General features: G+C 39.2%; 10 protein-coding genes across 28 annotated transcripts; 5 read left to right on the top strand and 5 right to left on the bottom strand.

Moving 5' to 3' along the window:
• The first annotated feature begins 18968 nt into the window (after positions 1-18968).
• Positions 18969-36292, top strand: tpm1 (tropomyosin 1 (alpha)). Of its 14 annotated transcripts, XR_013786282.1 has the most exons (11): positions 18992-19382; positions 20237-20362; positions 23774-23907; positions 25853-25970; positions 26212-26282; positions 27884-27959; positions 28495-28557; positions 29003-29072; positions 29992-30070; positions 31261-31636; positions 31708-35950. XR_013786282.1 is itself a non-coding variant. In XM_079450437.1 (10 exons), the coding sequence occupies exons 1-10, from the start codon at positions 19269-19271 to the stop codon at positions 31262-31264; spliced, it is 855 nt and encodes a 284-aa protein (XP_079306563.1). In that variant the 5' UTR covers positions 18992-19268; the 3' UTR covers positions 31265-36289. The 14 variants fall into 14 exon arrangements, 13 of the variants coding, with proteins under 13 accessions (XP_079306561.1, XP_079306565.1, XP_079306555.1 ...); XM_079450437.1 differs by having other exon boundaries at positions 31261-36289; XM_079450436.1 differs by lacking the exon at positions 20237-20362 and adding an exon at positions 19968-20093 and having other exon boundaries at positions 19126-19382; positions 31261-36289.
• Positions 36293-37654: 1362 nt separating this feature from the next.
• lactb (lactamase, beta) lies at positions 37655-44057 on the top strand. 2 transcript variants are annotated; one of them, XM_079450426.1, is made up of 6 exons: positions 37655-38137; positions 40305-40371; positions 40485-40675; positions 40766-41081; positions 41426-41591; positions 43328-44057. In XM_079450426.1, the coding sequence occupies exons 1-6, from the start codon at positions 37781-37783 to the stop codon at positions 43848-43850; spliced, it is 1620 nt and encodes a 539-aa protein (XP_079306552.1). In that variant the 5' UTR covers positions 37655-37780; the 3' UTR covers positions 43851-44057. The 2 variants fall into 2 exon arrangements, with proteins under 2 accessions (XP_079306552.1, XP_079306551.1); XM_079450425.1 differs by having other exon boundaries at positions 37656-38143; positions 43328-44056.
• An 824-nt stretch (positions 44058-44881) lies between these two features.
• On the bottom strand, positions 44882-49128 carry nrg4 (neuregulin 4). The gene is made up of 5 exons (XM_079450444.1): positions 49075-49128; positions 48184-48259; positions 47612-47705; positions 47050-47202; positions 44882-46260 (listed from the first exon to the last, which is right to left on the bottom strand). Exons 2-5 carry the CDS (start codon positions 48191-48193, stop codon positions 46191-46193), a joined length of 327 nt encoding a protein of 108 aa, XP_079306570.1. The 5' UTR covers positions 48194-48259; positions 49075-49128; the 3' UTR covers positions 44882-46190.
• Positions 49129-49596: 468 nt separating this feature from the next.
• Positions 49597-89907, top strand: LOC306890886 (transmembrane protein 266-like; the record flags this gene model as incomplete). Its single annotated transcript, XM_079450902.1, has 8 exons — positions 49597-49622; positions 65927-66115; positions 80060-80214; positions 82309-82382; positions 84217-84390; positions 86679-86705; positions 87283-87456; positions 89596-89907. The coding sequence occupies 8 exons, from the start codon at positions 49597-49599 to the stop codon at positions 89905-89907; spliced, it is 1131 nt and encodes a 376-aa protein (XP_079307028.1).
• Positions 89908-93961: 4054 nt separating this feature from the next.
• Positions 93962-94902, top strand: tmem266 (transmembrane protein 266). Its single transcript, XM_079450443.1, has 2 exons — positions 93962-94018; positions 94227-94902. The coding sequence occupies exons 1-2, from the start codon at positions 93976-93978 to the stop codon at positions 94862-94864; spliced, it is 681 nt and encodes a 226-aa protein (XP_079306569.1). The 5' UTR covers positions 93962-93975; the 3' UTR covers positions 94865-94902.
• Positions 94903-96655: 1753 nt separating this feature from the next.
• On the bottom strand, positions 96656-106298 carry etfa (electron transfer flavoprotein subunit alpha). The gene is made up of 12 exons (XM_079450428.1): positions 106029-106298; positions 105223-105372; positions 105052-105133; positions 104876-104958; positions 103428-103527; positions 102451-102561; positions 102102-102203; positions 101384-101452; positions 101204-101286; positions 99903-99968; positions 98991-99071; positions 96656-97461 (listed from the first exon to the last, which is right to left on the bottom strand). The coding sequence occupies exons 1-12, from the start codon at positions 106065-106067 to the stop codon at positions 97423-97425; spliced, it is 1005 nt and encodes a 334-aa protein (XP_079306554.1). The 5' UTR covers positions 106068-106298; the 3' UTR covers positions 96656-97422.
• A 1373-nt stretch (positions 106299-107671) lies between these two features.
• isl2a (ISL LIM homeobox 2a) lies at positions 107672-113121 on the top strand. Its single transcript, XM_079450427.1, has 6 exons — positions 107672-108278; positions 108679-108868; positions 109665-109927; positions 110936-111219; positions 111377-111544; positions 112278-113121. Exons 1-6 carry the CDS (start codon positions 108221-108223, stop codon positions 112392-112394), a joined length of 1080 nt encoding a protein of 359 aa, XP_079306553.1. The 5' UTR covers positions 107672-108220; the 3' UTR covers positions 112395-113121.
• A 3351-nt stretch (positions 113122-116472) lies between these two features.
• Positions 116473-221773, bottom strand: scaper (S-phase cyclin A-associated protein in the ER). 2 transcript variants are annotated; one of them, XM_079449834.1, is made up of 31 exons: positions 221475-221770; positions 212322-212439; positions 211805-211881; positions 210366-210563; positions 205003-205103; positions 204541-204657; positions 203005-203132; positions 202243-202478; positions 201144-201437; positions 199017-199184; positions 198846-198912; positions 198330-198447; positions 195643-195754; positions 195128-195268; positions 194424-194579; positions 194184-194326; positions 193838-193919; positions 192531-192683; positions 189533-189640; positions 176406-176542; positions 171275-171340; positions 170599-170725; positions 161870-161985; positions 147760-147883; positions 141743-141963; positions 137982-138137; positions 131588-131834; positions 128174-128323; positions 119560-119751; positions 117577-117625; positions 116473-117287 (listed from the first exon to the last, which is right to left on the bottom strand). In XM_079449834.1, the coding sequence occupies exons 1-31, from the start codon at positions 221646-221648 to the stop codon at positions 117184-117186; spliced, it is 4380 nt and encodes a 1459-aa protein (XP_079305960.1). In that variant the 5' UTR covers positions 221649-221770; the 3' UTR covers positions 116473-117183. The 2 variants fall into 2 exon arrangements, with proteins under 2 accessions (XP_079305960.1, XP_079305961.1); XM_079449835.1 differs by lacking the exon at positions 201144-201437 and having other exon boundaries at positions 221475-221773.
• Positions 221774-228374: 6601 nt separating this feature from the next.
• Positions 228375-237627, bottom strand: ctdspl2a (CTD (carboxy-terminal domain, RNA polymerase II, polypeptide A) small phosphatase like 2a). 2 transcript variants are annotated; one of them, XM_079450273.1, is made up of 13 exons: positions 237411-237627; positions 234701-234909; positions 234482-234620; positions 234188-234334; positions 233856-234074; positions 233634-233721; positions 233432-233543; positions 233241-233327; positions 233059-233121; positions 232770-232849; positions 230479-230605; positions 230140-230235; positions 228375-229588 (listed from the first exon to the last, which is right to left on the bottom strand). In XM_079450273.1, exons 2-13 carry the CDS (start codon positions 234884-234886, stop codon positions 229523-229525), a joined length of 1410 nt encoding a protein of 469 aa, XP_079306399.1. In that variant the 5' UTR covers positions 234887-234909; positions 237411-237627; the 3' UTR covers positions 228375-229522. The 2 variants fall into 2 exon arrangements, with proteins under 2 accessions (XP_079306399.1, XP_079306398.1); XM_079450272.1 differs by having other exon boundaries at positions 233856-234113; positions 237411-237612.
• Positions 237628-238273: 646 nt separating this feature from the next.
• sqor (sulfide quinone oxidoreductase) lies at positions 238274-244762 on the bottom strand. 3 transcript variants are annotated; one of them, XR_013786259.1, is made up of 12 exons: positions 244418-244591; positions 242789-243020; positions 241949-242119; positions 241557-241610; positions 240568-240762; positions 240191-240400; positions 239933-240116; positions 239694-239761; positions 239264-239438; positions 239095-239219; positions 238707-238885; positions 238274-238627 (listed from the first exon to the last, which is right to left on the bottom strand). XR_013786259.1 is itself a non-coding variant. In XM_079449718.1 (10 exons), exons 2-10 carry the CDS (start codon positions 243002-243004, stop codon positions 238570-238572), a joined length of 1335 nt encoding a protein of 444 aa, XP_079305844.1. In that variant the 5' UTR covers positions 243005-243020; positions 244418-244762; the 3' UTR covers positions 238274-238569. The 3 variants fall into 3 exon arrangements, 1 of the variants encoding a protein (XP_079305844.1); XR_013786258.1 differs by having other exon boundaries at positions 239095-239438; XM_079449718.1 differs by lacking the exons at positions 239095-239219; positions 239264-239438 and having other exon boundaries at positions 244418-244762.
• Positions 244763-247663: the final 2901 nt, after the last annotated feature.

The following is a 247663-nucleotide window of genomic DNA, read 5'->3' as shown; positions in this document are numbered from 1 at the left end:
ATGGATTTCATGGAGACTTTAAAAGGTTTTGTTGACGGTCACTTGGAATTACTGCCGTGTTTGTTAGACATTGTAAAACTACTAAATGGCATGGATTATAATAAAACCATTGATATATTGAATATGAGTTTCTGTCATATTCAGCTGTTGTATGCTAGCACCAGCAGTATTACAGTCTTCTGTTTGCTGTCAGCTAGACACATTTTTGTGAAATTAGAGGCTATTTGAGAGACTTTGTTTAGATTGCTTTGGTCTCACACCACAGGAATGATGCCGGCACCATGAGCGGGCAGCTCTCACGCTCTTTAGCCATTTACACAACTGCTAATGTTTAAAGTATTTTGGTTCATTCAGTAGAAATGCTCTTTTTCTGAGAATGTTAAAACAGGAATGTATATTTTTAACAATTTCTTCTTTTGTTTACGTTTACTTTTTGAATTGATTAGGAAATGATGTGCGTAGTATAGACGGTGGCACGCATGAACCCATTGTCATGTCTTGTGGAATTTCCTTAAACTGTAAATTGGTTTTGTCTGCTTTGGGATGGTTGTTGACTCACAATTTAAAGCTCTCAAAATGGAAAGACTTTTTTTCCCATTTTAATCCGTTCTTAGTTCGGTTTGGACCATATACCTTAAAATAGATGAGTCCCTATGGAGTAGTGCACAGATGAAGTTTTTTGCAGGCCAACCCGGAAGTTAGCGTGCGCTGTTTCCCTCAACCGAAAGCCTACACATTTCCCCCTTGACCTTTTGGAAGAAAAAAAAACCTCTTACACAGTTACACGGTTATTCAAGATGATTTTTAGAGATGAACACAATATTTGCTATTTTGTAGCCTCAAAACAATCGGCAGAAGTAAAAAGTTAACATGCAGCTATAAACAGATCACACTATGGTCGCTCGATATCAACATCACCACCACAAAGCCTCCGACAACTTTTTCAAACTTTTTTTAAAAACGTGTTCCCTCGAAAGCAATTACTCAGTGAATGGATCCTCATCCATGTTTTTAGAGATTGTGTCCATGTTACATTATTTGTGAGATTTTTATGCGGGATGAGGTTTAAAATAGAGGTGCTTAAAAGCTTCTTCACAGCGACGCCTTAAAATAAAAAATTTTGGTTCCACAAAGAAACATTCAACCAAAGTTTCTTTAAAGATCTCTTTCTTCGATCAAATTTTCGCCACAAAGAACCTTTTGTGAAACAGTAAGATTCTTCAGATGTTAAGGGTTCTTTATGGAACCAAAAGGTTCTTCTATGGCATGGAAGAACTATTGGAAGCAACTTTTTAAGAGTGTATTTCAAGCCCTTAACCAAAAACCCATTAAAATAAACCCTTAGACTTTGGGGCGATGGAACCGTAAGTGTTAAAATGGTAACTCGCTTCCAGGTTTTTACTAATATGTGTGTTTCCGGGGAATCAAACCCATGACCTATTAATCCTCTACCCATTAAGCTACACATATGCCCATCCCATCAGGCCTCGAGTGAAATGTATTGGTACGCAATAAAGAAATAAAGAAACCTACATTTTTGTCGTCACAGCTGTTTGACTCATTTTAAGCAGCGTTCTCACCTCACAATTAAAAATAAAGGTCTCATTTGTTTGCCTTGTGTGATGCGTTTTCCATTCAATAGATTTTTGTAGCGTTAACACCGCAGTTAACACCTTCAGATGTGCCACTAGGTCTGACTAAAACTTTAGTACCTCAGAGAAAGCCAAGAGTGACATCATGTAGAACAATGCAGCCAAGAACCGGTGGCTTTTAAACTCGCTGTGGTATTTGTGTGGACAAGAAGGAATCCACTTGGAGTGGGACGTCTTTTGAGTGTAAACTCAGCAGGCACAGTGGAATGGATGGAGACCGTCGAGTAGTACAGCTGTGCACATGACTATTTTAGGTGTGTTTGTCAAAGGGGTTACGCAACATCACAGCGTGTGGTGTCGTCCCTGAGCGGTGAGACTCATGGGTTGTTATCCATGTTCTCTTGGGTGGCAGTTTATTGTCTGAGGTCCCTTTTGAGACGTCATCTGAGAAGACTTCCAAATACAGAATGCTATCTTTTCTGTTCTGCACAGTCAAATTTTACAGAAGTACAGTCCACTGGAGTCGTGACAATTCACGCAGTTTTATCCAATTAAATGTTTTAGCTTTTTCTTTCACATAACACAGTCAAAGCAAATCTCAGAAGCAGGTGACACAATGTTGTCAAGTCTATGTTTTGTGTGTAATGAATGCAGGCGTTGTCTTTCCCCACCGTACAATCTCACGCTATCACAACACCCAGCATCTTTCAGCAGGATGGTCCCCCAACGGGCCAGCCGAGGCAGTTCAACAGGTCAGCCGTCGTAGCTAATGCATAGACCAGGGGTTATTAATGTGATCCTCAGACCAAATGTCCCCCACAGGTGCACACTCTGGGCTGCGAAAACAAATAATACATATGTTCCCTGAGGTTCCTCCAGGGACTGCCGGTAGAAAGTAGAACCAGACATGCGGAGTGTGTGAAACAACACTGGTATTTACATGTTTGTGTGCAACCCAAAAGACTGAAAGTTGATTATTAAAAATGACTCAAATGAATGTTGCTATAACCAAATTATCTAAAAACGATATTTCTTCATTATTTATGTAAAAAGCCCAATACCTTGAAAGTAAAGAAAATGTTAGGCCGTGTCTACACTTGACTTCTTTTTGACAAGAAAAAGTTTACAATGGCACAATTTAAAATATTAAAATATTAAATATATTTAAAATATTAAATTGTCATCGGAAGTTATTGAAAGTGAAAATCAAACTTACATTTGTATAAAACTATGCTCCAACGGGCATTTCGGCCTCCAAGCTTGAGCTTTCTCGACCAATCAAGTTCCTTGCATGTTGTTATGGAAACGAGAGGTCTCTGTCATTGGTTAGCTGTGGAAAAGGTGCTTGACGTAGTTTTTTGTTTCTGAAAAGTTTAACTTTTTTCAACCTCAAAAGACGCTCTGAGCTGCAGAAAAAGACACTGGCGTTTAAAATAGTGCTCAGGACTTGTTGAAAACTCGGTTTACTCCCAGGATTATAATGTAAAACAGACGCTAGCAGCTTCATAAAAAGAAGTCAAGTGTGAACACGGCATTATAAGTAATGCCCTGGCAACCACCAAAAGTGCTTTTGAAAAATAAGAGACCACTCCAAACTTTCATTAAATCAGCATTTCTATGTGTATTGTGTCCGGTCCAGTGTCTGTTGAATTTCAACAAAATCAGACCTCAGAAGTGACGTAAAGTCATCAAACAGCAATGTGAAACACTGACATCATGACAAATGAAAACTGTGATAGAAATCAAGATTATCTTTTAATAAATACATGTAAAAATATTACTGTTGTGTTGCTTAAAAATGAACATGAACCTGTTTTCTTTGCAGCATTTGAGGTCTGAAAAAATACAGAGCATCTTTCTGTTATTTTCACCAGTTTCTACATTTGTCATTTTCTGCAAATAAATGCAAACAGAAAATATATTTTTATTTGAAATTTGGGAGAAATATGGTAAGCAGCTCACAGAAGAATGAAAACAGATAATTTTGCCTAAACCCACACCTGTAAATAGTAAATTTAGACTTTATGAAGTGTTTCAGGTCATTGCATACAGCGTCTCTGCTGTGACTCTATCAGCTGCTGTTTACTCAGCTCCTTCCACTGCTCAAGTGACAGTAGATTCAACATTTCCGAGTCAGCATGATGCAACTGATATATCTGGACGGGAGGTCAAGCTATAAAACGCACATCTACTGTCCGACACCTCGAAATACCTGAGATGGGAGGCGTCCGTAAAGTGTTCCAGCTGATATCTCAACACATACCCCTCTTACCACCTCAAAGTTTGAATTACATGACCTCTCTGCAAGGCGACACGTCAAACTCTCTTCATAAAAAAATCAAGGAGGGAGTTTCTTGGCTGGCATCGACATCTAACCGTCAAGATCTGTAGGACTTGGTGTGCAGCCATGCGGTCGAAATTTTGGGACTTTTCCAACTAAAGTTTTTTAGAAAATCTAATGATTTGTACTAGTTTGTTTTTGCTCCACACCCATTTTTTTTTAAACATTTATTTGTCAGGGACAATACAGCGCACATAATTATCATAGACAAAACAATAAAAATAAGTGTAAATGTGTTGCATAAAAGGTTTCTAGCCAATATGCTAATTTGCAACCCCAGTCCCTGGTCAGACCTTTCTAAAAACATAATCCAAATATATTAATTATAAAAACTACATAGTGTAAAAATTTACACATTCACACAACAAATACATTATAAACACAATCATTAACATTTTACACAATCACAACCACATTGCGCAAAGCAACACATCACTTAGGTACACGGTACAGACAATGCATTCCAAACAGAATTCCTCAGTGGCGACATGTTTGATTTTCTTTCAGCCAGTGTTTCACGTTTCTATTAAATGTTTTCAGGTCGGTTTCTGTTTTTAATTCCGTTGGTAAATCATTCCAAAAATGGGTCCCTATTACAGAAAAACTTGACTGGCCAAAAGTAGTTTTGCGTCCCTCTGCTATGCAGTTGCCACCCACTGCTCTCCTAGTGGCCACTCTCCTTGTGTTTATGTTTGTCACATAAGGACAGAGTACGGCTGGAGCTAAATTATTTGTGCATTTAAAAATCAATTTAAGAAAAGAGAACTTAATAAAACTAACAAAATTTAAAAGCTTATATTTCTGTACAATCAAACAGTGATGCCACATGATTGGTTTCTGATCCATTATTTTCAGTGCCTGTTTGTATAATGATATGATGGGTTTGACCGATGTCTGGGATGCTTGGCCCCATACAGTAACGCAATAAGATAAATGGGAAAGTATCATAGCATGAAAAAACAGCAAAGCTGCCTTGCCAGGCATATGATGCCTAATCAATTTAAAACAATTCAGGTTTGTCCGGACAGTCTTACAGAGTTTGTTAATGTGTTTATTAAATTTGAGTTGGGAATCCAGAATAATACCTAAAAATTTAAATTCCCCAACTTCCTCTATGGCTTCTTGATCTAATTTAATAGTACATTTAGCTTTTCCTCTAATTGAGAAGCACATAGATACCGTCTTTTTGACGTTAAGCGTCAGATGATTTTCTTTAAGCCACTGGGATACACTCTCCATTTTCTTGGTCAGGGTCTCTGCTACTCTAGCTGGTATCCTAGCTGATGCATAAATTACATTTACATTTACATTTATTCATTTGGCAGACGCTTTTATCCAAAGCGACTTACAAGTAGTTTTTTACAGTGACACATTACTGCAGAGCAATCAGGGGTAAGGTGCCTTGCTCAAGGGCCCTTCAGTCATGACCTGCTGGCACTGAGATTAGAACCAGCAACCTTCTGATCACAAGCCCAACGCTCTAACCCCCAGGCCACAACTGACCCACGTAAATTACTGTATCGTCAGCATACATTTGGCAGTTGGCTGACTGACAGCATGTAGGTAAGTCATTTATATATAAACTAAAGAGCAGAGGCCCCAAAATGGAGCCTTGTGGAATACCCATTGTGGATTGTAATGATGTCGAGAGTTCTGTGTTTATTTTAACCCGTGGCTCTCTATGCTCCAGATATGATGCAAACCAGCTGATAGCATGCTCGGAGAAGTTGAAGGTGGTAAGTTTATTCAAGAGAATGTTGTGGTTCACTGTGTTTTAAAGGCCTTTTTTAGGTCTATGAACACAGCTCCCACAACATTACCCTTGTCCAACCCACTCTTAATATTCTCAGTAAGGTAGCAATTAGCCATTTCTGTAGAATATCCTGCTCTGAATCCAAATTGTTTAGAATTGATAAGTTTATTACCTTCAAGCCGTTCTATAATAATTTTCTCTAAAATTTTGGATAGAGCTGGCAATATTGAGATTGGCCTATAGTTGCTTGCTTGGTTCTTTGCACCAGCCTTGAAAATTGGTGTAATGATGGCTTGTTTCCAATTGTGTGGGAATCTACCCACTCTGATGGAAAGGTTTACAAGGTGGGTTACAGGTTTGATCAAGGCAGAGCAGTGAGTTGTAATAAAGGCAGTATCCAACCCAAATACATCCTTTGCCTTAGATTTATTTAATTTATTAATGATTCACGAGTTCACCTGCGCAGATAACAGTGATGTTGATAGGGATAATAAAGCAAGAGCTTGGTTATGAAGGTTATGCGTATTTGGCGTGCTGTCCGGGAAGCGGGCTCCGAGCTCGCCAGAGCTATCCGAACCCGAAACACTACACCTTGGTCAGGGTGAGTGCGCCGAGCTCGGAACCGGTTTGAGCCCAGAGCACACCCACCGGGGCTCTTGCAAGAAAATGAGTTTGGGAGAGGAGCCGGGGTGGAGGAGGGATGCTTAATCTTAGGAGATCGAGCAGGTAAGATGGTTTCTCTATTTATGAGCGAGCTCACTATGGCTGATTGTGTATGTGCGGTGATTGCTGATTGTGGACCAGCCGGCTGATTATATGCTACGGCTCCTCCCGAACTTTATTAATTAAACATCATTTATATGTACTTTTTCCTGACCAACCTCTTTAATTTGGAAAAGATCTGATTGGTCAGACTTTGTGGTCTGTGATAGGATTGCTGGTTCAAAAGTCCCAGCAAGCTCCTCCACAGACTGAACAAAGAAATTATTAAATTCATTTGCAATAGCTGAATTGTTAGTGCTGATAACTCCATTCACTTCCAACTCAGCTATTGTTTTTTGTTGACTAGGCTTAAGTTTAGTAAGGCTATTTAGGTGCTTCCAAAGGGATGCACTATTTCCTGAATCAATTGCATAAAATAGGCTGTCTTTGCTTTTACGCAGTTCTCTGACTACTGCATTTCTCAATCCTTTAAAGATGATTAACATTATTCCAATCCAAATTATCTAAATCATTTTTAACTTGTGTCAATTTATTTTTGGGGATACCCAAGTTCCCTTATTTACTTTCATTCGTAAATTTGGGTAAACGCTGTTTAGTGAGTTTCCGTACAACCATGGTCATATTGTGATCAGAGAGCCTGTTAATAAATTATAAGTTCTGATGATTCTCTGTGGTCTGTTAGTGATTATTAGATCTATCATAGTTTAACTCACTCGTGCGATCCTTGTTGGACCTTTAATCATCTGATGAAGATTGTGTTTTGACAAGAGCCTCTTTAAGTTTTTCCTACGGCTTTTCTCTAGCCAGTTAATATTAAAATCACCAAGAAAATAGATAGCATTTATACATTTAAAAATGTTGTCTAAATAATCATAAAATGAAACATCATGTGATGGTGGGTTATATAGCACTATAATGTTAAAATTCATTTGAGGGGATAATACAACATTTAAAGCCAAACATTCTTATGGCGTATCCAGTTTGATTTCGTTACATTTCAGAGTGTCTCTGACATAGAATAGTACTCCCCCTCCACCTTTTTTAGATGTTCTATCCTTTCTATGACAAATGTAACCAGGGACATCAATCATACTGGTCTGGATATTACTGTTCAGCCAAGTTTCACTCAACGCTAAAAAGTCTAAATTAGAGTCAGTTAACAGATGTTGGATCTGATCCAATTTAGGCAATATACTTCGAATGTTCAAATGTCCACCTAGAATACCCTTAGGTTTAGACATAGGCTCCCATATTACCTGTGCGTGATTTACAGTCTGAAAAAATCTAAATTCTCATTGCTTCCTTACTGATTGGATATCGCCACCATATGGAATTCCTGTTTCCTTGGGGAAGACGTCAGTCCCTCCGGAGCTCGGCCGTTGCACGCGCAATCCACCTGCTGGTGCTCCCTCCAGGGAAAGGCCAGCAGCAAATGGGCCTGGATTCAATTGTACGTCCCCAGACAACAAAAATTATGTTTAATTAACAAAGTTCGGGAGGAGCCGTAGCATATAATCAGCCGGCTGGTCCACAATCAGCAATCACTGCACATACACAATTAGCCATAGCGAGCTCGCTCATGAATAGAGAATCCATCTTACCTGCTCGATCTCCTAAGATTAAGCATCCCTCCTCCACCCCGGCTCCTCTCCCAAACTCACTTTTCTTTTGCAAGAGCCCCAGGGGGTGTGCTCTGGGCTCAAACCGGTTCCGAGCTCGGCGCACTCACCCTGACCAAGGTGTAGTGTTTTGGGTTCGGATAGATCTGGCGAGCTCGGAGCCCGCTTCCCGGACAGCACGCCAAATACGCATAACCTTCATAACCAAGCTCTTGCTTTATTATCCCTATCAACATCGCTGTTATCTGCGCAGGTGAACTCGTGAATCAAAGTCAGGAGAATACCAAAGCCACGCCAATTGCATCCTCTCTGATAATCCCGCTTTCTTAGCATGCCGCGGTGGGTGAGTTCAATTCGATTAATTTTCGCGCAGATGGTAATGTTGTTTTGTTTGCTCAGCGTGCCGCGACGGGGGTGATCAGATTGTTTAATGATTGAGTAGATGACAAGGTATCCATGTCCGAAGAAGTTTAATCTCGGTAATCCATTCATATTTACTGACTGGTGGTTGTCAGCCTGGGAGATCTGTTTGTTTGCGCTTAAATGTTGTCCAAGTGGCAACAACAGAAGCCAACAGCAAAGCAGAAATACGCAAACGTTTCCTTGTTCTCTATGAGTTTTACTTGACTGGTTTCTTTGTTTTGTTCTTGAACCAGTAACTATTCGCAAAAATGCGTTAGAAAGTATTGGAGTGGAGCCTGACAAACCACCCAACACAAATACCCATCTAGGCATACTTTTAGAAACACAATAGTTAAAATTTTGAGTCAAGTCAACGGCTTTAAATGCTGAAAGTTGATGCATAAATAAAGAAAAACTATGAAGGCAATGAAATCTTGTATTGAAACAACAAAAAACTAAAGAATTCAAAATTTCCCCTGGGATGGTGGTCTTTATAAAACCGTTGAATTGTTGGCAAATCCGTCTTGTGTGTAACGCAACACCTTGATGTCATTCTCAGAAAGGAAACCCCTCGTTCGATGAGGTTTTCACCATGAAAACCAGCCACAACTTTCAGGAGCAGAAAAGCTGAACTGTTAGCATCTTCTTTCTTTTTTCTGTGTCGCTTATGTGGCTTCAATCCCCACCCAAAGTGTGCTAAAGCTGAATAAATAGCGCTCGCTGAGTTTCTGGAAATATGCTGAGGAAATGGGTCACTGTCGTTTCGACAAATGGCCTGTTTTTGTGAGGAGTCAAATGAGCTGAACAGTAGGATAGAGAACATGTTGCTTTTTAGTCGAGGGGTGAGACTGAAATGATCGCATTTGAAGCCTGAAAAACATGGTTTGAGCTGTAAAAACTATTACCGCCACTTAAAAGGTTCAATATTTCATGCTACGATAGCAGAGTTTAGTAGCGCACTTTTATGTGATGTGCCGGAGTTATTCAAAGATAAAGGTGGGAAACTGAAGGATTTTAGTTTTACATTTTATTAAATATTAGCCAATGATATAAAATCATATGTTTTTACAAATGCTCTTGTACAACTGGTAAAGGGGATTAGTTTATTCCATGCAAAATACTTACAGAATGTTACTGTTTTTACAGCTTTTTCATGTAAAATAAAAAAAACCCACTAATTTGACAGGTTTTTACTGTAAATTACCATCAAATTACAGTAAAGGACTGCAACCTTACAGAAAACATGAAAAATAACATTTTAAACCCCAGCTGCCAGAAAATGTCAGTTGTTTTACAGTGAAATAATTGTCAACTGTCAATTTACAACAAAATATTGCAAATTCTAGATCTAGGCATCCCAGCTGCCAAAAAAATCTTTTTTTACGGGATATTTTACAGTGTGTGTTTTCCTTTGTTCAGTTCCTTTTCATTCTTTTATCAATAATAACAGAAGCTGTAAGGTTACCCACATTTCCCCATCTGACTGGAAGTCTTTCAAAGAATCTGACCCTGGATCAGCTCTCAGACTTCATCCTCTTTCATCTTTCTAATCGAACCTGGGTCATGCTACGTGATATTTCTTCCTCAGAGCTTTGAGCAGATACCAGACTCCCACTGCTGACTGTAATCTCTCGCTCTCATTACATCTCTTGCCAGTTTTTTTCAAAACACCACCAGATGAGGAACTGACTCAGAATTTATACTCATTCTGTATTATGACTAAGTTCAGTACAGCTGGCAGCGAGGCTGATTTTAGATTTCTTCCAGCTCATAGACAGGAAGTGTGAACCTCACACCGAGACTGAAACAAGAATAGTCACAACATCTGAACAAATACTGACAGGATCACTGAAGGCTGATCTGGGGTGAGCGGACAGCTTGTCAAGAGGTGTGGGCTACTTTGGTATGTTTCATTTAAAACAGTTGTGGAGCAAAATCGCTGTTAATAGTGTGTGTGTTTGTTTGTGTGTGTGTGTGTGTGTGTGTGCGTACGTGCGCGTGCGCATGCATGTGTTGCACAGCTAACTCAAAACCACACTGGAATGCATTAGGACTCGGGATTCCCACGCAAGCCTCCAATGTCCTTTTTTGACCTCATAAGAAAACATATTATTTTCCCATTTCTGCCCACGAAAAAAATGTATTAAACCCACATGAAAAGCACTGTAGTATACTCTAGCTTTTACCATGGTAAACTGTAGTGAAATACATAGAAATTCCCAATGTTTATTTTACCATTTTTTTATACCACTTTGTAAGATGTAAACACTATTTAAATGTCTTACATATACAAATAAATATAGATATTATTTTAACATTTTGATTTTGTTATAAATGGTCTGTTAAAAAACTGAAACAAGAAGTTCTTCTGGACCAGGTTTTCTGAAGTGGTTTGTAAATACACTACAGTATCAACAGGAGTTTATCATGTTCACTTTTGTTAATATTACAGAATAATGTAACATGCTGTACATTGTACTTTAAAGGTCTGTATTATAGTACAATAAACTACAGTTTTCTATCCGCTTGTTAAGTCCGACATCACATATCACCCCAGACTGGGTCTGGCTTACATTGCCATAGACAAACAACAGAAAATGATAATATACACTTATGGGATGTTGTCAAACTACTACACAACAATGATCCTGACTTTATCACTATAACATAATTTGTGAAGCAATCGTTTTTTAAGAATTATTAAAATATGTTTGTAGAGTCTGGAGACTGTAGTGAACACGATAAACAACAAATTAAAACTCTTAAAACAAATGAAGAGACTCTATTCATTACGTCACAATGCACAAGTGGGTAGTTAAAAGCCTTACAGAGTACTTTCTCATGGGATTTTACCAAATGCACTAAAATACAATTTACACTGTAACCAATATACCATATATTACCATATGAATCTTTAATATTGTATAATCGATAATCCTTACAGTATAATACATAAATTGAGTAAAATACGTTATTTCTAAACTGACTTATAGTTTTGAATGAAACATTAGTAGTGATAATACCTTTATTTATATTCTACCTTTACCACAATTCTTCCACATTAGAATAAAAAGCTCAATTCAATGCATACTGGCGTTTTCTTATCTGTCAAAGACTCAGCCTGCATCTTGGATGGCATCATAACATTTATGCTATGTTTTTGAAATACTTTTCTATGTCTATGATACCTCGGAATGCTGTCTTGGTAAACATCTCACTATGTTTTAAAACAGATCTTCAGTGATATAGAAAAACTATGAGTTACAGTAGTTTAAAAGTACACGTATCCCCTTTTAAACCATCCGATCTTCTCATTCAGCCCTGTTTGAATTGTTGTGTCTGAAATGGGGAGCATCCCATAAACATGATCGATAATGAAGACGAGCACATACCTAGAGGTTTTACAGTGCAGTGAAATGGAAACAAAACTATTTAGGAAGCCATAAACTCAACAGAACAGCCCATCACGGCTCACAGCATCCAGCTCCATATATGGCAAGATCTGCTTCAACTGCTCCATGGAAAGTTTTCACCTACTGACAGCCAGCAATGGAAGAACAGGACAAATATTAATGTAGTCCAGTCAGTGTCATGCTTTGTACACACTGATGCACATGCTTAAATGCTGTAATGACACAAGTGGATCCATAAGGAATCTTCCGCTTGCATCTGACAGACAGATAGACACTTCTCTAAAGATGAGGAGAGTTCACATGTGAGTTAAGCAGCAGAAGCATTTGAAAACATTGTCTGGTATCATTAAACTCAAAAGAGGCCAATCGGTTCAGGAGAATTCCTGACCTGCATCATCTGGCCTCAATGCCGTCACGAGATCTCTTATCTTCAGGATGGAGCGCAAAGTAAACTGCCAGTAAGTGCTAGTTAACTCCACCCACCACACCCCAACATCCTCTAAACAGACATCTGTCTCTTTGAATTTGAGAAATATATTAATTTAACCACTTTAAAATTGATTTCAGGTTTAATTTGACAAAGTTATCACATATTTCTTTAAATGTGGTGAAACATGTTTAAATTACACAAATACTACACAAAGGCTGCAAAGGTATAGGTTGGGTGTATAGTTTACAAAAAAGAAAAAAACTAGTTCTGGTGCACAAGCTGCAGAATTATTAACGCTTTTTTATGTGTAAAAATGTTCTCATACACCCAATAGCCAATTATAAAGTGATTGTCAATTAAAAGCCAATAGTGATTATCTGTAAGAAACAATTTGTACATATTTTCATGTTTGCACAGAGATATTAAACACATGATGCAAATGTAATGCAAACGATAAACTATATTTGCCACTACTCAATTTATCCTTAAATTTACAAGAAAAACCTGGAAAACGTGTAATTTTACAGGGAAAACCCGTTATTTTGCAGTTTATTTCTTTAATATATCAGTATTGCTTATTAATAATTTACTTTTGTATGATTCACAATGTACAAATCCATACGAATAAGGCACCTCGTAAATTAATTGTAAATTCCCTTGAGATCAGGTTGGTTCTTCCAAAACCTTGTATCTCCATATTTGGGGATTTAAATTTTTTGTCATAAATCATTATTAGTATTCACCCTTTCTGTTTCTCACTGGGTCTTGAAAAAGATAACCTTTAAAAAGTGTTTGTCAACCTTGACAACGCAGTGTTAAAGCATTTTATTGAACCATTATCTCACTTTTATAAAATTCAATTGTTTTTGGCTTCATAGTTGTTTGCTTTTGATTCAATTTGAGGTGCAATAAGGGATCATTCTAAACATCTGGAAGAGAATAATCAAAGTCATCTCCTGTCATGTCTCAGTTCACCTTTTTGGCCGGGTTACAGCAGTTCCCTTGCGGACAAGCACGGTCTCGTATGAAATATGATTCTCCTCCAGCTGTGTCTGAGGAACACAAACAAACACTTCTTAGGGAGGAACGCTCACTTGCCCACAACTATTCAACCATCATAACCACCACCCACAGCAAAACTGACTTCAGAAAAAATATTCGGTTAAATGAATCCCATTCGGCTGCCAAAGCTGATTGTTGTTCTTATTATTATAAATGACATGAAATGTAGAGGAGGGTTTGTCTGCTTATCATCTCCATTTCTACTTTTATTAGGGAGTAACTTTAATCTCTTTTGCTGACATAACAACTTGGCCAACAGCTTTATATTCATATTTTCCATTATTTAAAAAGCTGTTAAAAAGCTCTAATGGAAGAATACGTGTCTTGCCACATCACATAGGGAAAAAGGGAAAGGTGTATTAGATTCATTAAAGTTGAAAGGAATTAAAGCCATTTTGGGGTGTCATGTATGTTAGCACAAAAGTTTCTTTGCCATATTCGGGAGTAGTTGGCAGATTCTCCCAGTAGTCATTGTTTCGACCTTAGGCTTGCGTCTGACATGAAATGTTAAGCATCAGATTTTGAAATGAACTGTACGTTTTCCTTGATTCCGTCCTGCTAACACTAACTAGAATTCTGGAATCGTTTTTCATGCAATGATTTTACTTAAAACGCTTGGTCTGGCCCAATTTTGGGGTTTGACCTCCAGTAATTACATCGGCATAGTGGAGAAATCAGTTTTAAACCCTGAAATGTGTTTTTAAAGTGCTTACTTTTAAGTCAGAAGCTGCCTGTAGTCAGTAGGTTTTAAAACAGACCACCACCCTGGTCTCAGTTCAGTGCCAAAAAATGACACTTTCCTCCTCTAGCAACCACATCGCTTCCTCCAATAGGCGGCGGTCACGTAGGCATAACATTAGACATTCTCCGGTGGTCTGCCAGGCATCTCTGTGTCGAGAGAGACCACCTCCGTCATCTCTTGCTACAGCGGAATTCTACATATCTCTTTAATGGGCACAATGAGTCCAAACATGACACTCTTCGTCCCAATACTCATTAAGTTCACGACCCATAAGGGAGCTTGACTTCAAACCTGATCTCACAGGAATTCATAACTATTTTACGAGGTGGCTTATTCATATAAATTTGTTTGTTGTGCATTTTATAAAAATGTACGATTGCTAGAAAAAGCAATATTGAAACCCCAACCCTAGCCTGAAGGCAAATCGTACTTGAATGAATATCTGAGCCATTGAGGGTGAGAGTTGGAACAGTCAAACCGAACAGTTTTTTCAAAGCAATGGCGGTTCAGGCTCTCAATAGTTCCTGAAGTAACGCATGGAGCTGCGACTAAACAGCCCGACTGTGACGAACGTTTAACCCATTTAAAGACGTCAGTCATTTAATAAATCAATAAATGAAAGAAATAAAGCATTTAAAGAGAAAACAACTTCCTGGAACTATCTGAAGGCTCCATGAATCACGTGACACGTGGAAATGTTGAACTTTCGTTGTTGTGACTCTCAATGGCTCTGACAAAAACAAGCCACATCATAAAATAGTTGGGTCTTTGCCATGCGATTGTGTTGATCCAATGCAATACATTTTTAGGTGTTCCTTGTGTGTTCTTTAAAGCCATTTGGTGTAAACGACCCAGTTTGGTATTTCAAGAAAGCAGAAATGTGTGGTGTCCTGTGAGGTAGTTAATGTCAGATGTTCATATTTTAAACTGTTACTGTAAGTAAAACTTTAAAGCGATGCACCTCACAGGTCGTTCCAACGGCAATAACTGACAAGGGCTTTACATTTAGTGGCATGAATGAGTGGAAGCAAACAGTCTTGGATACATTTCACATAACTTATGAGTGTACGCCTGTATGTCATCACCCCCTTGATATGTGTGTTTCGGGGGCGATCAAGTTGCTGGGGTCAGGTTGCCCCTCTGCCACTTCTCCCCTGACCCCCCCCCCCCCCTCTAATTCTCCACTGGTTAATCCCCTCTCTATATATACACACCACAACGTCCCAGACATTCTCAGATGGTACCAGAGGGTAAGTCACATCGAGAAGACAGTGACATCTAGACACTATTAGGCTTTATTTTCTGTGTTTCTCACAGCTTTTAGTGTTTTAAACTGAGGTTTATAGTCATAGAACACTTTTCTCAAATGTTTTTGCTTCAAAACATTCTAAACAAATGTTCCTGTAGCTTATTTGATTGTGTTAGCTGCATGAAGGTCATGGGTTCAATTCCCAGGGAGCATGCATTGCGATAACATGTATAGCTTGAATGCACTGTAGCTCACTTTGCATAAAAGCATCTGGCAAATGTGTAAATGTAAATATAAATACGTTTGAGAGGAGCTTGTTCATGCAACCCTGTCAGTCATGTAGTAATGATATATAAACAGCTGCTCGCCGTACTCGAATTAGGCTTTTTACAACCTTTCTCCGTCTTTGCTTAAAGTGATAGCTCTCACAAAAATACAAATTGTGTCTGTGTTTATTCACCCTTGTGTCGTTCGAAACCTATATATGACTCTTTCTTCTGTGCAACACAAAAGAAGATATTTTGAGAAATGTATCAGTGGTTGTGTTCACACAATGGAAGTCAATGGGGGCCAATGTTGTGAGGTTACCGACATTCTTCAAAATATATTATTTTGTGTTCTCCAGAAGAAAGAAAGTCACACAGGTTTGAAAGCACAAGACTGAGTAAATGAGTATTTGAACTATCCCGATGATATTAAACTTCTTACTACATCCTAGATTTACTACAACCTCCTTTAATGTAAATCTACGAGTTTCTTCACCCGTGTTCTCACCCGCCAGGTGAAAATCACAGATCCTTGCGAATTCATAACATAAATAATGTGGGATTCACGGTAATTGGGTTACTATGGTAACAGTAATATGATGTGTGGCTAGCAAGTGCCACTAATAATTAAAGCAGAGGAAAAAAATAGAAGCAAATGTGCTGTGCCCATAACACAGGATCAAGAAATGACTCGCTCCAAATTGTGCAGCTCTATATGAGAGTATGAAGATGGTCTACGCAGAGGGTTTATGTGCTTGTCAGCCGTCTCTGGTTTCCTCTGCCTTCCATTCCATAATCCTCAGTAGACATGGGAAGTTTGACCCCCCCCCAGGAAGCTTTCGCACAGGATTTACAGCAGTAAAGCCTCAAGAAGGACAAAAATATTGTGCACCATTTTGATACATTTAGAAGGTAACAACTTTTAGCAAATCCTCCCAAAGGTAATCCCAGTCTTGTCTCCGTTGTGTATATTTTTTCTTCAACTTTTGGGTCCCACTGCTAAAGTCACATTGTTTCTCTCCCAAGGGTCCTTAATGTCAGATTAACATCAGACCAGTGACGTCCTCCTCTCTCTCCAAACATGGATGGTGATGTGCCATAAACCGGAAGGGTCTATTACAAGATCACTGAGGATGATAAACCATCAGCCATTAAGAAGAAAAAACAGATGCTAAATGTAAACAATGTACTCTTCACTGAAACGCTTTGGTAGTTGTTTGAGTTTTTATATGCTAGGCCAGATGGAAAAAACATATTTAAAAAGATAATCATGTCCATAAGACCATTTCACTTATGGGCATTTTGTAAATAAAGCATGAGCTGCTTGATACGGATTGAGGAAAGCTGGTGTACAAAGCCTGAAAGGTTCTCAGCTAACACTTTCTTTATTATCTCTATTCAGTCGCTCACTATATATCTGTAATGGGATTGTGGGATAAACCAAAATGTTCCCAATACAGTATCGTCTTCAAGCCAAGTATCAGCTCACGTCGTCAAACACATTTTTCATGCACAAGAGTGTTTTTTCTATATGGCCTCAATAAATCACATCCAGTATTATGTTGGCAATATTTTCAGGGGCTCGTTTTATTCTTAGGATATAAAAGTGAATTTAGCGTGTCACCACAAAACTCGCTGTTTTGGAAGTAAGATCAACAGTTCACATGTATATGGCATGTTCTGTAATGATCCTGGTGTGGAAACCCTCTTGAGTTGAGATGAAATCATGACAGGAAGTGACCCGCGCTGGGTCTGTTTGTCTAAACATAACAATGTTTGGGGGCGGTGTACAGTCATGTCCAATTAATAGAGAATGACATTTTGTATTAAAAATTTTAAATACAATTATTTTATAGACTTTGGGATTTTTTGTATAAGGAAAATGCCAATGTTCCCAAATCAATATAGCCCGAACAACATACAGTAGACGGCATTTAGATGGTTAAATCGGATCACCCAAATTTGTCCCAAAGTTAACTTCCAGTCTTCCAGAGAGAGAGAGAGAGAGAGAGAGAGAGAGAGAGAGAGAGAGAGAGAGAGAGAGAGAGAGAGAGAGAGAGAGAGAGAGAGAGAGTGTGTGTGAGAGAGGAGAGAGAGAGAGAGAGAGAGAGAGAGTGTGTGAGAGAGGAGAGAGAGAGAGAGAGTGTGTGAGAGAGGAGAGAGAGAGAGAGAGAGAGAGAGAGAGAGAGAGAGAGAGAGAGAGAGAGAGATTTCTTTCATTAAAATCTTCCATTATAACACACTATATTAACATCTATGTTATCTGTCAAAACAGTGATTTATTTCACAAACCTTTACAAGTTTAATTGAACTACAGTACCACTGTGGATGTAGGTCCGCTGAGTGTTATTGTTTAAGACGTGGTTTATTTTTAAAAATGAGAGCATTATGTGTGACCACTTGGCTAAGTGTCTTGAAATGTGAAGTTTATAGACTGAGGCAGGTGCTCGGGTGTTAAGACAGCCCTAAAAATACTCTGAGAAGCATGTGTGGAGGAGAAGGACATACTCAGGGGGGTTGACATCCCCAAAAATCAAACTTAAGCTTCCACTTGTATTTATCATGGGAAACTGATGGACCCTGTGACATCACAATAGATTGCAGGAGTGTAGGCTGCAGAAAAGCTCATGCAGGATTTTTGGCGACTCATAGTCTGCATGTGTAGAAATAAAGTAGCATTTGAGTCTAGATGATGCTTAGACCAGGCTGACAGACATCAGCTATGAGCTATGATACTTTATCAGTTTCAATATTCAGTTCTCACCAATAACTCCTGGTTCAACCTTTTGCGTGAGGTTGATGGACTGTCACTGGTTAACGTTGTGAAGTTGTGAGGTCTAGTGCCGATGAGTTATCTCAAGTAGCCTACACAGATCATGGATCACCTTCCAGGATTTGAACCAACAACTAAATTACCAACTCAGTGCTCAACACTCACGATCCCTCACATAAATACTCACTCCTGTGGAAAACGTATAAAGTAAAAATGGTAAAATATTAAAAATGTAATAAAGGTTGCTAAAGGGTTCTTTTTGGGGTTATTATTAAAACAAAATCTTTCTGTGCACAAAGGGATCGTTGTAGTAAAAACTATGAAAGGGTAAGAGATACGTTTTGATTTTTTCCTTAGAACATTTGGCTTAATGTTTGGACAAAATGGTCCTTCAACTACCCCCAAGAATCTACTACCGCGTTTGAAAATTGGTTAGAAGAACTGAGTTTTGTTCTGAGTTAGATGTTTCTCCTTTGTTTCCACGGGACGTGTCATGGTCCATTGCTTTGAGCTCCGCCTGTTCTTGAACGCAGGAACTGGTCCTGCTTAAAACTTTGTTAAGACGTCTTCAGGACTTCGCCTTGCCCATCACGCCCCTTATATAGACATATAATCGGTCAAATGTCGCACAACAGCGAATCGCCAACCAGATCCATAAAAAAGACACGGGGCATGGAGAAGCAAACCAATGCGGCTGTTTCCAAAAAAGTATTGAATATCCCGAGGAATTCGCTCACCCCTCCCGTCAAAGTACATATTTGAGAGCGCGCTCAGGAGCGAGCGCTCGCACTCCAGCTTCTGCGCTCAGTTCGGATCGGTTCAGACGCGTGTGCGTATCCGACCTTCGTTCCTCTGTGCTTTTTCCAGGGAAATTTATCCGAGCAAACCAACCCGTAAGCAGCCATGGATGCCATCAAGAAGAAGATGCAGATGCTCAAGCTCGACAAGGAGAACGCCTTGGACAGAGCTGAGCAGGCCGAGAGCGATAAGAAGGCGGCGGAGGACAGGAGCAAACAGGTCTGCAGTTTATTTGAGGACTTTTAAACAGTTTTCCGTAACGTGCGCCGATTGCGCGCACTGCTTATTTAAATGGATTATTACAACGCCCGAGTGGAATTAAAGTAAAGGAAGATAACAACAGCATAAGGAGCATGCGTATGAAACGTGTCCAGGTTTACACTTTTAGCACTTTCACGACAGCAATTCAGATCAAGATAGATTTTATTTAACCCTTTGATTTAATTTGACTATAATTTATAATGGAGCAGAAATATTCAGGATTTTCGGTATCCCACTAGTGTCCCAAATTCACCAATGTGTAGTAAAAGTGTAGCAATGTTTTTGATAGAATGATCAGTGTTGTTTTTTCTACAAATAGTAAAATATTGTTAATGTCCTTTGACCATAGCTAATGTGTGGTTTATCTGATTTTACTTCAAATAAAACCTGAAAATATGCGCTTACTTTACTTCAACAATGGTTAATTTCCAGTTTACAATAAAAGTGACCAGACGAGTTTTTTTTCATTCATTGAGTAAAATAATGAGCACGAATAAAGATTCACCTCATGTGTCATCCAACCTGTCATTTATGCACGTGTAGTTAGAAGACGAACTAATTCAATTGGAAAAGAAGTTACGCGTAACCGAGGACGATCGCGATAAAATGCTCGAGGAATACCAGAGCGTCGAGGAAAAGCTCCTGGCCTCAGATGAAGTCGCTACTCAGGTATTTCACTCTCTGAATCTTCCTAACTTCTTTCTTTTTCTTCCTCTGTCCGTCTATGTGCACGCGCGCCCCTATGCGCGCACACCACGCACGCACACTGCTTCCCGCACTTTGCTGTCGATCAATCAATAAAACGCACGCAGCTTGAGGATGACCTCGTAGCACTGCAGAAGAAACTGAAGGGCACAGAGGACGAGCTGGACAAATACTCCGAGGCTCTTAAAGATGCCCAGGAGAAACTGGAGTTGGCTGAGAAGAAAGCCGCAGATGTGAGTATGGGGAGCATAGTTCACCGCAGTCACGCATCTTCTCTCTGACACTTTTTGGCATGCCACTCATCTACGTGTCATTTGTGCGTGTGTTTGTTTTGTTGTGTATTGCTCATAATTTGCGCTTTCAAAGTTTAAGAGACTTGACATTGAGTGTCAGCTCTTTCTCAAATGGTAATAAACCACAAATAGACCCAAATGAGACAGGTGTTTCAGTAAGAGGTATAAATAAATGTATGTTGGTAGTCTGGATAATTTGATCTTGGAAGAATTTAGTTGAGTTCATATTACAATATTGCCCTAATGAATCTGAGCACAGCGTTGACGTCTCTTCTGAAACCCCAGATGAAATACATATAGGGTTTTTATCTCAGGATAAAAATGTGAGAAGCAGAAGACCTAAGCGATTTTTATTTTGATCTCATTGCTGTGCAGAAGAAACACCATTAAAAGGGTCGTCTATTTGGGGGGGGGGGGGCGTGTGACGTCATGTCACCTACAGTATTGTAGATTCTCGCGCTGCGAGTCACTAAGCAAACGTCATGGGGCAAGCCGTCCCGTAAAATCTTTTTTTTAAGCTATGGCAACTGAGATCTACACAATCCACATGCTTTTGACCAAACATGGAGTAGTCGTGTGCGTACACGTATAAAACAAGATTCAGAGCAAGGATTTAAATTACATGACAAGCCTTCCAAGACACAAGAGTGTATGCAGACAGGCTGTTATATTTAGCCTAGTGCTTTATATGGTCAACATCTTGGGCTCTGCCCTTCAGTAGCCATGCACCGAGAACGACTGAAATCCTTCATTTAAATTGGCTCACTATTTTAATTTATAATGTATATGTAATGTAATGGTTTTACTTTTGTTGCGCGAATAGACAGCAATGGACAAAGTCTTCAATATTTAAATATGCATTGCTTTGCGACAAATTTAAGTCATTTGACAAATTCTTCAAAACATATGAAAGATTTTATATATAGCTTTGCATAATATTATCATGTATTAAACCTTTACTTTTGCATTTCTAAACACAATGACACGTTCTCGGGTCGTTTTATGCATGTGTATTATCTCTCACGCGCATAGAGCTTTGTATGGTCCCCACGTTGGCTAGCGCGCACTTGGAGGGCCCCCTTGTGCGCTATGAAGGAACTACAGTAACATGTTTATTTAAAAAATGTTTAGCTCGAGTGTATTTCAATATTTATAATACAAAATTAATAAAAATGAATGCATTTAAAACTCCAACTAAAGCACCGGTTAGTTATTAGGGGAAATACGATACGAAGGCAGTTCTGCTGTAATAAAACCCCTAGAGGGCACTACAGGACAGTGTAAGTTCGGCCCCAGTGCAATGAGCCCCCTCCCCTTACAACCTTTCCTCATAAAGCAGCTGTTTCAGCATCAGCACCCCAAGCATCGAGCCAATTAACCATTAGGATATTGATGACTAGATTCAGGTGTTCTGCAGGTGAATGACGTAAACACGCCACACGTCTTAACCCCAGAGAATAAACATTTGAACTAAAACAATAATAATGTTATTTTTTCGTTCTCGTCACGTTAATCACAAACGTCTGTAAATCTCGTATAAAACAATGAAAGCATTTTAGAAAACGTGTAGATAATCCCTAGTTTATGGTAATGACGTCGCTCAAGGCTCGCCTATGAAAACATGCTTACTTCCGGTGTGATCGGTAAGCGTCGCTCCGCGTCCTCCTACACACGCATCAGGGGCATCAGCGTCTCTGTGCTCCGCATCCACCTCAAACGCACAAAAGTCAAGCCTTTTAGTAGTCTAATAGAACAATAATGGCGGCCACATCGCTGGAGGCAGTGAAACGGAAAATAAAACTGTTGCAAGAGCAGGCGGACGGTGCTGAAGAGAAAGCCGAGAAACTGCAGAAGGAGTTGGCGTTGGAGAGGAAGGCAAGAGAAGCGGTGAGAGCGCCGAATGATACAAAGTAACGAGCGCGTGTTTAAAATGTAACGCGCGGCATCGTAACGTCATAACCCAGAACATCTGATGGAAATGTTTCATTTTAACAAATGTGTGAAATTTCCATGGCGTTTATACGACCGTGCGCGTACCGGGATGTGCGGTATTTACGTAGCGGAATTCCTCCGCCGCCCCGCTGTGCGCAGCCTGTTAAACTGCTAAATATATCTCACCGTCTCTTTATAATCTATGAATTCTGTCGGATTACGTGCAGAATAAACGGATTAAATGAAGCACCGAGGTGATATGAAGTTGCACATGCAAATGGTGCACATACAGGCCATTACAAAAACATTACCAAGCCCCGTGTTGCTTTTACCCAAAACTTTGAGATCGTTTACGGCGTATCTGCGCACTATTTGTGAATACGATCAAACGGGAGGGTGGTATCATCATTTAACTTTAACTTCTTGCAGTCTCCGTTTGATACACACGCATTTTCTGGAGGCCAGAGTTTCCGGGTGTATTATTTTAAACCTAATATCCTTGCAGCGCGTCAGGAGTGATGCTGGACAGACCTGTTCGTGTCGCCTATATTGTAGTGGGTTTGTTATAATAATGGACGATGTATTGCTGCCTCGGGCTGTGTGGACTCTCTCATTTGAGAGCAGTTTGCCTTATATGGCCTGACACGTCGGGCTCACCTTGGTCTGTAAAACAGCACGCACAGTCACTGCAGGAAACACGGGCAGTTTTGTAGTGTGTACGTGACATTGGGTTTAGGCTTTTCTTTGCTCGAGACGCCTGGGGAGCTTTAGCATGCGACGTAGCTTAGTGTGCTGCTAAGGCTATCAGTTTTGCTTTCTAGTTTTCCATATCTCGACTATAAGATGCACTTTGCCCCTATGTAGTGCCCTTTGGTGTGCGTTTTGTTATGCATGTTACTTCTCAAATGCATGGTAGACTTTGCCTTAATTGATTTTACATTTAGAGTTGCTTTACATTGATGTTTGACATTCAATGTAAAATCTGTGAAAGTAACATGACCAAATAGTATGAACACAGCATGCTAAATAGAATGTGGTTTGATTATAATCATCAGAATTATTAGCATACTTCTATATTTCCCACAAACGGCCTGTAGTTCTCCACTGGTCATGCATTTGGCCTTTGACGGTATAATCTATGTAGGTCTATTGGGAGCTGCCACAGCCTGTTAATGTTGTCCCTGTGGCTGGTAATGATCCAAAGGCCCAGGCTTTCTCATCCATTAGGTCCTATATAGGGTGTGTGCGCAACTACTGTACAGCAGAAGGAATCGTTCCGGCAGAGTAGGTCTTAATGGAAGCTAGTGAGTGTGGAGTAGCATTTGGGTCCAAGTACACTGTCATCAAAATCTACATATGATGGTTAAAAGCATTGCAAATGTCAATCTTGGTCTGACTCTGGTTCTTCTGTTCTTCAAGGCTGAGGCTGATGTAGCTTCCCTGAACCGACGTATCCAACTGGTTGAGGAGGAGTTGGATCGCGCACAGGAGCGTCTGGCCACGGCTCTGCAGAAGCTGGAGGAGGCTGAGAAGGCTGCAGATGAGAGCGAGAGGTCAATATAATTCTCTTCAAATTGCACATTGCAGTGGCCAAAAACACGCAGTGATGTCAAAGGGGTGATTTATTAAAGGGATAGTACAGCGTACATTACATTTTTTTACTCCAAACCTGTATACATTTCTTTCTGCCGAACAGAAAATGTTTGGAAGTATGCTGGATCCCGAACAGTTTTGGGGAAATATTGACTAATAAAAAAGAATAACTTCTATAGGAGTCAAATGGTGCCCCAGAACTGTTTGATTTCCTGCATATCGTTTTTTAGCAAAACAAATGATTGTATACAGGCTTGAAACGATTTGAGGTTGAGTAAATTAAAGATTAAAATTTTTGGATGAGATATCCCTTTAGCGGCTGAAAAATGGAAGGGGCGTCACACGATTTATACTCAAGTGTGGTAGTGTTCAGTCAAGTGTGCTTTCCTGCAGGACTGTAAGCCCGCTTCACTCATGCAGAACATGTCAGTTGAAGTGATGTCCCTCCCCCATCTCGCAGTAAATGCGGTTGCTGTGTGCAAGCTCCACAGTTGTGTTGCTATTGAAGTGACAACATGCTACCACTTCCTAGTCTACACTGCATCTGGTCGCCTGCATAAAGACTGTTTGTGTGTGTGTGTCGAGGGAAGTCCTTGAAATTTGCTAATCGCCTATAACGGTCGCTTTCGTGAGGATTTCGTAAACCTAGTTGTGATGTTTTTTACAAATAGTTTGCCTTGGTTTTTATTTAGAGAGGCACTGACTGGACAAATGTTTTAAAGAACATCATTGCGGATCGATGTGTGGGACTGTTTTAAGCTAGCCTTCATGAGTGTTTTGTACACATTAGCTGGGTTTCCATTACAGATATGCGTAAAACGTATGCATTATTTTCTAAATGTCAATATAAAAAATTATGACATTTACATAAACGCTCTTACAACAAGTTGAAAATTTAATTTCAGTTGCATTAGTCATTCTTGCCAAACAACAACTTTGGGTTTTATGGAGAGTTTCGAATCAACTTTAGAAGTGGAAACTGCCACCTACTGCGAAGTAAATGCGAAATATTCTTTTGTCAAATTGCCTGAAAACAGCTTGCTAGTATAAGTTTTTGCGAAATTGACGTGTTTTCGGATATTTTGATTTGATTTCAGTATGAAATCAATTTCAGTTTGAAGGGTAACGGAATCATAGGTGTTGTTTAATATTAAATATTTTATTTCAGTATCAGTACGTAAAAAGTTTTTTGACATGTTCAAGTTGTTTTCTATTTTCTTCAGTTTACATTGAAGCATTTAGCAGATGACTTACAAACACCATAAAGCAATTAATTGTTTTTTTAGAATGTCATTGTTTGGACACTTTGCTAGTGTTTAATGTCCTTGAAATACTGCTGTCTACAGCATGAACTTGAGGGCAAAGCAGAAGGTTGTGTCTTTGGTTAGCCTTCATGAGCTTTGTTGTAGTTGTAACTTTGTGTTTGTTTTTACTTAGTAAAGCATTGATTGGACACTTGCTCGAAAGCATTGAAGGGTGTAGTTGTGTGTATCGTCGATGCTGTTTTTGACATAAACAACTGACGTGAGCTGTTTACGTAGAGTCATCGGCTCCCTGAATAAACAGCAATTTGTAAAGGCACTAGGCTGCGTTTCCCTTCCTTTGTTTCCCCACACAGAAGCCCTCTGTCCCAACATAGAGCCACTCTGTACTGAGACCTGCTCGTATGGTTAAGTGCAAACACATTGCACAGTTTTCCATTCCCCATTCATCTGTTCTGACAACCGACTATTCTGACAACACAGGAAACCAAAAGGGTTTTGAAAATAACGGTTTAAATTGAACTGAAAGACGCCAAACTGACTAATTTTGTGCGATTCGAGGCAAGATATTGATCTTGATTGAATAATGTTGAAGATGGGTTCCTTGGTCACATTTATATCTCCTCTCCTTTTCCATCTCTAGAGGCATGAAGGTCATTGAGAACAGGGCAATGAAGGATGAGGAGAAGATGGAGATCCAGGAGATCCAGCTCAAAGAGGCCAAACACATCGCTGAGGAGGCTGATCGCAAATATGAGGAGGCAAGTTTCATCAGGCCACACACGAGAAAATAAAAGCACTCACTTCCTGCCCAACCCGAGTCACATGACCTTTCGCACATAAAGTGTGAACCAGATGCATGAACATTTTACAGACGTGTTGTATTTTAGTATTAATGAGTGTTAAGTTCCTTTGTATGAACAGGAAGTGATTCTCATATGTGTAATTGGGTTTAAGAACAGCAGTGTGTAATTGTCGCATCTGATGTGTGTGTGTGCGCAGGTGGCCCGTAAGCTGGTGATCGTTGAGGGTGAGCTGGAACGTACAGAAGAACGTGCCGAGCTGTCTGAGGGGTACGGGGTGTTCTTACAGCCCATTGCATGTTCTTTAAACCCTATACACATACATTCATGCACATGCCTGAATCACACACACGCACAACCTTTCAGGCTCTGTTGAGCCGCACACGCCGGGTGCATTCAGAAACAAATGTGGAGTGAAATAGTCTTTGATGCCTGGACAAAAATTCGTCATTCTCTACGTTTAGTAGTATTTTACATAATGTTATTTCTTAACATTAGTCGCTCCAGAGGTTCTTAAGTTAAATGGATGTTTAACACTTCCAGGATTTTCTTAGAGATCTGTGACTGGTTTGTGTCACATTAAAGTGACCGTTTACCCACAAATAAAGATGTTTTTTATTTATTCACCCTCCTGTCATTTCAAAATATCTTTTATGTAGAAGTCATAAAGGCTTGAAATGACAATAGGGTTGGTAAATGATGACAGAATTTAAAATTTTGGGTGAACTATCACTTAAAAGGTAATGGGGTGATGCAGATGCATGCCCCGCCCCAGCACCTTCTTATAGGTCACTTTGTTAATGAGCTCAGCTAAATGGTTATTTCAACATTTGCAGTACCAATGCTTTAAAAACATGAGTAACAATGAGACCCAAAATGACCGCGTTCCACGTAACTGTTCTGTGTACCTTTTGGACCAGCTTGGAAACAAAACACGCAATTTGGGACCGGACACACTATTTGTTGATTTAACATTGAGAGTGTTGTGCTTGTGTGTTTGTGTGCCCCCTAGACGTATGACTCCCATATTAGCTAATACCTAATTCCTGCTTCACATCCCTTTGTTTTGGTTATTTTTGTTTGCATGCTCCGCTAACTTGCATGCCCTTTTTTTGGAACGGCCTTGCGCCCCTGCACGCACTAACAGACGTCTCAGAAGATTACAAGAAGAGGTCAGGGTGTTGGACCAAAGCTATAAGTCATCAAAAGCATCAGAAGAACAGGTACTGCACATGAATCGTTAGCTCGCATATACAATCTCCTCTGCTTCCTGACCTCATGTGCCCTGTCGTACCCTAACACACCGTTTCTCCGGCTTTCTGCGCATCGTTTTTGTGTAAGAAACCATCATTCAGAAATGCAGGGTGATGTCCCCAACAAGATATGAGAATCCGATCGTTGCATCCGTTTGTGTTAAGGATTAGTAGTGTGTAACATGACTACAGTTATATATTTGGCTATTTCAGGCTCTTTTTGTTACCCTTATACCCCAAAATGAAACATCTCATGTTGTTCCAAACGTTTGAATGCCACATGATGCATTTCTGGGTGAATTTTTGGGTCCCCTTGAGATCTTGACACTAATGGGTTCATGCCCTTCTAACAAAGCAGGAATGCTGCAATTTGCTTCTTGCATGCTGCTGTTAAATAGATTGGGTTTCATCGCCGTGCAACATCTCTGCTGAGCTGTTGGCTCCCCTACCCGTTCACTCCAGATTTTTGATTGATTTTTGGGTCTTTGTGTTTATTTCTCCCTTCTCCTGGTCCTTTGGTGTTTCTCTATCCATCCTGCCTCTGGGCCTTTTCCTCTACTTTTCCCTTCGTTCCTCTTGGTGTTTACCTGCCTCTGCGTTCTTTGTGTAAAACGCCAGCAAATGCTCTGAGCTTGAGGAAGAGTTGAAAACTGTGACCAACAACCTGAAGTCCCTGGAAGCCCAGGCTGAGAAGGTAGGTGTGCTGCTTGCACCGGGCATACAGTCCACCCCCTCCTCCTGACCAAACCGGGATAACCAGTATGTTTCCAGGTTGAGAAGCCATCTTTGCAATCAAGCTGATGTATTGATAGAGTTGTGTAATTGAGGTTATTGCGTATTGAGCGTATACTATTTTAGACCTGCATGGTGTTAGGGCAATGTTTCCAATATGTATTTTGCTGGTTGACCAGAACATATGTGCTTTTCCTCACGAAAGCCAGAAAATGGTTAGCCGCCTAGGTGATGCTGGTCAAAGAAAGAGGAAGATATACTTATGCTGGTCTTTTCAGCAGGAATGGTTATAATCTTGTAACTTACATTCATCGATTTGAAATTGTTGTTTTGTGGGTCTTCTAAGAGTCACACATTGATTTCCAAATATTTGATTGTGATAGTAAGTAGATGATAGTAAGATAAAACCTTTGGGGAACTGTTATTGTTCCTTGAAGTGGTTTGTGTGGTCGGTGTGCTGGTTTGGGTCTTTACGTTTGTTCTTGTGATTCCTACAGTACTCACAGAAGGAGGACAAATACGAGGAGGAGATCAAGGTCCTGACCGATAAACTGAAGGAGGTGAGATGTGCAGATCTTTATCCGAGGACTTCAGTCGTGTTTATATTAAGCATTGGCCACTTATGACCAACATCTTATCACAATGTCACATTTTAGTTTCCCGTAATATTCACTATTATATTTAATGGACAAATAATACGAATGAAATTCAATTTCACTTCCTGTCTGCATGATTTAGATTTAAAGCCATTGTAATAGCCGATGAGCACATTTCCTGTGGCCGCACTTGAGATAAAGATGTAAAGCACTATTGCTGGCTGATAGTATCACAAATATATCTACTGTGGTGAAATCTCTTCTCAATTAATCACATTTTCTCTACATTGTGTGGTAGATGCTATCACACCGATCCTTGTCTGTTATTGTGTGCGAGCGGATGCGTGTCTTTGCATGCGTGTGTTTAAGGTTTGCTTGAAATATTTGAATGACAACACTTTTTCTGTAGGCTGAGACCCGCGCCGAGTTTTCTGAAAGATCAGTCGCCAAGCTTGAGAAGACCATCGATGACCTTGAAGGTATGGTTTGGTTCACTCTAATTTCTCAATGGTTTCATTTCATGGCCTCATTCATACATACGTTATGCTTTTAACCTCACATTTCACTACTGTCACTACTGTTTCTCAAACCTTTTGCTCCGCTGGCCTTCTTTCGACTCTTATTCATTCAGGCATTACGTTTTTAGAAAAGACAGATCATTGTTCAGATGCACAGACAGAGTTTTCATTGTTTTGCGAGATGATACCAGGGCTGTTTGGTCCGGGATTTTATGAGGTGGTGTTAAATGATGTTCGCCTGTCCTGCTTATTTGGGTTTACACAAGCCTAAATTAATTTTCATAAGGCCATCATGACGGGGATAAGAGTGTTTGCACTATGTCATTGTGTTGGTTCTGATCAGAGAAACATCAGTTACAGGGATGTCTTAAAGGGATATTACACCCAAAAGTAAAATTATCGTTTACTCGTTCTGGATTGGTCAAACTTGTACGACTAACTTCTATGAAACACAAGCGAAGAGGTCCTATTCAAAGTTTGGAGAAGAGTAATGAAAATTAAAAATGTTAATATTTCCTAAATATGTTTACGTGTTATGTGTACATATCTGTTTATTAAAACAATATGAATATGTATAGTACACACTTTTTTCAAGATGTGACTAATCGTTTGACTTTGTCAGTCTGTATATCGTAGTGTATCTGTGGAGGCCATTGTATGAAGACTTATTATATTCTTGTTTTATTTATTCTCCATTCCACTATAACCTAATTTTTTCTTTCCTTCCCTACTATCTTCATGTCACTGTCTTGGTGTCTGTCTCTCTGTTCACTTGGACCTGTCTTGCTGCTGGACTGGATGCTTCATTTCTGCACTTCTTTTTATCCCCACACCCGTTCCCTCCCTGTCCACCCTCCTCTCCACCAAAACACACCAATAGATGAGTTGTATTCCCAGAAACTCAAGTACAAAGCCATCAGCGAGGAGCTCGACCACGCTCTCAACGACATGACATCAATGTAATTCACCCTTGGCATGTGCTTATGCCCCACCCCATTACCCATAATCCCACATCTCATGCCCTCTCTGAATGTGGTCTTGTTCCTTTCATTCACTCACTGCGATAGTTTTCTGTTTTAAACCGTCTGCTATCTCTGTGATTCTACAAGAACCATGGTTCATTTTACTGTTATTCAAGTTAGGTCATTTGGGTATAGCAAATTCACCCTTGGGTGTTCCACCGCAGGCACCATGGCTTGTAGAAGCAGTGGATAGGAGCTCTTTTTCTTATGTTGTGGAATTTATTTTGTGTGGTTTCGGATTGTTACCTTGTTCAAGAAATTGTGGAGGAACAAATAGCTTCTAACTCTCATATGTTCAGTTAATTTAGTTATTCAGTATATGCTGTGCTAGGGCTGGGCAAGAAAGAAAACAACCATAAACCACAATATTGTTTTATTTTTGACTATGTAGCAGCATTTATAATTGAGATCAAATCTATATCAAATGATAAAGGACAGTTTTCGCAATATAGGAACATTGAACCCAGCCCAGCCTTACTTGCATCCCTTAAGTCTTAACCCCAGTGCATGTTATGGATTTTCTGTATTTTCTGTGTGATTTCTTTTCACTTGTCCATTTCTAAAGATTTTAATTCATGTGCTGCTAACAAGGCCGTCTTCTGAAAAGACAGGCCCAAAGCCTGCCGTTTGGATCTTTGCATCATGTTTAATGTTGATGCTATGTTAGTTTTTTTTTTCGGATATTACTAAGCGCTGCTTGGTAAGTCAGCCACGCAAGTCCGCTTTTTGGCCACTGCATATTTGAATACACTTGCTGATACTTAACTATATCAGATTTGCGTGTGACTCTTTACTCAGCCCTCTTGTCAGTAAACCTGGATTACTTTCGCAAAATATATTTTGTGGAATGCCGTTAACCGAACAGTGACGGCACCCATTGACTTGCAATGGTTTTGTGTCCATACAATAGAAGTGAATGGGTGCCATCACTTTTCGGCTACCAATTCTTCCAAATATCATCTGTGTTCTACGGAACAAAGGTACACAGGTTTGAAATGACAAGAGGGTTAGTTACGATGACAGAATTTGTGTGCAGTGGCTCTTTTCTATTTTGTTTGGTGATAGATTCTGTCCCACGATTGGCTCTTCCATCACCACTTTTTTCACTTCTTCCCCTCCCTGCGCAGATAAATCGTTCGCATCACTTCAACGACGCCTCCCCCCGGCTGAACGGCATCTCTCCGCTTTTTCTGGCATCTCATTTCCTGTCATACTCTTGCCCTCCCCGTCTCCATTGTGTTTTATTTCACATCTCTTGTACAGAATCTTCATTCTCTGCTTTAAGTTAAACTTTCTATGTAAATCTTTTCCTTGTCATTTTGTTTCCTGTTCATTTGTGTGTCCTATGTGGCTCTAATAAAGTCAAGAATCGCTGGAAGTCATGGATTTCTCATTATAAAACCGTATCTGGTCCTGGATGCTGATTGGTTAATAGCCATGCTTTATTTAAGATAAAGCACAACTATGACCTCCTCACAGAGCTTTTATTTGTATTATTGATCCGCAGTCATGGATTCGTTTTTATTGAATAGCAACATTGTTACTGTTCACTTGTTTAATTTTACTTTAATTAGTTGCTGAATATACATATAAAGAAATAAGGTGCTCAAGGCTGTGTCATATTGTTAATATACAGTGGGGGAAATAATAATTTGATCCCCTGCTTTTTTGTAAGTTTGCCAGCTTTCAAAGAAATGAAGGGTATATATTTTTTTAATGGTAGGTTTATTTGAACTGATACAGAATATCTCAGTCAGGGTAAAATTGTGATTATAAAGGTTATAAATTGATTTGCATTTCAGTCAGTGAAATAAGTATTTGATCCCGAGCAAAACATAACTTTGAAACCCTTGTTAGCAAGCACAGAGGTCTGACATTTCTGATAGCTTCTCACCAGGTTTGCACATGTGTCAGGATACATTTGAGTCCTGTCCTCTGTATATCTATAAGGTTTCTTGGCTGTCGCTCAGCAAATTGGAGTTTTAGCCTCTATCACAGATTGTCTATAGGCCTAGGGTCTAGAGACTGGCTGGGACTTTTAACGTGCTTCTCCTTAAGCCACTCTTTGGTTTTCTTGGCAATATGTTTCGGGTCTTTGCCATGTTAAAGGCACATCCACGACCCATTTTCAGTGGTCTAGTTAAGTGGATGAGGTTCTCGGTACATGGGCCCGTCCCTGAGCCCCTCAAGCCGGTGAAGTCATCCTGTACCCGAGTTGAGAAAAAGCATAATGTTTCCAACACCATGCTTCTCTGTAGGGATGGTGTTCTTGGAGTCATAGCCAGCAATTCTCTCCCTCCAAAAACAGGAGTACATTTTCTTCCTGTTTGACCACAGCACTTTCTCCAAACCCTCTTCTGTCAAACTTCCTTGCGGGTGCTTCAGGATTTCAATCTATTGTGACAGTGTGTTACCAATGTTTTGCTTGTTAACTGTGGTCCCAACTGTCTTGAACTCACTGACAAGTTCTGGGCTGATCTTTAACCTTTCTCCTGTTCATCTTTAACCATCTTGAGGAAATCTTGCAGGGAGCTCCAGACCAAGTTTTTTGTATTTCCTAATAATAAATTAACCAATTGCAAACCAAGCTTCTCTCTGTAGCCTATTCAAGGTTTGTGGAGGTCTACAATCTTGTCCCTGACATCCTTTGAAACGTATTTGGTCTTGACCATGGTGGTGGAGAGGTTGAAATGACAGATAAAGATTCTGTTGGCAGGCATCTTTTATATACATAACAAACTGACTTTGATTAGTTCTGTCATTTTAAGAAGGTTCTTCCGTGGTCCATATAGGCACATAACCAATCTGTGGAGCCAGAATTCTTGCTGCTTGGTGGGGATCAAATACTTATTTCACTGACTGAAATGCAAATCAATGTATTACCTTTATATACATTCTTTCCTCAGATTTTTTTTAGTTGATATTTGGTTTCTATCAGTTAAAATAAACCTACCATATAAATTATGGACCCTTAATTTCTTTGTAAACTGGCAACTGATCAACAATCAGCAGGTGATCAAAAAAGTTTTCCCCTCACTGTAGACAGTGGGCATCATATTTGATTATATAAATGTTATAAACCAAAGAGAATTCGTTGAATTTGACATCTACATGTGGGGAGCATTTCGAAGCACTTCGGTTTACCTGCATTTACATATTAGGCAAATTTAGCCTTTCCTCCCATTCAAATTTCCATGCGTTTATAATAGCTTCATGGAGGTAGTCTTTGTATCTTCTGTTTCCTAAACCAAGCACATAACCCGTATCTTCTGTTTCCTAAACCACACAGGTAACCCGTATCTTCTGTTTCCTAAACCACGCACATAACCTGTTACTCTGTGTTTTCTAGTAGAGAAGTACCAGCAACAGAGGTCAAATTCACTGTTGTGTATTATTATGAATAGCAAAGATGTGCAGTTCACATGTTGGTGTCTGGTGATGTAAATGTTATAAGGTTATGTTTAAGTTTAGAACATGTAGATCTAAAACATAGGCAGATAAAATTGTAAGTGGGAAAGGAAGGAAAACACTTGTAAGTCCTAGGACCCAGTTACAAGTTAGGAAGTTAAGTTTTAGGAGTATATTTTGACAGAGTATTGTAATATACAAACATATTTGTTCAGAGGTGTATAAAGACCTTTCATAATGAAGCGTTATTAGGAGCCCTAAACAGACAAACCGCTCTAGAGAATATGTTCTTTATAAATACGTTATCTCCTTCGTTAAAGAAGCGAAAATGTGATGACACATTTTCGTCCCGGTCATCCTCCGAAAGTGCTTTGAAAGGCAGGGGTGGAGTGAGCCGTTAGTTCCAGTTCAACCTCACCACAAGATGCTGCTAAATGTCATACTTTGGATCTTTAAATATGAAGTTATTTATAATATATTTTATTTAGGGGTTTATTGCAATCAGATTATTTTTTCAATATTCTAGACACTTTTGGATTTGCTATTGACTACCAAGAAACCCTTGGCATTGCAACCCGCTTGGACTTTTTAAACCTATTTATATTAAGTTGATTTGATACTTGAGCGAATAGGATTAACGGGTTACTAGTGATTCTAGAACAATTATGAATTGGTCAGCAAAATAAGTGATGTCATATCCTTGCATTTTATTTTGTTACAGTTATATAGTTTCAAATTCATTTTAGTGTGTGGTTTGAAAAATTCTAGAATTTTGTGAAAGGGTTTTGAGCATTTGAACTAAAGATCAGGCAGAACCCCTGATATTTGTCCCACCATGTTATTGTTTGCTCAGAGCTCCCTCTATGATCCTAATCTACTGTTTACATGTTCTCCAGAGGTATGCAAGTTTAAACTCAAATATTGCCCCGGTATGTTAACCTTTACAAACACTAGCTATGACCTCCTGAAAAAGTCCTCCGATGAGAACTTTCCTCCAGTCTTTAAGGTTTGTTTCAATCTGTGACGTGTGCCTTTCAGTGTTTCAACCAATGCAAACTAACTTTTCTGCATCCTTGATCTGCTCTACTGTCCGTCTTGCTATTTCACACTATTCTTTCTCCCTTTTCTTAACCTGCTGCCTTGACTGCTCCTGTAGACCGTCTCTACCAGCAACTGGAGAGAAACCGCCTTCTATCTAATGAGCTAAGAATGGCTTTGAATGAGGACTATAACTAGTGTGAACTTCTGAATGGTGTCTGATGTGAATTTTGTGCTTGAATGTTTGTGGCCGGAGGATTTTCTTGCTGCCTTCAAGCCCTGTTGAAATCGTTTTTATGAGATGAGCTTGCGATGGCGCCACCGCAATGTCGCAACTGCAGATGCATGTAAAAAAGATATTGATTTATAATTGTTAATGATTAAGTGGTGCTGGTCAGGTGACGAGATTTCACAGCAACTACATTTCCCATAATTCCTTGTGAAAGTGCCACTTTGCAAGCAATGTGCATATTCTTTGTGATGCACTAACGTCCCATTTCTGTCGGGAGCAAAAAATTGCATCTTCGTAATTACAACTTTCAGACTTGAAGGCAGCGTGCGTATCCTTAACGGCTACTAAGATAATCAGGATGATTTCCAAAGCCATTTTGCTTTATGCAAGAGTCAGCACTTGACTATAACTGTCTCTATATACAATACAGTATAAAGTGTATATCGAGTATATCTATATTCAGTGTCAGCTAGTTACATGTATTTATTCATTTAAAGCATGCGTTTATTGTGTGAAATTCATTACTATTGACCGGTGATGCATGATATCCCACAGACAGAATGTCTTGTTATTACAACTGGGTTTTTATGACTGTCTCAAGAAACCCACTGCATGGTATGTCCTACATGCTTTGCATTAATATTAATGCCTTTTTTGCTTGATGTTCTAACAGAGAAGCTCTCACATGCTAAAGAAGAAAATCTTGAAATGAACCAGATGCTGGAACAGACTCTATTGGAGCTCAATAACATGTGAACAACCTGGTCACACAATGATGTCTGCATTTTGTTATCATTGAGTGTTTTTGTTTTTTTGTCCTGACAGTTATCAGATGGAATAACCATGTGCCATTTGTTACGAACGCTTTCGTTTTCCATGCGTTGTATGTTTTAAGGTAATGGTATGGTACGTGTTTGTTTTATTCTGGTTGTGCACGAAGAAAACAAAGTTTGCAACAATTGCACTTAAATCAATATATGAACATTGCTGTTATTGTGGACATTTGAGTCTAAAGCCAAGTTTAATTGAAATTGCAAGGTTTTCTTTTAGTGTACATGGGATTAGGTTGTCCTGTGTATGCTGGTGCTACTGTGAAGGCAGACGTCTAGCAGTTTGACGCTTATAGGTTTATGATTATTTCAATTTGAGTTATTCTATGTGCCAATATTTAGCCCAAGGGACTTATTTACACAACTTTTATTTATTTTTGTTTTGCCCTTACCCCACACCCTTAAATGTCTACTTTCTTCAAAATGCCAGGCAACATGATTCGCAAATGCGTTATTGGGTGGTCTGTGCGATTCACGCCAAAACCCACGTGGTTCCAAATGCCTTCATTTTGAATTGGGAAAAGTATGATGAAATCATATTTTTTGTGCCTCGTTCATTTTAGTCATTTTAAATGTAGGTGTATTAAATGTATGTCAAATAAAATGTACAAAGGTAAAATGCAAATAAAACCACTCCGCTTGACATTTTCTAAAGCCTGGGGGTCTGTTTTTTTCTCAACGCTTCATTTTGTTCCCTCCAACCTTCACATTCACCACAGAGGCTTTTATCTTCCCACACTCATTCTGCCAATAGCAGAGACTATGTTACCTAACAAATGTTAATCAGCCCATCTGCCTATTAAATGAATGCTTCCTGTATTAGCCTACATTTAAATATTTGCTTCTGTTGGCTGAGCCTCAATGCAAGAATGTGTTGTGGGTTTTTTCATGGATGATCATATCTCTCCTGTAGAAGGGGAGGATTAAAACACACTGATATATTTTGGTATTGGTGCACAGACAAATGAACAGTTAAGGAAGTACGACTTCATTAATGTTAACAAGGTAGTCATGTCTGTTAACTGACTTTTTAAAATCTGAAGCCATTTCTCTGCATAAACATATTTCTCTGCATAAACATCATATGTGTATATATATGGAGTGTTTAAAAAGCATGCAACACCTTTCATGTCCACTTCTGTATGTTTGCACCGTTAAAACCACATGATTACAAAACCATACCTTTGTAATGTAATTTTTTGTAATGTCAAGACTACATTGTTTAAATATATGCCACAGGTGCTGTTGGTCATTGTGTTACTACCATGCAAGGTTATGATGCCTTATCGGTTTATTGACTCGAGCTTTATCAACCATTTAAAATGTAAATAAACTATCAGAGTCTATGTCTGTCATGTAACAGTCGACTGTGTACTTTAGATACCAGATATACTCACTTTTTAACCAATACATAGGTTATGCAGACCTATTCAAATGAAACCAATGAACGCACAAACAATAAGCAGAAACAAAGTAAACCTGTTTTTGTGAAATGCATTAAAATACTTTCACCTCTTTAATTGCATTTTCATTATAAACAGATTATAAGTACAATGGACATATTCACGGTTCAATCAATCAGAAATCACATTAAATAATAAAGGATAAGTGATCGTGTTGTTGTCTTACAAACTGTTCTTTGAAACAAGTCGTTTAAAATACAGTGCAATATGTTGATCGATCTTTTATGATGAGTGTATATATAAATATTAAACATTTTTATGCAACTTGTTACACGGACATTTGTTTAGCGGAAGTAGATTGCAGTCTCAATTTGCACGGCAGATTCCTGACGTCTGATTGGCTTGCCGTACGTCATCAGCTGACTTGTAAGACGCATCCGAATTCTTTATAATAAAGGTCTTTATACGTCTGGGGCAGTCAAAGCATAAATGCTCCAGCTGAGAAATTGATTATTTATTACTTATTAATTCTAAAATAAATGTAATATTTATTTTTATATATGTTATAGCCTTTTCCAATTATTTGACATATAAATCGACGCATGGCTTTTATTCTGGTAAATAATGCAAGCTGTTTAGACCTGTGTGCATTACCTTCAAACTAGCGTGAATTCTTGTAGTCCTTTTTTTATTGTTTTTTAAACACACGGAGTATATTATTAATTGTAAATCAATCATGTATCGGCTACTGTGTTCATCAAGGGGATTCAAATGCACACACAGATGCAAATACAATGCAGAAAAATCCGAGCGCTTCGTGTCTTTGTTGACTTCCAGATTGAAGTACAGAGATCAGTTAATGATGCGAAGATTCATGTCGACACCGAGAAGATCTGATTTCTCCAACAACAGACAGTCCTTGTGGTTACTGGGCATCGGGACAGGTTTTGTTCTGGCTCTGGGTCTGAAATATGGCGACTTTGTGTCCGAACGCTGTGAATGTGACGTGCAGAAAAAAACAAACAGAACTCAGACTGACACAAAGTACACAGCCGCTATACAAACCAGCAGAGACCTGATACAGCGGATAAAGGTACAGGTATCACATCAACCTTGGTATTTGTGTAACTCCTTTTCTTGCTTTAATTTGCGTTGACGGTAATGTTATTTAACGAAACGTAAACATAATAGTTTATTTAACAAAACGCGATAGTTTATTTTTAAAAAAGTGTGCGCGTGCGTGTGTGAGAAATTTAGGTATTTATAATATGATTGGTTGAGTATATGGAATGAAAGTCTGAATGTTTATGAAAATCGTGAAAACTGAAAGTATTGAAACTTGAATATATGGAAACAAACTTTTGAGTGAAAGTATGAATATATATGATTGGTTTAATATATGGAATGAAACTCTGAATATGTGGATTGAAACTTGAATATATGGAATGAAAATAGAATATATTGAATGATATAATGAATATAAGGATTGAAACTTGAATATATGGAATGAAACTATTGAATGACAGTATGATATATGGAATGAAAATAGAATATATTGAATGAAATAATTAATATATGGATTGAAACTTGAATATATGGAAACAAACTATTAAATGACAGTATGAATATATATGATTGGTTTAATATATGGAATGAAACTATTGAATGACAGTATGGATATATATGATTGGTTTAATATATGGAATGAAAGGATTGAAACTTGAATATATGGAATGAAACTATTGAATGACAGTATGAATATTTATGATTGGTTTAATATATGGAATGAAAGGATTGAAACTTGAAACTATTAAATGAAAGTAGCAATATATGGAATGAAACTATTGAATGAAAATAGAATATATTGAATGAAATAATGAATATATAGATTGAAACTTGAATATATGGAAACAAACTATGAAATGACAGTGTGAATATATATGATTGGTTTAATATATGGAATGAAACTATTGAATGACAGTATGGATATATATGATTGGTTTAATATATGGAATGAAAGGATTGAAACTTGAATATATGGAATGAAACTATTGAATGACAGTATGGATATATATGATTGGTTTAATATATGGAATGAAAGGATAGAAACTTGAATATATGGAAACAAACTATGAAATGACAGTATGAATATATATGATTGGTTTAATATATGGAATGAAAGTCTGAATATATGGTATGAAAAAAAAAAATATATATACACTGCTCAAAAAAATAAAGGGAACACCTAAATCACACTATATTAGATCTAAATAAAAAATCCATGTTAAATCTCTTTACATACATACTTTGCATAACTTGCGAGAACAAAGTAATGTGCCAATGGTCAATGAAAGCCAAAATTATAAACACCTCCAGGGCATGATTTACAGTAAAATCACTGTAAAAAAATGAAATATTGGCTCATTCAACTTTGAAAGTTTTACCACAGTAACTCATAATGTTAGTCAGTAATGTGCATGGTCCTACGTGCCCGTATGAACTCCCTGCAATGTCAAGGGTGTACTCCTGATGAGATGGCACATGGTCTCCTGTGAAATCTCCTCTCAGACCTGGATCAGAGCATAAGTGAGCTCCTGGGCAGTCTATGGTGCTACTTAATGGCTTTGGATACATGAGATCCCAGAGGTTCTCAACTGGATTTAGGTCTGGGGAACGTGAGGGGCCAGTCAGTGTCATCAATGCCTTCATCATCCAGAAACAGCCTAGAGACTCTGGCATATAAGATCGGGTATTATCCTGCACCAGGAGGGCTCTGCACTGCACCAGCATAAGATCTGATAATAGAGTTGAGGATTTCATCCCAATACGTCATAGCACGTGGAGGTCTCTAAGAACCTCTGAGAATGGTCCTCCCCAGACCACCCTTATTGTTTCTTCTCCAGTGTACCTGTTGTCACTTTTATTTGCACCAAAACTAGTGAAAATGGTTCATTGATAGTCCTGAGGGTTAACTGACTTGGTGTTGAGCTGTGATGATCAGGTGTTCCCTTTATTTTTTTGAGCAGTGTATATATGCATATATATATATATATATATATATGTATATATACATATTCTCTGTTTACACAAAATCTTAAAACTTTATATCATGTATAAACATTATATATAGTATTTAAAATATATATTATATATATATATATTTTGGGATGAAATATGACTGACCCACTGCTTTATTTTACCAAATGTCTTACAGTAAAGTTCAGAATGACCTACGGATATGAAATTCTATGATTTTTCAGGATGAAGTTGGAGCTCCAGGGATAGTTGTTGGTGTTTCTGTGGATGGCAGTCCAGTCTGGTGTGAAGGTATATCTCTGGGTTTCTGTCTTTTATTTCACATTTAAACCTAGTTTAATCTCAAACTCTAATAGCTGTTCAATGGCTATAAATGTTACAAGACTATGAATGCTGTTTTGTAGGGGTTGGCTATGCAGATCTGGAGAACAGAGTGCCTTGTAGTCCAGAAACAGTCATGAGAATCGCCAGCATCAGTAAACCTCTGACCGCGGCAGCCATTGCTCGACTTTGGGAGGAGGGCAAGATAAATCTTGATGCCCCTGTGCAAAAGTACGTCCCTGAGTTCCCAGAAAAAATATTTGAGGGAGAAAAAGTGAGTGCATCTGTTTTTACTTTATTTGGTTCAATTTGCGATTTTGTGTAACTCATAGCCAAAGTGTTTCGGAATTTGTCCTTAAACCAGGTCACGATAACATCTCGGATGCTTCTGTCTCACTTGAGTGGCATCCGTCACTACGAAAAAGACGCTAAGAAAGTGAGAGAGGACAAAGAGAAAGCAAAGCGGCTTCTGAAGCCCTCAGAGAAGAAAGACGAGAAGGACACTGGCGAAAACAAAGAGAAGCCACAAACAGAGGACAGCAGCGCTAAAAGCAAAGAGGCTAAAGGACGTCAGAGAAAAAAAGAGTTTGAGCAGAAGGAGTACTACCTCAAAGACACCTTTGAGAATGTCATCCAGGCTTTGGATTTATTCAAAGACGATCCTTTGATTTTTAAACCCGGTATGCTTGTGTCCATGCATCGAACAAAGCATAGTTAATGTCTCCCAAATTGTATTTAAACTGAATGTCCACTACACATTGTAAGGATTTTTTTCTAGATCTCTTCATCTTGACTTAAAAAAATTATTTAATTTCTGGGTAAACTTTTTTATTATTTATCTTCATGATATTCTAATGGAAAAGAAACAGGAACACAAAAGGACAGCACCTTTTATTTAAGTATCTTTTTTGTTCTTAACACAAAGCTATCACATGGCTACACAGATCATATGGGGGGTTTTATCATACTTTTTCTTGCAAAACATAGCAATAAAATTCATGAAAGTGTCGTTCTCTGACCCTAGGTACTACATTCCTGTATTCGACACATGCCTTTACACTGCTGAGCGCCGTGGTGGAGAGTGCAACCGGTCGGCGCTTCCTCGACCACATGATGATGATGTTCCGCGAGCTGGGCATGCTCAACACCGTTCCGGATGAGAACGACCCCATCATTTACAACCGCTCAAGGTACTTTAAGAGATGCTGAAATCATGTTGAAATTCTCCATTCTTGTGCATAAAAATATTATTCATAACGTATGTGAATGCTTACCATTCAAATCTATGTTGATATTCTGGTCCTTAGATATGGCTTGTTCTCTCAAATACAGTCTAATCGGTATTTGCTGAATGTTTTTATGTCCATGATGCCCAAATTTTTTTATATAAACCAATGATCAGGACCACTTCAAAAAATACGGGGAGTTTCTCTGGATTTGGTTCCAGAATCCACAAGGGGGCTTGTCGATGGATAATTATTTTGAGTAAATGTTGTATATAAGTGTTCATGATTTTAGGAATTTTGCATATAATCTTATTTACAATTAAATTTTGGATGTATGTACGTACAGTATATATTTAGATTACTGTTTGTTGACCTTGCTGGTCTCTATTGGCTTCAGTATGGTCTATACAGTATGCGCACGTTTGGGCTATATTCACATGTTCACAGGAACAACCCTAGGCTTTTTCCGTAAGGGGAGACCTAAAGCAGAGAGAAATGGAAACTGAGAAAATAGTTAAATTTAGCAGATGCTGTACATTGCGGCACACCGCAGTGGTATATAGAAGTGGTGTTCTACCGTATTTGAATGTTATGACGACTTGTAAACTTATAACGCTTTTTCTTTACAATGTTAAACATGCTGACGTATTAGGTATTATTTCTGTGCTTGATACGCTCCCCCTAGGTTCGTATAGGTTTTGGAAAGTTTTTTTCGAACATAACATTTTTTACGTAACATCTTTTTTTAGTCCCTTAAAGCACGCCCACGCGTCAACCGACGAGTGATAGGAAGACCTGCTTACCATCAAGATTGGCTGTGCCATGTCAAGATTGGCTGCGCTGTGGGCCTGCAGCTCGTTACTCTTGCTATAGTGAGAGAAGTTGAGGTGTGTTTGTTTGTTCATGGCATTTTAGTGATGGATGTTAAAACTGTGGATATAACGCTAGATTTGGAGATCGTTTGAAACTGATAGATGGAGCACTAAAAGATGCCGGTCAGGAACCACACCGCAACAGTAAGTCAAACTAAGTCATATGTCTGTGCTTTGTTGGCAATCGGCACGTACGTGCATAATGTGAACAACACAAACTTATAGTGAATCAAAACAGTTATGCAGGGCTAATGGGATGATGTACTGTGAGCTTGTGATTTAGTTCTTCCACCTGCACATCCCAGGATGTTGTCTGTTTTCGAAAATAAACGTACAGCTGTATCTATCTTTTATAAATGTGATCAAACTAAATACACTTCGAAGATACGAAGGTTGCAAGGTTGTAGGTAGTCGAGATTAATATGAGATTTGCAGAAACAGTGCGTTCAACCGGACCTTTAAGTCTCCTCAACCGGAAACTGCTATAGGGTTCTTCCTGTGAAACGTGGGAGTAACAAATAAAAAAAAGTACACTAACCCTCTTCTCTCAACGGGTAGTGGTCTGGCTTTTGTTGAAACTAGTTACTTTGTATTAGCACCTAATGTACTATTGCTCTTTTATGACATATCGCTTATTGCTCCCAGAACTTTTTGTAAGTCGCTTTGGATAAAAGCGTCTGCTAAATGACTTTGAGGTTTTGTAACACATATAATGTGAGACCTGTGACATGGCAAATGTAATATGTTGTATTAGAGGTTCCTAAATGAGCTAAAGCAGCAGTTACCACAAATGATGGTAAATGCGATAACATCACCTCTCTCCTCCAGATTCTACCATCTAAATAAGAAAGGTCGTATTGTGAACTGCCCCTACGTAGACAATTCATACAAATGGGCCGGAGGTGGGTTTCTGTCCACTGTTGGGGACCTTCTGGTCTTTGGAAACGCTTTGCTCTACAGCTATCAGATTGCAGAACTGAAAAACACAGACGGACTGCTCCCTGGTTTCCTCAAACCCCGGACGGTCAAAGCCATGTGGGCGCCGGTGGACAAAACCGAAGCATCGTGGGATAAAGACGGAATGTACGCCCAGGGATGGCTGGTCGTGGAGAAGCTGCAGAAATATGGCCAGTGCCGCAATCGCAGACATTACGTCTCGCACACAGGGGGCGCTGTGGGGGCCAGTAGCGTTTTACTGGTGTTACCCAGAGAGTGCTCACAGGGCGCTGATGGGAAGCGTGACCCTCCACAAGGGGTGGTGGTGACCATCATCACCAACATGCAGTCAGTCGGGCTCAATACAACCGCTCTGAAGATCGCCCAGGAGTTCGACAGCGCCAGGGACATATAAAATGAAGTCTGATTGTTAGTTACAAAAGTTTGTACATACACTGCAGTATTTGTTTGTCTTACGTGAGGTGTTCCTATGTTTGCAATGCTGAGGTGTTGCCATGCCTCGGTTTTTATTGCACTGTTGTGCCAAGTGATCGTTTTGATAGATACAAATGTGATCCGTCTAATATGTTTAATACATAATAAACGTACTATTAAAATCATAAGATTTGGTCAGCTTGGTCATTATTCGTATTTATAACGCGTGTATTTCTTCGATAGACGGGACATGCGTTCAGCAATGTGTTTATGTAAGTGACTGTTAATGACATCACAGGAGACTGTGTTTTAAATAGCATACATTTTTGCAGTATGATGTATGCATATGACTGAAATACTGTAGCTCACAGTGCAAAGACCTGACTGCCAAGAGTTAGGATATTTTATCACAAAAATCCATCCAAAGCACCTACAATTTGTGTCCTAGTTGATCATATTTTTGGCATGCGGAACTACAGTGCTCGGTACACCCCAATTCTTTAATAACACTTCGTGAACTAGGATTTTCAAATACGAAAAATAATGTATAGGATTTGATTTTTGAGGCAGTACAGTGACAGTCTTGTTTGCCTGATACTTTTGATTTGCTTTAGACTTGTTTTTGTACTTCATCACTAGATGGAGACACTGTCAACAGTTCCCGACAAGGCATGTGCAAATCGTGGCTCATGTTTGTCATTGTGACAGTTGTCAATGTACCTTCTTTTTGCTTCAATATATGTAAAGTGAAATAATTGACATGCCTTTAATTGTTCAAAGTGTCTCAATCATCAGCAGTTTGTGCTTCAGTCAGGTTCACATGACATTATTGTCGTGAGGTTTCATGAGTACAGAAGTATGTCACTTTCTGTCAGTGACACAACGTTTTTGATGTAGCTAACATCATAAACAGGTTTGTGTAGCTTATTTAATTATAAAAAAAAATGTATGCATTTATGTTTGGTTGCAGAACTTCACACAGGATACTGGCCGTGTAACCACTCGTGAATTCACAGCTCCAGTTCTCCTTTTAATTGCAGAGAAAACATCCGTCCAGAATATTGATATTCAGGAATAAAATAAAACAAGGTGAGTAAAAAATGATACAGTATTTTCTTTGTTTTTGGGGTAAAATGTTCCTTAACCGTTCAAATATTCATACATTCACTCTCAAGTTGTTCCAAACAAAAATCTGTTGAACACAAAGATATTTGGAACAATTTAATTCCTGGGACATCATTGGCTACCATAGTAGGACAAATGATTGTAGGCATAACATGTAGTATTCATGACCGAATTTTCATTTTTACATGAGTATCCCTTTAACCCAAACATGTCACACCCTATAAGAGGTTGTAATTTCAATAGGCACAATCTGAAAAGTGGGGGACACTTTAATAAAACATATTACACTGTAAAATCCCATAGAAACTGCTGGGGCACTAACAACTGTAAATTAAGGTAAGTAAAAGTTACACGTTTTCATTTAACATAAATCTTTTGCAGCTTTCAACATTTTTAATTTGTTACTTTAATGTTACATATTTACCCCATTACTAAAATACGCCAACAGTCTTCAAAATAAAGCAGTAAAATAATTTGTTACAGTGTAGGAGTATACAAAATATGCAAAATAACATTCATGCATAATGTTTTTTTAAATAACCATCTTGTTTAAATGTGGTGTTTTTTTCATTAGTCACCTATGTGCAGTCCAATGATTTGTATAATTAGTAGGGCTCATTGTTTTGTGTATATTGTTTAATGTATTTTATATTTGTAGCAATATGTGCTATTTTACCGCATTATTTGTGGTACATTTATTTGGTATTAACCGTGCAAACATGACTGTTGACACTTTATTGCACCATTGATCATTGTGACTAAAAATATCCCCATAAAGTAAATTACTACCTTTCTTAAGGATGCTGCCTGTACAGAAAAGCAACATGAATTTTCACAAAATTCATGTGGCTTTTCTGTAGGGGTGTGTCTTGAAATGTATTTTTTTGATCTAAAGTAAATATTCATTTCTGTGGAATCTGCACCCTCAAAACGAACTTTTAAATGAATGTTGTATGTGACAGAACTATTTAGTAAGTTTTAACAAAGAGAGATGGTTCGGTATGTGATACTTTGAGCTACTAAACCAAAGATATGTGCAAACTGACACATTTTCACATGCGAGACCAGAAGACCTCCACAGGTAATGCTCACTCTTCTCAATCATAGCGGTTTCACTGCTGTTTGCCTCTTTTAATTCAAATGAGTCCACGTTTCATATTCCTCCGTGAGTCGAATCACACAGCAATATAAAATATCACACTGTTGAATTGTCTCTCCAGCACTTTTCTTCAGGTTTCGGTTGCCTTTGGGCGGATCTCTTCATCCTGGTAATAAACAGACAGTAAAGGTTTTTTAGGATGTTTTTTACACACTGATCATCATACTTGGCCGGACATAACTGCCCGGTTTAGTGGAACACAACCCATATATATTTGATAACTTTTCATTTCATTAAGTCAACAGAGATTAAAAACTTTCAAGCAACAAAAAAAGAACATAAATATAGCACACAACTACTTCAGGAAACTTGTTATACAATGTAAAACTTTGCTGTAGTTTTGCAGCAGGTTTGCCAGTAACTTACTGTAGGTTGAATTACTTTCCTATTAGTACTGTTTTCAATTTGAGTTCAACTTTACTTAAACCAAAATTAAAACACTTTGACTTTTGAGATTCAAAATGAGCAAGAAGAGACGGTCTCATTACTGGCATTGGCACAGCAACACTGCAAAAAAAATGAATTTCTTCCTAAGCATTTTTTTCTCTAGTTCAAAATAAAACTTGCATTTACATAACAAGATCTAAGATATTTTGTCTTGTTTTATGAAAGAACATATAAGAACTACTTGGAATATTTAAAACTCAATCGTAATTTAAATTTACAGTAACAAAGTTTTAGGTTTTGCAAGTTTTACACCAATCACTTAGATTACTTTTAAGGTACATTTTTGGTTCCGTTGACCTCCATTGTTTGGAGAAAAATGTGGTTGGACATTCTTTTGAGTTCTGCAGAAGAAAGTCAAACTGGCCCGTAACGGCATCAGGGCGAGAACATGTTGACAAAAAGTAATATCGTAACCTGAATTAAGTGTAAAAACCAGTGTATCACTCACTTGTAGATGTAATATATGACCACGCAGAGCACTACTACGATGAGAAGCACGATGATGATTACAGCTGCGATCATTCCCTTCTCCTCACTGCTGTGTGAGAAACTGAACAGCTGAAACTGCTCACATCTGCTGCCCTCATAGTTTGCACTGCACCTACAGGACAGCAACCAGCACCGGTGTTACGTGTCAGATTATTAGATTCATATATGATTCACACTGACCCCAAAAGGTATTTGGACACTTCAGGCACATATAAATAGAATTCAACCCATTGCGGTAGATAATGATATATCTTACAGTGGCATTGTTTTTTTAAAAGCAATCGAGACAATTCATAGACATATGACAATAAAACAAAATAATGAAAGTGAAATGATAGTTTAAAGAGAAGTTAGCTCTGACACAGATCTAGCATAATTCTTTTGCTGCGGCCACAGTATATTTTGCCAACTCATGCTATAACTGTACATTTTTGCAATCTTGTTCTTTAAACTTTTTCTAGGCCTCATTGTCACGTCTTATAGTTATACTTATACAGAAAATTACGTACATGTTTACTTACATACAAGTGGGTGTAGAAACGGAGGGTATTCTAAAGCACGTTCCTCCATTCATACAAAAGTTGGCTTCTAACCCAGTGCAAGGGTCCCCATGTTCTTAAAAGAAATAAACAATGTAAGTGAATATAGATGGAATAGAAGATGCATTATTTATTTAGGTTACTCTTTTTTTTTTACTAGCATCTTCTTATTTCGCATGAATTCACTGAAACAAGAGATGCACCGATATTTTGGCCAATAATTGGTTTCAGTCGATAAAAGCACTGGTTTATAAACAGGCAAAGATCATGGCCAATATATAAATGTTAGGAAAAATCAGCAGTTCGATGTTCAATATTAATAGTCCCAAAGTAAAGAAATATGAATTTACTCTTTAGAATCTGATCACCATCGGCAGCTATCACTCTGAATAATCGGCATTTCGGTGCATCGCTTATAGATACATGATATTATGTGATCACATGAGTTTATTTTCACTTTGGAGATACAGCATTAGTAAAAATTATGTTGTCATTTGTCTACGTTGTATTTTTTACTGTATACTTAAAAAAACTACATGTTTGTGTTTTATTACCTGCCATCATTGAAATGACTGAATCAATTTTGCTGTCTTATCTGAATTATATCTTAGAGCAGACACGTACGATCACCTGAGAAAAAAAACACTTTGCATGATTACAGATGAAGTGCATCACACTATTGACAGTGACTTGACAGTAGGTTACTAACGTAATAACTTAAAATAAAAGAAGTTGCCTTCTGTGTCTAAATTCAGATAGAATTGGTGCCTTATGTATTACATATATACCGCACATATTTTAGAATAATACCTTAATTAGCCTACTTTATATAAAGTGTGACAATATTTAAATTATGTAGTTTAAAATGTAATTTCCAAATGTTGAACATGAAATAAGTAATTTCAAACTCCAAAGACAAATTTTAAGAATGAAAAGAAAGATTTCTTTAATAACTAAACTATTTCTCTTCGACTACATAGAGCACATTGAGAGCTTTGGCTCTCTGATTTGCAACATTTCTTAATGGTCTCTTAAAGAGAAAACACCTACTGTCGTAACCTCGCGTGTTTTCTTGAGTTTCAGGAAATCTCAACAATATCAAACATTGAGCTCAGATATGTCAATACTGCAATCAAAATCGATATAAACTCCAACATTTGAGTCAAATGTGTGTTGTGCAATCCGCATATTTTAGTTCTATACATTAACTCTAGTTTAGAAGATACTTGATTCTGAAACCCAATTGAGAAAGTCATGACTGCATCTGAGTTAAGAAAGAGCAGCACGGCTGATAAAAGGTTATCTCCGGGAATCGCTAACTGCAAACAATATTTCTATATACAATAACATGTCTGTCTCAAGACTCACCAAAGCTTCAGTGTTTAATGCTGACTTGATATCCTGAAGACATGCTGTGTTTTAATGGAAAATTAAGAAAGACTCACCTTCTAGGTCAAATCCAGTATAGGTGAGTCACCTCGTCTTCCTCAAATAACTCTAAAGCTCAACGTCACCATGGGGATTGCAGTCACACATGCGTAGTGGGCGGATCTCTGAGCACAGAAATGTTGTGATTGCTGTTTGTCCACATTTTGTGAATGGAACGATTCTCATTAGTTCAGACGTACGTTGGCAGAACAACGTCGAGAGTTCATTTACAGGGAATTACCCGGTGTTGCATCACAAATTACATTTTTGTGGTGTAGAAAGTAGTTTCATGAGGCACATGCCATATTTTCATCATTTTTTTCTTTGCTGTTTAGCTTGAGCAAGTAAAATCTAATGTTTTGTTAGACTTCTGGTTTCTTCAGATCTATTTTTAGAAGCTGTGTGGAGGTGTAAGTGTTGCTTAAACTAGCGTTACGAGCAGGTGTGGTCCAAAAATCATCTAGTCTCAGAGACTGCTTTGCTCTGTTTGTGTAAGCCGGCTGAGTTTGGTGTCACTCTCAGGTATGTCAAGTATGCTAATGGAGAGGTTCTGTGAACGCTACAGGTATGTGAGGAATCGTGGGAACTTTGCAGACTGTAATCAGTTTGTTTACATTCCTTGCTTAAATGGAACGTGAAAGACAAAAGATGACGTGGTATCGAGTCGTCGAAAACCGTTAGAACGGGATTGTGATATTTCTGTAATAATTGAATGCCAAAGACCCAAAACTGTACACAATGAATGGAACAAAACTATATGTTTATTGTCGTGATTTGGCAGGAGAAGAGCCCAAGTGCAGGTAGCGGTGGTACAGAAAAACAGCGGTGGTACAGAACTTTATTTAATATAAAACAGAAACCCACGATGGGGAACAAATCCAGAACAGAAAACTAAACAGAAACAAAAGACTTCCCTCGAGGGGCAGGAGTGAAAGAAACAGGATAACTAAACTCACTTACTAGACAAACATCTACAGGCAATTTAAAGACATGGGGCAAGGTACATCAAGGCACATGGCAAGGAGATTAGCAAACATCACAAAACGAACTAGCACAGGAGAATAGACACAAGGGCATCGTAAAGGGTATCTAACAAGAGAGTTAACAATGGGCAGGTGTAGGTATTGAAACACGAGAGGGGCGGGGCCAAAGTCGAGACACAAGAAAGCGCATGGCATGTCTAATACCAACAATGCCATGTCTTTCTCACACTAGACACGTGGGTTTGTTATGATCCTGCCACAAGATTGAGAATACTACTGTATGTCTAGGAGAGGCAGAATCATGACTGACCCCCCCCCCCTTAAGGAATGATATCCTGACGTTCCTCAAGGGGCAGGACAAAACAAGACAGACTGGGAGGCAGACAAAATCCAACCAAATATGTCGAACATCAACAATGGCAAACAAGCAAGGATAATCAGGGGATCGGGATGACATAGCAAAAAAACAACATGGGAGGGGGTGGGGAACACAAGTTAATGGGAGCCAGTTCAAAGGGTTTAGGAATGGGGGTACAGTCTTAGTCCTCGGATAGGGTGCTTCGAGAGGGCTGCGTAGTGGTAGGGACATCGCGGGGAGTACTTGGAGACAAGGGCGTGGGAGTCCTGTGATCCTGCCCCGAAACTGAGAAAAATATAACTAGGAGAGGCAAAATTAAAATGTAATGTAAATGTATTTAAATAATTTTGAGAAATTGACATAAATATGTATATTTTTGCCCAAAGTACTAATAATAGACTTACTGAATATACATTATTGTATTTTCAATGTATGTAACTTAATGACATAAATAGTGTAATGTCTTTAAAATACATGGTAAGATATCATACTGCTGTACTAATGTCATTACTATGCTAGTACAGTAATATTAGTAGTATGATGAACTCCAGTAGGATTGTGAAATGCCACTAGCAGTCTACAGTACACTAGCAGTATGAAGGTGATATAACAACAATAGTATAATGGCCCGTAGAATGAGACTACTGATGGATGGTGTACATTTTTATGATAGTACTATAATATACGGTATACTATATAACATACTTTAAAATTGTACATTATCATTGAACTAGGAGTGGTATGATGGGACTAGTAGTATGATTTTACATTATTGTGACGGCATAGTAGTAGTTTGATGGAACAAGAAGCATCATTTTACATTCTTATGACGGCACAGTAGTAGTTTGATGGAATAAGAAGCATCATTTTACATTCTTATGACGGCATAGTAGTAGTTTGATGGGACAAGTAGTATAAATTTACATTCTTATGACGGCATAGTAGTAGTATGATGGGACAAGTAGTATAATATTACAATTTTTATGATGGTAAAGTAGTAGCAAGATTGGACTTGTAGTATAACCGTACAAGATTACGATGATGTTATAGTGGTATGTATAATTCTATAGTTCTGTTATACAAGAAATATGATTCTACAGTTTTCTAAAAATATAATAGTGCACTGTAAATAAAATGCTGCCTTACATTTTTAAATACAATCAAACTGAAATACAATTTTTAGTCTTTTTAATATATATTATCTTTGGTATAAGCCACTCCACTATAAAACCAAAGATAATATATATTAAAAAGATGTATATACTGCTGTTACAGTGAATGGAGAGGAATGGAATGCTCATTATGGCAGCTCTATCGAAGAAAGGTCCACCTTCCAGCAGAATGATCCAACCGCCCATCAATATACGTAGACTGACGATTCTCTGGCAGAGCTTACGTGAGGCGCCTGTCAACCTGTGTACATGCGCAGTGGCTGAAATGACCTCGAAAAGGGTGATTTTTAAAACAATTCAAGCTTAATAAACTGAAGTTATGTTGCATTCCATATCAGGTTTAAACAACGAGGCGTTGCAAATCAGTTCTGCTGAGTGGCACAACTTGCGTACTGAACCCCTAGCTGGTATAAAATGCACTGTAGCCCACTGCGCCGTAGGGCTTATTGCTTTTAAAAACGGTTATTCCATATATAGCAAGGCCAAGTAACACAGACGCAACAACAATGGCACAGTGATATAGGCTAAAATACACTACAAGACTTTTGCTCAGATTTTGCCCAGATTTTCAGTCTGGTTTAATATCTGAAACTTTCAAAAAGTATATGATGTCTAGTTAAAAAACATCTGTTGTTAAAAAGTATTGTAGTGTATTCCAGCCATTAGGCTGCAGTTTCAAATCGGGAGTATAATGTGGCTCAACCAATCAGAAACAAGGACCAAAACTGTGATTGGCAACTCGCCACTGGTCAATATTTAAAACAATAAGATGAAGTGACTTGTTAAGCCAATTTGATTGTGTTTTTACAGTGTAATATATATAAATAAAACTATAGCATAATTGTACAGTATTATAATGATGTCATATTGTATAATGGGACTATAATTGTACAGTACAGATGATAATATTAGTTTGGTTGTACAGTATTATAATGGTGTTATAACAGTATTATGAGTACATTAGTAGTATGATTGTCCAATAACATGGTTATAATAAAAACGTATCTAAGAGTTGTCTAAAAGTCCAAAGCTGCGAAACGAGCGTACACCCGCAAACGTTAGTGGGCGATGTGTTTTGATAAATGCGTCTACTCCAGATCGCCCCAAGGAACATTTCCCCCATCGCTCAGACCGAAAACCAATAGAAAAGCGTTTTCTCGACGTAATGAAATGCCCCCCCCCCCCCTCCCCCGACGACATAACAGACACCAACACGAGTTGTAGGTGTACGACGTTCAGCCGATGATACTACGACCGCATTTGGCGCGCTTGGGATGTTGGCGTTCGGGTTTTAATCGAACAGCGTTTCATCGATTCGCTGTTTCAGCACCTGGACAGCTCCCATTGCGCTCTAACCCACATTGAATCCGATGGAGATCGACTCACTGGCGTGATTGGAAGAGGGAAGCCCTATGTAAGCCGAGCAGGCGCGATACACACAGCATACACACGATGCACACCTCCAGTGTCAAGCACGATGGCTTTCTTTTGATGTTTGGATATAGTGGCGGACTCCTTTTATCATCTCGCTGAGCGATGATGCTCGTGTTACGGTTCGGTCTCGCTCGTCGTGCGCTTAATTCGCGAACGAAGCAGCCAAACGGATGCTTGACCACTGCAAGGGTTGAAGCCTCCACGCATCGAGCCCCTTTTGGTCACTGGCAAGAGACACAGGAGCGCAAGGGAGACACGATTAAAGTTTCAACGATGTAAATCGATAAAGGTAGGTTAGCCTTCGGTGACGCGCGTTAATGTGTTGTCACATTTTTGTTCCTCTCGCAGAATTATTTCATTGTACCGATGTAAGGAATGTTTTACGTGTTATTTTACTGAACCGAATGGCAATCGTGAGCTCGCATGGTGATGCGTTGTCCATTTAATCGGAAGACGACTACAACCAATAGCTCTTTCAGGCCTGTTAAATAAACGCAAAGCGTGACACGTCTTCTGTTTTCACACACAGGAGCTTGTACTGCAATCTAAAATTGTGATAACTGGGAAATCTCGTTAGGAATGAGCGTCTCAGGGTGTGAAATGTCGTTGTGGGCTATCGCTTAGAGAAGCGAATCAAAATCACACGAAATGGTTCCTTCGCCATGTTTCTTAAAGAATCAAGTCTCTGTAAAGAATGCGTCTTGATTTTTTTCGTAAGACCATGCACTGGAAACACATACAGGCTGAGCAAACTTGCATCAGGGGCCACGATTTGCCTCACAGCTGATGGTGGCATCCGCAAAACTTTGACATTCTCTATTGTGCGTCCTTAGTTTTTGACTAATGAAAAAAAACATTTACGCATCAAATCAAAATAAACATTTTTGTAAACTGAAGCATGATTCAGTGCTAATCATTCATTTTATATATTCAGATGATATTGCTGTGAATCTGGATAGGCTACTGATGCCATGATGCACTGCATGTTATGGAAGCGAATCTTGTTCTGGTGCCTTCAACAGATTCAAGATAATAGGTAAATTTTTCTAGGAATACAATGTGAATGCGTTGTCAGATGACTAAACTGGTTCATTGGGTAACATGTCAAAATGTATTTAACGTGACTGAATTGGGCTACATTAGGCAACACTACCTACGTTTTCCCAAGGCCTTTTTAGTTAAAAATATATAAATTACATTTTAAAGGGGTAGTTCACACAAAACGTCTCTCCAGCCTCAAAAAAATGAAGCTTTCATCACAACGCTTCTGTGATTGAAGGCCGATGGTGAACGAGGGCTACACACAATTCTGTTTTATTGATACCTGTCCGTATCAAGGTTGACAACTTCATCGCACCTTGACACGAACCAAAGACAAGCGCTGGCAGACCGAGATTTGTGTAATGCTTACTCCCCTGAAAATCATGCTGTTTGTACAATAAAATCTTGTTTTTCTTTTCAGCTTCAGTCAGGGTTGTTATTAAATGTGAATGAAGCACAGTGCACTCAGCTCACACATGCATACTATATGCAGGACAACAAGAATTGGCAATTGCTTTACGAACATGTCTTGCTTTACTAGGAAGACCTCTTTCAAAGGGGTCAAACGCATTTTAAATGAGCTTACTTGCACTGTTAGCAGACCCTTTTGTTTATAATATATCAATCTAACCCTCTATTGAAATTGCTTTAAAAAATATAATTTTCATTCCTATGTTGATGCTTTCTAAAGTTGAATACGACATTGATAGGCTTAACACTTTTTTAATACTCTATAGGTTTTATGTCACATACATGAATTTACTTGCTAGTCGGTGCAGGTGGTATTAGCGGAGAGATGTTCTTGTAAGTCTTTTTTTTTTTACAAAAATCTGTGTAGTGCACCATGAGTCATCAATATATTTGATTTGTCCTGGAATAGAAAGACTCAAAATGTGTACATCTGCCTAAAATGATTTGGTCAGCTTCAATGAGTTCACTTTTATAGATGCACTCTAAAAAATGCTGGGTTGTTGCAAATGCTGGATTGAAATAAGTTACATTATTTCTTGATTTTTGTTTAATTTAGTATTAAATATGCATTTATGTTACTAATACATTGCTTTCTTGGATTAAAATCATGCTTGTTTCAAATTTTGTTGGTTTAATATGAAATATTTAGCATACGTGGTTTAAAGACTCAAGTCAAGGGTGAATGGTAAAACTGTAAAATACTTAGATTTCATTACAGATTGAATCTGTCCTTACATTGATTTAATGCATCATCGCTGTCCATCCAAAACCTCAGATGTCCAATTGACTGTTTTCGAAAACCACCGTAATTTTTTATAAATGATTTAATACTGTGCTGTCAAAGTTGAAAAGCACTTATTGGTTAGATATTTGGAAAATTCAGTGATAAACATAAAGGGTGATTAATATTAATGTATTATTATTATATATAATGAGATACAATTTTTTAGAAGGACACTTCAGAAACATCGTAGGACAGCAGGAATATGTATTAATTTTAGCGATAATATCACAGTTTTCACCTTTTATTATATGACTTTCTGGAAATGTTGATTCTGATTGGTCAGTCGCCAAAATTCAGCCAATAATTATAACTGCTGTCCATAGCGACGTTTTCTACGTTTTTTTTTACTTTGCGATATTGACCAGCTTACTTTATCCCACGCGTATTACAGCACGTGTTTCTGACTTTTATTGGGTGTGTTGATTATTTTCTGCATTCTCTTCACAGGTTTGGTATTAGTGAAGTCGCCGGTGACAAGCACATCCAGAGCTCCCATCTGAGAGACGAGAAAGAGGAAGTCCATTCAGCTTAAGCTGCATACCACACCATGAGCCAACCACAGTGAGTGTGCCGTTACATCTTACCCGCTTTATAATGATGATGAGCATAGTGTCATTTACACCACTGTGTGCGTTTGTGCACAGGTGAGTGTGTTTGTGTAGCGTTAGAGCGTTTCTGCTCCAGTTATTCTTATTGTGTCAAGCATTGTTTAAACTTTGCTAACAAAGTGTTGCCCTCCTATGTAGTTTTTCAATTTGAAAATGTTTTACACATTTTTAAGATGACAGTCTCAATAAGACAACTTCTCTGTCATGAGTATTTTTGTATTTTCATTCATAGAGCAAAAATCACAGAGGTATAATGGAAATGTAGTATTTTCAGTAACGGCACATAAATACGGTTGCATTTGATAACATCAGTAAATGCATTCTCTTACATGAACTAACAATGAGCAGTATACATTTTCAGCATTTATTAATATTTGTCCATCTTTGTTAACACAATTGTTCATTCTCTAACTAATGTTACCAATAGCAATTTATGATTTTAAAAATGTATTAGTAAATGCTGAAATTAATATTGACTAATATTCATAAATGCTACAGAAGCATTGCTCATTGTTATTTCATGTTAACTTATTCCAATATAGGTCCAGTGTGTCATTTTTTTGGAGGATCTATTGACAGAAATGCATATAATATACATAATATACACTATGTCTCCTTACATAATGAAGTGTTTTTATTATCTTAGAATTAGCTATTTCTATCTACACACAGCGCGGGTCCCCTTGCATGGAATTCACCATGTTGTTTCTACAGTAGCCTTAAACGGACAAACTGCTCTACAGAGCGCGTTTCGTAAATACATTTTCTCCTTCGGCAAAAAAGCGAAACGTGCAACATCTTAGTTCTGTGTCGTCATCCATAGTGCTTTGAAAGGGGGGCGGAGTGAGCCGTTGGTTGCAATTTGTAAACTCACCACTAGATGTCGCTAAATGTTACACACTGAGCCTTTATCTAATTTTAACAATACAACCTTATTGCAAAATGTAACTGTTTTTCCATGGCACCACTTAGTTTTGTAACCCATTTTTTAGTAAGATAAAACTATGACGACTCTTCTTTGCCACAAGCATCTCAATAGCAGATATAATGACTTATTTTTCCAAAACTGTTAACTGGACACTCCACCATCAGTCCTTGGTAGGATTGACGGTAGCTTGCCCAAAACACATAGGGTAGAAACAATTTCAACAATGTTTTCAGACTTTCTCGACCAATGAATGGTTACTTTTTGTTAGAATACCATAATAATTCGAGCAATTAGAGACTTTATTTTAATTTATTTAATTTCGTTTATTTTTTAAATTCGAGTCTTAATTAGAAACGTATTTTAACATCAAAAGATACACATGTCACCTTTACAAATACATGGGATTTAGCTTGACAAGGTCAAGGCCACAGATTAGTGTATTTAATTGACTCATCATCTTCACCGGCAGAACTCACACAGTGCATCTCACTTGAGCTCCATGTGTTTGCGCTGCAGTGTGAGATCGTAATTTATAGTCACACACTGTTCTGCAGTCAGGTGCCCAGCGTGTTCATCGATTCATATAGAGCATGTGAGCTCCTGTCTGACCTTTACACATCCTTCCAGCGCACTGTTCCCTGATCAGCGGCACAGTGGTGCTGACCTAGGCATTTAACGTGAAGTCTTCATAACAGTGCTTTAGCAGGATTTGTTCCTGACTCAGGATCAGCCCAGACTACCAAACATCTAATGACAGCAGTAGACTTTAATGAGGTAGATGGCATACTTGACATGAATGAAAGTGATGGTGCAAGAAATTGTAATAAAATAGGTTTCAAATGTAATACTGTTATCTACCTGTGTGGATGGTTTGCAGCGGGGGTATTTCAACTTTTTCATGACAAGGACCCCCAAATATGATGAACCTTTTGCAAGGGACCCCCGTTTTAAAATATATATAATTTATTTGATGTAAAGAAGCATTTTAACTGTTACACAAATGTGTGATATAAATACAATATATTGTTTGTAGGAATGAAATTGTAATCATCTTTAGTAGAATCTTAAAACTTTTGTTGTCATTTTGCCCCCGGAGGGTCCCCGGGCCCCAGTTGGAAAAACCCTGGTTTAGAGGACAAACCATTGTAAAATTATACTTTTTTGAGTTGTAAATGTAAATGATTCACAGAGTTGATACATTTTTGTTCAAAGTCTTCTTGTTATTTCACATTGTACAATTTTACCGCTATAACTGAAAAAAATCAACCACACCATATAGAATTATAATGGGAGATTGTTACCATATGTCGTTACCGTGAAATAAAATAACTCATCGCCATCCCTTATTTTCATGTTTTTCATTTAAATGCTATAAAAAAAGTCAAATCACAGTAATAGACTGCAAATGTACAAGTTACCATGTCATTTAATTTTACCAAAAATATATTTTTCTCTGGTGTTCCGGCTGCCAGAATATTACCATTTATCAAGCTGTTTTTGCATTGTGACTAATGCAGAAAGTTTTTAAAGCGTCATGATATGATCTCTGGGAAGGTTACTTATAGCTTACTGAAGTCAGTGCCTGCTGTGTGGTCCTCACAGACGGCTGCTGTATTCTGATGGCAGTTGTTAAAGGGGTTCAGGGAGTGGTGGGAGGTTTGGGGAGGTTGGTAGTGAATGCAGAGTGGATTTCTTCAGTAGCTGTCTTTGTCGGAGCCACATTCAGAGCAGATACACTTGTATCAATTACATCCCGCAAATGTTATTTCTCTTTAAGAAAATAAGTGAATAATTGTGATTAAATACAATTGTCATTAACTATTATATCAATTATTATAAAATGTATGTAATAGGCAGGGGCGGTTCTGAGGTGAGTGGATATCCGGGGCTTAGCCCAGAGACCTCCACATAAGGGTTGGAAAAGAGTGCCGTAGCTTTCCTTTCGTTTCTCCACTGTCCTATCAAACAAAGCAAAAAGCCCCTAAAATATAACCTACACAAAAAAGGAAGAGGTGCAAAACACTGGCTGTGTCGCTTTTCCGTGTTTTTACACGCAACATGTGAATGGCCCTAACATTTCAATGATAAAACAGATATCAAACATTAAACATTAAACTACTTTCATCGTGCTGGCTCTTTCACAGTTAAAGCGGACCTCAGCTGGCTTCTGGCCGTAGTAAATCCCGGCTTCTTTCATTTGTGTGGCCGCCTCAATTAGATTGATATTGACGATCTCAAATAAATGAAACTTCATTCCGTTTGGACATAGCAATGTGAATAAGTATTGTTGTACATAACACTCTTATTATCATATGTATAAAGATAATTAAATAGATGACAACTAATTGGGACAATAAAGACCTCTCTACTACCCTTAACCTCACCATACACTTTATTATTAAACACCTGTAAGCCATATTCAAATATTTTCTTAATTTTGTTGAAAATAAATGCCTGTATATCTGTGATGTGATGTGAATGTAGTTCGGCAAAACGTGGATTTGATCTTGCACTCATATGTAGCATCAGTACTAGTTGTCATAGCTCTGAAGTGCCATCATCTACAGTAGATGGGTCAATGACGTACAGTATTAGGATTTTCGACTTGCCAATTTTAGTGTTTTTCAAATGGCTATTGATTTTTACCATCAGCTCGTCCTATTTCTGTTGTTTGCCATCCATTTACATCCATTCCCCACACAAAGGTGTGTGTGTGTGTGTGTGTGTGTGTGTGGGAGACATTGTGCGCACGTGCATTTCACACACACATGCACTCTGACACACACCCTGAGGATGCATTTGTGCTTGAAACAGGTCAGCTAACATTTAGCCTTGACATCTCTGTCTAATGAAGTCAGTCTCATTTTTACTGCAAAAGCTGATCATTTTCTTATTGTGACACAATTCGATCCTTTATCACTCTGCAAGAAGATTATATTACTATCCAATATTTCTGTTGACATATTTATATAGGAAAAAATATTTTTGATTATAAACATCATCATACAAACACTTTGATTAATAACAACAACACTATATTTTACAATTTGATCCAAATGGTCTTTTTTGGTCCCAATATGTCCTGACAAACTTTATCATCATCAGCCTCGGTAGTTCAAATGAGATCTTTTGACTATCAAACCATCTTCTAATTTGACCTTAAAATTACAGTATTAAAGACACACAAAAAGGATTTTACATTTTTGACTGAATGGATCATCCCACCCCAAACCTTAAAATGTGATTATTATTAAAATTATTGTGATTTGTGTCTCTTCGACAATACTTGGGACACAACTATATTGTACTCATTTAAAAAGCTTATGTTTTCATCTCGGAAAACATGTTTTTTAGTATAGTATGGTATAGTATAGTATAGTATAGTATAGTTCCGTAAAGTACGGAAGATTGTAGTATAGCACGATACTGTATAGTATGGTATGGTACAGGAGATTGTAGTATAGCATGGTAATGTATAGTATGGTATGGTACAGTAGATTTTAGTATAGCACTGTACGGTACTGTATAGTATGGTATGGTACAGTAGATTTTAGAATAGCACGGTACGGTACTGTATAGTATGGTATGGGACAGGAGATTATAGTATAGCATGGTATTGTATAGTATAGTGTGGTATGGTATGGTAACAGCACATTATAGTATAGGAGGGTACTGTGTAGTATGGTATGGTACAGTACATCAAGGTATAGCATAGTATGATGTAGAATAATATAGTGATCTATATGTCTAAGTAATTATTATATAATATATATAAAACATAAATATATATGAAACCTATATGACCAAAATCTACACATCAGTGATAGCAGAGCGAAATCTGTTCTTATTTCATTAAAGCATTATTAAAGTAGTAAAATTGAATACATGGGAGTTGTGGAGGTCTTGGCAGGGTGTAAACTGACATTCCTGTAACATCTGTTAGACCTTCACAGCCAGATGCTACAATACACCAGCTCTCATACAGCAAGCCATCAGTTTGTGTTAGTCAGCAGGAAATCTTTATACCCATCACTAGGATTGATACAGTATATAAGGGGTCACCACCTGGCGGTCTCTGGTCCGAACACGGACAGCAAAGCTTTTAGACACAATAAATAAATAAAAAACTATTTTCTAATGCAATCAAATTTATGAAAGTCACATCAAGGGTCTGCTCAGTAGCAGTTTGGGTCCTACAGCGCCACGGACAGTTAACGTTACTATGCGCACTGTTGCTAGGTTCAGATGTGGTTGACGCTAAAAAGTAATAATTACTTGGACACATAGATCACTATATTATTCTACACCATACCGTACCATACCATACCATACCATACTATACAGTACCCTGCTATACTATAATCTACTGTACCGTTCTGTACCATATAGTACCATGCTATACTATAACCTACTGTACCATACCCCACTATGCCATGCTATGCTGTATTGAACGGTGTGGTACGTACCGTACCGTACTTTCTTTATCCTCCACGCCAGTGGTTCACAAATCCAGTCCTCAGAATCCTCCTCCCTGAATGTTTTAGATCTCTCCTTATATAAAACACCTGACTCAACTCATCAGCCTTCTACAAGAATGCTGGAGATCTCTCCCTAACCAGAGCGATGTAAAACATTATGGGAGGGGGGTTCCGAGGACTGGATTTGGGAACCAATGCTCTACTGTATATATACTGTAAAGTTAGTGTTGGTCAAGTGTAAATACACATTACATTGTGTTAGATTACATTCTGTCAATTGTTATAGCTGGTATGAGTAGTCCGGGTCACATTTAGTCGAGCTTCGTACATTTCAGGTGACGCTGCTTCCTCTTTGCTGTCAGAGCATATCTGTGGTACGGCACAGCACAATGTGCCAGCCATAGAAACTGTACAGCATAATACTACAGCTACAGATCAACAGTATTATTTCACAATGTCTGTAGCTGTATGTGCCATATCCATGTGTTCCAAAACCGCATGACCTTCATGGACGTCCCTGTATGTTTCTATGGGCTGGATTTGCTAAATAAAGCCGCCCATCACCAAATTGACAAATTAGTAAAATAAAAGTGGTTTGTATGACAAAAGCACTTTCATTATATGGAAAAACGGTACGCGATATTTAAAATGATATGATAGTTATCATCAGCCACTATAAATATGTTGTCCGGTTAACAGATAACAGGTCCATTTTTAGGTTAATAAAAATCACCTTTGAGCAAACGCTGTTACTTTGAGGTACATTTCAAATGTGTACTTTTGTTAACCAGCCTTTGTTTATGATGTAATTCTGCTATAAAGCTGGAAACCGTAGTAACCTGTAAAACCAGCGGACGGGGTTAATGTTCATCCCTGTGGGCTGCTTTCTTATTTATTTCTATTGATTCTCGCGCAGTGATTTATGACTCACATTGTGAACTCACTGGGGGCAAACCGAGAGTGAGAGCGAGGACGGCAACTAGTTCAGTCAGTGGAAATAAAAATAGGTAATATGCCAAGATGCCTTGTGAATTAAGATTATCCCTAAAATATATTTGATAACCATCAACCTTGACTGTCCTTCTTATCACGACAGTAAACATTTTCATTGTCATCAAATGGCCAGGTAAGGAAAGCATTGAGTTTAGGACTAATGAATTATTAATAAACGTATCATTTATTTACCTTAAATGAAGGGAATTACTTGGGGAACCGCGTTGAAATATTTGTTAAGTGGACTCATGGCTATAAATTGTTTTAAAATGAAAGTATAATTAAAGTTTTGATTTGCTTTTATTTTTTCGTTTGTATAACAAAGGATCCAACTAACAACATTTCATGAGATTCAGAATTGGGAAGCATCACATTTGTTGTAACAGGAAAGTGTAGTGGTGAGATTACATGGTAACAAGGTTGCATGCAAAATGTGGTTGGACACTACAATATACAATCAAACTTTTTTCTTCGGAATGGAGATTAGTCGCTTAATAATAATTTTTCCTACAATGAATTGGGGTACTGATTCATCATACAGTAATTTGTATTGTTGCTTTCAAGTTTCTCTCCTTTCGTTTGTCTTGCGATATGACGAACAGAAACTCAGAGTGGGCACCCTGCCACTTGCCAACACCCATCAGTACCTGACAGCGCTACGCCTTTGCATACGTTTATTTGGGAATGTGATTTTGATTCCCTAAACAGTTTGTGCGTGTCAGGACTGATTAGAATCCTGTTAGCTATCTGTAGGAAGCGGTGCCAACAAGCAGATAGCATCAGAGAGGACGGGTGGCACATGCTGAGCCCGTCCTTTCCCAGCCAGCAGGCATGAAGGGTGTGAAAAGACACTTTGGGGTGAAGTGCGACGCAAGCACTGCTGATGGAACACTTTGCTATCTGTAAAGCTCGGTGACATACCGCTAGCTGCTGTAAGTTTAAGTAGAAAATCAGTTTATGGTTGAATCCCACGAAGACAGGCCTATTTCCTCATTTTCACCTTAAAATCAAAAGGAAAGAATACAAAGCATACGAATTTATATTTTATGTTAAAAAGTTAAGGCGATTTTAATACCTTCCGTGCAGGGGCATCATGCACCCATTTTTTAAGCGGGCACAGTGTGCACAACACACAGAAACATGTCCTATACGTACAAATAAATATATTTAAAGCAATATTATAGAGAATATCTCTTAAACTATTTAAAACATCGCACGAATCATTGCGAGAATTACATTTAAAACACTATCTGATGAATCTCCTTCCGAGGTTTTCTTTTGTACATTTTTAAGGTAAATGCATCAGTCTGGTGTGCTATAGTAGTTAAAGAGTCATTGTTTGCATACAAATGAACAAAGAAAAGAAAAATGAAGTTAAATGGTTACACTTCGTTAAACTGCGTATAATACCGATTTATTATCCATTACGAAATTCCTTCCATTATGAAACGAAAATATATAATGCAATATATTACATCATTAATTTAAGTGCATTTTATTATTCGAAAAGTGTAAATTCCTTACGTATTATTTAAAATATAGTATATATTATTTAAACTAATATGCTACTCTATTTATTTCCAAATCTATATTCAATTATTTAATATATTATTGATGGTTTATTTAGAGGAAAATATATTTTCTATAGGAGTATTGTCAGTCGTGGCACCCTGAAATTGAACTGTTATGTGTTATGCATTGTTTGCTCAATACACCACACGCACAGATAAAAATAATCGAGAGAAACATGCAAGTTTTTACAAGAAATTCGTAAGTGAAATGATGTGAGTTCGTCTCCACAAGCACTACTGCATTAACATTTTAGATGCCAATCTGAACCGTTCCCAACATTCCACACCCATTCGGTCTCTCCATTGACCTCCTCTCGATTCACAATATCAATTCTGTATGTTTCTCTTCTGAACTCTTCCAAGCGTTCCTATTGGTCCACCTCTTACTTTTCATAACAGCCTACATCATCCAGCACGCCTGGGACAGGAGCCAAAATTTAAATTCCTGCGCCTCTGCTTCTGTCCTCTCTTGTGCCCTTGATAGAGGCATCTTAAGGACCGCAAGAATCGATCGCAGTTATGATCGTACATTAGGATTATAAATAGATGAGTCACATCAGTGCTCGAGGACTGTGTAGATTTCTGCCTGCATATAGACGGCTTGTTTTGTGTTCGAACAGGCATCAGTTAAAGTGTTGGGACAGGCACAGTTGTGTCACAAAAATAATATATATAATGTTTTTATTCTGCAGTTTGAGGTGGATGTGTGCAAATGTCTAGATTATTTCACTGCCACTAGCCAAAGTCATTGAGGGTTTTTCCCAGAGCAAAAAGTGAATCGAGAGCTTTGTAGAAGTACATTAATTGCCTTGTTTGCGCTGAGATTGAGAACCGCAATCCCAGACTGCAAACGTGAGATGAATCAGCACTTTGAATACAATAAATCAAAGGCAAACCCGAGCAGAACAGGCCGTGACATCCAACTGTGGTGCCCAGTAGTTTGCCACTACATTGGTGCTTTGAAATTCTCAAGATACCTCATTATTGCTGGACGCAACGCATGATGGTCCAACAATGATGAATATGGCGATTTTAAGAGCCATTGGAATAGAATACTGGCTACAATTTAATATTCATTTATGCATTTGATATGGCTGATAGGTTTCATACTGTAGCCTACGTGTTTCTTTAACTATGGTATGTAAACTCTAATCTGCCTTAAATATAATTTAATATAATATAATTAAAATAACATTATAAGGACATTTTACAATACGTTGAGGGATTTTCGTTACTAAATCTGTTTTCATAAAATAAATGACTTGCATTTTAATATTCATAGTTAAAGAAACACCTACAATAAATACATTTCAGAAGGGGCATTTAGCTTTTCTGCAGTTTCCTCGGTTCAGTTCTTGCTTCGGTTTTTGTGCACATCTCATGCATGATGCCTTATTTCAAAAGACACTACTCATCTTTGGCGTCTCTTGGATTCTGAGCTGAGCTTTTTTATTTTTAGATACACAATCCAACATTTGCTTTTTTGTCCACCTTGTTTTGTTGTATCCTTTTTAAGATGGGCGTCGCGGCCCCTATGCTGATCCCAAATTCCTATTTATTTCTTCATTGCTTCATTTATTACTATATTTTTATACTCTTGCTATATATTTGTTGCGGTCTTTTGCTTTTTAAAGTCAACATGAAACTTTCAAAAAGCCCTTTATACTTTATATTTACAAACCAAAATGTATTTTTATTGCTATTTGTTTAGTTTTTTTAAAGCAGGTCTTATGGGATGGGTTAAAAAAAACAACGTTTGGGTACATCAATTGACAATAAAGAGTTATTTTATTTTGACAAATGATAATTTTTTGTTTCATTGACGAATCATTTACAGCATTACCAAGAACATGTTTTGTAAAAGAAAGAACTTGAAATTCATGTTGACTTTAAGATCAAATCCCAAGTTGATTTCATTTTGTTTGTGATTGTGCACATTAAATGGTCAATTGAAAAAAAGGCCTGATAATCATTTCTCTTACCGGTCTAGTGCCTAAAGACAATTAACGAAACAAGACAACAGAGTAGATTTCACCATGTGTCCCCAGGCCCCCTCAGCAGTCGGCAGCTCCAGATCTGGAGGTGATCTCCCAGCAGGTGGACGATGAAGGCCAGTGCATGGCTCCAGTACAGCTGGTCAGCTTCGCCTACAGGGACCTTCCACTAGCTGCCCTGGACCTCTCCCTGGCCGGATCTCAGCTACTTTCCAATTTGGATGAAGATGAGAACCAAGACGGGTAGGAATGGAGTGCCTAGATGCTCACACACAGTCAGTCAGATGCTAATATAACAGCATCCTTGAGTAATGGTGTTATTTGATAAGGTAAACATGTATACGTTTGTGTTAAATAATTTTTAACTATTTAAAAAAACAAATCTTGAATAAATATCGGAACCCGAGTCATATCTGGAAATCAAACGGTAGATCTGTAAACTATAGACACGATTGACAGGACTCTAACAACCACTGATAAAAAGCAACCAACTTGTTAAAAAAATACATTATTACTTATTTTAAATCTGAAAAGGTTCAAATATAAGCTGTAAACTGGCTAACAAAAATGATCAAATACAAGTTTTGGTGCACTCTTAAAAATAAAGGTGCTTCACAATGACACAGAAGAACCTTTCTAAGTAAAATATTTATTGGCTTTTTACAAAACTTTCTGTCTGAAGATGTTTCCTAAAGGTTTTCCAGTTTCAACTTATTGTAGTGCATATTCAAGATAATTTATCCTTAACTGTCTAGCTTTTTGCATACAAATACCAACACTGTATGAACATACTATAAAGCGTACTGGTTTCTGAGACCTTACTTCAATAATCTACATATTTTTAATTTGTAATTGCTTTTTCATGGCGGACGACAGAACCTATGATTTACAGTATGTTAGAAACCGTAGCAAAATAGGCTAAATGTATCCGTAAATTCCCCAAACATTTACAAAATTAGGAACAATTTCCAAACCATTTGTGTACTCTGTCATTCACATAATCTTTGAACGACACAGTCAGCTATTATCAGATCAAGGAATCTGACAAGACATACACGGAGGAAGGAAAAACAGAAATCTAAAAAATCAGGAAGAACCGGATAGTGAAACTATCTCACTTAGATCAACGATACTGACTTTTAACAGGAATTTCTGGAATTTGTTTAATGCTCGGCGGGGCGGGGTATATCAGCTGCAACATGTTGCAGAAACAATACTAGTAGAATCGAGAATAGAAATGATCCTGTACTACGTCTGACATAAAGGAACACTTTCAAGGAATTTGTTTATAATATGACGCTTCACACAGATGATTCAGAATGCGTAACTGTATTGTCCATCCATGTTTCGCTGTGTAAATAAAAAACGCTCTGGTACTATGGCAAGCCAACTAAGCTTTTAATCATTCTCAGGATATGAATTGTTGATATCAAGAATATAATTTCTACTAGTAACAATTGCCATTTTGATATTTAAAAATGTGAATTCTTGATATCAAAAATTTAATTTCAACTAGTAATAGACTGCCATTCAAATTCAATTTCAGATATCAATAATTCATTTCTTAAATGTTTTAAAATCTTATTTCAGATATCAGAAATGCAACATCCTCATTTCTCCTACGGCCCCCCGAAAACAATTGTGAGTTTAAACGCCGGATGTTTGCCACAGGAGGTTGTCTAGATTCTCCTTATTTTGTCCCGACTTCTTCACACCATATTTTTAAATGGCAGGATTCAGTGGGTGATTTTGTTTTCCGCTGTGGGTAGTGTGCAAATGCGGCTTTAAAAATCCTCTGGCAAACGCGATGCATGCTGGGAGTGTGGAGCACCCAGACCTCTACAGTGCTGACTGGGTTTTTGGCGCTCACTGCTGCCGTCCCGTCTGGGTATCGTGACTCATGGCGGACGGGTGCTGTGCGATGCTCTGCTACATGTGGAGAAAGTTGACAAACACCATAAGCTTAATGATGGCAGGTGTCGCACCGTCCGCGAGCCACGCCTGTGTGTGTTTGTGTGACAGATGGTCCGTGCGCAATCTCGACTCCCAATTGTGTTTGTGTAAAAATGTGTTTGCGATATATCAGCGCTGAGCGTTAGACTCGCTTATTTGTCAGGTGAATTGCTCAGGTGTCACAACATCCTTTGCAATTCACAACTACAGTCACTAAAACAGTATATAACTGCTTGTTTAAGTCATGAAAAGGTTGGATAAGGTTTCTATTATGCGCTTCTTAAAGGTTTGGTTTGAAGTTTATATTTTTGTAACGTTGTAGAATGGATGTTGTTACCGCATCTAACCAGACTGCAATTAAGTCACAAAAGAAGCAAATTATTTCTTACGCCTGTGCGGCTTTTTGTCCTTGACAGACATGACTTGTTTCTGTCTGTTTTCGGCATCACATTGTCACCCGCAATGGGCTCCATTGGTTGTTTGGTTACCAGCATTCTTCAAAATATCTTCTTTCGTGTTCTTCAGATCTCTGAATATCTTATTCAACCATATGCAGTTTAATGTCTTATTTTGTGGTATTTAGACCATCTGACACCATGTTTGGGTGTTTGTCTAGCACCATCACTGTAAGTAGACAGGCGACCGGGCGCTGGGCTTCCATGTGGGAGGCTGGTTGTAGTTCAAGAGCTGGCGGTCTATAAGCAGGGGTAAGTTATTCTTAGCATGTGCTGGCACCAGAGCTTCCTGACCGGAACAGTATGGAGGTTATGTGTTTATGTGTGCGGACTGCTTAAAATTTTCGTGTTGTATTTTCAACCTGCGTTTGTTTGCTTTGTTAACAAAAGATTACTTGATCGGTATCTGAAAATGCAACATGAAAATCGAATTAAGATGTTTTGTTTGTATCCAGTTACATTTATGGACACGGATAGGAAATGATGCCATTAAAGATTTAACGCCCCTATTAATATGAAGTCTGTATGACTTAATTTTATATAGTGATTTATTAACGGGCACAATTCTTAATTTGAATACAAAAAGTTGATCACATTGCTGAATTATCATTTTTAATGTGATATAATGTTTAGTAATACAATTCATGTTTTTTATAATGATCAGTTGTTGCTTACACCATAATAGTTGACTATCGTCACACTGTGGCCATAGTTCATACGGTAAATCTTTTAATTGCCTTCTGGGGTTTAAACAGCATTAAAGTTTATAAATATCTATAAAACGTGACCTTAAAACCAAAGCATTATGTCTGAATTATCTCAACGGAAGCTCTTTCTTCACATCCCTGTTGATCCACATTAAAGCCAGACATGGCTTTTTTCACAATCATTACTTAACCCAAATCTTAACTTTTGTTATTAAATGAATCTTATTATTCACTGATCCGCCTAGTAGAGTAAAATTTATTAAGCCTCTCTGGATAAAAATGACTTGAGAGCAAAATTCTGGTCGCTGGACGGTTTGCTGGTGGTTTCTTCTTTTCATACCTTCTTTTCGGCGAAATTCGCCATTTTTAATTATAAATAGGTCCTTTATGTGAATCCTCTAAATCCAAAGTTTTTTTTCCATTGGTCTTGGGCATCTTATCTCAAGCGTCTGAAACTTGTTTGGTCAAGCACCTTGATTCGTTTGCCCGACCAGAATCAAGATAACAGCGTCTTCTTTTTTTGGTCCTTAGCCAACCAGAATCACGCGTTCTAAACGTCATGTTTGCGCCTGTGAAAAGCATTGCTAAAAGGGATGAACGCAAAGTGTCATCTCGGATAAAGAGAAAATAGCGTTGATATTTATTATCCAGTTCACCCGTGTGATGGAAACTACTATGTAATGAGAGACAGTTGCCTGTTAGGACTCTGTCCTTCCTGTCTCGAGCTTTACAGCTCCCTGGGCAGAGTCATGACATTGCCACGTCTTTCGGGTTTCTGTTGTTATGTGTGGAGACACGTGGCTTTATGTTGTTACTTGGAGCCACGTGTTTTCCTGTTATGTCTCTCTGCCCCACCCTCCTATCTCCTGTAATTTCGTTAGGGTTTTATACCCATCAGCTGTCACCACTCTCCCCATGTAATCACTCCTCTTTAGTGTCTCCCTTTTTATAGTCTCCGTTTCCCTCTGTTCATTGTTTGTGCATTGTCTAATGTTTATGCCCAACACTGATGTCTTGCGTGCATGGTATTATCCCCCTGTTGTTGGATTACCCTGGTTCCTGTTACAGTTTGTGAATTTATTATTTTCACTTTTCTAGAGACTTTGTTTTGTCCCCCTCGTGGGAAGGGTTTGTTTTCTAGTGTTTGTTTTGCAAGTGTTTTTTGTGCTTGTTTTCCCATTGTGGGTGTTTTATTTAATAAAGATTTCTGAGTAACCCTTCGTCTGCCTGCATCTGGGTTCTGTCAAAGCCATTTTGTGACAGTTGCCAATCTCCCTTTCGAATTTCCACTTCTAGAGCTCTGCCCTTGTCAGTGAGTAAGGCTCTTGGGGTGCGATTGATATATATAGTTTCAGTCGCAGAAGCTGTAGTTTACAGATGATATTGAATCATTATTTTAGAGACCGATCAATTTGCTTCATAATACATTAATATGTCGAAATTCAGTTCTTCTACTAGGTCTAGTCAAAATTGTTGATATTTTAGTCAGTTATGTGGTTTAGTGTTAAATACAAACCTATCGCTCCGTTGAGGACTGAACCACATTAAGGCAAGAATGCATTTTTTTCTGTAATGAAGTTATACTGAAGATACTTAATACGATACTTAATTGTCTTTTAAAGATGCCTATAGCTCTAAACTTATGTTTAGTTAAATTTGAGCTCTTCAATTTTTTCTGACACATCACTTTTTAAATTTAGCTTTTTTTTGTTTATTGTATCCTCATGGTAATTGTGAGATTAATGATGTTGTACTCAAATAAAGTAATCTCTCAGATGCTCAGCATATTTTATACGTAACTTTCTAAAAAAATGTCTCTGTTATTTGTTTCTCTGCTGAAATGCTGAGGTTTGTCTGCAGACTTGAACAGTTGTTCATAGTTTTGAATTGCTTGCCGTTTACCTGATGTTGTCATTGAAACTCTTTCTGCTGATCTGAGACCAGTCGTTTTCTTCATCGTTAGGTTTGAAGGTAGAGGATGTGAGAGATATTTCTCTCAGATCAGCATTACACTTTTGACAGTCACATCGGACACATATTAAGCAGTCAGAACTTCCTAGCCTTGTGTCTGGAACATTTTATGGATAAAACAACTTACATTTTCTTTAGAATGTTAAAATATACATTTATATATTTAATAATTTAGCTTCGAGCCAGTCAGTCAGCCATACCAAGTTTTATGGCAATTTTCTTATAGGCTTTGTGTAAGAGGTGAAGATCAGATTGTCCTTTACAAAATTTTTGTGACTTTCAATATAACATTTTGGGGGGGTAAGATTCTACAAAAAATCATGGGCGGAGCTACATGGGCATGGCACCCCAAACATTTTATACATCAACCCTCAGTCCATGCCAAAACATTGGAAAACCACTGCTTTTAATAGTAAACAGCAAAACCTGATTCAACAAAGCTATTTTTGCTGAAATTAAAAGCAGTTGGATGCGCCTGTGATCCTTACCACTATGACTATGGTCTTAACTCAAATTGCATTTTCTTGACTAGTAAAGGACACGACAGAAAAATACGTTCTGTTCTTAGACAAAAATATAAATTTGAAGTGAATTTGTATTTAAAACAAGCATCTGCCAGTGTGGTCAGAAATGTAATATTGAATTCAGTCTTTGAAAAAAATATTAAACTTAATTTGAGGTTTTGTTCTTCCCCATTGGCAATGGGCTTGTTTAAGGCACAAATTCACCTAAATTTGATAATTTTTGTGTAAAAACAATACAAATTTACTTTGGCTTAATTTATCTTGATTTAAGATTTTTGTAATGGAAAACAATACGAAAATACTTAATAAGAAATACATTTTTGCTGTGTACTGAGCTCACCGCAAGCGTAAATCTACTAGCTCCATTAGTACGAAAAGAAACACTGTTTAGACTAGACTCACCGACCAGTCTGGCCCCCCTCAAATGTCTAGCTACGCCTATGCCAAAAATCTAGCTCCCGGTTTATCATTTTATTTCCACGCCTGCTGCCGTAAGTGTAAATCAGCTGTGCTTTATGATGAAATCAGAATCCCAAAACTAGATTACCAGACTCGGCTGCACTTGCTAAATGTCTCTTATTACTCTTGGAAATATCTTAAATATTCAGTGCAATTGTTGTTGATGTTGTAAAGATAGAAATATAAATAGATTTGATGAAGCTCACATGAGATCAATTTTTCATTGGCTCACAAGATGAATGTTTTTTTTGTTTGCCCTTTAGTTGTTGTCAACGCTACGACCTCTGCGTAGGTTTGATGAGGTCATGTGACACCCGTAAACCAAGAATAAGGTTGATTTACTGGATGTTCGTGCATGAGAGCAGTTGTGGTGTAACTTTGTGCTTCTTGATTTCTTTTTCACTGCCACTGCGAAAACAAAGTTCACATTTTAGTAGAATGAAAAAGCCACAATGTATTTGTTAATAAACATAATTTCAAACAATTTACTTCGTTTTGGCTAAATTAAGGGTGGAAGTAGGAAAACAAGTATGTTTGTCGAATACTATATTGTGGTAGGCTATATGAGACATGATAGCACTTGTTGACCTTATGTTGTTATAATTGCTTCCAATTGTTTACCTCATCTGTAAGTTGCTTTGTATAAAAGCGTCTGCTAAATGACTAAATGTAAATGAATAACACAATCCCTGAATGCACTTAAGCGAAACAAGTAAAACGTTTATGTAACAAAACAGCAACAATATTCATGAAAAGATAATAATAGAAGAAATCAGATTTTTTTAATGAATTGATTTGTTTATTTGTATTTATTATTTATTAGAGTATATTTATATATATATACATTCACAGTAAATGTCATCTCGTCAATTCGCTGTCCTTACGAAACCTAGGATCTCCAAATTCACTGCTTCTCAGGAAAAACACTGTACTTTTTAAATGATTAAATAATGTGTTGTCAAAACAGTTAACTGGCACTTTTTAATAATTTTAAGTGGTTAGATATTTGGAGTGGCAAACATAAAAATTGACTAACAATATGATTCACTACATTCATTCGCTGTAGACTGAAAACAACAAGCAGCATGGGTGTTCAGAAAACAGCCTTAGAGATTTCTGTCCCCTTCATTCTTTTTCTACAACAGGCAAAAGTGAGTGAAGCAAAGTTTTACTATGAGGCCAGTAACAGCCCATTTCTCCAGCATGCGATCGATCGCATTCATGGTGTAATCTGTCTTCCGCCCGTTGCGGCTGTTCAATCTCGCTCCTGCATCTCATGTAGAGCTGATATACTGATGTCTTTATAAACCGTTCCTCTCCAGCACACACATTACCTGCCTGCACCGCATCCATCAACTGTACAGTGTACGTGTGTGGGGTTAACAAAAGTACACGCATTATATGTTCTGGTAAATAGCAGTTGTGTTTTATACATGTAGAGAAGATAATCTAAGCGGTTTATTAGCAAACTAAAATATTTGTATGGCAGCAGTATAAGAATCAACCACCTGAGCACAGTTTGAGATCACATTAAAATTGATGACAACCTTACATGTTTTAATACTTCCTGTTTGGTTTGAGAGATGTGGGGTGAGTTTCCCGATCACGTTGTCTCTTAGCGTGCTACGAAGACTCTAAAGCTATATCTTAACTACAAGTATACCTCTTCTACGTGTGCTTCTGATCTATACCTTAGGAGGTCACTTTCCTACGTGCCACCTTAACAGGTGCTGTCCACGGCGGTGGTGCTGAATTGCACGACAATCAATTATTCACTCTCTACAGACTGCTTTGTGTGAGATAGCGGCGTTCTTTATTGAATTCATGGGACTCATGGGATCAAAATAAACCAAATTACAAACTATATCCAACCATGGATTTTATTTAATTGTGAAACGAATGTGCGAACCCGCAATCTCATGCCCAAATGTCTCAACACGCTACACTATCTGGCAGTATGGTCATTTATATCAAAGCTTCTTTGGGTCATAAGGAGAGCCCCACAAAGTAGCTTGCAATTACACTTGTATAGTTCACACGTTTGTTGTGCTTGCAAACTTGATGCTCAATTGGTGTGTTTACAGCACGAAGCATGTAGCTTATGGCAGGGTTTATTAAAACATTAAAATATAATCAACTTTATGAATCACGCTTACATTTATCAAGGGACGGTTATTAGTACGACTGAAATGGCCGCATACGAATGCTTAATGAATCACACGTGAGCGTTGTCGTAAACAGATTTTTACGCTGGGATGTACGCTGGTTTCTAAGATTAAATTTAATATTAAAGTGTACTCTTTTTCAGTACTTTCTTTGCAGGACTTTTATAAACGGTTTTATTAATTTAATACATTTATGTTCTCGGAGTGTGCCGGTCTAAATTAATTACAAATCCATTAACCCAGAGACTAAATCAATAGACTGACTTACTTATTGTATAGTATTTGAGATTTGATTCAAAGACGTTCTTTTAAGCAAGTTATACTATTAGAAGATTTGACTAATTTCATTTCTCATAGTAAATTTGTTCATAGTAATTTAGTCTGGGGATTTTCTGCCTGTACTTTATCCGTTGGTCTTATGGACATTTCCTTTTATGTTAAAACAATGCAATGCAGTGCGAAATGTAAAATACAGGTACTGATACAGAATATTCTTTCATATTTGTATGGTATAAAGTTAAAATAATATAATAAAGTTATATTATGAATAATAAAGTAATAAAAAATGTTAATGTAAAATTGCATGTCTTTTTCTGAAATTGGACATGTTTTACTACATTTAAAAAAAGATATGCAAGAAAATAAAAAAACAGTACATTTCTGTAAAGTTACAGTTTATTACATTATACATGAAAAATATGTTAAAAACTGTCAAATTCTGTATTTTTAAAGTATATGCATAAGTGTTTTTGAAGATTCCCACAATTATTTTCCGGCTAATTTCAATTTTCATTTTAAACTTAGCGTCAGTAGTTTTTTGTGCAATTGACCGCACACTTATCATTAAGTTAACCATACTTGGTTATTTTGTAATTGTTTACTATACTGTAGTCATATATGTTTTAGTCTTTTCTTTTGCCAAACAGATGTTATAGAAATATAAAAATTTCAGTCGCTGCCAGTGATCCAGTGGACTGTGTGCCGACATGTTGTGCAGCAGTTAGAGTCTCGGTCCGTGGTCCTTTCTCAGCTCCAATTCCCTCTTTCAGCCTATAACTTCCTGTCTGTCTCCACAAGCTATAAAGATAAATGAATCTGTTGCAGTTGGAGAGCAAAATAAGTGAAGGAATTTGTATTCATGTAATGAATTTAGTTTACACGTCTTGTTCATGAGACGTGGTTCGTTTGTATGAAGTGCAGGGTTGTGACACCTATGAGGTGCTGAATTGCACAAAACAAAACGTTAAAGAGCTTTGTCATTATAAGTGTAAGTGCATTATTTGCTTTTATTTGTTTTAAATAATTAATAATTTAGTAAACAATTTGTATAATTCACATTTGTTAACGTTTTAAAGTTTAAATGCTTAAACCTTTTGTGACATCTAGGGGCGTAACTAAAATTCACACAGGCCAGGACGGCCAGAATATTTTTCCTTTTTTTGATGCAAAACCAAGACTGGGTAAAGTGTAGAAAAGACATCACGTGCTGACAGGTCTTTCACCTCTAATATGACTGGCACCTCTGTGGTCCGAGCCTGCAAGGACGCATCCAGCTCTCGAATGCCCATGTGGCACCAGGATCCAGCTCCACTGTGACCTTGACAAGAGATGATTGAGAAAGAGATAGAATCACACTCCTCAGCTTCCTTCAGTTACCGGAGACAACATGTCCTTTTCTCTCTCTGCCCTCCAAAACCCAACACAACACAGTTGTTTTTATCTCCTTGAAGTTTTGTTTAACTTTACACCTAAAACTCATTCATCAATTGCTCTCATAAAGGTCACAGGTTTGGCTTTGAATCCGACTAGCTGCTGCTATTTCAGCATTAAATAGTAACCTTTTGCCATCATCTCGGTTTTGGGCTGTTGTTGTCACCCTTTGAGTCCTCACAGAATGCTTCTAGCATACTACAGCTGCTGCCCGACAAAACCATACTGTACCAAATCTTGTTGCACTGTACAATCATAAATGTTTCTTGACTTTTATTATGAAATGAGCTGTAGAGATTGAATTTAGAGAGTTGAACGATGGGCTAAGAGAGTTGTTTCTGAAGTTTGGTTTTCTGTAGGCATGAAAAATTCAGTCACAGACAGTCACAAAAAGTCTTTTTTAGAAGTAAAACGGTTTGTTATAAATGAATGCTTTAACTGTACAATGACATGTTGTTATGCAAGTCATGTGATTCATCAACAAAAATACATCCAGATAATTTCATTATTTAATTACATTTTTGTATACACTGCCGTTCAAAAGTTAAGTGTCACATATTCAATTGTAATAAAAAAGGAATAGTAAAAATAATAGTAAAACTATGGAATAACACCAATGGAACTGGTAATTATGTAGTTAAGTTGTCCCAGAATTATCACAGTGTACCTGTATGTTCAAAAATATGTATATTTTTAGTGTCTTCGAGTGGTCACATTTTGTCTAGACTTTGCAGAAATGTTCTCTTGTCGCTTTATTGAGAAACTTCTTAAGGTCTCACCCTGAGATGCTGTTTAAACAGTAATCAAATAATGCCCATTAGGGTTGGGCGATGTCTACCAAATTGGTATCGGACGATGCCTACAGTGAAACATCGCGATGGACGATGACATCGGGGGCGACGCAACGATTGGGGTATATCAGTTTTCTAGATCGGCCCAACGTTGTGATGGCTGTCAGCCACCGGTGATGGATGATGTCATTATCTATCGGTCCAACTCTATTTCTCATCTTTGCTGGGCTCTTATTGGCAGCTTTTTCTTCTATTTAAAATTAATTTTATTAAAATGCAATTTTATCATTTATAATCTATATTCTGCATTTTAACATAATTCACGATTGTTATGCGTAGCACTGCATTATATCCAACAAGCCTAATATTTGGAGTCGTTTTGGGCACAGTAACGCACCTGCGCGTAATAATGCTTTACGCATGCAATGTGACAGCTGAACTTTAGGGAGGATATATAAACAGTTGCATAATATGTGTCGTGCTTTTCATTGTGCTATTCCGATTTTCCACACACTGAACTACAGCACTGTAGTTACATCATCCAGTATTCAGTAAGTAACACCGTACAATAAGATTGTATTTGTTACTAACAATGAGCAATGTCAGATAATTCATTAATCTTATTTTGAATTAGTTAATGCACAATTTACTAACATGGATAACTGTATTTACATTAACCAACATTAATAAGTATCAAAACATGCTGAACAAAATGCTCATTGTTAGTTTATGTTAGTTATAGTATTGACTGATTAAAAACAACATTATTGTAAAGACTTATTCTATGCACACAGGAAATTTACTGTATTCCTAGCCATAGTAGTATGGAAGTATGCCATTAAAGGGTGTAAAGGGTCATCCCCTGACTATACTACGGCACTGAGCTGAAGCCCTTCAGTCGTGTATATTCATTCGCCTCCTAAGTGCCTTTGGTCCACTGGGACACACCTCATGACGCTCCTTATTTACGACTTGTAAATCCTAAATGATCACTATGCCTCTGTCACTACGCCCGTTCGACAGAGAGAGCAGCATTGTTGAATTAGATTTATGCGAGATGTCCATGCTGGCTGTAGACAAAGACGGCTTCAACATGCCCATGCTTGTCTCCAAGTCTTTCCAAGCTGGTCTCAAAGCGCTCAAAACCATCTTAAACTGATTTACCAGATGAGAAAACTAGCTATTTCCACCCATTACCAGCAGCGGCGATCGTGCAGAAGAAGTCATGCAATGTTAAGGGTCAACCCTGTTGAGCGAAGTAATCATGGGATTAAATATAATAAAGCCACAGCGCAATATGTGCCGATTGGAGCTTGGGATTGTTAGGGCATCAGGAGCCTTGCCGTTCTCACTTCAGGGAGGGCGTAAAGTTACAAAATGCTAAGGCGGTATTATTAGACACCAGCGTTCAGCCAACCACACATATTCCGTGTCTCATCTGCCCTTCCCGCTCGTGCCGCACAAGGGCGAAGCCCAAAGCGAGCAAATATAGTCCATCTGATCAAATGAAGGCACGGCCATGCTGTTAAGCAATCATCTTTTTGGCTGCGTCTGATAAGTGGAGTCTGTGGCCTCCAGATGGTGTGCGTGCGTGTTTCTGTACGTGCGTACGGGCGTCTGTGGATGCGACGCAGAGAGCCATAGGATGAGGTCAGTCTGGCCACGCTGATCTGTCTTTACCATGCTGCCAAAATCAGAATCCGCTCCCAAGAGCAGGAACCCGGGATGCACAGCAAGAGCTTGGAGCGCAGTCTGGAAAATACTGCGCAAATGCTTGAAATTCCATCATTTCAGCAAAAAATAAAAAGATAAAGAAGATAAAAGCTAGTGCATGTTTGGTGCAGGCGGGTGCCAAACAGTATGGGGTGGATTTTCTTGGTTTCTGAGGTTTGGCTCGGTCCTGTGAAAACCTGGGCTATGTTTGGAAGTGTTTTCCAGCATACTATTACAGAGTAGTGTGTCCTGTTATATATTTTTAAAGAGCGTATGCAGTTTGCAATGAAAGTGCGTCATACAGAAGTATGCACCATTTTTGACATTCACACTCAGCATGTGGCATTTATTTGTCTCAAAATATATGATACAATTTTGCAAAACCAGTTCAGAGAGCATTCTAGGGTGGTTAGGTATGTGGGACCCATTTTCAGTATTAACCAAAAAATATATGATTTATTGCATTTTCAACTTTGGATTTTTTTAGATCGTCTTATCGGACGCAGTTAACTTCTGGTCTGTGTTTGTTGATCGGTCTGGTTAGTGGCTAATAATATAACCATTTAAATTGCATTTAATTTATACTAATATTAATTTATATTATATTCATATTTTATTTGATAATATTTCCAAAATGTGTTTAATTTTATGGTATTTAATATTTTTTTTTAATGTTACTTTGTCGCATTTAAGTTTAGCCAAGTAACGGTTTCTCAATTGGTAACTAATTATAATACTAGCTAGACATACCTTTAACTTGCTAGCTAATGTAATTTACTTGTTATTTCTTGTGCTTGTTATCAGAAATAATCGACAGGATCTCTATTCTCTGCCGATCTGTACCGGAAATTAGGTTCGGGCCACAAAAGCATGCATGCGCAGTAAATTTAGCTTGTTGTTGTTTCAAAACTGTCAATATTTATTCAAGACATCTTGTTTTTCAGCTATGTCATGTTTACAAAACATGAATATCATCTTTTTCTATTTTTATTTTGCCAAAATATTTGGCCTCCCTGATATTCCAAATAAGACATGCACAATATGCACTGTGCAGTATACATACAACATTCCTAGTAAGAGTCGTTTTTATAGTTTAGTAAATCTAAAGCTATTCATATAATTCTATTGCTACAAATCAGTTAAACATTTTAAAACCTTCAATGTTTCCTTAGCAATAAAATGTTGAAAAGTTGTTAAGTAATCTTATTGTAAAATAAGATAAAATATTAACTAAAAATGAAAGGTAATTTCAAATATTTGCTAAACTATAATAAAATGGATGATTATGAAATCGAGAGAAAGAGAGAGAGAGAGACCTATAGTGAAAATGGGTTAGGGATACAGAAGAAACATCAGGGATTACGAGCCCTCAACAAGGCAATTCAATTAGTCAGCTTTTAGAAGAAGAGATACAAGAGAGATAGTGAGAAAATGTGATTAATCATAGTGAGACTCGCTCACAAGAGTCCACTGAAAGGTTTACTGCCTAACAAAAGAAAAAAGGCTATGATCAGTTTCTACTCATCTACTGTAGTGTACACATTGGATTACCTGCTTTTTTTACGTGTTTGCACCGAAGGAACCGGAAATGATTTTAGTTCAGGGGACAAAATGAGCTCGTAAGAAACTACGAGTGACGCAAGTGTATGTTGGTTGGCTTAACGGTTATAAGACATGCATATAAAAAGCTAATGTCTCTCTCTCCCCCTCTCTTCCTCTCTCTCTCTCTCTCTCTGCAGGTCTAATTGGCTGAAGCCATGCTGTGGGCGGAGAGCAGCGTTGTGGCAGGTCTGTCTGTTGAGCGCGGGCTTTAACTGTTTCCTGGTGGCGTGTGTCATCCTTGTGGTGATTTTACTGACTCTGGAACTGCTCATCGATACCAAGCTCCTACAATGTGAGTATTTATTCTCTTAAGGAGCTGATCTGAGTTCAGACAACTCAGAAAAGTAGTAGACAAATAGATTGAAATCAACTTAAAGGTCCAGTGTATGGAATTTAGCGACATCTAGTAGTGAGGTTGCGAATTGCAACCAACGGCTCACTCCACTCCTCCCTTTCGAAGCACTACGGTGGCTGACACAGAACTCAGATGTTGTCACGTTTTTGCTTCTTTCCCAAAGGAGATGACGTATTTACGGAACGCGCTCCTTTAGAGCAGTTTGTCTGTTTTTGGGGTACTGTAGAAACAACATGGTGAATTCCATTACTTGTTGATCTTGGCCCTTGTGTATTAAACGTCTCAGAAATGCTCTTAAGAGAAGTCGTAAGTTTTGACTTGTCAAAAAATTCTTAGCCAAAAGTAGGACATTTCTAAGAGTAGGAGACTTTTATAAAGAAGCTAAAAGCAACTGACAGAAAAATCTACTTATTTTTGACTTAAGTGTTGTGAATTAAGGACTACAATGATTTAAACACAAAATGGCCACCCTTGACCTCTGAATTAGCCAATAGGGACCCTACAAGGGTGAAGTCACAGCAGCATTACACCATTTATTCATGACTGAATGAAGACATTACAAATATTGTATTATTTATTGTTTTATTATTTTATATATACAGCTGCAATCCATATCTTATTTAGTTACTGGGCAAGTATAAAAAATCTGTCTTAAAAACAGTTTTTGTCAAAATTAGCCCTGAGTTTCCTCTTTATAAACATATAAATATGAATTATAGTGTTAGCTAGCTGTATTTATTGAGTTAAATCAAAATAAACCAACTGCGGTTTGATTGATTTGAATTGGAATGCACAAAAAAAAACTTCAGATGTTGTGAGTGATATTTGCTCAGCTGATATTTGCTGGACATGTTTTCCTCACGTGAGCCCGCTGTAAATCCAAACCGAAATGGCCATTCATTCTGCACAGGAGAATCACTGACGCAGTTCATCGCCACTGAACTGTGATCGATGACTGGAGCATATATCAGACTGTGTCTCCGGCTCCTCTGGATGTGAGCGTAGAGAGTAGGACAGCCACCGGTCGGCCAGATGAATGTATTATGGGCTTGAGGGAGATGAATGGAGTGATGAGCAGATCAGCGATCGGCGCAAACCAAGATGTATGGGCAGAGAGACTGGCAGCACTGAATGCAGTTGATGTCTTGGCCCATAACAGAGTAGATAAATAGAGTTCTGGATGCGGATGGGTTGAATATCATATCATGAACGCTTCTCAAGCTTGCTCATTGAATATGACCCGTGCACATGTGGGGATTTGGAGAGAAGTCACTGGGAGGTCAAAAAGGAGTGAGAAAGTAAACTTTCATTTTAAAGGTTCAGTTTGTGAAATTTAGCCGCATCTAGTGATGAGTTTACGAATTGCAACCAACGGCTCACTCGACCCAACATCCCTTTCGAAGCGCTACGGTAGCAAACACAGAACTAAGATGTCATCACGTCTTCGCTTCTTTGCTGAAGGAGATAACGTATTTACGAAACGCGCTCTGTAGAGCAGTTTGTCAATTTAGGGCTACTGTAGAAACAACATGGTGAATTCCATGCAAGGGAACCCGCTGTGTGTGTAGATAGAAAATCTGATTCTAAGGTAATAAAAACGTAACGCTTGTTTATGTAAGGTCTTTATACACTTCTGAAGTCATAGTTATGTATATTATATTGCATTTCTGTTCAAACATCCTCCTAAATATCGAACATTAGACCTTTAAAGATAAAGTGTGTTTTTGTTTGGAGGTAATTGTCCCACGAAAGAGGTAGTTCCATCCTCAACGCTTCGGTTGAACCAGACGTCAACATTTTGTAATTTACAATTAAACAGAGCATTGTTGTAAATGGAATGTTGCAAGCTAGATTTAAACTGCATCACCTCAACGTTGAAGCACATGCAGCAACCGTTGAGCCACAGCTCCTAACTTTATTTTTTCGATTTGTTTGCACACATTTTAACTTGAATCAGTAAAGGCTACAAATTGATGTGCAATCAGCATTAAAACATCAAACTGACATAATTTCTGTATTTTGTGTCTGCAGTTAATAATGCATTCCAGTTCGCCTGTATCATTCACTGGATCAGCCTGGTCATCCTGTCTGTATTCTTCACTGAGGTAAAACATTGTCTTACGTGTGTGTCTCTTTGCATTTTTTTAATGTGCATACACTTCTTACTGTATTTTTACTTGAATGGTATAGTATAGCGCATACAGATGCAAATTGGTACTCTAGATCAGTGCTTCTCAAACTGGGGGCCCAAGATGGATCGGGGGGGGTCACATATTATGAAATATGGAGCTTTATCATTCATTTTATGCGATCAAACATCAGAAAAGTAAGACCACCAAAACAGGTTCTAGCCTTGTGTAACTGAATATGTTTTGGTTCTAATTCAAATTCTGAGCTTAAGATTTGAAGTCTTTATTTGGGGGGCCGCAAAGCGATGCACTCTACACAAAGGGGGCTTTACAACGAACCAACCACTACTCTAGATGTTCTTCGCCCTGTCCTTATGTGATATTTGACAGTTCACCCAAATAATCTGTCATTATTTATTCACCCTCATGTAAAACCAGTGTGATTATTCTGCAGAACACAAAAAAATGGAAGTCAATGTTGTTTGGTGACCAACATGTTTTCAAAATATCTTCTTTTGTGTTCTGCAGGAGAAAGAAAGTCATGCACTTAAAAAGAAAGTGTTTTACTGTTTATGGTGCAGGGGTGTTGTAAATGAATGATTTTTAATTGGTCGCGTGCGTGTGTGTGTGTGTGTGTGTCTGGACACGTGCTGACTTGTATTGATTCCCATTTCCTCAGATCCAGTTGCATTTGTCTCTGGCTCTTTTAGAGCACACTTGCATTTATTTCGTTCGACTTGTGTTTTACTCGTCAATAAAGGACGAGAGGCGCAAGAGGGGAAAGTTTCAGGGCTGGTCAAATGAATAAGCCAGAGAAAGAGAAGTAGAGTAAACTATAGGAGATATAAAGAGAGATTATAGCGTGTGCTACCATCCAAGTCAGCATGAAGCACTGCATCTCTTCTGAGTTTCCATGAGATCTCGCCTGCGTGTGAGTTTATGAATACATATTGCAGGACACTCACAAATTGTAAGCTGGAGTCTGAGAACAGATGAAAGTTAAGAAATCATTTGTGGTTGGAAATGGGGTTTCGCTGTGGCTCTGGGGTTATTTCACTGCCAAATGGTGAATTCTGTTGCCGCCGCATCTCGATATCACTTAGGATTAGAATTTCCCTGCGCGCGCGTTTTCTCTGGAAAATGTTTGGCTTCACGAGTCCTGCCTTTCAAAAACACTGCTGTTGATGATTTCCCAGAATGCAATGCACCAGAGTTAGAAATACGATGCTTATGATTTTCATTTTTTTCTTTCGCTGTCTGTTTGTTCTTTCCACTTATATCCTGTCTCTCTGCCTCTTTCGTCCTGTCTCTCTTACTCTCTCCGCCAGACTGTCTTTAGGATTGTGGTGCTCGGGATATGGGATTATATAGAGAACAAAGTTGAGGTAAGCTCCCTGGGGTCCCATTAGTACGGGGGTAAGAGAGAGAGAGGAGGCAAGCCCTTGAAACTTAATGAAGGATGAGTCTGTCTCTCTGGCACAATGGTAAACTTGCAATGTCACATAGTTGCCGCATACGAGGGTCCACCAAAACTTTGTGGAAATAAACAATTTATGCAAAAGAGTTCGGCGAATAGCCAATCACCACAAAGTCACACTTAACAAGAGAGAAAGTGTATCATAATAGTATTAGGGTGTATTTATTACTTTTAACCAAATACTGAAGCTAAGAACTAAAATTTTCATCAAACTGATGAAATAGAGTCTGCAATGTTATGTCACAGCCCTCAGTATTTAATGCATTCTTACATGTTTTTACAAGCTAGATCATGACGTACGTGTTGTTGTTTTTTGTGCCGTGTATTATTCAGGTGTTTGATGGTGCTGTGATTGTACTCTCTCTTGCCCCAATGGTGGCCTCAACAGTGGCCAACGGCCCCAGCAGCCCGTGGGACGCCATCAGCCTCATTATCACCCTCCGCATCTGGAGAGTCAAGAGAATCATTGACGGTAAGAACGGATGGGACGACATCATCATGACGACTGTGACATCATCACTTTATTTACAGGACGATGCTGAAATCAACACAAGACAATATTGCACAAAACTATACATTTCTGTACAGTTTTATTTATTATGACAAAATCAATGATTATGTAATGCTTTATTATTATTTATAATCAATTTGGTAATGTATTATATTATAATCATTATATTATTATTTATAGGCAAAATAATATATAATTATTTAATTCATAAAAATAAACATTAAATTAAAAGCTGATTATTATCTGTTTTCTTGCCCAGCCGAGTGCAAGTTGTGATATATGCCTCACATAGTTCAATCCTATTGCTGCCAGCATTGCTCCTATTAAGATTCAGATTGATTCTGATTCCTTTTGTCTGTCCTCAGAGGGGCATAATGTCCGTAATGACTTAGCACAGGTTCTGTTTATGCAACTGTACTTGTGGTCGATGGATGAGGCGGGTCACCCTCATTCTCACTGAACATCATTGCACAGCACTGCCAGCTGGGTTTACAGGAGGACTGCTGATGACCATAAACATGAGGACAGTCCTTGTACCAGCAATTGAATCTGTACTCTGTCAGGACAGCCTGCCTGTAAAGATTGTTTTACAAGCATTATCAACTTGGTTTTCAGATTCTGTTTCATTTTGGTGACTGTCATTTTCCAGTCCCTTAGGAATTTCTTCTAAGGAGTACCCAAGAAGGACGTTACCTGTGTCTACCCTTTTTTCCTCACTCAATGATCTTTGACACTATTGTATGACTTCTGAATGGTTTGAATGTACATTAAAGTCATACAGAGCTTTATTGTAGACTAGTTTAACTCTAAATAATAATAAAGCCTAAATAATGGTGTGGTGAGGAAGGCGGGCCGGTGGCGTGAGTGATAGTTGGAATCAGCTGTTCCGCCTCACGGCTATCGTCCCGCCTTCCTCGCCACAAATGGTGTCCAAAATCGCATACGGTGAAAGTACGTACTTAATTTGAATAAATACCTACCTGTCGGCCGTTAAAACAATACGTTTTATATACAGTAGTATGAGTGGGAGTAGTATGAATACATTTCAGACACACTGCGTCCGCCACGTGAGCGTTGAACATATTTTAGCAGTGAGAAATTCATTTATTGGCGCTCACATTAAAAACACACGTCCGCCTTAACGTTTTTGGTTATATTTATTTGATTTCCTTTTGAAATTTGACCATTGCTCCGTTCCTGTGGCATCATGGGATAGATAAGTGTCCATCCGATCCACATTCGCGAATCCCGGCGGAAGTAGTAGACCATCAGGGTAATTCTCGCCTACTTTTTTTTGCATACTGAGGTTTCGGACATACTATTCATTTTTGCCTACTATATAGTATGGAAGTAGGCGATGTCTCTTTATTTTCCTTTTTGGGTGGACTGTCCCTTTAAGACACTTCGGATGTATGTTATTTACCACAATCCTTTCTGGAACAGTGCTGTTGTAATGTTAAGTTAATGTTAAGTTAATGCTACTACACCATTAGTAAAATGAATGATATAAGTTAAATACTAATGTTACGTCTAATGATAATGTAAATACTTTTAATTTGACTTAATCCAGACGACGACGTTACTTCCAGGTTTGTGGCATCCAAACTCCGAGGTGTCTTGACTAATGCATACCTTCAAGAACTCGGATTAAGGATATTTCTGATCTCAAACCTTGAAATAACACCTGGACTCGGGAACTAAAGCGATATGGTCCGTTGCAAACGTTAATGACGAGTTTGAAGTGGGAAATAGGATGTATTCCCAATTCCGAGACATGTCGTCATATTTGCAGCATATTTTTTAATACATTCTTTGAAGCTAAAGATAAAGATTTACATTTATATCGTCTCTTCCATGTATTCTGTGTATTTTACACAGATACTGTATCTCGTTTTCCATCTCATTCTTGCTATTTTACGTGGATGTTTGGCGTTTATGCTCCCAAATTACTGAGTTTGTCAGCAAAACAATATAAAAATAGACAAAGGCTACACAAGTGTAGCTTTAAAACAACACAAGCAAGTTGAACACACTACATACCTTATTATGTAATCTGTAATGAGAAATTAAGGAAAAATTAATCCCTGACCAATTAAAATACGAGTTCGGAAATTGTGGCGGAGCGTGCGTCGCCCCCGTGTGGTCGTTCAGTAAAGTACACAGCAGTACATATTGCTAAAGGAGCCACAGATGATTATTATTTAACTTTATGGGAGCGATGAGCAACAAAGAGTCGTCTTATTTCAGATTTTTCTTGAATAACTCTCACATGTGTCTCATCTAGAGATCAGAGGAGATCAGCACAAATTTGGTGTGTAGATGGATTGGCACGCCAAATGTAATAATAACACATTTAATTACAAATGTAATTATTGCTCAAATATAATAAAGGTACAGATACTATTGCCTGGATTGAAGTCAGAGTAACTCATTGCAGCAGTGGGAGGGGTTTTATTTCTATTTTATATAGTTTTTGTCAATAAAAGTGTTTTACTTACCAAACAACTACGTGATATAGTACCACATACTGTGATGGTATGAGAATACCATTGCACGTTTATTTTCTAGTGGTACACGAAGGGAGAACAAAGTCAAAGATGATGTGAAATGTATTTGAATGCATATTTGTAATTTAAGATGATTCATTACCAGTTATCCTTACAGTCAATATAATACGAAAGCTTTAGTTTGTGTACAGTTTATTAAATTATTCTTATTAAAATGTACGTAAGATCAATGATGTACAAAAAGGACCGCGGTGGGACCATGGTATATTCTGTGGCACTAAATGATTTTCACATGGTGTTTTCACGCCAGCTTTACTTAAAAGGAAACCACATTAGGTACATACATGATAAAATCCTGTCGTGCATTTTGTTTTGGTAAAGAAGTCACATTTAGGTTTGCTTTCGTTGCTGATGCTCTTCTGTACCGTGTTTTCTCCAGCGTACATTCTGCAGGTGAAGGTGGAGACGGAGTTGGAGATCCAGCAGTACGAGAAGACCAAAGCTGTGAGGGAGGAACAGCTGGAGAGACTCACACAGATCTGTCAGGAACAGGCCGTGAGTGATCCGTTATGCCTTCTCCGCTCCTCACTTATAAAAGAACACAAGAGAGTCCATGCTGTTGACGGTCTGACCTGTAATCATTCTAGACATTGAGGGGAACCATCATTCTTAAAGACCGTAATCTGTTTGCATTGAAGGGCATTTCAAATGATCAGACTTTATCAAGTGTACTAAACCACGAGGATTGATACACGCACTTTTCTAACATTTTGCCCTTTATTGTTTTCTTCCTGTTTTTACACATCCTTTTAACTTGTGTACATAATCTCAAGTTCTTATTGCTGTATTTGGTACGCTGTAGTGTGCATTTCACCAGCAGAGGGCAGCACTTGGACACAGAATCAATTATGACTCGAATTTTGACTGCTCAGTAAAACAGCACCTATTAACATGACATGACTTTAAAATCAGAGTTTCTTAGACTGTATCTGTTATTAACATTTTATTGAGATGAGACTGTATTGAGATTTGTTTTTTTGATCAGACTGTATCTAGTACTGATATTTTTGAGATCAGACTGTATTGGGTTTAAAATAATTTTTTAGATCAGACTTTATCAAGTATTGACATTTTAGATCAGACTTTATCAAGTATTGACATTTTAGATCAGACTTTATCAAGTATTGACATTTTAGATCAAACTGTATCTAGTAGTGACATTTTAGATCAGACCGTATCTGGTATTTAAATATTTGAGATCACACTGTTTTTTTTAGATCAGGCTTTATCAAGTATTGACATGTTAGATCAGACTGTATCTGGTATTGACATTTTAGATCAGACTTTATCAAGTATTCACATTTTAGATCAAACTGTATCAAGTATTGACATTTTAGATCAGACTTTATCAAGTATTGACATTTTAGATCAAACTGTATCTAGTAGTGACACTTTAGATCAGACCGTATCTGGTATTTAAATATTTGAGATCACACTGTTTTTTTTTGGAGATCAGGCTTTATCAAGTATTGACATGTTAGATCAGACTGTATCTGGTATTGACATTTTTTAGATCAGTTTGTATCTGGTATTTAAATATTTGAGATCACACTGTATTGGGTTCAAAATATTTTTTTAGACCAGACTGTATCTAGTATTGACATTGTAGATCAGACCGTATCTGGTATTGACATTGTAGATCAGACCGTATCTGGTATTGACATTGTAGATCAGACCGTATCTGGTATTGACATTTTTCACAAGCCTTGTTCAACGGACATCAGCATCGTAAAACTTCCGTTTTTTTAAATGTATGTACTTTTATAAAACTATATTTTGTATTATATTCCCTTTGCATCAAATTAAAAAAGGTAAATGCTAATTTAAAGGTGTTTCTTATACAGCGTCTATGGAAGTCACAGTTAATTTGACATCATTCTCTCTTTTGACTGCCGTTGTCAGCAATAAATGAGCAAATGAGAATGCAAAAAAATATATTTATGGCAGTTTCCCATTTATGACGACTTCCACTGCTGAGAAACGTGAAAAAGGTCCATTAAAAATTTTCGAGATCAGACTGTATCTGGGTGTAGGGATGTCACAAAATACCAGCATTGTCAAGAAATGGATATTAAAAACCATGATAATTGATACCGTGTTAACTGCACACATACAGTATGTTAATATCGTACAAAATTCATCGCACACTTAAAGTTGTGCCTTGAGAGCCACAATGGTTACAAACTCTCTCAATCCCAACACTCATATTTAAGTGTGATACCTTGGCCAAAAAAGTTGAAAACACAAAATAAATGATGCAAGTATCCGTTTCAAGATGATATACAACCAAAGTATTACATAAAACCCCCTCCGTCTGTTATGGGACCAGCAGTCAGATAAAACACATACACCCATCAATTCTTACTGGCTGTGATCCAGCAATCAATGTACAGTACAACACTAATACACACCATCTACATGGGGTTGAGAAAAGGAAAGAAATGTCCAAACATAGATTGTTTGTTGGGAACTGATCTGAGACCTGTCGATATCAGCATAGGACATAAGCCGACATGATTGTTTGTGTTATGTTCAGTGTTGCAAATATAGTCAATGTACTTTGTGTGCTAAAACATATCCTGTGACATTATAAAGATTACAAAATTCATTTATGACCGTTTTCATCTCTTACAGTTTGAGATCAGGCAGTTGAGAGCTCACCTGGCGCAGCAGGATTTGGATCTGGCCGCCGAGCGAGAGGCCGCCATGCAGATCCATCACGTGTGGGGGAAGCAAAGCAGCACCTTTCAGGAAATAGACGGCCTGGGGCCCGCTGGATCTGACACGGAGTGCAGGGCCAATACCAGAGAACCCAGACCACCTCCAGGTACCCTGTCCTACATTCAGTCTCAGCCTCAGTCCTATCCCAGTCCTTTTCACGACAGAGCAAAACTAGGGAACGTCGAAACTAGGGAATTCACTAATACACACCATACCGTCGAGTAGAATACAGAAGTTTTCACTGTCAGAGAGAAACCTTAAAAAGGTCATAATAGGTATTAATTTGGTACCAATATGTACCATTGTTGTACTAATATGGACTCTTTAGGCTCGAAAGTTTACTTTATGAAGGGGTGCCGCCCCAGTGACAGCTTTTGTACCATTTCTCTGAGTGTACTTTTTAAGACAAAATGCAACTAATACATGTAAAAAGAAACAGTAGTCTTCACGAAATTCTGCAAATTGAGGTATAAAATTAGCATATTACCATAAAAAACATAGTGTCTAATAAAATCAGTCTAAAAAAAATCATACAAACTAATTTGAAAGTGGGGGGGACACGAACGGGATTTTGAGAAGTTCCCCCTTGTCCCCAGTGGACATGACGTCCCGGTACTATATTCCTTCTAATGCTTATCAAAAATATTGTTAAAATGACTCTTAGGTATACTTGACATATACTGGCTAAACTGTTAGTTGTAAGTTGTCTATAAACTACCAACAATATTTCTCTTTAATTGCATAAAATGAAAACTCAGAAATGCTCTATATTTGATCAGACCTCAAATACCGCAAAGAAAACAAGGCCAGATTTACTTTTAAGCAATATAACAGTGTATTTATGAAAGTTTAAAAATATTGTTTATGTGATAACCTGGACGTTTCCTTTTTTCCACTGCTGTATATATTACATATTCATATACTCAGTTATAGACTCAAAAATGTAAGTATCCTAAGTGTACTTAGCTTGTAGTTGTGTTTACTTTTATGAGCTTAAAGTGTGCTATAAACTCACTTGTAGTTTAGTTAAGCGGTATAAATAAAAATATAGTTGTAAACACATTGTGTACTCACGGTTGATTACTTTTACACTTAAGTACACTGATAGTAAAGTTAATACAAAAATGATATAATATTTTACCTAAGTATATAAATCAAACTGGGAGTATACTTAGCTTTTGTAACATTATTATAAAACAAATATTATTGACTATTATATTGTGTTTTTTAGGCATACATCTTCAAAAGTCTTAATGAAGAGTAGTCATATTATCGAATACAGTCGTGGCCAAAAGTATTGGCAGTGACATAAATAGCCTGTTTTTAAATTGTGTTCATTCACATAGTTTAAAGATAAAAAAAAGCAACTCCCCAGATGTCCATCCAATATAGAGGACCTGTGGTCAGTGAATGAAAGAGGTTATGAAAAACAAGGCCCAACACTGTTAATATTGACTCTTTGCATATGTTATGTTTTTGCCAATATACGCCTAAAAACTCAAGATATGCTAACTAAAGTTATCCAGTATACCATTCAAACATGTGGAAAGATAATCTACAATACAGAAGCAGCAAACTTTGCAAAATGTTTTATGTCACTGCCAATACTTTTGGCCACAGCTGTATATGTAACTTATATGACACTGTATTGCATTTCTATTTATTGGCTTTATTTATTAAAAACATTTACTGGAAGGTGGTTCAAAAACTGCTCCGTATCCGAACACAAAGTCGGTCAAGCTGCTTTATACAGGCATCAACATCCCTTAAGTATTTATACAGCGACAGTCCAAGCAGGAAAGATCCTATGATATCCCATTCTAACAGAGGGCTATAAAGTTGCTTGCATCATGTCAGGTCACTTTGGGATCTGTTTGGCAGGATACAGCTGTTATACACACAAACACACAGGCAGCTCTGCGCATTTGGGCCTTGTTCCTCCACAAAGAGTATTAAACTATGGCACAAACATCTGTAACTATAACCCAAATAAACCCACAATTCTCTGTCGGCAAGCCACACTTCACCCCCAGAGAATTGTGGGAAATATGGGTATCGGGGCCCAGCCCATGGCTTTTTCCGTTTAAGCGGCACACGAACAGAAAGAGCTGTCAAAGGAAAGCCAGACCCCTGGAGACGGAAGAGAGAAAACGCAGTGTGATGGTTGCCCGAAGGCATGTTCTGTATGTAGCGACCGTATTTTATATTTGGCGCCACTAAGACACTTATAAGAAGGGAGTTAGATGCATTCAAGGGCCGAAGACAAAGACGCAAAAAATATAAGGCCTTCCGAGTGACCCTTATTTTGCCGTTTGAAGTCTGAAGGCCTGCACCTCTCGGAGTTCACGGAGAGCGAGACGTCTTTCATCTTCGCTGCGGTTTGGATGAGAATTTATAGCGTTCAGCGGCCGCAGAGAGATACTGTGTGACATAATCATTTTGAATCATCGTTCTGAAAGTCTGCTCAGTTTCAGGAACTGGATTCCTGAAGGGCTGGATGGAGACACTAAAAATAAATAAAGTTTATTAAGCGATTAGGTTTTGACAGAACGTAACATTCTCAGTATGCAGGACAAGTCCGTCAGGACCTCAACGCTCACACAAGTGATTCTGTCTGGCAGTCTGTGTGATACATGCACACCCTTACAAATATTTACCATGGTAAACAAAGTGTCTGCCAAAATACACTGTTAAAATAGAAATTTCATCTTGACGGTCTACTTTTGTGAGCTTGATATAGAAATATTCTTATTTTTTATCATTGATTCTAAAGCCATTGCTTTAGCTGTAAAAAGGGTTGCCAGATCTGCGTGAGAAACCAACCCAATAGCCAATATATAAAACTGTCTATATATATATATGACGAAATGTCACTCTCATACCCAAAAAATACTTATTTTATAGTCTCTGTTATGCACTACATAGATTTCTTTTTAAAAATCACTGTGTAGTAGTGATGAAAAACACAGTCTGTTTAAAATACTTCACATCACTTTAACAATAAACACTGTTTTATAAAACTCACCTGTGGAATAAAATACAACCAGCAGCAATAATAAAAAAATCCAGTTCTGTGGGAAAAAGGTGGGCTTGGCAACCCTGCTGTAAAATGAATAATGCATTTATTATTTAAGAATCTTCATAATTTGTTGTTTTAATTAGAGAAGATAAGAAACAGGACTTGAAATGACATTAAACTGGGTTTAAATATCGCAATTCTTGCTTTACGAGAAAAATATTGTTTGTATTGTACAAGCTATAACTAACAACCCCATTTTGTGTGCTGTGCCTTCCCTGGAGTATTGCGAGTGGTTGCTAGGTAGTTGCTAGGGTTTTTTGGTTGTTCAATTCCTGCCCAAATAGTAAACAATCGTGTTCTTATGCTGTGTGGTTTCTGAAGTGCTGTGGTTGGTTGCTAGGGTTTTTTAGTTGGTTGCTTGCTTGCTAGTTAGTTAATTACCTGCCCAAGTCATCAATCTTGGTCCCTCGATATGGCTCTGACCCTTCCTTCAAGGAAAATGTATGTATTTTTGTGGTAGTTTAACCATCTATGTAGTAAAAATGTATTGTTTTAAGACAGGTTATATTAGAAAAAGCTGCAGCATTTTAGTCGTTCATGTCTGTAGCACAAACAATGCAAAGTTACACACTAAAGTATAGTATTTAGGGTCAGGTTAGGGATGTATGAGACCAACAGATCAAAGCAAACACCACTCACTTGTATTTTGGCCTACACTATGATTACCGTAGTACATTTTTGAAAATTTTGAAACCCACAAACTCATTTTCACTTTCATCACACACTGGCAGGAAGCGGTAAAAGTATGCAAAAAGTGTGTGCAATGTAGGGTTGTCTTTATCCTCATGTGTTATTCATTCAGCTACGATTGTCTTAGTGGTTTTTTAAGTCTCCTGCTCATCTCATCCAGAGCCTCAGTGTGATAAATATTTCAGAGGGTAAAGATGAATGTAAAGAGGTGCTGGGAGCCGGGTCTCGTCTCCTGAGGATACAGTCGACTCTCTGCGCACTGCCAGGCAGATCATCAGACCTTCTGCCCAGCCAGTAAACCTACAACATCTTCACACCAGACAGATGCTTTTTGGGTCTTGGGATCAAAAAATCTAACAAAAAAGCTGATAAGAAATAATGATGAACTATAAAGGTGAACGGTAATGCACTGAAGAAGTGATCAACTCTGTGGTTATCAACTGCGTTATTTTATGACATGAGCACTGCTGGTGATGTGATGGAAATACATTTGTTTTCTTTCAGCGAGTGTCGTTCAGGATGACATGAACAACTACATCAGTCAGTATTACAGTGAGCCAAGCAGCGGTAAGTGAATTATTATTTTATTATATTATAGATGCTTTCCATATTTCAGATACATGCATTTAAATAGAGTGGTGGATGGATATTAGTAGATTTTCTATTTAAAACAAGGGGTCACTAACAAAGTGACTACTTTTTTGGTCCACCACTCATCAAAACATAATTGATACTAAAAACAGCTGGTATGATCTTTTCTAAATTGTACATTCAGACATCGGAATACCCGACCCCGGTGCACGCGTCATTACTACGGCAGCCATCGACGTCCACCTTCCCACCAACCCCAACCAGTTGCCGCCTTCCCTCGTCAGCGCGGACGGCCTGGGCAGCAGCCAGGACCGCACGGTGAGCGAAGCATCCAGCACGACCATGTCCCGGTCCAGCTGTAGTTTCACGGCCCGGCAGCACAGCATCAGCAGCCACACCTTGGGCTCCACCACTGACTGCAGCTCTACCGTACGGGAGGCCTCCACCTCCGACTACAGCGGCCAGCGCTGCTGCCCTCCTCCCTACTGCAGCCCTCTGGCCCTGGGGATGCAACCCGGGGTCCACGACCCCAGAGCGGTGGTCAAAGAGTTGCTGTCCTCCTTTTCTGAGGATTCCTGCCTGGCACAGAAAGGCAGGGTAGACCCCGTCAACCTCAAGTTGCCCAGTCCAGCGGGCTCGGTGAAAGCCAGCCCAGAACTGGAGCACAGGGTGAAAATATATAACAAGAGGAACCAGGAACGTCTGGGTGTATTCCAGACAAGGCCACTTATTCACCTACAGGGGACCGAGCCATCGCTGGAGGAGAAGTACAGGCTAATGGAGCCTGCCGATACACCACTGAGCCATATACCGGACATATAGAGCGTGAGTGTGGGACAGTGACCGCCAACACCAGCTGAAGCAGCAAATCTCTCTCTCTTTATCAATTGCTTTGTCATTGGCTGTGTCCGAAACCTTTAGAATTAGAGCCACCTGTTTCCAAACACGCATCAAAGCAAGTCTTAAAGGACAAGTTCAGCTTAAAAATCCCAAAATTGGTTTACTCACCCACATGATGTTCAATAGGTTTTAAGACCTCCCGGACCTCTTCGGAACACAAAGAAAAATATTTTAGGGACATCTGAGAGATGTCAAGGCCTCCTCAAAGACATCATGGTAAAAATTGTTGTCAAGGTCCAGAAACGTACTTAAGACATCGTTATTGCTCCATTCGCTCATAGGGGCTCAATTCAATTTTTTTGAATCTATGAGAATACTTTGTGCAACAAACCAAAATACTGATTTAAATTTCTGGACCTTGAAAACAATTATAGCCATGATGTCGATGAGGAGTATCTTCATTTGTGTTCTGAAGACGCTGGGAGGTCTTAAAACATGTTGAACGTCATGTGGGTAATTGTAAAATGTATTTAGTAAAAAATAAAACAATTGAGATTTTGGGGTGAACTTTTCCTTTTGGTTCACCCAAAGATGAAATTAACAACCTTATTTACTCACCCCCAAGCCATGCTAGTGTATACGACTTCATTACGCTCAATATCAGTACACCTAACTGGCACCAGATTGATAATGAAAATACTTATAAATTTAGCAGTCTGCTCCAATTTTTGTTTGACAGTTTGATGTAATGTAAGTAAAGGAACCTGCAATTTTCTTTTTCATATATAGCTGGTGATATACAGGCAAATATAACGCATCGGAGCTTTAATTTTGTCACTGGTTAAATAAAGGATAAATAAATAAATAAAATAGATTAGGGCTTTTCAGACCCAAGAACCCCCAACATGAACGATAGATTTTCTCGTTACAACAAATGCACGCTAGAAAGTTTCACAACAAACAAATTCAAGAGTCGACTATACTATTACAACGTGAACTGGTGCTGCTGTGAAGATGTATATGTTTATAACATATGTTATATGCATACCAAGCAACTATTTCCCCAGTCAATGTTTCAGATTGCAATCTCTATAGGAGGTATCTAAAAATATAAACACTTTGTCAAGTGACTAAATGAGCAACAAGGCAGCTGGCTTTGGTTTCAGACACAGCCAATCCGTCTCTTATGTCTCAAAGGCACTACTTACTTACTCTCCAGGTTTCATGCCGTCAGAACAGGGCACGGGAAGTGACACGGGGGGCAAAGCTTAGCTACCCACCTCATCCGTCGCTCCTCCTTACAGGTGCACATTTCTCTCTCCAAATTTGCAAGAGCACTTCAACCGTCACTCCTGCTAAAATTGCACAACCTTTCTAGGAGTCAGGGAGAGGTACTGCGGGAGCCATCATGGTTCTTCAGGAACTTCAGTGTATCCGTTGGGCGAGTACGAAACAAACACTTGATTTTTTGGACCGCAGACCAATAACGGAGTGCGACCGGAGGACTTGTTCTCATTCAGGGCGGCGTTTTGTTTTCTTTGCGATTTTTATCCGTCAATTTATTTCATTTGTATGAAATGCAACAGACACACAATGTACAGTCCTTTTCCTCCAACGCTGCAGGGTTTTACATTTGATCCACGTTCAAATGTGTGAAGCTGTGTGACTCAGCCAAATTTCTTACCTTTGCCTTTCTTACATTACTGATGCTGATGTTTGTATTCAAATTCTATGCGAGGAAGAAATTGTGCAAATCTCAAGTATTTTTCAAACGCAGAAAGCGTTTCAGGTATCCAGTATTAGAAGATTTTTATGAGACATTATGGTTAGAATGTTGTCATACCCCTAACCCCCATCCCAACAGCATGAACAGATCTATCTGCTTTCCGACTGAGGCAAACTAATCCTGTTATTGACGAGTGATTTTATAAACCGATGATGGAAGCGATTGTCAAGCAATTAAACGTTGGTTATATCCAATATTCAGCTTCGTTTTTAAAATGGGTTTTCTGAAATGTTTAAATGATTGCGTAATACATAGTATGTGCAACTATATACACAAAGAATGATTGTACAGTCTATTCTTTATTTCATTCCAAATTAGTGTATGGGTGAGAAAGTTATGAAAAATTGGGTCACTCCAATTAACATCTAGCGACAGATTACATTACCAAAAAAGAAAAACGTATGCAGAACATGAAGCATCAATTCACAACAGTTATATAAATAAGAATTATACTTATTTGAAATCCTAATACAAACTGTTTTTATGAATCAAAATAGGGTCTAATCTTCATTATATTTATATTCAACGAGCAAACAAATCTTGTTTCTATGCAATTACATTCTGAAAACCGTGTGCCATTGAATTAAAGTGGGTGTGTTTTATAAAAGTTGTTGGTAATGCATGAACATATTCTGTAATTATCGTTGGAGGAACAAATGTGATCTAATACGTAGCATCCACTCAAGACGACTTAAAGCTTCCAGCTAAAGAGTTCCTGATGAAATTCTCCAGGTAAGTAAGATTTTTTTGGGATCTATGACTTGTTTAGAGCTTCGGTTAATTCAGGTACAACCTGGAAACAAACAAAGAAATAAACAATAATCAGGAATAACAAACATTGATAAGAGTCAGCGTACACACAAGACAAATACGATTACCCACTTGTGCGTGTCAAAGGAAAACTCATCTTTTACTCACCCTCAAGTTTCAATGCTATGTACATTTATATTGTTGTTGAACAAGATATTTAAAAAAAATGTGGGACACCAAAATGTTCTGGGGCCCTATTGACTAACGTAGTTTGTTACTATGGTTGTCAATAGTGCCCCAGAACGTTAGTAATAACAGAAGTATATTTTTGGGGTTTTTTTTCAATTTAAATCTCATTTCATTAATAACGTTTGGTTATCAACATGCGACCATATTTAATTTGTTTATAAGTTTAAAACAATAGAAATGCTCAAAATATAAAATCAGTCAAACGCTTCTTCTCTACTATGCAGGTGACCTAAAGTGTATTCTAGGTATGGCTACATATACCATCGGCCGTCATTTGAGAACGCTCTGAACTCTTCCTATACATTAAAGTCCTCGCCCATAGACCCGGTGCTTCGATATTCCCGAGCCGGGCCTGAAAACCGATACCATCACCCCGATATGTCCCCGGATGGGTTTTCAATCTAAGGAAGTGAGAGAAAGCCCATGCATTTTAATCAGTTATCCGAGAAGTGATCAACGCGTAAACCGATCTGAGACCTGCCCTATCGCCGGCGCTGCCCATCATCGGCAATCACTTTTACACAGTTTACCTGCACACCTCCGTCTAGCACGCGCCGCCTGAATAAAAGATGAACGACAGGGCAAACACAGTAAAATAAACGATGCTTGCGTTACACCGGGTAAACACCAAGAACAGATGGACACGGGCGCATGCCAGCTCTCTGGCATAGCGAGTGCGTGTGCCACCTTAAAACTACAGCACGCAGGTAACGTGTAACGCTCTTGTGAGAGGACACAGAAAATAAACAGTGGCAAACTACACCCGCGCACTTGTGCTGACTATCAATTACATTTCTGCGGGGATAGTAGTAGGGAAGTTGCGTAAGTGGCTTGGACGAGAGGCCTCGGGTTCGAATCCTCGACTCCTCGCTGATTAATTCAGAAACTCAATAATTTACAAGATGCATTAGGCTAGAATAATTCATACTGAAACATTTAACAGGGTTGTATGGAAGTGCTTTTTTGAACAGCAACTTTTGAGTTATGGATTGTCTGTAGGTTTTCGTTCTAAACTTGAAGAATAAGTAACGCCGGGTCATTTGTGGAATTTGTAGCCTTATTAATTATAAACAAATGATACTCGTGATTGGCCGAGGTGGCTGATTGAAATGTCTCTGATGACCTGATGAAGATCTGTCATGTTAATGAGATCCGTGTTGTACAGGAAACGCGTTGTATCGGATGTTGTGTATATGTTCTCCTTCGAGCTTCAAATGGCAAGACGCAAACAATGCTTTGGCCGTCGAGAGACGAGATGAAAATGCGTCATCGACGTGAGAATGTATCCGAGTGCAAATCCACAGCACCGTTGTGGATTCTTACCTTAAAAAGATCAGCGACCAGGCCGTAGTCGGCCACCTGGAAAATCGGGGCTTCTGGGTCCTTGTTAATGGCAACGATGGTCTGTAAAACAAACAAGTCAATTATTTAACACAAGTGGGCCATATTGCAAAGAAAGCCTCAATTGTTGGCCATCGCTGATGGTCCAGAGTCAGAATTGAACCAGGTTAACAAATGATTTTTGTTTATTTTTCTGTTTTATGCGTTCAAGGTAACCGTTCAGAAAATACTGAAAGAAAATATCTGTAAAATCTATAGTGACGATAGCCTGAAGCAAATATACAAACTAGCCGATGGATGCATGTTGGGTTTGACGTCTTTGTGTGAATATTTATATCCTGATTTAGATTTGATCTTTGATGTTTATAGTAACACTCGTATTGTTAAGAATAAACACAGATTTCAATGAATTGATTCAAGTCAAATATTTAAAGAAAACAACACTGTTAATAAAAAATGCCTTTAAGGTAAAAAGAAATATAAAAGCTAAATATCTACAAAACAATTCTTCAAACAAAACAGTGCAAACAGATTCCCGTGGCCATAAGATGAATGTTTTTGTGTGGGACATTAGAAAAGCCTGTGGTTCAGGACGAAAGCACCTCATGATGTTGAGCACTCTGACAGATTATGAAGCAGCACCGCAGGGAGCTGTATTCCGAAGAGCAGATGAATTATGAATGCGAGTAAAAAGCTACTCCAGATCGCTCTTAAAACCCTCCGTTCCAATAGACCGTCACACTAAAGAGTGAGTTAACCTGGCACATTGGGAAACTCTCCGAGACACTGTTGGCCATGGGTGGAGTTCCTTCTAATTGAAGCGATTATCAGTGAAGATGATATCGTCTAAGTGTACTACATTGTGTGTGTATTACATCTTCTTACGAACCGTACCTTGCTATCTTTCATTCCGGCGAGATGTTGAATAGCTCCAGAGATGCCGATCGCAATGTACAGCTCCTGTGGAATGAACAGAGAGAGATTGCATGGATTTAAATGAAAGCACAATTCTTGCCAGAACAGGACTAGGATGTTGTTTTAAGAATTGGCAGGATGTTACTATGCATTTGCTAAGGTTAAAGGTCTTCCAAAAAATGTTTGATTTCTGACATTCTTCCTAATATCTTCCTAGAAATGTAGTCCAGGTTTGGAACAGCTCGAGGGTCAGTAAACGATGACAGAATTTACATTTTTGGGCGAACTATCACTTTAAATTAATAATAAATTACTATATTAACAGCTGAGCCCCATCCTAGGTGTCCTAAATCAGAGCAAATGAGCATGTCAAAACTGTTCTCCCGGACCGCCACATCCTCACAATGACTCAAAAGAGGAGCGCACGGGGGAAGCGGGCGGGAGCAGACCCTTCACCGTCTCCCGTGGGAGAGGTACATCAGTGGCTCTCAGCTTAATGCACTGCTCCATGAATATTTCAGTGCAGTTTAATGTGGCTGCCGCATCCCGGGGGCCACCGCTTCAATTTGTGAACACACGGGGTGGGCGGCCGGGGCTCTAAAAGCAAGCGACGTTTCAGATAGGCTGAGGTGTGAGCGACCCACAAATATATCCATCACCTGGGTAATTCACTTTTGCGATATTCTATAGTCAAAAAAGGCTTTTAGATAGACAAAGGAAGCCGTTAGTAAGTATAACTCCAAAAAAGTAAAGTAGGTGCGATCAAAAAAGAAGTCACGATTAACCACAATATCATTCGTAATCGACCCATAAGAACGCCTATTCATCTTCAGTGGAGTATTGGAGTCTTTGCCGGTACAATCCATTCGGGACTTGTTGAGGGTGAATACTAATGCACAGTGGTCGGCCGGCGCTTGACAAGCTTGTCAAAACATTCAGAGAATTGGGTTCGGAACTGAATTGCCCGGTCTGAGCTCAGGGCGGACCTGCGTGCTCCACTAATGGCTCTGGTAAATCATTTAGAAGCCAGAATGTGCCATTAACTACATTACAACGCCTCAAAGCTCCGCTAATGTGTAGATAATGACAGTTGGGAGGCTTCACTCAAACCAGATAATGGAAAATTAACCTTTTTAAAGGGCAACAAGGATCCAACTCAAACTGGACCTTGTTGTCTTCACGATTAAAAAAACATTGTAAATTCTGGTTGATTCGTGTTTTTATACTGTCATTTGCAACGGAGAAAAAACATTTTGCAATCTTCCTAAAGCAACACTTACAGGAGCCACAATTTTTCCTGTCTGTCCGACCTGCATGTCGTTGGGGACGTAGCCAGCGTCGACTGCAGCTCTGGAAGCACCAACTGCAAGAACAGTTGTGTTAGTTAGCTTCAAGTCAAAAACCATTCAACTGACAGGAGCACCAAGTGTCGGTATCAACGGTGTGATGTCACATCGTACCGGCTGCGTTTAGCTTGTCAGCGAGGTCGTACAGAAGCTTGAAGTTGTCTCCGCTCTTCAGGCCCCGTCCTGTTGTGACAGAGAGACGGCAGATGGGCAGAAAATATGAAATTACTTACAAGGTTATGACTCCAGTGAGATCGATACGGTCTCGGTTTACTATTGATTTTCCCAGCAAAAAAACTGGCTGGAAATTTCAAGGGAATACCCGACAACATGTCCCACAGTTCAAACAAACATAAGAGGGTTGATGTAGTCCCTGAGGAAAGAGTTTTATATTTAAAGTTATTTATTGATTATTAGATTTTTGCAAATAAGCACACACGAATATGCAAAATGTATAAATACATAAGATATTGTGTGCGTTTTATTATTATCGAGTTTAGACCGCATCAGAGACTGCAGAAACATTTTAACTGGTGAATTGCAAGAATGATGAGGGAAAAAAGTAACTTTTTATTATTGGATTAAAAGTTGAAGGAATTTCAACCTTTTCTGTTACATACTTTACTATAGCCAGTTGTACACCAATAAAAGATTTAATAAACTCAAGACACATTTACAGTTTAGCAACTAATATTGAGATAATACAGTGGCCAAGTAAACAGGCGTGCACTATATCCCTTATTATATTGCATCCTTTAATATGACAGCAAATTTGAATCGACCAATCCGAATTCAGGACCAAAATCCGTTTAAAACATCTACAAAATCTTACCTCCAGACACGACCACTTTAGCACTTGTGAGTTCTGGTCGGTCACTCTTGCTTAGAGTTTGTTCCAGCCACTCAGAGAGCCCAGCAGGTGCGGATGCAGCGACTGCAAAGCCAACATTATCTCATAAGACGACATCTAAAAAAACAGACCGAGCTCCTCTGGAATAGCCCTTTACAACATAATGTTCAAACAAACTAGCCCATCAAAACCACACAGCAAAGTGGACGATTTGTTGTGGATATATACAATAAATAAAAACTATAAACCTTTGTGTGTGATATCAAAGTCTGTGTGAGAGTAAAATAAAACATGAATGACAAACATCGTGTTTGATTTTACAGTACAGTACCTTCTTCTGAAGAGGCGCTGCCCCCCTCTATGCTTGCAGCCTCGAAGGAAGTTCCTCTTACAGTGAAGACCTTGACGCTTTCATTGCATTTGACCGTGCTGAGGGCGTTACCTGTAGCCCGAAAAACACAAGTATTGAGATAAGATGCACCGATACTAAATTTCTCCATCGATCGACAATTGTACAGAGTGATATCTGACGATACCAATCTGAAAATTAACTTAACATTTTGTAACTTTGTAAATCTTATGGTTTCATATAAAGACTATTAATATTGAGCATCAAACTGGCGATTCATTGCATTTTTCTGTCCTCTTTTGATTGACAGGACATATCGGCCATGGTCAAAAAAAATTTGCTTTTATCCAATTGCATCTCTAAACTGAACGTTAAAAAACGTGGATCAAATGGACTAAATAGAACTCACATGTATTTTTTTGTTACTGTTAATTTTTTTAATTGGAAATCTGTTCTGGAAAACAAATTCTGACCGGTTAACATTTTTATAGTCACATAAGTGATCGCAAGTGGCAAACCACCACTTTTCATTTCATGTTTCGCGTAAAAATCATAAATATGATTTTTTTAAATAAGTGCTCCATGCTTGCCAAAGATTAAGTGGCCCGGAGTAATTATGAAGTATTTACGGGAGCGGATTTTATGGACGACAAATGGCGAATTTGTAAATGGAGGCATTTGAAAAATAATACACGCAAAGCAGGACAAAAGGACTCCGGGGTTTCCTTCTGATGTTCAAATGAAAATATACGACATGCTCGCAGCCGCTGAGAGACGCTGTCTGTGTGTCCAGCGGCCAGACTCTTAAATCAGAAACCCAATCAGCCGAGACGTTAAACAATGACGATATGAAACGCATCTGGACGGTTATTCAAAGGAGACAAAGCGTGCGTTTTCCAACAGTTACATGGAGCCGTGCTGTGTAAAGTACTACAAAAGTGCAATATTATTATAATCACCGGCATAAATGGTTCTCACAAAGGTGTCTGGAGATTTGATCTCTATGATATCTGAAATGGGAGCGACGTCCAGCTTGGCTGCCACTCGTGGTAGAAGATTCTGCAAATAAAAATGCAAAAAAAGTGTTTGTAGCATTTGGATAAATGTGGATCTTGCATCCTTATCTGAAAATGTGATTTGTTAGGTATGGGTTTGGCAGACAATGACTCAAAAACGTCCATCCAGACAGAATAAATATCTGCGAGTCTGAAAAAGAGCTTTAAGTTATGTCTAGAGGTGAAAAATATTGCATAGTGGAAATTCAAGTGTTTTATATAGTGACATAATGAAACCAAATCCACCACTTAAGAATCCATCAAATAAAATAAGTTTAGCCAGTGAGGAAATTGAGACTAATACATCTCTTTGGTCTGGGGTTAGGCTACATAAGATACTGTTTAATGTATTACAATTCAATTTAAATACCATTAGATCTGCAGCCTGACAGTTTGGCTGCGCAATGACAAATAACCGTGCGTATAATAGAGCCGCACTTATTGCCGACGGACTTCTCCCACAATTCCAAAAGTACGAAGCCTGATGGGGTCCGGCGGTGCGACAGTTTCTAATCCATTTCCCATTTGTGCTTTTGTGAAATAATCAAATAACTTCGGAACGAGAGTAACTATGAAATCTTGCATTAAGGATGGATTAGCTACACTTATCAGTGATGCAAGATGATGAAAATAAAAATTACTAGATTTTGTGCAAATTGGAAAAAAGTTTGTCAACTAAAAAAGAAAAGAGATAAAGGCAAACAATGTGAGTCAACAGATAAAGGTTTGTCAGCAAACAAGTTTGTAAACAAACAACAAAAATAAGATCAAAGCAAAAATGTGCTGTTCATTTTGTGTCGTAACTAGGCTGCCTGTACAAGAAAAATGTTAACAAAAACAGTACCAAAGCAAAATGTAAGTCAATTTTTGTGTGGTAATTATAAATAGGCTGCCAATAAAATAATAAAGAATTAAAGGGATACCCCACCCCAAAATGAAAATTCTCTCATAATATTTACTCACCCTCAAGTTGTTTAAAACCTGTATCAATTCTGTTGAACACAAAAAAAAGATATTTGGAAGAATGTTTTGTAATCAAACATTTCGTTTTCCACGTTCTTTAAAATATCTTCTTTTGTGTTCAACAGCACAAAGACATTTATACAGGATTTTTAAAAACTTTATTCTGTCAATAAATGGTGAGAGAATTTTCTATTTGGGTGAACTGTCCCTTTAAGGAAGTTTTGTATTTTTTACAATCCTAAAACAATTGTGGCAAAGCTTGCACACAATATTTAAAATAAATGTTCAATGCTTTACCAAAACAAATAACACTAGTGTTATCATCACAGTGAGTAAGATACAACTCAGATCAAGCCGACTCTGCTATGCTGCGTTCGTATAAAATGTACCTTTCCGAAAGCAGAGGCTCCTGCACAAATGTGTGTGAAATTGAACTGCTTCTGGGTCGCCAAGATGAGAGGTGTGAGCTCCTCTGCGAAAGAAAATAAGTCATTTTTTGGTTCAATCTCTTGAGACATCTTTTCCCTCATAGTTCCCTTATAATTCAAATAAAGGTCAGGTTTACCTGGCAATGAGCCTTTGTACATTTCATGCTGAGCCACCAAAATTTTCTTCACTCCTAGAACTTTAGACAGCTGTTCTGCAACCTGTCCGAAAACTCATAATCAGACCCCTGAAATCGGCCTTTTAACATCAGGCGTCAACAAATAAATCAATGGACGTTCAAAGGTAATACCTTCGCGCAGTTGGTTCCGGCCACCAGACAGGACACATCACTGCCCAGTTTTTGGGCGGCGCTAATGGCGTTCAGGGTGATGGGGGTCAGTGTGTCATTGTTGTGTTCGGCAATAACCAACGTGCTCTGAAACCTCTGAATCAGACCAGACTGGAAAAGAAAAACAGTGTTAGGTCAACAACAATGTGATATAAACATGCTATAAATAGCAAGCAGACCCTTTCACCCAAATAACTGATGTGACGTCACTTATAGAGGTCATTTGAAATCGTGTATCATTAGGAAAGTGTAGAGGATCTGATCACATGACACAATTGTTCAAAATAAAAGTGCAGCTAAATCTTGCTTCATAATGCACTGTTTACATATAGCATAACCTTGGGAGACACATAACCAGCTTTATCGTGATTTACTGTGACGATATTGCTTATAAACGGCTCACATTAACACAAAGGCCTCGGACGAACATTTGCGTCAAGACCTCAAACACAGAAATAATACACAAGAAAAGTTAATCTGAAACTTCACGTAGCTGCTAAGCTAACATGCTGTATGATCAGAAGCCGACAGCCTCACAAACGACATGACAACACGTTTTAACGATTAACTATAATACTGCAACACGAACATGGGTCACAAAGAACAGAAAAAGCAGTTAACATACTGCACAACTTGTGAGTCGGTTAGCTAGCATGCTAAGTTACTTAACCGAGCAACTTACAAAGGACACCGAGTATGAATAACAGCATTTATAGGAGGTGTGTGCACGGGTCAATACGCTGTTACGACGATATATATTATCTTACCAATTGCCGGAGGTTCGTCTTGTTTATCGCTTTGAGCATAATGACAGCAACACACCGCAAGAACACTATAATCCTTTAGCACAAGAACATATATATAACTGCTGAACGGAGCTCTCGCGAGAAGCTGTTACTGAGAGACACGCCCCTCTCTTGTATAACGTAAATAAAACCTCATGTTTTTTTACTTTGATCGGTGGTATGATGTTTATTTGTGTATGTTACATATACAAGATACATTAGCAATACCGTTAGTTTTAAGATATCTCGTTTAAGCATATTTTAGTCAGAATGGGCGGAGATTGAATGAGGGGGTGGGGCTTCACAGGCGTCCATCATGTGTGATCTGTTCATGACAGGAGTTGGACTGCGACACCATCGGACCAGCGATCGATTTGACAAGATTTTGCGATTTAAAATTCGAGTTTCCTGTGTTACAATTCAGACGAAAAGACTGTTATCTAAACGTATTTATTTGCACTGAATAATGCAACATTTTGTGGACTAATACGGTATTTTACTGAAGTGCTCTTAAGGGTGTTGTTGTCTTTTTGTTTCCCATTTTATTTATTTAAGTATTATTTTAAGTATTATTTTCTTACATTTGGGTCTCAAAATAGTTACAGTTAAACAAAGTTTTTTTTAAGAAGACAAAAATGAAACGTATATTAACTATATATTTGAGTTTTTGACTATCTAGCAATAATACTGACTATCAATATGATTCAATATTTAATACAAAGTCCCTAATTGAAATCAATTAATTCTAAATGTATTTAGAAAGTTGCACCTTGTAAACAACATTCATACAGTCAGTAGACATATATATTACCATCATATAATGCGCACGAAACTTGTTCATGCAATCTCCCAGATGGTCTCTTTACTCCCTCATGAAGTCCACACTGTTTCCATTGTAAATGAAATATATTTCTTTGTGGGTCAGGGGTCAATGTCAAAGGTGAGGTTCGACACGCGGTCAGTTCTTTGAGAGTAAGTGGATGCGAGCACGGTTTGGTTTTCTTGGCCGATCTGAAAAAAAAGTAAATAGGCCTACAAATATCTTAGAAATGCTGAATATACGCGCATTATCAATAATAAAGTACAACCACGGCATTTAGATATTAAAAAGAGGAAAATGTACGAGTGTTTAACACGAGGAGCAGGTTTAATTCAAATAAGAATAAATAAGATGTTGGCCTACACTTATTCGTGTTGATAACTTGACTAAAACTAGTTTATATAGTATTTCTTGCAATTCTCAACAGCACCCTTGATGGTTTCCTATTTTGAGATGAGTGTCATTATTTACACCGCAATAAACAAACAAATCAGTGTAAATAAAGGAAACATTTTGATTCTGTCGAATAAGCAAATTCCTCCCTAAATGCTTTTGAGCTATTCGTTTCTTTTACTGACTAATAAATTGCCATTTACTCATTTATTAAATTCGTTTCACACATAAAGACGACGATAAATAAATTACACGTTAAAACTTTCCAGCGGTAAAGAATGTAAATAATTGGATGTCGTGTTGTAGCCTATATAAATCACCATAAATAAAATATGTAAACGTGTAATGTTCTCGTCATGGCCGGTAGGGGGCTCTCGAGAACATATGGGCTGGAGTTCTCGTTACTGCCTTTGGTAAGTAAAACAATTAAGTAGAACATATATAGGCTGTGTGTTGTCTTTCTTTTCATGGAGCAGCAAGCTTTGAGATTGGGGAGATTTGAATACTATAAGAATTGTGTTTTTCGTTGAGTCGTCGAACAACTGAAAGACATTAAAAACTTGCATCGTGTGTTACGTTTTCTCCCTTATAAATACATTTTAATAAACGTTATTTCCACATTTGTTCAATAGCGTATACATGCGCGGGCCTAACTGTTTCTTCATTCTGTTAAAGGCACTTCCACGTTTCACAGTTAGGTTTGAAGAAACAAACGTGCGTGTTTGCCCATCAATTGCTCGGTAAACTGTATTCAAAATATTGCCCTGCGCTCCGGACTGCTGAAGTTCTGGGGCGCGTGGTCCAGGTTTGCATGTGACGTCAGGCCTCGTGACGTCAGGAGCCGTGTCTCTGTGTTGCTCTTCCCACAGTCTCCTCGGCCAGAAGTTATTAGTCAGCTCGGGACGAAGCAGTTTCCCCATTCCATTTCCTCCTCTATAGCCTTCTGCCTTAACCCTCCTGTATGGTGGATATTCTACCCCATCCTTCTTTCTTGGGTGATATGGGGGATCATTCAAAAAGTAAGTGCTGGGTGCTTTTTATTTATTCCATTTTTTGGTGTAATGACTTTAAATGAATATTTGATATATATGATATTTTAGAGCGCTTTGGAGACATTAGGGTAATCTTTTCTATTTTCTCGAAGAGCTCTCACGCATTATACTTCGCTAAATTCCACCTAAACAAATGTATCATTCCTAAACTTTTCTCAAACGGAAAAATGTGAGTTATCTGCAGACTGGTGCAAACCCGATGTCATTATAATGTAAAATACAACAGTCTAGAGGCATGTCAAACGAGGGTGCGTGAAACACGAGCTCATATGTATATACGCTTGTATTTATTTACGCGATGGCGGTGTTTCGGGGGATTAAATGGGGGTGCAGTCGGTGGACGCTAATGCCTGTTCTCCATATCCAGAGAAGTCTGGAATCGCCATGTGTGTCGGCTGTGGGAGTCAGATCCACGATCAGTACATACTGCGGGTGTCCCCGGACCTGGAGTGGCACGCAGCCTGCCTGAAGTGCGCAGAATGCAGTCAGTACCTGGATGAGACGTGCACTTGTTTCGTCAGGGATGGCAAGACTTATTGCAAGAGAGATTACGTACGGTAGGAGCCTTTTGTGATTTCAGAGCTTTGGAATTTCGCCGGGGCCCTGTTTTTGCACAGATTTGTGACCCAAACTGATCTAGAGATATGGGGAAAAACCTGGTATTATAAACTAAAAAGGTACAGGCCTCTTTGGTAAACAATCTTGGTTTGGGGAAAGAAAACTGGGGAATACTGCACTCATGCTCCTGCTAAATTCCAAAAGCATTTTAGGGTTTGCGTTTTTAATTTTTTGTTTTTAATATTTCTCATCGGTTCATATCATTTTAGTTTTTTGTGTCAGTCTTTATTTAGTTTTATTTTAGAGACTACTTTGTAAAGCGATGTCATTTTCTAAAAATAAAGAAGTGTGTTTCTTGGTAACACATGCATTGTAATCCTTTATGCATTGTAATTCATCCATTGTGTCATACAATACATTTTATAATCAATTGTATGCTCTTGTAAATAAGAAAAACTAAAGTTACAATGCAATTTAATGCCTATTTCAAGTTAAAACTGTAATGCGTAAAAGGCGCATGACAAACATTTTATTTAACCTGTATTTAACGTGTAACCATTAATATTTCCGAATTATACTTGTGCTTTCAATTTATACACGTTGATAAAACAATGCATGAGAATGTGTGATATGTGCAATGTCTTAAATATAGAATAGTATAGTGTTTGTATGCCTTTTCGTTTTTAATGCGTGTTTTTGTTAGCTGTAAAATCGAGTTGAGATTTTGTAAATTGCTGGAAGCACTGAAAAGCGACAGTAAAAAAATAAGCAAATGTTTCTTCTCAAAACTTGCAGGCTATTCGGGATCAAATGCGCCAAATGTAACATTGGTTTCTGCAGCAGTGACCTGGTGATGAGGGCTCGGGATAATGTCTATCACATGGAGTGCTTCAGATGCTCGGTGTGCAGCCGACATCTGCTGCCGGGAGATGAGTTCTCACTGCGGGATGAGGAGCTGCTCTGCCGGGCGGATCACGGGCTGCTGATGGAGCGCGCTTCAGCCGGGAGTCCCATCAGTCCTGGAAACATTCACGCCAACAGGCCCCTGCACATTCCAGGTAAATAAAAAAAAGCCTAAAGAAGAATCAAATATAATAATGAATACATAATAATAATGTAACAGTATCGATGTTTTTCTGTTGTTATTCTAATTCGACTCAATCGTAAATAAAATCGTATAGCTGCATTATTATAACTCATAACGGAATTGAGTCACTGTACGAATTCTGACTTTTTATTTCACATGATGTATTCATAGCAAAAGCGGATAATGTTATTAATAAGTCTCTGAAAGTCTGTTAGCTGCGTTTTAGGCCTGCAGGGCAATCTGAAGATATTTGTTTTCGTGCAAATTTACTGATGGTGGACTGGCTGAGATTGAGGATATTGATGATTGAATTAACATGGACTGAAATTAATATGAAACCGTTTATAGCTATTGGCATCATGGCTGGAAATTATGGATGCGTTGGCGCAGCGTATTACTGTGGAAATGATTCTTTATTTTTTTCATAGTGAGGATATTTAAACGTGTATCTTGATGTATTTTATTATATGCATTGTAATGACTGTTGGCTATATGAGCAGCCCTGTTACTTGTTGGATTTAAATGCAAGGAAACATTTAAATACTTTAATATATAAAAGGCGTGAACATGTCAATTTAAGCTAAAACTACCATTATGTTATTGATAAAAACATCCAGTTCAGATGTTGACCCCCCTCCCAAATGCTTAAAAGTATCGTTTGTTTAAACAGCACTGCGTAATCTCCAAATGTTCTGTTCGATTATTTGTCACCGGTTTACCATCTTATTACTCCGCTTTACAGGCACTTATTGTCTGTTATATATTTTTTATTCTCGGTCGAACTTTCCACATTTTGCACATACAGCAAAGTTGAGAACACCGACTATTAGTCAATGCCCTGAGGCGTTCTGACTGACGTGCACTTGGCAGCAACCCGACGTGCGTATGCGCAATTGCACCTTCAACAAAGCGTGCTCTTCTGCAACGTCTCGAAATAATGAAAAGGCCGAAAAGTGATTCACGTCCATTTTATTCACAGAACCCGTGCCAGTTCGACAGCCGCCTCATCGGAACCACGTCCACAAGCAGTCTGAGAAGACCACGCGTGTTCGGACAGTATTAAACGAAAAGCAACTGCACACTCTCCGGACTTGTTATAACGCGAACCCGCGGCCGGACGCGTTAATGAAAGAGCAGCTCGTGGAAATGACCGGCCTGAGTCCGCGCGTCATACGAGTGTGGTTTCAAAACAAGCGCTGCAAGGACAAGAAGAGGTCCATACTTATGAAACAACTACAGCAACAACAACACAGCGACAAAACGGTATGGAATCTATCTATGATATATATATATATATATATTTGGCATTGTCATGTTTAATGATCGAGTGCGCATTATGCTCACAGACATGCATTAGAGTGTTGGCTGCTTAATTGAAATGTGATATGTGTCGCTAAGGGTTTTCCTCCACCTCTTGCAGAATCTTCAAGGTCTCACGGGAACGCCTCTGGTGGCAGGCAGCCCGATTAGACATGACACCACAGTCCAGGGAAATCCTGTAGAGGTTCAAACCTATCAGCCTCCCTGGAAAGCCTTAAGCGAGTTTGCCTTACAGAGTGACCTGGACCAGCCCGCTTTCCAACAGCTGGTGAGGACTACCATACCCAACGTGTCTTTAACAGTTATATGTGCAGCAAATAATTTTTCGATTCGACTCATTTAATAGGTTAAGAAAAATATATAATTTTAAGTCTGATCCACTTGCTTCTGACAATTGGAGGCTTTTGCGCATTTGGTAACCTTCAGATGCACCAAACTCATAATACATTTACGCGTCCCTAAAACTCGCAGGCGTTAATATTTATGAATTAGCAGTTTTGATGTGCATGGTTTTTTTTTGAGGGATTATTTAAAAAAAATCATTTGGCTGCATATGTTTGGCTTGTTTTAAAAAAAGCGCACGTCATGCATGACAAAGTACGTTATATGTACAGTATAGGCCTACAATGATCTACGTGAGTCGTATAGGATAATGTAAATGTCACTTGCAAATCGTATGTAAACTCTTCAGTTTAAGCAGATTTGGAGCAGAGATGTACACACTATAATGTGTTATTTTTAGCCCGCATGGTTCTATCAAAAATGGATAAACCCAACCGATTGTTTAGAAATAAACACACGCTGGGTTGTTTGAGTCAAATCGCCGAGGTGTTTCAATCCAGGGTTGGGTCAAACTTTTTTGTGGGGTTGTTAATTTACCCAACGGTTGGGTTTGTCCCTTTTTGACCCAGCTACGGGTCGAAAATAGCCCTGCATTCTTTTTGTGTATTAATCCCTTCGTGCTGACAGCCTACTGATTCCCAATTCTCCCCCTTCCGTAGGTTTCATTTTCCGAATCGGGTTCCTTGGGTAACTCGTCAGGTAGTGATGTGACCTCTTTGTCATCGCAGTTACCCGACACCCCCAACAGCATGGTGCCCAGTCCCGTGGAGACGTGAGAGCCTACCGGAGAGTCCTGCCCCAGCATGCCCTCACCCGCCCTGCATGAGAACCCATCACCTCACCGCCTCGAACGGAAAAAAGGGATTAACCGAGATGGATTTAAACAGTTTGCCAAACGGAGGAACCTGTCCAAGAAACTTTGGGGTTTCCAGACGTGTTACAAAACTGTTCTTCAAGCATTCGGACCGTACGCCGAGGATGTCAAACGGAATACGAACACATTATTTTGGTTTTGATGATGGACCACTGTCAACCAAACGAAAACAAGAGTCTTAACAGTGTTTATTCAACACCATCAATGTGTAGCTTTATCAACAAGTGGTGTTTTCCTTATAAGACCGAGGCCACTTTTTTGTCTTAACGCGCATGATCTTCGAAGATGTATAGAAACTGAGTTGTAAAATATTTTATCTTAACGAATGGAGGACAGATTGTATAAACTTCTCGATTAAAAAAGTAAGTTATTGTTATTTATTGTCAGGACAACCGTCCGTACCAAAAACTGAGAAATTACCTTAATAAACGAACTTAAATGCTGTTTATGTCTGAGAAAGGAAAATCTGCATGCAAAGATGACTATATCGTGTTACCTTTACACATCTTTTTTTATATTATAACAAGATGAGATACATTTCACTTTCAATACACAGGCCTGAGAATAATTGTTCAATGAGCTGGCAAAGACAACACGAACAACGTGAACAGAATTAAATAGTGAATGACATTTCAGTGTCGTGATATCTGAATTTCTTCTGCAGAGAAACTGAAAATATATGTTGCCTTTTTATCAAATTAAATGAATCTGTTATTAGCTGTCTGAAATTTTGCGTTGAGTATAGTTTCAACGATTGTTTTATGATCTTAACCACCTTTTTCAATTGTATGTTCAATTTATTTCTGCGTGTTGAGGTTAAAGGTTCTTGACTGCGCACTACAACCAAATCTTTCAAAATACGCACCGATTTCTTGTCCCTTAAATCTAAACGCCTTCGCTTATTATTAAAACAGGCCACGTACACGAACCACTGCACGACAAATACAAATGCATTTGATACATTTGGTTGGTTTAAGCACCATTTCCACGGTCCTCTTCTCTGTTATGTCCAGCCTCTGATACTCACAGTCTTGGCCTTGAGCCATGAGGCGATTCACAGATCTCTGATGCGTCACATTCAACCCTTTACAGAAGATACACATTCCACTCCGGTATCAATGAACGCCGAACAATGTATGTATCTCGCCGACCGGATGCTGAATGAGTCATTGAAGCCCCAGCAGGCTCGTGCAATGATCAATCTCGTGTTGCTCGTAAAGCTGCGAGTCTAGACGGAGGACAGGCATCGGCGGCCTCTTATCGGCGCTCGGCATCACCTGCAAATGAAGCACAACAAACCCGAAGCCACCTCTCTGTTAACGGGACCCCCTTTCGGCAAACGCACCCCTGCGTGTCCAGGGGCTTATTTACATTCCGGGTCAGAAATTAGCCGCTGGACACAGAAGACCCGACCGAACTCACCGCGGCCCATTTTGTTTGGATAATCCCCGAAAATGCAGATAAAGAATATAATCGCTACGGTTTAGCACGGTGTTAAAATTCCTCTTACTTTCCTTTCTAAAGGACTATGTTAAACGCCATTCAAACTTTGTTAGATTATTTCGGATTTGGCTATTTGTGCTTTTTTAAACACAAGCGCAATAATTGAGATATTTCAGAATATATATTGAAATCTTCTGAACATCACAACTAAACAGTTTCAACATGTGAAATATAAAAACTGAGTTGAATTCATCCTGTTTGATTTTTCACTAACAATCAGTTTATAACATTGAAAAAAGGTTAATTTTGCGCAGATTAGAACACCAGACGTGCGTAAAGAATTATGACGTCAAAACCAGTCTGATGCGTCATATACGTGTAAAACAAAGAGCTGCCATTAAATTAAACAAAATGATTTCCGTTTATAACCAGACAATAATCTATTCACGCCATATATTTTCAAAAACATAAATATAAAATCGTCTTCTAAAATACACAAATCCCTCACATATCTGTCCTTTATTAAAAAAAGGGCTCATTTCATATTTTTAAATGGTGAACTAGACTACGTGATGTCAAAATCCATTCATGTATCACTGATAATAGCAAACTTAAAATGACGAAACACCTTCTTAACTTTGTCTGAACGACAATTCTTTGCAAAACGCCCACGGATTGCTTTAAGAACAAATAAAGATTTAAATGTCACGGCCAGAGGTCAAGAGTTAGATCTTGGTTCAAATTCCGTCCCTAATTTAATCATTAAGGACTAATTAAATAAGCGCACACTTAAGCCAAGTTCATGTTTGTACAAAACAAATCTTTAAATTCTTCACAGATTACATCTCTCTCTCTCTTTGTCAATGTAACTGTAAAAGCCCACAGTAAATCTTTTGTGCATTTTTCCAAAAATCGACGGGAGTTAGAGTTGAAACTAATATTTATAATATGACAGTATATTATTAACATCTAATTGACCCGTTATAATTGAACAACAGGTCAAACGATGCGATGCAAAATATTCAGCAGTATTTTCAATATGACAAGAGGATCTGATGTTTCGTTTTTATTCATAATAATGAGAATAAATAAATAATCCGAGGAAGAAAAAAGGCAAACACATCAATTTCGATATTTTTCGTTCGGTTGCTTTAATAAGCGGAACTGTGTGTATGTTAATAAACTAAAATATATCAAAAGTTTATTTTGCGTTTATTAAAAACATCGCCAAAGGCTATTTCAATACCTATTCATTTAAATAGACAAAATATTAAAATATTTATTTTATACTGATATGTTTATTCTTTTGAACACAAATCTGATCAAATGTAACTCAATTAACTATTAAAACAAAAATGTTATAGGCGTGCTCTTCTAAACTGTAAGAAATCTTTGATTAAACTCTAATGTTAACAGTTTCTAACATTTACTTTTAAATGACAAACATGCATGTTAACAATTTTTATCAAATGCAAATATTAAAGCACGGCTTGTCGAACACTCTATCAAATATTTTGACTGAAACGCTTTCGTTGGTATTTCAATGTGTTGTCTTTAAACTGTTCAAAATGCACATCTGTTTCTTTAAATGTTCATCTATATTTTGACACGAGAAACATTCGTCCAAGTCGACTTCTTCAAAAGCGATTTTCCTTTGAAACCCAGTCAAATGTAACTCAAATTAAAGTAGAAAATGAGAACCATTTCAGTAAACTCGAAACAAATTCAGCAAACCAAAAAATGTGAACATTCATAATTCATAAAACTGCCATGCTAGCTCTGACAAAAACATGAGAATGTCAAGCTCTCCAATGGTTGTGAAACAGCAAATAATGGTGTTGGTCTGTAAAAACGGTCTGCAAATCACTGCTGAGCCTGTTTCAGTTATACACGGCCACTTTATTCTCCAATTCCACTAGATCTTACATCAAATGCATATGACGGGACTGAATGTAAAAGCAACAGTTAATAAATTCTCAGAAGCAAACCCAAATGACCTTGATTCCCCCCCACATCTTAACACATCCACATTCAAATGTGATGCAGAAGTGATGGCCGTATGAAACTAGAGGTGGATCCGACCTGAGAGGCTCCAGTCTGTGTTGACACTGTATGGAGTGCCTCGGATGCAGTGGTGTGTAGCTGAGTCACACAGGTACGGATCCAGCGAGTAAGCGAGAGAGAGAGAGTGGTGCCCTCGTGCCGGCGAGGACCTGCGTTCGGATAAAAGGCCACAAGGATTTTACAATGCAGTTTAACCCACATTTACAGTTTTCGCTGTTTCTATTAGCAAGCTTCCCATTCAGATCTGTTGCTTTAAAAATGTTTTAAAGATTGTAGACGGCGTGTCACCAACACCAGTGTGATGCAATTCTATCAACATGTGGAAATGTGCAACTTTTAGTTTTATGTGTTGTCTGTACAACCGAATAATGAGAACATGTATTGGATGAGCAATAGACGAGGCATCTATTGTAAACATCCTTTTTGAGTGTTCTGGAAAAATGATTCTCACTGGACAAAAAACAACACAGAATGCACATTAATAAATATTTTATTTAAGCCGTCAAAATCATACACAGTTGTCTTAAATGAAACACTTTTTAAGCGCTTCAACGCTCAAGAGAAAAACGAGTGCGTCAAGGAAAAACGTGTCGAATACGTGTATAAATTACAGTATAAAAAACAAAATCAAAGACACAAAATGACATGTCGGCTACAGTAAGAAACCTTCATCCATGTATTTTGAACAATTGACGGATGACGTACCTCGTCATTCTCATCGAATTACATGAGAGCTTATGCTTGTTCTACTTTGTTATATTTACAAAACAATACAACAGCGACCTTCGACAAACCCTACAATCGACACACCCACAAAAGTCAAACGGAAAGTTTAGAAAGATTTCGGTTCTTCTGTGAAACACACGATCACGAAGAATGTAGCGTTTTACTATAATTCAACTGTTTGTAAAATGCGGTTTATTGCTATAAATAATTGTGTGGCCGGTCAGTGTGTCAAAACAGTATTTCAATGTCATTTTTACTTTGATGTACAGTTACCAGGTATCAACCTCTCGCAAATCAGACAACCGGTTTACTTCAGTCCAGTTAAAAGTTGTTGACTGTCCTTCTTGTACCATAAACCCTTTCCAGGACACTTCGTATTGAAGTACACTGGGTTTATTACCAAATGTGGGCTATGTGCTCTTGCAAGTGACTACACCGTAAGTGTGCGCTTTCATCGCTCACTCCTCCTGCTTGTTGAGGAAGAACTGTAGCGCGGCGTCCCATTGGTCTCTGGGGAATCGGTTGGAAAGGTCGCAGAAGTCCAGAGGAGCACAGCCCTTTTCTGATGGAGGAACACAGAGATTTAAAACTAACATGAGGAATAAAGAGGCGTTGACTGAATCAAGGGTCCATTTTAGGCTAACTAATGTAAGTTTGGACAAGAAGTTTGCCGAATCTATACGAAAGTCAGAGCAGCAAATGCATTTTCTAACGCTCCATGATATGTATTTAAGCGCACGTGTTTGTTCAGCTCTCAACCTTCATCGGCGCGAGAAATCGTACACAGCGGATTGTTTCACCTTGTTTCTGCACAGGGTCAAACGTGGCAAATAGTGTGGTTAAGATCTCACCTGCTTGTGAAGCCCTGCTTTCCGATTGGCTGTCGGTGTTGGCACAGTCCTGGAATAGACAAAACCAAAATCAAACAGCAGATATTTTACACGTTATCCACACCCCAGACCGGGTGAAACGGAGTGGCGGACGTGTGTTGTTTTAAGAAAATGTGAACATCTCAGCCGTAACCTGGTAGTTTTTTAGTACGTGAAAACGAGTGATTCAAAATATTTACATTTACAAATGACCAGCTCTTAATTTGAATATATCAGCGATATAAAGTACGAGTATTCAACGTAGAGGAAAATCTTTAATTCAGTACAATACAAATAAATAAATCACAGCGATGTCATGATTTGTGATCCTTTATTAGCAATCCCCGCCCCTTTTCCATAATCCCATCTACTAGATAACATCATCCGGTGATATTACCAGCCCAATCGCTTTCTCTGCCCCCCTCTTTCTCCTTTTACACCGGACGACTAGCTTACAGAGAAGAGAAGGCATGTTGTTTTAAGAAAATTTCTTAACCACGACCTCTACAGATTGTCAAGTCAAATCTAAAGTGGATCATTTGCATATATATGGTGAATTCAAGTAGATTTTTCAAATTGGGCAACGACAGCAATTTTATTCCAGTCTTGAAGGTGCGTAACCCTGAATGGATGAAGCTTGTGTCAGTGTCGCGATGCCGAGGTTCAGGATGCACTTTGTCTTTCTATTGTTTGAACAAGATGACAATTCCCTGTCCTTGCTGGAGTAAGAGCTAATCTTTCCTTAAGTAACAGCAACGGCGGTGTAGTGTGGGGAGCCCTGTCAGGACAAAGATGAAGAGAGAGGGTGTTTACAAGAGGCTCAAGCAGTGGCAGGTAAATCCACTCGTACAGAGAGGAAACCATCCATCTGGGAGACGGAAGTGCTTCATTTGGGACAGTTTAAGAGAAAAAACAAGGAAGGGCAGGAAAACAAATGGAGGGTTTGGACTGATCGTACCACAGGGTGATAAAATCCGGTAGTGAAGATAGTGAAACAGATTAAAGATGAAGTGTGTAAATCTTATGCCACTAATGGAAACAACAGGAAGTGCAACAATTGTGACGGGTTTTAAACTAAGGGTGTTGCGATATACCAGTATTGACTATAACCGTGATTATTCATATTGCGTCAATATGACACGCATGATAATACGGTAAATAACGGTTTTGCGTATAATTTAGCAATGATTAAATCAATATGTTTTTTAAATAATTAATAAAATTAAAGACGTTTTAACAAAAAATACAAAAGATATCTTAACAAAATGATTTTCATAATTCCTTTGGCCACCAATAATCGTGATATTGTGCATGCCATATTTCATAAAAGCTTTAAAAGCTCTCCCTGCCACTATTGTTTGGATAAAAAAGTAGGCCTGTATGAAATATGTGCCATTTGTTCAATTTGTTTTGCCCAAGGAATTATTTAGTAATGCACTGTATTATTACAACAAACACTATATATACATATATATATATATTTGATTGTAGGGCTACATGATAAAGGTAAAATGACAATGACAATTTTTTGCTCCAAATATTAATAATCACAAGTATTTTGTTAGTTTATATTTCACTTAAGTGCATAAATTAAACTTTCCAGCCAATTAATATGTTTAATCTGCCGCAGTTGAACTTCCGACACCATATCTTTATTGTGCGCTATTTACACAACGTTTGTTTGACGTTATCGTGATGATGTTTTGTGCTTGATTTTTACGCTCAACAATTATGCTAACTTTATCGTAAAATTCAACAGTCACTATTACGATTAAAAAGTTATAAATCGTGAAGTGCTAACTGATTATTAAATGTCATCTGAAAAGGTTTTGTGTTTTGGAATTTTGACACATTGTTTTTTGTTATACATTTTGGGTCATTTTGTGTTACATAAATAAAAGCGACAACACAAGTACGAGTTAAAAGTAACACATGTGCGAAGCTCATGAAGTTCATGTGATATACCTGTATGAAGGTGGCCAACAGTACGCAGCTCATTTCTTGTTGCAGGATGACCTTGTTCTGCGGGTTATTGTAGCAGGCGCAGATGAGCGACGGGAAGAGCACTTTGATGAGTCGCGGGTGGCTGAAATACTGGAACGGCAGCTGACACAGTTTCTGCAGAACGCTGGGCTGCCGGCCAGACTGCACGATCACCTGGAACACACACATACAACCGGTGAGGCCAAAGCCATGGGCGGCTGTAAATCAACCCACCCCTCGCTGCCCACCCCACGCGTAAATCTGCCACTAAAACAACACACAAACAGCCATTAAGAGGAGAAATAGAGGGCACTGCCTCCCAGCGTACAATTACACTCCATAAAACACAGACAGGGATGCCTCATCCACTTCTGAACGTACGCCTGTTCAGATCCGCCCCATGGGAGGACGTGCTCGGTCGTTCTGCAAAATGACAGGAAGCAAATGTCAATCGTTGATAGGTGTTCTTGTGCAATCGCAACCTCAGGGGGTCCTAATAAGTGCTTGTTGGTCAGATTTGGGAGCTGAACCCTGCGTGAAGCACACACAAACTGGACCTGTCCCACTTTAATGAATGAAGTAATACCCGTAATGGAGCGCATCCCGTGTTTCCCTTAATCACCGCTGTCAATCACTCCATCAAAACCAAAAGCAAGCCCATGAAATTAAAGCCAAAATCATGTCTGATCAAACGCAATGCATGGGATGGGAAAACAGGGCTCTCATTGCTACAAGCTTCCGATTAGGAGAAATTTGGGACCCTGGGAAGGGAACTAAAGAGTCAGAAGGTCACCACAGTAAATCCTGACAAGAGGGATTTGGGGCAAATAAAGAGAGGGAGCGTTAAACAGTGCCTATTACAGGTACACACATCCATGCATTGCCGCTCGACCCCAAACGCAAACCATAAGGGGGGGACCGGGGGGGACATAAATTACCAGGATTTACAAGATTTTAAAAATACTCTTAACAATACTTTCCAGAGCATGCTCTGCTTTAATAATACCCTTCAGGGGTTTAAGAGCACGATAAACAAAGTGATAACTCACCCCTTTTATAATTTAACAGAAGAAGCATCTTAAAACGCCGTCCTACAGCAGCGTTCAAAGGCTTCAGGCCCATGTCGCTCTGCATTAAGAACTGTTTAAAGATACCACGCAGAATGACTCAAACAAGCCACCGTGGAGCCGTTTAATGGCAGAAGTATAGACCGCTCTCGGATCCTCCTGTATTGACTAAACATGGCTCAGAGGCTTTTCGCTGAGCTTGCATGATAGTGTTCTTCTGCGCTGGAATGCACTAAAGAGCAGACTTGATGCGCTTTCACAGCAGCATCATCGAATGAAGAAATTAGTCAAAAATCGGATCTGGTTGTTTTCAGCTATGAGCTGCGTAGTGTCAGAGAGGGCGAGATGAAGGAGGGTCTTTTTGGAAGCCAAGCTGTGAGTACAGAATCAATCTCCTCTGCCGGTTCTGGACAACGTGGGAGCGAGAGATACAGTGGTATTGTATAATTCATGGTGATAAATGACAATGCTGCAGAGTTATCAGATACCAGGTTACCTTATTGGCCCTTCGCGCCTTCCCGTCAAACCCTGGACGTTCAGTGCTTGAAAAAATGAGCGTGTTCAAACGCGCGATCTTAGGGCGAGTTCGCATCACAAGTTTTTCCTTTTGTGTAACAAAGGGGGTCAAGAAAGGCATTTGAAACTTATTTCAATGTGTCAAGATTGGAGAATAAGCAGCAATTTAACATTTTCATGTTAACTTGTTTATTTGAATTGCATCTTTGAGTAATGAGCAAATATTTTGTAAACTAGCGTGATCTCAGGAGAATTGGATACTATTTTACGAGGTGTCTAAAATGGATTATACCGTCCGATGTGAATCGTTCAAAAATGTACGATTAGTTTAAAAGTAATACAGAAGTCAAACTTAACTGTATTGGCGTGAGCATGTGTTGGCAAATTCCGTCAATTTTGTGTAAATTGTTTACAAATATTTACCAAGAAATGGTTAGTAAAAATGTACATCATTAATGTGTGTGTGTTTCGGTCTATGGGGATGCGGTTTGCGCCCACAAATCACGCAGCCATCTCATAATCCTTCAGCATGCGGTGCTTCATCTTCACACGCCTAAACAACATGTGCCCCCTCAAGTGTCTGCGTGGGGATAGAAAACGTACAGCTCCGTGGGAGCAGAGGTTACCTCCGGCCCCAACCCAGGCAGTAAACTCACCCATCTCCCTCTGACCCAGAGTAATAGCCCTGCCCCTGACCGGCCCCAAACTTGGATTAGGAGCTCGGCCAAGTCCTCCAGTACCAGTGTCTGCAGAGGTATCCATTCAGTCACTGACATCATAAAAGCAACGGCAGGCGTTTGAACTTGTGATTCCTCCCCCGCTTAAACACAGATGGCCATAAAGTAAGGAAGAGACGGGGTCGAGCGTCTAGTGTTGTCTCAAGTAGAGAGGCAGTAGTGTTTTCAAACAGGGTCATTCTTTTACGGGTGGCCCGTTACATAACTCCCAGCCTGTCAACTCAAAACAAAGGGAGCGTAAAGTTAATGCAGCGAAACGCAAACATGCACGCTCCGAGTGGCTCAAGGTGAGGAAGGAAGGAGACCTGTAAGCCGGGGTTTGTTCTTTGATGAGAAGTGGATAAGAAGGTGGAGGAGAGATGAATGCCAACAGTAAAATTGATGGACGATAGGACACGTGGAACCACGGCGAGTATTTATATAAAAAGTCAGTCATAGATTAAAAAAATGTATACAGTTGTTTCAAAGTTGTATCACGTGTAAGCGTGTAAATTCAACGTTTCTGTTTATACTGTAAAACAACTATTGACTTAGCCGATGTGAAACAGGACACATTACTGGATTCACGATATGATAGTATCACAATATTTTGAACCAAAGGAAAAAATACCACTTAAATATACCTAAATTAAATGAAAATAGATGAAGTTATTAAAATATGAAAAAGATCGAAGCTTTTTGTTGAACTTTGTGATGGACCTGACAACAATCAAGTTTAAAGTATTCATAACAAATCAATAAGTCTGTTGCTGGAAAATGAAACAGAATTTTAAGAAAATGAAGATAAAACCCACAAAATTTAAAACACAATATTAAAATGAAAAAAACAACATTTGACGTGGGCCACCAGGACAACCAATAGGATTAAACAGTTGTAATATAGTAAAACAAACACTACATATTGTATTTTGTATCGCGATATATCGTGCACTACAGCTGCGGAACAAATAAAGAGATATTTCAGAGACTGTTTTTCTGACTTTGAAATTTACAATCAAGTATGTGTTTATGTAAAATTATGTTTTTTGTTTCATTCTGTGAACTACTAACAATACCCCTACCAAATTTGCATTTGATTGTGAAGAAACAGGTAAAAAAATACTGAAGTTCAGATGGACTTTTAAGCACTTATTTTTTATGCGACAACCTTGATTTTTACCACATTTGTCTGCTCATGCTGTCAGTGTTTCACATTTGCTGTTGGATGACTTTGGATGATTTTGCTGCAATTCAACAAAACCTGGACTGGACTGGACACAATACATGTAGAAATGCGTTGAAATGAAAATTTGGAATAGTCTCTTAAATTATTCTGTGGTTTTATTGTGTGGTGTTTTAACACCATCAGAATTTATTGCTGTGAATAGAAATGCATAAAATATAATAATTTAACGAATAAACTAAAACAATAAACGATTAGCAGCCACCGAATACCCGGCTGTCACGCAATCTAATTTACATGAGGAGAGGGAGCAAATTTACATCCAAATGTAAATTAATCTACTGTATATGGCACGGAAACTGAAGCCAAAGAAAGTGCTGAATATATAACTACTAAAATCGTCTGGTTTCAGTCAGACTTACAGACTAGAAAGTGTGTGTGGATCTGGCATTGAGCCCCCTGACATCTTTTTTTTCAGACAGGAGTGTAATTTGCTTCATTATAATTTAAAGCTGCGTAAAACAAGCCTATCCAGCAAACGATCGTATTGATAAATATGTTTAAAGTGCATTTTTAAAAGGTTTTCCGGCAATAACCTTCCAAGTGTCGTGTGATACAGGCCTAAATGCTGTTTTTAAATAGAAACGGGAGGTGATGACCTTGATGCAAATGTGCCAAGACACCTCAGCACAAATGTGTCCGCTCTTTCCAAACAACCACAAATCTCTCGCTCCGCCTAAAGATGAAGTAAAGCAAGAGGATGAGAGAATGTTGGCTCTTCTGATAAGACCGGAGGACAGCCTACATACACAAATGCAAAGAGATCACTCAGAAGAGGAAGTTATGGCTGAACAACCTTATCTGAACAACGCCCACCGCCCCCCTCTCAACCGTCCGCCCAGACGACCTGACGGCGACTGGTACACGGGAGTGTAAACATCAAATCAAAAGACAAAAAAAACTGTCGTTCCCTCGAAACCGAAAGATTGTTTGTTCTCATGAAAACGCCATAAAACCGATCAGCCTGGCAAAGGATCACTTGAATTATTACCCATTGCCGAATAAATCAAGTGTCATATTCGATCGCGCGAAAGATAATCTTTACTTTTGGAGGAGCCGATCTGACCTGGATCACGCTCAAACGAGGCATTAGACCCAAATGGGGCCTTAAACTCTGAAAGATTTATGGGCAAACAAACAAAGTAGAAAGAAGGAAAAATCTGACAAAGCAACAGTGTCTTCAACTTTAATTCACCCTTCAGGGAGGGCGTAAATCTGCCTCGTTGCCGTCACCCAGAGCCGCCCGTCAGCCGTTGGGAATCAATGGCGTTTGTTGAATTCCCGAAGCGCCGGCTTGCGGTGGTCTGGTCCAGGCAAGCTAATCACAAAGGGTTGGGTTATCACTGCGCTGATGGACTGTTGAAGGAACATTTCAACGACAGTTAACGTGGGATTATAGCGCTAGGAACAACACTAGGCTTTGAGGGCACGGGAGATAGCCTTGCACTTGTTGGGAAGTACATGTACACGAGAAGAGGCGATAGGTTAAGGGAGATAAAATAAGCGTGGTTGATAAACTCAATCCGGCTATTATGGAGGTAAAATGGTATTTAAAAAAATCATAGAAGCATTTACTAAAGTGGTTAGTGTATATAGATAATAAAAACTGATTTTGGTTGACAGTGTTAACATTATATTAGATAGCAAGTTAAAAGTATGTCTGGTCAGTATTATTTTGGGTTACCATTCGAAGAACCATTACACGGGTCATTTAACGAATGGTTTATTTAATACAAGTATTATACAATAAAACGTGAATATAAATGAATATTAACATAAATTAAATCGAACAGAGATACTTATATTATTAGCCAGACACCGAAAGTTAACTTCGGGCCAGACGTGTGTGTCTGATGAAATTGTCTATCGGCATTTTTAGTTTGAATAACCTGGCTGCAAATAGAGCCCTGACCAAAACACAATACAAATTTAATGGTTTTAATGGAAACTATAATGGTGTCACTGGTATGTGACAGATTCTATAGGTGGGGTGTAATCTGGGATCAATCCTTTTAAGATAATGCCCAAAACACACCACAAACCACACTTTTCTGATGGTTTTAATGCTAAAAGATATTGGTTCACAATGGTATTTTAATGGAAATCAATAGAATTTGTGTCGTTGCATCTTATTGTTTTTCAGCAGGAAATGTTTGGCTTTGTTGACTACAACAAAATCGACAAATTACGGGCACCGAGCTATCTTAGGTGCCAACCATAAAATCATAATTCTAAAATGTAAATAAAACAACAGTACTGTACGTAGAGAATGGCAAAGGTCAATAAATATTTTCCTTCATTTAACCCCTTCGTAACCCCTTCAGGACACTTGAAATATACAGGGGTTGTAATGCTCAAACTTGAAAAAGAGTCACAAATCCTATTGTAACCAGAACACCCAAAACACCTCATGGTAAAGAATCAGCATTTTTGTTCTGGAGATCAAAGAACGCCAGTGAGAGTGTGTACAACACAAGCGTATGTAAATAATTACAAAATTATAATTTTGGGGTGAACTATTCCTTAAAAAGCTATTTGAATATTGGTTAATTTTAACCAACAGCCCGTGCAGTCCAAACAAACTGAACACCAAAAATGTTAAGTTGTCAGAGGTGTAAGTTAATACATTTTGAAGAACCATTACAAAGACAAACCATCATCGAAGAAGAATGTGAACCAAAATAAGAATAAATGCAAAATAAGAGCACTTATGTACATGAATAAAGTAAAGGGGAAACCATTTGCGAGTTCATTTAAACTTGAAATAATACTCATTGCCGTGGGTCATCACTCAAAGACTTTATGCCCCCCTTGAGTACAAACAAACTTCATATCAACTACGACTGTGCATATCTCACACTCTCAATGTTTTATTGGGGAGGGGGTCTGAACAACATCCATGTGGAAAAAAGAAAACTCCACCAGTAGTTTTTCCAACCTATATGAGCAGCGTTATTTCTCAAACATACACATGTAAAAATAAGCTGGCGTGCCGGCACTGAACCAGAGTGCATTATGGGACGGCTCTGGGTCAGCCGTCGCCTTTGTCTTCTGCCAGTGCTTACATTTGTCTGAAAGAGTCAAATATTCCCGCTCGCTTCATTTATCCTGTATGTGCACTGTGGGGATATATACCAGGACCCCAGGAACTGGTGAATATCTGACTGGAGAGGGTTGGGGATACTACAAAATTGTTTTTTTCAGTGGGGAATATAGTTTTTTGTGTTCTGCCGAAGAAAGAAAGTCATGGAGGTTTTGAAATGACAAAAGGTTGAGTAAATCCCTTGAAGTCATTTGATGTAAAACTGAGAAAAATAGCACCTGACATGAACTTGTCTTTACATGGGTTGAAAAACAGTCAAACTGACAGCTCGAAATATATTTTTTTTTAACATTACAGTTCAGATTAGGAGACACAAAATAAACAAAAAAGTTATTTGTGTATTTGTATAAGAATATGTATAATACAACAATAATATTCAACAATATCAAGATTTTAAAACGAATAAATTATAAAAAATACATTGGACACTTACAGTATGTTGTTAATGACACATGATCAGGTACAGCAACAGCTCTGGAGGTACAATTACATCTAATCTTGTTGCTCTCTGTGAAACCGTACATTCATGAAAATGTCTGCATGAGCTCAATCCTCAATAAGCAAAACAAAGTCAACAGAGAGAGAACAAACTGCCATGGAGGAGCCACATCACAACTCACAATTCATCATGTCAACTAGTGATGACTGCACACATGCGGTAGGTGCGTCCGATAAACTGATCGCTCGCTTTATAATTTCCCAGCCAGCATTTTGGCCAAAACATGTCTAAACCGAGTATCTTCACCCCATTTGCCAAATCCCTTCAGGACACCTGAAAGCACCCGTGTGTTTTTAATAATAAACCCTGACGTGCAGCCAAACTGCGACATAAAAAAGCGTCCTGGAGGGAAGTCGCACGTTTAAAGACCCAGCGTTTTTCAAATTAGTAAAGTGGGCTGGAAAGATATGCATATTCACAGGGCGTTATTCCCAGTTTGTCCGTCGTTTAAATTGCCACGCTCGAGCACAAAGCCCAATCATCTGTCACGCTTCCTCTAATTCAATCATCAACCCTCATTCAATTATCCAATATAATATGCAAATCAGCCCAACAATGGCCAACAAATGCTAATTACCTACATCAAAATAATGAAATTGGATGGCTGTGGCGCAGAAGGACCGCACCGTCGTAAAAACGCAAGCCGTTTCTTTTAATTAAGAGCAAAAATGTTTTAAATTAGAAGCCCATAAATTGCCAGGACACTGACCTCTCCCTTCCCACCCCCCCGGGGGACATTAAGCCGTCACGGGGCGATGTTTCACGTGATGCGAGTATAACTAAAACCCGTCCAAGTGTGGCGTAGTCACACCTGCCATACCGTCGACGGCTTCCAGGTAAACGGAGCATGCAACGAGTATCAGAGAATTCCACTTCTTCATGCCAGGCTGATCTGTGATCTGTGCCGTCGGGTTCGCCCGCCCCCCTTCGACACCCCTCCACCGGGGCGAACAAAGAGAAGGCCCAACTGCCAGGCGGAGGACTTCAGACTGCACAGAAGAGAGCCAACACAAGTGGCAAACTCGCTGCATTATTCAACAGCTTCCTTTTGTTGCTATTGTGTCGGTTGTTTGTAAGGAGAAAAGTACACCGGCCCTTGATCGAATGATGACCAAACAGTATGCTCACCTCTGGGATGGAGAGAACAGTATCTTTTTGCATCTCTAAAGGCGATTGAAATACAGTATGAGAGCCTAGAGATGAATTCTTGATTTCATGTGAACTTTTTTCATGGAAAATATATATTTCCAGCCCGTTTATTGATATTGATCACACCTTAAAGCTTGCAAAGAAAACATTTGGGATGAATCGGGTTCAATTTCAACAACTGGGGGTGAACTCGATTCAAATCTTTGACCCATCAAAAATGAATTAAATATTCACGATGCCCTATTACATATTCATGAGACATGCGTATATATTATGTAACCGTAATAAAGAAGGTAACCTCACCTGATTGTCTGGGTGATTGACAGTGAAGTAGCCGACGCAGATGATGAGCTCATGAAGAAGCTCTTCCGAGCTCTGCTGAGAGCAGAACCACAGTAGAGAGCTCACGATGTGCCTGAAGGCCAGAGAGAGACACTCGGCTCCTAAAACACACTGAATTCAACATACACAGCTTTAGAAAGGGATAAGAAAAACGTAATACGCGAGTGAAGTCCATTAAAAATATCCGTTCAAACTCATGTGAGGTCACAACCAGCTCACAAAAAATGAACGTTCCAAGAACGTTTTGCTAACGTTAGCATGAAGTTATCAGTGTTATTTTCTCTTATTTGAATGTTCCACTAACAATGTAAGGATAATGTTTGTATACCATTGTTTTCATAGCATACAAAATACTGTATTATGTTGTTATTACGTTACAGCAAGAGCTTTTTGAGCATGTTAGCCAAAGTTCTGAAAATGCTCCCTGTTAGCTGCATTTATTGCTTATCGCATAAAATTTTACAGCTAAAGCGATACATTTTAATTACGTTGTAAAGATGGTTATGTTGGACGAAGCCCAATTGCGGGCTCAGGAGAGTAAAAACATTTTTGATAACACTTTACGATTAGGTTGCATTTGTTAACACGTTAATGCGTAGCTAACATGAACGAACAATGAGCAATATCGCTTTTCAGCATTTTTTTAACTTTGTTAATGTTAGTGTATGTAAATACAATTATTTATGTTAGTTCAGTGTGCAATTTATGTTACAACATTGGATTTTAATAACGTTCTAGTAAACGTAAATGAGCATGAATAGGATAAATAAATGGCATAGAAGTATTGTTCCATATTAGTTCATGTTAGCTAATGCATTACATAAAGGTTGTATTTGTTATCATTAGTTAGTGTTAAAATAGTAGAATAGCAGTACGAACAATGTTAAAGTCAGGCAACATTTTGACTGCGCCATACAAGACAAACGCGTCATACGCGGCAGACCTTGTCTATTTGTCCTGCCGTAGGCCATACGGCACGAGAGAAGAAGGTGAAACCTGCGGAGCGCTCTGGAATCAGTGAGTTTAACAGCAGAACCCCCCAGATTCCCTTAACGAAAGAGATGCTATCTGCTGGTCTACAGACAGTATTTATTAAACATGTCAACATGACTGAGCGCCTCGGGGTCACCACTGAAACTACTGACATTTTCTGCTGTGTGGGAGAGTATTCGGGATTGAGAATCTAAACAACCACAAACAACAATACCTGAACATCTGAGCACATGTGATGGGAGCAAGACGCTGGGTTTGTACCACCAGGGACACAATACATTTGACTAGTTACCAAAGTTACTAGCGTAACACCACCAAGAAAACTATAGACATTTACATTTATGCATTTGGCAGACGCTTTTATCCAAAGCGACTTACATTGCATTATCCTATACATTTTGTTTCTTAGCATGTGCAATCACCTGGGATCCAACCCATGACCCTCTTACCCCTGAGCTGCAGGAAAGCTAGAGACACAATATATCCAAGTGAAATGCAATTATCTGTTTCAGTCGGTATATAATAATGTGAAGTATATACTATTGCTATCATATATTTTGGAGCTGCAATAAGTTGGAAATTCATTAGGCAACTGACATTTTGGGTAATAAAAAACTTTGACGAAGGGAATTCATATATATCTGTCCCTTTAAATCCCTGGCTGTGTTTTAGTAGATGTGGAACTAAGCAACCAAAATCCTTTAGTTTATGTTTACACTCGTACATCGAGTTGGAAACGGCTTGACCAGCATGACACCAGCTCAGTGTCAAAGCGCATCCGAGTCAACTTATCAAAAATTGTTGATATCTTTTCCAGAAGCACTGTTGATACACTTCATGTTGTGTTGATCTGAACTAACGCGAAGCATTATTGAACCAATTTATTTAAAGGAACAGTACACAATTTCACTGAATGATTTAACTTGTAAAGCACACAAAGATATACGCAAGCTGTGCATAGCATACAAGTCACATGCACAATTTGATGGCCCTTTTCTTGTTTTTTTTTTAAAGCACGAAAGGGCTTAGATTTGTGGCATTAAAAATTGCATAAAAAGCTCAACCAGAACATTATTACAAATTACTTTGTGTCAGGTCTTAGATCGTCACGAGGGTAAGTAAACTGACAACATTTTCGGTTTTGGCGAAGCTATCCCTTTCAAAATCATACAATACTGACTCCCAGCTATTTTAAAAGGAGAAACCAAGTGAGAGCGAGTACCTACATGGACGCACTGAAGTAATCCCAGGGTTTCCAGCCTCCCCGTTAACACCTACGTGTTTGATGATTTATCTTTCTGATACGTTCTTCAGTCTTTATCACGTTGGCTGATCAACAACCGGGGTCTGTGCACGTTGCACTGTTTTCCATTCGCATTATTCACCCGGAGCTTTCAACGCAGCTGGCCTGAGGTCAGAGGTCGGGTGGCTTTACATCCACCGGGTCAACTTTGTTCATACAAGATTTCCTACCAGTGGCTCTGAGGGCAACTGAAGGAAAACCTAGTTGGACCAAAAGCTTTGAAGGTTACGGCTTTACAGCCGCACACTCGTTCAAGAGCCTAGACGCTCAAGCGCAGCTATTAATGATGAAAAGATAGAACGGCAGTCCAAAGGATGCAGTAAAAGTATCTGCACATAGATAAAGGGCAAGTCTCGCCGCTCGTTCTAAAGGAAAAAAAACAAGTCGCGCAGCATTACTTTAAGCAGACATGGTGGCTGCAAAGACTTTAACTACTTTGACTGGACAAGCAGCATGCCACAACAGAGATGGTCAGCAACATCACGAGCAAGCATCTTTCATCAGTGCTCAGGAATCAAAGGAGGAAGGATATCACAGATTGTAAACAGGACCAGAGCAATAAGGTCACCCATCACACGAGGCGCAACTTCCCAGACGGCTGCGGTACTTTTTAGAAGATAAACACGGTTTTCTGGACTTTGTACACAACTTGAGAACGAACTTTATTTTTAGTGCGCTCATTCTGGCTCCAGGAGCTAGAATGGCAAGTTTACACAGAATTAGTTTAGTTTGGAAGTGAATCAAGCTAGTTTTGGTTTACCCAAAAAACATTTATTCACGCTCATGCCATTCCAAATCTGTATGACTTTCGTTCTTCTGCAGAACACAAAAGATGATATTTTGAAGAATGTAGGTAACCAAATAACATTTGTCCGCTTTGGCACAAAACGGCAGGGACATTTTTCAAAATATCTTCTTCTGTGGTCCACTGAACAAAGAGTCTTTTTTATATTTGTATTAATGTGTGGTATTAAGAGCCAATGTGTGAGGCTTTAGACCCTGTGAATTCATGCCATGGTCAGCGTCTAATCTCAAAGCCCACAAACATACAAGACACGGTCCATATTAGAAATCAATACCTGAAATGCTGAGAGGTCCAGCAGGGCAAAGGTGTTGAGGAAGCGCAGGCCCTGGAGGGCCACCTGGATGACGGAGGGGCTGTAAGGTCCCTGGGGCCCCTCTGGGCCAGTGGAGAGAGGTTCAGGAGGGGCACTGTGCAGCAGGATGCAGTAGAGCATGTTGATGACGCCCACCTGGTCAGTGCTCTGCAGGAGGGCCGTCAACCCGGTGGGGTCCTGACGCTTGTTGTCGAAGACGCTAAGAGAACTGGGAAGGAGAATGACGTTGTGTTAATTATGAAAAACTATACTACTGTTTCATAACTGAACACTGATTCTTTATTTATATTTTTTCAAAATGTCTTATAATAGTACAATCATCAATACTTATGGAACACAATTGCAACTATAGACCGTTTCATCGGACATGCAAACGCCTGACCCCAGTTAACTTCCGGTTTGTGTTTGGCTAGTGTCTTATAATATAACTATTTATATTTAAGAGGTGTGCTATGATTGGCCAGTTAACCAGTGTGTAGTGTTTGGTCGAATACCGCAAGCGTGTGACAGAAGTGTAACAAATCAAGATCCAATGCAATTGTTCTGACAGGTACATCCACCTTACTTGCGTTTTCATTCGGGCGGTCTTCGTCAGGTCATACTGACATCAATTTGTGGGGGTGTGGTTACACAAGGTGTTTCAGGCAGGTCTGGGTGAGCATTTGCTTTTAGATGGAATGCATATTTTGTTCCAACACAATGTTGTGCAATTTTACGTGTCTAATACATGCATATACAACTAAGAATACACCAAAGATAATCACGTGTTCGTGCCATATGATTCCTTTAAACAAAGCGTATGGTACATTGACATCTAGCAGTTAAGCTTGGTTTTCGCAGTCTAAATAAAAAATATTGGAGAGACAAGTTTAGCCAAGTAACGGGACTTTATGGTTTCTTTTGATTGTTATCAGAAATAATGTACAAGCACACTATTGTTTGTGAATGTGGACTGGAAGTTAAGTTGAAGAAACCAAAGTGCGCATGCGCAGTAACGTTTGTTTGTGTCGTTACGATGAAACCGTCTATAGCAATTGGGTGCGAAATGGATTAATGGGATACAACATTTGACCCAGTTTGCTCCACTTGTGTCTATACATATATATGTATATATATATATATATGAAGAGTTTGTTTCCAAAATGAGAAATCATTATTTTTCAAAAATGATGTTTTTTATTTTATGGGTTTTTTTTGTTTTATTGTGTTAGTTAGCAGTTTTAATTTAGTTGTTATGGCTTATATCAAAACAAGTTTGATTGATATTAATTGAAAAGCACAGTTGTCATTTTGGAAATAAACTCTTCAAAAATACATATTATATACTCTTATACAAACAAGACCAATCAAACATGACACATAAGACCACTTTGTTCAACAGGTAATAACCTCTCAGCTGTGACTGACACACCAGAAATAAAAAAAAGTGAGTAATGCTCGAAACTATTATTTTATTAGCTCGGCCATAGATGTTTCTCATTGTATCAGACGTAACAGGCCAGTCAAATAAGGTTCCTCATGTTTATACACTCTCAGTCTGAATCACCGACCTTTCAAACAAATTCAGAAGTGCACAGGGCTGTTCTGTAGTGCACGGGACGAGGGTGGTGAAAGGAGCCTGGGGTCTAGGCGGGGATCAGAAACATCAGAACCTGAGGTGGTTTCTTTAGCCACACAGACCAAAGAACCAAGATGTAGTGAGTGTGGAACGTCAAGTCCCGGCGGCTTCTAGATTTACTGGCTAGACCAGAGCCAGTCCGTTCTGATATAAATAATGAAGGCAGGCCCCATCTGTGAAGCATGCCTATGGGGTAGACAGGCTTAACTGGTAACACACAGCACTGCATGAGCCAGGAATAAACGCTCAGATACAGTGAGGGTGGCTGTGCTCAGATATACGAGGAGAGATAGGAGAGACTTTACACTTCTGAGCCTGGGATCAGAGACAGGAGTTCACAGAAAAAGAGAGGGGGGGGGATAAAAACAATGGCAAAAATGACAGATATATAAAGAATGTATAGTGTGCATAGTTTAACAAAATGTCTGGTGTGGTGTTCTGGGCTGTTATTGGCTGCTTTTCTTTTTATTCTTCAGTTAAAGCATGTTGATAAGATACAATTTAAGTTTTGTAATGAAAAGGATTAACATGTTTGTACATTTATATCTACACAACCAATTTTAGACGTTTACGCAAACACCTTCAGATCAAAAGATTTGGAAGGTCAAAAGAAACATTTCACCAAAGTGACCTCAAACTTTTGAACGGTTGTGTATACTGTAATGCAAAGTAAACAGGATTACAAACTAAATGTATTTCTTATGTATGCAAAAATAAATATACAGATTTGTTAATTTCATTAAATAAACATTTGTTGAATGAGGCCTGTAGTTTGGTCGCATTCAAAGAATCCGTATGGTACATTAACATCTAGTGGTTGAGCTCTGTATCGCATTTTAACTTCAAAATATTGGAGAGACAAGTTTAGCCAAGTAACACTTCTTCTCGGTTTCTTTTGATATTTATGAGAAATAATCTACAGGCACTCTATCGCTTGTGAACGTGTACCGAAAGTCACAAAGGTGTGCATGCGTGTTTATGTTGTCACTTTGAAACTTCACTTTTCACAAACTTCACAAAATGTCACTTTTCTTCGTTTTATTGCTCTTAGGGAATGTTAAACAAGACTTGAATTGAGATTTTTATACAGTATGCATTGAAGTATTCCAGTATTCCATTTAAGTGGTTTCTATGTGTGACAGGGCTAAAGAAATGTATAGAATGCATGTCTATAAAATAAGCCCTATATACTAAATCTCTAAAAGACCGAATGCAATGGACAGGTATGTGGAATTAATAAATAAATTAATTAATAGAGAGAATGGGGAAAATGTGATTTATAAAATGTACAGATTGTGGTGAAGAAATCTATAGTATAGATCTATAACATGAATATATTGAATCAATAAAGAGATGAATAGAAGATAGAGGCAAATTAAGGACAGCATAATATGGCAGAGGATCTTGAGGAAGTCGAGGCTCCAAGCAACAAAGCTGACCTTCCAAACGTCACACACTCCAATAACCATACTGGAACGTTCTGCACAGCAACAGCAGAGCCAGAGAAGAGGAAAGCCCTGGAACTCAGACGACCATATGTCAGCCAACATCCACGCTATGCAAACTCACCTTACTCTACTGGCCGTCTTGTGTTCCAGCACATTTAATTAAGAGCCATCCTACCAGATTTACAGCAGCGTGTTTGTGTGTCTTAGTCAGGACAACACCCTAAAGATTAGCAGGATTGGTAACTTCATACCCGGCAGTACATTCAAGGGGCCGAGCAGAGGCAGTCCCCTCAAGGCTGATCGGAGGTAAGATCTCCCCCTACAACAACTGTAAGAGTTTGGATTCGAGATTCGAAGGCTGATCTCCAAACAGCACAAAAAGGGCAAGACCGACAGGGTGTCACATTGCAGGTGAGGATACATCTGAACACTACACCGAGTGCACTGGAGGGGAAACAGACCTTTAGGTAAGCCGGAGGGGGGACGGAGTGTCAGGCTTATTGGGGGGGGACATCACAGTTTGTGGATGAGATCACCCAGAATTGGCGTCGGTGTAGGGAAACAGTATTCAGCTGATCCTGGTCCTGCTCTCATCATCCACGCTGTCGTAAGAGAATCCTCAAAACTGGTCCGAGTTCATAGAAAAAGGGCAGCATCCGCCGACAGCCCTGATCGACGTCTACGTGAGGGAACAAAGAGTCGGTTCTCACAGAGTGACTGTGCATGACGTACTTCACATCTCCTGACCCTGAAACAGGAGACAGCGGAGTTTGATGAAAGTGAAAGCCCTGACACAAGCAATTCGAGTCTACCCACTGACCCCAAATCAGCATCGTCTGATTAATCCATGCTTACGGCTGAACCTGTGGAAATGCTGTAAGTGTCTGCTAAGTTCACAGCGGATGAAAAGTTATAGATTTGTAACTTTGATTTGCCGTGAAACGAGTTCCTTGAGGTGAATCAGTCAAGTAAAAATTGGTTTGTGCATTAGTCAGGGTCTTCAAAGTCATGTTAGAGCATGTGCACACGCTAGAGTCATGGTGCACTAGTGGTGACACGGTTAAGATGTGGTCTCAGGCATTTTCCCAAACCATTTCAAGTCTCATTCAAAATACTTTCTGTCGCTCTGCATTGTCCTGTCCTAAAATAACATTACATTTAGGAATATCTCCCTTTTTTTAAGATATAAAGTTCCCCAGAGAAGGGAAAATTCTGTCATGAATCTCACCCTCAAGTCGTTCAACAACGCAACATGCACTCAAAGCACAAAGGTTATTTTAAAAGCAATCCTTAAAATATTCCATGTGATAATAGTGGTTTAACCTTAAAATGTCTTGCGAGGCTGATCATTTCATGACAGAATTTCCATTCTACCAATGAACTAAAGGTCGATTTACAAAAAAAGTTAATAATTTTAAAACTTTATGAAAAGAAAACTCAATAGTTTAAAAATATAATAGAAAAGATGAAACTAATCAAATAAAAACAACCCAATAGCATAATAGACTATATATATATAAACACCACAACTATACGGATACAGATGACTCATGCAGTTATGATTCAACATGATGATTCAACATACATTTCAAATGAAACAAAAGTAAGCAAAATAAAAACATTTTCCTAACAGCACGAATTTATTTTTCTCAAATTCAATAGATATTGCAATGATATTGTTATTAAAAATGATTTTGGCCATGATAACTACTGAAAAGTTATACCTTTGTCATAAACTTTAACGTTTATAAATGCATTTAGTTTTTAGGCGTATTGCTAGAACGTTATAAATAACAAATAAACACCTAGCAACAGTTTATGTAACTAAATATTACAATAACCTCACAGAATGCATAGAAAACATAACCGGGTATAACATCTAGTTTTACCTCCTGTGCTAAAAAAAAGAGGATTTGTTACCGTTCAAAAATAGAGCTCTACTACGTACCCTATTTTTGGAAAGTGCCACATATTAACATTAAAAGAGGATTGTCCTAATCCATCATAAAATTAAATGTAATAGAGGGAAGATTTACCATGAGCTCTCTACGACGTGCTCTGATTGGCTGCTTATGACTCGAATCTCCGGAATGCAACCCCACCACAAACAATAGCACTTGATGTCAAAAACACAAAGCTCCCACCGTGAGAACATAGCGCAGTGCGTGGAAACTACCAGAGAGCAGAGCCAGTCAGAAACGTCCAATATGTCCTGGGCACGGGACAACTTCCAGGTTCTCGTCATGGTGATTGGCTGAACGACTGGAGCAAACGCTGAGTCGCACCGAGCAGGACTATTAAAGCGCTGAACTATTGGCACCGGAGTTCTCACAGATATTTAGTGATTCAAGCCAAAGAGACGCTAGTGTTGAACAGCTGTGTGATGTCACAGCATGCAACAGCTGGAAGAGGACATGGCTGGGCACCGTACTGCCTGAAAAAACTCTATGAGTGGATTTCTAAGTCCACGTAAAATCCAACTGATCCGTACATGGGGGTGAAAAGACATTTTACGACATATTTTACATTTGGAAATGCACCACAGTGAAGATCAAGAAAAAGTTATGAATAGTTTTACAAAGCAGAATCAACACGAATAACGTGAACGGAGTTATAAATGATTATGATAATTCATGGTTACTTTTCTAAAGCACTGCACACAAAGTAACGTATTAAATTTACGATCAATCTCCTTAACAATTTCTACAGCGCAAAGTGGAAAACATGAGCCATGCAGCCCGGTGGTGATCAGTCTTGTCTACGAGTCAGGGTCAGATGTCACGGGCGGGATATCACAAGCTGTGACTGTGTGGTTAGCCTCTGTCAGCAGTCGTGCATGCACAAACGCACTTCGCAGTACACGTGTGGGTGGGCCGCAGGCAGGCGTTTACAGTGAAAGAGACAGGGCTCCAGGGCCGCAAGATGACTATCAGCACAGCCTGTGCAGGACCGCAGTGTCAGACGCTGGAAAATCAGCTGATGATTGATGGCTCTATACCTCCAGACATCTCAACAACTACAGAGGCCTTCACCTTTGCATTCGAATAGAAATGCTTGCTGGAGGTTGTTTGTAAACAGCATTAGATATTTTGAAGAATGGTGGTAACCAAACAATATTGGCCTCTATTGACTTCCAATGTATAAACACAAATGTGGAGTAGTGCATGAACTGTAAAATAAAGTGCAACCCAAAGTACTAAATATTAGCATGGGACGTTTTGAATGTATGGGAAAGAGGAAGCAAAAATCGAGAGGATTTAGGAGTTAAAGGTCATCAGATATCACTCACCGACTAGTCACAGCAAAACACAGTTTACACATCCCATTGAGGAACGCTGTGGCTTGTTCCAGGAAGGCGGCCATCTTGGGACTCTCGTCGATTGGCCCTTGCACGTACAAGAAACAGCCGTACAGCTTGTCGATCAAGCCCATGTTCACCACGTAACTGAGGAAAAAGCATTTAAAATAAAATAAAAAATGTACTAAATTTATTTAAAAAAAAACTAAATTAAAACTTATAATTTATTGTATATGTATATTTATTTTTCATCAAATAACTATATAAAATAACTTAATAAATAAAAGGAGGAAATAAAATGACAATTTTAAATATAAAAAATATTAGTTCAAATATAAAACTACAACAAATCTATAAAAAGAAAAAAAGAAAACAAACGAAATATATAAAAAATAAGAAATAAAATAAAAATTATTTATAATAAAAAACTTAAAATAAAAAAAACTAAACACATAGCACATAAAAATATACTATGACAAAATCCTGCAAAAGAAACCATGAAACTTTTCCGGCAGAGTGCCACTTAAAACGTAAAATAAAAGTTTTACTTGTAAATTAGCAGTCTTTAACTGTAATTTGACGGTTTAAATAAAATAAAATTAAATAACAACTAATTAAATCACGGTTTCTATGTGAAAAATGTGTAACAAATAACAGTACATTTCTGTAAAATTAGTTTTTTACAGTGTACCTAAACATCTTTCATCAGTTTTTACCACTTCAGTATTCAATGAAAATATCTATTTGTAACTGCCGTCTATTGCTTCATTCACTGTTAAACTTTACATTTATAAACTGAATAATCTTGTAAAGCAGAAGGGCCGTGCACAGGGGGGTGGCTAGAGCCACAGCTCCGCTGCCCTCGTCGTCTGAGGTGCCCCTCTCAAGCCCACCCCCGGGCAGGCATCCATTCAAGATCCCTGCTAAAAGACGTTAACACTCCGCTAAAGAGCCACTGATTCCGCTAATCCACTCTGTGTTTTCCCGCTCGCTCCCCCAGTATCCCTAACAGATAGTTTCTGTCCGTGTGCTAGAGTTAAGACAACAGTTTCATAAATGCATCCCATTACTGTAAGAAAATTATACGCCACATTACAGACAGTGCCTGATCCGCAGAATTAATTATTTAATAGGTTTTTTTTGTATGTTTTGCTCCTGGTCTTTTATTGGTGACTATGTTAATATCCACGTCCTCAAAGAGAATTCAAATTCTTGTCGAATAAAAATTATTTGTACCCGATCTGATATAACGCCAAATTTGCTGTTATTGGGACACTTTGTAGTAAATGCCTACACAAAGCTGACAGATTTCCACACTGTAACTCCTGTACAGAACATTTCCCAATAGACTAAATTTTATTAGTTAAAGCTATAATCTATGTATAACATATAATATAATATCAAGACCATATTAACAGTAGCCCAGATAGCAAGGGAGTATGTGAAACCTATTGAATACATGTTAAAACTGTTGATTTGTCAATGTTAATACATTAAGATCACTTTTGGCCTGCAACTAATGTAGAAATTTCAATTATTGTGAAAATGCAATAATGCCTTTGGCTACTATAAATAATTTCAAAGAGTTATACTCTAGCATAGTACAACACAAATATATATGAACATATTTACTGAGTTCTACAATGTGATAATAGGAAAGGGATTTCTAAGAGCGTATCGTCTTATCCTGCCCCAACCTTAGTGACCTTTTTGGTTTGTTTCGGCCACTGCTCCTGGAAATGTCTGTGCACGGCCCTGTAAGGCAGCATAAGGTTTTCAATATTTGGTTCTGTAGGCAGCTTAGAACAGAGCTACTGTCACAAAGGCGTCTGCAATCTAAGCCGTTCTTGGCTTGAAACCTGAGCTCTCTTCAGAAGCCTGTACTAGCCTATTACATCCATATCTCTAATTTGTCTGGACAAATGAAAGGTCTCACGGTCCCCACCCTCCGAACTACAAATCAGGCCTAATTACAGTATTAGCGGACGGCTGTGTCTCCATGTGCCGGCACAGGTCTAGAAAGAAGGAAATCCCCCTTCTCCTGTCTTGGTAGCTCAGGTATCACCGTCTTTCTACCTCCCACCCGCCTCCGACACTGCCACAGAATGCTCAACAGTCCATCATAACACTTTCCGTGGAATGTAGGGCGACTCTGACATATACAAAAATAGCCGTCGAGCCTTGGTGCTCATGTGGGAGATAGATGTTTGAATCTAGGCTCAATTGTCTACTTTGGCTGCTTCTTCCAACTGACAAATGATTTTTGGCAAGCATTTTCTTCTCCCTTTCTAAATAATTTTGCTATCTAAAAGGGTATGATTTTATGCTTCGTTGTATTTTATTATCTGCATTAGCTTTGTTTTTCCCTACTGTGATCCGTCTATTCTCATATTTCTGCTTCCTTTTTTCAGTTTTATTTTCTGTGATCCAGCCGTGGCCCATTCCAGCCCTGTCTGTAGGGTCACTCCACGGTCACCGCGCTGGGCTCGAGGACTGCTCGTGTCAAACAAATCACGGGAGGGAAGACCAAGGGATTGTGGGAAGCCTGGGATTCTTTGCAGGCTGGGCTGTCTGCCTTTCCTCAGAGAGCAGGACAAAGCCCAGCGCCGGCTCTCTCCTCCACACTGCCCTACTCTTACTTCAAGTTCAATTTCAAGTCGTGCACGTCCAGACAAAGATTTTGGCCGAAAACCTTACATTTGCACGGATAATGTGTGAAGGAGTGTCAAGCAGCGGGGACCTAAGAACGTGTGATGTCAGATCGGTGGTTTGTTGTCTGTCCAGGCGAACTGGATCTACTCCAAGGGTCATTCCCTGTGTTAGGGATATCTTTCCAGGCAGAAAATAGCCTTCGCTAAAAAACTCATTGGTGTGAAATTGACAAGATTCGCTTTCCTTACGGCTGACGAAACACTAAGTAAAAAATGTATTTGCCACTCATTTTTTTTATTAATAGCCAATTAGCCAAGGCTGTTTATCTCCCACTCTCTTTGAGAGTGTATTGACAATACTTTGCTTCATTCACAATGTTAATATGCAGTGACTATAACCACGTGCTCTATAAATGATGTGCTAGATACATGCTATTCATATTTTGTAGCCTTATTTATTATATTACAGTGATCTAGCTAATTCAGATGGGGTACCTTGCTCAAGTGCATACAATGTGCAGGCCTACGTGATACAGATAAGCAAGAGTTTGTTCATTACAGTACATTGACCTGACTCTCTGTGGTAATAAAAAATCCCATTCGAATAAGAGTAGGTGTATAACCTCGGCATCCTGGCCAAATTGACCCATTCGTCTCTATACATCATGGCCTCCTAATCATCTCCATATGTACCAATTGGCTTGGTAACGCTGTCTCTTCTCCACAAATAAGCTGGTGTGTGTGGTGGGCGTTCTGGCAATATGGCTGCCGTCGCATCATCTAGGTGGATGCTGCACATTGGTGGCGGTTGAGGAGATTCTCCCCTTCAATGTAAAGAGCTTTGAGTGCCCAGAAAAGAGCTACATAAATGTAACAAATTATTATTTAAGAGTTATAAAAATGGGGCATTCATGAGCCTACAGGGATAGGAAGAGGGAATCAGATCGAGAGCCAATATAAGGCCCCTGAACCAGAACTGCATGTGAGAGCATATCGAGTGCAATGTGTCAGTAAATAAATTCTACACTCTGTTACTCACAAATGATGCATACTAAAAAACAAAAATTGTCTTTGAATGAGACAATTGGACAGAAGACAGACCTGATGAGATCGTGAACACGTGTATTGAAGTTCTCATTGGCAGCTGTTTTGCTTTTGATGTCCGGACTGCAGACACGTGATGACTCTCCATCTGATTTCGGCAGCTGCAGCTGTCCCAGGACTGTAGCGACCGTCTGCAGAAGAGCTGTCATCAAACCCTCAAAGATCTGCTTATTCACGCTGCGGCCGAAGATGCTCTTGTCCTCATCTGGCACGAAGAGCTATGAAAGACAAACATCGATGCGTTAGTCATAAAACTGCCAACGGAAAACATCTTTAAAGACCACTGTTGTGCAGTCACTGGAGACTGACGGCAATGATGTCTTGACATGTTGGAGCTTTAAGGCTTCATTAACAGCAACGGATGAATGTCTTAATCGCCAACGACTCCCAACATGTCCACAAACGTGTCAAACATTGAGAAAGTCTAAAACTAGATTCGTGTTCAAACAACTGGCGGCATTTCCTCCTGCACAGAGCTTTGACGGTATTGTTACAACAACTTACAACGTTACAACAGTTTGTACTGCTGTAAATCCAACCATTGATGCGATTTACACAAATTCTATGAGTTACACCACTAAATGATGTACGATGCACTAAGCAAACATCGGTTTAAATTAATTTGGATAGCTCTAAAAATACCTTTCGAAAAGAGCCATGGATTGCTTCCTACACCAATCTTGGCACTGACGGACATTTTAGTTCAGGCAACAATGGGTCTCAATATCCGCACCGGCACTGCCGCACAATAGATGGGGTCATTTAAACCTCAGCTTGAATTTTAAAGCACGTCTAACTAAAGCTGAGAGAACAAATAAAAAGGATCCCTTCCTCTTTTGTTTCCACACACACGCCATTAAACCTTGCTTGGAATCCTGATCCTCCGGCTCATAAACAACAACAAGAGCGCTGCTCTATTATTCATCAGCCCTGGGATATAAATTGGTAGTTACAACATGAAGTGACATTGTAACTGGTTGCGTGCCAATGGCGGGCATATGAGAACACTCGGAAGTATTCCCTTGTTGGTGAGTGCTTATATTTAAAAAAAGATTTAAAAAATTTAGGAAGATGGGTTTCACCCCCCAAAGCACACATACATCTGGGGGACGTCTATTTTGTTCATTTGCAATACATCTCTGAGACGTTTCAGTCAGATGCCATATAGACATCTAGTAGATATCTTTAAGATGTTTATGATTTAGAATGTATGTTAAACTGTTCTTTTTAAGACATTTATCGGATGTTGTTTCACAGCAGATGTTTTTCATGTCTTAGGAGAGCTGAAGAGGATTCCTAACCTAGTTGAGAGTAACAAGATGGCAGTACAGAGGCAGATACCATGGACTTTATAACAAATAAACAATGTGTTGGAATAACATAATGACATGGAGATAATAAAATAATAATAAAAAAAGGTTACATTAATTCTTTAAGGATTTGCAGATTTGGACGTTTTTTATATATAGGTGTGAGTGCAATAAAGAAGGATGGGATTCAGCAGCTTAATTATTTAAATAAACCTTTAAAACCAAGCCAATAAAGGATACGTTTTTGTAATATTATGTCATACAATGTTTTGAAACTGCTCTCTTTAACTTATGCATCTCTGTCGCCATCTCTGTTCGAAATATAAAATTGCAGGTTACTTTATGTGTTCGTCATCATATGGGTCAAGTCAACCGATGTTAAATTTCCCACAAAATAGCACAGCTCAATTGATCAATCACTATTATAAGCTTGCCGTTGTAACTCAGGGATGGCAGCTGTAGCCTATATATAAAATAATTAAATAATACAATATTAGTAATGTCTTAATTCAGTAATGCGTAAATTGTGACTTCACCCTTGCGGGCTTCCTATTGGCTAATTCAGAAGTCAAGGGCGGCTATTTTGTGTTTAAATCATTGTAGTCCTTAAGTCAGAATTTAAGAATCAGTCTTAAATTTTACTGAAAGTTGCTTTTAGCTTCTTTATAAAAGTCTCCTACTTTTGGAAAAGTCCATCTTTTGACCAAGAATTTTGGACTCTTAAGTCAAAGCTCAAAACTCCTCTAAAGAGCATTTCAGAAAAGTTTTATACATACGGGCCCTGATCTTTACCAGAGATATTATTTTATAAATTTCATTACCACAAGGGACGCAGAGCTTTTCTGCTGGATTCTGCTGAATAATTGGTGGGTTCAATATCTTTCTTAATAAAAAAAACTACAATGATATTTGCTTATATTAAACACAGACCTTAAAAAAATAATAACCACTGAATATACTACACAAAAAATAAGAAACGAATGTAAAAAACCTAACGTCAGATAGGTGGGGTTATTTCAAAACAAATAATCACAACACACAAAGCAAAAAAAACGTAAAATAAAAAAACTTTAGCACCTACAATAAATAAGTTGCCCATATTAACAAAACGAGTAATCACAGCACACATTGTGCAAAAACAAATCAATTAGAAACGAATAAAAAGGAATACGATTCATAAAAAAAGCACCGGCTTTTAAAACGTACCAGCCTAATGTCAACTAATAATTCTTGCTGTGTAAATTAGCTAAACTGTTGACGTGTAATTGCTACCTAAATAAATTGTTTTGACGATATTTAATGTAATCTACTGAATAAACTTTGAAAATTAACAAAACGGCTGACGTGTTTATAGCAAACTGAATAACAGGTGGGAAAACGCTAGTGCTAGGCTAAAAGTGTTTGTAAAGGCATTGCCACAAGGATCACTGTCTATTTTTGTGTTTCATTTTGGTCGATATTTAATGTAAACTACTGAATTCATTTTGATCATTAATAAAACGGCTGACGTGCTTATAGCAAACTGAACAACAGGTATGAAAACGCTAGCGCCAGGCAAGTTAGACTTCGGAAGCTATCTGAAATGTTACAATAAAAATCAAACGGCCACAAGGAGCGTTGTTTTTTTCTGAGATTCATTTTATGTCTGTAACTGACATAAATGGCTGACGTTATAGCTACCTGAATAACAGGTATGGTCTGTTTTAAGGCTGCGTTAACACAAGAAAGCATTATTAGCATGTTAGCATGCAACAGACCGCCGAACGTGCAGAAACACTGGCAATGTTTCAAGTAAACATTACGTTTCTGAAATTGACGTTTTCCTACAGTATGCTCAGACCACAAACTAAAAAAATCTGTAATCTCATAATTTTCCATAATATGACAATTATGCTATGTTTGCATTAAACCAAACTCCAGCATCATATATAAAGTTACATATTTGAAGACTAGTCAAGTGCTATTAGTTGAAGGCAGGAAATAAATATAGACTCAGGTAAAGCTCATGTTGAAATGACCGATTTTACTAAGGAAGAAGGTTAGTATGCTCAAAAAGCAGGCAAAGCCAGCTACATTCTCCACAAATCTAATTACAGAGAAGGGAAGGGTGGACGCCAGAACTGGCCACGCTACACACACACGCACACACAGGTAAACTGCTACACAGGTCCAGTCTACCCAAACAACTGTGATATTGCTCTTTACTGACTTTTTTACTTCACTTAGGTGACTAATCTGTCCGTTTATATCCATCACATGTCAACGAATCAGTGGGCTGACTGACTGCCGGCCTGTGTTGTGAAATAAACCCCTTGTACCCCCAAGGAAATTTTACTTCTTTAGACTGGAGCGTGCATTCAACGAGGCTTAATGATTGCCAAGCCAATGTTTCTCACACACACACTCATCGAAAACTCATACAACACAGCCAATGTCTTCTTTCTAGAAGCAGTGAGCTGCCTAATATCTACATCTAGGCACAATCTAGATTTTTATTACCTGTTTAACTGGGACATTTGGGGAAGACATATACTTTATTTAAACGGCCAAAAGATTTAAGTGAAGGCGCTTGTGGTATTACGGTGGCATATTTTGATTCTAGAGTGCATCTGAGTAAAATCTAAATAACCTTTTAGGTCTGCTGTAAAACTTAAATTCTTATGTGTAAAAAGTGAATTTTGTCTATATTTATATGTACACAAGCATAAAGACAACTTCAAAGCTAACACACAAAGACTAAGACGTTGTCCACATTCTCATCCTCTTGGTTCTGGCCTTCCGACCATACTGAGATGAAATTTGTGTCAACAAAACCTTGCTGCTTTCGTGTTGAACTGTTGACCGAAAGGGAACTTTTCAAATTCCATGCAAATGCCGACCTAAAGTATTAGTCGTTTTTAGAAAAGTCTTCACCATACGTTGGTGGTTTAAATACTAATATGAAGTCTCTCTTAGGTTTTAAAGTGCTTTTTTGTGTTTTTAAATCATAATATTCCATACTCAGGTAAGTAAACTGTCACATCCATAACGGTTCACATCCGCAATGGTTCTCTATCGGAGACTATATTTTGACTGACATTGTCACATCCACAATGCTGAAATTGCCTTAGTGTGAACAAAGAGTGTTTTAAACTCTTTAACTCATTTAGACTTAAACAGCTTTAAACAATGTAATTTAATACATCGCTACTAATAAGCTCTCCTCACTAACCAAAAACATTTACTCAGTAACTTTTACTCAAAGGTACTAAGTGCAGCTGTAACACGTCAGAGGAGACTTGGCCCTCCCGGCTGAGCCTGGCTACTCCAGTTTTTTTTTCTCTATGTATTTATCTTTGGAGTTTGGGTACCGTTCCTCGGCCCTGTTGGCTAGCTCACCAGGAGACTGCTGATATAAGATTAGTTCAAGATTCTGTAAACTCCATTAACATTGCATACTGGAATGATCTTAGTCTTTCTATAACATGTACTGTAGTCTATTGTATTTGCCCATGGTCAGAGTTTCTCTTTTTGTTTTGTTTTTCTCTTCCTGTAAAGCTGCTTTAAAATAACGCAACATTGTGAAAAGCACGATATAAAACTGAATTGAATTAAACAAAAACGCCATTTTCAAATGTATCTCTATTAGTGTAGATGCAGCCACAATAACCAAAACCAAATTAAATGCCTTTTGAAACAACCTTTGCAATTAGGCCACACTTACAATCCCTCTGTAGGCAGACACCCTTACTAGGTTCTGAAATAGTGCAGAATTGTTCTTATTCTTATGCTTTTGTTTGAAATTCTTTCAGCTCACAGAAACCAATGTGTACACACAATGCTACTGGCAAACCCTGGTCTTACTTTTACTGTCCAATTGGCAGATTAGAAAACCGGGAACATAGCGTGAGCATGGCTTTGAAACCCCCCATGCCAAAAAGCAAAGGGTGGGACGATGGGAGAAAAAGAAGGAAAGACACCAAAGGGCAGTGAAAAATGAGGCACAGACGCATCAAGCGAAATGTGATTCAGCAGAGGAGCTTTCCCAGAACTTAAGATGATTCAGTGAGTCATATAAACAAGAGCAATGTTGTATGCATTAAAATCCATTTTGGCGCTCGCTTTAAACTGGAAGATGAGCCACATATGCTCTGGCAAGACGGATAAGACAGAACTGACCCTTTAAACATGACAAAACAGCACTTCAGGCCTTTATAACCTCAAGTGGAAGTCTCATCCTCAAAGGATTAGTTCACCCAAAAATGAAAATTCTGTCATTATTTACTCGCCTTCATACGTCTTTCCAAACCTGTATGGATTTCTTTGTGATGTGGAACACGACGAGAGAAATTTGGAAGAATTGTACTGTGTTTTCGAAGCTTTAGAACCACATAAAGGGGTCATGAACATGTCACATAACCAGTCCACACAACTTGTGATCTGTAAGCCATAGATCAGATTTATAAATATAAAGTGATAGTTCGCCCAAAAATAAATTCATCATTTATTCACACTCATGCCATTTCAAAACTGTATTTGACTCTTGCTTCTGTGGAACACGAAGATATTTCGAGAAATGAATCGGTGGTTTTGTCTCTATACAACGAAAGTCAATGGGGGGGTCAATATTGTTTGGTAATCAACATTCTTCAAATACCTTCTTTTGTGTTTTTCAGAATAGCCTAAAAAGAACAAAGATAAGCAAAGCAAGCCAGCAGAACCCACCGTTAACTGATGGAGCAGCAGGTCCATGAGAAAGGTAATTTTGTTGCTGTAGACAACATAGGAACAGTTGTTGAGGCAGTGTGCACATGACAGGTAATATGTGTTCACGGCAGCGCAGAGAGACCTAAAAAGAGAGAGAGAGAGAGAGAGACAGAGAGGGGGGATTAGTTTTCTGAATCCGACTTCTCCTGTTTTGAATTTTCCATTTCAATGATCAGGATACCATGTAGGCCCCATATAAACATTTCAGGGTTACCACCACTCACAACGCAAAAGAAGGCCATTCAGATGAGTTGGGTTGTGTTCCGTAATACGGTAAGGTTATCTGAGGAAATTGACACTTAAAGCTCAGAGTGTGAACATCACACGCAATCCAAGAAGCATGACAACACACCGAATATTTCTCTCAAGGGAGTTTCTCTCAGGAATAGCGCCTTACGCAAGACTATTAGAAAAACTAAGATATGCTGTTAAGAGAGCGCAATTGCTTAAGGACATACTATTAATTAGATTTTTTTGTCACGGTACCATGATAATATCATGGTTTTCCAGAATAAGGGGATTTATCAAGGTTTGGGATTATCCCACTAAACCTAACAGCAGGGCTCTGTAATGCAGTGTGTTCTCCATCAGGAGCCGGTGGAAAAGTTTGAACAAATATGTGATTTAAAGCTATGAATATGCTGTATATACAACCACTGAAAAAATTAAGAGACTAATTCAAAATGATTGTAGGAATGCGTTTAGGTAAAATTTTCACTTGTTTTATTCAGTAAACTACTAAGAATATTTCTCCCAAATTTCTAATAAAAATATTGTTTCTATTTGTATTTATTGGCAGAATATGAAAACTGGACAAAGAGGTCAAAATAACAGAAAAGATGCTTTGTATTTTTTTTCAGACTTCAAATAGTGCAAAGAAAACAAGTTCATGTTCACTTTTGAGCAATGCAACAGCCATATTTGTACATGTATTTAGAAAAGCTCAAAAAATATATTTTCATGTGATAATCAAACGTTTTCATGTCTTGTCATGCTGTCAGTATTTCACATTGTTGTTGGATGACTTTGTCAGTCAAATTTGGAATTTGGCATATTTCCACAGCTGTATATATACATCTATTCATTATGTTATAATGTGACAGAATTAAGCACACTCTTTTTGCCATCAATGCTACAACGCAATGACATTTATGTTTAGGCTTATGATTAAAATAAAGAACAATAAATAAAATGAATAAATAATAAAACAATGCATCTCAAATATGCAGTCTATGCACATGTGAACATCTCATGCAACCTTTTCGCCTTATTCAGAACACATGCATTCATAATGTTCAGAGGAGCTGCAAACTTTTTACATCATTATTGCATACATGATTATTGCATATGTGTTTTTTACGTTGTTGTCATATTTTTGTACAATATTACATATTCTGTCAGCATTTATTCATCCTCATTTAGGAATGGGAGGCCAAACCTTGGGGACACCAGAAAAGGGTGGGACAGGTTGAGGAGACTTGAAACAACCGGACGAGACCGGCGGGGACTTGAAACAACCGGACGAGACCGGCGGGGACTTGAAACAACCGGACGAGACCGGCGGGGACTTGAAACAACAGGACGAGACCGGCGGGGACTTGACGTGGCTAGGGAGAGGTGTGTGTCCAAGGGGGAAAAAGCTTGAGGTGATGCCGGCCGGAGAACTGGCTGAGGCACCGGCTGGAAGGCCGCCTGCGGAAGGGCAGGTCCGGCCGCCTGCGGAAGGGCAGGTCCTGACGCCTGCGGAGAGGCAGGTCCTGACGCCTGCGGACCGGTCTGGAAACCTGCGGAAAGGCAGGTCTGGACGCCTGCTGGATCGCTGGCTGTGAACCCGGCTGGAGAACCGGCTGGGCTGGGTTACGTGCCCCCCTCCGTTGCCTCTTCCGCCGAGCCGATTGCCTGGTAGTCGGCTGGAGGAAGGAGGTGAAGGACGGGGCTGGCTCCGCGTTGGAGGCCTCCGAAGAGGACCCCCATGACTCTCTCCTTCCACGCTTGCCCCGAAGACTGGTGGTTGGCGGAGAGGTTGTAGGGTCCGAGAAGGTGGTCACGACCCCAAGCTTCAGGGCGAGACCCTCAGTGATTGGGCCCAATGGAGAAGACACCCCGGGTAGGACGGAGACCCTGGGCTCCGGTCGGCTCATGGCGAACCGGAGTACGCCCTCAAAGTCAAGAGGTCTCAGCCTCCTCATCTCCGCTGGCGATAGGGGAACCCTGAGGCCGCTGTTGAATGCCGCCGTCACCTCTTCCTCCCCGAGGAGAATCTCCCCTGCGGCCTCCAGGAAACTGTCCAGGTAAACATCCAGGTCCAAGTTCCCCTGGCGAATGCTGCAAAGGGGACGAGGCTGGCGAGACCAGCGAAAAGAGCTGCCTGCTGGGTTCTAACAGGTCGGTGCATTCTGTCACGAAATGGCTTTGGACAGAACCCAGATGCAGGCAGACGAAGGGTAAATGTAAAACGTTTATTAAATCAAAGACCCACAATGGGGAAAAACAAGCACAAAAACACACTGACCAAAAAACACTAACAAAACAAACACCTTCCACGAGGGGAAAAAACAAGGTCTATATAAAAGAGAAATAATAAGTCTACAAACTGGAACAGGAACAACATGTAATCCAAAGACAAGACATCCGTGTTCAGCATGAACATTAGCCAATCGATAATGCCCCGACACTGAACAGAGAGAAACTGAAACTATATAAAGGGAGACACTAACGAGGAGCGATTACATGGGGAGAGTGGTGACAGGTGATTGGAATGAAACCATAACGAGAGTGAAACAACTAACCAGGTGATGGGAATAAAATCCTAACGAAGGTGAAACACAAAACAGACGATGGGAATGAAACCCTTAAGAAATGACAGGAGATAGGAGGGTGGGGCTGAGAGACATAACAGGAAGACACGTGGCATCAAGTAACCACATAAAGCCACATGTCTCCACACATAACACAACAGAAACGCGAAAGACGTGGCAATGTCATGACTCTGCCCAGGGAGCTTGAAAGCTCGAGACAGGAAGGACAGAGTCCTAACAATTTAGGTTCAAAACCGGTACATGATTCTTTCTTCTGAGGAACTTTGAGAAATGTTCCAAATAGTTCATAGAATGGTAGTCAATGTTGATTGCTTATCAACATTCTTGAAAATATATTTTTTGTGCTCTGCAGAAAAAAGTCATACAGGTTTGGAATGACGTGGATAAGTAAATGTTGAAGAATATCTATTTCAAATGAATACAACTGGATTATAAAACTGCCGAATTAACAATAAATTGAAACTGCAGAAAACTGACTGTGTATCGTGAAAGTACTTTCAGTAGTTTATTTTGTCAGGGATGTTACAAGAGATTGTACTCATGCACCGAACATCTGCCCGCCCCCTTCTTTGTTTCCACCATGTCTTTCCCCAACTCGTTTTCTCTCGGCTCAGATAAGCGTCTAGCCGTCAGCGCCTTTGGGCCAATCGGCCACGGCGAGTCAGTCAGGTCTCTGTATTTTGTCTGTTCCACACCAGTCTGAGGGGAGATTAATGTAACTGATAACTGACCAGTCACTCCATTCCAACTCCACAACCCAACCCCCACGTTAGTTAATATTTTCTGACAACTGTATATTTTATCCCGAAGCAGAGTGGCGGGGCCCTATCTGTCGAATGGACAAATCTGACTTGTCTTTTTTTAAGTAGGCCGTGTTTACTTCTTGCCGTAAACATTTTGATATCCACCGCAACCTTAGCCATCTGTTCTGAATTTTCAGCCAAACCGTATTGGCACTCATAATAAAAATAGCGCAAGGGCCTCGGGCCTGTCAATAACTTCCATCCGACTGACAAAAACGGCAATGTATATTTTACCCGCTGCCGGGCTGATCGGAGAGATAACAGTGCGAGTATTGACATAGCGGTGTAAAAGCGTCAGACATGCAAGCATGACACCGCAGGGAAAACATTGTGCCTGCTCTGTTTGGAACGGATCCAAGTATTCCCCTCACGCCTCGTAGTTTTGCGACCGGTTACAAAAATTGTGTCTAGCTGCACGCAGCCCTATTCATTCACACGTTTTCACCTCACCAGTGAACGATAAACAACGAGACCGCCAAAAGAAGACTCAATACCCAATGTTTACGAATATGTTGGTCAGATGAAACATCGATTCACCCAAGCGTCAAAGTTTTGCGTTGACAGAGAGATACTAGGAAGAGTAACAGAGCTGTGAGAGAGAGGAGGAGGTGAGATGGTGGGAAGGAAGGATGCATGGTCATGGGTGAGTGGAGAGATACACCAGACTCTGTTCAATGAAGGAAGGGAAACGTGAGATCCCCTCCAACCTGTGCACTCTGGGCAGCGGACCAGCACCGCCTCAGCCACACTGATTTTCCACCAGAGCCAAATAAAAATAGGCTTCAATTGTGTAACGTTTCTCCATCAAATGATCAAAAATGTGCAATGCTTTCGACGGTTTCCAAATGAGAACTTCAACCTCTGTAAAATCTGTAATTTGTATAATCATGGAAAAGTTTGTTTAGTAAAATTGGTTGTTTATTGACTCACTTTGTTCACTGTAAGACAACAATTTTTTTTTAAACTAATATAAAATAGTTTAAGCTAATTTAACTTATCTACGCAGTTCATGTTTTCTATCTACAAACAGACTTCTTACACAAGAAAACTTACAATTATGGGGCTTTTGGTCATTGTAGGAGCTTGATAGCCCCTGAACACAATAAACAAAGAAATTATTAACTATTACTCAAAGTTCCTCATTTTGGTTGAAAAAAACTGCAGCCAATGGGTTTGGAAGGAACCTATACGACTGTCGACGGATCGGTGACTACATTAACCGGGCCAATGCTGCATCGTCATGAAAGTTAATCATTTGCAAGTGTTTTAAAGCATTTCCAACCTAAAAATTGAAGGACAAAACTACGTAAAAGCCCTTGTGACTTGTGTGTACATATCACACAAAATGTCATCATAAAAGATATTGAAACGTTAGTAAGTTTCACTTTCTAAGAGGCTATTCTGTGACTGATTATGGGGGTATAACTAAGGTGTAAGCAGGGCTCGATTTGAGGGGGGATGCAAAGGGATGGTATCCCAATTGTTGAAGGAAACGACAAAACAACAAGTATCCCCACTGTAAAAACCCCTTACCATCCCACTTATAATTATATTAGAATATTTTAATATAGATTTTCTAATGAATATTGTCTGTAAATTATCAAATATTTGACCACACCACCCCTCCCGAATTTCTCAAAAATGTCACCACAGGGTGTAACAAAAAAGCAAAAGGATTAATTAAAATGTATCCCTAAAAGTTAAGTAGACAAATAATGAGCAGAAAAATAATGCATGTTTAAAGTATAAAAGGATTTTCTTTTTTCTGTATATTCAAAAAGTTAGCACAGATTAAAAAATGTTGGAGACCCCTGCTCTAAGGTGTAAACTATTCTTTAAACACATTAATATTCTGAGAAACTGTAATTTTAGGAGAAAGAGAGCTCATTTGTGTTTGTCATGGAATTTTAGGTTTCCAAATTGCTGGGCTGGTTTTTAAAGACAAGTGTCATATGTCCAGCCGAGGATTGAATGACAGGCCATAGTGTCAAAGTCCACTTTGGTGTCTCAAATATAAACAGTGGATCGAGGGCTTAAGCGCACGATTTTAACAATTTATCACATTATCGTAGATTATCGAATTACACAAACTGGCGCTAAAAGGTAAGGCTGCTAACTCTAAAAGTTTGTAAAACAGTTTTCTAGCTCAGATTTCTGCTAACAAGCTTATCTAATCACTACATAAACAAGTTTTTTATGAAAATACAATCCGGCGGTACAAGCATACCAAACAATCAGATTAGATTGTCAAACAGCTAGGCCATACAAATAAAAATGTTCTTTTAAACAGATTTCCATTTTACCAAATTTCGGACTTCTTTTGCCCTAACAAGCTACAAACTCCTGCACAAGCTCATAAAAGATTGACGGTAAACCTGATCTACATGCATGTTCACAGGCTTCTGAAGGTACGAGGCTATCTGATGCCTGTCTAATAATGCGTGGGGAGGAATGTGAGGGGTGGGGGTGGGGCAGCCCCCAGGTGGCTTGCATGGTTAAACGGCAGATTATGCAGCACACGACTAATTTCTTTGTAGTAATCTTATTAAACTGCAAAACAGCTGTCGGCTAGCCAAATCTCAACATCGACACGGATGGTTGCTCCTAGACTCCAGTATCAAACAAATAAGAGCATTTGCGGTCAAATTAAGCATGACAAGAAAATGCGACGTTGGTTTTGACAAAGATATTTTTCATTATATGGACGCAAAACCAATGAGACAATTCTCAAAATATCTTCCTTTGTGTTTAACAGAAGAAAGAGTCATATATAGGTTTTAAGCAATGTGCGGTGAGTAAATGACGATTTTGTGTTGAACAATCTCTTAAATGACGTTAGAAACACAACTATGTATATCTTCGGACAGGTTTGTATTTCCAATCCATTGCAAAATTAAGATCCAAGATTTTTAAGATTTAAAAAAGAAATAAACAAACACACAGGTATGGTATTTTTTAAGGTGTGGTATTAAGATGCGCTTCATGAAATATCAAACCATGCATTAAATGTTTCTTCATTTTATAAAGGGTCATAAGTTGGGCACATGAAAAATTGAGTTGTTAGATGTCTATCACATTAAGTGCTGTAGTCTTCCCCTTTCATTCTAAACAAGTATAAACACTTCCAAGATTTTCTGTTGCTTCTGACGATTAATTGAGCATGAAATCAAACAGTTACACAGCTACGGTGTCGATTCATTCAGTTTTTCTTTACGTGAGCTCGGACGCTCGCATGCAAACATCTCACTTCATCTGCCTGCTAAACCGGCTGCATTCAGCGCCTCACTGCTACTGTCTGAGTAATAGGACTTTTTCTGGAGTAATCCATCATCCCGAAGCCCGTTAGATGGTTAGAAGCTGTCACAGTCCTGCTCTAAATGATATCCTTACTCTCCAGCCCACTGCCAACCGTAAACCAGGCTGCATTTCCAACTCGCCCTCCTCTAATTGCCGATGATTAGCATGACATCCAACACCGGCTGGCGGTGCGTGGCCTCTGCCTGTCTCTCTCCTTCATGATGACAGCCTGCGTCAAAGATTTTGAGGAGCAATTTGGTGAAGTGCTATTGTACTGCGTCTCAAGTTACTCCGAGTATGTAACACTGACCCACATGTGCCAGGTCGTCCCTATGAAAGCTGCATTCCTCTACCTGAGCGGATCTGAGATTCCCTCACAAGATGCGTTTTTACATCTTCAGGCCATGCCAGACCACAGCCGGGTCTACAACAGGGATATTGTTAATCTGCCCAGAATGAAGGTTTATCTTGTAGACATAGGATTATGTTGCTAAGGTAGCTGGTGGCGATGGTCTCTATAGTGCTGGGGCAGCGAGCTAGATTGAAAAAGATAGAAAGCTGAAGATAATAAGCACTATGATCTCCTCACCTAACCAAACTGGCTCAAGTCCAGCTGGTCACACAAAGTCCTGCTCTCTAATTAGTCAATGGACACAAAAAGTAAAGAGATGCTTAAGGTGTACCGCAAGGTTCAGTCAACCCCACCTTTCCATTTTCTAGCTTTGCTCACCCCCTGCAGCGGTTGTTCCTCAGCATGGGTGGCCTTTGGAATGGATGGTGGGGGTTGGGTCACTGGACTGACCCTCTGAAACTGAATTAAGGGCCTGTAACTCATTCTGAAATCCATAGGTTAACCTAGAGACAGGGAAGCAGATGGCTAAGACGAATTCGAGATGAGGGGGAGATCACCCCTAGACTGTCTGTCTGGTGTAAAGTTGACATTTTCCTCGCAATATTCGTTGAGAATTTCAGGCTAATAGTATGTCAAAATGTTCAATGTGCAAATGTAATGTGGTAAACGGGGAAATGAGGCTGATGTTTCTGGGGAGCTAGAAGAACAAATTTTCTAATCTCTTATATGAATAATTTACCAAAAAAAGCTACATTCTTTTAACATTTACTGATTCTAATGTCATTCCAAACCTGTGAAAGTTCAGTTCTTCTGCAGAAGATTTTGATGAATGTTGGAAACCAAACAACATTGAACCCACCAACTTCCATTATATGGACACAAAACCACTGAGACATTTATCAAATATCTTCTTTCATGTCCCACAGCAAAGACTGTCATATAAAGGTTTGGAACAACATGAGAGTGAATTTCGGAGTACACAATCCCTTTTTTAAAACAGGGTTCCCACAGTTTTTTATTATTGAACTTTAATGTCATTTTGAGTACTTGAAATTAATTTGAAACTAAATTTGAGACAAAAAACGAACAAAAAATGTCTAACATGGGGTCGACAGTCAAGCAAGAGACAAAAAAAAATCCTTAGCGACCATTAAAAACAGCCATTGAGAAAAAGTGATGAGCAAATCCTCTCTCCAAGCACCTGTCAAACAATCCCTCCTTTCACCACAATCCAAATGACATTTAATTTGATTCTGCCGTTGATCTTTCCAGATATCCTAAATGATTCCAAGACATCCATTCCACCCTCCGTTCCACAAATGGCTGGGCATAAGCTGTGTCAAAAGTCCCGGGTGTGCTGTTACGCACCATGCGGCGTGCGCACACATGCGCGCAGACGGACATGCCCACATAATGGCATCCTGAAATGAAACCACTTGGAAAGAGCCCGCAAGAAGCTTTCACTGGGCGCATTTAGTCATTGTGTGACACGAAGGTTGAGGTGACAGGCAGTGGCGCGTCAATGCGTTCACTTCCATTTAGGAAAGTGAGACAGCCGGAGTTAAAAAGAGTCAGGGCGATCAGTTTTGCTAACCACTTGCAAGACGTTTCACTGCGACTTCCTGCGTCTGTTTAGGAGGAGTAGTTTTACTAAAAGGCATTTGTGAAACTCATTTAGGAGTGACCTGTGTACTTGTGAATGCATGTGAGGCACTGGGGTGAATGTGACTGGATTACACTCCGTTCTGTATGAGAAGGGCTTGAGCATTAACAGCAGCTTGGTTCCAATGCCCAACTTGCAGCGTTGACTCATCTCTTCTCCTCAGCAGTGACCCCTATCGGGAGACAAGGTGAATTTTTTTCCTGGAGACCATCTAGATTAAAACTATAGTTGACTAAAAATAGAAAATCTGTCATCATTTATTCAACTAACCTGTATATGACCTTTTATTCTGTGAAACACAAAAGAAGATATTTTGAGAAACGTCTTGGTGGTTTTGCCGCCTTACAATGGAAGTCAATGTTGTTTGTTTATCAACATTCTTCAAAAGCTTTTCTCTTTTGCAGAAGAAAGAAACTTAGTCCAGTTTGGGAAGACATCAGAGTGAGTAAATAATGAAAGAATAAATTTTTTTTGTTGAACTTTCCCTTTAAGAGTGACTAAACATTTCGCCTTTAGGCCATGTAGTTGCTAAGGTGTTGAAGAGCACACCTCACCTGAATAACCTGCATAATTTGAGCTGTCATTCATTTCCGTAGAACAAACGGTACAGGGATTAATGTGCCAAAGTTTAATACTGAGGGTTATGCTTGCTTTAGCACACACCACTGAAAACATACACATTTTGCCAAAACATAATCTAAACGTTAAGATTGGGAATTTCAGATTCCTCCAGCACAGAGAAATATTAAGATGGTTGTGTCACTATTGGGGTGAACCTGAGTAAGCAAATGGTGTGCAAATATCTATAATTTAAATATCCACGGGTTTGTAGGATTCATGGCTGTTAAAGTTCATATGTAAAGTAATGAAAATATGACTGGTATACGTGCTCCAGGCGGCGTATGTGTTACATGTGTTTACATAATGGAAATTCAAGTGTATTCAATTCATTTCAAAATGTTAACATTTTGGCCACAATCTACATACTGTAAGCAGTGACTTTGGAAGCCAGATGCTATAAAATCTTTCAGCTAATGAGTGACTGACTGAAGCAGTAACTGAGAGCTGTACCATAATGGCTTCTAGGTTTTTAGGCATAATATTTTGCGCATAATCTTATTTTAATTTAGAGGTCAGAACACCTCCAACACACATTTGATTTGCCTTTCAAAAGATTACAATTATTTGGGTCAAGTCATGGGATAAAGGCAAGTGGTATCGTGATTCAAATCGCCATATCAAGTCGTCTTATCTGATTTTTTAAATAAATATTTGATAAATATTTCCTCTTAAAGGGACAGTTCTCCTAAAACTGAAAATGTTTTCATCCTTTATTCACCCTCATGTTTGACATTCTTTCATTTGCGCAGCACAGAATATATTTAGAACAATGTTGGTGACCAAACAACATTGACTTTCATTGTATGAACCCAAAACAACTGAGACGTATCCCAATATATTTTCTTTCGTGTTCCACAGACGAAAGAGTCATATAAAGGCTTTGAATGACATGAGGGGGATAATGATAATTTTTTATTTTTGTGTGCACTATCCCTTTAACAAAGAGTCCTATTTTACCAAACAGATTTTTCCAGAAATACTTTTGCTCCTCATTTAAAGAAACATAGGCGAGTAAAAAAATACAGAAATCATATCAACAACTCTATCAAAATAATACACATAAATCAATAACACAAGCAATGACCATATCGACCATTTAATTTTCTCCTTTTTCAACCGAAACGCATAATTTTTTTTTAAGGCTAGCAAGAGGGTTAACGTCCGGTTTGCCGCGTGCGTTTCCCGGGCGTCTCGCTATCCTTGGTTTACTCATGCAAACAAAATGGCCTTCCTGCTCTAGACATCCGACCCCATTTCCTTCTTATCCGTCGATTCCCTCCAAAACACTCAGCTTGAAGCCGCAGGGTTGCACAGGGACATTAACAGAGCTCACTGTGGAATTAGCCCATTAATGTAATGCTAACAAGATGGAATCCTTCTCCCGCGGGAGTAATATTACAGCGGCATCTCCACAGTTGTTCTTTTTTGTAAATCACTCAGCTTATCTGAAAGGAGCCGATCAATACGTAGCATTACAGTAAATAGATAAACTAGCGCTGCTGTAAGGGTTAGCGTCTGAGTCAAGCATTATAGCGCGCAGATGAGGGGGGACGATTAGCACGCATTTGCTTCCGCCGTGCCCTTGACAGATACACGGAGCCACGGCAAAACGTCACTGCAAACAAGGATTTATGAAGAAGGATCATCTTCCAGCAAACTGTATATGCATGCACATTTTATTTAGGGGAAATTGAATAAAATATTAGCAAAATTGCACGCTTGATATTTAAGGGCATTAGCGAGCCTTTTTGCGGTTCTTTGTTCACCAAATTTCCAAAACTTGCTGACAACAACAGCGTTTGCGCTTTCATAAGCGATTTGATGGGGTTCTTAGTTCTTATGGATATTAGTCTCCAATGTTTTGTCATAAAAAATGTAAAGGGCTCATATGGTGCGAATGCTTGTTTTTCTGTGTCTTTGGTGTGTTATAAGTTGCCCACGCATTTATTAGACACGTAAAATTGCAAAAATGTCGGAAAATTATGCATTCTATCTAAAAGCGAATGCTCAGCCAGACCTGCCTGAAACGCCTTGTGTAACCACACCCCCACAAATCTACGTCAGTTCCTGGTATGCTTTGAGTAAGACCCCCCAAATGTATACGCAAGTAAGGTGGGCGTACCTGTCAGTACAATTGTGTAGGAACATGATGTCCGAATATGGTAAGATGCATTACATTTCCACTACATGTTTGCAGAATTCGACCAATCACTACTCACTGGTTAACTTGCCAATCATAGTACACCTCGCTTTTCAATGCGATGAGCTTTGTAAAAACTCTGCGTGTTTCATAGACGCGGAGCAAAGAGGAGATACACACATGCACGGTATGTTGAAAATACAACGTTTTTTATGTCATACCACTAACAATAATATATGTATAATTTTATTTTACGTGTAGAGCGGTTCAATGAACATAGATAAAATAATCTGGATTTGGATCAATCAAATGAGACATTTTTTAGCTCATCTTGAAATTTCAAACAATATTCATGTTTGATTGCAGACTTGGCAAATCTGAGCTCAGTTTGTCAGACCCTTTCCTCAGAAGAAATATCTGAGATGCAGAAGATCAAAAATGCCTGATGCTCTGCATTTAATCTCTTTTAATGTAAACTGTTGTGCAAAAATATTAATAAAAAATGAGTTAATTTAATGCTTTGTAAATGACAAAACAATGTAAATCTGAGTGAACTCGGACTAAGACTTCTCTTACCAGTTGGAAGCAAGCAAGGGGCAGAAAACTAAAAGAGCTGGTGACTGGTAAACACCCAGCTAGACTTGATTTACAGGTACCAGTAACACAACTTATGTCTATGAAAGGCTGGTGGAAACAAGCAAGATCGATCTGACCCCTTAAAGGTTATCACAGTTTCAGCACCAACAGCCTTAGGGCACAGAGACAGTGATAAGAGTGATTGTGCGGCAGAGAATTTAGTACAGTGAAAATAAAGAAAGAAATCATTGAAAATAACTATAAATTCATTATATAATACAACTTAAAATTTGGAACACCTGCATGACACTTTTACAGTCTATCAAATCTTCATGACCTTGCTGCAGAAATAAAAATGAGCAACAATACAAATACTGCAGTAATTTTAATGCACTTTTAATTGCACATTAAGTTTTCCAAAGTCTGTGTCATTCGATAATTTTTACAGTCCTTTCTTGTCTAGACTCAAAAGAATGGAAGTGTTCAGAAAAAGCTAATTTAATAGCATCTTTGATTAAGCAATAAACAGCTATTTGATAAAAACTTATGTCAATGTATTAGTATATCAGTGGATACAAATAAAATTAAATATTTTTTGAATTTATTTGGTGAAAAGCATGGGAAAGTTTTTACTGTATGTAAACCACATACATAACCACAGCTTCACACTCAGCACAGAGATGCTCAACAAGTCAAAGAAGGTCAGAACTCTGTCACGAAAGTGAAGCGACGACCAGTAGACTATTTTATCGAGAGCCACCACTTCATCATGTGATTGGACAAAACACAGGAGAATAACAGAAATGCCGCAAAGATCCTCACCTCCTCCTGAGCATGTCAAGTGGATCTTTTCAAAACAACAGAGGTGGCTTGAGGTGGACTCATTTGCACGGCTTGACCCGACACGAACAAGCGCGCAAGCTCGCGGAGGTTAATCAAACACGATGCGTTTCAACCTCTTCAAAAACTGGAGTTCATAAAAATCCATTACGCTACCAAACCCTGCTTGAACTTTTCTCGAATTAATGACCGTACAACAAGGAGATGGAGAGATGGCGAGTGCGAGTATGAAAGAGAAAAATCAATAAACACTACATGGCCTGTAAAAGCATTATAAATATAAGTAGCATTTCTCCATTAAGGGAGATTTGGAAAACAGCAAATGCTAATGAGGGAAGCAAAGAGGCCATTCAAGTCCATTAGTAGCTCTCTCTAGTGAAAATGGGCCGCTCTCTGAGGTTATCTACTGGCCAGTGCCACTAGATCCAGACCCACTATTCAAACCTGACTTCCATTTCCAAGTGACATATTGGACAAATGTGCTTTCTGGATTGCGGCGAGGGGCTGAGGGAGGAGTTCAAAATGAATGATTCAAATGCAAAGCTTTTTATTTTCTAAACAAGGAACATTCTTATTCATTATAAATTTATTGTGATGCAGAGCGCTACGAAGAATGACTTCACGGCTGGAGTCACTTTGTGGAATTGGAAGGTGGCCACAAATCATGCTCGGAGATGACAGATGTTTTTGAGTTTGGATAGACACGAAAAAAGTGCTCCGTATGTATTCCTAGTCGGTGCCGTGGCGTCGCGGTTGGCACATGTCCCGACACGTTGAGCTGTCATTGCTGAATCTCTAATAACTGACGGGTTACTAGCCATCAAGAAATTATAGAAAACAAAACTATGATTTGACTTGGGTTAAGTATTTTGTGTTTCAGACTACATCATGAAATATTGAGATACAATGTTTCCGCCCAACACTCCACGATGATATAATATTTGCCTGTGTACTCACTTGAGAGGAATACGGGGGACTGAAGTTGGAGTGGAGACAGTGGTGATGACCTGTAGGATCTGCTCCAGAGCGGACAACCCCCCTCCAACCTGAAATGCTACCTGATCTGCATTATTCTGAAAAAAGAGAGAGAGATAAACAGTCACAAACATGGCGAACATACTCAAGTATCACATTGTTTTCTCATAGAAGCCATCCTCGCATTGCCCACCTCCTATTTTCTAAAGGGGAGCTGGAGTGAAATTTGAAACAAAGTGATCCCCAAAGAATTCCTGCTAAATCTCAAAAGTGCACAACCCCTCCCGGCCCCCCGACAGCGACCAAAACCCAACACAGGACAACAAACGCACATAACCGCACACAAAGCAGGGGTGGTCTGCTTTGACAAAAAGAGCTTAGGGAAAACACATATAATGAAGTTGAAATTTGGAAATCAAAAAATAAAGTTCAAAACTGAAAATCAAGTTTTGGTCCTCATCTAAACTTCAAAATCATATAGTTAAATATGAGAGGGAAGGTTTAAAAGTAACAGAGTTGTTGGTTATCATAGATACCAGCCGTAAAACTTTTAACAGGGGGTCAACCAAACTGTGCCTGAAACTCATACGGCGCGAATGAGCGTCTTGAAGCAAGAAGGGACATAAAACAGTCATTTAACTGACGTGCTTCTCAAATCAAACTGTTTACAAAGGGGACGTTTTTACTTGCATCATAAAATTCTTTCGAGTTCAAAGTAGAACTTTAAGTGAGTCATACGCTTTCGAACTAAACTTCTCCGAAAGCCCTCCCCTTGCTTTGAGGAAGAAAGTCCCCCAGAGGTTGCCGATGGGTTCGACCCCGCGTTTGCAGCGAATGATGCGTAAATCAACAGCTCTGAATTTGAAAGTGACATCACCCCAGTCATTTATTTGCAAGATCGGAGAGCAAAGCAAAGAAGAAGAGCGAACGTCACACCTACTCCGTATAATGAGGTCAGGTTCTCGTACGCCATGTGACAGCACTCAATGTCAGGCACTTCAAGATGTTTTTTGTTCGGGGGATGGCGGGGGCTGCCAACAAGCCCGGACATATTGAGCAGCAAACAGAGGAAGTGCTTTGCAAAATTACATATAAGCTCCTCTCCTGTCAATCACAGGTGCCGCCAAAGAGTCATTCCTGGAGATCCGGTGGCAAGAAAGACTGCTGAACCTCCGCCAGGGTTAAGAGATTGGAACAAGCGTGGCTGTCAGGTACACCAAAGGTAGAGCGCGCTAGAACAGCGGCCGGGATTAAGAAGAGCTCACTGACAGCTCTGTCAAAGATGGCTTGCAGACAGGACGGCAACAGGAAGGGTCTCCGTAAGGTTTAAACAACGTACCCGTCGACACAACCCTGTCCTATTCTCCAGAAGCAGAGGGCCTCTCACGGTGGCCTATTTAAGGAGATATTTGGAGGGGTGATGGCGTGTGGAACTCAGTCCAGAGGGAGCTGTCTTGCCTTGCCTGCACTGGCTTACTGACAGATCCCTTTGGTGAGCAAAGTACCTGGAATCTGGAGGAGTTTAGGAAAGGGTTTTGGGATAGAAGTGACGATAAACATCAGATGAAGAAGATACAGGGATTTGAAAGACCCTGCGTGCTTATCCAGAGATCTAATTAAAACAAGATTTTATGAAGAAAGAAAGGTCTTATATGGGACACAAGTGGCAATTATTGACAAAGGAAAAAATGTGGCAAACTGTCACGGAAGTCCCATTTTAGTAGTCCATTTTAAGGGGATATTTCAGCAAAAAATTTAAATCCTCATGATGTTTAAAACCTGTATATGACTCTTCAGTGGATCACAAAAGATGATATTTGGAGAAATGTCTCTGTGGTTCCAATAAAATGGAAGTCAACGGGGGTCAATGTTGTTTGGTTTCCAATGTTCTTCAAAATATCTTCTTTTGTGTTCTGCGGAAAGTCCTACATGTGTTAACTGACACGAGGGAGAGTAAATAAACAAATCTTAAAGTTAAATCTCCTATAGAACACATGCCGTTGTGTTACCAAATGTAACTTTACCATGTCGCCACGGGCTAACCTTTCTCCATCCAGCCGAAGCATCTGGAACCGATATACCTTTTCAACAGGCCACGTCAAACAAGCAAGCCAAACGTTTGTTTATTTGCAACCAGCATGCCTCTACAACAGCAGAAACAACGTGTTAACGTAGCGTTTGAACCTTAACATAACAAAGGAGGGGCTGTGTTCCACCCGTGCGGTTTTCACGCAATGGAATGAAACGTCTCAATGCCGACACGAAAAATAAATAGAGAGAAGCTGAGGAAAAATAAAAGCGAATGTAAATTCATGCCTGCTGCCCTCTTCTAAATATTCGAATGAATATCAAAACAACCGTCTACGAGACCGAAGTCGCTCTGGTTTAGAAGCGAGCATAATCGAGTTCAGTAGCGACGTTAAATGAAACGCAGCCCGACTACGCTATGTGGCGTCTATGTTCTGAATTTGGTCATGAGCTTGGTCACGATACTGTGCAATGACATTAAACATCCAGCCCGTCTGTAATATGATAAAACATCACACGGCATGACACAAACAAAATGGGCTTGGAAGTGATGTGTAAAGCTGGTACTAATCCACAATTCGCACGGTGGGGGAGTGTGCTGGTTGGATCGGTGCGGTGTGCACCCTCATTCAACAAACACTCCATTGATAATAATAGGATGAGAGTTTGTGGGTTTTTTTGTGCGGGGATTTGAACAAGAGACCAAAAGACAGATCAGATGGGGCAGCAGAAAGAAGTCTGGCGGCAAAGTACATTTAAATTATACAGCTTGGGCAGTCTTATCCAATTACTAACAATAGTGGCCATTTTAGGCAACGCTAATCAAAGGGCCAAGCAGCTGTCCTTCCCGCTGGCCGGCCAGGACGAGGGCACGGGTGCGGGGTACGTGTTAAGTGGGAAGGAGGGCTGGATGTGTCTGTGTGTTCACCTCCCACAAACCACTCTAATTAGCCGACATGAAAAGCCAGGGGGAGGTGAACGCTCCTAAAACGCTGCATCCCCCTTCTCGTAACAGATGGAGAACAACTGGCCAGGGCGCTCATTGACGGAAGGGGGTTCAACAAGATTCCATCTTAGGGCCATCCATCTTTGGCCAAGTGGCACGGTGATGTAAACAGGCCCCCCCTTTATAACAACAGCTCGAAATCTTAGAATGAATAAGAGTGCTGGCATGTAGACGACACACAACGTTCACAAGTCGAAATAGAGAAATATACAAAGGAGCATAAACACAGTCTCCATTTAGTGAAGAGGTCTGTGTTAACATCACAAGCAAAGGAAAGGAGCAGTAAAACACAACAAAAGTTCAGCTTTAGGTTTAATAGCGCAAAGTTAAATATACTGTGCAAGATCTTTGGCGGGGGCTTCATTCAAGCGTGAAGGAGTTTAGATTTGAGAAAACAATAGGATCTGACTGGTTCATTAGACAAGTATCAAAGAGCCTTGGAAACATTTAAAGAAGTTGAAAAACGGGAGTTTCCTGTTCGTATCCCACTCTTAACGCCAGTTACAGGTCAGAATCTGGAAGTGCAGTGCGTGTTGTGCTTGCAAGAAAACCGTTGACTGCCACACCCATACAGAGTATACGGACTGCAGTTTGCCATGTGATGGCTTTCTTTCAACCTCTAAATATGAAAAGCTACAAAACATGTATCTTTCAAATATCAAGCTTGTATTAAGAAAAGTCAGACACCCAAGGGTAAATCTTTCCACCGTGGATTTCTTACCCTTCTAATACCTGTCTTGAATGCCCCTTCAAACATGCACCTGAGGGGAATCATGAATCCTCGACTCTCTTACAGTCACAAGTGGAACAAAAGAATTACCAGACAATTAGGGTCAGAAAATTACCTTACTGACAAGCACACGATGAAGGAATGCAAAAACTATGTCCATGTTTTTTTTTCTTACTCACTTGCTAACTCCTAGAGCTCTACCTGTCGCTCAACAGCCCAGACAACGCCCAATCACCTCACACGTCTTTATAAAGAGGCTTGTTGAAAAATGTGGTTCTTGTAATGTATTTCAACGACCCTGAAACTAACAAACATGCAAAAAAGAAAACTCAAAAGATAAAAAAATATGTGGATAATATGCGATTCGGATGTTTTAACGTACTTCATTTTTATCTATATACTACATGAATATTCATTAACTTTTTTATTTCCTATTTTCACTCAATTTCTTAGGCCACTATTAAAATGAAGCCATGGTGTAAAAGCATTGGTATTATGACCATGTATACAGTGATTATTTAATTACTGTAAATGCAGTCATTATTTAATAAGCATTAAGTAATCATTAATAAATGATGATTATGTTGCTTAACAGAATACAACCATAAAAATGTTTTATGCAGTATTACATAAAAGAAAAAAGTCTCATCAGGAGCTCTAGATGTGCTTAGTGTCAAAATATTGCATCAACATGCCATTTTGTTCGGAGAATTTCCTTTTTAATTTTTTATGTGTTTCCTGCGTTTCTGTTTGTTTCTTAATAAAAAGACAAATAAATATTTATGTATAGTCCTAAAACCGCATGCAAAAAAAAGATATTTTGCAAAGTACGGTCTCTCAGCGTTTACATTTAGAATATGAGGAAAAACCCACAGTTTTCTTCATATACTACAGTAGTTTTTATCTTGCTTACCATTGTATAAATGAAATATAAATGTATGTGCAATATCAATCTGCTTGAATCCAGTTAATGACTTGGATATCTTGGAACAAACTTTTTTGTGTGTGTCACATCAACATCTTTCGGGTGACTATCCGTGACCCACAAGTAGGTCCCAACCCACAATAATGATAACATTTGAGAATAGTACCACAAAACTAGTGGAAAACATATGACAAGTATATTTGCCACCTAGTGGATCTGAAAGCTTAATTCAGCTTAGAAGTGACTTTCCTAAAGTTCAAACAACACGGAGACAACTAGCTAGTGATGTTCTTCACTTTAAAGCTGATTCACACTGCATTGACACTCGTGATTGCAAAAAATCCCAATTTAGACTTTAAGACCCTTTTTCCACCCTAGGTCATCAAACTTGCGCTGAGGGCACACACGATGCTAGAAGGCTCCCCCCCAGCGCCTCTCTCCTTAGCCGAGGGCCTCTTGATCAGGTACAGCTAGCCACCAGTTGGCCACCAAGGGGAGCCAGCCCCTGACAGCTGGCAAATGAAAATGTAAATACTGGCTGCACTCTCTGGCTCAGCAGGCCCAGAATGTTCCTGACAGTCCCTCAAGTGTCATAAAGGCAGTCGATCTCCGCCTGGCCTTTATTTGAAAGCAGTGACAAACACTCCCTGGCAGAATGTAAATACGTGAGCTCATTCCACCAAGGTAAGGGAACGCAGATCAGAGGACCAAGAAAGTCCCCTGAATATTCCCGAACGACAGGAACGCAAAAAAGCCTCTTCGATCAGCCGGAGACAAACTGAAACTCGGTTTGACACAAAATAAACCATTAGAGGGCTCAGAGGGAGAGGCGAGCAAAGGTCGGAGACTGTGCCCAAGAAAAAGCTGCATGGGGAAAAGGAGGGGGGGAGTGCTTTGGGGGTATGAGGGGCGCAGAAAGTCTTGTGTTGTTCGAAGAATTAGGGGAGAAAGTGGAGACTGAATCAGATACGAGTACGAGAAAAAAAACAAACCTGTAGGTGAGTCAGTGACATGAGAGATGCTTGTTAGGTCAAATAATCTAAACTATCTTGACTCGAGGTGACCCGAAGCGGGAAACGTCAGACGCAGACGTCCAGTGAAGGAGGAGACAGGTATTTATTTGACTTTGTCTCAGGATTAGAGGCAAACTGCCTAGGCGACCAGGGTTCACACACTTGCCGGTTTTGGTGCATCAAGCCTGGGTGGCGTGTCGACCTTAGCAGGGCGTTGCGGGAATTGGGAATCTGCAGCTTTGACTGACAGTCTAAATGAAGTCCAGAGACTGTACTCGTAGAGGAGAGTCTTATCCCCATAAGAGCCCGAAGACCTGACGTTTCCACAAGCACTTCACCATTCCAGTGACTTAGAAAAACAACAACGCCAGGAGTTCCTCAAAGCAAGGTCTCGGTGGAAATCTCGAGGAGGAGTTTGTGTAAGAGGCCTTGGGGACGTTACGCAATAAATATACTTGTGTTCTTGAGAGAAGCTGTCATTCAGCGATACTTTTAAGAAGAACGAGGCCTGGAGAGAGAAGAGATGAAAAGGACAGACCAAAATGCCTTGTATTAAGGCGTTATCGGCGTAGTGCGTCTTACAATAGTGGCCAAACAAGGTCTCCGTGGGACATATTTTGTACAAACTTTGCTTTAAATGCAGCTCCAGGTTCCATTAGACCACTAAAATATGATGTGTATGAATATGGACATAAAACTAAACTTTACAGTATTTATTGGACAAATTCGCTTGGCAAAAAGGCAAACAACAGCAGTGAATATGTTTTACTTGAATATACAAATGCATAAGTTATGAATATGTTTTAACCATCTGATGAAGTCATTTCTCCTGGGTCTTGTCTCTATAAACATTCATGTGTTGTGCCAAATCATAGATGTAAACACCAAGATACTGTTATTGATATTTCAGGTCTATGGTTACCTCCCCTTCACTCCTCTTTAGGAGCTTACACTCTCCTCTCCTCCCTCTGCCTTCCTTCTTTCCCATTAGCTCAGCTTTACCACCCTCCTCTGTCCCTCTTACCTTTCTCCTGTGCCTCCAGGAACACTATTAACATCCTGCATCTCCTCCCACTTGTCAATACAGGAACACCATCAATGCACCATCTACCCACCCACTAACCAAACCACACTTCCCCTCGTTTGATAAGTGTATTACAGAACGACACCAGCAGAAGTCGTAAATGTTTCATTACCAAAATGTGACACACCCCCTATACGTTCTCTTCATATTGATCTGTGTATTCTCACAGCCAACAAAGACCTGAAATGAGTGTTTGCCTCTGAGACGAAATGCTTTAGCGAACGCCACGCCAAGGTTTGCAGGAGTATTGTCTAAAACTGACATCCTCACTCTTGACTTAAATATATTGTTTATGTTGTATTTAAAGTTTTGTATGCACATCGCGTAGTTCTATTCAAAGCTTTGAGAAGAATTTAAAATCAAATGCGAATTAGTTCTATGCATTTTGCTGTGTAGAAGAATAAACCCACATTTCATAAAACAATGTAATATGCCTATTTGCCAATTTTTCCATGTCAATAAATATCTTTAAAGTTTAGTGTTTTTGTAATTAAATGCATTAAAAGGCAAATATTGTACCAATATGCCATCCGTACATCAATCTGGACTATTTCCACAAAAGGTTATTTACATTTGATTGCTTGTTTAATTCAATAAATGAGATAAAACTGTAAAATGTAAACCCTTAGAAGACTAAGACTAAGTGACAATTCTGAAATCACAAAACCATTGTTCAACCATAAATTATTTGTTTTGTATAATAGAAAGGTCACCATTTACTCACAATGCCCTTGGTTTCAAAATAATACAAGTTTAATACAAAGACACCTACAAAAATGGTTGAACCTTATGTTGAGCAGATAAAAGGAACAATAAAATGACAGCATTGAAATGCTAAACGTGAACCAACTTGTCCAAAATCACTTGAAACAGCGATTTCGACGAGAAGTTTCGGCATTGATAAAAGGTCTTTAAAGTTTAACCATTCTCAAGCGTCAACAGTTCTCCTAATCTACACTAAATCATGTACAGAAACGACAGAAAGGACGAACAGATAAAACATCCCAGCTCTTATTAAAACAGTGGTACAGCACTGAAGTAAACATGACTCCCGCCGCATTGTAGCTTGCCAAGTGAGCTTCAAGAGATCTCGAAACCAAAGATGCAGATTCTTCAAAAGCTCCCCTGCGTTTTTACCTCAAGTCGTTCGCATTATATTTACATTTGAAAAACCAACATATTATTGTATAAAAGCCACAATGCACGACGGTAGCCAACGAAGCCAGCCAAACGCTTGGAAACATGTTCGCCTGTTTAACAAACGGGGAGCTCCGCCAATTAATAACATCTGCGGCAATGAAAACAAGCACCTAATCTGGCCCTCATTACCAAATAACCGAGGGCAGAGAGTTAAGGATGGAAAGCGATACTCTGCATACGCTGCGAGACGGGGGAAGACGGCAGCCAAAGCCAGGCGGTTCGGGGAAGTTATTGCTGAGAGCTGCCTGGAGGCTTATCTTCAAGTCCGATCCCTCCACACACACAAACACGCAAATACACATCCAATCCACACAGACTAGACCTGAGACAATAAAGCCCTCAAGCCAGAACGGTACAAACGCCACTCAGATGCAATCCAAGAACCACCCTGGTGTGGTAGAAAAGGTGGACAGATAAAGAACCTTTCCAATGATATACAGTTTGTTATGATTGGATTAGACTTTAGCTGTGAAATATTAAAGTAAACCTATGTGTTCCAATATTGGAACAATGACAGTAACATCAGACGCCATATAACCGTTCAGTCATTACTTGTGTCTGAGAAGTGTTAAAACAGATTTCTTCATTAGAGAAAGTATATTGCTCTGTTTTGCCCATTCATATGCTATACGAAAACTAGTAAAGTACAGACTCCACATTTTGACCAGATAAATTGATGTTGTAAATTACAGACTAACACACACCTGTTTGAGATTTGTACAAACCTGTTTCTCCAAAATGCGGGAGATTTCTCCCAAGGTTCTGTCTAGGCCGGACACTTTGTTACTCGCCCACTGGCCACTGTCCTGTCCCTGCTGCTGCTTTACTAGATCTTTCACCAGACGCTGAAGCCTAAACACAAACATGTTTGTTTATGTAACGTGATGAGGACTTCCCATTGACATCTATAGTTTTGATTTTCAGCTAATTTGGTCAATCTCACATAAGCGGTCAATAATTATATCTGGATAAATTACAAGCCAAAACTATCATTGAAAAAAACGAATTCTTCACTAGAATAATTGTAATGCGGAAAAAAAAAGTTTTTTAAATGTCTATTAAACTTACATTAGATTAAATACATTTGAAGAGTTTGTTTCCAAAATTTCAAAAATCATGTTTTTTTTTTGTTACGTTTTTATTGTTATGTAATGTGTTAGTTAGCTGTGAACGTTAGTATGGCTTAAATCAAAACATACCAAATGCAATTTGATTGATATTAATTGGAATGAACAATAAATGAAAATCTCATTTTGGAAATAAAATCTCATAATATTTTTTGAATTATAAAATGATATTCCAGTATTTATACATCATCGGTCGTCAAAAAAAGTAATGTTTTAAACCTCAGAAAACCTCAGATTTAATGTATGATTATTATAAATGCAACAAGGAGCTTACTTCGCCTTGTAAGGAGAGTCGGGGGTCTGTGTCTTAGCCTCCATAGACATCTCATACTCCTTAGCCCTGAAAGGTAAACACAAACAAGTTGGTCAGAAAGAGAGAGAGCAAGAGGAGTCCGATGGCTGTCACCCTGTAGACATGAGGAGATAAGACGACGTGCAGAACAAAGGAAAGGTCAAAGGGTCAAGCTGAGCCTCAAACTGTTTATTTAGTCTTTGGGCCGCACTAGCAGCCATCACAAACTAACAAGCATGAACGAGTCAAAAACACAGTTATACAGAAGGGAACGGCAAACTCTTTCATAGCCACACTGTTTAAAGCGACAGCGCACCCAGAAATGAACAAATATATGTCGTTTCAAAACAAAGATTTGTTAAAACATTTTATCATGTTGTAACTTATTTTGTGTCATTGAACACAAGTTCACTGAAGAGAACAGCAAACTATTCAAAACAAATTTAAAGTGACAGTGCACACAAAAATGAAGTGTTTTTACATTTAAATTTAGTCATTTAGCAGACGCTGTTATCCAATGCAATTTACAGATTAAGTTTTAGACCAATTGTAGGCCAAAACTGAATAAGGTTTTGCATGTGCAATAACAAACTCTCAAAGGCTTCAAATGCTCAAAAGGAAAAAAGGCATAATCACTTTATGGTTGCTGCTTGAAATTTTTGGTCACATTTTGAAGCTTTCAATGATAAGAGTTGTCAAAATAAATCTTCGAAAATGTCTACTTTTTTATCCAGCAGTATACAAGTTTGGAAAGACAAGTTTGAACTATGAACCATTCCTTTAAATGCAAAATAAAAAGCGGTGATCCGCTGTTCCCCTCAAAAATGAAACCAATCCCATCCTCTCATGAGGAAAACAGCGAGCTCAAAATAATGTTTGCTGTCAGTCAGCACTAAAACGCTGGTGTGGTCTACAAAGTAGAATTCCTGACAATCACACGTCCCGCTCCTGCAGATAAGGATGATCGATCAGCTCCTGGAAGAAAACGGTTGACGGATAGATGTTCAGGGGCTGATAAACTCAGACGTCTTGTTCCGGAAGAGAAGGCGAGTTGAGAAAATCAACACACGATCCTTAAAACTCAAGAAGTCACTTAAGCTTTTAAGTTAACTTCCGAGTGATCTTTGCTTAGTTTAACTGGGATACGTTTTCATTGCTCAATAGCTTGAGTAATGTACTGTGACGCTCGTTTCCAATAAACGTGACCATGAAAAGCAGATACTGAGATTGAATTCTACCACTAGTTTCACTAAGATTTCAATATTTGACTTGGTCTTATTCAGTCAATATAAAACAAATCAAGGTTATATTTCTACATGACGTTCATACATCACGTAGAATGATTATATGTAGAAAATGACTTCAAGCTGTTCTTTACAGACAGAGACACAAATAAGTAAACATCACTCGTACTAAAACTAGCAATCTTGGTCATGGCAGATGATTTAAAGTCAGACATTGTTTTATCATCAATTAATTTCAGTTTTGGGATCAAATGACAGTTCTGAAGGAGCACAATAATCCTGTCCGTTACTGCGACTCCGCCGTTCGCTCAGAATAAAAGAGTGATCCACACCTGGCCTCGTCCTCATCCTCCACATTACAATATTCCTCCCTGACAGCTTTACGCCCGCATGGGTTAAACAGCGGGGCAATCGCCGCACCATCAATCTCTGAACGCGGCAGGCCCCATTAAATGAGCCGGGCACCATAAATATTAGTAACCAGCTATAAGCGGGGGGGGGCGTGCCGCTACAAAGCTACAATGCCGAGCTAATCATCAATTCATCACAATGTGCCCCACTATTCACCTCCGCACATGCCGGACGCACACAAACCCTTCCCCCAACAGACACAATTTTAACAAATACCGTGTATGAATTTTAAGTGTACTATGGGAGGCATTCGTTAACATTTGGTCGGTCGACGGCACATTTAATATCGCCTCGGAGAGGCTCTCAATCAAACTGAGGACATTTTGACAATTCCATGATGACGAAAAGGGAGGAAAAATTTGACTGGTGAAATATTTGAAGCTGCACACGTCTACAAATTCTACAAAGATATATTAAGAGTTATATGTGGTATAAATATCGGATACATCCTGAGATTTAAAGGATTTACATGCACCTGACGGTAAATAAACGTCTGAGGTAAACAGGGTCTAAAAGATTAAATTGTGGCCTTAATGTGACTGTTCACCTAAAAACAACAATTCTGTCATTTATTCGCCCCTTATGTCATTGAAAATTTGTATTTGACTCTTTCTTCGGTGGAAGATACTTTGTGAAATGTCCCCGTGGTTTTGCGCTCATATGGTGGAAGTCAATGGGGGTCAATGTTGTTTGTTTACCAACGTTCTTCAAAATATCTTCTTCTGCAGAAGAAAGTCATACAGGTTTGAAATGACATGAGAGGGAGTAAATGTTTAGGAGGAAAGGAGGAAGAGAGTCTCGCATTCACCACCGACACGGACGGACACGCTACTTTCACGGTAATTAAATCCACACATGTTTGCGCACAAAAAACACGACATATATTTAACGTATAAATCAGCGTCCGGCCGACGACCGAACGGGCTTTATAATGACACCCGGGGACAGGGCGACCTGGGAGGGCTGTGAAAAGCTCTCTAGCGTTTTACAAACACCACACTGTGCTCCAATAAAACGGCTCATTTCCACCCCGCGGTGGAGCCGGCAACATCAGCAAACCGGGGCTGTGGGCGGCCGTGATTTATGGGCGTGTAGCGCCTGTTCTCTCTCTTTCATTCTTTCCTTCTCGCCCGCTTTTCCCTCGCCGTGCGAGTGCTGCGGGGCTCAGCGCAGGAGTGACGGAGAACAGAAGAGGCTCATGTTGTCACTCTCCCCGCCAAAGCTCAGAGCTGATCTGCCCTCTGTGCTACCTCGGCTTTAATGAGTTCAGAAGCAGTGCAGACTGACGGTCTCCTCTCTACTGCGTATATAGACAGAGAGAGAGAGAGAGAGAGAGAGAGAGAGAGAGAGACTGAATAGATATTATTGTCTGTTTTACTAATTTAAGTGTTATTTTGTGCTATTTTACTTTGGCCAATAAGGTGCACTTCATTTGAAAATGAGTGAGCGAGCGAGTGTGAAAGAAAGAGAGAGAGAGATGGAGATTTCCATGTACTGTATTACAAAATCTCTTCAAGTTTGCACTACCTACATGATACTTTTTATTTATATCATTAAAAAATTTTTTAGAGAGAGAGAGAGAGAGAGAGAGAGAGAGAGAGAGAGAATCAGTTCTACATGATCATTACTGTGTGGTCAAAGTTATTTTTGGAAATATTTGTAACTTCTTTATTTATTTATGCGTCTAAACAAGACATATCAGCATTTTAACATCTTATATAAGAGGGCCCTATTTTGAAGCATTTTATTGATTGCAAAAACAAGCTCATAGCATAAATGTCGAGTGTTTTAGCTTTTAAGTGATGCTTAGTTTGTTACAGTTGATAGAATGATAATGTAAAACAAGGTAATAAAAATGCAGACACGATTAATGGGCCATGTGCGTAAAGGGTTAACTGATAAGCGTACAAATGAAAACTTTGATTTTGTATCTTATAAACACAGACATTTGCAGGATAATATGTGCTTATCCTACTAAAATAATACAATGCTGAATTTAAAGTCCAAGGGAAATAAAAAATGTAAATGCCAATTTTTCATGAAATATTGCAGCGTATTTTTGTAAATAGTGTATCAATGTGGGTCATTTTCTTTTAAAAATGTGTGCCCTCATAATCTTCAGTTAAAATCTGAAAACGCACTTCCTTCCTGTAGTGACTATCCATCTCAAATGAGGTATGTTAGACTGCTTGGGCGGAGCATCCGTTAACTCCTCCCCTTCAGCTGTCAGTCTGCTGCCAGTTCCATTTCCAAATGCAACAGCTGTTTTTATACCTCCTATCTAAATCGCAGAGAAATACGAAAGCCACGCCCACTGTTGAATATCATTCGAAATTCAGTTTCACTTAGAAAAGCGTCAAAATACGGAAGTAAAAAGGATTGCAACTTCTGGTTCACAGGCAATTTAAAATAGAAATTCAGCTATTCTAATTCAACACATTGCTTAAACAGAGATTTTCTGTCAATTTTTCATGGCGTGAATAAAAAAATTCCTGTGATAGGGAAATAGATGCCACAGGTGAAAGGTATTAGAGAGTTTCGGTGTGTCAGAAGATCACCAGGTAGTATTGACTGTGTTAGTGTGTGTTGCAACATGTAAACAATACAATGTTAATCATAAATTAGTTTGAATTATTACATGTAAAATTGTATATGTAAATTGTATATGTAAATAAAAAGTGTGACATTTTTTTTTTAATTGCTCAATCAATGAATAAGTGAATTATAGCTCATGAGCACAAGTTTTCGGTAAACTGGTTCTTCCCCCATTTTTGGAAAACAATTGATATTTATGTCTCCACAGGCTTTAATGTATTGCTGAAGAACAGACAACGCAAAATCCCTAGATAGACAAACCTGGAGTAATACGCAGAATAAACTCATCCCATCGCTGGTGCTTCCACTTAACTGACAAACAAGCGAACCATTTCCTCTCATACTTTACAATGAGATGCACACATACACACAACAGTTGTGACATGAGATAAAATTTATAGCAGCCAGGTCTAGGATCCGCACCAGAGACGCGTTCCCTCCTATTTGTTGATTGCTATTGATTTTCTTTGATACTTCATTTAAAAATCAATAGTTGGAAGAGGGAAAAACAGGCATGCTTTACACATACTTTAACATACTATTGTACACTGGTGAAACCTTTGGTTTTGGCAGCGTGATGGCAACCAATTAGGAGAAAAGCACTTAACAGGTGAAAGTGGGGGGGCGGGCAAGGGGAGGGGCTAACAGATCGATTCTCACTTTTTCCTCCCCAATCACAGAGAGTGGCCATAAATTAAGCTCATCAGTGTTGCCGTGCCGACAGCCGGGATGCACATAGCCTCTGCTCTCCATCTCCTTGTCACTCATAAAGCTCTCGCGGGCAGCAACACCAGCCTTTAGCCATGCGGAGGGAGGGAGAGACAAATAGAGATAAAGAGAGAGAGAAAGCAGAGATGCATCACCTTGAGTTCATGCGTGCCCGCAGTTTCTTGGCCTTTTTCCGAGCTTTCTGCCTCTCCTCTCCATCTCTTGCATTGTCGGCGGGTACACTGCTGTCCGTCACTATGTCTACGATGTATTTTTTTAAAGACAGGTGTTCCTGGAGAAGAATATAGTAACGTTAGACAAAATTTATTTTTTATTCAATTACATATTTTTAAGACAGTAATCTGTATATCACCACCTCAGTTTGAGACATAAAATGTTTAGTGAAATGATGTAAAAAAGCTCAAGTTTTTGTCATTATGAGGTTTATGATGTTATTCGGGGGGGGAAATCTTTTTTATTATTATTTTTAACCATAATAAATTATTTATTTTAATGTGGCTTTTATTATTATTTTTATTCTTTATAAAGATAATGTAATTAATATAAAAAATAAAGTCATTTAATGTCAATCTGACAACAACAAGTAATAAATTATTGTTATTAGCTTAATGTTGTGAATGAGGGTAAAGAAATGGTACAGTTATTAACCTTGATTTTTAATTATTTGTTTATACTTTATATACAAGTAAACTATTTATTTATTTATATCTTATACATATATAATTACTTTTTGTACTACTTATTTTTTATATACTATTTTTGCTTTATACCAGTACATTACATATTCATATTATTTATACATGAGATTATTATTTTTACCAGGAAAGTTTATTCGGGGTAATTTTCATTTTAATTATTATTTTTAAGTTATTTACTGTATTTACTTCTATTGTATATACATTTTTTACTTATTCTTTGATATTTGTTTTATTATATTTATAAAGTCAATTAATGTCAATAAATTAAATAAATTATTGTTTTTAGATTAATGTTGTGAATGAGAGTAGAGAAATGGTACAGTTATTAACCTTGATTCTTGATTAGTTATACATTGTATACAAGTAATCAATTTATTTAATTATATATTCAATTCTTATTTTTACCTGGGAAAGGTTATGGATAGCTATGGATTTCCAGGTTCAACATTTAAGATTTTTTTTTCACATACACATTGTAAACATACTCTGTACAACATCTACATATACAAATGGATATCTTGTATACTCCGTAGACTTAAAAGCGGTAAATATAGAAAACATGTTTGATGTTTCCAAATAAGTTTTCAATGACAAGAGTTCGATTAAGAGGTCTGTGTAAAGATAAGACAGCGGCTGGCAATGGAGGCAGAAAATCTTTATAAGCAAATACATAAAGTGCAAGTGCAATAAGGCACAGTCCTTAAAGTGTGGGATGTGTTCTGAGGAGTCTGATAATAAGGAGTCAGGTGCACGGCAGCAAAAAAAGCATTTCCAAACCAAAAGAGGAACAGAAAACAATGAATCAGGAGACTGCTCTAGTCGATAAAGCCACACACATCTACAGGAGTTTCTGGAGAACAATGCAATGAAGACACTGAGGTGTCTACGGATACATAACAGTACAAGGAGATCAAACATCAGCATGCCAACTCCACAAGACTCTCTCAACCTCACACATATCTAAGGGCTGAGCTTCAACTCCCACACAGGGATGTAAAACCAAACCCCGTCCATTGAAAGCCCAGGTGTTAAACTCTTTGTGTGGCATTCTGACCCAGGCATTGTGCTCAACAATTACAGAGGCATCTCCTCAACCCGCTGCTGGCATTAGAGCAGAGGAAGTGCTGAGGGGAGAGAGGTATTGCTTTCCGTCTCTTTCTGATGATGCCGATATTTCCATGGGAAGAAAGACGGATGTAACTCGATTTCGGACGACGTGATGCATGTGCCAGAAAGCAATTATCCAATTATCCTGTCATCCGGCACCTCTGAGGATGGAAGCATGGGGCGAGAGAGATAAGAGTTCCCGCTCCCAGTCGATACTTCGGAGGCCGCGTGCTAACGTTAGAGGACGCGTGCCAAAAACTCGCAAGGTTGATGCTGGAGTTTTTGGAAAGAAGCTGCTATTGCAGATCCAATCCGGCAAAATGCAAGCGCTTGTTTTAAACAAAAATGGAGACTGTCAGCCGTCTATTTTTTCCAACAGCTCTTTGACAGACCATTGTCCCTTCGAGGACCCTCAACGTTCAACGATGAGGAACGTCGAAGCTTAAGGACCACAGCACTGACAGCTCTAAATGCTTGACACCTGTCCCTAATGAATAAGTTTAAGACCAGTGTGACAAGTTACCTCACGGACCGCTGTTTGAAATCTGTACATTTGCATCATATAGTGTTTCAAATGGGTGAGCGATGGTGTGCGCGGTCGAGGGGCCATCCCCCCAGCGTCCCGCGGGACCAGGAGTCGAGCCCTGCAGTCATAACCATTGCCTCCCTATGGCCAGAAAGGCATCTGTTGAGTAATCTCTCTGAAAGGCGATCCAGTTCGCCTGCCTTTCACTTAATGGGATTGTTTCTATAACAACGTGCACCATCTTGAGATTATATCAAAGAGGGGTTTGGAGGAGAGGGGAGCTGCATCAAACAGGTCTGTGGAGATCAGGGCCGGGCCTAAACCCTTAATGTCAGGCCGACTTAAGTGATGTAAACAATTACGTAAAATTGTTTTTATAAAAAGAGTTTTGGACATAATTTTGAAATTTTGTGAATATCTCTATAATGTAGACAAAGAAGAATTTGGTATAACATACGGGTCATTTCGCTTTTATATTTCATCTTGAAAGGTTCAGAAAAATGACCGGATTATGACTAGAAAAGTGTTCACATAAATAATTTGTCATCCAACTGTAATTTTTACCAAGGTTATTATAGTTTACTAAAACTTAAAAACTATAACATTTCGATTAATTGAAATCCAATAAAATTTCGGCCTAAATATCATTTAAAGAACTAAACTTAACTATTGTTTAACTAAACTATTATTTGGGATGCACTGAATGTTTGGTGGCCGAAGACGTTCTGCAGAAAATAGCAACAGAGACATGAACGGGTGTTCGGCCGAATATGTGAAAACGGGCGAATAAATGTTACCGAACATGACTTGTGATACGATCAAGCAGCAACCAGTGTAGAGAGAGAGAGAGATGCATGTGCGCTTTATTTATGCTGCAAACATCGTGGCAGTGTATCATGCCGCGCGGGAGTATATTTATAAATAAGCGTCTTTACCGGTCTTGTAACTGTACTTCAGACTGGAGAGGCGGTCCCGCACCTCACAACATCCTTTGACATCATACAGTGGTCGGGTGCACACAGTTCCCTTTACTAAACAACTTGTCAAAGTATGTTCTGTGCATCCCCGCCACGAGTGCATCTTCAGAGAGAACAGTCATCTTTTGTGGGCGAGGTTTGGAAGACAAATGCGAACAGATATGGTTGTAAGTCAGCAGTAGTCAGAATTGCTTGCATTGGATTTTATTTTTCTTCAAATCATTTCGCAATGTAGCCTATAATAATCGAAAAGTTTTCGTTTATTTGTATTTTTAGCCTATAGGCCTAACGTTAAATGACACTTTTTAATGAACTTTTTTGTTGTAGGGGTACAGAGTCACTTACATTACATTCTTTTAGCAGGGAGAGTGCTTTGTTTTGCTTAATTTTATTTGAAGTTGTATTGTATTTTATTGAAAAGCAAGACAAATTATAAAAGCACATTTTGACACTCCAGTTTATGTAATTGTGAAAAGAAATTCTAAATAAATTGAAGAAATGCAAAAAAACATGTTCGGTATCTGGTCAAGTGTTTCATTTTGGTGAATCCATAATTTGCTATTTTTTAAATAAAGAAAAATGTTGCTTCATGCAATAAACTGAAATACGGCACTAAAATCATGGAAGTAAATAAATGTGTATTTTAAATATTCATTTTGTAGCAACTTTTTAATATTTAAAAAGAAATGTTTATAATCATTAACAATCCAGGCCGTCGATTTGGAATTTGTTTTTACAACATGTAAAGATAAAAAACGTAAAGTAACCTGCAATTTTAAATTTCAAACAGAGATGGTGATAAAGAGTCAGATAGAAGCTCTTTATCTATGCAGTGTTTTGCCTGTTTTGTCGCTTGCCATGCGAAATCATGTCTAACAGCTTAGAAAAAAACTGCGTTCAACAGTGTTCATAACCTTCCTGTTGAGAAAACGTACTCGGTTACTTACGTAACCTCGGTTCCCTGAGATACGGGAACGAGTACTGCGTAGCAGGACGCTATGGGGAAAACTCCTTTTTCTCCGATGACTGAAGCAATTCAAAAGCGCAGTGAAACTGCACGGTGATTGGTTGGAAAAAAGCAGAGCTTTAAACCAATCGTAGCGGAGCTGCCGGACCAATGGCGATGGCACCCGCCAAAATGGGCGGGGCTTATGGCTATATAAGCAGACACATCGCCGTAGGGTCTTCAGGTTACTTCGACTGAAGCGACGACACAGCAGCTCGTAGCACGGCAAGGAACGCAGTACTCGTTCCCGTATCTCAGGGAACCGAGGTTACGTAAGTAACCGAGTACGTTCCCTATCGATACTTCACTCGTACTGCGTAGCAGGACGCTATGGGGAACCAGTATAATCACGCCGTGCTACAGATGGAACGAAAAACATAAATAGTCTCGGAGCCTTGGCTCGGAGACGGGGTAAAGCAGGGAAACCCTGACAGCGGCGAGGGCCAAGCTAGAAGGTGGCCTAGACCGGTTATCGTCCCAAAGTAATTAAGTGCTGGCGTGGCACTAGCCATGGCTCAGCGACCTAATTCAAGCAGAAAGGACCCGGGCCTGAAGGGCCGGAACGTCCAGATTGTAAAATCTTGTAAAAGTGGACGGCGAAGCCCAGCAGGCCGCCGCACAGATATCTTTTATAGAGACACCGCTATACCATGCCCAGGAAGAGGCAACGCCTCTAGTGGAATGGGCTCTAACTCTCGTGGGACATTGAAGGCCCAAGGAAGAGTAAGCCAGCGATATAGCCTCAACTATCCACTTCGATAGTCTATGTTTCGAGACCGAGGACCCTTTGGTGCGGTCGCCGAAGCACACAAAGAGCTGTTCCGACCGTCTGAATAGGGCGGAGCGCTCAATGTATATTTTTAATGCTCTGACTGGGCAGAGCAGACTAAGCTCTGGGTCCCGCTCGGAGGAGGGGAGAGCAGAGAGCGAAATGACCTGTGCTCTGAACGGAGTAGAGAGCACCTTAGGTACATAGCCATGCCTTGGTTTGAGGACGACTCTGGCGTCGTTCGGCCCAAATTCCAGACAGGATGGGCTCACAGAGAGAGCCTGTAGGTCCCCCACACGCTTCACCGATGCTAAAGCGAGAAGCAGAGCGGTCTTGAGCGTTAATGAACGGAGGTCCGTAGATAGCAGATGCTCAAAGGGAGGACCCTTTAGAGCCCTCAGGACCGTGGGCAGATCCCAAGTGGGAACTGTAAGAGGGCGAGGGGGGTGTAGCCGCCTGGAGCCCTTCAGGAAACGAACGATAAGATCGTTCTTGCCCACTCCTTGTCCTCCGATGAGGGCATGTGAGGCTGAAATAGCCGCCACATAGACTTTGAGTGTGGAAGGGGCACGGCCGTTATCCAACAACTCTTGTAAGAATGACAGTATCAGCGATATGTCACAGGACACTGGGTCAGCGCCACGTGTTGCACACCAGGAGGCGAAGACAGACCATTTGAGGGCGTAGAGACGTCTAGTGGACGGGGCTCTAGCCTGTGATATGGTGTTCAGTACGCTCTCTGGGAGGTCCGTAGGCTCCCGTCGAGAGGCCAAAGGAGCAGAGCCCACAGCTCTGGCTGGGGGTGCCATATCGTGTTCCCTGCCTGAGAGAGGAGGTCCCGCCTCAGGGGAATGGGCCACGGGGCTGCCACTAGCAGCTGGGAGAGATCCGCGACCCAAGGCTGGTTCGTCCACAGAGGGGCTACCAATAGCACTCGGTGCGCTTGATCCCTTATTCTCCTGATCGTCTGCTGCAAGAGCGCGATCGGGGGAAAAGCATAGAGGAGCCGGTTGGGCCAAGCGTGGGCCAAGGCGTCCTTGCCCTTCGAGAAGTACGTCGGGCAATGAGTATTGTCTTCTGAGGCAAAAAGGTCGACTTCCGCCTTGCCGAAGATTTGCCAGATTCGCTGAACCGACATGGGGTGGAGCGTCCATTCGTCCGAAGGAACATTGCTCCGAGATAGCATATCTGCTCCCCGGTTCAGTTTGCCTGGAAGATGAGTTGCCCTCAGTGAGCACAGATTGGACTGGGCCCATTCCAAGAGGTGAGATTCTAGGGAAAAAAGGCGTCTTGAGGAGAGGCCTCCCTGATGATTTATGTAAGATACCACCGTCATGCTGTCTGATCGGACTAAGACGTGACGATCTTTTAGCACCGGTAGGAAGTAGCGGAGAGCCAACCATACTGCCTGCATTTCCAGGTAGTTGATATGGAGGCTTCTTTCCTGGTTCGACCAGAGGCCGAAGGCCGGTTCGCCATCGCACAGAGCCCCCCAACCCGTGTTGGAGGCGTCTGTCGTGACCACTTTCCGGCTGGATGTGGAGCCCATGGGCATACCCTGCTCTAGCCAAAGGGGATCTTTCCACGAGGCTAGGGCGGTTACGCAGGCTTGATTCACCAGAACACGCAGTCGTCCAAGACGCCAAGCGTGTGGAGGAACTCTGGGCTTCAGCCAGTACTGGAGGGGGCGCATCCGGAGGATGCCCAGGCTCAGTACCTGAGATGCAGAGGCCATAAGGCCTAGCATTTTCTGAAAAACCCTGAGGGGGCGTGAAACCCCGGGTGTGAATGAGGCCGCAAGCCATCGAATGACCAGAGCTCGTTCTGGCGATATTCTGGCGGTCATGCGTTTTGAGTCGAAGACTGTTCCCAGGAACAAAATACGTTGGCTGGGTGACAGTGCGCTCTTTACAAGATTGATCCTGAGTCCCAGGCACTCCAGGTGGCTGAGGAGGAGGGATCTGTGGGATCTTAGCTCGTCCTCCGACTGGGCTAGAACAAGCCAGTCGTCGAGGTAATTCAGAATGCGGATTCCCTTCTGTCTGAGAGGGGAAAGGGCCGCATCCATGCACTTCGTGAAAGTGCAGGGAGCTAGAGAGAGTCCGAATGGAAGGACCGTGTATTGATAAGCAATTCCCTCGTAGGCGAATCTCAAGAATCGCCTGTGACGAGGGGCTATCTGAATGTGGAAGTAAGCATCTTCCAGGTCCAGAGAGAAGAACCAGTCCTCTGGGCGAATTTGCGAGAGGATCTGCTTCATCGTGAGCATTCTGAAGCGCCGTTTCATAAGGGCGCGATTCAGATGTCTGAGATTGAGGATGGGGCGGAAGCCGCCGTCCTTCTTTGGTACGAGAAAGTACCGGCTGTAGAAGCCCGACTCGATTTGATCTGGGGGAACCATTTCTATGGCTCTTTTTCCCAGTAAATTCCTCAACTCCGTGCGCAGAACGTGAGAATTTGAGTCCTGCACTCGGGTGGGGACGACCCCGCGGAAGCGCGGGGGTCGACGAGCAAACTGGAGTGAATATCCATGGGATATTATTTCCAGAACCCAATCTGATACCCCGGGGATGGCCCTCCAGGCCTTGGCCCGGGCAGCAAGGGTTTGGGTGCAAAGAGGAGGTACGCCGCCTTTTGGGGGCTTGACTCCCAAGGATAATGGAAGAGGAGGCTTGCTCTATTTTTGACAATGTTTGTGTTTTATTAAACATTTTGCAGAATGTGGTGTGGGCGTTAGAAAAGGCCCCGCACTTACAACATTGCACATTATCAACACATTTTTGCCGGCACCCGGAACTGAACGGGGTGACCTGGCAGACATGAGAGCAGTCTTTGAAGGAGGGCCGCTGGAGCCCTCCTTCAAACCCTCCACCTCCGGTCCGAAGAGGCCGGTCGTGGAAATTGGAGCATCCAGGAAGGGGACCTTATCCGCATCCTTGATCTCCGTCAGCGTCAGCCATAGATGACGCTCGAGCACTACTAAACTGGCCATGGATCTGCCTATCGCCTGGGCCGTGGCCTTGGTGGCGCGTAGAGCAAGATCCGTCGCGCTCCGTAGCTCTCTGAAGAGCGCAGGGTCAGGGTCGGACTCATCCATGCCTTGGAGGAGCTTCGCCTGGTGGACCTGGAGCACTGCCATGGAGTGAAGCGCTGAAGCCGCCTGGCCTGAGGACGAGTATGCGCGTCCAGCGAGGGCCGAGGTGGTTCTGCACGGCTTTGAAGGATGAGACGCTTTAGCCCTCCATCCGATGGCGGCGGGCGGACACAGATGTGCGGCCACAGACTCATCGAGGGGGGGTAGCTTCTCGTACCCTTTTTCCTCTGCGCCGTCCACGGAGGTGAGCGCAGAGGAGGAAGAAGGTCAAAGACGGGCCGAAAAGGGGGCGCGCCACGACTTTGTGAGTTCGCCGTGAACTTCCGGGAAGAACGGTGCGTTTCTTTGACGAGGAGCCAGACGGCGCCCCGGCAAGAACCACTCGTCCAGGCGGCTGCGAGTGGGTTCCTCTGGGGGACACCACTCTAAACCCAGCTCGTTAACCGCCTTCGTGAGGACCCGGAAGAGCTCGGAGTCCGCATTCGGGGCGTGTCTGCCGGGTTCTGGAGACGGCGAGGGGGCGGGGTCATCCAACGAACCCGCTAACTCCTCCCCGTCTGAAGCCGCTAACGACATGGCGTCGTCATCCTCCGGTTCGTTTCCACCGAACGAGATCATGTCACAGGCAGCCGCCAGTGGACGCTGATCTGTTCGGGTGAAACAGACCGGGGAAACATCTCTCTGCGGGGAAGGCGAGGCACGGCGAGCCGGCGTGAGCTCGCGCTTCCCCGAGCGCTTTGCTCCTCTACCCCGCTGCTTCGCTCGCACAGTGTCCTGTGCGCGCAGAGGCGGGGGGGGAGGGGCGGAGTCACTCTCTGAAAAGAAAGCTATCCGCGAGCGCAGAGAGGAGAGACTCATACTCTCGCAGTGAGAGCATTCCGTCTCTTTGAGCGCGTCCTCTGCGTGGGAGAGACCCAGACATGAGACGCACTCCTCGTGCCCGTCAGCGGCGTGTAGGAAAACCCCACACGAGCGACAGGTACGGCGCGGCATTGTAGCGCAATGAAAACTGCACGTGAATGCCGCAGGAAATTTGCTCTAACACTCTCTGAAAAGAAAGTGTGTGTGAAAATATGCTCTTTCAGCGTCGCCGGATAGCGGCAGGGAAAAGACCGTGCTGAACAGCGAGAACCGTTCGCTCGCGAAGCCGCCCACAGAATCCGCCGGAGCGAAGCCGCTGACGAATCCGCTGAAGCGAAGGCGCTGAGCAGGAGGTCGAATCCGCTGCAGGTGCTCTCTCGACGGCGAAGCAGTCAGTCTCGGGAAGCGAAGATGAGTCGTCGCTGAAGGAGAAGAGATCTGAAGACCCTACGGCGATGTGTCTGCTTATATAGCCATAAGCCCCGCCCATTTTGGCGGGTGCCATCGCCATTGGTCCGGCAGCTCCGCTACGATTGGTTTAAAGCTCTGCTTTTTTCCAACCAATCACCGTGCAGTTTCACTGCGCTTTTGAATTGCTTCAGTCATCGGAGAAAAAGGAGTTTTCCCCATAGCGTCCTGCTACGCAGTACGAGTGAAGTATCGATAGGGAACTGACAATGTAGCATATGACAACCTATCAAATTCGATAGGCAGGTGATGGACAGAGGTCATCTTGCACAGCAGGACAATAGATGCAGGACAGCGAGAAACGTTGACGTGAGATAAAGATATAAAAAGTGAGAGAGACACCCTGAAAAACCCACCAAGCTTTCTGTGGGGTGTAATGGGAGACCGCTCACAACATCACACCTCTGCTGGTGCTTAAGGGCCTTTGAGAAGCTCTCACTGTCACACTGATACGGGAGCACCATCCTCCACTCTTTTGTGTAACACAAAAGAGCCGCCAAATAATGTCCCCCCACCCACCCAATGTGAACAGACAGCTGTTTGTCATCCAGGTACATTGTACAGACAGGCGATATACGGTAACTAACCCATTCACACACAACCGCAGTTGTGCATCCTTTGCAGGAATCAGTCATGTCATCTTGGAAGTATTGGTTCACATCTGTTATACTGGCGTTCACAAAGAAAAATCACTCTTACTCTTAGAAATTTAGGACTCTTCAACAATATTGTGCAGTTCTAATGAAAATGCTACATATATTTTATTATAACAAAGTGTTGTTACAATTTGAATAGACTATACTGACATTTAAAAGATTATAATATGACAGTCGTGCGATATTTCGAATGATGTTGTAGCAAACAATTGTAACACCCGAGGAACTACAACTCCTAGCTAGAAAATACCATAGCAACCACTCAAACACCTTATCAGACACCTATCGTCCACTCTGAAACCCTTTGGAAACCATGTTGACATTACCCAAAATACCTTAAAAACCACATAGCATCCACTCAGAACACCTTAGAAACCACACAGTAACAGCTCTTACACCCCAAAAAACTGCATAGCAACCATTTAGAACACCTCAGCAAACCTGCATCCACTATGGACACCTTAGCACCCAACTACCATTCACTTAGAACACCTTTGAAACTGCACAGACCACTGGAAGCACCTTAGCAACCACCTAGAATTCACTCAGAACACCTTAGAAACTAACTAGCAACCATTTAGAATACCTTAGCAACCATGTAGCATCCATTTAGAACACCTTAGAAACTGGCCAGTAACCATCTGAGCCACCATAATTAACCACCTACCACTCAAATACTTTAGAAACCACTTAACAAACAAACAGAACACCAACAGAACTATTTACATTCACATTTATTTAGTTGCTGCTTTAATTCAAATTGACTTTTTCAAATTGTGTCTCTTTGTCGGTCTGATAAAATTCAACACACTAGTTTAACTGTGAAGTTACTCTATGCACCTTTTTTGGAGGAAAGAAGGGGGAATGGGTTGAGGACACGGCCCTTGTCTGTGAAGTGGTTGTTTGACAACCACGACACAACATTTCTGAAAAGCTGCAAGATATTTTATCTGAAATAACCGAAATCGAGTGCCATGGGTCGACGATAAATAAAACTCCAATATGTCAAAAGACGAGGGGTCTGAAGTGGGCGATATATTACACTAAACCAGACCAGATGACAACCAATAAAGGAGAACGGAGTCCAAAAGGCAATTCAAAGTGTCCTACATCCTCATTGATCCATGCCTGTTGATAATCGCCGCATTTTCCATTTCACTCCAGAGTCTTTAAAACAGCGAAATATGACTAAATATAAAAGGACAGTCGGAGACTCTGGGCCCGCTTCCGCTGAAAAACTATGTTGTGACCTCTGCACGGTTCAGCCAACCATCTTAGTTTTAATTAAAAATCTTTCATAACGGCAAGAATTATGGAAGCGCCGACTGGAAAATAGTTGGAGGTTGCGTGAGTGAAATACGGCGTGCAAAAATGGGCAGAGACATAAATAAGGAGCTCCGTGGCGTCCGCAGCAAGACTATCCAAACAAAGAATCCTGCACTGGGGTTTCCTTAAAACGCAGCGACTGTTGCTTAAAAACCTAAAGTGCTTTAAGTAACGTCTTCTCTTCCGATGGAAGACGTGGGCACTATAATTAACCATGGGACAAATTTCCACCTCAAACACACCAGTCTCTATTTTTTATTTCGCTGACTGTTAAACACGTGTCTTATAAATCACAGGTAAACGGCTATTTCCTTTTTTTATGTAGGCAGAATGAAAGTTATTTAAAAAGTCGTTTAACACAAACGCTCAATTCAATTTAATACATCAAGCTTCACAGTTTAGACAGGGCTCATTAAGCTGGCCGCACCTGACGTGTCGTGCTGTTGCGAGACACGCCGCAGCGGGTCGCCTGTGTGTTTATCACGCTGTCAGCCAGAGAAATGGGTGGCCTCAGCCAAAGCTGATGATTTAGAGGTGACGGAGGGGGTTTAAATATTACTCGCTGAAAAAAGGTTCGAATGAAGGAGGTTCAGGGGCCAAAGGTGCGGCATATAGCGCCAACAGTTGTCAGCCGTACAAAGAAGCACAGTGTGAAAGGCAATCTCATATTGCGGTGAGAGATCCCGAGCAGAAAACCACTCTGTCAATGTTGAAAGAGACGCAGGGTGAGCGCACCTTGTGTCGTATACTCGAACTCTGTTAGTGTTGATTCCGTTCTAGCGTTTTATAGTCCCAAAAATCTGTGAAAATGGGGGAAGCTGTTGCTGATGCTCTCAGGTTGGTATGAGAACTGTCATAAAAGCCTTAAATGAAATGTAGCCCATAAAAGATGCACTTGAGCGGAGTATGTTCGTGGTGGCCGTCTGGAAGAAAAACATACTCACAAATAATGTTATTTACGGGTATCACTAGAGTTTTGAATGATCTTTTATAGGATTTAGGGGGGTTATTTATTGTCGACTCAACCTCTATAACATTTATACCCGAGGAACCTTGTAAATTTATTCAATATGAACATTACTTAATGAATGACTAATTAATGGTGAATTCTTTCTTTAAATGATATATTTTTGTTTAATTGTATTAAATATTACTTAAATAAATATTTTTTTAAATTTATTTTGTGTAATTACTTCAATTATAGCTTTAGTTAGAAAATATTTGATTACTTTGCATATGTAAGTTGTGCCTATTTGTCGCCACCTCTGTTTGAAACATAAAATTGCAGGTTACTTTATGCACCTTTCTTTACTTGGGTAAAAGTCAAATAACATCAAATTGACTTTTCTGGCAAAATAATATCTGAAAGCTTAACTTTAAAATCATTATTAAAAGCTTGACCGTTGTGAAAAAGGAAAAAATATTATTTCTAACAGTGTTATATTTTTATTTATTAAAATAATATTTCAATAATGATAATATAATTGCATTACATCATCTATTATATATAAAAAATATTTAATATGACTGAATAATATAGAAATACATAAGATACATAAAAATATATAAAAAAGTTATTATGACATATGTATTGATTACATTATCAAATATTTGATGTAACCACATGCAACTTATATACTGCATTCGTATTTCTATCAAAATAGAATAATAGCTAAAAAGCCCAAAATCAAACTCCTTGCAGTTCCATTATGAACCCCTGGGGGTGAACCCTGGTTTCCTCGGTGTAAGTGTAATTCTTTTCGAGAAACTCACCACCTCCTCATCAGATAGTTCACGCCCCTGAATGCTGCTGGTGTCTCGCGCGGCCTGCTGGTGCCTCTTCCCCTTAATATGACTGAACAGGTGGACTTCAGAGGTGATCTAAAAACACAAACACAGAGGTCACAGGTCACTCGAGGGGGATCCGCTGAAGAGAAAGCCTATGGCCCGAGACGTACACAATCACCTCACAATACGTTATGCCATCATTCACGGCCTGACAGTTCTCAGGTGTCGAGACATATGTTCCGACCTTTCAAAGATAAATATGATCCCTTGATTCTGACTGACATCTGCAGAGCTAACAGACACATCTCATAAGAGTTTAAAAATCTGATGACGCTGAATAACTATAAGTGAACGAAAAGCTTTGACGGCTCCGCTTTGAACGCGCCGGCACCCCGGGCACTGTTGTCGGTTAGCTCAAGTGTCACCTCTTGACTTTGTAGGGCAGCTCAACTGTCCCAGAAACTCAAGAGGTCATGTGAAAAGCACACAGACTCCTCCTCCGCAGAATACCTGGATTATTCATGTGTTATTTCTGTATTGGGAAATTAGACAAATGTGGTTTAGCAGGGAAAGGTTCAGGTTGGATACCAAAAGCTTGAAGCTTCAAACCCTTCATCTTGTTGAAGTGTGATGTGGGGAGTAGTTGTAAACTGAACAAGTTACTAAACCACAAAACTCTAGGTTTGGAGTTCACACACACCTGTATGGAAAATGTTGAAATTTATGTACCCATCGTACCGGGTTTGACATCAAAGATACGAAGCGACAAAGGTTCTCAAGCGTCTCGTGACATAACGTGGCACAGGAAATCAAAGCACGATTGAGATCTGAGAGCTACGCCACAAGGTGATCGGATAATACATAGCACACCTCGTATAGATTACATTGTGCCATATTTTCATTTTTTTACATTCTTTTTTGTGTGTTAGAAAGCCTCTAGTCGCGGTGTGCTTTCGTTCTGTAAAGAACATCTCTGACGATTAATTGTGTCATAAATGCATTAATTGTTACAATATCTGTTCAGTGCTATTATTCAATTCAATTCAATTGTTTTTATATAGCGCTTTCACAATGTGAATTGTTCCAAAGCAGCTTTACAGGGGAAAATAAGAAAAACACAAAAAAGGTAACACAGTACATGGTGTTAATATAACAAGTTAAATTACTCTAGTAAATAATAAGTAATAAATGCAGTCTCCCGGTGGTTTATTTAGCATATTTTGCATTAAGTGAATGCTTGGCTGAAAAGATGCGTCTTTAATCTAGATTTAAAGGGAGAGCGTGTCTGATCCTCGAATAACGTCGGGAAGGCTATTCCAGAGTTTAGGTGCTACGTATGAGAAAGCTCGACCCCCTTTGGTGGATTTAGTTATTCTAGGTATTATCAAAAGTCATGAGTTTTGAGATCTTAGAGAGCATGATGGGTTGTAGAGTGATAGATGCTCTGTTAGGTAGGTGGGGCTAAACTCTTTAAGGCTTTATAAGTGATTAAAAGAACTTTAAAGTCAATACGATACTTAATGGGTAGCCAGTGAAGGGTTGATAACATTGGGGTTATGTGATCGTATTTTCTGGACCTGGTTAGAACTCTGGCAGCTGCGTTCTGAACTAACTGTAGTTTGTTTATTGATGATGCAGGACAAACACTAAGTAGCGTATTACAGTGGTCAAGTCTTGAGGTCATAAATGCATGAATAAGCTTCTCCGCGTCAGCAACACACAGAAAATTGAGTTTCAAATTGAATCCTTCGATCTATAATACCGTCCAGAGCACTACATGTTCCACTTGTGTCTTCTAAAGAAGCGAAATAACTAACAGTTATGAACACTGAAACGCTGTCTTGACATGAACTAACATTGACAAGGATTAATAAATGCAAAAGAAATTGTTCATTGTTAGCTAATGTTAACTAATAGCATCTTATTGTAAAGTGTTACCCTTTTGCATTTATGAACACATAGAGATACACGTAAATATTTAAGAAAAATGTCTAAATAAATAAATGTTTACATAAAATTTGAATTATACATAAATTTACGCAAATATTTCCTAAATATATGCATGTATTTGTACCTGTGTGTTTATAAATACAAAATAAATATGCACGCTGCACAGACATATATTATGTAAAGACAAACTTTTATTCTGTATGCGATTAATCCATCGTGCTGAATTTAACCAAACAGAGGCTTTTTCCTGTGCCAGGTGAGGACGCCAGTATCTAGATGCCTGTGTTGTTTGTCTCCTGCGCCGAGTCCTGGAGTCGAGCCCACACAGGAAAGTCTGCGTATAATATCATTAACTAGAGTGCTTCCCGCTGACCCAGGGTTGAACTCCGGTGTCAGTGCCTAGCCAAGGTCATCTGACATTTTTAACAAGATTTGATTCTCCTCAGAGTTTAATCTGATGTCAGTTTGAAGCTCCAAGGTGTCTGGCCCCGATCGCAGTAAAAAGCATGCGTGTCAGAGATAAACGCGGCCATTCTGAGATTTGTTGTCCGTTACTTGAAAAGCATAATCACGCCCAGCTATGACTCTCCGCCCACAGTTCACGGTTAAATTCTCATTTAAATAAAATCCTTGTAGTCTTTGATTTTATGTACTCTGCCTGGCAAAGTAACAAAGGCTAAATTGTACATCCTCATAGCATTCGGCTCCAGAGAAACTTTGCCCCAGTTTTTGGCGTGACTGGAGGAAATGCATCGCGCCCTAAACGTTCAAGCGTTTGGCCAAACATCACAGTTTAATGTGTAAAGTCAACTATAAAGTAAACCATTCGCAGGCTGCGGCGCTTTCAAAACATTACTCTGTTTGAGAAGGCCGATGTGTCAACTTCTGGCTCAACCGATGGGGCGGCGCTACCTGATGACAGACAGGGAATGGATGTATGGGGCCTGTAGGGCATGTTTTGGAACTTGGGTGGAATCGATTGTATTACAATTCTATTTGTTGTCTCAGAATAACAACGGCTCTGTTGACTTACCTCAACATTACAGAGCGAGCATTGTTTCTTCCGTTCGTAAGGTGTGAGTTTGGGTGCGTAGTCCGTGTTAGCGTGTCTGCCGCTGCTCAGCTCGGCCGCCTTCTCTTTTCTCTGCTCGATTTGCTCCATGTGTCTGCGGCTGCTCTCGTCGTGCTGTATCAAAACAAAGAAAAATGGAATCTGAAGCTAAATCCGTGTTGAATCTATCAGAAGCTGAATCTACTGTGTGTTGAATCTACATCACCATTAAAAAACCTTATTTTTCAATAAACTCACAGGAAACAAAACTGTATTTTTGACGTCTTCCAATGCGCAAATTCATACTCTCGCCATTTTCAGTCAGCTTCAGTTTCACTATGGGGGGCTTTTTAAACAGTGTTCAGACGGAATTTACATCTGTTTTGGGATCTTACTAGCATTTTGCCATTACCATTTGGTCACAAGAAAAAAAAAATTCTAAATGTAAAATTGCCTACAAATTTTTAAACACTTAAAAATCTTAAAATCTGAAGGTGCATGTTTAAGACCGTGAAAACATTTCTATATTAAATCAACCTGAATATGAACCTATGTTGAATCTATCTGAAAAATATCTTAATAAATATTAAATGTACAGTATATGTAATCCATCGAATCTATCTGAAATATATCTAAATAAATAAATCTATATCTAATCTATCCCGTGTAACTAACTGAATCTATAAGTAATCTATCTGAAATCGTAGTCTTTATTGAATCATTTGGGATCCTTTGTCGAATGCAATTGGAATCTGAGCCGAACACTGAATCTTATACCTAACTGAATCTGCAATGTATTCAATCTATCTGAGCCTATACGGAATCGAAGAGCTACACAAATTTACAGTATACTGAATCTGATAACTAACTTAATCCGTAGTATATTAAACCTATCTAGGGTGACCATACGTGCCATTTTTCCCAGACACGTCCTGGCCAGGATTTCGGTGCATCCTCCAGAGGTCGCATTTGTCCACCGCATACATCATCGAGGTTGATTATTTCAGAAGAGTAACCGTAACGTTTCAAGGAAAGAAAGATAAGTTTTGAGAGAAATAAATGTTTTTTTAACTGAAGTGTGACATGCGTATGGACACCCCAAATCTACCTGAATTATATCTGAATCAATACGGAATCTATCTGGACTCGACCTCAATCCACACTGAATCTGAACCTATCTGGAATCACACCAAACTATATAACTCTACCTGGCCAGCCGTATAGGATTCTCCCAGATCAATCACTGTGATTAATGTCAGATTTAGATTTAGTTTATACTGGTAGTTCACCTTCATCTGGATTTTCTTCTGTAGTTCCTCCATGGCCTCCTGTTGAGCTGCACTAAGCGCAGCCAGACGCTCCTCACGGTCCCTATAGTGTTTGTTTAACAGATGAGACCTGTATTAGTGTTTGTGAAATAAGAACGTCCATAATACTGTGGCATCTATCCGTCCACCCAGGTTACACATGACAATGAATTGTCCATTATCCATTTGCAGTTTAAATCGCTGTATCAAAAACAAACATCTTTTTTTCCATATATTTTCGTTGGGCTAATAATGTTCGAAACGCTTCGATTCCCACGAGTCTCTAGAACTGTTGCGAGTATCCTTGGCAGGATGTTGCGGCGCTAACCTGGCTCTCTCCCGTGCCGCGTCTTCCCTCGCCCGCTCCTTTTCCTGCCGCTGCTGTTCGATTCTCGCCTCCTGTTCCCTCCTCCTTATCAGCAGCTCCTCCACGCGAGCCTGCCTCTCCGCCTCCAGCGCCCGCTTGCGCTCCTGAACCGACAATTAATGCCATATTTAGGCTTTTTCATGCTAAAGAATATGACGGAGGAAAATGCTAACATATCATATGTGAGAGAAAAGAATGTACCTGGACGGCTTCGTCCCTGGCCTGTTTCTCTTCCTGTCTGTGCTGGCGTTCCTCTTGTAGCTCGTTGAGTCGTTGTTCGTATTCGTTTAGCTTAGCCAGTACGTCGTGTCTCTTATTCTGGGCTTCCAGAGTGTTGATAAAAGCGATCTCATTCACCTGGACAAACAGCAAACACAGTCTCAGTGCTTTCCAGAACGGCTTTCCAAACATGAGACGCGGTACATGTTAACAGTGTGATTTGTTTTATTATTGTTCATGTAAGTGATAGTAATAACTTATGCAATGTAAAACGTTTTTATTTAGTTGTTTAGCTGTATTATTACTCGTACGCATAAATGACAAGGTACTGGCATAACGCTGAGCTCAAAACAACAGTTTAACATAACAGTTACTAAAAATGAGTTGTCGGAAACTTCAGAAGTGTATAGTTGATCGTACATTTGAATGTCTAGAATTTTCGGACAAAATATAAAATATGTGAATATTTGTACGGTTTCTGTTTATTTGCAATATACCGATATATATTGCAATTAATGACATAAGCCCAACATTTACTTACATACGCTAAATATACACTAAAACATTGATGCTACACGAAAATAAGTATTAACTATAAAAAGGTTGGGCGAAACAACAATACACTTTGTTATGGGTAAAGTGTCACACTTTAACATTTCTGTTGGTCACTGATGACAACCGCAAACCTTTGCTTCCTCCTCCTGCGCTTTCTTCACGATGGCCTGTAGCTGAATCTCTCGCTTGAATTCAGCATGAAGCAGCTTTTCCTCCATCATCCTCCTCCTCTGATCCAACAGCTCTTCTTTCCATTTACTCACCTCCTTCTCCTATAAAAGAACGACACGTGACGATCAAATCTCCACAAAACAACTGTTCTGAGACTGCGGAGGTCAAAGCTGTCAGAGGTGTGAGAAATACGTTAGCGGCCCACTTCAAGTACGGATATATATATATATGCAATATTGTCTTAGATCTCACTCATCTCACAAGAACGGGGCAGAACAGAAACAAACATGCTCTGCAGGGTTACCAACATTAGATTTAAGAGTCTCGGCCAGAGTGTATCACTATGAACGACTAAAATGGCTGTTAAGTGATTCTTTCAACGTCTATACGGATTGAATTTTCCCCGGTGGCTGAAATGGGTTGGGGAAAACTAACTGAGCCGTGTCTACAGGTGTTAGAGAAGAAACCGACATACTCTTTCCATGAGTTTCTGCAGTTTGTGCGTCTTCTCCTCTCTTAGCTTGTCTCGGAGCTGCTGGGCTTTAAGTTGCTTCTCTTCATACTTTTTCTTTGATTCTGCGATGGTTCTGATAATGACAACAAACAGCAGAAAACGTTTCAATGTGCCCCTTAAAGTCCCGGTGAAATAAAAACTTATAATAAATGCTGCAATATTTCATGAATTGTAAGTAGCTTTCCAATGTTGGCATTCTCTTTTTAAATTCATGTGCCCTCATAATCTTCAGTTAAAATCTGAAAAAGTACTTCCACCCTGACTATCCATCTCAAGTGACTTAAGACGGCTTGGGCGGAGCATCTGTTAACTCCTCCCCTTAACTGTCAGTCTGCTCCCACTTTTTCATGACATCCAATCAAATCGCAGTGAAAAAAACTAACCACGGCAACTTTTTTTCCTTTCGAAATTCTTCCATTATCGGGAATGCGCCAGAGTACAGAAGTAAAAACTATTGGATTCCGGTTTCCAATTTTATTACATGTGAAAGCTGCCGATTCCTATTTTTGCATATTCCGATTTTCTATACACATCCTATAATTGACAGTATATATAAAACCATATTTACATTTCTTCAATGCACATTGTTTCATACTGACAAATTTTATTTTCATAAAACAAATTATTAAACATAACAATTTTCCCAAATTTGCCTAAATGCAGTTCTCAAAGCTTCATTAAATTAAAGGATCTTCTCTCACCTAAACAACTCAGAAATCGACGAGTTATGTGACTGAAAAGAAGTAGAAATAACTAACCAAATGTCCCTTATTTTATCATTTTCTCTTTTGTACTAATCTCCCAAAATTCTAACATTACAAGCCTATGAATAAAATAGTACTTTAACTTTATTCTTGTCTGTTCCTGTTCAGGAAACAAACTGCTTTATTTTCTGAAATGTAAAATAAATTGTCTTTATCTTGAGTCAGTAGTATTAAAAGAATTGGGATTGTTGATTATAGCTGCAACTTCATAAAAAGTCTAATAAATGAATTCTAAGATTTAAATGTATCATCACATATCTTGTATTTGTAAAGAACTGAATCAGAAAATCATATATATAGGTTGATTTATAAATGTTTGTATATTTTGGATTTAAACACCAAGTAGAAGTCGTGTTGAATGTTATTTGACCATAGTGAAATTATCATAGTTTTAAGGTTAAACAGGTTAAGGTTTGTTTTAAACAGAGTGAACGACTTGAACATGAATTTAGCATGTGTCGGGGTTTATATGCTAACGGTAATGCTAAACTAAGTAGACGTAGCATCAGAGATGAACGGTGCACCTTTTTGTCTGTACGGTTCATGATGCGTGTGTGCAGAATATATGAGAGATCAGTCAGCAGAGACTCGCAAGTGAGTATAAACAAATCGTGACAGACAGACTGCGTGCATTTACGTGTTTACTTGCGGCTTTGAGTGTACTGTACTGACGTTATTGCCTGCGTTGTGTGCAACAGAAGATCGTCTTGGAATTGGCAAGACGTGAAGCTGACCGGCCGGTCACCGGTCTCTGGCTGGTCAATCGGTGGACCTCTAAAAGGATCTCAACTTTCAGTTCACAGGGACTTTAACGTTTCTTGTAACCCTCACAGATTACCTTTTTAAAACTAACATACTGGTAAGCACAGTTTCACGGAAGAAGCAACATTTTTATGTTCGATTGGCCAACTGGACAAGACTTTACACGGTCTCAAGCAAAGGGGGGCAGGACTACCTGTTTGACTGACCAATGACAGGCCTGTTCACACCAAAAACGCTAACTATAACAACAGCTTTCTTCAGTTACTGTGGACACTAACATAGTGGTGTTTATTCCTATCTTGTGTGCTGTGGTTTTTTCACATTTTAAGTTTGAGTGAATTTTGATTGGCTCTCAATGTTTAATCGTTCAACAACTGGGAAAAAACCTCTCTGAAAGTGATCCCAATGACATCTCTGACCTCTGTACCTTTACCGTTACACTTGTAGTGTGGGCAGTTCTTTTATATTTACATTAACGCTTTCAATGGATTCAAAATGTATCTATTTAATTTTTCTGTGATTAATCCTTATTAATCACACATAACATTCATGTTTTTACTTTTACATTCTAATAATTTCACATTTAATCTTCAAATTTATGTAGAAACAACAGATTTCTTTAACTGCATCATTTTATGAATGAAAGCCAACATTCTTATATTATTACTGTAACTAACATTAATAATAGCCCTATAATTGAGAGCGAGTATGTCTTACAGGTAGGAAATCTACAGAAGTTCTCAAACACTTTACAGTCTTTTATTCTGTATTTAATTTACAATTTAGCATTATTCTCATTAAAGCTACAAAACGCATTGAATTCCTCTTTTCTTTTTTCCTCGATTAAAATTAATGACAAGAGACACAGCAGCAGGTTTAAGAATGCGGCGGCCCCTTCGAGAGCTCTCTTTACGCAGATTGTCTGAAAAAAATGAATCGCATGCATTAACGCGTTAATGTTGACAGCCCTAATTTACATCTACTTTTAGCGTTATCATCATCACCATGGTCCTTGGCGTGAAAAGGTCCTTAAGAGAATTTAGCCTCCAATAGAAATGTTATTAACTTAAAGCAACTTTGTTTATGCATTCAAGCAAATGTGAGAGAATGTGACTTGTATACCGTTTACGTGAAGGAGAAGACAGTTTCTCGTGCATGTGGATGCCGTGGCCCGGTGGACGAGATGGTTCTTCTTCAACCATGTCACCCCATGAGGTGCTCTGACGCCAGGGCTCCCGAGCTGAGAAAATAGAGAAGAAAAGTCAATGGGATTACGACGGGTACATTTTCAAAATAGTTTCGAGAGATTTAGAAATAGAACTAAAAAACGTAAATAAATAATCTCATTTTAATAACATTACAATATTCCAAAAATAAAAATGAATTGTAATGATATCTGTCATTAAATGATACGGGTATCATAGTTATTATAGCTTTGTTTCAGTCTTTTTGTAGATGTATGTAGTATTATGCATTCTGTTTATTTCTGTTAAATGCTACGGCAATATTAAAAATGAAACTAAAGGGAAATTAGTTTTCAAGAAAAATTTAGGTTGATATTTTATTTTATTTCTAATAGTAAGGGCTATTGACTGATATAAACATGCTATAACCATAAACACATTAATGGTGTTATACCGTCATAATCAGCTAATAATTCGCTCCAGTCCAAGTTCAGTCCATAACTTCCACTTCCGATACTTGCCTAAAAGAGACCAAAACAAATTACTTAACTCGGATGCTTTTTCAGTTTACAACCGCAATGAAGCCTTTATAGTCTAGACATTAAATACATCTCTATAAACATACAGAGAAATCGCTTTCGTTGTCCGTTTCCAGTTCGTTGTTCTCCGCTTGGATCTCCCGCGTCAGCTGTTCCTCCTCAGCGATGGCGCTCGCGATGGCCTCCTCGTTAGCTTTTTCCAGGCGGTCAGCCAGCTCTTCCTTCTTAGCTAAAACTTCAGCTATAGACTGGGGCTGACAACAGGAACAATAACACTCACGCTTAGTCACGAAAGTCAACAAGCCGTCAGAGGCATAAAATCCAGAGTTATCCACACCATGCCTTTGAGCAAAGCCCAGATAGAATAACTTCAAGTAAGTGTGATTAATTCAGCAATTCATCTGGAATTACGTTCAACTTTAATTTCAGGAATGCGAACGTTCAAAGCAATACATTTTCGTATTGCAAACAATTCACGAATGCAAAAAAATTTCAGAGGGATGAAATAAAAGTACAGGCACACGCCATGAACACCAATCACAAAATTCATGGGGATGCATATCAAAATCATGCAGTATGCAACCACAATAAAGACGAGGGCATGAGATGGCGAAGGTGTTCTTATTTGATGTTAAATGGTGCAGATACACATACAGCTCATCCACCTTTTCCACCACAACGTAGAATACTTTTACCACATATCATTAACTCATCCTCCTGTCCTTCCAAACCTGTAGGACTTCTTTCTTCTGCAATCCACAAAAGAAGATATTTTGAAGTATGTTGGTCACCATACAACATAGGCCGCCGTCTTCCAATGTATGAGCGCAAAACCACTGAGACATTTCTCAAAATATCTTCTTTTGTGTTCCACTGAAGAAAGAGTCACATTCAGGTTTTTTGAAGGGGGGGCGAAATGTCCTGTGTTTTTCAGCATAGAGCCAAGAATGGCACTAGCCCATCTAGTACGTCAAACTTTAGTTTTCAGGTAAATGTTTTCTTAAAACAGTAAAGGGTCAATGCTGATTTTAGGTTGATAACGAAAGGTTTATTAAAGGGCGCATTCTTCCTCATACATTCCTTCCACAGACGCACCTGTGGGTCTTCATGACCCATGATGACTGGTAAATTGCCAAAATATTTTGGAAAAACTATCCTTCCCATTGCCATCAGAGGCCACAGCACTTGACCTCTGCTTCCAGGACCTGACGAGTGAACAGTATGCCAAGTGCCAATTTCGAGTGGGCCGTGGGAGAAGATAGAGACAGCGGGAGCTGCAGGAGCTAGCGACAGACGTAATGAGAAGTGGATTTCTCTCATCGGGGCGCCTGTTGGTCTTACATCTGGAGTCTAAACAGAGCCGAGCTTATCTGACCCACCCAGAGAGATGGTGTCGGGACCTCGGAAGCAACGAATCTGGATCTTGACGCGCCAGTTGTGTGTCTGAGCATTTAAGATCAATCTTTACAGTCTTAGACTTTTGTAAGAGGAGCCATTGAGGAACACTAAGCACTTCTTGTCTTGATCTGTATGTGAACTGTCCCTTTAATTTTTTTTGATTATTTAGTCACCCTCATGACTTTTCAAACCTGTGTGACTTTCTATCTTCTGTAGAACACTACATATTTTGAAGAATGTTGGTCACCACACAAAAATGAACCACATTGACTTCCACTGTATGGACACATAGAAACATTTCTCAAAATATCTTCTTTTGTGTTTCACAGCTGGAAGAGTCACATAACTATTTTGCACGTCATGACGGTGAATAAACAATGACGGAACTTTTGTATTTGGATGAACGGTTCCTTTTATTGCTTAAAATTGTTTTAGATACCAATTAAATGCAATGACTTAATGACGGGTGAGGATTGTCTGTGGACAGGTTATGTAGATCGTAATCCGTCCTATCGAATTTCAAAAAGATTTGAAGTAAGATTTTGGGTGGAAAAAGAGCAATGAGTGGTATTTTGGAGGTCAACAGGAGGTCAAGGCCAATGACAGGCCATACGGACCTAACTGTTCTAATTGTCTAACTTGTACGAGAGACACCTGATAAGCTTAAAATGAACAATTGAGCAAATGTGGCGACTGGACTTGCATCAGATACTTGTTCACCCCCTTTTCACTAAGGGGGTGGCATAATCCTGCTTTTGGGATTGACTTTGTTTAGGCGGGAGACCTGACCCTGGCCTGTGTCTCTCAGCACTCACGGTGGAAAGTTCTGTGGGGTCCAGCATGCTCTCCAGTTTCACCACTGCCAGGGGAACGTGGATCACTGCTGCCGCTTCTTCCAGTGGTGCCGCGACCTTCCACTCCAACCCCTCCCTCCCCTGCTCCCCCTGGGCCTGCCCAGTCCCTGGCTCCTCCAGATGGAAAACCATCGGAGGATCAGGGCCTGGAGCAGAAACCAGTTTTGGGCTCTGGGACTGCGGAGTAGGAGGTGGCGTGTCCTCGGATGCCGTGTTGACGCTCTGCCGTGGCTCTTCGACATTTTCTGCGGGGGGCTGCGCATATACAGACATGAACAGGAACATGCGTGTCACGGTACTTCTTGCCGTTGCCAGATAAGAGAACGGCAGGAAAATGCACACAACAGAAAAAACTAAGCATGCTAATAACACAATTTCATGCATGTCACAACAAATACATAGCATAGCAAATAATTTACAATGAAATCGCATGCGTTCGAGTCGTATCTCAAATAAAACTTGATGCTATGGGCGTAGTGAAGACAGGAAGGCTCTTCCCAAGATTGGCCTTAACTATAATTCTTCTTAATATAAATATTAAGAATATTCTTTAAATAAAGACTTGATGTCATGTTAATGGTAGCACTGCTTTTGCATGGAAAGCAATCCCATAATACATTGAGACAACACAGATTTTTAATATTCAAAAATGTATACCACATTTAACTTGTTATTAAATAAACTAATATTTAGTTAAGCAAAGATTTGTGTGATTATATGACATCACATTCTTAGCAAAACTCGTTTTTTTTGTGAACTTTTTAATGAACTTGATCAAGCAAAATTGCATTATATTTTACAACCATAATTTCGGCTTTGTCGTCTTCTACAAATGTAATCTAGTATGTCATTTTGTCAACGTTTCATAAAAGCTTATTAGATCTCTATCAATCGGATACACATGTACAAAATCAATGCTTGTACACTTGATACTGCCCCGTCTGGACAGTGTATCTATAAACACACTGTGGCAAAACAAAAACAGATCTGATGACCCCGAGCCTTCATATCTTTGTCTGGTCGCTGAATAATTAATGCAGCGTTTGATTGACGTCAGTACCTCGATGACAGTGGTCTTCTCCAGGCTCTGCTCCTGGGGAAGAGGTTGCTCTTGTTCCCCCACCTCCTTAGGTTTCTCCTGAGGTGACAGATGATGCTGCTGGTTCTCCTTGTCGCTGTCGTCTTTAGAGCTCACTTGGGCCAGAACAGGGCTTACCTTGGCCACCATGGCAATGGAGCGTGGCCTCATCGAACGCCCGCGCTGAACTGTCTCCCAGCCCTCTGCGTCTTTCTTTGCTGTGGTAAAAATCAGACTGCATTAAGTATTATGAACAATACTTAATTTGAGAGGCTGTTAAATGGATAGGTCACTCAGAAATAAAATAGTTCAAAAAAATGTTTGGGGGTGAACTATCACTTTAATGTACTGTATATAGCACAAGCATTGTGGGATGCGTTATTCACAGAACACATCTTAAAATTTAAAACAACTAATTCACAATTGTGGGATGTTAACTCTTTCTAGAACATTGACAAGATTCATCATTTGTGACTCGATTCTGCAACACTGACAATTTTATCATTCAAGATATATGTTTTTGATGTTGTAAGGAGGAGCACTGTTACGCATCTCCTGAAAGAATACAGCATCTATGGATTTAAAACAAGCGAATACTCTTCTTTGCAGTTCAAAATGTTGATTTATTTATTTATTTAGACCTACGTCCAATTAAACGTTCATTAAAAAAAGAATGAAACTAGAATACAACTTCTCACACTGGTTTCTCAAATCCCACAAATGTATAAATATCAAAATGTTTACCTGGTTTTTCAGTGGGAATATTGCTTGTTTGACTGGGGACAGGAAGTGACTGGGAAGACTTGACCCGATCGGCCCAGCTGGGTCCAGTGTGGGAAAGACGTGCCACAGCCAGGGTGGGCGGGGGACCTCTGTTATAAAAACGAGAAAAACACATTAGCCCTCCATTCTGCGGGCAGCCGTCACCAGGCGCCTTCAGCAAGCCACACACTCAAGCTATGCACGACTGCAGAGGGCAGCCACAAACATCAGATGCTGAAATGGAAGTGCTCCTGCATCAGACCCTGGGCCCTACATTTTGATCGATATCCATTTCCTGCGGCGTCCAATTACGGCGTAATACAGACATGGATGCCCGTGCTTCAGCAGTCTTTAACCACACTTAGATCTGCACTCCCACAGTCTCAGGCGCAGGCCGGAGGAACAACCCGGTGAAAATCGCATTAAACAAAACGCTTAGGCCGTTGCAGATCGATTTCCCCCCTCCCGGCCTCTGCCAGACGGGCGTAGACTTTCCGGTCTCGGGCCAGGCCTCAGATATGTATCATATCTGCCATTGATTTCTCCATCTAAGCATTCGGTGGCATTTTAATCGCATTATCAATTGTCTTCCTTTCACACTATCAGTTAAAAAGAAGAGCGACTAATGGAGGGAGCCTCATATCAAGCTCTTCTAGCAGGAGCTGAGAGTAGCCACAGTTGGCCAACAGAGACGGCGGTGTCAATTAGCGAGAGGCAAGCGGGGATAATGGGTTGAGGCCAGACTGGCATACAGGCACCACAGCTCAAATTGCAAACAACAACAAATGATTCTGCCGACCCAAATGTCTTTAAATGCGCTTCGAGGGTGGGGATCAGCAGAAATGCTGAGATATTACAACCCACAATTGAATTCAATTCTGATTCTTTAAGTTTATTATATAGTTATTCCAAACCGTGATACATTGTGTCGTCTTTGAAAATATAGCAGCATCTATTGGCGAGGTTGAGCATTGCAACCAACGGCTCACTCCACCCCTACGTTTCAAAGCACTATGGTGGCTGACACAGAAGAAAGGTATTAAGCTTTCGCCTTTTTGCAAAAGGAGATAACGTATTACTCTTTAGAGCATTTTGGGGCTACTGTAGAAACAACATGGGGAATTCCATGTAAGGGGATCCGTGGTGTATAAAGATAGAAATAGCTCATTCTAAGGTAATAAAACATAACACTTCATTATGTAAGGTCTTTTCATACACACAGCTCATTTAATAGTAAATGAAAAAATGCTTAGAGATAGAAAAGATAGAAAGAGAAACACAATCCAACCGATTTGCTTGCCCTAATAGGATGAACTGCTTTATGAAATTAAAGGGATAGTTCAACCATAAATGAAATGTCTCTCAACGTATATTCATAAACACCCTCATGTCATTACAAACCTGCAGAACACAAAAGAAGATATTGTGCGTAAAACACTAAAGATAATATCTGAAGAAACGTGACAGATTTTGGGTGTGATGGATGCAACTACGATGGATGCAACTACATCGACCCACCCAAAGGTGAGTGCACGACGAACGCCAGGTGATGGAACGATCCGGTCGGATGATGGACTGGACATCACATGCCTTCCTGGTGACATTTTTCGAACTTCCCAAGCCAAAGACGTGGGCCTGTGGGAATGAGATGAAGCATTCCACCAACATCATCATCAAATCATAAATCAAATGCCTAAACGTCTGTAAAGATTAACAAATTATAACAGATAAACAAAGGAATATTTTCTGAAGCACATTGCAAGAACAGTAAATGGTCTTGAAGAGATGCATTCATCTTGATTCAAATGTCAGTTTGGCCTCAAGTATAAATATTGGAACAACACTTAAAAGCAGTTCAAAAATAGTGTTGTGGTCACAGGAAAACAGTCATTCTCCTCAAATTGTCATTTATCAGGTTGTCAAAGTCAAAGCTCAATGTACGTACATGTATGTGTTGATATGTGGTGCATGCATTATCACCTGTTTTGAGCATCTGTTTTTTCTAGCTTCTCCTGCAACTGGATCCAATCGATTAGAGCTTTGAAGTCTCTGACATAGTTATCCAACATCATCAGCACCTCCTAGGGGACAGAAAGTGTGATGTCAGTTTTGAAGGTTTAAAGGGATAGTTCACCCAATAATAAAAATGCTGTCAACATTTAATCACCCTCAACAAACCAATATGGAGCAATTTTAAACTTCTCTAATCTGTTTCTACAAAAGTCACGGCAAAGAAATTGCCACAAACAAACAAAGTGTCAACATCTTTCAACATGCCCCTCCCTCCCAAAGTGGAACACTGTTGGCCTTCACCTCATTGCTAAACTGTGACCCGAGAGGCCTAATCTGACCTGAAGAGTGGGGTAGATTAGCCCTCCCACCCTGACAGCTCTTTTGTGGCATGTCCGGAGAAACAATAAGACGGGTCCCAGAACACGCCCTTGGTAGAATGCAACGCAGTCTCTGATAAGCGGAATCCCGGACGAGTCCCCGATTCTTGTTCACACTGGAGGACACCTGTAAACCAACACCCTGTTGTCTTTGGTAAGGAATGGGCATCTGAGGCATAACTCACACACATCCACCCCCCATCCCCACTCCCACTGACCAACCGGAGAAGCACTCCATTCACAAAAACCAGAAGGGTACAGAAAGGAAAAGATGATGGTGAAAGAAAAGAAAAACAGCACTGACGCTCTTTCTCGCCTCAGTGGTCTTCCACAAGAGGTACGGCTGAAATTACCAATTAGCTTTGCAAAAGGGGGCTGGCAAATCTGATTGGGGCGGTAATCATTTCTAGTTACTGGCAAAGAATGTGCAGCGAATGATGAAATGTTCATTGTCTATCCGATACTCGATCTGGGAGTGCCGTGTGGACTCGGGGGAATCCCTTGGCTCCAGCAAAGACCCTAGAGCTAGAAAGTGCTGCCACAACACAGATTAGTACATAGCCCAGACCTACCACAGACTCTTAAGATTATAAGAAACTTGCTCAAGTCTAAATTGCCACAGGCCAATCTTGTCCAGCAGTCAATGCTATTATAGTTGACCGTTTTTGTTAATTGAAAACAAATCAAATATAAGCCCTGATGGTATTTAAAATATAATTTGAAATGTGAATTTTGAAAAATTGAAATGTTTCTTCAGCAATAACTTAGAAAGTTCAGCCACTGTAATTATTGTAATAATTACATAAATTAACAAAAGCAAAACTAAACCTGAAAATGTTTTAATTAAATAAACGACGTTAGTTAATAATGGAAATGTCAATTATTTAAACTTATACTAAACATAAATCTTAATATTTTTCTCATCAATAAACTGAAAAAAGCTGGGCCACTAAATTTTTTTATAAAATAAAATTAAAAATAAAAGCTAAACCAAATCCAAAACTGAAAAAAGAATAAAAATTACTAATAATAAAAACCATAAATATACATACATAAATAAACATATTAATAAAATGACAAATAACTCAAATAATAGCGTAAAAAATAGAGTAAATTCTGAGTAATTGCACGTAAAACAGACCTTCCCGAAAATTTACCTCCGGATTCAAATACTTTGCAAACGTTAGATTTGATAATAATATTTCTGTGTTAATGAATTCCAATCACTCGTAAACAGCACGCATGCACGCTCATTCACAATAAGCATAATCCACGCCTATGAATACCAGCTACGCAAATTACATATCTCGGAATGCTGGAATACTCTGGACTTCATCCTCTGGTTACATTATATTGCATAAATGCATAAGATGCTAATAGGGTATATGCTTACCAATAAATGAATCAATTAAACGGTGCATTTTTAACTAGCCAAAATAACAGCACCATGCACTCCTCTGAAAATGACCAGCTAGTTGCGCCTGAGAGTGTTTCGGAGGCACTGCGAGATGTGTTGGTTGTTGTGATTTAGAATATCCGCAACGGTTAGCCTACTTGTTAATAGTATCTTATTTGAAAGAATATTACTTTATATTTAAATGCAGTAACCATTAAAATTAACTTCTCTATTGTTGTGTATGATGGTTGGTCAATGTAGTGTTTGTCCCACCTCTTCTCCACTGTGATTGGATTGCCCATTATGAGGTAATCAACCAAATGATTTATAATTATTTTATTTATTTATTTATTTATTTATTTATGCATTCATGCTTTCCTATACTTTCTATTTTAACAATATACCATATACTCTTATCTATTAATTGTAAACTGACCCCACAAAATCTCTTTTGCAGACATCGCTTCTCTCTCACAAGCAAGGCACCATTTTAATGTAATACGATTATGATATCATATTGAATTATGAATGTATCGCTGTGTGTATCATATCGTGAGTTACTTTGCAAACAACAGTGTGTGTGAGTGAGTTCAGGTGTGTGCAGATCAGGACGAGGGTATGTGGTATGACTGATGCTCTGGACGAGGAGGGGGACATGTCGGCGGGGCCGTGAAACAGGCGTGTGTGTGATTGATGGGCGGTAATAGGGGAGTGGCAATCGGGAGGAGAGGTCCACGGTGCTTTTAGTTAATAGAGGAGTCAAGCCAGTGAAAGATGTGTCCAGCAGCTGGCCTAGTTAACAGCACCGGGGCATCGGCCCATAATGCAACAGCTGAGAGAGAACATGAGTGAGTGGTAGGAAACTTGTCTCTGACATATTTAGCATACACGCTTTGAAAAAAGACAGAAACCGAACGCACTCGGTCTAATTAGGACAATTTGGCAGATGCACGTTTACAAAAGCAGGTCTCGATAAAAGAACTCCTATGCTTTTAATGTAGCCTCACCAGGTCGCAGGTCAAACGAAAAACCGAAGACCCCCAAAACATTTTGATGCATTACATCTTCCACACTCGCTCATGCACACATTCACACAAGTGAAAAGAGAAGTCTTGTCTCCTCCATGGACTGACATAAATCATACTTGAGACGAGGGAGAACCCTGATAAGAACCAATTAGTCCTCCGGGCTGAGGGTTAAAGATGTGGGCGTTACTCGAATGTGAATAAATCAAGCAGTCAGACCAATCAAGCGTCTCACAGCAGCCGACGCTGACTGAACATACAAACTCGAAGACACAGGTGAGAATTGTGGGATGGACTACTTCAATTTCCTCTTTAGCTGTATAATGCATGTTTTTAAAGGGGTGGTTCAACGGTGTTAGTGCATCCTGGCTTCTTTACAATGTTAAATGTGCTGTACTCATGCTTAACATGGCCAACTGGTCAAAAATCAAACCTAAAGTGTATCAACAGTTACGCAGGTATAATGCGATGGTGTATCGTGTTCTCGTGCTGTAGTTCCGCCTCCTGCGCGCGTTCAAGAGGTCGCATGTTTTCGGAAATAATCGTACAGCTTTATATATCCGTTATAAATGTGATCAAACTAAATACTCTTCGGAGATACGAAGTATGCAACGCTACCCTATAGGTACTCAAGATTAATAAGATTGGAATAAAGTGCGTGTCATCTCTGCTTTAAGTGACACTGGCTAAAAGCATCTGCAAAAATGACTAAACAATGAATTCAGTTTCATTCTCCCTCATGGCATTTAAAACTTGTTTATTTATGACTGTGAAACACAAAAGAAGATACTTTGTGAAATGTCTCAGTGGTTTTGTGTCCGCACAATGGAAGTTAATGGGGGCCAGTGTTGTTCGGTTACCAACATTCTTCAAAATATCTTCTTTTGTGTTCTTAAGAAGAAAGTCATACAGGTTTGGAATGACATGAGCATGTGTAAATGACGACAGAATTGTCATTTTTAGCTGAACTGTCCCTTTAAATAATCTTTTAGCAGAACGTTTCACATCTAAACCAAAACCACTTTTTAATGGTCAAGATATGAGTTTCACCTTCATGGGCTGTAAAGTACCACACAAAACTGTGCTGGTAAAGCACAACCAAGCGATCAAAAAAAAAGTGCTGAATCACAGATTTATACATCCATATAAGAGCGTTTAGTATATGAACGTGTTTGTGTGTGTGTGTGTGTGTGTGTGTGTGTGTGTGTGTGTGTGTATGTGCGTGTATGGTCTGATGTAAGCTCCAGGGGATATTCTCCCACCGTAGGTCTGCGAGCTCTCAGATGCCAGCTAAAACTCTACACAAGAGCATGAATGCACACAAACAGACTCAAAGCAAAGAGCCAGGCACCGTTAACATACCCGCCGGACGTGGCAACACTGCGGCTGGATAACTTTCGCATTCACGCAGGCCGGCTGTCAACGAGGTAACCACAAGAGGGTCCGTTCGCTCGACGTGATCGGCTGGCTGAACCACGCTCGGGATAATTCTACATTACACGCCAATCAATAAATCAGAGACGGTAGTGTCAAACGCAAACCTGGGGTCCGTATACAGTCCGAGGCCATACCGGCCAGGGTAAACACAGTAAGTGCCCTGGTACGGGCTTTGCCAACGAAAGCTAACACAGTTCAAAAGAAAGTTTGCTGACATGGGTCCCAAGACCGAACCGGACACGAAAACACAGTTTATCGACTGTTGAAGTGGCAAACCGTTACAGGGTTCATCGTGTTATTTTTTGATTGAGTAATGGTCATAAAGGCTAAATTGTGGTGCATGTAATAAAAAGTGTTTGGGACGTCACCTAGGGTCCGTCCTCATACGGAATGAAATGGGGGGGTTTGTTTATACATGTCATCCATCTCCACTCCTTCTAGAAAGACCCGGGAGAGGCAGTGATAATTCTCTCACCAAACCTCTCTGACACAAACCAGAGAACAACAGGAATGTGAGGGGGGTCAGAGATTGATCATAATATTAAACCCTTGGTACCTCTAGTGGTACAAACGTGTAATTGCAGTACCAATATTTATTTATAATATATAATCGTTCATTAAAATTTGTCTTTGAGTTCAAGTATTTGTTAATAATGTATCATGTATTCATTTAAATTATTCTTTTTTTATAATTCTTTTTAAGAATAATTGACAAAAAATATATGCTGCATTGGAAAATGGATTGTGGGATGTTATATTCCATGAAGAGCACTCTGAACTATCCTGTACATTTAGTACAAGATATTGCCATTATATAATATCACTTTATTTTATTGTCATAATTTTTCATGCAATCAGAAAATAAACATGTGTGTACACCACAAATAACACAAGCTACTTTTTTTAAAAAGGCCTTCTGGAGATGCCAAGGTTAGCTTTCTTTGTGAGCCACTGCAATTTCATTAATTGAAAACAAATAATCATAAAAGTATATAACTTTTTTGTGTTTTTGGACTGTTTTTATTCACTTTTTCAGCAGTGATAAAAAGACGTGTGTATGTGTCATAATGTAAAGAGAGGGTTGCCACATCATACCTTGCACTCCACCACACTCTGATCAGATTCACATGTGACATAAATCTCATCCACAGCCCGTCGCAGGTTATCAAACAGAAAGGCCCAGTATCGTGCTCTCAGGTCCACTTTCCGTGGCTGTCTGGTTTTTATGGGACTCTTCTCAGCTCCTTTGTCTAATATCGACCCGGGTCCAGGTTTACAGTCTGGTGCTGTGTTCTGTTAAGAGCAAATACGGAATACATTTCAAGTGTTGAGATACCTTCAATGGAGAAAATAATCAGGATTTAAAGGGACAGTTCACACAAAAAAACGAATTCTTTCATCCTTTACTCACAAATCTGTATAAAGATCTTTGTTCTGGTGAACAGAGAGAAAGATAGTTGGACAAATGCTTGTTACCAAACACTTCTTGGCCACCATTGACTACCATAGTCAAAGAAATTACAATGGGAGTCAAAAGTGTCTCAGAACGGTTTGCTTTTCTACATTCTTCAAAATATCTTTTGTTGTGTTTTAAAAGGCAAATTTATAAGGCAATTTCACTTACTATGGTAGTCAACGGAGGCCAAGAACAGTTTGGTTACAATCATTCGCGCACAAATCTTTCTCGGTGTTCATCAGAACAAAGACATTTATACAAATTTAAAACAAGAGGTTGAGTAAATGATGACAGAACTGTCCCTTTAAGACTGATAGACAAATGACAAGAAATATTTGACATTTCAGGCAACCCCTTTTAAATTGAACATCTGCATTGATCATCAAAATGTGTTCAACTCTAATGTCACTTAGGAAAGAATGAACATGAGGTCAATTTAAAGGTCTTTGGCGCCCCCTACATTCAAACAAGAGTAACTGCTGTTTTATTGGATCATGCTAATTTTAAAAATACCATCACTGGTAAAATGCCAGATATACAGTATATAGATATTATAGACCAAGTTTATTAAGACCTGCTGTTTCTCCTTATTTTAACTGTCCAGGACTGAAAATGAAAAGAGTTCTATATCAACTCACACAATCTTGCATTGTTGCACAGCAGCTTTAAAGAAAATACCTTTTTATATACTTAGAATGATTAAATACAATTTCACTTTTTTCCTATACTGTTTTTGCATACATGTTATTTCACATGTTAATATACGTATATTAGCACCATTAAAGAAACGGTCTATAAGATTGGAATCTTGACCATTATATTCAATCACTATTCAAGCAGCATGAGTTACAGCTGGCATGATCCAATACCTCTCCGCTTATGCAACTTGTCATATTTTGCATCTGCCAATCTTTTATTTGCATTTGCACAATACAATTTTTCATTTCCGTTTTTCTGTCTTTTTGTGTGCTCCTGCTCAAAACCTTCCACCTTAAGCCAAAGGCACGCAATAACAACAAAGCAGTCTTAAAAAGACAATCCAAAAACAAATTATTTTCACGAACTGAGAAATTCCCACCTGTTTTTTGTTCCTGTGGACCCCGGAGTTGATTCGCTGAGCTTTTGCATTGATGTTAGTGTGATGTTTCGCTTTACCTGCATGTAAGATGACAGTAGAAAGACATTCATTTCACACATTTATTGGTATCATACCAAAATAAACGAAAATGAATGATGTCCCACTCTGGGACTTGAAAACACAACGTCTTGTTGGATACAAGATACAAAAGTGCCTTTCACTATTAGAACTGATCTTGGATCAGTATATTTAGCGTTCGTACATCGCCCACATTTGCTTTGCAAATGGATGTTCTAAAGAAATGTGTTACAAATGCATTTTAAGTGTCAGACTGATGGGTGGTGATTTACGTAGGATGTGTGACTGTTTATGACTGTGACAATGGACTTTTTTTTACCAATACATGATATAAAATTGATCTTTCAAGGTTCACTAATGATGTACTTATATTGGACCAGGGGTCGCCTATACATGCTTGTGCGGAATTGTGCAATTGTGAGTGTGTGTCAGATCTAACCCTCTTCCTCTTTGTTCTCCACCGGGACACTCCAGGCAATGAGGTTGCGAGCAGTCCGGCCTTCCTCAGCTACAATCTTCCTCACCTTGTCATGACTGTTGGACCGCTGGAAAGAGGCCTGAAGCAAAGAACAATAAACATAATTTTACCAAAACATAATAGAACGATAGTTAAAATAATTTTTTTTACAAATATTTGCAGGAAACGTTAAACATTATATTACACTAAAATACAGCAATTTCTTGTTATTTTTTTACTCATTTTATATTGCATTACTGCATTTTTATTTTTTGTTTAAAGGGTGCACAACAGTAGCTGACAACTAAGATAACGTCACATTTTATATAGACACAGTTATGTAAAATATTCTGTCAATAGATCGTCCAAAAGATTACACACTGGACCTTTAAATGCTAAACAATATCTCTCAGATAAATAAAACAAATTGGAGAATAAGAATTATACACATTTTTTAAATGCCAAACGGTTCAATTGCATCAATTTAACACATACGTGTAAAATAACGTGCCAAACCGATTAGGAGAACTAATGTGTATTTTGTAAATCAATGCTGTCTTTCTGAAGCCTTGTCTCTCCACATATTGTGGTTTTATTTTGCAAAAAACAAACCTAAATCAATATTATTTATCACGGTTTAGGTTTGTGCTTTGTACTTTTTAAACGTTTTAATAATGTGTTTTCAGAGTTTGTTTTCCCTTTCCTGAAAAGCAGCGAAATTGGACATCTAATAATAATAATAATAATATGAATTTATATAGCGCTTTTCAAGAACTCAAAGTCGCTTTACAAAAAAAAAAAAGGTTTCGGAAGGACAGCGCCGATATGATTTTCTTAGGGGTGATAATGGAACAGTTGAAAAACAGGACACAATGGATCTGCAATTTCACAGGATTGAATACAACTTTTGTTAAAAGAGACTATAATTAAAGTTAAAGTTAAAATTGGCAAACCAAACATGTTCATCTCAGAGCGTTTTGTAGTTTATTTAGCCAAAAATTACATTTACATTTAGGCATTTGGCAGACGCTTTGATCCAAAGCGACGTTGCATTATCCTATACATTTTACATAGGTATCTGCAATCCCCTCGGATCGAACCCACAACCTTGCGTTGTTAACACAATGCTCTTCCCACTGAGCTAATGAACAATTTTACTTATGAATTATGCAGAAAGCTTAACTTCAGCCAGATTCAAACTCACCCGAAACAGTTCACCCTAATTTATTAAATCATGTCTGTTAAAAACTTCAGCTGGCCGTCAATTGGAATATTAGAGCTGAAAAAACATCAACATGACACACTGACGGGCATCAGACACTTTACCAAAGACTTGAAGACTAAGAAATAAATAATTATTGTTATTTATATAAAAAATAACTGTTCTCTAACCCACATCTCAGACAATAACATGCATAATATACACAGAAGTATTTATGAGGAACCGGTTCAGAAGTACACGTTTCTGGAGCTCTATCTACTATGTAAACATTGAGAAATTCTCAAAGTATGATGAAACATTCATTTTCCAGTAGAAAAATGACACATTTTGACACAATTTGCTACATTTATCAAGCCCTTAGCAGATTCTGGCTCATATTTAAGGTTGTGTGTGTGAGATCTATAAGCATAAGCGGTTTTCTATACTTGCTGTAGCATTCACAGACAGATGTATTACTGAAGAGCTGGCTAATATCACTTTCACATATATGATATGTGTCTTTGAGAACTGATGCCTGGTTCGCATTCTTACAACATCGACATCAAGCCGAAAGTCAAACATAGATATGTTTGCTGCACTCGGTCAACACAATGATGCTTGATGATGTCATTGTGGAAAATTACATCACCAAGCCTTTCATAACAAACAATACATATATCCAGCAAGGGTATCGTGAAAGCAAATCATATGAACATTGTGTGATTTTCCATGAAGACTATCAGGATTGCACAGGATTGGTCATTTCCAACACCTATCTGTAATATAATGTCAGTAGCAATGCACCTGTCAATCATCTGTCAACTGATCGAAACTTCAAAGGAGGAGCAAGTTTGTTTTTTCAATCTAAACAATGTCCAGTGAAAAATTTGGTATAATTAGAACAGGAACAAGTATTAAGAATGTAAATCTTAGGGCTGTACATGTACAATATTGAAGAAGAATGGACACTATATGCATATACTTAAAATATAATGTGATGTGCAATATGCAATAAAACGCTTTAAGATTGAAAACTTTAATAATCTATCCACTGGATTAATATATACACAACTAACTGAAACACTTTTAAGACTAAATGTATGATGGTTATGAAATAAAGTCTATTATGTGTTTTTTTTGTGACTAATGATGACATCGGTTACTAAGTTTGTTTACAACCTCAAGTTCGTTTTATCAATGAGTTCCACAGCCATTTCTAAAATATTTGTTTAAATAAAATATGCTTCAATTTTATGTGACAGAATCTGTTGTTTCTCCAAAATGATATGAATAAAACATAATAATTGAATGAACTTTAAAACTAGAGCAAACATACTTAAAACTATTGTGATGTAGGCGGGTCTCGATTTTGTGGATCGAGAACTGATTGGATCAATGGAAATTGGGTGTTGCTAACAAACTAGAGATGATCAGAGAGAGAGCAGGGGTGTATTCCAGAAAGCTGGGTTAATTTACCATCAGATTAACCGTGAACTGTGGGTTGATTAACCCAAAACCTGTGTACTCGGGGTATGTCGGTTCCAAAACACCTGTGTCGAGTTAGTTTAATCGACCTACTGCTAATAACCCCGAGTTAATGCGCACGCACGGAGAACATATCAAGGCATTTTCAATGGAACGCCGAATTCAGGAGTCACCATGGAAACTAAGGGTGAAAAGTTACGTGCCGCGTACTTCTCCGAAGCGGAGTTAGAAGTTTTAATGTTTTTATGTTATGAGGAGTTCATTATAATGAAAAAAGCAATACAGCTGCATATGCGAGGGAGAGACACTTGGCTTGGCAAAAAATAACTGACAGAGTCAATGCGGAAGATTGTTTTTATAACATTGTAAATATGCTTGCATTTTGTTAATTTGCAAAGTTTAACAATTGTCTTTTTGAGCATGTGGCATGACTCGACAAGCATTTACTTTTCTCAACATCAGTTTCTTAAGAATACAGTGCAATGTATATTGACAAGAAATATATAGGCCTCTTGTTTTATAAGGTGTAATCCTTATGGAGCCAAAATAACTCTTTCCCAAGTCAAAATGAAACACAAAAACATTCTCCAAAAAGGTAATATTTTATTTTAACTGTTGTAAGATCAATGTCTTTAGTTACTTTTACAGTATTCTTCCTATATAGCTAATAGAAAGAAGGCTGAGGCCAGTCTAACTGGCGGGGGTCCACCTCCACCTCCTCTCACCCCATCTGAGGAGTTGGCTCTTTCACTATATAAAGGTCGCCCTGTGGTCGATGGGATTCCAGAGGGCACTTCGTCAGACTTTGCTACCTCCCACAACAACTCAAGTGACTTGGTACAATTTAGGTATACCATATTAGTACTTATGATTATTTAGTCATACGTTTGGACAAAACGATCATTACCTCTTGTCATTAGGAAGAAGGCTAAATGCTTCCCAAATGCAGTCATTGTTTCACTTGTGCATTATGCATACATATTCTATTTTACAGCATATGCTGTATATAGTAATCTGTTTTTTTGTTCTTGCATGTTCCTAATGCCTTTATTCAGTGTCTGTCATACTTTAGTAATTTACACATTGGGTATATTTTGTTTTTTTGCAGTTGCTGATGGACGCATTGTATTATTGGATCCACCTGAAACCGCACAGTCTGTCACAATTGTCAGTGATGCATTTTAAGAACCAGTTGCTTTTAGATCTTTCAGTTTGTCTGCCAGACAAAGTAACCTTGCATATTTCCACTCTAGGATGATGATGAAGAGACCACATCTGCTGTGACTGAATTAGAAAGTGCTAGGAGACCCACAGAGGTATGATGCAGATACTGGACAATGCATAGCTTTTTAGATTGAGTGAAGAATGTGTCATTTGTCCTCTGACAGAATCTAGCTGGGGATGTACATGCAGATGAGGGTCCATCTACCTCTACACATAATCTTAGCAGTGTAAGAACTTGTCCCTGGTTGTCCTTATTTACATAATGTTACTATGTGGCAGATTTTCTTCTTTAACCATCTTATTTACTTTGCCTTCCTAGTTGTCTGCAAAGGAGCTGTATAAGGTCCATCTATTAAGGCAAATTAAAAAAAACGGACATGGACCTTATACAGCTTCAGCTAGACGAGAAAACGCTGGCCATTAAAATTTTGTTCGGCGCCAAGCACTGACCCGCGGTTTGTCACGTTTGAGATGTGTGGTTTTAGTAGGTTTGCTAAATAAATTAACGACTCCCTAGAAAAACGATAGTGCTCCTGCAAATATTCGTTAGGATAAGAAAAGACATCGATACGTGGTCTTATCACCCTCTCACTGCGAAAAACCCCCCGTATAATCTGTGCCTCTACGTCCACAGGATCCTCATCAAAAGGGCAAGCCATACTCTGAAACCTCACTGAAACAAACTAACCCTGCAACATAACCTGCTCCGGAGCAGGTTACCCTCAGAGAGTCAGTTGCTATGGTTACTTACATAACCCAAAAGTTACCTCCGTTTTTGGAACCGAAAGCAGAGGTTATCCGTTTACTTACTCCTAAACTTACCCGGGTAAGTCACATAACCTGCTTTCTGGAATACACCCCTGATTTGTATCTTTTCAGCGACATGTTACTTGAGGGGAGGGCCAGAAACAAGTCCTCAATAGCCCCGCCCCCATTTCAGGGAGGTTTACTTTGTGGATAAAAACTATGAGGTCACATGTAAATAAAAATAGGAGCACAAATAAATGACTTTTTGCAAAAAACTAACCATGTCAATTAAGAATATTACATTTTGATTTCATGGTGACTTTAAAGTTTGGAAGTAAGCGGAGTTTAGTAACGAAATTGAGTGAAAAAAACATCTTGTGGGACTAGTCACAAAATGTATAATTATTAAAATGACTACTTTGCTACCTGAAATTGTTTTACAATCGAACCAAGTTTCAAATCGTTGAAACTCTTCATACACACGCATACATAATAAGTCACGTGTCAGTCTCTTTCCTTTCTGCATCAACCTAAAACTTAATAAACGCATAACCTTTTAACAGTATTAAAATCATTCAGTTATTGCAAACCCTGGTGATAGTTACAGTATCAATATTAACAATATTTGTATACATTGTGCAGCCCTACTATATCATTTTTCTCAGAAAATAAATGTATAATTCTGAAAAGCATGTAGCGTCGCCTCGATCCCACTTTTATGGTTTAACAAAGACCATGACATATTTAGCATACAGCCAATAATTCAGTTGTTCGTTGGCTATACGCCGCTTTTATGCAAACGCAAAGCTGTTTCATCTACCACATTCACTTACAGAGAGGAATATTTCATAATGCTCGATGGGTTTCACACGTAAACATACTCTATCGTATCCTATCCTCATCTGCCACAATTGCATGTCCTTAGGGTTAAAATACACAACTGACCTACTTAGCCAAATGATAGCAACCTTCAGCTTTACTCTCGGAAGACCAAGAATAAAGGCAGACAGGTTCAAAACAGACCAACAAATGATGGCGAGCCAAAAAAGACACTTCACTAAATTGACCTGTTGCCTGCCGGCGGGTGTTTGGACGGTAAATATTTACTCCAGAGTTCCTGGCTACCTTACAGCCTACAGCAAGTCTACATCCGTGACGTCTCTTAGGACACTTCCAGGGGGTTACTTGCAAGTCTGCATCCTACTTTGACCAATGTAAAAGTGAGATCTTAGTCCGGCCCTCCACACCTGGCTAAGAAATGCCAAGTTAATCACCTCATCTCCAAGAGGTCCATTGACACCTAACGTCACACATTTCCGATTTAACCAAGCAAGGACGCAGAGCTACAAAGAACTTCTTACATGCAGAATAACGTGAACCAATGCGAATGTTGGGTTTCGTGACTGCAAACCCATCTTAACACCTTAGCATGCAGAAACAGAGATGGGAACAGACGGTACGTACAGCGTAGAAGTAAAGTCTGTAAGCAGGTTCCTCGTCCATATCCGAAACTGACGTACTGCCCACTTGCTTAGGGCAGCATGTTACCCCCCCTCGCCGGCATCTCATTTCGACATCTGGAACAAAATATCCCCATGAGCATGCGTTGCTTTGGGCTTCTGCAAGCTCGGACAAACCGGACAAGAGAGAGAGAATACTGCCTAAGGAAGACCTGCAGTCAGGGTTTGCACTCAACGTCTGAGAGAATCTGCTGCTACGGTTTTGCAGTCTTGCTGGCGTAGTTGTGCCGTATAGCTTGGCTGAACAGTGGATGTATCTCTCTCTCTCTCTCTCCCTCTCTGTCTGTGCAGTCATGTGCACATGGCAGGCCGCCCACTTCACCAGCATGTGCTGGAGGCGGCAGGGCTGCGCGTGCCAGCGCATCTGCATCGGACGAGCAGCGGTCTCTGCGTCTGATTGAAGCTCAGCGGTGCATTACTCATACGGGTCGAGGATGTAAACAGAGATGGGCCAATGAGACGATCTGGCACAGAAGCCCTTGAGCACGATGGCTCTCGTGCAAAAACAAGGCGACATGAAGAACGTTTACCGGATTGAGGGTTCAGGTCAGTACATTAAACAAGTTTAGAATAATAATTGAAACTACAGCTTACTTGCTTACTGGCTGCAAGTTATTTATAAAACAAATAACTGCTTCCTTTAAATGACAACAACTCATTTTAAAATAGATGGCTGCTATGTTTACCTGTTCACAGCCATTTGTTTTGTATTTTGTGCATGCAGAGCTGTCTTTCTGCATACGTTTATGCTTTGTAGTGACGTATTAAATATATTTTTAATGTGACTTATCTTGAGAATTAAAATGCAATGAAAGCCATCATTGGTGCAGGCCTGAGAAAAGCAATTACTAAATTCCATAACTTCCAACTTGCAGTTCCCAGTACAACAAAAAGCACGCAAAAGAACAGATGTCAAAGTAATAGCAGATTTAAAGGGATAGTTAACCCAAAGAGGAACATTCTGTCATCATTTACTCACCCCCGTGTGATTTTAAGCCTGTGTGACCGTAGGAAGATATTTTAAAGAACATTGGTAACCGAACAACAACACTTACCCCATTGACTTTATAGGGACACAAAACCATTGAGACATTTCTCAAAATATCTTCTTTTGTGTTCCACAGAAGAGAGTCCAAAAGGTTTTGAACCACATATAGGGTAAATCAATAAAGACAGAATGTTTATTTTTAAGTGATCAGGACACAAGCAAAACAATAAAGGCTTTATAACCCATATAGAGAACAATTGGCAGTTCTGACTGAGAACTCCTTGGTTGTAGTTAAAGTCAAACAGGATGCATTTACCCATACATGCAACGAGAGAGCTCAACATTTCCATAGAAACGCAGCATTAAAAATGGTAACATGCTGTTTTGAAATATGACATCATGAAAAGAAAACTTCTTCACTAGACTATAAACTGGAATTAAATAAAGAAATATGACAAAACCATTTGATCTTTTTTTGGACAGCAACCTTCTACGGTTTTACGGTATCATGCTACTGTAAAACAAAGGTCATTTTTACTATTAACAAAATTATTACTATTAGATATTTTTTGTTAATTAAAGCATAAGCACATCACCAATAGACCTCTTCAGATGATGAAAACAACACTGGTTCAGAAGAATTTCTTGTTTTAGTCGCATAAACGTTTAAACAAAATACTAAAACACATACTAATAATCGATATTAAATGTTAAAGATTAAACCATTCATGATTTTTAAAAATACTAATTATAAATAAAAACTGAAACCGGAAGTGCTTCTGGACCAGTGTTTACATCTTGCAAAGTGGTCTATAGCATGCTGATATAAACAGATTATTAATTCCATGCACAGAAGCACGGAGTTTAATATCTGCTTTTTCTAGGTAAAATACATAAAAAAACTAAATGAAATCGGTACCATATCTACTTCGTCAGACAGAAAACATCGGAGTCATGCAGTTCTGCAAAAACCTCAAGATAGGTATTGAATCGATATTCCAGTCTCAATTATTTGGTATTGGTCAAAAAATCCTTCTGCAATCTCGGACATTAAAGGCCATTTTCCATTATAACATGCTATGTTTATACAGTACCTTATGTTGCAGTCCTTAGAAACATATCTAGATTGGGTTGCTGTAAAACTATGACTGGGTGTGTATTGAGACACAGTTCATCAACCTCAAACAACAACCTGATGATTTGAACTTAAATTCTCATGAAATATTATTACTATGTGTCTGACCACAACACAAACACCAACGCAAAAATAAACTTTGGTATAAACTCTAGACCATTTCTTTTTGCATTAAACGTAGAAAGCATTCATCACTTCGGCTTTAGATGACCACCGATATTAAAGCAGTCAATTTTACAGTAGAAATGATCTTAAAGGGACAGTTCACTCAAAAATGAAAATACCAAGTTGTTCCAAATCTGTATAAATGTCTTTGTTTTGCTCAACACAAAGGAAGATATTTGAAAGAATGTCCGTAGCCAAACAGTTCTCATCCCCCGTTCACTGTCATAGTAGGGAAAATGAATACTATGGGAGTCAATGGGGGATGAAATCTGTCTGACATTCTTTCAAATATCTTTCTTTGTGTTCAGCAGAACAAAGAAATGTGTACAGGGTTGTAACTATCTGAGGGCACGTAAATGATGACAGCATTTTCCTTTTTGGGTGAACTGTCCCTTTAAATGAGCCAAAAGAATCTCGAAACATCCACAGGAATTTTTGTAATGACCCCTTAAAACCCTGTTGTATTCGTTTTAATGACCGTCACTTTGGCATCAAGGCGGAAACTGTGGTTGCTATGGTGAATTTTGCGAGACAAACATTTAAACCCTCAAAGATGAGTGACATGCGTAAAACCGAATGCACTTTCTACCCAGACAACCTCTTGAAATCGCCTATGATGCCCCAAAATGCTGTTCGAGTAGACAGCTCACTGTGTTTTGTGACAGATCACCTTTAGGGCAATGTTGATGGGCGTATTCCTGCCTTTCCCTCCTCCGTGAGACGACCCGGAGCTGTTACTGCCCGATCTGTCTCTCCCGTCCCCGCTCTGAGCCGACCTCAGACCGAGCCGGTGCTGCTGACCCGCGCCGCGCCGGCGACCATCGTGGCGGCTGTCCTTCGACATGAGCTCGGTGTCAGACGAGACGCTTTCAGGGAAGGAGAACCCAGCAACCGAAAGGACGAGAAATTAAACGGGCCTCGTCTTCTTTTACGAGCATCGCTGGCGGAACAGAGAAGTGTAGCGCCACCAGCTGGGCTGGAGGACATGTGCAGATATCGAGAGGGGTGACGTTGCGTCTGCGTCCCTTTCGACACGAATTTAGGAATGAGTGTAAATCTTAATCTTTAAGTAAAATCAAATCGAAAGCTGAAAGAATATTATTTTAAATTGGTTGAAGCATTTGAGCTATTTGAAGACTCTGATGTTTAGTAAGTTAAATGTTATTTATTTTCTTTGTTTTATTTTCACTCTATATTGCCTCTGTTGTTTGTATTGTTCTTAATTTAGTATTTTTGTATGTACTCTGTTTTCCTTAGTACTTCTTATTTAATTAAAAAAAATTATTTAATTAAAATGAAATGCCTGTTTTTGTGTTTCCGAAGCATAAGGCTTGTTTGAGATGAGCAAAATCTGTCACCTATGGCAAGCCCTTTTGACATAAAATACGCCTGGCTGTACTAGTCATAATTTAGTTTTGACTAGTCAAAATTCCAATTCCAGATATCCCTTCTGTAATTTTGAGTCGTCGCAATTGGAATTAGTATATCTACAATGTGATTATTACTAGTCATAACAGGCAATGAAGATATCTACAATGTTATTCTGGCTATTCACAATATACATTTGAGATATCTACAATGCTGTTTTGACTAGTCATATTCTTCCATTGACTTCCATTGAAAAATATTTTCAGATATCTACAAATGTGTTTTGATTGGTATAAACTGCAATTAAAGATATCTATAATTCATTTTGTACTAGGCATAATTCCAATTAGAGATATCTTGAACTAATTTTTACTAGTGATAATTCAATTAGAGATATCTCTAACTGAGTTACCACCAGTAGAAATCATAATTAGAGATATCTGTAACTGGTCTTTGACTAGTCATAATCACATTTATCACAGGTATGCAGAGGTATTAGTAAAATATCGTAATGTTGGAGATTTGTGCTGTGGATTAAATAGTGTTTGCCTTTATTCCAAATGAACACATTTAAGATAAGCATCTGTATAGGCATCATGTCTGGTGCAACAATCTGATTAATTTGTAAATATTTAATTGCACTGGGACCCGTTTCAGAAAGCAGGGTAAGTGCAAACTCAGAGTAAGTTAACCCCAGAAAACGGGATACTCTGGGTTTTCAGTTTCAGAACGTGAGGTATATCAAACCCGTGACCGCGGGGTAAGTCAAGCCCGTTTCAGAAATCAAGGTATCTTCTACTTAGAGTGAGTAACCATAGTAACCTACTCTGTGAACCTAACCTGGTCAGGAGCAGGTTTTATTCCACTAACCCGAGGTTTGTTTCCATCTCCGCCCCTTTTAGAAGCGCGAGCGGTGTTGAACTTGCTGTTTGTTTTTTCAATCGTTTTCCTTAATCGCGCACAAGTTCGTAACACAGACATTAAATGTCCGTTTATTCAGTACCCGTAGATGAGGAAGATGCATTCATTTGGAGAGAGTTAAATTTACGTCGGTAGAGAATATATGGTGAAGCCCCGTTTGGATGTTTTATCATATCCGGAGGATTTTTTATTTGAGCGATACAGTTTTTCTTTACAGTCCATTAAATATATTCACAATCTGCTTCATCCTTACATCACAAACCTCTCTCGTGAATGCGCTCTTACATCTGAGCAGATTATTTTTTATGGTCACGTTTCTTTGCTAACGGAAGCTTTCTACATAACACCGGGGATGCAGAACACGTTAGCAAGGCAACTGTATGCAGAGCAGTAAGAAAAGTGTGAATCGCTCTCAAGCACTTTTTATACATTTGTGTTAAGCTTCCTGTGAGAGCCATCAAAGAAGAGTTTCATAGGATTGCAGGTGAATGGTGAACGCCTTTCTGAATAAGCTGATCAAATAAATGTGGTCTTGCTGCCACCTCTGGAAGTAGCTAATAATTCAAATACCCTTAAGGATTTCCCAATGTGATTGGGTGCACATGTAACCGGTCCCACTCGCGCGGTCTTCGTACCGACGTTGGCCCGAATGAGAGATGGGCGCTGTAACGATGAGCCGTAGAGCGTCTCTGTTGGTCGGGGAGTGCCGCTTACACACTGCACAGCTCTTCACTCCGTTACACAAAGCTGGAGCAGGGGCAAGCATGGCCAGTTTTCTGTCTTCTATAGCCACAGTGCTCGGTTCTCATATCCTCATAACTTTCAAAGCCAGTTTATTAAATATATCAAGCATTTCCCAGTCAGGCATCCTACAAGCAAGAGCATTTAAACTCACCGGACTGAAGGATGTTTTTATATTTTATTTTCAGCTGCTGCCATGTTCTTTTTATTGCAGAAGGATTGCACCTACATGACAAAAATCGAAGGTATATATGTGTTTATATATATATATATATATATATATATATATATGTATATCTTAAATGTAAATGTGTATATATACATATAATATATAGTGCCTGAACGGAACGCTTTTTGTCACGTGGCGTTGCCATGGTGAATCGTGTTATCTTCGCTCAATTGATGATGGCTTTTTAAAGCCGCGATGAACACGCGTAACCTTGAGTGAACTTACTCAGAGTGGATTGAACTGATTGAAACCAGCTGTTCTGAAACAGAAAACTCAGAGTAGCGATTATCTGAGTAAATCAACTCAGAGTTCATATTTTAACTCAGTGTTGCTTGAACCTCCTTATTGAAACGGGTCCCTGGACTCATCACTGAACACAACAGAACATCACCATCATTGATCTCTTATACAATACTCCCATCTTGTGTGTAACTACCTAAAGACACAACTTAACCTGCATTAACAATACATACTGTTTGCATAACGAAACATATTTATAAATGCCATTAACGAATTTTAAACTATGATTCACTTGTAATCTTCTTCAAAACAGTTATATATTTTGTATATATACAAAATAAATTACAACAAAACAAGCAGTTTGCTGATCTTTGTATTTATTGAACATTACACATTGTTTGGTCCGCTTTGTCACATGACTGCAATTAAAATCTCAGCGCTATGCAGACATGCATGTTGGACATCTTTTACCACATGAATGCATCCAAATATTATTTAATAATCACGTAAGAAGCATACTTCATTCGGTTCTTTTCTCTCCTTGACAAGTTACAAACGGTGTCTACTGTTGTTAGCCGTTAGCACTAGGTATAAGGAGGTGTAACCCTTATTTCAGTTAGATGGAAGGGTCTTTAATACATCCAACTGGAGAAAGCGTAACAGCTAACAAACCCATAGACATCCATTTTAAAAACTAGCCTGTTGTCTCCTTGCTGTGTTCCGATGAAGCTAAGGTGATAGCATTAGCCGTCGCGCTTTTGGCTTTGGCTCTGGTGTAGGGGAGGAGCTGAGGAGATTAAATCTCACGTCACACAACAGCAGATTCGACTAGGTGCAAGCACAATTCAGATATCTTAAAATATAATTGTGACTAGTCGAAACTGAATTCGAGATATCTTTAAATACTTTGCGTACGTGTGACGAGATAATTTTAGATATCTATGACATCATTACAGATATCTCAAATAGAGTTTTGACTAGTCAAAACATATTTACAGATATCTCGAATCAGATTTCTTACTAGCGCAATTATAATTGCAGATATCTCTAATTATCAATTTGACTAGTGAAATTATAATTATGACTCGTCGAAATACAATTGAAACTATCTAAAATATATTTTATGGATAGTCAAACCATAGGTTTATATGTCAAAACGGCTTGCCATATATAGTCTTCAAATGGGGGCGTTTCTTTCTCCAATAGAGGGTATGTACGTGTCGTCACTGTACCACGTGAGCGCGCCAGAGCGCACCCCCGTGAGGGGCAAAACATTTAGGCTACGTCCAAATACTACAAACTTGCGGCCACTTGAGAGCGCGTTCACGCGACGGGAAGTAAGCACACATGGATGTCCAATGTCTCAAGCGCACTTAATCGTCTTAAGTGCAGGGCCCATTACGGACACTAAACCCACACTATCTTAAATACCGCTTCCGAGTGTATCCCATCATGCATCACGTTGCCCGGGTCTCACGATGTTGTGGAACGCTTTGTTATACTATTTTTAAGGTTATCATTATGTTTAGCTAACTTGTGTTTTTCTTTCATTTTTGTTGAATTGGGTACAGCGATACAATACAAATAAAGCACTAAAATAAATCTACTTGACTATAATTCGATATTAGCCTACATATAATTTCGTAATGTGTAGCACATTTTATTGGTGAAAACTTCAGACTTATGTATTTTGTAAAACTGCTTTTTATCGCATAATGAGAAACACCACGTTTATTAATTTTTACGTGTGTCCCATCGGGTTAGAAATACTGCATGCTCACTTGGGATATTTACCGCCACTAGAACACTTGGGCCAAAAACAGGAAATACGTCATGAAAATGGTCAAGTGCAAAGACCACAAGTGGTCACAGTCGATCAAACGATATTATAGTAGGCTACATATTATATTTTCTGATGGTTTAGATAAAATCATGTAATTTTATCCGCTTTGCGTCGTGCCACCATGCCCTTAGCTGTTATATGCACTGTAACCCACTGTAATTTTACACATTCAATTAATGAGAAACATAATTTATGCAGTTAAAACTTAAAATATTAACAGTATGTATAGCGTGTTGCTAGTATGGTAAATTAGTCTAATATGTCTTTTTTCGACTTTTGGAACCTGACGTACCCTACCGCTAACCTTAAAGGGGTCATGTGGCACGAATGCTTGTTTTTCTGTGTCTTTGGTGTGTTATAAGTTGGTCATGCATGTGTTAGCCACGTAAAATTGCTAAAATATCAGCATCGGAACAAAAGATGCATTCTATCTAAAAGCGAACGCTCACCCAGACCTGCCTGAAACACCTTGTGTAACCACACCCCCACAAATCTACGTCAGTTCGTGGTATGATTTGACTAAGACCGCCCAAATGTAAACACAAGTAAGGTCGGGGTACTTGTCAATACAACTGCTTTGGAACCTGACGTTCCAAATATGGTAACATTTTTTAATTTCCGTCACACGCTTGCAGTATTCGACCAATGCACTGGTTAAGAGATGTTGTACTTAGATTCTAAATCATACACATCTTCTAGAGGTCTAGATGACATCTGACAGCAGACATCTCAGAGATATAGGGCAGCTGAGCAAACAGCATCTGCCAGATGTCTTGCACATGAAAAGCCAGACATCAAATAGACGTCTCCCAAATGTATGTGTGCTATCAGGGCTAAACCTAGAAATTCTGGGGAAATATTCCCCTACTCCACCTTCACCCTAAACCTAACAACTCAATATATGCTTAAATTTAATGTAAAATATTAATTGCATTTTCAGTTTGTTTTGCTAACTTTGATTTTGAATAGTAATTGAAATGATAAATACATAATATGCAAATCCCAAATTAAAATCTACAGGCTCTCAAGTTTTGCTACTGATTTATCTTCATAACTCCGGCCCCTTTTTGATAACAACTTTTGTTGTCGTTGTAATGTCGTGTAAGGTTTTATAAATTGCGGTTTAAATAAAAAATGATCATTAACGGTGTCATTGAACGCACCTGGCCCGAAAATAACTTCCAGTCTGTGTTAATAAAAACAGTTATTTAAATTGTATTAATTATATTTTATTGTATATTCATTGTATTAAATGAAAACTCAACAGTTGTGGATAACTTTTCAGAGGTCAACCGGAAGTTAAGTTTGGGCCACAATGTTGATTCCACTGAAACCCTTTTTAATCCGTCCTTGTCTGATGAATAAAGTGCCCAAATCATAAATCCAATTTCTTGATTTATAAAAAATATTTGTAACCATCACACCAGACATTAGAATCATTATGTATAGGCTAATATTCCCTTGTATAACAAATAACTTATCTAGTCATTTCTGTAAATAAATCAAGTTTGTAATTGACATAGACGTTTTGATTTGAACTTTATAATGTGCAAAGAAAACAACAACAAATCGTTTTAATCTTTATACTTTGAACATGCCGTTTTCAATGACTAACCTTTTTTGTCTATATTCAAATGTACAATATTGAAGTCCATGCCCCAATAAAGAATTACATTTCACTAAAAAAATCAACATTTGAGGAAACCATTAAATGATACATAATCTGAAAAGATTTGCCCAATGTGTGCTATAAAAGCTACGCTGCAATACATTCATTGTATTCAGCACTATTGTAAACAAAGGCCTCATCATCATTCAAAAAGAGACATTTACTAAATCGCTACACACCTTTTAAAATCCACTTTACTAATATAGTGACCATTTGTGTATAGATCCTTGTTTTTACAGACGGAAGAGCTGCCACAGACTCACTTATACACCCCAACTAAAATCTGTCTTGGTCAAACAATGCGTGTTTATAATTAAATCTAAGTATTGTAATTGATTTTTAAAGCGGATTTAATTAAATATCGTTTCATTTCATGAGCTTTGGAGTGATTATATGACAAAGTGACTCAAACAGATAAAACAAATGGGGTGTATGAACTGGCCCTATTCTGACAAGACTACATTCAACCACAGAAGAAAACATACAAAATGCGCCATAACAGTCAAGGCCACGTGATTCCATCAAAACCAACTAGGAAAAAAACACTCATTCCAATTCGTCTGGTACATTAAAATCATGTATTGATGTCCATAGAAATAAAAAACATTGGGGTAACACTGAATGAAATGGAAGGTCTACCCTTCAGGAGGTAGGTAGAGCAGTACACGATAAACCCCTAAAACAGTTCTCAAAGCAGGATTGCTGGAAAGACAACGTGTGGAAAACACAGAATATTGCAAATATGCAGTGATTTAAGCTAGTTTGTGCTGGTGCTACAATTACCGGACACTTCAGAAAGAGACAAAGCATTATTTTCACAGAAAAGCATTATTAAAGCACATACAGTATTTTACATTTTCGCTATACTTGTATATAAAAAACAAACTAAAAACAAAGTTCAACTCCCCAAACCAGGACTGACATGGCTAATAGTATAAACGTCAGTAACCGAAAGCCACAACTACAAAGAATCAAGATTTGAAATGTACAATTCAGCATTATTGTTTTCCGTATGCTCCAAGTGTGATGTGACTGGATAAGCCATTATATTTTGCCGGATTACAAGCGAAACCGATTAAATATACATAAAACCTACAGTAAAAAATTAATAAAAAGCCAGCTTGTCTATGAAAAAAGGCCTTTAACTAAAAAGGAATGCATAATGAATTAAAAACAAAGAGCAAGTCATGTTTTACAAACTTGACAGGAAAAAATATATATGTACAAATGTTATATATACATATACACACATAATTGAATGTATATATTCGTGTTTTTATATATTTTAATTCAACCGGTCATGCCTGTTGAAGCAAGCCATTGGCCTGGGAGGGCAGAGGGTCCACTTTGAGCAACAAAAGGAGTGACGCATGTCCATTTCTGCACAGCGCTTTATAATAAAAGTCCAATTCAGGCCTTAACTCTACTCCAGGATGGATGACCAATCAAAAAAAATCTTCTTGCCTTTAGCTCCATAAATGACTGTGTGTAGAAAACGTATGCATACATCAAGTCATTTGTTTTAAAACATCTTTTCAGAGCCCCGCCCCCTCCCACCTAAGTAAAAGAACGCCAGTGTAGGCGAGTCTGTAGTTGAAATCCTTATGGCAAAGAGTTTGTGGCAAATTTTCCTGTCCCCAAGGTGTAAATCCAAAACTGCTTGAACAGTCAGGTTGGCAAGAAATGTTCGTTTCAGGTTGCAGTTGTTCAGTCCGGGGGTAGAAGATCATGCAGGCGAAACATCTCTCTTATGTATGGACGAACGTCCTCATTCTGAAATAAAAACACAAATTAACTGATTGAAAGAAGAAGGACTAGATCTACAAAACCAGCAATCCTGTAATAGCAGATTAATGAGCATGAACATTATAGCTTGGACATGGAAATAAAAGTTAAGACTAATTTAATTATAAGCGAACTGCATAATTTTTGTATAAAAACACAAACAAAAAAAGATAGAAGTGCAGAACACTACAGACGATTATTAAGCCATACAGATATACAAATACAGGAATATTATGTTTTGTATGTTTGTATTAGAATACATAATGCCTGAACTAAAAAAGAAATATTTAATGTAATTTAATCCCAGTATAGGCAACACAAACAATGCAATAATATAATAATCTGAAATAGAACACTGGAAAAAATACAATAAAAAAAAGTATATTGTTGTACAAATGTTATGAAAGTGTTAATACTTTAAAGAAACATATTCCTCCTACTAATTGTTTACTTGTTGTTGCTTATACACATTAAACCGAGATAGAAACATCACTCATCAACCAAAAAAGCAGCACAAAACGGACACAAGACACACATACCAGTTCTACCAGCTTCTCCAAAAACGGCACCAGCTTTAGTAGCTCATTGTCATTCCTGTCCACAAACCAACTCTCAATGGGGATTCCATTGGAAAGCTGCAATAAGAGAGAGCAGAACACTCCGAGCTTAACATGCTAAACCCTCAACACATCTATGAAGGTTATTACAATGATCATTACTTCACTACATCAAAAACTACATATTTATATATATATATAAATGTGTAGTTTAGTGTATTCAAGCCATATCATTTATAGGTGCATTAATCAAGAATGACTCCAGCACCATCATCTACTAGTGGAGCTATAGGAACTGACAAAAACTTAAGATTCACAAACCTGATAGGCAAAAGCCTGAGGTGAGTTGTCAATGATCACCGTCTTTGACAGATCTCTGCCGAGGATGTTCAGGTCTTTGATGTAGTTGCCTTGGACGCATACGCAGTGTTCGCGGAACAATCTATGCCTGGGATAAAAGAGAAATATGCAGGGCTTACAAAGGATGAATATATTTAAACTTGGGACATTTAATGACACATTTGTTCCAAATCCAGAGATGCAAACTCACCGGGGAGAAAAAAGGTGAAAATGATGCGTGACCTCCAATGCTCAATTAAAAAATATTGTGAAAAAGATCGATTTTTTGTTAACTCGTTTCAGAAAGTGAAACCAATGTATTATATAGATTCATTACACAGAGTGAAATACTCAAGAAATTTAGATGATAATGGCTAACAAAAAATGAAAACTCCAAATTCAGTGTCTCAGAAAACTAGAATATTACATAAGATAAAAAAGGATATTTTAAATAGAAATGTCAGGCTTTAAAAATTATGTATGCACTCAATACTCTGTTGGGCCTCCTTTTGCAGGAATTACTGCATCAATGCGGCATGGCATGGAAGCATTCGGTCTGTGGCACTGCTCTGGTATAATGGTTTAATGTTTTGATAGCGGCCTCCAGGTCATCTGCATTGTCGGGTCTGGTGTCTCATCTTCCTCTTAACAATACCTCATAGATTCTCTGTGGGGTTCACGTCAGGTGGGTTTGCTGGCCAAACAAGCACAGTAACACCACGGGCGTTGAACCAGCTTTTGGTACCTTTGGCACTGTGGGCAGTCCTGCTGGAAAATGAAATCAGCATCTCCGTAAAGCTTGTCAGTAGAAGGAAGCATGAAGTGTTCTTAAATTTCATGGTATCTGCGTTGACTCTGGACTTCAGAAATCATAGTGGACCAACACCAGCAGATGACATGGCAGCCCAAATCATCACTGACTGTGGAAACTTCACACTGGACTTCAAGCAACATGGATTATGTGCCTCTCCTTTCTTCCTCCAGACTCTGGGATCTTTATTTCCGAATTAAATGCAAAATTTACTTTCAACTGAAAAGAGGACTTTGGTCCACTGTGTTTTCTGAAGTCCACAGTCAACGCAACCATCTAATAGGAAATTTTAGAGCACTTCATGCTTCCTTCTGCTGACAAGATTTGGAGGGAAAACAATCTATGAGGTATTGTTAAGAGGAAAATGAGAGACACCTGCAGCGAACAATCTATGAGGTATTGTTAAGAGGAAAATGAGAGACACCTGCAGCGAACAATGCAGATGTCCTGAAGACCGCTATCAAAGCAACCTGGGCTTCCATTACACCTGAACAGTGCCGCAGACTGATTGCTTCCATGCCACGCCGCATTGATGCAGTAATTCATACAAAAGGAGGCTGAACAGAGTATTGAGTGCATATAAATGAACATACTTTGCAGAAGACTGAGATTTCGATTTAAACTATCCTTTTTTTATTGCTCTTATGTAATATTGAAATTTTCTGAGACACTGAATTTGGGGTTTTCATCATCTGTAAGCCATAATCATCTAAATTTCAAAAAATAAAGGCTGGAAATATTTCACTCTAAGTATAATGAATCTATATAATACTTACTTTCTGAAATGAGTGACAAAAAATATTGATCTTTTTCACGATATTCTAATTAATTGAGATGCACCTATATATAGTCATTTTATATATAGCTATAGACATACCTTTATAACTATTAAAATCATTTTTTACAATTTGTATTTCATATTATTCAGTGCACATAATCAGATTAGTCTGCTTAAAGTGTCTAGCATAGACAACCACATGAAGAGTTCATATGTTTCTTGGGTCTGCGCCGTTCCTTTCAAGGCAAACAAACAATCTTTACTTGTTTCTTAGTGAAGGTTGTGTTGAAGTCAGTCAGAAATGCGCAGGTGCTGCGCAATTCGACTAGCGTTACATCTAATATTGATTCATGAGTTGAGCATGTGTGCTCAATCTGCGCAGCAAAATGGCTAGTGATTTGACATCGTTAACACAACATCTGGACATGATTCTCCTCATTTAATTCACAGTCAAAAGACTCACAGACCCCTTCCACATATTTTCACAAAGTTATCGGATCTACATAAATCCCAACAATGACCCATTTTGGATTCAAAACGACAAATTTAGCTGAAAGGTGACAAGTTGGCATCCCATGGAGCAAGACAGCCTCCATTTATTCAAAATGTTTAGCAATCTAATGACATAGATGCTACATTTGTTTAAATACCGCACCAATGATAATTCATGTGACAGGAACTGACCTAACCAGCTGTTTTTTGGGATCCAGGATGTTCAGCAACTTGTCGGCATACACCTTCTTGGAAGCAGTAAAGAGAATGATCTGTGGATACAGATTGACAGGATGTTTTTAAAGTGGATATATAAATGGTGACAGGCTAAAATTGTGGATTAAATGTAGTCAAATGTGGTCAACACAACATGTGTATTATCAAGTATGGGGGAAATAATATTGTACAAAACACATGACACCGCAATAAACAAATATTGTAAAAACACAATTAAAAATAAATTGAAGGAAAAAAGAATTACCTCATAAATCTGAGACATCCGTTCCAAGAACTCTCTAAAGAACGGCCGTAACCGGACATAAACCTTTGAGAATTACAAATGAATCAACGTTACACACACACACACACACACTATAAACAAGTTAGATACTTGTGTAATACTGATCACATGTTAATACCACATGCAGGCATTTTCTCCCATACCTGGTAAATTACATCCTGGAAAAGTACAGGGAAGGTCAGGGCTGCATCCTCCAACTCATTTAGGCTGCAGTGGACCAAAGTCTCATCCTGTAAGAGGAAAACAGTGGAAACTCAATTCTAATTGGATAACGCATCTATAAACAGGAGCTTGCATCAACCATTAACAGGTAGAGAATTTAAAGCAGACGTACTAAATCCAAGACGAGGGAGAACTCAGGTGTGCTCCTGGTTTTCAGAGGAAGCGCTGGTTTACGGGTTAGCTGCTCCTCGGTCAACGGTGGCACGTGTTTGATGAAGAAATACCTGTGAGGTTTAGTCAAAAATCAGCAGTCAGCCACCCATCGTATATATATTTTTTGAGTTTAAGTTGACAATTTGGTTGCATTCACTTACGGGTCAAAAACTTCCCACTCTTCTTCGTAAGTTCCTTCAGCAGGAGGCGATGGTGGGACGTCAGGGTAATTGCTGTTTGATCCTACAGCTAAAGAGGAGTCAAAGGTGGTCAAAGATCTTTCATTCACTGAGAAAAGTATTAAATGATTTTATAAAATGAACTCAAGTTTATAATTGTAATAAACAACAGCCCAAAAACATACGCATATCCCAGACACTCACCAGTGAGAGGTGGCATATCGGACTCTGTGACGATCTCTCCTTCCTCCACTGTTGTGTCTGCATGAGGCAGCGTTCGAAGGTTTAGTGCAGGGTCAAAGTTAAGCTCTCTTCCTTCAGTGGTAGTGCTGGTAGGGGTTTCCTCAAGCTGCTCCATGTCAAGTTGCTTTACGATTTCTTCAGCCTCCACCGCCTGGCCTGGGGAGTCAGAGCCTGCCGTAGCTAGAGGATGATCGGGAGTCAGGCAGGGGTTCAAAAAGACTACATATCAAAAAGGTGCTTTATGAAAGGACACATACAGTCATTGGCTGACAAGTGACATCACAAGCCCTTACCGTTTTTGTTGGCTGGTGAGAAGAAGCTAAAGACAGGAGAGAAGATGGTTCCCAGTAGGGTAGTGCGGGTAGGACTGTTTGGAGGCTCTGCCTGCACCTCCAGCTTACCGTTGGGCTTCACTGGCTTACTCTGACCTGTCATGGTATCTGAGCAAAATAATATGAAAGACATAGTTTTAATGCACAATGAAAAACCATTTACATATCAAGGTCTTAAAACTTCAGTAGAAAAACACGTGACTGGTTTAGTGCATGAAACCATGACTGCATCATAAAAAGAGAGCTAAAGCTTACCTCCATTGACAGGGCCTTTCCTGCGTGTTCTGGGATTGGCTCTGCTGGGCAGATTTCCACCGGTCGGAGTGGAAGAGATCAGATTACTGTCCGAATCGCAGTCTACGCGGCTCCTTTTAGCAGGAGTGCACTGCTCCACCTGGGATTTAGAGACACAACTGAGATCAAACCAGGCAGATCCATCCCCAGCTCAAGTGACAATCAAAGCACACTCCTTACCTTGACAGCATTGCCTCTGATGAACCGTTTGATGGTGGAGAAAATGCCCGTGTCTTGTTTCTGCATCTTGGCGTCTTCTGGGGCCAGACTGTGTTCCACCTCGGAGTGCTTCCTCTTGGTCTTGGTGGTCCGGGCGGACGGGGTGGTGCTCCGCTGCTGAGATGCTTTACGCACTCTCAGCCTCATTGTCCCAAAAGTCACATGTAAGACTGAGCAAAGACAACATCGGTCAAGAACCACAATGAGTATTGCTCTAATACATTTAGACTGTCAGGAAGATTTCAAAAAGCATTAGTACGAAAAGTACATTTTCAATATTGCCAAATTAATAACGCCCAACGTAGGACATTCAGATGTCAGCACGGCTGTTAAAGTGGGAAATTCCATGTGTGAGATCAGTCATGGCAACTAAAGGAAAACAATGGGATCTCTCCCCTGCTGCCGTTTGACAAGAAAGGTCTCCAAAACACCCTAGCAAACACACTCTCTTTTCCAGTGTCACAAAAAGAAGTGAACCACTGAAGCCTATGAGAGGTTAAAGCTGAGGATACCTGACCTTGCTCTGAAGTAGATTTGAATATAGAACAAAAACTTACAGATATTATAAATTAATTTTGTGAATTGTATTTGCTATAATTATTGTTATATTAATATATTATTTCAAAAATCTTGCAGCACAACCTGTAACTTTACAGTAATCTCCTGTAAAAAGAAATTACCAGTGTTTGTAAGCAAATCATTTTACCATAATTTGTAACATCTGAAAGTTAAAAAGTTTGGAATTTTAAAAACGTTGTACAACACAGTTATTTGCTTCGTTTTCTTGCATATTTGTATTATATTTATTGATACGTGTGTAGTTAAAGCATAATAAAGTCAATTGAACCGGTCATTATCCATGTTTGATCACTGTGATTTATGTTGCCTTCCCGTGCTCTCGTTTTGATTTAGTAACATTTGACGTATTTAATAACATTAAAACATTAGTGCAACGAATTATTTAGCAGCATTAAAACATAACAACTGTCTGCTAAAATTAAGCACCATTCCATGAATTATTTCCGTGTTAAAGTGGGAATAGAGGGTGTACATTGACGTCACTTCCCCACATGAAGACGCCAAGACACAGCCTCCTCGAGCGCTAGGACATGTTGCCCTGAGTGGTAAAACGCACAGCAAATGGCTAAGAAACAAAGAAACCGGGACTTAAACACGCATTTATTTGCTGAAATTTCAAGCCGCTGGACTCTTCCTATGACTAACAAAGGAATCAGGTGTTCCTGGACACTGAAATGTTGCCCGGAATTGCGTTTCCTGATATTGTTAGCAGTCATTTCGCTGAATGTTTTGCCCCTGACGGGGTCGACGACCGTCCATACCCTTTATTATCGAATTTCTGAGAGCACGTGAAGGCAGCATTAATGTTAAGAACCCAGATTTAATAAATATATATGAAGAGTTTGGTTCCTAAATGAGATACCTAAATTTTTATTGTGTCAGTTAACGGTTCAACAGCTTGAATCACAACAAACTTTATTATTGACATTAATTGGAATACACAAAAAAAACATGATTTCTGAAAAATGTTAAAAACAGAGTTATCTCATCTTGCAACCAAACTCTTCATATTAAAAGGTATAAGATGAATTAAAACTGAACAAGTAACGTTTATTATTGGCTTATGTTTAATAATGTAGTTAACGTCAACAAATATAGCAGCTTATTAATAACCTCATATGTTCAAGATTAAATAAACACAATTGCTCATCTGCAGGTTATTCCCAACCTGGCTTCCCAAAAATGATATTTAACAGCTGAACTGCTGGGGGCAAGATAACCAACAGTAAATGGCGCGAACACCCGTCTAATCTAATTCGGAGTTGTACATACATCACTATTATTACTCAAGCGAAAATGTAATGTTTTGTTCCTAACGGTTTGTGACTGATCACATCTGTAGGTGTGTATAACAGCAATGACATGTGAAAGACTTCGGATAGCGTTCCAGTGTAAGAAGTGGGCGGGGGTGAAACATGTCTCCTTCACAACCCGCTTCTCTGTTGAACCCAAACAAATGGAGCTTCAATTTATCCCGTCAATGTCTTCCCATAAATATCCCGAGCCTGCCTGAAAGTGTATTATATTTACGACTCGACTGAAACATCCACGTTTGCGCATTTGGTGTAATTTCGCAGAGCTCCTGCCTCCGAGCTACAATATTAGCCAAAAATGGTCGCGCTCAAGTTAGCAAGCGAATCAATTAGCCGTTTTGACAACTAAACGATTAAACGGCAGAAAACGGTCTTAAGAATCGGCCCGCGGACGCCGAGCCACCGAACCGCGCTCACGCATTTAAACGCGTTTCGTTTGGATGTATTTATTAGGGTCTCACGGCGTTTGTAAGGCTAGCGGCTAAAGCTAACAGATGACTTGGTGGTTGTCTCGCAGCACGAGCTTCAACATACGCAAAGGTGCACAGAAAAATACAAACGTGTCGAAATAATTGTTATAATTGTAAAGAGGGTTTTGTAAAAACACGTCACGCCGCAGTTGAACCGCGTTGTATTAATCTGCACGACCAACACGTTCACGCACGCAGAGGGGGCGAGTCGTGAAGACGCGAGATTTCAAAGCGCTGCGACCGTGGCGTAGGGTTAAATATTTATTTTTGCGCGATTGTGGTCAAAACAGATTCGGGTCGAACACTTACATGACACGCGTCGCGACGGCACGATCCAGAGATGGTTGCGGATCTGGCCACAGAGGCTGAAGCGGCCCGCGCGGGTGTCAGTCGTTGAGTTCTCCGCTGAGTGCGAGTCACAGAACGGCGGACAGATCTTCTACAGCTGCTCGGGACGCCATTTCCCGCCTCCTCTCAGAGGGATTCTCGCGAAAGACCCGGATAACGCTGTAGCGCGGCGCGCATGCGCGAACATTTTGGAGGGAGGCTTTCGAGTTCTCGCGGCGCTGCCCGAACCGATGCGCGCGTGACGTCAAAGTAGCGCGAGAGAATACGTTCTTGTTACATTTTCAAAACTGAAAAATAACAACAAATATATTGAGGTAATTCTCACAAATTAGGAATTTCAAAATTAAGGAGGCACGGCTCTAGATTCTATATAAATGTAAATTAAATACACATTTAAACGCACATCTGTCTTTTTGGTTTGGTCAGCCATACTAGTGACTTATGCATAAGGATTTCATTTCAAAACAAGCATGTTATAATAGCTAAATAACACGTGTTGATAAAATTCATAAGTTTATCATAAGTGTTTCCAAAATAAACACACTATTATGATTGATCAAAACTCTCTTACCTTCTGATATTCTGGCAAACTTGTTTATTAACTAGATTTTCTAAAACCTCCCAGCGGGATGTTATTTTTAATCTTTTTAAGTTTTTGATGAAATCTTTTAAACGTTTGGCATCATATGATGGACAGGCCATCTATCCAGGGTGTTTCCTGCATACAGCCTGAGATGCTGATCCAGCCCACCCTGGGACCCTCGCCTGCAGTGGATTTGTAAGATGGCTTTTTTGTATTGTGTTTAAAGAGAAATAAACACATATGCAATTAAATCTATGATTTATTTTTCATCTATAAAAATAGCATATGATTAATATGAAACACTTGATCATTCATTTTAACTGTCATTATTTTTTACATGGCCTTTTTTGCCATAGCCTTAAAACTATTATACATCAAAACCAAACGATTGAATTAAATGTCACTGCATGCTTCTCTTAATAATATTAGACATGAATGCATCGAATACTAGAAATAAACAAGCTCAAGCTTAACACAACTATCACAATCTAGAGCATTTTGTTTCTTTAAATGTGATATATGTTTCCATGGTTTGCTCTATTTCATCCCCAGATGCATCATGGTCCGGTATGGTCCTGGTCCTCCCCAAAATCCCCTTAAGAATGAAGAGGACCAAAGTCACATCATTTTGGGCATAAGCACAACTATACAAATGATCAGAACTTCATACTCACTTGAGAAGACCATGCCAATACAGGTGAGGCATGACATCGGCTTTCATGTGGTACATGATCCTGCTTTCTTTACTTTGGTCCACAGGAAAGGTTTCTAGCGGCTGCCCGTTATAATCAAATTCTGCCAAGATGACGGTGTTGTAACTTGTGACCAGTGGGCATGAGGTGTAGCCATCATACTGAGAAATAAAGTATTAAGCAATTTTTATGGAAACGAAAAGAAGTCTTTGTTTACATTTTAAATATTAGTAACAAATCAATTTAGTTTGGGTTATTTTTGTTTTTAGTAAACCGGTCTATTTTCATAATAGCATACTATTCAATTTAGATTGATTGGGCTAAACTGGTGCTTCACCCCTGAATCTTAATTTCCCCATGTTTTACTTACCCTCAAGGCATCCTAACTGAATATGTTTTTCTTCTTGAACAATAATACATTCGTAGTTATAATACCACATATCATTTTACTTCCAAGTGGTAGAATGGGAGTCAATGGGTGTTGACTTCTTGAAGCTCCAAAAAGTGCATCCATCGATCAAAGAACTGGTCGACTCGGCTGTGGTCTTAACAAAGGTCTTCTGAAGCGAATCCATGCGTTTATTTAACAGAAAGATCCTTATGGACAGTGCATTTTAAGTTGATGTCTAGCTTCCGTCATCTCTGGAATGCGCGTGAACCTGAGGCTTGTTTTTCCGACAAATGATGGTGACGAAAGCTCCCGCCAGACGCTATCTATTGGAAGAAAATGTAAAATGCAACGTTCGTCACCAGAACTTACATCTGCTTAAAAAAGTCAACACCCATAACCTCCCATTCTACCGCTTGGAAGAAAAATTATTACTCTTCAAGAAGAAAATCATATTCAGATTCAGGGGTGAATACTGCTTTAACACGGCACCCCCCAGTGGTCCAGACTTCAAAAATACTGGAAATGGATTAGGAGGGGAAATAATCTAATAATATTGTACATATAAGCATGTATGTGACCTTTGAATCTGGTGTCTGTTTCTTCAGAATTCTGCTGACAGTTCGGTCAAGCACTGCAGACTGTGCAGCTGTAGGAAAACATAACCAAAAATGATCTAACTGCTCATCATATTTAGCTAAAACAACCCATCTCTCACCAGACAAATCAGTTCTCAGCATTAGTGCACAGGACATCACCTCATTAGAAGATACTAAATGCTGAAATTGATTTTAACAAGATTTGTTAAAGGTTTTTATACCTACTGCTGCCGCCGTTTTGGATGTAGGTAGATTGGTGCAATCTCCGATACCGAATACATTGGTGTAATTTTTATGCTGAAGGGTTTCCTTATTTATGTCCAACCAGCCGGCCGTATCGTCCAGCGAGGAGCCTTTCAGCACTGCAGGTGGCCCCATCGGAGGTGTTACATGGAGCATCTCATACTACGACCCAAACCGTATGTGAGATACCAAATGTACTGTACATTTAACACAGTTTTTTTTTTAACAGCGGCTACCTTCATAACCTTTGTTTCTCCTGGCTTGTCAAGATTCTCAAAAACGGCTTCTTGTTCCTCCGCCCTAACCTCGATTAAGTTTTGTCTGAGATTTACGTTAAGGTCCCGTTTCTTCACAATCTCCCACAAAGCATCTGCATATTTTTTGACACCGAACAGAACTGGCAAGGAGGTGTTGTAAACAATGTTGGCTTTGGACCTTTTTCCTGTCTGAAAATGAATCAAAACACGATCATTGGTGATGTCAATGAAAAACAAGAGAATGGCTGAAATTTCTATACATAAAAGTATAAATTAGTCTACCATGAATCTTAGTTTATCTTTTTATAGTTTTTGGAAATGTTTATCATTTCATAATGTCTTCCTAAACATCACACCTTTCTCAGGAAGGCATCGGAGAGATACATGATTTTTTGAGGAGCTCCTGCACATTTCACAGGGGTGTTCGGGAAAGTGAACAACGCGTTGCCCTCCTTAAAGTTCTTCAGTGCGTTCCAGGTCTTTTCCACCGTTTGCAGTGAGTAGTTCGAACCGATTTGGGGATGTTTAAAACCTTCCGGAAGACCTTTAATCTGTAATGTGTAGATGTTTATCATTTTCACTCATCAAAACTTTTCAAATCGTACAATGTACTTTTTAAATGATTAAATACTGTGTTGTAAAAGATAAGCATTTGAAGCACATTTTATGGCACTTTTCATTGGTTGCAAAACCCAGTGACAAACATAAAGGGTGACTATGGATATATGGCAAAAAATGTAAATCACCAAATAGGGAGATACAAGGTTTTTAGAAGGACAGCAACTTCACATCTGTGATTTGAGCGTGAGAATACGGTGTTATATTTCTTTGCATACACTGTCTCTTGCGAGGTAGTTATTAAACTTGAACTTTGATATCAAGTCTGGAAGACACATGTACAGTTATTACTGCTAGCGATATTAAAACTTCCTCTAGACTGATGTTGCAACAATCTGACGCCACGCCCAAACCTTTGCCATAAATCCAAGAATGTTTCCTGTTGAACAACATATTCTCATCCCAACATAGGTATGATCACTAACCAATAATTATTTATAACAGTAGTTCTCAACGGGGGGCCCCGCTTACTTCCAAATTAAACAAAATTATCCAAGTAATTTTGATAAGAGATCTCAAATTATTATTAGGTCATTATTATAATGAGTAAACCATTTTTCCAGTTAATGTAAAGGTCATAAATATTTTATTGAGTGTAACGTTTGACTTTTTGTGAGGGGGGCTTTGAAAATTGTTAAATACAGTGGGGGGCTTTAACGTAAAAATATTTAAGAACATCTGCTATATATAAACCTAATGTTAATAAAACAAATGCTGTCGTTCATACCTTCTCATAGTGAAGCTCAAGACCAAGAGCTACAATCAGATAGTCATAGGAAATCTGTGGAAAAATGAAAAAAGAAACTTTAATGTCGTGGAGATTTTTTTCAATAATCTTGCCAAACAAAGTAAGAACCCGTGCAGTGTTTACGCAACACCCTCATGTAGCTTCATAACTGAAGTTATATCTACTGGAATACTTCTATTACTTTATAATGACACACCTTCTGGGGTTTAATAAAATGAACACAGATCATTCCAAACAAAAAACCTTTTCACTTTAAGTGACGCATTTCACTTTTCATTTCTTTCGACGGTAATCCAATGCAGAAAAAAACATCAACTGGCATTCTGCCACACTTTAATGCCATAATTGTCGGTCTCATTACTGTCGCATACCTTTTTTCCAGAGTCTATGTAGACGCTGTTGTTCTCAGGATCAAATTCGGCCACTTTGGACTTTACCCACTTTACACCTGAGGGTATCACGCTAGCTGTTGATCGTCCGGAGGAAGCGACACTTTTAGCCCCTGCACCAACTAACGTCCATATAGGCTGGTAGTAGTGCATCTACAACATAGTAAAAAGTGCATTAAACGTAATGTTATAAATTGATCATTCACCCAAAAATACAATTCTGTCATTATTTACTCACCTCTCAAACCTTTATTACTTTCTTTCTTCAGCAGAACACAAAAGAAGATATTTTGAGATATTCAAGTTGGTAAGCGAACAGCACTGGCCCCCAGTCACTTCTTTTGTATGGACACAAAACCAATGCAAGTGAATAAGGGCCAGTTAACAAAATTCTTCAAAATATCTCCTTTTGTGTTCTGTGGAAGAAAGTCATACAGGTTTGAAATGACAAAAGGGTGAGTAAATGATGACAGAATTTTTATTTGTGGGTGAACTATCACTTTAAGGTGAAATGTTTAATTACTTATCCATGAGGTACTAAGTATTAGACTGAACATCCTCTAATTTGCTTGTCATGTGCATGTTAACAGTATGTATGTAAATGTCATACAGTGCACATGCAGTTAACAGGAACTTGTTTAACCTGAATGTGATGCTTCCAGAACACCAATCTAAAACAGTAGTGGTCTCTTAAAGGGACAGTTCATCTAAATACAAATCACATACTAACCCTCATGTCATTCCAAACCTTTTTATAATATACAATAAAGGAGACCTTAAAACGGGAACTGTAAATGGTAAATGGCACTTTGACGGGCATACCTCACTTGGCTCAACAATGGCCACGTTTTCCGCACCGACCTTCCTTTTTATACGTGCGGCCATCGCTATGCCACCGCTCCCACCACCAAGCACGAGAAATTTATAGTGGTCTTTAGAGCCCAAGACACAGCTAGTGTGAATCTGTGAGTTGAGCACAGAGAAAGCTCGGCCGTACTGCTTCGACAGCAGCAGCTGGGTACGAACAGTGCCTGCCATGGTCTGAGATTATGTACTAAAACAAGAGAAGAAGAAATATGTAAACATGTTCCGCAATCGTTTGTCTCGATTATTTTATTTTTTTATTGTTGAAGGTCAAAATTGATTCATTTTCGATTAATTGCACAGTCCTACATTTAACACAAACGTCTGATAGCTAATGTGTGATCTATGGTCATTAGCTGGTCAAGCCTGCTTTACCAGCTGTTCAGATATACCTGAGGTCAACATAGACAACTGAAGGGACGGGTGCCGTGACTTCACCTTACTTCACTACTTTTTGTGTGGTTTTGACAAAAATGTATCAATTATTATTCAGCATTATCTTATTTTAAGACTAACATTTTCTGATTATTAGAAAATAGAGAATAGATATTATTAGAATTATTCACGGTTGTGATAATGCTGAATAATAATTGATTAATACTTAAAATCACACAAAAGTATTTATATTTGAAGTAAAGTGACGCCACGGCAACTCACCACATTGGCACAGATTTTCTGTAACAAGTCCAGACTATGGACTATTTTAGCCTTTGGTTGACTAAAGATTTTTGGATAACAGATTTTAGTCTGGATTTATGGCAGAAAGTCTGTGCCAGTCTGCATATTCGATCTCATAGTGTGTTTCTATCAGAAACTTCCAAAAAAAGTCTGCAAGTGAACGATGTCTAGTTTAAAAGTCTTGTAGTGTATTGCAGCCATAAAACACAAAAATCCAGCGCAGAAGTACTATGGATAATACATCTAAAAGACCTAATCTAAACCCCAAATCATAGTTTACATGCAAATTCATAGTTTACATGCAAATGAATACAAGAATGACTGGTATTCCACACACACACACACACACACACAGATTACACTGCATGCAGCATCTACTTGCCCTTGTCCTTTCAAAACTGTCCTTTAGATAGATGTGTAGATAGAGAACACCTCACATGTGTAAATGAAACACTGTTATACACCCTAACATGATTACTGTCACAGTTACGTTACTACTGCTGAGTCATGATACCTTGCACAATAGTACGGATGCTTAAAACATAGTAAGCTGCGCATTTAGACAACCTTTAGGCTTTACAGGCCCCCGAAAAGCTATCTGTGGGATCCGATAAGCAGGGTTTATATGTTTCCAAGCATTTATGGACATATGTACTCTAGGGAACATAGGTAGGAAGCACACTAGGCTTTGAGACACAAACTATAAAAACAGACCGTACAGTCTAGGGTTGTGCTGTAACTTGAACAATAACATGCAAATTGACGTTGAAATACAGGCTGCATGAAAACGTAAAAACACGGTGTGCGTAACTAAAACGAAATGTCGTGTCTCCTTCATAAACCAATAAGCACAAATCCTCATTTGAATACATATCGAACAGTTATTGCACAAGTGAAAAACACACTTACATGAGTCGTTCTGTCGTCTTTTACACGGCTGTTAGAGCAACTGAAAATAACCAACCGTGACGTTGTGTGGGCGTTTTCCCGACACCTACAGTTACTTTGGAGGAATGTCAAACACGACACGCGTGTTACTTGTTATTGTGTCTGTATTTGACCTTTGTTTGCGTTAATTGTCACGTCAAAGGATGCCATGTCACTTTCAATGGTAGTACAGTGTGAAATGCAGGAAGTTTGTGTGCACCACGAAACACAACTAGACGTATACAACAGGAAAATAATGAAAACACAGGTTTATGTTATGCTACCGTATTCGTCCAGAAGATGTCACCATTGCTCCTTCGTTGTCATAAAATGTTACACGCGCTACTATCCCAGCTAACAATATTTGATTTCCAGAACGTTCCCCGAACGTTAGTTTTTGGTTCTCGGAACGAAAAATGTGTATAATCTGTATTATAATGTGTATATATATATATTATTATATATATATTATTTCTAAACAAACTGAACTACAAAGACTAAAATTGCCCGTACTTTCATTTGTAATATATCATACATGATGGGATTTCGGTGTCAGTTAATTGCGCTGAGCGTTAATTGAATTTTATATTGATATAAAAGTCTTTTATAACTGTGATTTACAGCACTTAATATGCACATATGATAATTTCACTTACAGCACATATGATAATATCACATCACGTTCGCATTTTCTAATAGTTTACAGCCGTCAGTCACGCCCCAGCTAGCAAAATTTGTCTGGCCCACCACTGGGCCGCATATTTGCTTCAGTTCTGGCCCAGTTCTGGCTGGGTCCCCGGCCCAAAACTGGCCCCACCACTGAAAATGGACACAACCAATTTTCTCTGGGCCAGACACGGCCCACACACTGTAAAACTACTCTTACATACTGCTATGGCCCGGATCTGGGCTAGCACAGTGTAAAGTGACTCGATCTGGCCCAGGCATGGCCCAGACCCTTTGTTCTGCCATCATCGGCTTGGTCCCCGGGCCAGATGCGGCCCATTATTTAATATAAGGTAAATGTATTTCTATTTATAGGAAAAGACCAATTTAACTGTGTAAAAAGAGTAAGGGCTTTTATTAAAATTTAACACATAACAATATGAACACATTAAACAAAAACATATGACCATGTACTAAACATTAACAAAATACATTGTAATCTGAACATATGTTAACAATAAACAAATACAGCACACTTTACAAATACACTACACAGAGACACACACACACAAACTAATTTTACAAGAAAAATCTATTTTTGTCTTACAAAACATGAACCTATTCAGCTACAAACACACCTGTCATAAAGGTATTTAAACAATTGAACAATCAAAAAGAAAATAACAAGTTAAAAACATTTATTTAAAAATTTTCAGAAAAACTAAATTACAAAATGACCCACCCACCAAAATCATTCTTTTTACATTAAAAAAACATTAGTCATTACAGTCACAAACACAGATGCACAGACTAATTTTTTTCCTTTAACAAAAGACGTCTCTTGCGCCCACCCTCCCGGTCCGCTGCCAGCTGGAGCCACCTCTTCATGGTCCCCTCCACGTCAGTTTCAGCAGCATTAGCCGTGAGAGGGTTTCTCCGAACTGCACCTTACAGATAAAGAAGTCATATTGTTATGACATCGTAAGCATTTACTACGTAAAACATCTGAGAGAGTAATAATATTTCTAAACTTATATACTTACTAATCACTACGTCTCTGAGTTGGAGGGTGGCAAGCGATGTCTTTCCATTGACTCCTCTCCAATTGAGGTTTTTTGCCAGTGAGTTGGCTATCAACCTTCTTAGTATGCGCCAGGTGCAGTCACGCACATCTGTCCCGCCAATTAGCCCCAACCAGTTCACCTTTAACAGTTTACAAGGTTGGTCATAGTTATTACAGTAGTCATTCGTTCACATCAAGGATTTGAGTGTCAATTTAAGTTATAAAAATACTTTTTTTTAAATAAATTAAATTGTATTTTACCAGTTTTTGTTTGTAATCTGGGCTCTGCTGCATTCTTTCCTCCAGACTATGCAGGTGAGGAAGGTCTTTGAGGGGCAGAGAACTTTCCTCAATATCGAAAGGCTGCACTTGAACCTCCCGCAGCTGCAGCAATCTCAGGATAGTTGTTTGTTGGTCCAAGACCATCTCCAATTTAGTTAATACCTCCCTCAGCATGGCTATGGCAAAGAAGATAAAATAATAAAAAAATTATATACACACTTAAAAACAATAAAATTTATTTCATAGGAATATAATTTTTATAGATTAGGAAAAAAAATTAATGGAAATAACCATTGGCTTTACCTGTTTCTGAAGATTGCTGGGGCGTTCCTCGGGATGTCTGACACCCTTGCAACAGGAGAACACTGTGTTTAATGGATTTAGGACCAGTTGTACAAAATAAATACCTACCAAAGAAGTTAAATCTCAAACCAAACCACAAAAGAATATACTCACGTGGAATTTCATCCATTGGCTCCCAGTTCTGCAGCATCTCTGTGAAGGAGTCATGTGGTGTTGCTGGTGCTTCTGCTGGTAAAGTGGTGGCTGGGGTGACTGTAGGAAAGTTTATTATGGGGGCCGGTGGATGAATTTGTTTAGGCGGTGGGGCATACTCATCCTCTGAGTCCAAGGAACAACGAGCCTGACCTCCAGGGGGGCCAATCCGTACACTCTTCCTATTTTAATAAAATAACAGAATTTATCTAAATTAATAAGAACGTGCACTATTGCCAAATTCTACAATATTTAACGAAAACTTAGACATTAAATATAGCCTCAAAACATCAGAAAATACCAATAGTGATCTGGCAAACAATTACGTTTTACGCCTTGGTAGTCTTTGCCCAGATACTTCGGCATCTGACTGGAGGTCTGACCAGGTCTCCGCCTCTTTGGCCTTCTTCCTGCCCTCCTCATAGTTGTCTGTAAAATACAGTTTAGTTAACTCAACAAAACAAAAACTGTTAAGATCAAAAGCATTAAAAAATCTGAATTAAATTAACAATGTTACATTTTAGCATCTCAGAGTTGTAAACATTTAATTCGAATTTGCTAAATTGTACTCTTGGGATTTTATCATTCAGCTACTTAAGGTCTTAACCTGGGAATAATTAATGTCTATGCTGGACTCTTTAGTTGTTTCTTACACATTACTTGATAGAAGTAATTCAATAATGAAATATACACCTTCTGATTTTATGAAATCTGTAAGATCA

Source organism: Barbatula barbatula (assembly GCF_947034865.1).
Source record: "Barbatula barbatula genome assembly, chromosome: 25".
NCBI classification, from domain to species: domain Eukaryota; kingdom Metazoa; phylum Chordata; class Actinopteri; order Cypriniformes; family Nemacheilidae; genus Barbatula; species Barbatula barbatula.
Note: the sequence above shows the minus strand (reverse complement) of the source record. Positions and strands in the feature narration are given on the sequence as shown.

Bases quoted from the DNA above. Each gene is read 5' to 3' on its own strand.
- tpm1 (XM_079450433.1), top strand. From the start codon at position 19,269: ATGGATGCCATCAAGAAGAAGATGCAGATGCTCAAGCTCGACAAGGAG. The intron at 23,908-25,852 runs GTCAATATAATT...TTCCATCTCTAG, and splicing joins GCTGCAGATGAGAGCGAGAG to AGGCATGAAGGTCATTGAGA. The intron at 28,558-29,002 runs GTGAGATGTGCA...CTTTTTCTGTAG, and splicing joins TGACCGATAAACTGAAGGAG to GCTGAGACCCGCGCCGAGTT.
- lactb (XM_079450425.1), top strand. From the start codon at position 37,781: ATGTATCGGCTACTGTGTTCATCAAGGGGATTCAAATGCACACACAGA. The intron at 38,144-40,304 runs GTATCACATCAA...ATGATTTTTCAG, and splicing joins TACAGCGGATAAAGGTACAG to GATGAAGTTGGAGCTCCAGG. The intron at 40,372-40,484 runs GTATATCTCTGG...GCTGTTTTGTAG, and splicing joins CAGTCCAGTCTGGTGTGAAG to GGGTTGGCTATGCAGATCTG.
- nrg4 (XM_079450444.1), bottom strand. The intron at 47,203-47,611 runs GTAAGTAAACAT...GCTGTCCTGTAG, and splicing joins GTTTCTACACCCACTTGTAT to GTGCAGTGCAAACTATGAGG. The intron at 46,261-47,049 runs GTGAGTGATACA...GTTTATTACCAG, and splicing joins GTCATATATTACATCTACAA to GATGAAGAGATCCGCCCAAA.
- tmem266 (XM_079450443.1), top strand. From the start codon at position 93,976: ATGAACAACTACATCAGTCAGTATTACAGTGAGCCAAGCAGCG. The intron at 94,019-94,226 runs GTAAGTGAATTA...TTGTACATTCAG, and splicing joins TTACAGTGAGCCAAGCAGCG to ACATCGGAATACCCGACCCC.
- etfa (XM_079450428.1), bottom strand. From the start codon at position 106,067: ATGCTCAAAGCGATAAACAAGACGAACCTCCGGCAATTG. The intron at 102,562-103,427 runs GTGATTATAATA...TTCGGGCTACAG, and splicing joins TGTGAGAACCATTTATGCCG to GTAACGCCCTCAGCACGGTC. The intron at 97,462-98,990 runs GTAAGAATCCAC...GTTTGTTTCCAG, and splicing joins TGGTCGCTGATCTTTTTAAG to GTTGTACCTGAATTAACCGA.
- isl2a (XM_079450427.1), top strand. From the start codon at position 108,221: ATGGTGGATATTCTACCCCATCCTTCTTTCTTGGGTGATATGGGGGAT. The intron at 108,279-108,678 runs GTAAGTGCTGGG...CTCCATATCCAG, and splicing joins TATGGGGGATCATTCAAAAA to AGAAGTCTGGAATCGCCATG. The intron at 109,928-110,935 runs GTAAATAAAAAA...TTTTATTCACAG, and splicing joins CAGGCCCCTGCACATTCCAG to AACCCGTGCCAGTTCGACAG.
- scaper (XM_079449834.1), bottom strand. From the start codon at position 221,648: ATGTCGAAGGACAGCCGCCACGATGGTCGCCGGCGCGGCGCGGGTCAG. The intron at 198,448-198,845 runs GTATAACACCAT...CTATTTTCTCAG, and splicing joins ATTATTAGCTGATTATGACG to CTCGGGAGCCCTGGCGTCAG. The intron at 171,341-176,405 runs GTGATGCATCTC...TTTACCTTTCAG, and splicing joins CGGGCACGCATGAACTCAAG to GGCTAAGGAGTATGAGATGT.
- ctdspl2a (XM_079450272.1), bottom strand. From the start codon at position 234,886: ATGAGGCTGAGAGTGCGTAAAGCATCTCAGCAGCGGAGCACCACCCCG. The intron at 233,722-233,855 runs GTGAGTGTCTGG...ACTCCTCTTTAG, and splicing joins CGATATGCCACCTCTCACTG to CTGTAGGATCAAACAGCAAT. The intron at 230,606-232,769 runs GTCAGTTCCTGT...CTTTTATCCCAG, and splicing joins CCCAAAAAACAGCTGGTTAG to GCATAGATTGTTCCGCGAAC.
- sqor (XM_079449718.1), bottom strand. From the start codon at position 243,004: ATGGCAGGCACTGTTCGTACCCAGCTGCTGCTGTCGAAGCAGTACGGC. The intron at 241,611-241,948 runs GTATGCGACAGT...ATTTTTCCACAG, and splicing joins ACATAGACTCTGGAAAAAAG to ATTTCCTATGACTATCTGAT. The intron at 238,628-238,706 runs GTGAGTATGAAG...TTCATTCTTAAG, and splicing joins TATTGGCATGGTCTTCTCAA to GGGATTTTGGGGAGGACCAG.